At 37.4% G+C, this 288,358-nt stretch overlaps 1 protein-coding gene and 1 long non-coding RNA gene across 2 annotated transcripts; both read right to left on the bottom strand.

Annotated features, from left to right (window-relative positions):
- Positions 1 to 41,917: 41,917 nt before the first annotated feature.
- LOC110700106 lies at positions 41,918 to 43,168 on the bottom strand. The gene is made up of 2 exons (XR_002507131.1): positions 42,835 to 43,168; positions 41,918 to 42,202 (listed from the first exon to the last, which is right to left on the bottom strand). It is a non-coding gene; the product is annotated as an uncharacterized LOC110700106 (long non-coding RNA).
- A 234,732-nt stretch (positions 43,169 to 277,900) lies between these two features.
- LOC110700873 lies at positions 277,901 to 278,422 on the bottom strand. Its single transcript, XM_021878458.1, has one exon. The coding sequence runs from the start codon at positions 278,420 to 278,422 to the stop codon at positions 277,901 to 277,903; it is 522 nt and encodes a 173-aa protein (XP_021734150.1).
- Positions 278,423 to 288,358: the final 9,936 nt, after the last annotated feature.

Raw genomic sequence — 288,358 nt, 5'->3', positions numbered from 1 at the left:
CAGAGATGGCGGTTCCAAAGAAGCTTAGTGATTATTCACAACCAAAGCTTTCAGATTTTCAACATCTCGCTCCTACTCCGGCTCTTGATGGGGTTCAATTCGAAATTAAACCTCAATTTATAACGATGATAGAGAGGAAGCAATTCAGTGGATCCAAGGGTGAAGACCAAAATCTTCACATTGCCGACTATTGTCAATATTGTAACACCATCAGGCAAGCCGGGGTCACTCAAGACAAAATCAGGGAGATTCTTTTTTCCTTTTCTTTAACTGGAAAAGCTACATTGTTGTTTAATGGCTTAAATAGAATTGCACTTGGTATAACTGACTGGGAAACTCTGGTTTTGAATTTTTATAACAAGTATTATCTTGCAGAGAGAGCAGTCGTACTACGGAGTGCGATTCAGAACTTTGCCCAAGAAGCCGATGAATCTTTATATGAGGCTTGGGAGAGGTTCAAGGACCTACAAAGAGAATGCCCCCACCATAATTTATCACAATGGAAGTTAATCCAAGCCTTTTATAATGGCATTGGAAATTCTTCTAGAATAATTTTAGATTCTGCTGCTAGTGAGAGATTTATGAATCTTAATGTTGATGATGCAGGTCAGGTTATTGAAAATATGGCGATACATAATTCCCAATATGGGAATCCTAGAGGATTTTCTAATAAGGGGAAACATAGTGTTGACTCTGTATCCTTTTTTCAAGCTTAGCTGACCTCTATCTGCCAAAAATTAGATAATTTGAGCACTGCTAATGTAGCTAATGTTTCTGCGATTCATAATAATTCTAATGAGGCTTTCTGTGAAAATTGTGGTATTTTAGGTCATTGGGAACAAGATTGCAGGAGTTTCGTGGAGCAAGTTAATGCCTTTCAAGCTTATAGGCAGAATAACCCATACTCCAACACCTACAATCCTGAGTATCGGAATCATCCGTACCTTTCCTACCAGAGTACTAATGTTCAAAATCCACCACCACAAGAACCACAAGCATCACAGCAACAGCAGCAGAAATATTACCATCCCAATGCTAGCCAGACTAACCAACCACAACAAACCTCCCCATCTTCCAACCCTTCTCTGGTGGAAATTAGAGCAATGTTGGTTAATATGAAAAAGCACATGGAGAGTAAAGATGCGACAATTGATTAAATTCTAGCACATAATAAAATTGTAGATAATCAAATTGCGCAACTTTCCGCTACTCTACAAGCCCGCCAACAGAGAGCTCTGCCAGCACAGCCGACCAGGCCTACAGATCAAGCATATGAAATTACTCTAAGGAGTGGTTCAAACTATGAGGGGCCCTCTATGCCCAAAGTTGATGAACCTGATTTATTAAATAATGCTAATCTTAATTCCGTTAAACCAAACAATGTAGTTAATAGCCCTGTAGGGCTAAAGGATAGTATTAACATATCTAATTCAACATCGCAGGGTATGACTCCAGAGAAGGTGGCTACTCCAGATAAGAGCAGTAATGCTCCAAAGCCAATTATCAAACTTCCATTCCCCAATCGTCATTTGAGGACAAACTTGGATAAGCAGTTTGGTAAGTTCTTGGAGATGGTGAAAGATTTGAAGGTAACAGTTCCCTTCACTGAATTAATCACACAAATTCCTTCGTATGCAAAATTTATGAAAGAAATATTGACAAGGAAAAGGTCTATTAGTGAGGTAGAGACAGTAGCTTTCACTGTAGAGTACAGTGCCGTACTTCAAAATAAGTCTTCACCTAAATTAAAAGATCTGGGTAGTTTTTCGATCCCTTGTCATATAGGAAATCTAATGATTGATAATGCATTATGTGATTTGGGTGCTAGCGTTAATGTCATGCCATTATCCGTGTGTTCCAAGTTGAATATGGGTAAATTAAAAGCTACCAATATAACTCTACAAATGGCCGATCGTTCTTTCAAATACCCCTTAGGTGTTTTAGAGGATGTCCCCGTTAGAGTAGGTAAATTTTATATACCTGTTGATTTTGTTGTTCTTGATATGGCTGAGGATGTGCAAACCCCAATTATTTTGGTAGACCATTCCTTAACACTGCAGGAGCAATCATAGATGTGAGAAGTGGTAAGTTAACTCTATCAGTAGGGGATGATAAAGTTATTTTTAATCTTTATAATATCCCTAAAAGCTCCATGACTGAGGAGAAATGTTTTAGTGTTAATGTGGTTGAAAATTATTCTAACAAGCCCCTAGCTCTTGTAAAAGATCCCTTGGAGGCAGTATCTTGTGTTGCATCCTTTTCAGATGAGATAGACAGATGGCAGAAGGAAGTTGATGCAATAGAAAGAGCACTCTACAATGTTGGCCTTGGTTTTGAGGACGAAAAGGTGGAATCAATCAAGCAAGTTGTGCAATTTGAGCCTACGGTAAGTGTTCCGCCAGATCGAGTTGCAAGTGTTGAATGCAATGACAATTTGAAGCAACCCTCGATCAAAGAAGGATCTTTGGTGCGTAGCATTGAAGAACCCCTTACACATGTCAAGGAGGATCCACCAAACAAGGTGTATTGGCTTCCCACAGGGCATGACAGGAAGCCGCGTCGCAGCCTAAACACCGCTAAACCGGGTGAGAAACCGCCCGATCAAGCGTTAGGCCAAGGTCCTAGTTTTTGTACTTGGTAAGAAGGTCATGCGGGACCTAGATAAACCAGCGCTTTGCAGGAGGCAACCCGTATTTCTTACTTTCTAGACTAATATTTTCATTTTATTTTTATTTTTACTTTTCCTTAGAGAGGTGAGGAGAGTGAATTTTACCTTTTATGAGTGTTTTGTACAGGTTTTAGATCACAAAGTACGGAGGTTTCAAGAGAAAAAGGGCAAAGAAAGAGAAGTTTCGGACTTGGGTACGGGCCCGATCAGGCTAGGTTCACCCGATCGGGCGCGCGCCTTAGCTTCAAATTCGAGCTTAATTTCGCCCGATCGGGCGCGCAAGTCAGTGAAGAAATCAAGGGAAATTTCGCCCGATCAGGCAAAGCCACCCGATCGGCCGGAATTTTGGAGAAATCGAGTGCCACAAAAAGAAATGTCGGGCGAAGCTCGCCCGATCGGGCGAGCAAAGGGCGATTCCCAAGTTTGCGTTCGCGCCCGATCGGGCGCGCGATTTACAAATTCCCCTGAACTACTTTCGCCCGACCGGGCGCGCCTATTTCTATCCGAGGTTTTAAACCCCCTTCTCCCTTTCTCTTTTCTTTTTCTTCCTTACTTCTTCTTTGTCCTTCACACTTTGTCTCTCTAAAACCTCCATTTTCAAACCTTCAACCACAACTTCAATCCAAGATCTCCTCAAATTCACCCATCAAAATCTCAAATTTCTTACATATTCTTAATCCTCACAACTTCCTCTACATTTTCCACCTATTTTCTCCCACTTTCTCTCATACTTCCTTCAAACCCTTAGAGAGAGAAAGCTCCAAATACCCAATTTTCCACATACAATGGCTTCCAAGCGTTCAAGGACACAAAGGGGTGAAAGTTCGAGGGCACCACAACCAACGGTCAACCCGGACCTTCAAATACCGGGATGGGAGGAGGTTGTCATCACCTCGGAGGAGCAACGGGCTAGGATGTTAAACCTCATTGATCGACAGGTAATCTCTACACGTTTTATTCATCATCCCACACTAGCTAGATTAGGTTTAGATAAATATGTGGAAAAATTGTTCAAAGGTATAGGCATGAGTGGTTTCTTTCAAATGTGCCATGATACGTATGATTATTTAACATTAGAATTTATTTCAAGTTTTAATGTTATTAAAATGAATGAATTAATCACTCATGTACAATTCCGACTATTAAACAACGATGTGAGACTAACTCTTAAAGAATTTGGAAAGTTGTTTGATTTAAAATCAGATAAACCAATTGGACCTTCTTAAGACCACACTGCCATGGTCTACAAGAGGCTAAATGGGGAGGATTTGGTTAACCTCCAGCATGCCAAAGGGACGTGGATTCAACATCCCGTCCCAAAATTTTGGCAAAGATTTGCCGGCCTCACTATTTTTGGGAGGCATGAACCGGCAAATGTGAGGAGAGATGAATTGGAACTTTTGGCATCCTATGTAATTCCCAACGCTGAAAAATTGAATATACTCCATAGGATAGCCAATCCCTTCCAAAGGGCAGCCAATGCGGCCGAAGCTAGTAGGTCTAGGGCATCTATTTACTTTGGGGGGTTAGTGACCCACATTGCCAAAAAACACCTAGGATGGAACCCGGATGGGCATAGGAAAGTTGTAGGATCAAACCTCATGGACCTAGCCTATTTAGGGAGTCTAAACTGGGTGCAACCCGTGGGGGGTGACACTTGGTGGATAGTCCACCGACAATCGGGTAGGAGGGACCAAGCCTTCACCTTACCCAACCCCGCCTTGACCAAATTTGAGAAGGGGAAGCCTTCTTATACTTTTGAGATTAACGGTCAAGGTGAGGTTCAACCACCTCACCCTTCACCACAACCACACCAATCTCCCCTAGACCACTCCCCCCATCACCATTCACCACACTACACACCACCTCCACCCTTCACTTATGGTGCACCCACTTCTTCGGTCGACTATAATGTTGACCCCAATGCCCTTTATGACTTTTCGGCTTTTAGAGGACAATTAGACTGTATCGAGATGGGGCAAGGGAGAGTTGAGGGTATGATGCAAAACCTAGATTCTAGGTTAAGCACCTTGGATGGGCGGGTAGGACACATAGAGAGGAACCTCGGGAGGGGTCTATACCCCATGTACGATGATTATGCACGTCGAGGGGCTATTCCCCCCGAGGCATTAGTTCCCGATTGGTTCCAATACCCCCAAGGAGGGTATTCTCACCCCGATGCATTTGGTACTTATGTGGACTACTCTTCAGTCCATGGATATGGGGGTAACGCTCCTTTTGGGGGTATGGGGGGGGGAATGTGAACCCTAAGTACTTTGCAGGTGATTCGGGTTATGGTGGTGCTGGACCGAGCCAGGGTGGTGCCGGCTCGAGCTATGGAGGAGGTTATGAGAGGATGGATGACGATGAGGAGTAGCTTCTCCTAGCTACCCTCCCAAGTCAATGAGGGCATTGCTTGATTTGGCTTGGGGGGAGATTTCTTGTATATATGGTAAATTTCTTTCTCTTTTCTCTATTTATTGCTTTCCTAGTGTAGATTTTATTGCTTTCCTTTATGAGAAAAATACAAAAAAAATTGAAAAATAAAAAAAATCCAAAAATACGTTCCAATGAATTGTAAATCATGCTTCCCTGTGCCCCTTACTTGAGAAAATTTGTTTTGATTCTTGGTTATTGATAATGAGCATTGTGGATTTGTTGGTCATGATTTGAAGTTTAATTGTTTGGATTCCTAAACATGCGTCAATTTTGCCAACTATTTGTGAATATAGTGCTTGACTAGTTGATTTGGTTAGGAATGTGTGATAGTTCCATAGTTCCTGGTATGTCAGTGAATTTGAGTATTGGTTTGCAAATATGAGTATTGTTTCATGACTTATTATTATGCACATGAGGAGGACAAAGGCGTTCATTCTTTTAGGTAGCCTTCAGAGTATTTAGGTACATTTGTTCCTTTCTTGTTACCCATGTTGTTGCTTGTGCCCTTCTATTGTTTATTTAGCCACATTACAAGCCTATATGAGCCCCATTGGTTACTAGTCGCAAGCTTGGCTTGGGGGAGCTATTAGTTGGTGAGGTGAGGGAGTTGTGGTGTGCACATTATTTGCACAATGTGGGAATAAAAGAAGAGTGATTGTTCTTTGATTTTTGATTGGAAAATATTGATATATTGTGTTACAAAGTTGAAATTTCCAATATGAGTTAAAAAGAAAAAAAAAAGAGAAAAAGGAAAAAAATTTAATGTTCAAATGTTCTATTTGAAGGTTGTTCAAGAAAGAAAAAAAAAGAAAAAAAATTCAAGTTTGAAAAGAAAAAGAAAAAAAAAAGAGAATGAGTTCAAAGTTTGTATTTCACTCAAGTTCTACATTATCATGTTTTTATGAGTGAATTTTGTAAGTAATGGGTTTGTTTATGTTGATTGGAGTTGTATTTTGTGGTTCTTGTTGGAGATAATTATGTTGTTGGAGATGTATGATCATCATTTATTTTTGATCATGGGTTTGTTAGGATTTGGCTCCCTTAATGCATAGCTTTTCTCTCACATACTCCCAAATTTATCCTACCCTTTACCCTAGCCTTACATTACAAGCTTTAAAGACCTTCCGACCTTGTGCATAGAGTTGTGTAAATGTGAAAGTGTTGTTTATCAATGTAAGTTATGATTTGACATATTTCGATTTGACTAGTAGGTTGAGCGTTCAATGTTTTAAACACACGAGAGTGTGAGACAAGTGGGCATTGTTCACAAGTAAAGGGGCTGGTTGGAGAGCGATCGAGTACATCTTTTACTCGCCACATAAATGAGAGTTGAGTGTGTGAGCACTAGTCTTGAATTCTATATGCTCTTGTGGTTTGCTCTATTTGACAATTGTTGGGGAGGAAGGGTGATTGGATGAATAAGAATGATTGATGTTGAAGCATGTTCATTAGATTTTCCTTGAATCGTTTGTGCTTGATTTGATTATTGGGGTGAGGCATGTTTTATATGTTCATTGATGAGCTCTTTGCTTAGGGACAAGTAAAGGTTTGGCTTGGGGGAGTTTAATATGTCCATTTTATATAGTAATTTACCCCCGTCCCTTGGTCATAATTAGTAGTGTTTTTGGCTCTTTCGAGCCAATTTTATTGCTAATTAGTGTTTTCTAGTGTTTTCATAGTCTTTGTTGAGTTTTGTAGGGAATTGCAATTTTGGAGCATTTTCTCGGGTTTTTCATGGAGCGACTACGGGAATTAGAAGAGCACGACCATCTTTGAAGCCCAAGGCCGGTTAGAGTCATCTAGCCGGTGATTAAGGGCTCGATAATCGAGATACCGAGGTATTTGGACCGAGTATTCAAGACCCGAAGAGGAAATCCGGATTGGGCCGAGGAATCAAGCCCAATCGAAGTCCAAGCCACGAAGAGAAGCAAGGGCCCGATCGGGCAAGCTAGCACGATCAGGCGCGGCATGCATTTGGTGCTGGTGCGTGGCCTAAGGCGCGCCCGATCATGCGAGCATCTAGCTCGATCGGGCGTCGCTGCTGATAAGAGGCGCAAGGAAAACGGCGCGTCCGAACTCTAGCCCGATCGGGCGCGTGTTTTTCTCAGACCTGATTAGATTAGTTTTAATTTTTGTTTTGAGGAATGTTTAAGTACGAATTATGTACGTAATTTTGTGAGGACCTTCTTTTTTAGATTTTCTCTCTCTACTTAGGATATTTCTCTCTCTTAAATTCTCTCTCAACTCTTGTTCTTAATTACTTCCATTAATTCAGATTTCCTTTGGTAACAATTTCTTCTCTTTTAATTTCAGCTATTTCATTTACTTCTTTGATTATGTTTTATTTTATTTATTTGATTATGATTATGTATGAGTAGTTTCATTCTAGGGTTTATGGGGATCCATAATTAATATGAAGGGATAAATTGTTATTATTGATTATTGGTATTGCATGATAATTTCTTATTGAATTGTTTTAATTCTTTGCAATTAGATTATGAATCGAGCAGATGTAATTTGATTGTGAATGTTTAGAAATATTGAATTGATGAATCGAGCAGATGTTAATTTAATATTAAAGGCTATTTTTAATAGGAACTTAGATCTAGTAAATTGTGAGAGCCTGTTAAATCTATGTTGATTAATAAATTGCGAGAGCCTGTTAATCATGTTATTTGTACAATGTTAATTATTAATTATTATGTTTTATCCCGGAATATTAATTATTGGTGAACCTGTGACCCTAGGCTTCCTTATTATTGTTTCTTTTCTCCCTAAACTTATTCTTCGTAGTATAGAATTTATTCCCAAAAATATTGGTTACTTAGATAATTTAGATTATAATAATTAATTAGGAGTAAAAAGACTTGTTTCCCTGTGGAGTTCGACCCTACTTCCCTATTTACTTTAGTTAGAGGACTTAGGTATTTACTTTTGATTAGAGGATACGACTTTACCCTGTCAACCCCAAGCTTATTCAAAGTTATAATCACAAGAATATATACAAAAAGCGTAAATGATTCTCCCCCAAGCTTAAATGAAGCATTGTCCTCAATGCTTAGAAGGAGAAAAGAATACATCAAAATGTTTTTGAAATTTTCACTTTTTTAATTTTTTTGGTTATTTTTTTGTTTTATTTTTATTTGTAAAGCCATGCCTTTTTTCTAAATTCGGACTTCTTTTTTTATATATATTGCACTTATTTGTCCATGCCTCTTTTAATGTAGGATGGCTTTTACTCGTACTCATTTTCCATTATTCACAAAGAAAACATAATCACAAGCTTGCATCAATGGAACCACATATCCCAACTATATCACCACAAACTCCTTTAAGAATGATCAATTGCTTCACAAAAACAAGAAAAGAAAGAAAATGAAACAAAAGGCCAAAGATCTAAAGATGTGGCTTGCAAAGAAGGAAATAGGCTCAAATGGTTGCAAGAAGGCAAATGTAAACCTAAAAATAAATATTAAACAAACTCTCCGAAAAATGAAAAATACCACCCCAAATAAGGTGCCTTTGTCCTCCCTAGATAGCTTGGTCTCGGGTTTAAGAATCATAAATCAAGATTTATAGATTAGGTTTGCAATAGTCAAGGATCCATGCCGCTCATACAAAATAGGTTGAAGGCTTAAAAAACGATGAACCTCACATGGATGTAGCAAAAACTCACTAGAGTTGTCAAATCGACTATAGGGAGCAACTACCAACATGCCACAAACAAGTAGAATCTGGCTTCATGATCCACCTAGTTCAAACCAACTACCCTAGCATACACCTATCCTAGAGTCAACCAAGCATAGTCTCAAACCATGCATACCTTTAATACCTAGGAAGAAATTCATGCAAAAGACAAAGTCTAATGTACAAAGTCCAATTCATAAGGAAAACAAAAATGGGTGAAAAACAAGCCTCAAAAGCATACCACAAACCAAAACAAGAACAAAGGAAAAATAAAAGAAAAGAAAAATAAAAAGAAAAGAAAAGAAAAGGAAAGCCATAGACAAAGGAAGAATAGGAAAAATGGAGAAAGGAACTAGAAAGCGAGTTAAGCACATATATCCCAATCGACATACAAGTGATCGAATGACAACATCGTCAACGATCCCAAACACGTTACATGTTAACAAGCAATCATCCTTGAACCGTTCAACTTCCCCTAAACTAAACCTAATCTATGCATCCAAAGAAAATAAAGAGAAAAATTAGAAAGGTCTCACCGGGCTATCCATGCTTAGCATAATAAACAAAGGTGAAAGAAAGAACCACCATCGTTGCGCTCCAAAATCGTAAGCATCATCAAAAAGCCGTGTGAGAACAAGAAAAGTAAAAGAAGCTATAAACAAAGAAAAAGGTTAGTAACTTCAAAACAAAAGAAAAAGATACTAAAAAGTAAAACTAAACTAAGCTAACAAAAACATTAAACAATTGAGCAAAATTAGGCTAACAAAAACCAAAACGGAAAGTAAAGAAAAACTAAGTAAACAACTAAACAACTAACTAACTAAAAGGTAATAAACTACAAGATTTGGATTCAAAGGGATTTGGACTCAAGGGATTTGGATATAAGGGAGCAAGAAACAATCAACATCATCACAAGGAAATCATCACAACAACAATGGCAAAACAAACTCATGGGACTAGCAACAAGAAACAACAAGACTAGAGACCAAGATAAGGAAACCATCATGCAAGAGGCAAATAAAATTCAAGGTAAGCAACAAAAACAAATATTGGCAACCGAGATACAAAGAAGTTCCCCCCAAGCTAAACATGAATACATCTCAACATCCCAACAATACAAATCAAGTACATAAACATAAGGGATGGAGGTAAGAGGTACAAAAGAGAGGGAACTAAGACTCGTCATTACCACCACCACTTGGCCCGACCTCATTAGAATCATTGTTGCCCATGTAGTCATCGAAGGTTGGGGGTGAGTAAGGAGCCCAACCTCCGGTAAAATCCTCGGGCCAACCATAATGCCCCTTGAAATTATATTGTTGCCAAGGGGCAAGAGGTGTGAATTGCTCGGGCTTGGTGAGCTCAAATGGATGGTTAGGGTGCACATAGGGGTAATTAGGGTCACCCCTATAGTCACACCCTCCGGGAGCTCGGTAATCACTCGTCCGGGTAAGAACGGGGCTCGGTACTGGGCTCTAAAGGCCCTTGCCAATAAGGATTCCCATGCAAAGGTATAGGACCTTGCTGGGGCGGAAAGTAAGGATAGTTAACCGGGGGAGTGATGCTCCCTCGGTTAACCTCCGCATCATAAAGTTGTTGTTGTTGAATGAACATACCTTGTTGCATTTCGGAAATACCTCGCATATGGGAGTAGAAGGCCTCAAAATCTTGGTCATACATGCCCTCCAAGTGGATTTGTAACCCACTCATCTGGTTACTAAGGGCCTCCAAGTCGGAGCTAGCAAATTGAGGTTGTTGCGATTGCCCTTGATGTTGTTGTTGTTGTTGAGGTTGTTGTTGTTGTTGTTGTTGTTGATGTTGTTGTTGTTCCTCAACTTCTTCTTCTTCTTCTTCTTCTTCTTCTTCTTCTTCTTCTTCTTCTTCTTCTTCTTCTTCTTCCTCATCGGAATCAAAGAATGGGCGGTGGAAGCTCTTGGGGACATGCCACACATTAGGGGTGTCCGTCCGGTGGAGAGATGTCAAAGATAGGTTGGGAAGGTAGCACCAATGCTTGTTATCCCGAAGCCACTCATAATTCCCCTCCTCGTAAAGTTTGGAGATGAATTGAATTTGCCCCAATTGTTTCATATCAAGGTACACGGAGTCGGCATCTCCAACCGGCTTACAATATGGCAAATGATGATCAAGGTGGAGGTTGGTCAAGAGCCTAGTGACCATTCCCCCACAAGGAATCTCCTCGGTGTCCCGGTCTTGCAAGGCTACACAATAGGTGGCAAAAATGTACCCCAAGTTCAACCGGCCACGATATTCTCCTCTAGGGGCCAACCAAAGAATTTTGACTCCAATTTGCTCATTTTGCCCAACTCTTTCTTGGGGAAAATCGAATACCCCAAAAGACGGTGAACAACCCGAAGACAAGGTTGGTAGACATTGCTAATCTTGGCCCGCTTGGTGATAAACTCACCACCTCCGGAGATATCGTCCCACCAAGAATCCTGATCATATTCCTCAAAAATATAAGGCTCTAGATCCAAGATGTCACCATCAGGATCAAAATCTAGAGCGGCATTGAATTGCTCTAAGGAGAGGTCAAAGAAGTTGTTGAAAATTTGGAATTGAACCCTATATTGACCCTCTACGGGAACTATCTCAACCGAAGCAAAGAATTTGAGAGTGGACTCAACATAGGTGCGGTAGCTACGGGAGATGAATGTGCCCATTCGTAGGTTGATCAACAACTCCCTTACATCCTCATCAATCCCCAATGCGGACATGTTAGATTGAAAGTAGTGTCTTGTGGGTTTGAGGGAGCGGTTTTCTTTTAGTTTATGGTACAGGTTCTTGTGTTTTTTATCGTTGAATTTTCTTTGGGTGGTGGAGTAGGGTTACGTGTTTGGGAGGAGGATGTGCATGGGGTAGGTTCATCAGTGGAGGAGTTTGTTTTGAGTTTCTTAACAAGGTTTTTGAGGACTCTCAACATGATAAATTTCAAGTGCAAGGATCACAAAAAAACCAATCACAAAATTCCCACAACAATCCGCAAAATCTCCAACCAAGAACTTCAATATCCACAAATCACAATTCTAATCCAAATTACCAAACAACACCAGACAACCAACAATTTCTTCCCACACAATCAGCAATCACAAGAAGAACCACCAATTCAAATTCCAAAATTCTCAACAAAATTGCTCACAAATGCTACAAAATCAACAAACAACACAATGTGAGGTAAAATCAAACAACAAACAACTCAAATAATCAACAAAAAACCAATATCAATCATCAAAATCATCAAAGTTGGTACTACCACTATTCATGCTCATGAACAAATCAAAACTTGCAAATATATGACATAATTGAGCAATTAAAAGCTAGAGAAGATGATTATACCATATATGAAGCAAGATTGAACCACTTTTAACCACCAATTTCCACCAAATAGAAAAACCCCAAATTATACCCAAGTGTGGATGAGAGAGATTGGAGGTTTAATTTCATGAAATTAGTATGAATTTGATGATTTGGATGAAAATGTAGAAGGTTTTAGTGAATTTGGAGTGAAAATTTGAGTGATTTGAGTTGAAACTTTGATGAGTTGTTGAAGGTAGTGGTGCGGTTTTGAGGGTTTGAGGATGATGGGGGTCGAAACTATGAAGGAGAAATAAGGGGAAATGAAAAAAGAAAGGAAGGAAGGAAGATAAATGAGAGGCTCGGGCTGATGCGCGGCCGCACCAAGTGCGTGCGCGCCCGCACCTGAGCCCAGCCTAGCTCTCTCTTCTTCTTTTTTAGGTTTTTGGTGCGTTCATTTGGTGGGTTCACTAATATTGATGATGATAAACACCAACATAGGCAGTAACAAAATCCCGTTTTAGTGAGTTTAAAACCAGAATTTCATGAACCCACCATAAGAACCCACCAAATGCAAACTTCCTTCAACTTTAAAGCACAAAATCCCTAACTTACCTCACCAAGATTCTTACCCTTTTACCTCAAATTTTGATAAAATCGAGTATAGTCACATCAAAAACCGCAATACACCTTCTCATTCTTCATTCTCACTTAATGAAATCCAATCCCAAAAATGCAACTTACAAATCCAATCAAGTAGAAAAGTGAAAGAAAAGAAAATAAAAGAAGGTAAAATAAGAGAAATTCAAAAATAAAAAAAAAAAGTTAGAAATCCCCGGGTTGCCTCCCGGGAAGCGCTTGCTTATTCTTTTTCAACTTCTTCAAGGTAGCGGAAAGAGCAACTTCTTTTTCAACTTCTAGCAACCTCTTGTTTTTGCTTGATGAAACTTCCTTCAAAGACTTTTCAATTGCAAATTTTTCTTTCCGTAACTTTTCTCTCTCTCTCTCTTCTTCTTAGAATCACGAGATTTTTTCTTTGGCTTGTTGCTTATTGTAGATGATTCCTTACCATCTATACTCATGGGAACATCCTCTCCATTTTGAGGATAGAGCTCAAACCAATGAGGGATTTCAACTTCCTCCTCGTCCGTTAGCTTGGGAATCATCATTTTCTCTTCACTAAGCTTCTTGCCATCAAAACTTGAAAGAACATCATCACAATTCTCAAGAACATCGTTAGTTGAAGAATTAATCATGCACACATTATCAATAGAGCGAGGGGAATTAGCATACATAATTCCTTGCATAAGAGACAAAGACTCATGCATTGATTTCAACTCAAAGCTTTCCTATTTCTTACCAATTCTCAAGGTAATACGGCCTCCTTTCACATCTATTAAAGCTCCCGAAGTGGCTAAGAAAGGTCTTCCTAAAATGATAGGGATATGGTCATCTTCTGCAATCTCAAGCACAATAAAATCAACGGGAATAGTGAACCCTCCTATCTTAAGAGGAACATCCTCAACTCTCCCCTTTGGAATCATAATAGTCCGATAGGCCAATTAAAGGGTTATGTTAGATAGGAGTAGCTCACCTAGCTTGAGTTTCTTGAAAATGGAATAAGGAATGACGCTCACACTAGCTCCAAGATCATAAAAAGCATTATTAAACATTTTCCTTTTGATCTCACATGGAATAGAGAAGTTTCCCGGATCCTCCATTTTCTTGGGCAACTCATTATGAATGAAAGCACTACAACAACTCCCAACTTCAATTGAATCAACTTCATTGCACATTCTCTTCCCACTCAAAATCTCCTTAAGGAACTTAGAGTACCTAGGCATTTGGGTAATTGCATCGGTGAAAGGGATAGAAAGGTGAACTTCCTTGAGCATAGCAATAAACTTTCCAAATTGCTCATCAATTTTGTGAATCAAGAATTTTTGTGGGTTGGAAGGTCGGGTCTCCGCACTTCCTCACGCTCTTTCTCACTACTCCTTTTTTTCTCTTGCACCTCCTCATAACTCACACTCTTAGACTCAACCTTCTCAACTTCCACTCTTGGGTCACTCCTCTCCTCATCCTCCTCAATGGACCTAGAAGCTCCCTCATTAAGAACTCTCCCACTCTTAGTGGTGATTGAACAAACAGGTTTCTTAGGTTCCACTCCTTGAGAAGGCAAAGAGGATGGACTAGCACAATCCTTTAGAGTGTTGGCTAGTTGGGTTATTTGTGTCTCAAGCATTTTATTATGAGTCATCATCTATTAAATTTCTTGTCACTCACCACCATATATGTGTTGATGATCTTGGTTTGGTTATCAATCATTTCTTCCAAATTTGTCTTAAATGATGATGGTTGGGAATAAGAATTTTCACCATTTCCTTGAGGCTTTGGAGCAAAACCAGGTGGGGGTCCCCTTTGGTTGTTAATTTGAAAACTTCCCCGATTTTGGTTGTTGTTCCAATTGCCACGACCTTGATTATTGCCACCGTTATGGTAATGATTATCAAAGCCTTGAGATTGGCTTTGGTTACCATACCCATGGCTCGGGTTTTGATTAATATAGCCTTGGTTGTTATAGTTACCTCAAAAACCTTGGTTTCCTTGGTTCCTATAGCCTCCATTGTTGTAGTTATCGAAACCACCTTGGGGGTGAGAATTCCTATTACTAAAAATTTTAGGTCCATCAAATCTTTGACCACCATTGACATTAGACACAAAGTTCACATGTTCACATTCGTTAATTTCAACATCACCACATCCAACAAACAAAAGTTTGAGAACACATGGAAGAATCATGATCATAAGATCCACAAGAATCACAAAATAGACAACCACTTGGTATGTTATTGGAAGTAGAAGGAGAAGAGTTAGAAAATGTACCTCTCCCTTTAGATTGGGAGGGAAGACTCAATGAATTCGTAGAAACACTCTCAAGCTTTGCTTTGATCAACGTCACTTCCTTCCCTAGATTTGAAATTTGGGAAGACAAGTTGTTAATCGCCTTGAGATAATCCACCGAATAAACCGTCGAGCCACTCTTGCTCGTAGACTCCCTCTCTCCTTCTTTCCAATCTCTATAGTATCTCACCACATCCTCAATTATGTCAACTACCTCTTCTTCCGTCCTATTCATTATAGGACCTCCGGCTCCTCCATCTAGGCATGATTTTCCTTGAGCACTCAAGCCTCCATAAAAAATTTGTATCACTTGATAGGTAGGAATTCCATGATGTGGACACTCTCTTTGGTACTCCTTGTACCTCTCCCATGCTTCATAGAGATTCTCATTAGGCCTTTGTTTGAATCCTTGGATCAAAGCTCTAGCCTCCGCCGTCTTATTTTGTGGGTAAAAGCGAGACAAGAAAGCTTTGGTGACTTCATCCCATGTCCTAAGGGAATTTGGCTTAACCTCCTTATCTAACCACTCTAAGGCACAACCAATAAGAGAAAAGGGAAACAACTTTAGCCGAATAAACTCTTGAGAAATGTTGTTCACCTTGATAGTATTACAATACTTCTCAAATTCTTTAGGTGATTCAACGGGCTCTCACTCTTGGCTCCACTAAATTGCCTCCTTTCTATCAAAGTAATCATGGCCGGTCTAATTTCAAAATTTTCGCCGGTGTTGTAGGTGGAGCAATGCCACTCTCAAACCTATAAGCACCGGGAATTCCCAACTCCTTCAAAGCTACTCTTGGATTCTCTCCCACGGCTTGCTCTTCTTCTTCCACAAATTCTCCTTCACTTGAGGAACTTAAGCTCAAATACCGGTTGGCTACCCTTCTTCGTGAAAGAGTTCTTTCAATTTCCGGATCCAAAGGAACTAAGGTCCTAACACGAGTTCTATTATGCATGCAAAAGCTCAAAAGAATTTTTTAGTAACACGGCTACAAGTGTAGCCTAAAAGAAAGAAGAAAAATCTTTTTGTATTTTTGAATAAGATGGAATAGACTCAACAACAATACAAAATCACAACGCCATTCCCCGGCAACGGCGCCATTTTGACGCGGGTTGAAGCTAGGTCGTTGAAGCTAACCCCTACCCAAAGCCAAACAAAATTTGTAAACACTCAACACTCCCCTAAACAAGTATAATGGTAAGTTGAGGGTCGAACCCAAAGGAATGGTGGGCGATTATCTATTGTCTATGGTCAAGCTATTCCGAAATGTAATGATTGGGTGTGAATGTTATGCTAGGACAAAGACGAATAATAAACGAGAAGAAATCAAATGTAATAAACACTAGGGCTAGGATCCACATGTAATCATAACGGATTCAACTAATTGGGAGGTCAAATTGACTAAGTCAAGCTATGTGAGGGAAAATCAATCATGCAACCAAAAGAGCATATCAAGCTATTCTCCTAGATGTATAACTAGTGTCAACTACGATAAACTCTAGCTAGGAAACATCACAAGACACCTCAATCGTGTAAATACAAGACACAAATCAATGGTCCGTATCAATGTGAACTTACAATGAAATCTAATGCAACAATCAAAGTTAGCTACACTTTAATTAATCACACACATGCACATGATCATCAACCAATTTAATCACATAGTCAACTCCATCAATTTTTCCCAATTAGCTTTAACCCATTACTCATACATGCTTCACCATTACTCTAGAAAGCTATCTACTCACTATCCATTGAAATCAAAATCAAAGCAACACTAAACAACAAATTCATCATGATCAAATCAAACAAGCTAAAATCAAACATAAATTAATCAATCTTCAATCAAACTTGAACATTCAACAAACAATTGAAATCAAACTAAAGATCAAACTAAAGATTGAATTAAAGAAAAGGAAATCTTACAATCTTGATATAATTAAAGAAAGCTTCAATCATCAACAATCCACCATGAATTTCTCTCACTAAAACCTAGAGTTTCTCTCTCTAAAAATCTCTCTAATTTTGATCAAAAACTAATTCTAATTCTGTTCTAATTCTTTCACCTCCTAAAATAGAAGGAAAAACTATATATAGGAAAGATACAAAAGAAGAGTTAGTTAGATCGTCCCAAAAGAAACCCAAGAAGGCGCGGTCACATCAGAGGAGAGGCGCGGCCGCGGGAAAAAGGGTACGGAACAGGGGCCCTGCCAGGCAAGCCCGCACCCGCACTTGGCGCGCCCGCGACACCAGGTGCGCGCCCACACCAGCCTCGTGCGCGCCCTCACCTGGCAGCAGGGGAGCCCCCCCTGTTCTTCGTCCAAGCTCATCCTCGTGGGCTCGTCTTTATGATGATGATGAACACCAAGGAAGGCAGTCTTGAAAAGGCCATTTTGGTGGGTTGATGGCAAAGATGACGCCCCCACCGCATACGTGCACCGATCTCTTGACTTGCTCTTTGCGTTCCTTCACACTTGAAGCTCCGAAAGGCGAACATGAGGCATCCAAATTGATGAGAGGAAGGCTCGCGAATCCTTGGAGACACGATCATATCCTAAAAAAACAAAAACAAACAAATAAAAGGGAAAAAGAACAAATAAACAAAGAAATGCACAAAACAAGGAAACTAACTATGGAAAGCACAAACTAACAAAATAAAGAACAAAACTAAGGAAAAACTAAGGAAAAGGGCTATAAAGAAGCATGAAAATCATCCTAAAAGAGGCCAAATGAGTGCCATAAATGACACTCATCAAATTCCCCTAAGCTAAACTTTTGCTCGTCCTCGAGCAAAACAAAGCAAGAAAGAATAAGGATGAAAGACTTATTCAAAAAGAAAACGAAAGACTCAAGATAAGAATATACACTAAGACTCACTGTCGTAGGAATCACGGTTGTTTTTAGCTAAAACAAGCCATTTTAAACCCCTAGATCGCCCTAGAGGACGAGTAATGCTCTCGTAAGGGTATCCTAAGAGTTTACCCATAACACTCCCCCAACATCCAAGAGTCAAATCATAAAAAGAAAAGAAAAATGGAAAACAAAACCTTTGCGAAATGGACTTACAAAGAGACTACAATGCAAATGAATGAAAATCTTTCTCAAGTAGTCAAGGTATGCACGTTCCAAGATATCAAGGTTGATTGAAACATAAGGTATGCTAAGCATAGGAACTCGACATCACAATCCACGTTCATCCCAATCGATCTTACCACGTTCTCCCCACTAGTCTCAAATCTCACCTTAGCGAGCATCCCAATGATTCCTCGAAGGAATCGAAAAAAGAGATTTATTTAGGCTACTCGACAATCTTGACTATGCATCCCCTTTCCTTAGGCAATGACCCATGATTCCCTCCCCCGAATAGTGACTCAACTTCTAGGCCAAAAGGGCTTTCCCAAAGGTTGTAACGTAAGGCATAAAGGGTGAAGGTAGGCTAAAATTTAAAATTTGGCGGTTTTCCTAAATAGTGAAGCAAAAGGGTGATCAATCCTCAACATCACGATCAAGAAATCACCAAACAAAAATGACAACACCCCTGATATGTCCATTTTATATAGTAATTTACCACCGTCCCTTGGTCATAATTAGTAGTGTTTTTGGCTCTTTCGAGCCACTTTTATTGCTAATTGGTGTTTTCTAGTGTTTTCGTAGTCTTTGTTGAGTGTTGTAGGGTATTGCACCTTTGGAGCATTTTCTCGTGTTTTTCATGGAGCGACTATGGGAATTAGAAGAGCACGACCATCTTTGAAGCCCAAGGCCGGTTAGAGTCATCGAGCCGGTGATTAAGGGCTTGGTAATTGAGATACCGAGGTATTTGGACCGAGTGTTTAAGACCCGAAGAGGAAATCCGGATTGGGACGAAGAATCAAGCCCAATCGAAGTCCAAGCCTCGAAGAGAAGCAAGGGCCCGATCGGGCAAGCTAGCACGATCGGGCGCGGCATGCATTTGGTGCTGGTGCGTGGCCTAAGGCGCGCCTGATCGTGCGAGCATCTAGCTCGATCGGGCGTCGCTGCTGAGAAGAGGCGCAAAGAAAAAGGCGCGCCCGATCGGGTGGCCTCTAGCCCGATCGGGCGCGTGTTTTTCTCAGACCTGATTAGATTAGTTTTAATTTTTGTTTTGAGGAATGTTTAAGTACGAATTATGTACGTAATTTTTCGAGGACCTTCTTTTTATATTTTCTCTCTCTACTTAGGATATTTCTCTCACTTAAATTCTTTCTCAACTCTTGTTCTTAATCACTTCCATTAATTCAGATTTCCTTTGGTAACAATTTCTTCTCTTTTAATTTCAGCTATTTCATTTACTTCTTTGATTATGTTTTGTTTTATTTATTTGATTAGTTTAGTTATGATTATGTCTGAGTAGTTTCATTCTAGGGTTTACGGGGATCCATAATTAATATGAAGGGATAAATTGTTATTATTGATTATTGGTATTGCATGATTATTTCTTATTGAATTGTTTTAATTCTTTGCAATTAGATTATGAATCGAGCAGATGTAATTTGATTGTGAATGTTTAGAAATATTGAATTGATGAATCGAGCAGATGTTAATTTAATATTAAAGTTTATTTTTAATAGGAACTTAGATATAGTAAATTGCGAGAGCCTGTTAGATCTATGTTGATTAATAAATTGTGAGAGCCTTTTAATCATGTTATTTGTGCAATGTTAATTATTAATTATTATGTTTTATTCCGGAATATTAATTATTGGTGAACCTGTAACCCTAGGCTTCCTTATTATTGTTTCTTTTCTCCCTAAACTTATTCTTCGTAGTATAGAATTTATTCCCAAAAATATTGGTTACTTAGATAATTTAGATTATAATAATTAATTAGGAGTAAAAAGACTTGTTTCCCTGTGGAGTTCGACCCTACTTCCCTATCTACTTTAGTTAGAGGACTTAGGTATTTTTGTTAGATCGTCCCAAAAGAAACCTCGGAAGGCGCGGTCGCATCAGCGGAGAGGCGCGGCCGCGGGAAAAAGGGTACGGAACAGGGGCCCTGCCAGGCGCGCCCGCACCCGCATTAGGCGCGCCCGCGACACCAGGTGCGCGCCCGTACCACCCTCGTGCGCGCCCGCGCCTGGAAGCAGGGGAGCCCCCCCTCTTCTTTGTCCAAGCTTATCCTCGTGGGCTTGTCTTTATGATGATGATGAACACCAAGGAAGACAGTCTTGAAAAGGCCATTTTGGTGGGTTCATGGCAAAGATAACGCCCCCACCGCATACGTGCACCGATCTCTTGACTTGCTCTTTGCGTTCCTTCACACTTAAAGCTCCGAAAGGCGAACATGAGGCATCCAAATTTATGAGAGGAAGGCTCGGGAATCCTTGGAGACACGATCATAACCTAAACAAAAACAAACAAATAAAATGGAAAAATAACAAATAAACAAAGAAATGCACAAAACAAGGAAATTAACTATGGAAAGCACAAACTAACGAAATAAAGAACAAAACTAAGGAAAAACTAAGGAAAAGGGCTATAAAGAAGCATGAAAATCATCCTAAAAGAGGCCAAATGAGTGCCATAAATGACACTCATCAAATTCCCCTAAGCTAAACTTTTGCTCGTCCTCGAGCAAAACAAAGCAAGAAAGAATAAGGATGAATGACTTATTCAAAAAGAAAAAGAAAGACTCAAGATGAGAATATACACTAAGACTCACTGTCGTAGGAATCACGGTTGTTTTTAGCTAAAACAAGCCATTTTAAACCCCTAGATTGCCCTAGAGGACGAGTAATGCTCTCGTAAGGGTATCCTAAGAGTTTACCCATAACTCTCCCCCAACATCCAAGAGTCAAATCATAAAAAGAAAAGAAAAATGGAAAACAAAACCTTTGCGAAATGGACTTACAAAGAGACTACAATGCAAATGAATGAAAATCTTTCTCAAGTAGTCAAGGTATGCACGTTCCAAGATATCCAAGGTTGATTGAAACATAAGGTATGCTAAGCATAGGAACTAGACATCACAATCCACGTTCATCCTAATCGATCTTACCACGTTCTCCTCACTAGTCTCAAATCTACCCTAAGCGAGCATCCCAATGATTCCTCGAAAGAATCGGAAAAAGAGATTTATTTAGGCTACTCGACAATCTTGACTATGCATCCCCTTTCCTTAGGCAATGACCCATGATTCCCTCCCCCGAATAGTGACTCAACTTTTAGGCCGAAAGGGCTTTCCCAAAGGTTGTAACGTAAGGCATAAAAGGTGAAGGTAGGCTAAAATTTAAAATTTGGCGGTTTTCCTAAATAGTGAAGCAAAAGGGTGATCAATCCTCAACATCACGATCAAGAAATCACCAAACAAAAATGACAACACCCCTGATATAGCCATTTTATATAGTAATTTACCCCCGTCCCTTGGTCATAATTAGTAGTGTTTTGGCTCTTTCGAGCCACTTTTATTGCTAATTGGTGTTTTCTAGTGTTTTCGTAGTCTTTGTTGAGTTTTGTAGGGTATTGCACCTTTGGAGCATTTTCTCGTGTTTTTCATGGAGCGACTATGGGAATTAGAAGAGCACGACCATCTTTGAAGCCTAAGGCCGGTTAGAGTCATCGAGCCGGTGATTAAGGGCTTGGTAATTGAGATACCGAGGTATTTGGACCGAGTATTCAAGACCCGAAGAGGAAATCCGGATTGGGCCGAAGAATCAAGCCCAATCGAAGTCCAAGCCTCGAAGAGAAGCAAGGGCCCGATCGGGCAAGCTAGCACGATCGGGCGCGGCATGCATTTGGTGCTGGTGCGTGGCCTAAGGCGCGCCCGATCGTGCGAGCATCTAGCTCGATCGGGCGTCGCTGCTGAGAAGAGGCGCAAGGAAAAAGGTGCGCCCGATCGGGTGGCCTCTAGCCCGATCGGGCGCGTGTTTTTCTTAGACCTGATTAGATTAGTTTTAATTTTTGTTTTGAGGAATGTTTAAGTACGAATTATGTACGTAATTTTTCGAGGACCTTCTTTTTTAGATTTTCTCTCTCTACTTAGGATATTTCTCTCTCTTAAATTCTTTCTCAACTCTTGTTCTTAATCACTTCCATTAATTCAGATTTCCTTTGGTAACAATTTCTTCTCTTTTAATTTCAGCTATTTCATTTACTTCTTTGATTATGTTTTGTTTTATTTATTTGATTAGTTTAGTTATGATTATGTCTGAGTAGTTTCATTCTAGGGTTTACGGGGATCCATAATTAATATGAAGGGATAAATTGTTATTATTGATTATTGGTATTGCATGATTATTTCTTATTGAATTGTTTTAATTCTTTGCAATTAGATTATGAATCGAGCAGATGTAATTTGATTGTGAATGTTTAGCAATATTGAATTGATGAATCGAGCTGATGTTAATTTAATATTAAAGGCTATTTTTAATAGGAACTTAGATCTAGTAAATTGCGAGAGCCTGTTAGATCTATATTGATTAATAAATTGTGAGAGCCTTTTAATCATGTTATTTGTGCAATGTTAATTATTAATTATTATGTTTTATCCCGAAATATTAATTATTGGTGAACCTGTGACCCTAGGCTTCCTTATTATTGTTTCTTTTCTCCCTAAACTTATTCTTCGTAGTATAGAATTTATTCCCAAAAATATTGGTTACTTAGATAATTTAGATTATAATAATTAATTAAGAGTAAAAAGACTTGTTTCCCTGTGGAGTTCGACCCTACTTCCCTATCTACTTTAGTTAGAGGACTTAGGTATTTAGTTAGATCGTCCCAAAAGAAACCCCGGAAGGCGCGGTCGCATCAGCGAAGAGGCGCGGCCGCGGGAAAAAGGGTACGGAACAGGGGCCCTGCCAGGCGCGCCCGCACCCGCACTAGGCGTGCCCGCGACACCAGGTGCGCGCCCGCACCACCCTCGTGCGCGCCCGAGCCTGGAAGCAGGGGAGCCCCCCCTCTTCTTCGTCCAAGCTTATCCTCGTGGTCTTGTCTTTATGATGATGATGAACACCAAGGAAGACAGTCTTGAAAAGGCCATTTTGGTGGGTTCATGGCAAAGATGACGCCCCCACCGCATACGTGCACCGATCTCTTGACTTGCTCTTTGCGTTCCTTCACACTTAAAGCTCCGAAAGGCGAACATGAGGCATCCAAATTGATGATAGGAAGGCTCGGGAATCCTTGGAGACACGATCATAAACTAAAAAAAAACAAAAACAAACAAATAAAAGGGAAAAATAACAGATAAACAAAGAAATGCACAAAACAAGGAAACTAACTATGGAAAGCACAAACTAACGAAATAAAGAACAAAACTAAGGAAAAACTAAGGAAAAGGGCTATAAAGAAGCATGAAAATCATCCTAAAAGAGGCCAAATGAGTGTCATAAATGACACTCATCACTAAGCTAAACATGAATACATATCAACATCCCATCAATACAAAGCAAATAACACATAAAATAAGGGATGGAGGATAAATGCACAAAGTAGGGGAACTAACTACCACTTGGCCCGGCATTATCATTGCCATCCCCATCATAGGAGAACCCGGATGGGGGATCATAAGGATCCTATCCCCCGGTGTAACCGGGTGGCCAACCATAGTGCCCCTTGAAGTTTTCTTGTTGTAAAGGGGCAAGGGGAGAATATTGCTTGGGCAAGGCGAGCGGTAGCGGATGATCGGGGTTGACATAGGGGTAGTTAAGATCACCCCTATAATCGCTCCCACCGGGAACACGGTAATCGTGGTTACTGAGCGTATCGGGGAATGAGTGAGTCTCAGTGTTGGACCCTGGAGGTCCTTGCTAATAAGGATACCCACTTGATGGAATAGGACCAAGTTGGGGTGGAAAGTAAGGATAGTTAACCATGGGGGAGACTTCCCCATGGTTAACACTAGCATTATATAATTGTTGTTGTTGGAGAAACATACCTTGTTGTATCTCCGAAATGCCTCTCATTTGATTATACATTGCCACAAAATCTTGATCATACATGCCTTCCAAATTAATTTGCATCCCCTTCATTTGCTTACGAAGGGCATCCATATTGGGGTTAGCAAATTTGTATTCTTATTGTTCTTGATGTTGTTGTTGTTGGCGTTGACGATGTTGTTGTTGTTATTGTTGTTGTTGTTGTCGCGGTTGTTGTTGTTAATGTGGATGTTGTTGTTAATGCAGTTGTTGTTGATTTTCATGAATTTTCCGCTCTTCATTCAAAACATCCTCCATGTCTTCATCGTCCCCGGGTATGCAGTTATTAGAGGGCATAAACCAAACATTTGGGGCTACCCGGTGAATAGAGGTAAGAGAGGGGTTCGGAAGATAACACCAATGAGGGCCCCTACGAAGCCAATCGAACACCTTATCATTATCATTACGAGCCAAGAATTGCACTTGCTTTAGTTGATCGGTGTCGAGATATAGGGTGTCAAGATCCCCCACTGGCATGCAATAAAGAAGATACCTCTCATACCCATGCTTTGTAGCTAACCTTGTGACCATACTACCACAAGGTATATCACCCGACCGGTTGCCCCTCATGTCCATACAACTTCTCAAAAATATCAGCCCCAAGTTTAACCGACCTTGATACTCTTCCCTAGTTGCTATCCAAAAAGCCCGGAACTCCGGGAATGACATCTTTCCCAAGTCTTGCTTAGGGAACACCGAGTACCCCAATAGTGTATTACCTGAGATTTTAAAAATTAATTTATTATACTCTAATTTTATATTATTAGCTTAATTGATTTTTAATCACTATTTATTCAATATGAATGTTTTAGTCTTAAATTTTATTATAAGATTAGATCATTTCGGAAGCTAATTTTACAAAGGAAAGTTATTTATCTTTAAATACATTTAGGGTCAAGTAATATTTTTCTTTTGTTGTTTAGTGATTTTTCATTAAAGTCTGTATTTTTACCCGAATTTGTAAAATAACCAAAATACCCTTATTCATAAAAAGGACAAACACTACCTCTTATTTCTTATCCTCTTCACGGTTAAGAAATGGGGATTGAAAGCCATTTGCTTTTCTTTCATTTGTTCAATTCATTAACCATAAGAAACAAAACCCACCTCTTCCATTTATAAATTCTGCTTCATGGCTAAGTATTGAAAGCTGAATCAGTTTAGCTTGATTCTTTTACTTATTGCTTAAATTTACATGCTCAAACAAACTAAAAGTTGATTCATGAAACTTAGCCTAACCATGAGCTTATCCCTTTCTAACAAATAGACAAATTACTCTTCTTTGTTATTCTTCATGGTTAAGAAATTCATGTTACAAAGTTTAATTTTGTTCCTTTATAATTGGTTCCTCAATACCCATGCTCATCACTTTAGCAAGTTTCATTATATATATATCATACATATATCCTTCCTTTTTTTTCAAGTTCTTGCAATAAGTTATACTCCGTAACCTCCAACCGCCCAAAGCCACCCACCTATTTCCACCATTTTGGGTGCTACGTGCACTATTCTTGCCAAGACTAAGATTGGTTTCATGAAACCAATAAGCTCTTAAACCTTATATATATCCAAAGTTAGTGGCACTTGTTTATGATATTTTGTATAAAGATTTGATTATATAACTTTCTTAATAATGATTGTGTTGTATTGGTTTTATAAAAGCAAGAATCTTGTGGCAAATAGTCACGTAATTTCTATTATGTTTGGTTGTTTTACTCATTTTTAATTAATACTTGTTTCATGTCCACTTTTGCTATCAACATATAGAAGTTGCTTTTCTTTTTATATATGTAAAAAGAACTAGTGATAATACTTGTTTTTATTTATATTGAAGTAGCATACTTATTTTCCTTTTACCAAAAGCTACCAAAAGCTACGTAATACATATTTCTAGAAATAATTTTGGCAATTTCATGCTATATAATATATAAAATTTCAATATTTTCTACAATTATGAATATTAGTAGTATTTATTTTCAAAGTAGTGCTTATTTTACTCTAAATGATGTAATACTTGTTTTGTTCTCTAAAAAAATAAGTTTATACTTTATTTTTTCAAAAGTTTTGAATTAAGAAGTTATTAATGAGTATTTATTATTTTTGGGTATGATCGAATAAATCATGACGATGAGGAATTAATGACGAAGGTTTAGAGCTTGGATGATGATTATTGGAGAACAAGCTTAGTGAGATAATTAAGGATGATCGAATGAGGTAACCATTATGTCTAGCAACTGTGCTCACTCCCGTATATGTACCTATTATGTTTAGCTACTGTGTTTAGACCTGTATGTGACAATTATGTCTAGTTATTATGAGTGCATGTGTGTAACTTTAATGGCCTGTTATTTATCACATGTATGCATGTATGATATGTTTGACATGTTATGATTTAAAAAATGGTATGTGCAAATGACATGACATGATATTTTATATCCTTGTATGTATTTTTAATGACTTGCGATATGATAAACATGTTTATTGATGTATTTCAGCCTTATTACTTATATGAATGATTTTATATATACAATGTTCTATTGATTTGTAGATCTCTCGAAAGTATGTTAATAATCTACGTATAACTTATTAAAAGATACATAACTTAACAAATGAAAGTGAAAGACCTAGTCCGTCTAGCAGTATATGTTATGCTTCGGTCATGCAATGCATGTACCCATGGGGCACCATCCCAACTATGTCGAGCACCTGCTCTATGTTATGGGCACCGGCCCATCGCGGAAGACGTTCCAACATGTCATACTGTCCAGCGACTAGCATGTCCACCAAAAAGATTACAAATTCCTGAATTTTATTAAAGGACTTATGAGTACTCACAAGGATACTTTATTGATGAGTTTTACGATATACTGATATGTACGATAGTTCATAAAGATATCTTAACATCATACAAGGTGATAAGAATGCTATGGAAGTTTTGGTTTGAAATCCTCACCTTGCTTCCTCTCTTTCTCAACACTCTTCTCATTAGAACTCTTACTCACCTTGCTAGACTCATCACTCTTCTTTTTCTCTTAAACTTCCTCCTTGCTCACACTCCGTGACACATTATTCTCTTTTTCCTCACATGAATCACCCATCCTCTCATCTTCCTCACTCTCCCTAGAAACTCTCTCTTCAAACACTTTCCCACTCCTTGTGGTGATTGAATACACGAGTTTCTTAGGTTCAACTCCTTGTGAGGGTAAAGAAGGGCTAGCATTCACACTCTCTTTCAAGGTGTTAGCCAATTGAGCAATTTGTGTTTCAAGCATATTATTGTGTGTCATCAACTCATTAAACTTCTTATCACTCACCGACATTTAAGTGTTTAAAATTTAGGTTTGGTTGTCAATGATCTCTTCCAAGGTAGTCTTGGAATTTGAAGGTTGAGCAAGAAATTCTCACCATTTCTTTGGGTCTTTGGAGAAAATCCGGGTGGGGGTCCCCTTTGGTTTTTATTTTGAAAATTCCCCCGATTTTAATTGTTCCAGTTACCCCGGTTTTGGTATTGGCCTTGATTTTGATTATTATAACTTTGAATGATTGTTATAATTACCTCAGAAATTTAGGTTTCCTTGGTTCCTATAACCACCATTGTTATAATTGGCAAAATTCCCTTATTGGTGAGCATTCCTATTCCCAAAATGCCTTGGACCATCAAACCTTGGTCCATTGTTGTTGTTGGAAACAAAGTTCACTTGCTCACAATCATTGTTCTCACCTTCATCACAACTCTCAAATGCACGTGGACAACTAGAAGAATCATGGTCATAAGACCCACAAACATCACAAAACACACATCCACTTGGTATATTATTTGAAGTTGAAAGAGAAGTAGAGTTAGAAGATGTACCTCTCTCCTTATTGTGGGAGGGAAGAATAGGTGGTTGTGAAGAATAAATTTCAAGCTTTGCTTTTATTGAAATCATTTCCTTTCCCAAATTTAAGATTTGTGAGGACAAGTTATTGATGGCATTGAGATGGTCGAGACCGTTGAACCACTCTTGCTCGTCGACTCTTTCTTACCTTCTTGCCAATCCATATGGTATCTCACCACATCCTCAATTAGATCCACAACTTCTTCCTCAATTTTATTCATGATAGGGCCTCCGACAGCGACATCCAAACAAGATTTTCCTTGAGGACTCAATCCTCCATAAAAGATTTGAATGATTTGGTAGGTTGTAATCCCATGATGAGGACATTCTCTTTGGTACTCCTTGTACCTTTCCCACACCTCATAAAGATTCTCGCTCGACTTTTGCTTGAAACTTTGAATGAGGGCTCTCGCCTTGGCCGTCTTCTTTTGGGGATAGAAACGAGATAGGAATTCCTTTATAAATTTATCCCAAGTTCTCAAAAAATTAGGCTTCACCTCCTTGTCCAACCATTCTAAAGCACGCTCGATAAGGGAGAAGGGGAAAATCTTTAGGCGGATGAATTCTTGAGAAACCCCGTTCACCTTAATTGTATTGCAATATTTCTCGAATTCCTTAAGGTGGTTGAGAGGGCTCTCGTGCTTTGCACCACTATATTGTCTCCTCTCAATAAAGTGGCCTTATCTCAAAATCATTTGTTGGTGTCGTTGGTGGAGCTATCCCACATTCAAATCTATAAGTTCCGGGAGTTCCCAACTCCTTCAATGCTACTCTTGGATTAGCTCCCATGCTTCCTCGATCCTCTTCTTCTCTTTCTTGATGAATTTTCTCTCTTGGAGAGCTTAGACTTAAAGAACAATTAGCAACCCTTATCCTTGTTATGGTCCTCTCAATTTCTAGATCAAATGACACTAGAGTTCGTTCTCTTACCCTACGCATACAAAGACTAAAAGCAAATATCAATAGCACGGCTACAAATGTAGCCTAAAAGGAAGAGAAATATTTTTGTATATTTTTTTCAAATATAAGGAATAGACTCAAACAACAATAGCAATCACCATTCCTTCCCTGGCAACGACGCCATTTTTTACGCTGGGTGAACCTAGATTATTGGGGTCTAGATTTCCCGACCAAAACAATATTTATAAAGCTAAACCAACCCGAGGTATAGGGTAAGTCTAGGTCGAATACCAAGGGAAGGAGGGAGTGCTAAGGTCGATGCTAAGCTAATCCAAAGACTAGGGAGTAGGTTGGTTACACTAATGGAAATCAAATCAATTAAGCAAAATCAAATAGAATTCAATATCAAACATTAGGGAACTTAGGATCCACATGCATTGCTAACAATATTGCTAATTCGGGAGGCTTCAATTAACAAAGCGGTGCAAGGGAAATAGAACAAGCAATCATAGTCACTCAATAGGCTATTTCCTAGGGTCAAGCTAGATTTCTCTACAAATGACTCCAATAGGATAATCACAAATCGAGTCCAAACGATAATAATAGCACTCAAATCAATTCTTTGTATCATTGAAGGCTATTATGCAATCTAGCATGATCCTAATGGTTAGCTACTCCTTTTGAAACCAAGCACATGCACAAGTTTCATTAAATAATTTACACTAGGTGAAAAAAATAAAATTGGCACTGCCCTAAGGCCAACGATTTTTAAAAATCGGTGGGGAAAATATGGATAAAAATAGGCGGGATTTTTAGGGGTGGTTTTTGCCACCAGTTCAATTAAGAAAATATCAGAGTAAATTTTGATTTCAATCAAGTTCGGGCAAACCGCATAAGAGTTTGATCGAAATGCAAAAAAAATGTTAAAAGAGTAAGAAACTTTGGAGGTTTTGTTATTCGAAGAGGAGTGGTCGAACACATCCATGGTTCGACCGAACCAACCCCGTAGTTCGGTCGAACCAACCATCGGTTCGATCGAACCATTTCACGAGACTCGCACATGATGTTTAATAAAATCAAACGGTTGATATTGAAGGTCGAAGCAAGGATAGCTGATGATGACGGTTGATGAACGGTGGTGATGGTGTGATGCAGTGGTGATGGAGTTCAGAGGAGCCATAAAATCGAGGAGAAGAAGAAAGCTTAGGGGGTCTGATTGTTTTTGGGGGGGATTCGTTTTTGGTTTTAATTTTCCTTTTTCTTTTATTTTTATTTCTTTTTTTTTTTACTTTCTTTTTCTTATTTCTTTATTTTATTTTATTTTCTCTTTTTATTTCTTTATTTTTCTATTTCTCTTTTATTTTATTACCTTAGTATAAATACCCAATTTTGGGGTAATTAGAGGGGGAGGAGAAACAATTACCAACTATTCTACTCTCTAATTAGTTTTTAGGAGATCTTTTCTCTCTAGGTTTAGGTTAGGATTAGAGTAGTTTAGAGCGAGAAAGTGAGGGTTTCACCATTTTTGAGCTTGGATATTGAAGAAGAAGATTGATCATCTTGTTTGTAGATTTTCACATTCAATCAATGAGAATCTCTAACTCTCTATCCTCTATTTTATTTGCTTTCTTTGGATTATTATTTTAGTAGTTGGTATTGCTTGTTAATCATGTTTATTCTTGATTATTTGTTAATTAATCTTGTTATTAGCATGATTAGTGAGTAATTCCCCCATTAAGGGGATGGTTGTGGTGTAATTTGACCTTGAGCATGTTCTAGGGTTTAGAATTGATTTATTTTTGATAGAAGTCTTTATTTGCCTGATATTCTTTAATATTCTTGCAAGTGCACATTGTTGGTTGATTAAAGGTGAATCTTTGCTAATAAGGAACAGAAGTTGAATTAGTTAAGGTTCATTATTATATATTGTTATTTAATAGTACCTCCTAGTATATAGTTCTAATGTGGAAGCATAGAGGCTATGTTAGGAGAAGCCAATTGACTTCGGAAGGCGGCTAGATTGGATCTTTTACTTCGATATTCGAGCATGTTTAGTTCATAATTAATTCAATTTCTATGCCTTTGTTTATGTTCAAGTGAATGCTATACCTAAACCATTTCCCTTAATGTTTTATTTCTTGTTTTAGCATCTTTAGACTTTAGTTTATTTACCTTCTATTCTGGACTAGCTTAGTTGGTGATAGCATTTGGTAGTGTTTACTCGTTCCCTGTGGTTCGACCCCTATGCTTGCCTTATACTCGTATTAGGTTTGTTTAGGTTATATAAATTGTATTTGATTTAGGGATAGACAATTGACGATGCATTTATTCCCTTGTCATATTGGCGCCGTTTTCGGGGAGCGACTTCCATTACCGTTGTGTTATCTTATTGAGACTAGTCCACTGTATATATTTTTCTTTTGATTTGTTTTTGTTCTATTTGTTTTGTTTTTGTTGTTGAAAAATGGCACGTTTTTCTTTTCCTCAATATGATGATGAGTCTTTTTATGTCTACTTCCATAAACTTGTAGGGTTTTTGAACTATAATGATTATAATCCTTGTGAAGCTTGTGAGATTTGTTATTATGGCATGAATGAACAAACGAGATATGAAGTTGAAAGTAGGTTTAATGGCGAATTTCAAGCATTATCGGTTCATAGTGCTTGGAGCTTTTTTGTATGGTTTGCTAAGGATGTACGCAATAGGGCATGTAATGTTGCTAATTTTTATTCTCAATGTGATAATAGTTTTATTAGTGGCATGCATCCCCATGATTTGTCGTGTGATCCTATTTGTGAACCTAGTACAAGTGATTTCAACTCTTTATCTCCTATTGTTGATGATGAATCTCATTTGCTTGATTATTCCCCCTCTCCCCAATATGATGATGCTCATGTTTATAATGTGAATGATCCTCCCTTCTCATCTTCTTGTTCTTACATGGCTTCAAATGATTTCCCTTATGCTTCTAATGAGTCCTTTTATGAGGGTAATTCTATGAAAAATTTGAAGGAAGAGAAGATAATGAAGATAATGGAGATGATGGAGAAGTATAACGAGATGAGGGAAGTTGAGAATAGGGAGACGGAAGCTAGAATGAAGATGCTTGAGAGCCAAATTCTCCAACTAGCCAACTCTCAAGAAAATGCCCTTCCTTCTTCTTCTCTTCCCAATATGAGTGAGGATCCCATTAGAGAGCACTCGAGTGATGGTGAAGGAGTTGAGAATGAAGAGAGTGTTGATTTTAAAAATCCTAATCCTCCTTCCCATCTTGATGAGTCTCAAGTGTATGTTTATGAACCTTCAATCTATGAGTATATAGACTCTTTTGAGGTAATGTCCCACATATTTTTCGAGAGTCATATGAGGGCTTATAGATTATTGGATGATTTCATCGAGAACGCTTCTTGGGACTTAGATGAGTTTGAGATGAATCTACCTCCATTCATGCACGTTTTTGGGACTTAGGTTTTGAGATAGTTGAAGGAAAGGTTGTCTATTGTGGTGAAAAGGAGGATAAGGTTGATTCCCTTGGAGTTTTTGAGCTTGAGGGAGGTGTAGGTCATGAGTTCCCTTCATTTGAGGATTCTATGATTGATTTTCATGCCCTCATTGGCGATGTGAGACCTTATGGTGAGGGAGTAGCTACCCCTTTTCCCGTTTCTCATACCCCTTTTTCTCTAAGGTTCGACCACATCCTTCCTTACCCTATTTCTCTCCCAACCTATCTCAAAGAGCCTATTGGGGAGCCGCCCTCTATGGATGATTTTCATGTCCCTCATTCCATCGTTGTTGAGGATAAGAGGAATTTTGTCAACCAAAAATTTTGTGATGAGGATTTTCCTTTTTCCTTTTCTTTCCATTCTTCTACTTCTTATTTTCTTGAGTTTCCTTTCGATCCTTTTTCTTCTTTCTTTTGGCATCTCCCTCTTCACTTGCGTGCAATGATTTTGTTGCACGTTCTTATTCCGTCATTTGCCTATTTACATCCCCATGAAATGTGTAGTAGTGCATTTGACAAGATCTTGCGTGCGTTGAATTATTATTTCCTAGAGCGGTCTCACTTGGACGTTAAACAAGCCTTTGCGGGAAGTAACCCGTGTTTTATTGCTTTCATTTTCCATTTTTTTTAGATCAGATTTTCTCTCATGGACGTGTTTGTGTTCCTTTCTAGGTACATAACTTGATATAATCTTGGGCATTGGTGATGATCAAGATTCAAGGAAATGTGCCTCAACTTACCCATGTGGAGTTCAAGCCTTATTTGTAGAGATTGTGGATCCTAAAAGGTTATTTTGAATTTTTGTGTGATTTTGCATTTTCCCCACATCTGGTAATATCCTTCTTTTCCATCTATCTTACTCATTGTGACCTGAAGATCATGTGTTGGTAATGTTGGATTAATTTCTCCTTGTTTTCCCCTCTTTGGTTTCATTGTTCATGATTTAAAAGCTTGGTCTCATTCAAGCTTGGGGGAGGGTATTCTATCATGTTTGGTGGGATGTTGATTCATATATGCCATGCACTTGAGTATATGCATTTTGACAAGGGAATAAACGAGTCGTCAATTCTCTATCCCTAGATCAAATACAATTTATACAACCTAAACAAACCTAATACGAGTATAAGGCAAGCATAGGGGTCGAACCACATAGAACGGGTAAACACCACCAAATGTTATCGACAATTAAGCTAGTTCGGAATAAGAGATAAATAAACTAAAGTCTAAAGATGCTAAAACTAGAAATAAAACATTAAGGGAAATGGTTTAGGTATAGCATTCACTTGAACATAAACAAAGGCATAGAAATTGAATTAATTATGAACTAAACATGCTCAAATATCGAAGTAAAGGATCTAATCTAGCTTCCTTCCGGGGTCAATTGGCTTCTCCTAACATAGCCTCTATGTTTCCACATTAGAACCATATACTAGGAGGTACTATCAAATAACAATTGATAGTAATGAACCTTAACTAAGTCAACTTTCGTTCCTTGTTAGCAAAGATTCACCTTTAATCAACCAACAATGTGCACTTGCAAGAAGATTAAAGAATATCAAGCATATAAAGACTTTAATCGCAAATAAATTAATTCTAAAACCTAGAACATGCTCAAGATCCAACTACACCACAACCATCCCCTTAATGGGGAAATTACTCACTAATCATGCTAATAACAAGATTAATTAACAAACAATCAAGAATAAACATGATTAACAAGCAATACCAACAACTAAAATAATAATCAAAATAAAACAAATAAAAATAGAGGAGAGAGAGTTAGAGATTCTCGTTGATTGAATGTGAAAATCTACAAGCAAGATGATCAATCTTCCTCTTCAATATCCAAGCTCAACAATGGTGAAACTCTTACTTTCTCTCTCTAAACTACTCTAATCCTAACCTAAACCTAGAGAGAGAAGCTCTCCTAAAACTAATTAGAGAATAGAATAGATGGTAATTGTTTTTCTTCTCCTATTCTAATTATCCCAAAAATGGGTATTGATACTAAGCTAAGAATACTAAGTAAATAAAAGAAAAGAAAATAAATTAAAAAGGAAAAATAAAATAAGAAAACTAATTATAAAAATAAAAGAAAGAAATAAGAAAAGGGAAAAGAAAAGAAAGAAATATAAAATAAAAGAAAGAGAAAATAAAACCAAAAACTAATTCCCCAAAAACATCAGATTCGTTCAAGTTTTCTTCTTCGAGGTTGGCTGCTCAAAAATGGGGGAATGATCCCATGCTTTGCATCTCACCAAATCAAACTAACAATCGTCATCATCAAATCACCACCGCTCATCATCATTGAAAATCGGCATCAAGCAAACACCACCATTCGATCTTCATTAAAACCCCGTGCGATGCTCGTGAAATGGTTGGATCAAACCTCGGGTAGGTTCGACTGAACCAACCGGGAACCATGGGTATGTTCGACCACAAATATTCAATTTAGACAACTTCAAAAGTTTCTGACTGTTTTGGCACTTCGACCGAACTCCTATGCGGTTTGCCCGAACCCAATTAATTTGCGATTGCTCTGATTTTTGTCGTTGCTTATGCGAATTGGTGGTTTCATGACTGATTGTTGCAGGTGGTCGGTGGTGCAGGGGTTGTTTTGTGGGTTACGATTAATTGCGAGTTAGGTGGATGAAATGGAGTGGCTGCGGTGGTCGGAGTCGTGGTTTGGTGGCTGTGACTGTTGGTGATTGAGAATGGTGGTGCGGAGGGGATTGTGATTGATTGTTGCGGTGGTCGTTGGTGGTCAGGTGCGTGGATTGGGTGCGTGAGGGAGCAGCGGTGTAGCTGGGTTGTTGTTGCGGCTGTTGTGGTTTATTGTGGTGGAGATGGAGCAGGGGAATAAGTTGCGGATTGTTTGGTGGTGTTGGTTGATGCATGAGTGAAGGAAGGTGCGGTTGTGGTGGATGTTGAGGCTGGTTTGGTTGGTGGCAGCAGGGGAGTTGGTGGCTGGTGAGTGGTGTTTTCGGGGGCTAATGGGTTGGTGTGAAATGGTGGTGGCACTGTGGTGATTTTGGTGGGTGATGGTGGTGGTGGTTGTAGCGCGCGTTAGTGTTTCGTGTTGGCTGGAGTTTGACTTTTGACATGAATTCGGAAACCAAACTTGACTTAAAACCCGAACACCTACACACAAAACCGAGGAAAGGGATTGGGACAAAGAATAAAATAAAATAAATAAAATAGAAAATAAAAGAAATAACACTAAACTAATAAAAATTAAATATAACTATACAAGTAAATAAAATCAAATAAATATAAAACTAATAAACACTATGAAAGTAACAAAGAAAAGGAACGAAATAAAATAAATTGAAAGAAAATAAAATACGAAATAAACTAGAAACCAATTAAATAAAGAAATTAAATTAAAACATACTAAAACTAAGAAATAAACTAGAAACTTTATTAAAGAAAACAAGAGAATAAAAGGGAAAATAAACACGAAAATAACTCTAAAACTACTCCCTAAGAGTGACATAAATGTCACTCATCAAATTCCCCCAAGCTAAACCTTTTCTCGTCCTCGAGCAAAGCTAAGGCAAAAGAGAATAAGATGGATTTATTGAAAACAAAAGAAACAAAATAGAAACAAAGAGAAAGAATGTACACTAACTCACTTCCGTAGGAATCACGGATGCATTTAGCGTATGCATCAAGCCCTTTAAACCCCCATGTCGCCAAAGAGGACGAGTAAGCTCTCGTGAGGGTTTCCTAAGAGGTTTAACCCACAACTCTTGGCAACACATAACATTCAAGGCAAAGGTGAAATCAAGAAAACTCGAGTTTTGACATTTCAAATCAAACACAAACAACGGGCTAAGTGCACAAGAATACAATCCTTTCTAGACATTAAAGGTAGCCAAGCAAAAGAATAGCTAAGGTTGGTACACACATAAAGCATGCAAAGGGTAAAGAACCTAGAGGGACTTACACTCCTCCTTATCTCCAACCTAACTTCCGCGTCCTCACTAGTTTTGCATCCACTTTTAAGGTGATATCTCGAGATTCCTCGAAGGAACCGGAAGAAATAATCAATGAAAAACATTTAGGCTACCCGACATCTTGGCATTGATAGCTCGCTCAATAGGCTTGGCTTGATTACCCTCCACCGGTAGTAACTAAACCTCACTAAGGTCAACAGGTCTTAAAAGGGTTGAAACGTTTAGGCTAGGGTAAAGTGCGTGGAAATAAATTTGGAAATTGGTGGTAAACTTAGAAGTGAAGCAAGGTTGATCATTCCACAATTCAAACTCAATAAACTACCAACTTTCAAATCAAAAATTCTAGAAACTCCTCCCCCAAGCTTATTCTTTTTCAACCAAACAACAAATATGTTTGTATTTTCTCAATTTTTTTTTCTCTTTTCTTTTTATTCTTTGCTCTCGCCTCTTTTAACTTTGAGCTGCTTTTTCTTTCATTTCCTTTATTTTCTTCTCATTTGCTCAAACCATTCAACATAACAAAGATAATCACAAGTACCAAAATTTGAGTTTTTCACTTCTTTTTCATTCCTTTTCTCACTTTCATTAACCAAAAATACAAATCAAGTCCCAAGAATACTTCACAAAAACTAATAAAGGTGAAAATAAAGCAAAGGTCCATTGATTTGTAATGTGGTTATGCCGAAGAAGGGAAAATGGCTGAAATTGGGTTACTAAATGAGCAAATGCAAAAGAAAAATAAAAGAATAGAAAATAATAAAACAAAACAAAAATCCTAATTGCCTTCGTCTTCCCCTAGGTTGGTTCGGTCACGATCTCGGGTAGAATCAAGCCATATTCTCGATATGAGCTAGCAATGCCAAGGATCCAAACGCCACACATGCAAGAAATGTAGAAGGCTAGAATAACATAGATACATCCTCACAAGAATGACGGTAGTGGAGTAGCAAAAATCACCTTTAAAGTTTCAACTAGCTAGAGAGCGACAACCATCTTACCACAAACCAAGTGAGCTAAGGTCTCATAGCCCTTAAGTTCTACTATCTTGGCAATGTTATATGTGTGAACCAACCTCGGCATTCAAGTGCATGAAAACCTCTAACAAATAGAAAAGAGGGTATTCTAGGTGCTAAAGCCCAATTATGTCCAAGTTTAAAACAAAATATTTTGAAACTTTGCCTTGAATGCCATGGAAAGACACTATACACACAAATATACACAAAAAAAAAAAACAATACTCATGAATGCATATACAATTGTGCAAGATGAAAGCATGAACAATCAAAGCTACAAATACCAAAAATCAACTCAATAAGGCGCTCATGGCCATCCAAACATAGAAAACCAATCTCAATAATAGACTTTGGCAAGTATGAGAGAAATAAATCAAGCAATCATGAGACTATGGATTAAGAAACCACCAAGAGATATAGATAACCCCCCAAGCTAGCGAATAGCTACTCCCCCAAGCTAGAATGGAGCATTGTCCTCAATGCTCAAAATAAAGGCACAAAGGGTGGGAGGGAGGGGAAGAAAGAAAACACATTCACACAACAATTCATAATTCATTCAATCCACATGCATATGAGAAAGCAAATTTAAGATGAGGGAAGAAGGAAAGAGTAAACCAAATGTGAGGTGGGTGTTGAAACCCTCAATTGAGCACATTGTCCACATTTTCATCTAATTCCTCGTCTTTGTTGCTTTCTAAATGCAAGCAATCATTGGTGTGCTTCTTCTCAAGGATCTCAATCCAAAATCCTTGCACATGAGTATATGCATCAAGTACCTATACACATAGATAAGAGAGTAAACAAAAATGAGAAACACAAAAGAAAGAAAAAGAAAGCAATCAAACACGATTACTTCCCGAGAAAGGCTTGCTTAACGCCCAAGCATGACCAATCTAGTAAATAACCCGACAAAGAACGCAAAAGCTTGTCATATGCACCGGCAAACATATCAAGAAATAGAGCATATGCGATGCTCATATGACAAACAAACATAAAGTACAAGGAGACTTTATGCTTGAGAGAAGGGAGAAAAGAAAAAGTAAAAGAATCAAAAGAAAAATCAAGAAAATAAGAAGAAAAAGTAGAAGAATAAAAAGAAAAATATGGAGGCAAACTCTCCACACAAAAATCGTTTTGGTTGGCATTATAACTCTTTTCCTCATCAACAACGAAAGAGTTGGGGGCTTCGGAAGCATGGATAGGAAGAGGATCCCTAAGAGGTTCTTTGAGAAAAGAAGGGAGGAACATAGGATAGTAGGAGATATGGTTAAACCTTTGGGAGAAAGGTGTATGAGAAAGGGAAAAAGGGGTAGCTAATCCCTCATCACAAGATCTCACATCACTAATGAGGGAATGAAAATCAATCATGGAATCCTCAAATGAAGAACCCTCACGTTTTACATCGCCCTAAAGCTCAAAAACTCCAAATGATTCAACCTCAACCTCCTCTTCACAACCTTGAACAACATCTCCCTTAAATTTCTCAAGGCCTACCATCTCAAAATCAAGAGTGAATGGGGGAAAATTTCTCTCAAACTCATCTCTTTCTAATGAAGCCTTATCAATGAACTCACTCATAAGGTTATGGGCTACCGTTTGAAACTCAAGAAATATTTGGGCCATAATCTCAAATGAGTCCAAATCATAATGGATAGACGAGTCAAAAGCTTGCTCATTGGAATCATCTAGGGGACTATGGGGCACACCTTTAGAATTCATGAAAAAATCGGATGCAATATGAGAAAGAACATGCACTTCATCATCATTAGAATGTACCTCATTACATTGAGCTATAGAGGGAGGGGAGTTGAAATCATGCATTACATGGTCACTACGGGGAGCATCAAGAACATCATGGGAATTCATATTAGACAAATCATGACAATTAGCATCAACATTTAAAGCATGAGAATCCCGAACATAAGTCTCATGATTGGCACTCTCCCAATCATAATTATCCCTAGCTAACCATGAATAGAAATCCCAAGCTTCATCCGAAGACATATCTTGAAATCTACCATTTAACATATTGTTAACTACTCCTCTAAAATGCTCATTTAATCCCAAATTGACGATTTCACAATAATCACCCTTGGTTAAACATTTAACACCATCTAGGAAATCCTCAAGTCTATTGAAATACACCCAAAACGGTTCATTATCAAATTGAGGAATAGAAATATAAGCCAATTTTTTCAAATAAAGAAACACAAATAAAAAACAACAAATAGAATGAAAATTATAAAACAATGGACTAGTCTCAATAAGATAACATAATGGTAATGGAAGTCGTTCCCCGTCAACGGCGCCAATCTGTCAAGGGAATAAACGCGTCGTCAATTTTCTATCCCTTGATCAAATACAATTTATACAAACTAAACAAACCTAATACGAGTATAAGGCAAGCATAGGGGTCGAACCACAGAGAACGGATAAACACCACCAAATGTTATCGACAATGAAGCTAGTCCGCAATAAGAGATAAATAAACTAAAGTCTAAAGATGCTAAAACAAAAAATAAAACATTAAGGGAAATGGTTTAGGTATAGCATTCACTTGAACATAAACAAAGGCATAGAAATTGAATTAATTATGAACTAAACATGCTCGAATATCGAAGTAAAGGATCCAATCTAGCCGCCTTCCGGGGTCAATTGGCTTCTCCTAACATAGCCTCTATGTTTCCACATTAGAACCATATAATGGGAGGTATTATTAAATAACAATCGATAGTAATAACCTTAACTAAGTCAACTTCCGTTCCTTGTTAGCAAAGATTCACCTTTAATCAACCAACAATGTGCACTTGCAAGAAGATTAAAGAATATCAAGCATATAAAGACTTTAATCACAAATAAATTAATTCTAAAACCTAGAACATGCTCAAGATCCAACTACACCACAACCATCCCCTTAATGAGGAAATTACTCACTAATCATGCTAATAACAAGGTTAATTAACAAACAATCAAGAATAAACATGATTAACAAGCAATACCAACAACTAAAATAATAATCAAAATAAAGCAAATAAAAATAGAGGAGAGAGAGTTAGAGATTCTCATTGATTGAATGTGAAAATCTACAAGCAAGATGATCAATCTTCCTCTTCAATATCCAAGCTCAACAATGGTGAAACCCTTACTTTCTCTCTCTAAACTACTCTAATCTTAACCTAAACCTAGAGAGAGAAGCTCTCCTAAAACTAATTAGAGAATAGAATAGATGGTAATTGTTTTTCTTCTCCTATTCTAATTACCCCAAAAATGGGTATTTATACTAAGCTAAGAATACTAAGTAAATAAAAGAAAATAAAATAAATTAAAAAGGAAAAATAAAATAAGAAAACTAATTATAAAAATAAAAGAAAGAAATAAGAAAAGGGAAAAGAAAAGAAAGAAATATAAAATAAAAGAAAGAGAAAATAAAGCCAAAATTAATTCCCCAAAAATATCAGATTCTTTCAAGTTTCTTCTTCGAGGTTGGCTGCTCAAAAATGGGGGAATGATCCCATGCTTTGCATCTCACCAAATCAAACTAACAACCGTCATCATCAAATCACCACCGCTCATCATCATTGAAAATCGGCATCAAGCAAACACCACCGTTCGATCTTCATTAAAATCCCGTGCGATGCTCGTGAAATGGTTCGATCAAACCTCGGGTAGGTTCGACCAAACTACGGGTTGGTTCGGTCGAACCATGGTTATGTTCGACCACACCTATTCAATTTAGAAAACTTCAAAAGTTTCTGACTGTTTTGGCACTTCGACCGAACTCCTATGCGGTTTGCCTGAACCCGATTAATTTGCGATTGCTCTGATTTTTGCCGTTGCTTATGCGAATTGGTGGTTTCATGACTGATTGTTGCAGGTGGACGATGGTGCAGGGGTTGTTTTTGTGGGTTGCGATTAATTGCGAGTTGGGTGGCTGAAATGGAGTGGCTACGGTGGTCGGAGTCGTGGTTTGGTGGTTGTGACTGTTGGTGATTGAGAATGGTGGTGCGGAGGGGATTGTGATTGATTGTTGCGGTGGTCGTTAGTGGTGAGGTGCGTGGATTGGGTGCGTGAGGGAGCAGCGGTGTTGCTGGGTTGTTGTTGCGGCTGTTGTGGTTGATTGTGGTGGAGATGGAGAAGGGGAATTGGTTGCGGATTGTTTGGTGGTGTTGGTTGATGCGTGAGTGAAGCAAGGTGCAGTTGTGGTGGCTGTTGAGGCTGGTTTGGTTGGTGGCAGCAGGGGATTTGGTGGCTGGTGAGTGGTGTTTTCGGGGGCTAATGGGTTGGTGTGAAATGGTGGTGGCACTGTGGTGATTTGGTGGTTGATGGTGGTGGTGGTTGCAGCTCGCGTTGGTGTTTCGTTGTGGCTGGAGTTTGACTTCACTACTACAAAATTGGCCAAAGAGACCCGTTCAAATAAGCCAAAGAGACTGCCTTAGAGGTGGTCTCTAGATCACCGGTCTCTTTGGCTAAGAGACTGCTTCATTGTAGGCGGTCTTAATTTTTATAAAAATTGAAACCTGTCATCTAAGATAGGCGGTCTCTTTGGGTAATTATAGATAAAATAAATTAGAAGCAAAAAAGACCCGTATTGTCAGATAAGCAGTCTTTTTTTTTTTAATTTATAAAGACCTGTTATATTACATAGGTGGTCTCTTGAAACATTTTTTTTAATAAAAGAAAACATTTATTCATATCTAACGTATGTGATGTTGTACATGTATAAACATTAAGATACCATAATATGTACAAAATTCATATAAAAATATCCACACTAATACTTAATTCTGTACAAATACGAAAAAAAAGTAAAGAAAAAAAATTTATTTCAATTCATTACATAATTTGAATCTTGATATACAGAGATCTCAATTTCTATATCATTAAATCCCACCATTTTCGGACTTTGTGGAGAAACCCAGAAGCTATAGACCTCTAAAATTGCAAACGATTGCTTGAACTTGTCAAATCCGGGTAAATAAAGTATCATCCAATCAACTCGTCGAATCTGGGTAGAGTATTCAAAAACAAAATAAAAATAAAAATTAGGAGTCATATGATAAGCATCAAAATTCATTTACAAGAATAATTAAAGTAATAATTGACACAAACAACGAACAGATCTAAAAAAAACTGAATCGGAACATACATAAAAATATAAATTTTAAAAAAAAAGAGATAACAACAATTGTAAATGAGTATAAGATTCAAGTGAAACTCTGAACATTAAAACAAAATACTCATCATCAAACATTTAAAAAAAAGAAGCATTATAATATAAAAGATCTAAAATTTCATGACACAAAACGTTTCTTTATTATTAGAATGGTTAACTGGGTAAATTCATCATTCAAGTACCATAGATCTTGAGATATAATAAACATACAAGAATTAGCTCAAAAACTCAAAGATCTAACACAAAAAATGTAGATAACAGCCTCTGATCCCCCTAAAAAAAATCCCAAATTCAGGAATTTCAAAATCAAATTAAAAACCCTAAAAATAAATATACCCTGAAAAAATCACATTACCCCTACTGATTATGCCGAAAAATAAAACGAAAAAAGGGGTAAAACTTGTAGATCTAACCCAAATAAACTTATACTTTGTAGATAATACGAAATTGAAGGGAAAAAACACCTATTTTTGCGCCACATCTAAAAAATAATTAAATTGAAAAAGTAGGAAAACTTCTCATTGATCTAGCGTTTGAGAAATCAAAGAGCTTAATTTCCATAATTTTGTTCTCTTTCTTTTGCCATTCCTCTTTCCTTTTCTTTGTTTATGGTTGCTTGATTTGAATCGTTGCTATTTGGCTTGAAGGAAATGGTTAGGGTTTGAAGGAGGAGACCGAAAGAGAGAAGGGAAATGAGCAGGGGTATGTGAGTAGCCGGGTAAGAGTCAAGAGGAGAGAGAAGTTAAAAAGAGAGTGGTGTACGTGGAAGCGTGAAAACAATAGACCTGTCTTTAATGTTAACCAGTCTCTCTATCAAAAACAGGAGACCGGTTATCTCTATAGGCAGTCTCTGATTTATTTTTAAAAATTATTTTTTAAAAAAAAAAAACGCAAGAGACCCGTTTTTTTAAATAACAGATCTCTCGAATAGTTTTACCCCTCCAACAAATGAAGTTAGAGACCTGTTATTAATAATAAACGGTCTCTTGCACCAAAGAGAACGCTTATATAGATAACAGGTCTTTTATATTGGGTCTCTTTGGCCAATTTTGTAGTAGTGCTTTTGACATGAATTCGGAAACCAAACTCACTTGACTTAAAACCCGAACACCTACACACAAAACCGAGGAAAGGGATTGGGACAAAGAATAAAATAAAATAAATAAAATAGAAAATAAAAGAAATAACTCTAAACTAATAAAAATTAAATAAAACTATACAAGTAAATAAAATCAAATAAATAACAAAATAAATATGAAACTAATAAACACTATGAAAGTAACAAAGAAAAGGAACGAAATAAAATACATCGAAAGCAAATAAAATACGAAAATAAACTAGAAACCAATTAAATAAAGAAATTAAATTAAAACATACTAAAACTAAGAAATAAACTAGAAACTTTATTAAAAAGAAAACAAGAGAATAAAAGGGAAAATAAACACGAAAATAATTCTAAAACTACTCCCTAAGAGTGACATAAATGTCACTCATCACATTGCCATGTTTTCATGCTTTTGAAAAATCCAAAAAGATTTTTGTTTTAATCAAGGCAATTGGTGTTGTGTCTTTGTTTTAACTTGGATTGGACATTATATCTTGTGGATTTGTTTACTCTTGAATGCATTTCTTCCTAAGTGGTTAATGTGTGCATGATTTGAAAGTGTCATTGGTTGACTCTAGTATATTACATGCTAAGGTAGTCGGGTTAAGAACTTTTAGGAACCCATGAAGCCCTAGTTCACGGGTATGTGGTAAGATGGCGTTGCTCTCTATAGCAGATATGACACCCTTGGTTGGTATTTGACTAGTTATAATCCCTTGCGAGGTAACATTGTTCTAGCCTTCATCATTTTGTTGTGTGGCACATTTGAATCCTTAACTATGCATGTCTTGATCCTTGTTTTGACTTATAGCTCCCAAGATCGTGACCGAAGCACTCTAGGGGAGGAAAAGGGCACCCCTTTCTCATTTTTCTTTATCTTCTTTTTGTTTTGTTACAAATTTGATTTTCTATTTTGCATCCACCTGCTTGCTAACCAATTTGAGCCTTATGTTTCCTGCTCTTGTTTAAACCGCGTTACAAACCTAATGGCCTATGTTTACCAACCTTTTAGTTAGTGAGTCATTGGCATGTGAGGTTTGAGTTTTGAGAATATTGATCATAAACAAGAAGCACTTTAAGATTTGGTTAGAGTTGAGTTTCAAAAGAAAGATGCAATTCAAGAAAATCAAATGATGTTGCAAGAAAAAGCCGTCCATAGTTAAAAAGGCAAGGACAACGAATAAAATCTCTAAAAAAAAGGAAAAAAAAATTGGAAAAGAAAAAAAAATAATAAAAATATTTTTGATGGTTTCGTTTTCTTCCTTAGTTTAAGCATTGGGGACAATGCTTTGTTCAAGCTTGGGGGGATCGTTCCTTCATTTTGTATATATTGTGCGTTGGTGTTGAATAAGCTTGAGGGAGTGGAATTATTGGTATTTTTGTTTGATATTTAGTGACTTCTTGAGTTTTTTTTGAGTGTCGGCCACACTTTTTACTTCACTTAGGAAATATCACCAAATTTCAAATTTTTACCCCGCCTTAACCCTTGGTCTTACATTACTATCAATAAAAATACCCTTAGACTCTAGTGGGTTAGGTCAAAAGAACGGTGGAGGGAGATAGACTTCAAACCTATGGAAAGAGTATGCATAGTTAAGACGTCGGGATTATTTTCTCAAAGTTTTTCATTTCTTTATCTTTTTCTGGTTGCTTCGTGGAATCTTGAGAAGCTAGCTTAAGGATTGATTTGAAGCTAGTGGAGAGAACGTGGCCCGATTGGTTTTGGGGCTAGGGTGGATTGAGTCATAAGTAGTTCTCTATGCTTAGCATGTGTTATGTTTCAATCAACCATCGACATCTTGGAACGTGCATACATTTATCCATTTAGAAAGGTTTGCATTCATTAATACTTGTCCCTATCTTTTGTCCATACATGAGCTTTGTGTTTGTTTTCTCTTTTCATGTTTCTTCTCTTTTTCCATTTGTTGCCTTGCCTTGGTTTTTGTCGAGAGTTATGGGTTAAACCTCTTAGGAAACCCTCACGAGAGCTTACTCGTCCTCTTTGGCGACATGGGAGTTTAAAGGGCTTGATGCATACGCTAAATGCATCCGTGATTCCTACGGCAATGAGTTAGTGTACATTCTTTCTCTTTGTTTCTATTTTGTTTCTTTTGCTTTCAATAATCCCATCTTGTTCTCTTTTGCCTTAGCTTTGCTCGAGGACGAGCAAAGGTTTAGCTTGGGGGAATTTGATGAATGACATTTATATCACTCTTAGGAAGTATTTTTAGAGTCATTTTAGTGTTAATTTCCCCTTATTTTCCCTTTTATTCTCTTGTTTTCCTTTTAATAAAGTTTCCAGTTTATTTCTTAGTTTTAGTATGTTTTAATTTAATTTCTATATTTAATTAGTTTCTAGTTTATTTTCATATTTTATTTGCTTTCGATTTATTTTATTTCGTTCCTTTTCTTTGTTACTTTCATAGTTTTTATTAGTTTTAAGTTTATTTTGTTATTTATTTGATTTTATTTACTTGTATAGTTTTATTTAATTTTTATTAGTTTAGTGTTATTTCTTTTATTTTCTATTTTATTTATTTTATTTTATTCTTTGTCCCAATTCTATTCTCGGTTTTGTGTGTAGGTGTTCGGGTTTCATGTCAAGTGAGTTCGGAGCTCGGGGACTTGTTCAAGTGTGCATTACTTTGATAGCTGCTGCCTCCGTCCACCGCTTTCAGCCACCCAAAACAGCAGCCCCTGCACCACCGTCCACTAAAACTCACTCAACCAACCAAATACCAGCTCACAACTCCACCACACCAATGTTTCCCCTCCTCCCTCACTCAACCAACAAACCACCAGTTCACCACTCCAGCTCCCACGCAACTGTTGCCACCACAACCCAATCAACTCCACCACATAGCAGTCCACCAAAACCGGAGCAGCACCGTGCAACCCAATTACCAACCACCCGCATCTTCGCGCAACCACCAGCCCTTTACCCACAATCAACCACTAAACTCCAGCCACAACAAAACACCAACACGAGCTGCAACCACCACAACCTCCGCATCTACCAACCATCACAAACCACCTGCAACAACAACAGAAACAAACACAACAACACCAGCACCTCAATTCCACTCCCACGCAACCAGCAACCCGCAACATCCCTCACACCAACCATCCCGCAACAGCAAAACCAAAGCAGCCCGCATCTCCAATTCTCCAACCACCACCAATCTTCACACCTACTGCAATTCGGCCCCTCAATTAAGCAAATATCAGAGTAAATTTTGATTTCAATCAAGTTCGGGCAAACCGCATAGGAGTTCGATCGAAATGCAAAAAAATGTCAAAAGAGTCAGAAACTTTGGAGGTTTTGTTATTCGAAGAGGAGTGGTCGAACACACCCATGGTTCGACCAAACCAACCCCGTAATTCGGTCGAACCAACCATCGGTTCGATCGAACCATTTCACAAGAATCGCACATGATGTTTAATAAAATCGAACGGTTGATATTGAAGGCCGAAGCAAGGATAGCCGATGATGATGGTTGATGAACGGTGGTGATGTGTGATGCGGTGGTGATGGAGTTCAGAGGAGCCATAAAATCGAGGAGAAGAAGAAAGCTTAGGGGGTCTGATTGTTTTGGGGGGGGGGGGGATTTGTTTTTGGTTTTAATTTTCCTTTTTCTTTTATTTTTATTTCATTTTTTTACTTTCCTTTTATTATTTCTTTCTTTTATTTTATTTTCTCTTTTTATTTCTTTATTTTTCTATTTCTCTTTTATTTTATTAGCTTAGTATAAATACCCTATTTTGGGGTAATTAGAGGGGGAGGAGAAACAATTACCAACTATTCTACTCTCTAATTAGTTTTTAGGAGAGCTTCTCTCTCTAGGTTTAGGTTAGGATTAGAGTAGTTTAGAGAGAGAAAGTGAGGGTTTCACCATTGTTGAGCTTGGATATTGAAGAAGAAGATTGATCATCTTGTTTGTAGATTTTCACATTTAATCAATGAGAATCTCTAACTCTCTCTCCTCTATTTTTTTTGCTTTCTTTTGATTATTATTTTAGTTGTTGGTATTGCTTGTTAATCATGTTTATTTTTGATTATTTGTTAATTAATCTTGTTATTAGCATGATTAGTGAGTAATTCCCCCATTAAGGGGATGGTTGGGGTGTAATTTGACCTTGAGCATGTTCTAGGGTTTAGAATTGATTTATTTTTGATAGAAGTCTTTATTTGCCTGATATTCTTTAATATTCTTGCAAGTGCACATTGTTGGTTGATTAAAGGTGAATATTTGCTAACAAGGAACAAAAGTTGAATTAGTTAAGGTTCATTATTATATATTGTTATTTAATAGTACCTCCTAGTATATAGTTCTAATGTGGAAGCATAGAGGCTATGTTAGGAGAAGCCAATTGACTTCGGAAGGCGGCTAGATTGGATCTTTTACTTCGATATTCGAGCATGTTTAGTTCATAATTAATTCAATTTCTATGCCTTTGTTTATGTTCAAGTGAATGCTATACCTAAACCATTTCCCTTAATGTTTTATTTCTTGTTTTAGCATCTTTAGACTTTAGTTTATTTACCTTCTATTCTGGACTAGCTTAGTTGTTGATAGCATTTGGTAGTGGTTACTTGTTCCCTGTGGTTCGACCACTATGCTTGCCTTATACTCGTATTAGGTTTGTTTAGGTTGTATAAATTGTATTTGATCTAGGGATAAACAATTGACGACGCGTTTATTCCCTTGTCAAATAACTAGCTTAATTACTGACTCTTTACTTCTCTCTGTTTACTGACTGTGGTTCTCAAGGTGAATGTGAATTGCCATGGCTGTTGTCGAAAAGTGAAGAAAGTTCTGAAAAAGATTGAAGGTTTACACTGCCCCATCTTTTATTTTCTTCACTTACTGTTTTACTATCATTTACATACTTCACCTTGATTTTCTGTTGGGACAAAATGCATATAGTATAACTGATTTTTTCTGTGAGATTAATACCTTTGTCTGAGCATCGACACTTCGGCAATGCTATGAATTTCAGTACTCTAAATTAGTGAATATACCTAAATTGTTAAACCCACTAGAAGTCCTTTCAACATATTAGCTAAGACTTAATTCCCAAAATGATTTTTTAGGTTAGATAATATGAATCAGTACGTGAAAAAGGAAACAAGAAAAGTAAAGAGAAAGGTTGAAAAAAATAAACAATAAAAAGTGAGAAAGTGAAAGTGGAAGGAAACAAGAAAGAAAAGGAATAAGAAGCTCTACAATGCCTAATGCTTGTAACAATAAATACGTAGTATTTTTGAAATTTTTATTTACAAAATTATCTGTGATTCTCGTGTAGAAACTTTTTGCATGTGTGCTTTCTGAGTACAATAATTTGCAGTAGGTTTTCTATTTTAATTATTTGGCTATTGGTGCTTGTAAAAAGTTAGATAGGTAGTACTATTAACATGTCTTTAAGTTCAAAATCAGGGGTTTATGCGACAGCAAACACAGATGCAGAACAACAGAGAGATGTAGTTATAGGGATTGCTGACTATAGACATCTAAAATGTCTCCCCAAAATCAAATCCGATGATGAACAACCTTTCATCGCCATTATTGGTCGGGTTCAGTATTTAATCCTGAGAGTGCTTAAAAAATCGTATTTAATTAAATTCAATTTTTAAACAGTCCATGGATCAGTATTGATGTTTAGTCAAAGCATAGTTCTTTTTTAATTTAAGCCTAAACCTTTTTATTTTATTATATTGGCCCAAACATTTTTATTTATTTTATTATTTTATTTTATTTATTCTTATTTAGCCCAATTAATAATAATAAATCAGAAATGGCCCGAAATTATCAATCGGCACTTAAAATTGCTGAACAAAATTAGGGTTAAAAATGAATATAGACGGAAAAACGAACTAAAGGCTCCCGCGTCATGACAATTGTCCACCATGTCATGGGAATTTGCCCCGTCTGACGGTGGGATTCCCCGTGACACGGTGCCCCTGCTGTGACACGGTGCCCTTGCTGTGACACGGGGCAATTCCGTGTCCTTTCCGTGTAAACCCTTCACGCGTTTTATTCCCTGTACCCTAAATATTTCCCGCGTCACACAGCTGTCCACTGTGTCACGGGAACTTGTCCCGTCTGACGGTGCCAGGAACTGTGTTACGGTGCCCTCTGCCGTGTCGCGGTGCAATTTTTTAGGGTTTTTATATTTTTAGGGTTTCGTATGTTCCCTCAGCACATTTTTTCTATAAATACCCCCTCATTTATGATGTACGAGGTATCAATTAATTCTCTATTTTTCTCTCCTCTTAGCTCTAGCTTAAACAGTAGCCTACCCTTCTTCTTTCAAAATTCCCTCTTCAAGCACTCCAAGGAGTCCATACTTTACTCGTGGTTCTGTCCTTAAGCCAAGGCGTGAAAGGTAGAAATGTTTGAGGGTTTGGCAACAAATCAATTCTATTTAATTAAATTTAATTATCGTTTTATTTTTATTATTTCATTGAAGTTACTAACTCGTTTATTATTTTATAGTTGTAAGCAAACAAAATCAAAGTAAGAATTATGTTCCTTTTATTTCTATTATTTTTCTAACGATTTTTGTATTGTTGGATTTATTGTTAAATTGCTTACAATATTAATGCTTATTTTATTGATCATTATATTGCATATTTATAGGGAATATATAATTGAAAATCACGCCTAATAAGATAATTTGGACAACTAGTTTAGTTTCCTTTTTAATCTTGTTATTTAATTCAAGTGATCATAAATATTTTAGAATTATGTGTTGCATTAATATTTAAGCAATTTAGCCTAATAATAGTTTGGAGCAAATTGAATATTTTGTTTGTATGCCTTTGAGATCGCAAGAATCACTTTTCATTATAAGAATCGAGTAGAGGTCAATACGGGCAAATGTGACTCCATGACTCATTTCGTACCATCATCCCCGATCCTCCTTTCGTGGTTCCGAACCATATGGAGTTAGTAATCTCATGGATTATGAATAGGGTGTAACCTTCATGGGTCAATTGTTGTTGCCTATCGTTGTCCCTTTATCGTGGTTGCCTTTTATGATCCGCGAACGGTTTACAAGTTCCTTAAAAACTTGTTGGCGGCTCCCTACTTTCCTTGTCCCTAATCGTATACATCAATTCCCACTTCTCATGAGTACCAAGCATATTCACACATGCTTTAACGTAGGCGCACATCGAATGACGCCTACAATTTGGCGACTCCACTGGGGAGGATTCTTGGTTATTTATCGATTTGAGTGATCGGTATTTAATTAAGATGAGTGGATGAGACTTGAAAGATTCTTGAAAAATATTCCTGTGATTAATTTGGCATTTTTGCATAAGCATAGATGTTTTAACGTTTGGTGGCTTGTTTTCTCTTCTCACAGTCAACTTCCTTCGATTTTTCTGAAAAAACGTGTGTGTTCTACATACGTCTTAGCCCCGGGGGATTTAAGCTCTATCAACCCAAAAATGCTCATGGCAATAAGGGTTCATCCAAGTTATTAAATCCACCCAAACCATGGAGTCGAGTTCGATTTCCTCACGAACTCGCGAAGCCGCCTGTTGGCATAAACCCTCAAGGGAGGTTGCCTTGCTAACGCGTCCAAACTCTTAACCGTGGTACCCTTTTTGTCACCCAAAGCTTGACCAATAGTTGAACATAGATCTTAACCTTAGGTTGCGAACTCTTTTTACATCGTGACTAAATGCTATATGGTTTATTTGGTGCTAACCCTCATGTGTTTGCTCTTTTTGTTTAACCCATGACCGAGGGTTTTTATTTCCACATAGTAATTAGTACGGGCTAAAAATTGATTAAAATTTGGAAATTACGCAAATTTAGGCCTGGAATTGCGCACCGTGTCACGGAAGGTTTGCCGCGCCACGGTGTGCAATGTCGTGACACGGTGCTTTGCCCCGTCTAAGGGTCAGCTGTACCGTGTCACGACAGTCAGCATCGTGACACAGTGCCCAGGAGGTTTGTCCAGTAAGCTTTTTTTTTGGTCTTTGTGCATGCTTATGTGGTTCGTATGTCTGGTTTGGTGTCCTGTCTAGGTGTACGGTCATAACACGTGTCCATAACCTTCACTTAATCACTCACATGTCGTGTTCACACACTTTTCCGTTAGTCGTGCACCATTTCATGACCGTACTTTAGGGTAATCTTGTGTCGTCTTTTTTGTGTCGTTTTTTTTTCGGAGTAAGTCGGATGGTATCCTCCCATATACTTTGTTTTTTTAAAAAAAATTTCAATAAAACATTTTTTTTATTTCTTTTCCGGATGGGTTAAGGCCAAGTTTGGTCATTAAAGGTGTGTTTGTTTCGGTGTCATAGCATTTGGTCAAGAAGCAGGGGTAGATTGTTACAGTTTGAGTCAATACCTCAACAACCTCTTATACCAAAGAGGTGTACAAGGAAACCACCACAATCATCTCCACAAGATCCATCTCCAGTCTACTTTCAACCAATGGCTACTAAGGAAGATATCGAGAACATCAACAAGACAATTGAGATGTTGTCTAACATGATGCAAACACTCACCACTAGAGTCAACACGGTAGAGCAAGACAATCAAAACAATGTCACTGCCTCTGCAATGGACAAGATCAAGGAACAAATGAGTAAGATTTCTGAAGAATTCACTTATGTGGAGCAACCTGTCACCTCTTCGTCCATAAGGGACAAACTTTCTGAGAAGTTTTCTACTGCTGACATTCCCAAGTACAAGCCTACTGATAATCCGCTTTTCCACTTGAAGGCCTTTTCTATGACCATGGCTCTTAAGGGATTAGATGTGACACTCTTCCCTACTGTGTTCCTTCTTTCCTTGGAGCATGCATGTTAACAGTGGTTCCACTATTTGGAATCCAAACATGTTACGACTTGGGAGGACGTTACTGAAAGCTTTATGAATCGTTACATTTGTAACATCCAAGCCAAGACTTCTAAACGTGAACTCTCCATTCTCAAATAGAAGGAGAATGAAGGCTTCACTACTTACCTAAGCAGATGGAGAGAAACAGCTGCGCCCTTGGTGGATCCTCCCAAGGAGAAAGAGATGGTTCGCCTGTTTATTGCAAATTTGACTCATAAGTACAATCAACACATGAAGTTTCTTCCTTTGAGTACCTTCGAAGCTGTGTACGATATTGGAATCAATATCGAAGATGAAGTAATGAAAACTGCTAGTAGTAACAATAATACCAACAACACTTGGAAAAACAAGATGAAAGACACTCCTTCTTCTTCTTCTTCCAAGCCCAATAATGCTACCAACAATGTCAATATCAATGATGTGCTGGCTATTAATGCTCCTCCTCAAAGATTCCAAAGGCAAAGGAGGGTTTACACGTCTTTGGGAATGACTTATGATGCTGCTTTTGATCGCTTGCATAGTCAAGGACTGATTATGCCCACTGGACCTTTTCCAGAACCTCAACCAGAGAACAGAACTGCTAGCTATGACCCCAATTCTCATTTCAAGTTTCATCAAGGAAAGGGTCATACTACTGAGAAGTATTGGAGGTTGAAGGATGCGATCCAAGACCTGATTGATGCTAATCAACTTCCTGTCCCTCCAGGGGGCAAGAAGCCTAATATTCAAACATGTCCTCTTTCTGATGCTTTTGCTATCATGGGAGATGAAGTCTCCTTTGATCCGTCAATACTCATTCAACCTATGAATGAACCTCTGCCGGAAGTTGTATTTGTCCCAAACTATGAAGAAGTAAATGGAATTTGGGATAGTGATGATGAAGACGTCTATCTCAAAGATATATCCTGTTAGTCTCTTGGCACAATTCAAGATGTTTAGGGAGACCTTAAGGTCAAGGTTCTCACCAGAAGTGGACGGTTGCAACAGCCTAGTCCACCTCCACCTCCACCGCAATTGCAACCAGTAGTTGATCCCATCGACCATGTGAACAACGATGTGGTCAAACAATTACAAAAGATCAAGGTGGAAATGAATATATGGAAGCTTTTGGCCACCTCTCACGAGCATTGAAAGGCTGTGATGAATGCTCTGGTAAAAATAGGAGTTAATGATGATATGACTCCTCAAGGACTAGTCAACTTTCTCACTATTGAATTGCCAAGTACTAGCAATCTGATTTCCTTCTTTGACAAGGATTTGCCCCTGGAAGGGGATCAACATAACAAGGCCTTACACCTCACTGTGGTGTGTAGGCAGATGAATATTCCTATGAGCCTGGTTGATAATGGCTCTGCAATCAATGTATGTCCACTCCACACTGCAAAGAAGTTGGGCATAAAAAATGAAGAATTGACTCCCTTTACTTAAGGGATTTGTGCTTACCATAATACTCGCCGTCAAGCTGTGGGTACTATCATGCTAAACATAACTACTGGAGCCATTGAACATCGCACCAAGTTTCAGGTGGTGGACATTAAGGCTTCTTTCAATCTACTGTTAGGTCGTCCTTGGCTTCGTGAGCTAAAGGCGATCCAATCGTCGTTGCACCAAAAAGTGAAAACCATAGTTGGAGGGGTTCCAATAACCATTGATGCTTCCCCCATGCGCATTCAAGTTATTGATACTCCCATCGTCCATGTAGAACATGACGAAGAAGATGAAGATCTCTGGGGTTTTCACTGCATGATGTTCTCATGATCGAAGAAGAGGAGAAGTGTCATCTCGACTTTGATCCTTATTCAAATACCAATGTTAACGCCATTATGAAGAAGCAAGGGCATTTCCCTGGAATGACCCTCAGACTCAAAAAGAAAATGGCTGAACTTTGGGGCCATCCTGGTGCACTTAAGAAGGATACCTTTGGCTTGGGATTCAAGCCAACAAAGGAAGATGTGAAACAGGCTCTCTTGAAAATGAAGGCTCACAATAATGCTCGAATCATGAAGACGAAAAAATGGCCATGGACCCATATCTATTCACTCTCAATGGCAAGTATATCAAAGAAGGGGAAAACTTCCCATGCTATGAATCCCTAAGCCTTTCGTCCACGATAGGAAACGTGAGCCAGGGTTCAAGATATTCCTTGATTGTGACTTCGTTGATGAAGGCGATGAACTCTTCACAACTGAGAAATCGGCTAGTCCAAACTCTGATGATATGAACATTAATCTTCTTTTTGGACTAGAAAAGAATGAACCTTAGCCTGTCCACAATGATGATTCCGAGCTCATTCAAGCTGTTATATCAGGCAAGGCTTTTAACCCCTCCGAGTTAATGGTCAAGGCTGATAATGTTTCAAAGGGATGGCGCAAGACGGTGAAGATCACTACGCTAAGTGGAGAGAAGTTGGAAGTAACCGCTGGCGAAGGTCCTATGTTTGATGAATCTGAGTCGTGTAGGTCTGAGTCCGAGTCTGAGTCTAAGTCTGTAGACGAGTCTTTAGAATCTGAGGCCGACCCTCTTTCTACTATAGAGTCTAATGTTGAGTCTATTGTTGAGTCTCCTCTTTCTATCCCAAATAATTCAGGCGAGGTCACAGCTGACCTTGCCCTCCTTGATGTAATGGCCAATGAATTCAATGAATTGAGTACCTTTACTTACGATGCGTGTCATTCCCCTAACCCTGATCAATATTGCTTTGCTAATGATAAAAATGACAAATAAATAATAAAAGCAATGGAAGAACACGAAAATAAAACAACAATCATTGAAGATACCGAAACAGTTTATATTTCCAATGATACGACTATCAAAGAAGTAAAAATTGGATTAACACTAAGTCAAGACGAACGCAAAGAGCTAATTAACTTGCTTAGTGAATTTTTTGATGTATTTTCTTGGTCATACCAAGATATGCCAGGAATTGACAGGGATATAGCTCAACATGCAATACCTCTCATTCCAGGTATGAAGCCTGTCAAACAAAAGTTGCGCCGTATGAAACCAGATGTGACTCTCAAAATCAAGGAAGAAATCAGAAAGCAGTTGGCTACAGGTTTCATTAAAGTATCCAAGTATCCAGAATGGATAGCAAATGTGGTCTAATTCCGAAGAAGAATGGAAGGGTTAAAATGTGTATTGATTACAGGGACCTCAATAAGGCAAGCCCAAAAGATGAGTTCCCTCTATCTCACATTGACATTCTGGTCGATAACACAGCAAACCATGCACTCCTATCATTCATGGACGGCTACGTCAGATATAATGGAGTATTAATGGCCGAGGAAGACATGGAGAAAACCACATTCATCACACAATGGGGTACATATTGCTATACGGTAATGCCATCCGGGTTGAAAAACGCGGGTGCCACCTACCAAAGTGTAGCCACAACATTGTTACATGATATGATGCACAAAGAGCTGGAAGTCTATGTTGATAATATGATCGTCAAGTCAAAAGATTGCTGATATGTTCATTTTATATAGTATTTTACCCTCGTCCCTTGGTCATAATTAGTAGTGTTTTTGGCTCTTTAGAGCCACTTTTATTACTAATTGGTGTTTTCTAGTGTTTTCGTAGATTTGGTTGACTTTTGTAGGGATTTGCACTTTTGGAGCATTTTCCCGAGATATTATGGAGCAACTACGAGCATTGAAGAAGCACGACCATTAGCTATAGCCCAGGGCCGGTTAGAGCCATCGAACCGATGATTAAGGGCTCGGTATATGTGATACCGGGACATTTGGACCGAGTATTCAAGACCCGAAGAGGAAATCCAATTGGCTCGAAGAGTTGGAGCCCAATAGAAGTCCGAAGAGTGGCCCAAGAGTGCCGCCCGGCTAAAGGAGCTACCACCAGAAGGCGCGCCCGGCCGGGCGGGGAAAGTAAAGTCGGTGCCTGAACTTGCGCCCGGCCGGGCGCGAGAATCTTAATTACCTGATGAGAAAAAGGCGTGCCCGATCGAGCGCGTGTTATTATCAAGAGTCGATTAGCGTCGTTTAAGTTTGTTTTAGTTTAGGATTCTTGCTTAATATAAATACTTTTTCGTTAAGCGAGTTTAGTAACTTCTTTTACTTTTCTTAATTCTTCTCTTAGATTTTCTCTCTCTACTTAGCTTTTAGATTAGTTTCTCTCTCTCATATACTTTGTTCTTAACTCTACTCTTAATTCCAGATTACTTTGGTAACAATTTCTTTTACTTTAATCTCAGTTATTTATTTTAATTCTTTCATCATGTCTTATTTTATTTATTTTATTAGTTTAGATTTAATTATGTGTGAGTAGTTTTATTTCTAGGGTTTATGGGGATCCATAAATAATATGAACGGGTAATTTATTGTTGTTAATTATCAATGCTAGATTAATTTCCTATTGATTGATTTAAGGCTCTGTGACTAGATTAGGCCTGGTCTTTTATGCATGAGTTTGCAACATTGATTCGAGATTCGAGATATGAGAATTGATGTTTAGGTCTAGTTTCAATAGGCAGGTTAATTTATAAATGGTTAAGTCGAGATTCGTGAGATGAGATTTAATACCGGTAGATTAATTATGTGATTGTAATACGTAGCGAAAGATCTTTATGATCTGATTAATTTATGCATTGATGATTGATTATTGTGTTTCACCCTGGAATGTTATTTATTGGTGAACCTATGCCCTAGGCATTTATTCATTGTTTTCTCTTTACTCTTAATCTCCGTAGTTTAGTTTTATATCCATATTATTAAATTGTTACTTTATAATTTAGATTGCTTTAATTAATTAGGAATAAAAAGACTTGTTTTCCTGTGGATTCGACCCTACTTCCCTATCTGCATTAGTTAGAGGATTTAGGAATTAGTTTTGATTAGGTGATACGACTTTAGCCTGTCAAATATTGGCGTCGTTGCCGGGGAAACGGTTTTATTTTTATTTTTGATTATTTTTGTAGTATAGGTTATTTCTTTTTGTCTCCGAGAACGTTAGTTCTTTGAGGCAAGTCTCATATTTGCTTTTAGTTCTTTGTTTATGCCCAGGTTTTCCAGATCAGGTTACATCCCATTCGATCCTGAGATCGATCGATCTTTCCATAGATAGAAGAATTTTCACAAGCAAATTCTAGCGGGTTCTTGTGATAATAATAATCACCGAGATCCTCCAACTGATTCTAGCGATTTAGAGGTATCTTTAGATCCAGAATCAGAGATGACGGCTCCAAAGAAGCTTAGTGATTATTCACAACCAAAGCTTACAGATTTTCCACACCTTACTCCCACTCCAGCTCTTGATGGGGTACAATTTAAGATTAAACCACAATTTGTAACGATGATAGAAAGGAAGCAATTTAGTGGAGTTAAGGGTGAAAACCCAAATCTTCATATTGCAGACTACTGTTAGTACTGTAATACCATCAGGCAAGCTGGGGTCACACAAGACCAAATTAGGGAGATTCTCTTTCCTTTTTCTTTAACTGGAAAAGCCAAATTATGGTTTAATGGTTTAAATAGAACTACACTTGGTATAACTGACTGGAAAACTCTTGTTTTGAATTTTTATAACAAATATTATCCTGCAGAGAGAAGAACTGTACTATGGAGTGCAATTCAAAACTTTGCCCAAGAAGCCGATGAAACTTTATATGAGGCTTGGGAGAGGTTCAAGGACGTACAAAGAGAATGCCCCCACCATAATCTAGCACAATGGCAGTTGATCCAATCCTTTTACAATGGGATTGGAAATTCATCTAGAATAATATTGGATTCTGCAGCTAGTGGGAGGTTTATGAACCTTAATGTTGATGATGCAGGTCAAATCATCGAAGATATGGCGATACATAATTTCCAATATGGGAATCCTAGAGGCTTTGCTAACAAAGGGAAGCATAGTGTTGACTCTGTATCCTTTTTTCAAGCTCAATTAACCTCTATCTGCCAGAAATTAGATAATCTTAGTACTGCAAATGTAGCTAATGTTTCTACAATTAATAATAATGTAAATGAAGCTTTCTGTGAAAATTGTGGAATTTTAGGTCTTTGGGAGCAAGATTGCAGGAGTTCCGTGGAGCAAGTCAATGCCTTTCAAGCTTATAGGAAGAATAACCCATACTCCAACACCTACAATATTGGGTACCGGAATCATCCGTACCTTTCCTACTGAAGCACCAATGTTCAAAATCCACCATCTCCACAAGAATCACAAGTGCCACAACAACAATAGCAGAAATATTACCACCCCAATGCTGGCCAAAAGAACCACTCTTCCGACCCTGCTTTGGTAGAAATTAGAGCGATGCTGGATAATATGCAGAAGCACATGGAGAGTAGAGATGCCCAAATTGATTCGATCCTAGCACATAATAAAATTGTAGATAACCAAATTGCGTAAATTTCTGCTACTCTGCAAGCCCGTCAATAGGGAGCCTTGCCAGCGCAGCCGACCAGGCCTATGGATCAAGCCTATGCAATTACTCTAAGGAGTGGTTCAAACTATGAAGGGCCCCCTATGCCCAAAGATAATGAACCTGTTTTAATAAATAATGCTAATCTTGATTCCGTTAAACCTAACAATGTAGCTAATAGCCCTGAAAGGCTAAATAGTAGTACTAATAATATATCTGATTTTACATTGCAGAGTACGACTTCAGGGAAGGTGGAAACTCCAGATAAGAGCAATAATTCTCCAAAACCAGTTATCAAACTTCCATTCCCCAATCGTCACCTGAAAACAAATTTGGATAAGTAGTTTGGTAAGTTTCTGGAGATGGTAAAAGATTCGCAGGTAATAGTTCCCTTCCCTGAATTAATTACACAAATTCCTGCATATGCAAAATTTATGAAGGAAATATTGACAAGAAAAAGGTCTATTAGTGAGGTAGAGACATTAGCTTTCACTGTAGAGTGTAGTGCCGTACTTCAAAATAAATATCCACCTAAACTAAAAGATCCGGGTAGTTTTTCTATCCCTTGTCATATTGGCAATCTAATGATTGATAATGCATTGTGTGATTTGGGCGCAAGCGTTAGTGTTATGCCATTATTTGTGTGTTCCAAGCTAAATATGGGTAAATTAAAAGCTACTAATATTACTCTACAAATGGACGGCCGTTCTTTTAAATACCCCTTAGGTGTTTTAGAGGATGTTCCTGTTAGAGTAGGTAAATTTTATATACCTGTTGATTTTGTTGTTCTTGATATGGCTGAGGATATGCAAACCCCAATTATTTTGGGTAGACCATTCCTTAACACTGCAGGAGCACTTATAGATGTGAGATGTGGCAAATTGACACTATCAGTAGGGGACGATAAAATTATTTTTAATCTTAATAATACCCCTAAAAGCCCCATGACAGAGGAGAAGTGCTTTAGTGTTGATGTGGTTCAAAATTGTTCTAACAAGCCCCAAGCTCTTGTAAAAGATCCCTTGGAGGCGGTATCTTGTGTTACGTCTTTTATAGATGAAATAGACAAATGGCAGAAGGAAGTTGATGCAATAGAAAGAGCCCTCTACACTGTCGGTCTTGGCTTCGAAGATGAGAAGGTGGAATTAAACAAGCAAGCTATGGTAATTGAGCCTACAATAAGTGTTCCGCCAGATCGAGTTGCAAGTGCTAAATGTAGTGACAATTTGAAGCAACCATCGATCGAAGAGGGATCTCTAGTGCGTAGCATTGAAGAGCCCCCAGTCCAGGTCAAGGATGATCCACCAGATAAGGTGAATTGGCATCCCACAGGGTATGTCAGGAAGCCGCGTCGTAACTTAAATATTGCTCGACCGGGTGAGAAATCGCCCGATCAAGGGTTAGGCCAAGGGTCCTAGTTCTTGCACTTGGTAAGAAGGTCGTGCAGGACATAGATAAACCAGTGCTTTGCGGGAGGCAACCCGTATTTTAATGCTTTTTAGAATAATTTTTCTTTCTTTTTCTTATGAGAGGAGATATGAAGGAATTTAATGAGTTTTATGAGTTTTTGTACAGGTTTGAAGAAAAGAGTTAGCCAAAAATAGAAGAAAAGAAGAAAACAAAAAAATCGTCCAATTAGCCTCGGGCCCGATCGGGCAAAGCTCGCCCGACCGGGCGCGAGAGCAAGGGTTGAAAAAGTTTAATTTTCGCTCAACCGGGCGCGAAATTTGACGTTTACGGATATTTTAGATCGCCCGACCAGGCGCGAGAATTGGAAAATTTTCGGGCAAGAGATTGCCTGATCAGGCAAAGCTCGCCCGCCCGGGCACGAGAGCAATGCGGAATAAAATCTTAGACCGCCTGACCGGGCGACATACCACCCGGTCGGGCGCGAGACATCATCTGCTCTTCTTCTTCTTTTTCGTTCTTTCTTTCTTCATTTCTTCCTTTCTACTCCATACTTTCTCTCACTAAAACTCAATTTTTCTCTACCTTATCTCAAAGTTTTCTTCTCCATCTCTTACCCAAATCCAATAATTTTTACATATTCTTAATCCTCTTTTTATCCTCTACAATCCTACATAAAAATCTTCAAGTTCCACTCAAATAATTTTTATACCCATTCTAAGAAATGGCGGCAAAGAGGGGAAGCTTAAGCCAACATACGACCCGGCGTTGCAACTATCGCATTGGGCGACGATCAAGATAGCAACCCCAGAACAGAAGGAAAAGCTTGAGCAGCTATACGGGCGAGAGGTAATTCCTTCACGATGGTTACACCGCCCTACTCTAGAAGCATTGGGGTCATATGACTATGTTAGGAGATTTTTGAATGATATTGGTATGAGAAAATTTGTTGATATGCATTATGCCATTTATCATGAATTAACATGTGAATTTCTTTCTTCTTTACATGTTCATTTCCAAAAAACTAGGCCAAAATTGATATTTAGGTTAAATAATAGGAATATTACTTTAACTTTTGTTGATTTTTGTAAATTATTTGATTTGGAACCTGATTTGCCTCACCAATGGCATGCTGAATATAAAATGGATGATATTTATACTACTTTGACTGGTTTGCCGGTACCTAACGCCCAACATGCTAGTGCTAAACCAATCCATCACCCCGTTCCCAAATTATGGCAAAGATTTGCGGGTGTTAGCTTTTTAGGTAGGAACGAGCCCCATAACTGTCAGATCAATGAACGTGCTGTTATTGGCCATTATGTATACGGGTTCGAGAAGCTTAAAATAGCTAGGTATATCATCCATCACTTAGCTAGGCATGCCACAGCTAGTAACGCCGCTAGTACCCCCATCCGTCTAGGTGGCCTTATCACTAGGATAGCTATTAAGAAGGCTGGTTTTGTAGAGACTAGACCCCACAAGATGACTAACTGTGTACCGGATACCTACACGACCACTAGGTACCTAGAGGAGTTGGGTTGGGTACGATCAGATGGTGAGAAGACCCCCCACTGGTGTATTAGGACTGGGATCAAGCAGCCATTGCCTATCTTTTCCTTACCTAGTCCTGACTTGACCGCCTTACCCCCTAGGCAAGCGTCCTACACGTACGACCTTTAGTTTACCATGCTAGGGGGAAAGCACCACCAGTACCACCACCAGTACCACCACCAGTTCCACTACCTCGCATTTCTCACTCTGTCCCCCATGTCGACTCTGACCCAGTTTGGGACCTTCAGAGTATAGGTCAGGCTTTAGGCCGTATTGAGCATTCCCACACTGACCTTAGGAGGATGGTAGGCTCCATCGACCATAGATTAGGGTACCTTGAGAGGAACCAGGGTAGAGCTCTTTACCTATGTATGATGATTATGCTTGTCGGGGCAACATTCTCGACGACGCCATTTACCCTGACTGGTTTCAACCTCCACCCCAGGGATACGATAGGGACCCCAATGCCCATGGTATTTATATTGACTATTCTGCCTTCTATGGGTACGACCAGGACAGGGACCGGCGAGGGGGAGTTTCCATGCTGATTATTTTGGTGGTAGCTCTTCAGGTGTAGGTGGCAGCAGAGATGAGGATGGTGAGGACTAGCTATGCTGGGCTAGTTCCCGAGCCAATGAGGACATTGTCTAATTCTGGCCTGGGGGAGATTTTGGATTTGGTATCTTTCTTTTTCTCTTTTCTTTTGTTTTTGGTGTGTTTTCTTAGTTTAGATTTACTGCTTTCTAGGTTAGTTTTATTGCTTTCTTATATATGAAAAAATACAAAAAAAATTAAAAAATAAAAAATCCAAAAATACGTTCCAATGAATTGTAAATCATGCTTCCCTGTGCCCCATACTTGGAAAATATTGTTTTGGTTCTTGATATATGATGATAAGCATTGTGGATTGGTTGATCATGATTTGAAGTTTGATTGCTTAGATGTCCTAACATGCGTCAATTTGGTCCAACCATTTGTGAATATAGTGCTTGACTAGTTGATTTGGTTAGGAATGTGTGATGGTTCCTGGTATGTCAATGAATTTGAGTATTGATTTGCAATTATAAGTAATGTTTATATAACTCATTATTATGCACATTGTGGAGGACGAAGTCATTTGTTCTTTTAAGTGGCTTTCAAATGATTTAGATACATTTGTTCCCTTCTTGCTACCCATATTGTTGCCTTGACTTTTTTGTTGTTTATTAGCCACATTACAAGCCTATTTTGCCCCATTGGTTACTAGTCTCAAGCTTGGCTTGGGGGAGCTATTAGTGAGTGAGGTGAGGGAGTTTGTAGTGTGCTCATTATTTGCACAATTTGGGTGGGTTTTGAGAAGTTATTTTGTTCTTGATCATGTTTATTTTTGATGAGTTTGAAAGTTATATTTTCTTGAAAAAAATAAAGTATGATGTTATGAAAAAAAAGTGAGACGTTCAAAGAAAAAAAAAGGGCGAAAAGTAAAATAAGTGAACTTCAAGAGAAAGTAAAAAATTGTTCAATGTTCAAATGTTCTAGTTGGAGGTTAATCAAAGGAAAGAAAAAATTGAGCTTCAATAAAAAAAATTCAAGTTTGGAAAATAAAGTTTGTTTATTCACTCCAGTTCTTCATTATTATATCTTATGAGTGAAATTTGTAAGTGTTGGGATTGTTGTTTATGATTAGAGTATATTTGGTGGATTTTTGTTAGAGTTGGTTATGTAGGAGATGTTGATCATTATTTATTTTGATCATGGGTTTTACTAGGATTTGCTCCCTTAAGCATAGCTTTTCTCTCACTTGTCCCCAAATGATTCCTACCCTTTACCCTAGCCTTACATTACAAGCTTTAAAGACCTTCCGACCTTTGTGCATAGAGTTGTATGAATGTGAAAGTAGTTATTTATCAATGCAAAGAATGATTTGTCATATTTTGAGTCGACTAGTAGGTTGAGCGTACTTCTTTTTATACACACGAGAGTGTGAGTTGGGAGGGCATTGTTCACATAAAGGGGTTGGTTGGAGAGCGATCAAGTACATCTTTTACTCGCCACATAAATGAGAGTTGAGTGTGTGAGCACTAGTCTTGAATTCTATATGCTCTTGTGGTTTGCTCTATTTGCCAATTGTTGGGGAGGAAGGGTAATTTGACGGATTTGATTGGTTTACTTTGAAGCATGTTTATTAGATTTACCTTGAATTGTTTATGCTTGATTTTTACTTTTTGGGGTGAAGCATATTTATTTATTCATTGATGAGATCTTTGCTTAGGGACAAGCAAAGGTTTGGCTTGGGGAAGTTTGATATGTTCATTTTATATAGTATTTTACCCCCGTCTCTTGGTCATAATTAGTAGTGTTTTTGGATCTTTAGAGCCACTTTTATTACTAATTAGTGTTTTCTAGTGTTTTCGTAGATTTGGTTGACTTTTGTAGGGATTTGCACTTTTGGAGCATTTTCCCGAGATATTATGGAGCAACTACGAGCATTGGAGAAGCACGACCAGTTTCTATAGCCCAGGGCCGGTTAAAGCCATTGAACCGGTGATTAAGGGCTAGGTATATGTGATACCAGGTCATTTGGACAGAGTATTCAAGGCCCGAAGAGGAAATCCAGATTGGCCCGAAGAATTGGAGCCCAATAGAAGTCCGAAGAGTGGCTCAAGAATGCCGCCCGGCCAAAGGAGCTACCGCCCGATGGCGCGCCCGGCCGGGCGTGGAAAGTAAAGTCGGTGCCCGAACTCGCGCCCCGCCGGGCGCGAGAATCTTAATTACCTGATGAGAAAAAGGCGTGCCCGATCGGGCGCATGTTATTATTAGGAGTCGATTAGCGTCGTTTAAGTTTGTTTTAGTTTAGGATTCTTGCTTAATATAAATACTTTTCCGTTAAGCGAGTTTAGTATCTTCTTTTACTTTTATTAATTCTTCTCTTAGATTTTCTCCCTCTACTTAGCTTTTAGATTAGTTTCTCTCTCTCATATACTTTGTTCTTAACTCTACTCTTAATTCCAGATTACTTTAGTAACGAATTCTTTTACTTTAATCTCTGTTATTTATTTTAATTCTTTCATCATGTCTTATTTTATTGCTTTGATTAGTTTAGATTTAATTATGTGTGAGTAGTTTTATTTCTAGGGTTTATGGGGATCCATAAATAATATGAACGGGTAATTTATTGTTGTTAATTATCAATGCTAGATTAATTTCTTATTGATTGATTTAATGCTCTGTGACTAGATTAGGCCTGGTATTTTATGCATGAGTTTGACAACATTGATTCGATATTCGAGAGATGAAAATTGATGTTTAGGTCTAGTTTCAATAGGCAGGTTAATTTATAAATGGTTAAGTCGAGATTCGAGAGATGAGATTTAATACCGGTAGATTAATTATGTGATTGTAATACGTAGCGAAAGCCCTTTATGATCTGATTAATTTATAACTTGATGATTGATTATTATGTTTCGCCCTGGAATGTTATTTATTGGTGAACCTATTCCCTAGGCATTTATTCATTGTTTTCTCTTTACTCTTAATCTCCGTAGTTTAGTTTTATATCCATATTATCAAATTGTTACTTTATAATTTAGATTGCTTTAACTAATTAGGAATAAAAAGACTTGTTTCCCTGTGGATTCGACCCTACTTCCCTATCTGAATTAGGTAGAGGATTTAGGAATTACTTTTGATTAGGTGATACGACTTTAGCCTGTCAATCGCTCAGGCCACATCATTGCACTTCGCAAGTTCTTTGAAAGACTCCGCAAGTACAACATGAGATTAAATCCAGCAAAGTGTGCATTTGGAGTCACGTCAGGAAAACTACTTGGATATGTGATTAGTTCTCGATGGATTGAAATAGATCCCACAAAAGTCAAAGCGATCATGGCCATGGCACCACCCAAGAATGATAAAGAAATTCGAGGTTTCATTAGAAGGCTGGAATATATAAGTAGGTTCATATCAAAACTCACAGCGATATGGGAACCTATATTCAAGAAGTTTAAGAAAAATGTCCCAATCACATGGGATGATGATTTCCAAAAATCTTTCGACAAAATCAAAGAGTACCTGGCAAACCCACCCGTGCTAGCGCCAGCAATGCCTGACTTTCCTCTTTGACTCTACCTTACGGTCACAAGAGAAATGATAGGGGCAATGCTAGCACAAGAAATCGAAAGCAAGGAGAATGCAAGTTACTATTTGAGCAAGCAGCTTCAAGGATATGAGACACGATACACACCACTTGAAAAGTTTTGTCTCACACTTGTGTGGGCCGCACAGAAATTACGACATTACATGCTCACTCATACAGTGCATATCGAGTCCAAGATGGATCCTCTCAAGTACTTGTTCAAAAAAGCAATACTCAATGGCAGATTATCAAGGTGGATAGTCAACCTTACTCAGTTTGACTTGAAATTTATACCACAAAAAGCCATCAAAGGTTCTGTGGTTTCTGACTTCTTAGCTGATTTTTCGCTACAAGAAGTTGAGAAAGAAGAAGATGAGTACGATTTCCCTGACGAAGATTTATTCATGACCGAAGATGATAGCTGGACGCTCTACTTTGGCGGAGATTCAAGCCAAAAAGGTTGTGGTGTAGAGGTCTTGCTCGTATCACCTAATAAAGAGCATATCCCAATTTCCATGAAGCTCGACTTTGATGTCACCAACAATGCCGCAGAGTACGAGGCATGCATCTTGGGATTAGAAACAGCTGTGGCCTTGGGAATTAAGAAGCTCAGAATCTACGCTGATTCATCACTACTTATTAACCAGATCTCCAAGAGATGGAAAGTGAGAAGTGAAAGTCTAGCTACGTATCAAGCTCATCTGGAAACTCTCACGGAGCAACTAGATGAATTGGAATATACGTACTTGCCTAGAGAAGAAAACCAGTTTGCCGACGCACTGCTAAATTAGCATTAATGGTGCGAATTCCAAAAGACACAATCAGAATGCTATTGACCATAGAAAGAAGATATGAGCCGGCTTATTTCACGCACTTGATGATGAACAAGAAACACAAGAAGAAGATGAAGAACCATGGTACACAAATATCCTTAACTATGTGACAAAGGGAGAATACCCTCCTAATACTGATAAAAGGGCACGCCGTGCTTTGAGACTCCAGGCCTCACAATATGTGCTCATCAGGGGAGAACTCCACAAGAGGACTGCACTAGGGAGAAATCTCTTATGCATAGCCAAGAAAGAAGCACACAAAACTATGGAAAACCTTCATCCCGGCATATGTGGAACGCATATGAATGCTAAGATGTTGGTCCAGAAGATTCAAAGACAACGTTATTATTGGACTACTATGGAGAGATATTGTCACGAATACGTCAAGAAATGTCAAGTCTATGCAAATTTACAGCACGTTCCACCTTCGCTTCTCTACACATATACTTCTTCATGGCCTTTCTCTACTTGGGGTATTAACATCATTGGAAAGATAACGCCACCAAGACAAGGGGGGCATGAATTCATCCTTGTAGCAATCGACTATTTCACCAAATGGGTCAAAGCTGCCTCATATGCTAAGTTAACAGCAAAACATGTAGCTCAATTCATTGAGAAAAATATCATATGCCGCTATGGGGTACCTCATGAGATGATCAGTGATAATGGAACACATTTCCAAGCCGAGTGCGCAGAACTATTACAGTAATATCATATCAAGCATTACAGATCATCACCCTACAGGCCACAAACAAATGGTGCAGTCGAATCGGCCAAGAAAAATGTGAAAACTATCATCGAAAAGATGACGGAAAATTGCAAAGATTGGCCAAGTAAGCTACATTTCGCCCTTTGGGGTTATCAAACCTCTGTTCGTACATCAACGGGGGCTACCCCTTTCTCTTTGGTCTATGGAGTTGAAGCTGTACAACCAATAGAGCTCGAAATCCCTTCTCTTTGAATCGCGTTGGAAAGCCAACTAGATGAAGTCGACTAGATTAGAGCAAGATATGATGAACTAGTCTTACTTGATGAAAAACGCTTGGCAGCTTTGCATCATGTCCAAACCTACCAACAGCGTATGGCACGACATTTCAATAAAAAAAGTCAAGACTAGGAACATCAAGGAAGGTGACTTAGTGCTTAAGGCACTTCGCAAAAATGTGTTGGATCCAAGAGGAAAATTTAGACCAAATTGGTCAAGACCGTACATTGTTAAATCCATTTTGTCTGGCGGAGCGGCATAATTCGTAGACATGGATGGTAACGGTTTCCACAATTTAACCAACTTGGATCAACTCAAGAAATTTTATGCCTAGTTGCATGGGTTCATGACCTAATAGAGCTACGTTTGGCCTGATTCCTTTTCAGGATACGTAGGCAACCCCTCAAGGGGGCCCGCCCACTTTAAAAAATTAAATCCTTCCTCCGTCATACATTGCGCCAGTTCAACACACAAAATAGCGAAATGGAGCTAAAGCGAGAAAAATCATTCATTGCGCCAGTTCAACACCCACCGCGCCACATCAGCTTACACCGTCAAACGGCAGATTCCACTATGCCATGTTGGAATTGCATAAAAAAAAAATTGCCGCACCACGGGGAATTCCACCTTGTCACGGCAGTTTCCACCGTGGCACGGTGGAATTCAAAAAACAAAAATGTGGTGAATTGTTCCGTGGCGAAGACTTTGCGAATTATGTTATTTGTTCGATGTTTGTTATTCTTCCATTGCGTCCGACTTCTTGACTTGGATATAAAAAATAATAATAAAAAATAAGTCATTGTAATTTTTTATTTAAGGCGAAAATAAATCTGCTATTATTATTGAAATAAATGTGACTTCAATTATTGGCATCATACACCTTATTTTAAAAATAAAAATTATAAATCATATGAGCAAAGCAATATTGATATAATCCTTCTTCACTTTAGGAACCTCCTTCTCTTTTTCAACTAGGTCGGCCTTCACCATTAATGTGTCTTTTGTAGCCCGAACCGTCACACCCCTAGTCTAACTTTCACCCCTTTCACCTTTCTTAAAATTCTTCGATTGCTTCTCTCTATAAACCATCTTTTCCTTACCCTTTCCTTTCACATAATTCTTATTTTTAGGCATTATAGGAGTCTTAAACTCAATTCCTTGTGTTCTCGGACCTAGACGATCTTTAGGAGGCGCCTTTTTTACTTCCAAGACGTCCCTTTACATCAAAGTTGCGTGATCCGACTCGATCCCTTCTACTTCTAGGATTCAAGCATGCCATGTATGCACTAGATAAGGGAGGAGAAGCTTGGTTACTTGCAGAAACGGTCCACAAAGGTCTTCCAATCCAATAAGTGTCGTACTAGTGAATGTTACTTTCATGCAACATACTTCACGAGGACTATCGTTATAGTGTGGAGATACTTGTTCAAGTCCATATTGTCGCATCAATCGAGAAGGACAATAAAAATTCATCTTTGAAATACTAGGAACGCGAAAATACGGAATATCATTCGTGCCAACCATCCTAGTAAGCCTCCACCAAGGCACCACCCATCGAATGCAAAATTCTCTCTTTGCAAAGAAATTCTTCCAATCATATGACATGTTCGTAGAGTAATTCTTCTTCTTGCGGACTAGATTGTTGGGACCATATTTTTAAATATCGTCGGGGGCTTCAAAAAGTTCTAAACTCTCCATCAACAAAATCTGCAAAAAAAAAAAAAAAATCAGTCGAAGAATTTTTTTTTTTTTAAAAAATAAAATAAAATAATTTTTTTTTTTTTGCAGAAACCCACCGTGACACGGCAGAATACACCGTGTCACGGCAGACGTTCACCATGACACGGTGCCTGTTTTGTGTCACGGGGGATACTTAGAGAGTGTTTTTACCTGCAACAGTACTAGAGCGCCCTTCCTGACGGCTTTCCGGTCAGCTTTTGCTTCGTTAAGGCCGCGCAAAGTTTCTCCAAGGCACGTAGGCATCAGAGATCTCCCAGATTCAACATGTTCAAGCATAGACGCTAAAAAAGCATGTCCTACCCTACCGTTTGCAAATAAAAGCTTGCTCAACATGCAAAAAATATAAGCCCTACTACGGTATACATGATAAGACTCAGAGGCAGGGTGATTTAAATAAAAATTTGCAAGTTTTTCTAAATCTACCTCATTACCACACACAATTTAATTTAAATCTGGATATGTCATATTCAGATGGTGTTCAAAGTCTTGGTAATAATACTCACGTAGGGTAGGCATGACAATGAGATTTCTGGCAGGAAACCCAAAGATGGCACCGAATTCCTCTGGCAGGGGACATATTTCATCTTAATCAAATTTAAAACAATGTGTTTCTGGACTCCAATAGTCTAAAGCTGCCCTAAGAAAATCATGTTCAATCGCTACATGTCTCAAGGCTAATAAGCCTCTGACATGAAACAATTCCAAATCTCTTTTGTCCGTATTGGTCAAAGAATAAGACCAGTCGCGCAATGTATTATCAAAATTCTTAGACATTATTATTGAAATATGAAATTCTAATTATTTTATGTTTCGTAATTATGCATATCACGAATATACTGGTCCTATTTTATAGCAAAAACGCTTGGAAATACTCAAAATCTATCTTTCTATGCTTGCAAACCACATCGCTGCAGAATACGCGCACCGTGACACGGGAATTTCCACCGAGTCACGGGAATTTATGCCGTGACACGACAGCCTTTGCCGTGACACGGTGTACAGTGCCGTGTCACGGTGCCCACACGTTTTCATTTTTTATTCTTTACCTATTTTTATCCGGATTTTTATTGTTTTGTCTTCACCATTTATCTTTTAATTCTGTTTTTCGAGTGTTTCATTCCTAATAAAATTCTCCATTTATTTTTTTAATTTTTAATTTTATTATTTTTAATCTTTATTATTATTTTATTATTCATTATTACTTTATTTTTTATTTTTTTTTAATATTTCTATTTATCCTTATTATTTATTTAATTTTTTTTAATTTTTTTCCTTTTTCTTTTGGGGAAGTTGTAAAACTTGTCCTATTTCCATGCTTATTTTTATTTTTCCTTTTTATTTTGGAGGAGTTGTAAAACTTGTCCCTTTTTTCTTTTTTATTTCTTTTTTCTTTTGGGGAAGGTCGGTACCCTCCACTTACGTTTTTTTTTTTCGCGTCATTAATAAATACACAATCACACACAATGAGTCTTAAGCACACACTAATACACACTAATAAATGCATAAACTGTGAATAATGTACAAAGTGAATCATGATGCATAAGCAATGTTAAGTGTTATCAACCAAAGTACAAAATAAAGACCCTCAGTCAAAAATCTGTTGAACTAGAAGAGTGAGGATCAGTGTCATGTCCAGCCTGTGAATACGGGAACGATGAACCAAAGAGTCCCGCCATCATCGGGTACAAGGAGTAGTATCCTTACTAGCCCCTGTATCTCCAGTAACATTCAAACTCAAAGCAGGACCCGTCCAATTGGAAAACGGCGTAGACTGACTCGAAGAGGTTGGAAGCATCGGTGGAGGCATCGTCCCAGACACTGGAACTGAAAACAAGCCAAGCATCGGTGGAGGAAGCGCCCCAGACAATGGAACTGAGTATAAACTCTGATCCACTGGAGTAATGACTGGCCTGAACTCAGGCTGTGAAGGATTTAAAGATGAATGTCGCTGCCACTAACCCTAAAAGTCCTGGAATGGCTGGGAAAGTTGAGGCTGCTGCCACTGAGCCTCCTAAAACGGTCGAGAAAGCTGAGGCTCCCGCTGAGACTAAGAATGCCGACGAACCTCAGGAGATCGTCTGCCACGGTTAGGCTCTCCCTTGTCCTAGTCTCTTTGCCTCTAGCGCGAACGTGACCTCCGTCGCTCCTAAAAGACACAAAATCAAAAGATGTCAATGGTGCAAGATAGAAAAAATGGTAAAAATGAAAAAAAAAGTGAACATACCTCAAGAACATTGCCTGAATCGCCCCGACAACTCGCACCACGCCGAAGCTTGATGATGCTGCACTTCAAAGTGTCAACCAGCTTCATGAATCCCATCATCTCCGGGTGAGTAGGCTAAGAACAAGCAAAGAAAAATCAGTAACAAGCGGTATTAAAAAGGATGAATAATGTATCAAAAATCTTACCGACTCAAACACATCAGGCAAAGACTCCTGCGCCTGTCTGAAACCCTACAGCGCGTCTTCAATATGATCCTCATTAATACCGATCGGCCTTAGGTAGCGGACGGATGGAGGCGGGACCTCAATCTTCCCCACACGGCGAACATTTGTCTGAAAATACGATCGAATAATCAGGTTATTTGACGGTTTAAACAGAGACTAGCGACAAAATTCTCAAAAGAAATCATACCTCGGGAAGACAGGGTGGAGGAGCTAAAGAGGGAAGCAAGTCCTGCGAATAATCGCCCTCCATACGCACAAGCTCCTGCCAAGGGAAGTGTAGCGCTCTCCCCTGTTTATCAACTCCCTAAGCAAACGAGAGTCCAACATCGACTCTGGTGGAGGCAAGGGCGCCACAAAGCGATCATCACTGTGCTGACAAACAACACGCTCCCCAAGATACCAAACAATGCGTACAATACCAACAAAAATAGTACGGTACGCCGAAAGCTGCAAGGCCTCGGGAAGATCAGTCATCCCAGCTCAAGGCCGATACTGGATATCAATAACAACCTAAAAATCATAAAAAGTTGCAATGAAATGCCGAAAATAACGTCAAGGTAGAGAAAAACAGGCTACAAAATCAATTCTTACACCAATAGAAGAGGTGCCTCGGCGTAGCAGCCCGCGTAGCGTAGGGACAGACTCCACTCGTGACTCGCCTCAGTCACGCCAACTAGCTCCGACAGGGAAGTCATGGACCGCTCCACGACGCCGTCGAGGGGCTAATCCCGGAAAGTACTCATAGAACCATAACTGCAATGAAAAGTAGCCTCTAAGCACATGAGTCAAACGGATTAAAACAAAACAAGAGTAGGAAAGATCGTCACCTCTACGACTCTCCATAAACCATAGATAGTGACAGGGGCCTGGTCATTCAGCTGCCTACAGCCATAACGTAGCGACAAGAGAAGATCGGCATATCCAAGGCTGGACCAACTAAAGGATCCTATCTCACTGATCCTGACCAAAGAAGGAAGGTAGCAAATGAGCGCATGCGAACTCCTATCAGGAGAAAGAGTTATGGAAATGAGAATCAAAATGAAGATCCACACTCGCTGCTCAGGTGATGTCTCATCCATGTCAAATCCACGGGCCAAAACAGAAGCCAACTCTGATCGCCCGCTTTTAGGACCACCTAGAGGCACCGGCTGAGTCCTGATGTGCTGAATGACCGGACCTAACAAATCTGCTGCCTCGGCCGCCCCCCAAGTAAGGTTAGAAAATAGCCGGACGACCCGATCGGTGAAGCGTAAACCTCTTATCATGCTAAAATCCAGAGGGTTCACTGTCATCTCCCCCCAAGCAAAGTGAAAAGTGTTGGTAGTATCCCAAAATACTACAACAACGCGCGAACAACTGTCGGGCCACAACCTTGGGGGCTGCGAAACCCTACGACCGGCGAATAAAAATCTACTAAACCAGCAGATTCCCACAAGACGTTCGTAACAGGATCCCTCATGATAATCCCATAAAGTCGAGGAACCAAATCTCCAGCTCCGGATTCATGATGGCGAAGTGTGCCATCGACTATGCCGACAAGTGGACGGTGAGAAACGAGGTTCTCACGGCAGAAAACAAACTCATCTGGCGACCACGGAGGTGGAACCCACCTGCCCCTACTCGAAGAAGGGCGAGGCTCGGTCTCTAGGGCATCGTTGTCCAAGCCCTCAAGAACTGTTGGAGTGTCCTCCCGAAAAGCCTGACGCCGGCCACGAGTAGAAAGATCGCGATCCCGTTGTCTAGGCATGCTATTACAAAAATAAAAATCTAAATGCTTAGCATCATTTCCTAAGTTATTTAGCTATTTATTCAAAAGCGGCTTAACAGTTACCTTAAGTGGCATTTTCTATTATTGGAAAATTTTTACCTCAAGGCTAAAAATTAGAAAAATAATGGAATTATTTCTAGTATTTAGTTTCTCCATGACGAACTAATACTATGTTCTCCTAATTGCATGATACTATGTTCTCCATGACAATATAGTACATATACAAAACAAAACATGTTTCAAAATTGCACAAGAACGATAAATTGGCACATCATGGCATATTTTACAAAATCTACAACCAATATATCATCATTTCAAGTGCAAAGGAACAACATGAACAACAAGAACACCATTTTACACAAGTAGTACCAAAAATTGGTGATTTGCCCAATTCTTCACCTAATCATGCAATTTTAGGCTCAAATCGCTCACAAACAAACATACATTCATCTACAAGGTAATTCATGATAAGAATTTAAACAAAAAGGGGTCAAAATAAAAAAAATCCCCAAATTGATCATGAAATTACTTATTTGAAGCAAAATTCAAGTTAAAGACAAGAAACTCACATAGATCCTTGAAGGAATTTGAAAATGAGGAAAAAAGCACAAAATTGGAGCGAATTTGGTGAATAATTGAGTTCCAAAAGCCGAAAAATCGCTGAAATTGTTCAGCACCACGACCGCAACTGCAACCACTGCGGCACGGGTAGCTGACGCCGTGACACGGTGACTGGCGTCCGTGTCACGTTGATTCTAGGAAGGTGGCGGAGCTCCGACATCAGCAGCGGAACCCACTGGAGCGCAGGCAACAGTAGCGGCAACAAATAAAAAAAATAAAAAAAAGGGGGAAGCTGTGCGCGGTCGGAAACCGTTTCACGGTGTGTATCCCTGCTCACCGGTGACGCCGGCCATGGCACGTTGGTCTGTGAAAAAGAAACAAAAAAGGGAAAAGAGAAAGAGTACAGCAGGAGGTTAAGATCTAAAATGGTGAAGAAGGAGTGAGAAAATGGGGAAGAAGCAGCTAGTATTTAAAGGGAAAAATACCTTTAAGCTAGCATTTCCCGTGCCACGAGCCCCGTTACAGATAACGGTTAAATTTCGAAAAATAAAATAAAAAAAAAAGAGGAAAGAAAAGTCTTGCGTCACGGGGATTTCCACTGTTTGACGGGGACTTCCATCGTGTCACAGGATCCTTTACCGTGGCGCGGGGCCCTGTTGCTTGTCCTGCACGCTACTTTAATCTTCTAGCAAAAATTCTGGCATCTTTGACCAAGTTGGAACAATTTTCCGCATTTTTCGGTCAGTTATTTTCCCGCCGGAATAGTGCGGAAAATTTTAATTGGTATTTAAAGGGTACCAAAATTACCAATTTACCCCTAACGAGCATTAGGGTTGTACTTTCGACACTTTAAGCACCTAATATAGTCTGATAGTCGAATTGAAGGTAAATCATCTGCGGCCCACGTTCGGGGATAATCGAACCATCATGCACTTGCAAATTTCAGCGATTATATCAGTTGTCGGTTTTCCTCAGGCATGGAAAAAATTATCGGTGGATTTTTTCTTCAAGTATAGAATACCGCCAAGTCGGTTTTCCTTAGGCATGGAATACATTATCGGTGGATTTTTCTTCAAGTATAGAAAACCGCCAAGTCGGCTTTCCTCAAGCATGGAAAGCGTTATCGATGGATTTTTCTTCATGTATAGAAAACCGCCAAGCTGGCTTTCCTCAAGCATGGAAAGCATTATCGGTGGATTTCTTCAAGCATTGGAAAACACCAAAATCATACGTCGACTTTCCTCAGGCATGGAAAGTAACATCCGGTAGATTTCTTTAGGCTTAGAAAGCTACCAAACTCATCAGTTGAATTTCCTCAAGCATGGAAAGTATTTCAACAAAACGTCATTCGGTGGATTCCTTCAAGCATAGGAAGCTACCAAACTCATTTGTCACCGATACACTAGTGTTAGATAAGCGTTCTATTCCTTTACTCTTTTATCAGTGGAACTAACATTTTATGCAGGTATCAACGTATATAGAATGATTTAGGATCGCAGAACGTCTTAAATCATTCTCTGTCCCTATCGTCTACTTTGACTATCGTTTTCGAAATTGACGTTTCTACAAACTCAGTCAAAATGGGGGCTTCTGTAGACATCTAAAAATGTCTCCCCAAAACCAAACCCGATGATGAACAACCTTTCATCGCCATTATTGGTCGGGTTCATTATTTAATCTTGAGAGTGCTTAAAAAATTGTATTTAATTAAATTCAATTTTTGAATAGTCCATGGATCAGTCTTGATGTTTAGTCAAAGCATAGTTCTTTTTTAATTTCAGCCTAAACCTTTTTATTTTAATATTTTGGCCCAAACCTTTTTATATATTTTATTTGTTTATTTATTTAACCCAATTAATAATAATAAATCAGAAATGGCCCGAAATTATCAATCGGCACTTAAAAATGTTGAACAAAATTAGGGTTAAAAATGAATTTAGACGGAAAAACGGACTAAAGACTCCCGCGTCACGACAATTGTCCACCGTGTCACGGGAATTTGCCCCGTCTGACGGTGGGATTCCCCGTGACACGGGGCAATTCCTCCGTGTCCTTTTCGCGTAAACCCTTCACTCGTTTTATTTCCTCGTACCCTAAATATATTTCCCGCGTCACACAACTGTCCACCGTCTCACGAGAAATTGTCCCGTCTACCGGTGCCAGGCACTGTGTCACAGTGCCCTCTGCCGTGTCGCGGTGCAATTTTTTAGGGTTTTTATCTTTTTAGGGTTCCGTGTGTTCCCTTGGCACATTTTTTCTATAAATACCCCCTCATTTCTGATGTACATGGCATCTATTAATTCTCAAATTTTCTCTCCTCTTAATCTAGCCTAAACACTAGCCTACCCTTCTTCTTTCAAAATTCTCTCTTCAAGCACTCCAAGGAGTCCACAATTTACTTGTGGTTTTGTCCTTAAGCCAAGGCGTGAAAGGTAGAATTGTTTGAGGGTTTGGCCCCAAATCAATTCTGTTTAATTAAATTTAATTATCGTTTTATTTTTATTATTTCATTGAAGTTACTAACTCGTTTATTATTTTATAGTTTCAAGCAAACATAATCAAAGTAACAATTATGTTCCTTTTATTTCTATTATTTTTCTAACGATTTTTATATTGTTGGATTTATTGTTAAATTGCTTCCAATATTAATGCTTATTTTATTGATCACCATATTGCATGTTTAAAGGGAATATGTAATTGAAAATCACGCCTAATAAGATGATTTGGACAACCGGTTTAGGTTCCTTTTTAATCTTGTTATTTAATTCAAGTTATCACAAATATTTTAGAATTATGTGTTGCATTAATATTTAACCAATTTAGCCTAATAATAGTTTGGAGCAAATTGAATATTTTGTTTGTATGCCTTTAAGATTGCAGGAATCACTTTTCAATATAAGAATCGAGTAGAGGCCAATACGGGCGAATGTAACTCCATGACTCACTTCGTACCATCATCCCCGATCCTACTTTCGTGGTTCAAAACCATATGGAGTTAGTAATCTCATGGATTATGAATGGGGTGTAACCTTCACGGGTCAATTGTTGTTGCCTATCGTTGTCCCTTTATCGTGTTTTCCTTTTATGATCCGTGAACGGTTTACAAGTTCCTTAAAAACTTGTTGGCGGCTCCCTACTTTCCTTGTCCCTAATCATATACGTCAATTCCCACTTCCTAAGAGTGCCAATCATATTCACACATGCTTTAACGTAGGCGCACATCGAACGAATCCTAAACTGACCCAAATACATTGATCAAGAAATTGGCTTATATAAGTAGTATGGTTGAAATATTCACCAATTCAACATAATTAGGTAGAGATATGTGTTGATAATTCTTAGGGGATTGATAATATTAGGTTTATTTTGTATGGTTATCAAAATTTCATGATTTATATGGTTAGTGTTGCACAAGTTTCTTGGGTTCTGTTTAGTAACAGTAGAATGTCAGGTTATTGTGAAATTTCTACTTGTTGTTGCTGATCACTGAATCAGGTTATGCTCTACTTGTTTCTTTTATTCAAAATTCTTTTTTACAGTTGTATTAAGTAACTGTATGACTGAAATTTTGGGTGAAGTTGTATTAATGCATTTTATAATTTAAATTCCAAGTGTATCAGTGTACTAATGCATTGTATAAATGAATTGTCAGAATGTGGCCGTTGTTACATGAAGCTGGTTTTGTTTATTTTTGTGCCTTATCATTCTCTATTTTGATACGTTATTGCAAAATTTAGCTACTATAGACACCCATTTGTGTCTCCCCAAAACCAAACCCAGTGATGAATACCTTTCGCGTCGAATCATAATCGAATAAAGTGAAAGTGTGGAAAGTCTAATGTTGTGGTTAGTTTTTATTGAAAACCTTTTCTTTCTGTTTTTGAAAATATTTCTTTTCCTACTCTATTTTATGAAAATATCCAACCCAATTTAGTTTGGTGCATGACATGGGTCCAATAATGGTGTAGTTGGATTGGGCTCGAAAATAGCTTTCTAACGATATATAATAAGCCCAATTCCGATGAATAATGAGAAAGTTATGACCAAATTACTAAACTGGGCCCGGTTTGGTTCTTATATGCGGCCCAATGATCTAGAGGAGGGCCTATTATGAATTATCATTGCTAATGCAATTAGGATTGATTATAGTATTCTATAAACTTCAAGAAGGTTCTTTTGAATCTTAATGGGATTAGGATTGATAATTATGTTTTATGAGTTTTATTTGGAATTAAAGAAGTGTTTTAAATGAAATTATAATTTTACCCTTCGTACGGACTTTTACGACTTGATTTTATCAAAGAGTAGATTCCGCATAGAAAAGCCTTCTGCATCGTCAAACGACAGGTTGTCGCCTGGCGACAGATCCTGTTGTTGGCGACAGAAGCGTGTTGTATTCCTTTTTGAACTCTGATTCGTATTATCAATTCCGGACTATTTTATTATAAATAGTGTCCTTAAAACTCCGCTTTCAATAATAAAAAATAATCAGAATTCTCTAATTCTCTTTTCTCTTTTTCTGAGCTAGAGCTTATTCTCTCTCTCTCTCTCTCTTTCTATCTCTCTCTCTCTCTCTCTATCTCTCTCTCTATCTAGTTTAGCCTTTTACAAACACAATTCCTCATACATTAGCACTAGACACACCTGGCCAAGTTTGATGTTGCCTTCACCCTAGACGTGAAAGGTTTGGTATTTATGAGGGTTTGGTCTCAAATCTCTATTTCAATTATTTAATTTAATTGTTTTGTTAATTATTTTCCTTGAAGTTACTAACGTGTGTATTTTTTTATTAGAAAGAGGTACGAGGCATCCAAGTAAGTGCTTTAATTGTTTAATTGATATTATGACATAGAAATCATGTTAGAATGCTTTTCCTAGTATCAGGTTAGGATGCTTTTCTTAGTATGATGTTAGGGTAATGAATAAGTTTCTTATATCAATTATGATTTCTATGATGCTTCCTATTTCCTTTCCTAATAGCATGTTAGTATCATGTTAGGGTTAAAGCTTTGATTAATATTGTTTAGTGATATGCTAGGGTTTGTTATTAATCTTATTAGTATCATGCCTAGGATCTTGTTATTATTATGATTTAACATGATAATTATTGTTATTATGATTGTAATTATTGTTATCATGATTATTATTAATATTATGACTATTATGATGATCATTATGTTGCTTGATGATTTTTATTGTTATTGCTTTATCACACCTTTTATGCATGTTTAAAGGGAATTTGTACTAGAATCACGCTTAATAAGATAATTAATAATCTTGTTTAGGTTAATATGATTATAATTCAAGTGATCTCCAATAATAGTTTTATTTATGCATTTAATATTCAACCAACATAGATTAAACAGGTTTAGGGTTAACCTATTGATTGTATGTTAGTCAGAAAGCGCACATGAATACGAGAAGAATAAAGTAGAGGCCTATTCTTAGGGCAGGTTCTTTCTATTTTAGATTGGATTTGTACCTTCATCCCCAAACTTCCGTCTTGGTTCCAAACCTATTGAAGTTAACGATCTCCTAGATCGTTAAGAAGTGTAACCTTCATCTTGTGAACAGTTTACAAGTTCCTATAACTTGTTGGCGACTTTTTTGCTCTAGCTTCTTTCCCTTTGGACGCCACCATGCTTAAGTGTATGATAACAGTGGTGTTGGAATACATGGTCCAGGTCAGCACAAGGAAGCAGAGTCAGCAATGCCAGCAGCATCACAATTAGAAGCACAGTCAGCTAGCTCCAGCTCAGCATAAGTTTGTTAGAGTTTGTTAGAGTTTCTGTAACTAACTCTTGTATAAATACAAACATTATGCTGTAATTTCATTATTCATTCAATAATAATAAACTTCTCTTTCTTCTTCTACAAGATTTTTCTCTCTTCTCTCTTCTTACATTTTTTGGAAAATTCTTCCAGAATGAAGTTCAATTGATGAACTTTAACATGGTATCAGAGCAGATTTTAGCTCGATTCTGATCTAATTTCCGCATTTTCTTCAGTTTTCTGAAGCTTAATCGTTCATATTTTGCTGTTTTTCAATTCGATCAAAATTCAACAATGGCACCTCAAAATTCTGCTAATAATTCTGGAAATTCTAATTCCGATCCAAATACAAAGGTTGATTCAACATAGAATCCAAATTATGTATACTTTCTGAGTAATTCTGATCTTGCTACATCAAAATTGGTGAATATAGTATTTGATGGAACAAGCTTCAATGACTGGAAACGTTCCATGACAATTTCATTATCAGCAAGAAACAAATCGTGTTTTGTTGATGGAGGTTTGAATCAACCTTCAAACAATTCACCAAATCTCATAATCTGGAATAGATGTAACAATTTGGTGATTTCCTGGATCTTAAATTCTTTTGAGCCTTCAATTGCTCGAAGTGTTCTTTAATTGAAGACAGCTAGATCAATTTGGCTGGATCTGGAAGAAAGGTTTAGTCAATCTTCTGGACCTCAGTTATTTTCAGTGCAACAACAATTAGCAGACATATCTCAAGGAGAATCTGAAGGTAATTTTATACTCGAATTAAGAAATTATGGGATCAGTTGGATGGATTGGATCCTTTACCTGCCTTTGTTTGTACTGGTTGTAACTGTAATCTAACACAGTAGCTGTTTAAGTCTCAGCAAAGTCAGAGGTTAATTCATTTTTTGATGAAGGTGCATGATAAATTTTCTCATACTAAGAGTACTATTTTGATGATGAATCCTCTACCAACTGTTACTAAGGCATATAGTTTGTTGCTTCAAGAGAAAACTCATATGAATCTGAACAATATCAAGAATCAGCAGAATGTAGAATCTGCAGCATTTTATGCTAAGAAGTTCAATGATACCAGAACTCAATTCAGCAACAACAGAACCTATAATTCTGCTGGAGGTGCAGGACAAATGTTCGAAACTAATTCTGCAGGCTCGAGAACAAGAAATTTTATTTACACCAGAAACAACTTGTACTGTGATCATTGCAAAATGAGAAATCACACAATAGACAAATGTTTCAAGCTTCATGGCTACCCTTCTGATTTCAAAAATAAAGATAAAAAAGTAGCAGCATTAGTTTAGCTGGATGATTCTACTGTATCAGAGTCAGCAGACTTGGTGAATTTTTCAGTTACTCAAGAACAGCACAAGCATATTCTGCATTATCTTGACAAACAACAGACTGCTGAGCAAGGTGAACTCTCTGGAGGTTCAAGTTCCCTTGGCTTAGCAGTGACTTCTCATTTGGCAGGTAATTTCTGTCTTGCTTCTTCTATGCTTCCTACATGGATTCTTGATAGTGAAGCTTCTGATCACATGTGTGTTGATATTTTAATGTTTAAAACATACTCAAAATTACTTGATGAAAGACTTATAACAATACCAGATGGAAAGAAACTGATAGTTGAGCATATAGGAACAATTTTGCTTAAATCAGGCATTACTCTTAATAATGTCCTGCATGTTCCTGGTTTTCAGTTTAACTTGGTGTCAATATCAAAGTTATGCAAAGATATTTCAGGATCAGTATCATTTACTAATGATACATGTTTGCTTCAGGGCCCTTCTTTGATCAGTCCAAAAGTGCTTGGTAAATTGGATAGAGGATTGTACAGTCTTAATGAAGAATGCTTGAGTGCAAATAATGTTGTTGCTCTTGAAAATCACAGTTCAGTAGCTGTTGAAGAAGCCAAATTATGGCACCTTCGTTTAGGACACATGTCGTTTGATAAAATAAAGTCCATTAAGGGCACTGATGTTCATGGTTGTTTAGCTGAAAACTTATGTTAAATTTGTCCTTTGGCTAAACAGTCTGGGTCTTCTTTTCCCAATAGCTCAATAAAGTCTTGTAAACCCTTTGAACTCATTGATATAGATGTGTGGGTTCCATACACCCATGTTACACATACTGGTTGTAATCAGTTTCTTACAATTGTGGATGACTATTCCAGAATGACTTGGGTTCATCTTATGAAAAATAAAAGTGATTTAGTTTCTTTGATGTCTCAGTTTCTTAGTTATGTTCACACTCAATTTTCTTCAAAAGTTTTAGATGTGAGATCAAATAATGCTCCTGACCTTACAGAAGGAAACATGAAACTGCTGTTATCTCAGCATGACATTTTGCAACAAAAATCTTGTATTGATACACCCCAACAAAATGGGGTAGTTGAAAGGAAACACAACCACCTCTTGGAGACTGGTAGAGCTGTATTTTTTCAGTCCAAAGTACCAGCTAGATTTTGGGGAGATTGTATTATGGAAGCAGCTTATATAATTAACAAAATGCCACTCAAATCTGTTGGTTTTGTAACACCTTATGAAAGATTATATGGTTCTGCTCCTGACTTGTCTCATTTGAAGATTTTTGGTTGTCTTTGTTATATTTCAACTTCAAAAACTCACAGAAACAAACTAGACCCTAGAGCAACACCATGTGTGTTTCTAGGATACCCTCCAAACCAAAAGGCTTACAAAGTCCTTAACCTTTCCACAAACAAAATATTAATTTCCAGGGATGTTATTTTCTATGAAAAACATTTTCCTTTTCATTTTTCTCCCACCCCTCACAAAACCTATGCCAACAAATTTTTCTTACCTGTTAACACCCCAATTTCACAACCTCATTCTGATATTCCTGAAATTTTCTCTGATTTCAGTAATAATTCAAACTTTACTCCTATTTCCGTCTCACCTAATCCAGTTCCTCAAATCAATATTTCTTCCCCTATTTTACCTGAACCTTCATATATTACACCTAATTCTGAACCAGTTAAACAATCTTCCAGAATATCTAAACCACCTACTCATTTTTCTGATTATCATTGTTATGCTGTCACTAATTATTGGTGTAACTTGGTCTCTTTTGACTCCCTTCTTGAAAAATAACAGCTATACATATGTGTTCATCAATCTCTTGTTAAACCAACATGCTATAGTGAAGCAGCTCAGAATTCTTCTTGGGTGGATGCTATGGATAAAGAGATTTCTGCTCTTAACAAGAACAATACATGGGACATTGTTATGTTACCCAAGGGAAAGAAAGCCATAGGCTACAAGTGGGTATATAGAATCAAGAAGAATGCTGATGGAAGTATTGAAAGGTACAAGGCTAGACTTGTTGCCATAGGTTTTACTCAAAAATATGGGGTTGATTGTGAAGAAACCTTTTCTCCAGCTGTAAAAATGTCAACTATCAGGTGTTTAATATCCCTTGCTGCTCAGAATGGTTGGAATTTGTTTCAATTAGACATAAATAATGCTTTTCTTCATGGAACTCTTCATGAAGAAGTCTATATGAAGATTCCAGAAGGTGTGTCTGCTCCTGCAGGGCATGTTTGCTGACTTAAGAAGTCATTATATGGCCTAAAACAGGCTTCCAGGCAATGGTTTGCCAGATTGGTTGCAGAATTGAAGTTTCAAGGTTTTAATCAGTAAAAAAATGACTATTCTTTATTTTTGAGAAAAGATGGTGTTGATACCACGTTATTGCAGTTTATGTTGATGATATCATCATTACTGGTTCAAATGATGATCTAATTTCTGATCTGAAAGCTCACTTACATTATACTTTCAGCATAAAGGATTTGGGACAACTGAGTTATTTTCTTGGCATTGAAGTTAGTAAGTGTCAAGATGGCTATGTTCTGTCTCAGAGAAAGTTTAAAAAAGAACTTATGCAAGACTGTGAGTTGGATATTTCAAAGCCTGCTAACACTCCTTTTCCATCTCACATGAACTTATTTTCTGATCAAGGAGCTCTTTATGACAATGCTGCACTCTACAGGTGTTATGTTGGGAAATTAAATTTTCTAACTAACACAAGGCCTGATCTTGCTTTTGTTGTTCAAACTCTAAGCCAGTTCATGCATTCTCTCAGGGTTCCACATGTTGTTGCTCTGCAACACACATTAAGATATGTTGCTTCTACTATTGGTCAGGGAATTCTCCTAAGGGCTACTGATCAGCTTACTCTACAGGCCTTTTGTGACTCTGATTGGGCATCATGTCCTAGTTCAAGGAGATTTGTAACTGGATATGTAATGCTCCTTGGTAAATCTCCCATTTCTTGGAAATCCAAGAAACAAAGCACCACTTCAAAGAGCTCAGCTGAAGCTGAATACAGGGCAATGGCTCATGCTGCAAGTAAAGTTGCCTGGTTTGTTAGGATTCTTGATGAATTGGGTTTAAGTAACTTGAAGCCTGTTAGGCTATTCTGTGACAGTCAATCAGCTATTCATATAGCCAAAAATCCGGTTTTCCATGAGAGAACTAAGCATATTGAAGTGGATTGTCATTTTACAAGGGACAAAGTTCTAGAAGGCTAAATTGAGCTTACTTACATTCCCACTGGTATGTAGCTTGCTGATGTTTTTACCAAGAAACTTTCTCTTTCTGAGCAGGAGGTCTTGCTATCCAAACTTGGCATGGTCAAGTCAGCACTGCCAAGTTTGAGGGGGGGTGTTGGAATACATGGTCCAGGTCAGCACAAGGAAGCAGAGTCAGCAATGCCAGCAGCAGCACAATTAGAAGCACAGTCAGCTAGCTCCAGCTCAGCATAAGTTTGTTAGAGTTTGTTAGAGTTTTTGTAACTAACTCTTGTATAAATACAAACATTATGCTGTAATTTCATTATTCATTCAATAATAATAAACTTCTCTTTCTTCTTCTACAAGCTTTTTCTCTCTTCTCTCTTCTTACATTTTTTGGAAAATTCTTCCAGAATGAAGTTCAATTGATGAACTTCAACAAGTGGGGTTCAAGTTGGGGTAATACTTGAAATATTCCCTACAGCTATAGATGTAATTCTTTATGGTTTAAGATTTTGATGCTTATGAGCTTTTTTTTGCTACTCGTTTTATGTTATTATGGTAACAGTTTTATCAGATTCTTTTTTCTTTTTAATCATGCCTGTAATATTCAATAATTTGCTTTTATTTTTCTAGAGAATATTAACATGCTTGCGGACACAGGGTTTGAGCATTATTGCTGGAGAGATCAAAAGTATTTCTGAGGTTATTTATCTATCTTTATCTATGATGACTTTAGAGTTGTACACTTATACTCTTCATATCTTTTTAAGTCATTGATCTGTGCAATATTAAATTTCAAATGACTATGGTCTGACATTCCTTAGCATACTCAGTGTGTGATGTGAATTTATATGTGTTCCCAGTCTTTAATTTTTTTTGGTTAAATAGGTCAATCAGTCCTTAGTTTAGATTCATTATTCTGATATTTCATTCTCAGCCTGTAAAAAAAAAAAAAAAAATTCCTTCCAAGTGAAATGCTGGCAAGTGTCTGATTGGCCTACTTTGTTGGTAAAATACAATCTGCTTTCGGACTACTTATGTCATGAATGTTCATCTTCTATATCTGAAGCTCTGAACATTCAGAGAGGTTGCTTGACTTGCTTCTTTCTGGGTTCTCACTGTTATTTTTTATTTGAGGACATTTATCGGCCGTACTCTCGTTTTTTCATATCTTTTGATATTGTTGTTTATTACATGACCTTGTAGGAACAACAAGATTGACGAGTAGAAATCTTCTTGAACAATATGGAGCTATTCATTCCTTGTGTACACAGATGACAATAGCTCCGAGTGATACGTATTTGGAATTTGAAAAGGTGAAGCCCTAGATATTAGATTAAAGAGTTTAAGACTAATCCTATGTTCTGCTTGTAAGGACTATATTGGCTAAAAGAAACCTGTATTTGATATTATTCTGTCAGAATTAGACAAACTCTTTCTATTGAATTTCTAGTTGTTTAGACAATAGACAATTTATTAATACTTGTTGTGACGACTACTTTTTTTTAGGAGCTATATATAGAGTAAAAGGGATGAGAGGGAAGAGTCTCTTTCCACGTTCTGAAGTACTCTTTGATTTCTTTTTTGACAAAAGCTTCAGACCTTATACTTGAGCTTAAAATAAGTAGCATCTCATTAAATTGTACTCACATAACTTCAAAATTATAAGATAATTTTATGTCTTTGTAAGTGACTAGATTGCTGCATGTTGCTATCTATGCATCATAGAAATAAAAGTATTTTTAGTGACTGATGTTTGCTTTTTTAGGTGATTAGTTTCTGTCAATTTGGGCATGTGATGGCTATTGAATCTTTATTGCTCATAATATGAAGTGGACATGTAACGTTATGCTTGTGAAAAATTGAGTCTGTATGTCTAGCACTAGATCTACTTGTTCTTTGGGTATCTAAGGATGTGTAGTGGCTGTCCCTTCCAGCCATCCTACTTTTTGCATAAGAAATCATGAAATTTCTTCTGTCTTTCGTTTAACTGTCTATGCATGCATTGTGCATGGATGGAGCTGCTAGTTACTTTCAATATCTAATATCTTTTGAAAGTGCATACTTGTCTTCCTCCCATCTCATGCGTAAATCCTAATGATCTGATGTACAGTTTTCTATAGGTTGATCAGGCCTACATGGTTTTTGAGGACATGAAGAGGAAGATTTGTGAACCTGATGAGTATACGCACACCATCATGGTCAGAATGACTGGTAAGATGAGGAAGCCTGATGAATCCTTAGCAGTATTCCAGGAAATGCTAGGGAAGGGTTTAGCCCCTAATTTAATGGCATATAATACAATGATTGAGGCACTTGTTAAGAATCAAATGGCTGAGAAGACAATTTTTCTCTTCTCAAAGATGATAGAAAGCAATTGTCGCCCCAATGAGTTTACATACAGTAACTTCTGTTTGAACTTATTCTGTATTGTAAATGAAGGAGTTATGTCTTCGATAAGTGCAATTACTAGATATATCAAGGATCACGATTATGGAGATAACTAGTTCATTCTATAGGGTCGTCAATGTTTGGTGCTAGATATGACAATTGATCTTTGGGCTTGCTTAATGGCACAAAGCCTTATAGAATGGATCCTACAAGGTCACACATAAGAGTATTGGGTTAAATAAGTTAGAGGCCCATTATTGGGCCTCATGAGTTCATGACATACCATATTGATAATTGGGCTTGTATAGTTAGAAGAGTCTAATGGGTTTTGGACTTGACATGGTTTTATTTCTAGATATGATTTATAAATATAAACCATGCCTAGGGTTGCATGATACAACAATTGACATACAGTAAATTGTCACACAAGCAACCAAGGTTCCTTAAAACCCTAACTCTCTCTCTCTACTCGGCCCTCTCTCTCTCCTCCCTGTCCGTACGGCCCTCCCCCGTGGGTAGCGCGTGTGTTGGCGCCTGGGTGGTGTTGTGGTGTGTTCGTGGCTCAAATCTCCGTTGAAGGTTGATTGAAGTGTTCAATCATAACTAACTAGCATAAGTTGAGGTTTAATTCGTGCTCGTGGAGTAAGTAGAGGAATCACACGTGGGGTTCTTGTTCTCCTTATTGTTCTTGTTCGATCACTTGTGAAATCACGCTTCAAAGGTATAATTCTTACTTCTTTATGTGTTATGCATGAGATCCTTGGTTTTAGGTGCTTTATGAATATGATTCATATATTTCCGCAATTTAGTACCTATAATCTCCTTTCAGTGGTGTAGACACCCATTTGTGTCTCCCCAAAACCAAACCCGGTGATGAGTGCCTTTCGCGTCGAATCATAATTGAATGAAGTGAAAGTGTGGAAAGTTTAGTGTTGCGGATAGTTTTAATTTCTCTTCTCTTCTCTCTGTTTTTGAAAACTTATTTTAAGAAAACAACCAATCCAGTTTGGTTGGTCCATGATATGGGTCCAATAGTAGTGTAGTTGGATGGGGCTTGACAAGAGCTTTGCAACGATATATTATAAGCCCTATTGCGATGAATATTGAGGAAGTTATGGCCAATTTACTAAACAGGGCCTGGTTTGAGTCTTATATGCGGCCCAATGATCTAGAAGAGGGCCTAATATGGGTTTATCATTCCTAATGCAATTAGGAATGGTTTTAGTCTTCTACATTCTTGTAGAAGGTTCTTTTCATTCCTAATTCAATTAGCAATAATAAATTGACTTTTGTTGACTTTTCAGAGTTTTAATTAAAATCAAAGAGCATTTTTGAGGTACGATTTTATCCTCCTGTACGACAATTTTTATCTGATTTTAAGAAAACGCGTGAATTTCCAGATCAGCGCCAAACGCCAGATGTAGCGCTTGGCGCTAGCATTGGCGCCTGGCGCTAATATTGGCGTCTGGCGCCAATAGCCAGCGTTGGCGCTAATCAGGTTTTATGTGCGCCAGAACTATGTTTTGATATTTTATCTTTTGGTTGATTTTCTCTATAAATAACGTGCTAAAAACTCCGTTTTCATTCACCAATTTTCATTCATCTACAATCTACCAATTTTCTTATTCTCTCTCTCATTTTCTAAACTAGTTTCTCTCAAAAATCAAAATTCCGCATTCATTAGATCTAGATACACCTAGCCATATTCAAAGTTTCCTTCGCCCTAGACGTGAAAGGTTTAAATTCTGAGGATTTGGTCCCAAACTTTTTTTCAATTATTTAATTTAATTGTTTTGTTTATTATTTTCCTTGAAGTTACTAACCCGTGTATTTTGTTATTAGAAAGAGGTACGAGGCATCAAAGTAAGTACTTTAATGGTTTTTATTGATGTTATGATATAGAGTTCATGCTTAGGTTGTTATTATCATATTTCTAGTATCATGTCTAGGGTAAATTTAGTATTAAGTATGATTTCTATGATGCCTTTTATGTTCTTCCTAATATTTATGATTGTTAGTATCATGTTAGGGCTAAAGATTTGATTTTTATTGCTTAGTGACATGCTAGGGTTTGTTATTAATCTTGTTAGTATCATGCCTAGGATCTTGCTACTTTTATTATGTTTTAACATGTTTATTATTATGATAATGATTTTATTATGGTTAATATTATTATTATTATTATTATTATTATTATTATTATTATTATTATTTTATTATGATTATTGTTTATGATTATTTATTACGTTGCTTAATATTATTTATTGTTATTGCTTGATCACGCCTTTTATGCATGTTAAAGGGAATTTGTACTTGTAATCACGCTTAATAAGATAATTAATAATCTTGTTTAGGGTTAATTTGATTATAATTCAAGTGATCGCCAATAATAGATTTATTTGTCCATTAATATTCAACCAACATAGATAAACAGGTTTAGGGTTAATCCTAATGATTGCATGTTAGTTAGAAAGCGCACATGAATACGATCAGAATAAAGTAGAGGCCTATTGCAGGTTCAATCTCTTTTAGGTTGGATTTGTACATTCATGCCCGAACCCTATTTGGTTCAAGACCTTTTGGAGTTGACGATATCTTGGATCGCTAAGGGGTGTAACCTTCACCCTGTGAACGGTTTATAAGTTCCAAAAAAAAAAAACTTGTTGGCGACTCTTTTGCTCTATCTTCTTTCCCTTTGGACGCCACCGTACTTTAGTGTATGATCACAATGGGGTTCAAGCTAGGGGATTAACGCTTGAAATATTCCCTATAGTTTTTGGCGACTCCACTGGGGAGGATTTCTATTTTAATTCCTAAATTCGTTTCGGCAATGATTTAGAATGAGTGGATGAGACTCGAAATGTTTTAAGTATTTCATGTGCGTAATTTTGATTAACATTATTGTCATATGCATAAAAAAGATCTCATTGGAAATACCATCCGGAATGAGTTAAAAAACATAGTATTTTAAACGTAGGAAATTTGAGAAATATCTTTCACAACTAGGACCGAAATAAAATTGCGCAAAACTGGAAAATTTTATCGAGCACAAAAAGCTGCTGAGGCATGTAGGAATTAGCGTCAGCGCTCAGAGCATTGGCGCCAGACATTTAACTGTAGCGCCAGACAAAAGGCTTGTCGCCAAGCGCTACAGCAAAAACCTGACGCCAGTCTCAGTTTGCTAGCGCCAAATTCTTCCAATACCGAGCCAGAAATATGCGTTCTAATTTCGACTAGTTTTTCGCATTGTTTGCTCGATCCTGCTTCCTGATTGTGTTTTTTCTCACTTTTCTGAAACCCATATGTGTTCTACATATGTACATAACCCTCTAGGAGTTCATGCTTCATCTAGCAGATTGAACGCTCTGAGCAACAAAGGGTACATCCGAGAATGTTGAATTCACCAAACCATGGAAGCGAGTGTCCCATTCACTCGCGCCAACCCTTCACGGGTGTCCCATTCACTCGCGCCAACCCTTCACGGTTAGGCTTCCGCGCGGTGCATCCGGACAATTAACCATGGACCCTCTATTGACTAAACCATATCCCGAACTTTAGAGAACTAGAGCCATGGTTAGGTTGCGAACTCATTGCATCATATTGTGCCTACTTGACTAATTGTGCATTATTTGTTGTGCATATATTTTATGTTTCTCTTAACCGTTTGTTTGACTTGTGTTGAGATTAAATAAATTAATGACTTAAAGAACTTTGCCTAATTAATTAATTAATTAATTTGAGTAAACAAAGTCTAATTTTTTAATCAGAATTGACCTAGCACGACTTTAGGCATACCCCTGTTGATTAATAACACCGAAAACAGTCTCGGATTGAAGCTCCAGCATTGGCGCCAATGTCTGGACTGTAGCGCCACTTTGTGCAGTGTAGCGCCTGGCGACAGCTCTGTCGTCTGGCGCTACACTACACAATGTGACGCCAGTCCTGTCGTTTTGCCGACAGTTCGGATTATTGATTGAGTCATCATCGAGTGTCTAATTAATCATTTTACTAATTAATTCAGTTAAATTTCGTTGTCAATAACACCTTGTTATGTCATTAATTGAGTCTAGTCACATAGTCTAGCCACATGGTCATGACACGAGTCTTAACATGTCACCTACACTCACTAGTCCTAGCACACTCTTTGAGTACACATATCACCATGACCATGTTTTAGGTTCATGCATGAGTCGGTTTTTTTCCGTCATTTGAGTTGGGGGTACATTCTATTCCTAATTCTTTATATCCCTCCATCTACATCATTTTTCTTCACATTCTATTCCAAACTTTCTTCACTTCCTCCATCCATTGCATGTTGAATAAAGTTTGAGTCAAATAATTAACAATGAATATCCCCAAATTCCTTTTCCACAGTACTTGGTCGAGGAGAGAAGGGCGATTAATCAAGGACAACCTCTTTATTCAAGTCTCACTTTTTGATAAACCAATTCGTCAAAAGAGGAAGGCCCAAAAGATAATGGCAAGTCAAGAAGAGGTCAATGAACTTAGGAATCAATTGAATGATGTGACTGAGGTGTTAAAGGATTTAAACCTCAAAATTGATGACCTTGTGAAGCAACAACAAATGAACCTCATGCAAGAAAGTTTGAGCAAGCTATCTAGTGACTATAAATTTCAGGGCATTAGTTCACAAGGGGTCTCGCTGGATAAGGAACTTCTTCTGCATAAGTTCAATGCCACTGACATCCCTAAATTCAAGGCGACAGATAACCCTTACTTTCATCTAAGAGCTTTTGAAACTATAATTAGCATTAAGGGTATCGATAAGAAGGTTTTCCCCTCTCTATTCCCACTATCTCTTGAGACCGTTTGCCAACAATGGTTCTTTTCCCTTGACAAAGAAAAAACCTCTTCTTGGGAATCCATAGCAAACGCTTTCATAGATAGATATAAGTGCAACATCCAAGACGAAACAGACCATAGACAACTCGAGGTGTTAAAACAAAAGAAAACAAAGGGTTCACGTCTTTCTTCAATAAATGGAGGGAAACTTCCGCTAATATGGTCAAGGCTCCTACCGAAAAAGAATCTGTGAGGATGTTTATCAAGAATCTTCAAGGGAAGTATTCAAGGCACTTAAAGTACCAACATAATTTAAATACTTTCAAGGCTGTCTTTAATATAGGCATTGACATTGAAGATGACCTTCTGAAATACAATAGTGCAAAAGGAAAGAAGAACGACCACCCTTCTTCTTCCTCTCCCATTAATGAGGTGCATGCCACGAACGCCTCTAAATCACGAATCCAAAGATCAAAAAGAGTGTTCACTCAACTTGGTATGAGCTATGAAAAAGCTTTCGAGAAGCTACACCACAAAGGACTAGTTATGCACATAGGACCCATCAAAGATCCGGTTCCAGAAGCCAGGCCACCCAAGTGGGACCCTAATAAGAACTGCAAATATCACCGAGGAAAGGGTCACGACACTGAGGAGTGTTGGAAACTCAAAGAAGCTATTCAAGATCTGATCGATAACAATGAAACTTCCGAGATTCTAGCCATCGAATATGACCAAGAATCCTTCGATCCATCAATTCTTATCACACCTGTAGGAGAGCCCATGATCGAGACAGCTTATATAACCTCTCTCGATGAAGTGGCCATGATTAGGGAGGATGAAAGTCTTTTCTTAGATTATACCAGGGATGACCCGTCAAGTCTAAAAGAGGATGTTCAAAAACTGCAAGATGTCGTTGCCATGCTCTTGAACGTGGTAGAAGGATTAGCAAATCGGGTAATGGCCATTGAACAAAATTCTCGCCAAGAGTTTAATGAAGAACTCAATGCTCCAAAGCCACGGGCAAAACGGACCATTGAAGAATACACACCAATAAGAATGACTTACAATGAAGCTTTTGACTGTCTTCATGATCAAGGTCATATTCACTCCATTGGTCCCAGTCAAGACCCTCCATCTGAAAAACGTTTTCCCAATTGGGATCCATATTCCTATTGTCGATACCATAGAGGTCGCGGTCACACTACCGAAAAATGTCTCGCCCTCAAAGATCGTGTTCAAGACTTCATTGATTCAAATCTCCTTCATGTTCCTCCGCGCGACAAGAAGGCCAAGATTAGTAACGATAGTAACAGTGGTTGTAAAGGGGAAGAAGAACGACTATCCTTCTTCTTCCGAAAACACCTACTCTAGTAATAGTGTTGGTACTCTCGACCTTAATGAGATCTTAGGATTTAGAAAGCAACAAAAAAGGGATTTTACCCCTATTGGAATTAGCTACGATGATGCTTTTGATCGACTCCATGCCAAGGGAATAATTATTCCTATTGGACCTCTTCAAGATCCCCCACTTGAGAAGAGGTTGCCTAGTTGGAATCCAAATTTGCGCTGCAAGTACCACCAAGGTAGGGTTCATGCTACTGAGAGCTGTTGAAAGCTAAAGGAGGCTATCCAACATTTGATTGATAATAACAAGCTTCCCACACCTCCAGTTAACAAGAAGAGCGAGTGATGATAAAGCAAACAATACAAGACAAGAGGCGAGCTTCAACGACGAGATTTCATGACATCATTTTTTCTTTTTCTTTATTTACCCTTTCCCCAATAAGTCTAGCATAGGCACCTTTCTTTTCCCTTAGATTAATTTTGTAGATTCATTATTTTCCACTTTTTAATAAAATGAGCATTTATTCTCTTACATATGATCATTTCATTACATCGCATTTAAAAAAAAAAATCCATGTCGAACTAAGCACAAGGTATACCAATGATTTGAGGCACCCCTTGTAGCCACATCATATTACCTTTCACCCTTCAATTATACATCCTTTCTTGGTAAACCACTTTGAGCCTCGTCTAACGATAGACCCTTCATTTTTTCAACCCATATCTACCTAACCTTGGGATGGGATGTTGTGTAACTTATGCAATTTCAAAAAGGCTTGAGTGAATTCAAAAAATTAAAATAGAAAAAATAAGCAAAAGAAAAAAATAAATAAAAGTGTACAAAAGGGTAAGTGTTCCAATGTCTTTGATATGAAAATATCTTTGATAAGAACACGTCTCAGATTGTGTCTCTTATCGAGTGCTCGGTACCGTGCCTGAGAAACATGAATGCCAAGTGAGTGATAGACCGCATGATCGGGAAGTCCCACACTTATGAAAATAAGATAAATGCTAAAGCAAAAGAAAGAGATAAAAAAGAGTAGAAACTCAAGTATAAAAATATAAAGATTCAAAAGCGAGGTTGCACACCTTAGGGGCTTATCTAGGGTCTTGAGCCTTTATCCCCTTCTTCTATAAACTTTAGCCTAACCACGTTACAACCTTTAAAAAGACCTTTTTGAGGTATACACACACTTGTGCGAGGTTCGGCTAGAGCTACGTTCGGCCTGATTCCTAACGGATACGTAGGCAACCTCACATCGAGGTGCGGCCGTAATAAAAATGCATTCATATTCACATTCACACACTTACACCATGATCATATCAAGGGATCTCCTATGCTCATCCCTATTCATTTAGAGCTAGACTTGGGGGCTTGATCCCTATATCATTAGCTTACCTAGCCTAAGAGTCACCACAATTTGACTTTTTTTTAATATCTTTCCACACACTTAGCCTTTGCGGCCTAATTTAGTATCACTTTCACACACCGCACAGATACATGACTAAAAATACTTTCGTTAAGGAACCCTTTGTCATGAAATCTTAACTTAACGCTGAAGCTTGTATTGTCATATCCAAATCACTCATCAATCATAATCATCATTGCATCGAAGTATGAAGTGCTTAGCCTCCGCGCCTAAATACTTTCACTATCGAGTCAACTAGTATAGTCTAAGATGTTACAATCCTTGTACTGTCAAAAACAACATTTGACTAAGCTCATTCAACATGCATCTTCAAAAACTTCGCTTCTTTCTTTTTCATGTCTTTCTTTTTCGGGAGAAAGTCGGTACCCTCCACAATCAACCCTATGCACACACGGGACATGAGTCACACGTGTCATTTCACTTCGAGTCGAGTCCACCTCAAGTCAATCACAACAAGTCAAGTTTATGCCTTGAGTCGTGTCAAGTCAATGAGTCAAGCAACGCTAAATCTTAGGTCAACCCTAAGATAATTGAAGAGATTGGCAAAGTTCTACAGTAAAAAATAAATACAGGTGCAGCAGAATAGGGAAGACCCTACTCCAGCGCCAGACGACAACATCTAGCGTATGGAAATAGATTTCAGCGCTTGGCGCTAGATCTCAGCATCTGGCGGCAAAGTCAATTCTTGGCGCCAGAGATATTTCAGCAGCGACAGAGCTTGAAGCCTCTTAGAAGGGTGATTTCGACCTCATACAACAATTTCGAGTTCCTTGGTACGCCAGTTAGCCCCTATAAGCAATTTGACATGATTAAGTAGTCAGTTTGATTACAATCACAATAACTGATCGACCTTATGAAAGATCGTCTCACTTAGCTTAAAGCGCCTAATCACGGAGACATCGACATACCGATTTTAGCGAAATCAAAGTTCAAGCAAGCTTTAGAGATAGGCAAGCGTTGGTCTTCGGAAATTTTTCTTCGGAATATTATCGCAACAAACATTCAATCATCGAAGCTCTTTGCTCCAGAGACGCGTGGGCATATTAATCAAGCTCTTTTGTTCAGAGACGCATGGACATATCATTCGAAGCTCTTTCGTTTAGAGACGCGTGGACATTTCTTTCAAGCTCATTTGTTCAGAGACGCGTGAACATTTCTTTCAAGCTCTTTTGCTCAGAGACGCGTGGGCATCCTATTATCAAGCTCTTTTGTTCAGAGACGCGTGAACATTTCTTTCAAGCTCTTTTTCTCAGAGACGCGTGGGCATCCTAATATCAAGCTCTTTGTTCAGAGACGCGTGGACACATCGTTTAGAAGTTCATATTAAGAAAATAAAGAAGCTCTTTGTTTAGAGGCGCGTGAACATATCCAAGAAAAAAAAAAGAAGCTCTTTGTTCAGAGACGAGTGAACATCAAAACAGCAAGATGGCGTACCCTAGATTGTGGAAAGTTGTCAAACAACAATTGAAGGTGATTTCAAGCGAAGTTGTCTTCGATCATGTTCCCTTAGACGTGGAAGATGGTCATCAAGCGGAAGGGGATTGTTTCAAGTGAAGCAATCTTCGATAGTGTTCCCTTGGACGTGGAATATTATTAAAGCGGGAGAGGATCGTTTCAAGCGAAGCAGTCTTCAATATTGGAAGCAGTTACAAGCGTAGCGGTTTTCAAGAGGGATGACATTCTCTTGGCAGGAGGTCATCAAAACAAGGGTACAACAGCAAATCGGTTACCTTCAGAGACGTGTGCTTGACGATGCAAGATACGCGTTTCTTAACTCTTTTATCTGTTTAACTAATGCTAGTTTGCAGGTATCGGTTGTTGCAAGAGTGATTTAGGATCGCAGAACGTTCAGAATCATTCTCTGCCCCTATCGATACTTTGACTTTTGTTTTCGAAACTTGCGTTTCTCCAAACTTAGTCAAAGTGGGGGCTTCTGTAGACACCCATTTGTGTCTCCCCAAAACCAAACCCGGTGATGAGTGCCTTTCGCGTCGAATCATAATCTAATGAAGTGAAAGTGTGGAAAGTTTAGTGTTGCGGATAGTTTTAATTTCTCTTCTCTTCTCTCTGTTTTTGAAAACATATTTTAAGAAAACAGCCAATCCAGTTTGGTTGGTCCATGATATGGGTCCAATAGTAGTGTAGTTGGATGGGGCTTGACAAGAGCTTTCTAACGATATATTATAAGCCCGATTCCGATGAATATTGAGGAAGTTATGGCCAATTTACTAAATGGGCCCGGTTTGAGCCTTATATGCGGGCCAATGATCTAGAGGAGGGCCTAATTTGGATTTATCATTCCTAATGCAATTAGGAATAGTTTTAGTCTTCTAGATTCTTGTAGAAGGTTCTTTTCATTCATAATTCAATTAGCATTGATATATTGAATTTTGTTGACTTTTCAGAGGTTTAATTAAAATCAAAGAGCATTTTTGAGGAAAAATACGATTTTATCCTCCTGTACGACAATTTTTATCTTATTTTAAGAAAACGCGTGAATTTCCAGATCAGCGCCAAACGCCAGCTATAGCGCCTGGCGCTAATGTTGGCGTCTGGCGCCAATAGCCAGCGTTGGCGCTAATCAGGTTTTATGTGTTCCAGAACTCTGTTTTGATATTTTATCTTTTGGTTGATTTTTTCTATAAATAATGTGCTAAAAACTCCGTTTTCACTCACCAATTTTCATTCATCTACAATCTACCAATTTTCTTATTCTCTCTCTCTTTTTCTAAACTAGCTTCTCTCAAAAATCAAAATTCCGCATTCATTAGATCTAGATACACCTAGCCATATTCAAAGTTTCCTTCGCCCTAGACGTGAAAGGTTTAATTTCTGAGGGTTTGGTCCTAAATCTCTTTTTCAATTATTTAATTTAATTGTTTTGTTTATTATTTTCCTTGAAGTTACTAACACGTGTATTTTGTTATTAGAAAGAGGTACAAAGCATCAAAGTAATACTTTAATGGTTTTTATTGATGTTATGATATAGAGTTCATGCTTAGGTTGTTATTATGATATGCCTAGTAGCATGTCTAGGGTAAATTTAATATTAAGTATGATTTCTATGATGCCTTTTATGTTCTTCCTAATATTTATAATTGTTAGTATCATGTTAGGGCTAAAGATTTGATTTTTATTGCTTAGTGACATGCTAGGATTTATTATTAATCTTGTTAGTATCATGCTTAGGATCTTGCTACTTTTATTATGCTTTAACATGTTTATTATTATGATAATGATTTTATTATGGTTATAATAATTATTATTATTATGATGATTATTGTTTATGATTATTTATTATGTTGCTTAATATTAATTATTGTTATTGCTTGACCACACCTTTTATTCATGTTAAAGGAAATTTGTACTTGTAATCACACTTAATAAGATAATTAATAATCTTGTTTAAGGTTAATTTGATTATAATTCAAGTGATCGCCAATAATAGATTTATTTGTCCATTAATATTCAACCAACATAGATAAACAGGTTTAGGGTTAATCCTAATGATTGCATGTTAGTCAGAAAGCACACATGAATACGATCAGAATAAAGTAGAGGCCTATTATTAGGACAGGTTCAATCTCTTTTAGGTTTGATTTGTACCTTCATCCCCGAACCCTATTTGGTTCAAGACCTTTTGGAGTTGACGATCTCTTGGATCGTTAAGGGGTGTAACCTTAACCCTGTGAACGGTTTACAAGTTCCTAAAAAAAACTTATTGGCGACTCTTTTGCTCTGTCTTCTTTCCCTTTGGACGCCACCGTACTTTAGTGTATGATCACAATGGGTATCAAGCTAGGGGATTAACCCTTGAAATATTCCCTACAAGTGGTATCAGTTAGCCTCTTGCAATTACATATATTGAGTATTATTTCTTTGATAATCCACAATTTTAATTCAATTAGGAGGGAGAATAATTTATTTATGGGTCATTTATTATATTTAATGTGATTTAACAATGTAGAATCATTAAAAGTTGTTTAATTTGCTCCATATTAGCCCTAGTTTGATTCGAAAATTGCCGTAATAAATTCAAAAATTCGACCCCCCACCCTATTTTTATGAAAATTTCAAAATCATAAACCTAATTTATGAAATTTGTGTTTTGGTTTTGATATAATTCGATAGTTATGTGTTTAAAGAATTTAATCTATTTGATTTCATGTTAAATTATGAATTTTTCATGATCAAATTATTTAATTTAAAAGTTAAATTGAATTGGGGATTAAATTCATGAAGAACCCTAATTTTGAAATTGAATATGATTTAATTTTATAATTACAAGGACCCGATTCATTTAATTTTAATAAAAATGTTTTATTTTAAATTAAAAATAAAAAAAATAAGGAAGGTGTTTTATGGTGCGGCAGCCGCGGCTGGGTGGCGCAGCCACGGCACTGGCGGTGGTCCAGGAGGGAGGGTGGGCTGGGCACGGGTCGGACAGGGGCAGCGCAGCAGTGCACCACCTTGTTACGTGTGTTGCTGCTGCTGTCCTTACATCGCTGCAGGGCAGCGTACACCGCAAGGTGTCCGGTCACCGTGGTCGGCTTCGGCTAACCACACCACGGTGGCTGACGCGGTTTTCAAAAAAAAAAAATTATTTTGGATAAAAATCATATTTTCAAAATTAAAAATTTAAAAGATAATTAACAAAGTTAAAATGGTTAATTTTGTTAAGATAGGATAACTATGGAGCAAAATATTCTATTTGGATGATAATTTATTAAATAATGTGATTATCCCATAATTATTTTAGGATATTAATTGATTTAAAATATGTGATTGACAAGTAATTAGGATAGAATTTTCTAAAAGTTAGGATAATTATGGAAAATAGATATCATTTATCTTCCATAATTAAAATAAGATTTGATTCTATCTCATACCTAAATTAAAATATATGATATTTTATAGTTGGTTATGAATAATATATGATATTATCTAATTACAGTAATTAATTAAAATATGAGATATTTAGGAGCCATGTTTCCTTAATTGTGAACATTCGATGTTGTAGTTTAGGAAAACATGATGAGTGATTTATTATATGACATTTTATAATATATGATGTTATTTATTGCTATATAGACTAGTATGGCCCATAGATTCTAAATACGATCTGCGCATCGTTTCGTATTTTTGTAATCTAAATACAGTCTATGTATCGTTACGTATTTTTGTAATTTATTTTATTTTATTTAAGTAGTAGATATAATAGAATAGTATTATAGGTTGCAGTTAATCCAAGAATCCATGGAGTGAAGGCCCAAAGGAGCAAGATGGATGAGATCCATGAAGGTTCAAGTGGGAGCTTTTGCTTTATTAGTTTTCTTAGGATTAAGGGGCCATACTATGTCATGTTTTATTTATGCATTAGTAGATTATGCTTGTTAGATTTTATTTATGTTGTTTAATGATGCGCTAGAGTTCACTAAATAATCACAACATAATAAATCTAGGTCCCGGTAATATTGAGGTTGCATTTCCAATTAAAAACCCGATGAAACCTTCGATATTTATGATAGGTCATGCCTCAGCTGGGTGTCATACTATATCTTAGGGGAGTGGGGGTAAATCAGGTTTTACAATTTTAATTGGTTATACTCAACAAGGTTACCTAAAGAGTTTAGAACCTTGAAGCTAAGAATTAGAAAGAGTTGTAATCAGTAAAGAGTTTACTCACCTTGAAAATGCAATACTTGATGGTAGGGCCTCAGTCCGGTCAATTATTGCACAAATAAAGGATCTTGGAATCATTCTATTCAGTAGGGATCAATTAAAATTGAATGAATGCTTTAAAGTTACCAGTTTTATAATCGCTTATGGTACTTTAACTTTATTAAACATAATTATTGAATTTTCCCTCGTTTGTTTTTGTTTGTAGATGAATAACTTATACGACAACATTGTTTTACCAATGAAACTTAACTTAAGGCTGAATCTCATAAACTTCAGGGAATGGGAAAATGAGTTGAGAAAAGTTCTCACAAGCCATGGGCTTGAATCTCGTTTATATATTCCTGTTGAGAGCGATTATACAGAAAATTATAAAGCTAAAAGGCATGCTGAAATTGTTTCAGATGTAGAGAAAATCAAAAGGCTTATTTTAGAATCTATTCCAATCTGTTGGAAAAGAAGATTCAGGCACTATGATCTAACTAACTTGCATAAATGTCTTCGTGATATCTGTCGAGGTGGCATTGGGGCATTAGGAAGTGGACGCTTCAGAGATCATAATGTAAGAGAAGTCGTTAACTCGATCCCTCAGATTTACTATTCCTGGACTGACAGAATTAGGTATGAGGCTTACAATGTTCATTGTATGATAATGGCTAAGAGACTCATGCCTAGTCAGTCAGTAAGGGCCCATGTCAGGGAATTGATTGAAATGTTCAATCAAATGGAAGTCCTTGGGAAACCGATTGATGATGACTCTGCACATAATATTATCTTGTTCTCACTCCATGATGTTTTTGACATTGTCAAGCTCACTCATAATGATGAGGGTTTGTCGGTGACGTTGATCAACCTTTTTCTTAACCATGCTGAGGAGTTCCTGAAAAGGAGAGGAAGCGAATGCTTCTTTTGCGGTAGTTGGCCATGCCCTACACCAGGGTGTCCCCACTATACACCGGTGAAAACAGAAGGTAAAGAGTTACTTGATGTTTTTATTGTAGAAATTAATCTTACATCATCTTCCACTTGGGTGTTTGATACCGGCTGTGGTGCTCACATCGTTAATAATGTGCAGGGCTTGAAAGAGAGTAAGAAGTTAGCAAAGAGGAAGTAACGCTTCGACTAGGAAATGGAGCAAAAGTTGCTGCACTTGCTATTGGAAATTATCACTTAAGACTTCCCTCTGGACTTATTTTGGTGCTTAATAACTGTTATTATGTACCAACAATTACTAAAAACATTATTTTAGTTCCTGTTTTAGATTCTGAAGGATTTTCATTTGAAATAAGAGACAAATGTTGTTTTATTTCTAAAGAAATTAAAATATGTTATATGCTAACACAAAATTAATTAATGTTTTGTATGTTTTATAAAACTCATGTCTACGTCATTTATCATAAAAAGCAAAGAACGGATGATTCAAACCCAACTTACCTATGGCATTGTAGACTTGGTCACATTAACCAAAAGCGCATCCAGAAATTACATAAGGATGGACTTCTCTCTTCATTTGATTATGAATCATTTGAAAATTGTGAGTCATGCTTGCTTAGGAAAATGACTAAGTCACCCTTCTCGGGTATAGGTGAAAGAGCTAGTGACTTATTAGGACTCATACATACAGATGTGTGTGGACCAATGAGTTTAAAAGAAAGGGGTGGATTTAGTTACTTCATTACTTTTACTGATGATTTAAGTAGATTTGGTTACATTTACTTAATGAAGAACAAATCGGAAGCCTTTGAAAAGTCCAAAGAATTCCATAATGAAGTACAAAATCAACTTGGGAAGACAATTAAAGCATTGCGATCTGATCGTGGTGGTGAATATTTGACCCAAGAATTTGATGAACATCTAATAAACTGTGGAATACTTTCACAGTTAACTCCTCTAGGGACGCCGCAGTTGAATGGTGTTTCAGAATGGAGGAATAGGACCTTACTAGATATGGTTCGGTCATGATGAGCTTTACTAATCTTCACATATCGTTCTGGGGATATGCATTAGAAGCAGCTGCAAGAATACTAAACAGAAGCCCGTCCAAAGCAGTTGAAAAGACTCCATATGAGATATGGAATGGAAGAGCTCCAAAGTTATCTTTTCTCAAGATTTGGGGATGTGAAGCCTATGTAAAACGTTTACAAGGTGATAAACTACACCCTAAATCAGACAAATGTTTCTTTGTGGGTTATCCAAAAGAAACAAAGGGGTATTACTTCTACAATCGCGAAGATAACAAAGTGTTTGTTGCTCGCGATGATGTCTTTCTAGAAAAGGAATTCCTCTCTAGAAAGCCAAGTGGGAGTAAAGTGGTTCTCAAAGAAATTTGAGACGAGCAACAAATGGATGTGGATAACACCACATCAAAGGCAAGGGCGCATGAGTCGATTAATCATGCGTCGGAGCAAGCTAATTCGACTAGCAAGACTCCTATCGTCCCACTTAAATCTAATTCATGCGAAAATCTTCAAGGAGTTGGAGAGAATATTTCTATTGTTGCTCCTACCCCACGTAGGTCTGCCAGAATCAGAAACAAACAGTTTGTTGAGGTTCTGATAACTAAGAATTCTGAAATCTTCTTATTAGAGAATGAGGAACCTACAACCTACAGGAAAGCTTTGGCGAGCCCCAACTCAGATAAATGGCTTGAGGCCATGAAGTCCAAAATGGAATCGATGACTGAAAATGAAGTGTGGACCCTAGTTAACTTGCCTAATGGGGTAAAACCTATTGGTTGTAAATGGGTTTACAAGATTAAAACAGACAAGGATGGAAATGCCTACATCTATAAAGCAAGACTGGTTGCAAAAGGGTACAGACAGATTCATGGTATTGACTATGATGAAACCTTTTCCCCAGTAGCTATGTTTAAGTCCATTCGGATCCTTCTAGCGATTGCTGCATTTTTCGATTACGAAATTTGGCAGATGGATGTCAAAACTGCCTTCTTGAATGGGTTCTTGACGGAGGAAGTGTATAAGATACAACCTTAGGGTTTGAAGATCCAGAAAATCCTAGAAAGGTATGCAAACTTCAGAATTCCATTTATGGATTGAAGCAAGCATCCAAGAGTTGAAATCTTCGCTTTGATAAAGCAATCAAACAGTTTGATTTTGTCAAAAGTGAAGAGGAACCTTGTGTATACAAGAAGTCTAGTGGGAGAAGCATTGTTTTCTTAGTCTTGTATGTAGATGACATACTACTCATGGGGAATGACATACCAATGCTTGAGTCAATCAAGGAATAGTTGAAGAGTTGTTTTTCCATGAAGGACTAAGGTGCGGCTGAATACATATTAGCGATCAAGATCCATCGAGACAGATCTCAAAGGATGATTGGATTAAGTCAAGAGACATATATTGATAAGGTTCTTGATAGGTATTCCATGAAAGACTCTAAAAGAGGATTTTTTCCCCATGTCTCATGGCATTACGCTAAGTAAATCTCAATGCCCTAGCACGCCAAAAGAGATGAGACGTATTGTTGATAAACCTTATGCTTCGCCAATAAGGTCAATCATGTATTCCATGATATGTACAAGGCCAGATGTTGCATATGCTCTGAGTATGTGTAGCAGGTTTCAGGAAAATCCAGGAGAAGCACACTGGACAGCTGCCAAGAATAACCTTAAGTACTTGAGAAGGACTAAAGGAATGTTTCTAGTATATGGTGGCGAAGATGAGTTGGTTGTCAAAGGTTATACAGATGCGAGTTTCCAAACAGATAGAGATGATTTCAGATCACAATCTGGATACATTTTCTGTCTAAATGGAGGAGCAGTGAGCTGGAAGAGTTCGAAGCAAAGCACTGTTGCAGACTCTACAACAGAATCAGAGTATTTAGCTCCTGTTGAAGCAGCTAAGGAAGCAGTTTGGATTAAGAAGTTCCTAACTAAGCTGGATGACATACCAAGTGCTCAAAAGGAAATCGAGTTGTATTGTGATAATAATGGCACCATTGCTCAATCAAAGGAGCCTAGGTCACACTTCAAATCCAAACATGTAGAGAGGAAATATCACCTCATTCGAGAGATCGTTGACAGAGGAGATGTCAAGATGTGCAAAATTCATACGGATGGGAATATTGCTGATCCACTTACTAAACCCCTTCCACTTTCAAAGCATGAGAAACATGCTAATGAATCTGGATTGAAGCAAATGATGTAATTAGAAGTTGTATTTGTTTTTGGAGAAAAATAAGTTACATATGTAATACATTTATTTGCAGAATTACGTTTAATTAGAAATTTTATTATTTCTCTTATTTAATTATGGTTTTCGATATTAAATAAAATGTCCAAAAACATTATGGATTGATGGGCTCATCAGGTTGATGACCTAGTGAATGAAACCCCACAAGTGAACAAAATCCATATATATTATTTGAGTTTCTAGTTCAGAATTATTAAACTGGACATAAATAATTTCTTAAATTGGACTAGCATGTAAGATTGATTGGATAGTGCAGTTTCATGGGATATAGGAGCATAGTGATGATGCTCGGTCAATCACATGGATATGCATGAATGATGCATGATCGAACTATAGACCTACTTTGAAGTTCAAGTATAGAACTTTGGATATATTAGTGGATTCCTTTAACAAGAGTGGAACACTGATTCCATTCAATAATTGATTTAACTGTGGTACACTCAAACGTCCAGCCGTAACTGGGGATTATAAAGGGTGTTTCCCAGTTGCTTCATGAGTTGAGTGGAAGCTTTAATGGCCAAAAGATTGGATTGAGTCTACCTATTTAATTAGGAATATCTCTTGGCCCCTTGAAGAGGGAGAATTCAGAAAATGCATGGCCGTGCTCAAATGCATTACATAATAATCATTTGTTATGTGAATCTAACTTAGTATTTCAAGAAAAGATTTTTAGACTAATATGATCATGACATGAGATGAAATCATATGATCAAATTGACACATATTGACTTAAGGAATTTGAATATTGCGTACTTGTCTCAGACAAGTGGGAGATCGAAGGAATTATGTCTTCAATAAGTACAATTACTAGATATATCAAGGATCACACATAAGAGTATTGGGTTAAACAAGTTAGAGGCTCATTATTGGGCCTCATGAGTTCATGACATACCATAGTGATAATTGGGCTTAGATAGTTAGAAGATTCTAATGGGTTTTGGACTTGACATGGTTTTATTTCTAAATATGATATATAAATATAAACCATGCCTAGGGTTGCATGATACAACAATTTACATACAGTAAATTGTCACACAAGCAACCAAGGTTCCCAAAAACCCTAACTCTCTCTCTCTCCTCCCTGTCCGTACGACCTCCCCCGCGGGTGGCGCGTGTGGTGGCGCATTGATCGAGGGTAAAAGTAGGAAATTAATCATTTATAATACCTAAACTTACACTAAACTAGTTAGTGGCAAGTAAAGGGTCGAACCACGAAGTTTAACTGTTTCAATTTATGCAAATTAGACTAGTAGGAAAGGTTGTGAGATAGAGAGAGATTAAACCAAACACTACTACGAGCAAATAACTAAAACTAGGGAAAGTGGAATCCAATTACATCAATGCATTAAACAACATCATACAATTTGATTAAAATGACCTCGATTAGGAACATCAACACATTTAACTCACTCTCGCACAATTAAGCATGTTAATTATCCTACTAAACTAATTCACATTCGTGCAACTAACCTAGCAAAGGTATGGAAGAATTTAGGGCTCTCAACACACTCACTCTCGCACAATTGATTGAAAGCACAATTAAGAGCATAGAATCGATTAGCTAGAAGATTCTAATCCATAAAAGCATCATCCATACACAATAATCAATAAATAATTTCATACTAATCACAATCAATAATTCAATTCATTAATATAACATTCATCCAATTCCCTACAATAAGACCTAAGCTAACATAATGAAGATAGACATGGAAAACAAGGTAAAATAAGAATAAAAACAAGATCAAACAAACAAACTAATTAATCTACTCAAATCAAAAAACAAAAAGCAAAAACTAAGAATTAAGCAAAGTAATAAAGATGAGAGAAAGCAAGAAAATGCTCATCGAATAGATGAGAAGAAGTTCCACAAAGTTGCTTCTTCAACCTCTCAAAAACTCCATGGAAATTCAAGCTTTCTCCCTCTAAAACTACTCCTAAACTAGAAAGAGAAAATCCTAATCTAACCCTAAGAGAGAGAAAATAAAAGAGGCTAAACTACTCTTATCTAAGGTAAAAAATAAAATGTCAAGAGTTAAGAGAGAATAACCCCAAAAGGGGTATTTATATTACAAGAATTAAAATAAAATAAAAGAAATTAAAAAGAAATAAAACTAATTAAAATAACTAAAATAACAAAACTAAAAAAAAAAAAAAAAAAGGAAAAGAAAATTAAAATCCCCAATTCCCCTAAACCCCGAACCATCAGACGCCCTCTCCTTCCCTTTCGATCTTAGCTGCTCTCATTTTATCATCAACCATCATCCAAACAACCATCATCACCGTTCATCAACATGATCATCATCTAGCATCACCAAATTCTCGGCCTTTAGATTAATTGAAGGAATCGTGGTCGTTCAATTTCATTAATTCCGTACAGCATCACGTGGAAGATCGGAGAGGCCGCGCATACCCTTAGGAGCGCACGCTGATTGCTTCTGCCTCGAATTTGTGAAATTGAACGAAATGGAGCGGCCGCTACAGTTGAGTGAGTGCCCGCTCTTAAGGGTCTCAAAATTGAGGATGAATTGGAGCTTGCGGCTGGGTTACGCTGCGGTTGGTGGTAATTGTGGTCAGGTGGCTGCTGTTGGGTGGAGGAGATGGTTCCAGTCGTGGGTCGAATTGATGGGGGGTGTGTTAGTGAATGTGGTTTGCGTGAGGTTGGAGTGCAGGGGCAGCGTCGCTATTGTAATTGGGATTGTTGCTGGCGGTTTTTGCGGCTGTGGAGGCTGAGATTGGTGGTGGTTGTGGGGTTGCGTGAGGTGGATGAAATGGGTGACCTGATGGTGTGTGTTTTTTGCTGTTGCTGTTGGTGTTATGAAAAGCAGGGGAGCAGAGGAGTGTGAGGTGGTTTGCGTGAGTAGGGGAAGTGATGTGAAGAGGGTGTAGTGTAGGTTTAGGTGATGGTTGAGTGAAGGTTAAGAGGGCAGCAACTTAGGGGCAGCAGCTTATTTGTGCAAGGAGTTTGATGTGCTTGTTATTGAATCCGACCAAACACCAAAGCGCAAAACTTGACTTTAAATTGTAACACGTGCCTTAACTCGGACAATCACCTACACAAACTACAAAACACGATGGAGAATTAGAAGATAAAATAAAATAAAATAAAATAAAATAAAACAAACTAGAAACTAAAAGAAAATAAATAAAATGAGAGAAGAGGGAAATTATCAACTAAAATTACAAAAATAAACTAAAAACTAATAAAAATGCAAAATTACTCAAAATAGAGAACGAATAAAGAAAATAAGAAAATAAGCAAAATAAAGTATAAAACTGGGGAAAATATTAGAAACTAAACCGGAAAATAAGCATAAAAATACCCTAAAAGTGACATAAAAGTCACTTATCAAAATCCCCCAAGCTAAACTTTTGCTCGTCCTCGAGCAAATTAACTCGAAACATAAGATAAGGAGAATGATTTATTCAAGCAAATCTTAGAAACTAAAGGATACAAGATTGTACACTAACTCACTTTCGTAGGAATCACGATCAATTTTATCTACTAAAGACAAGCCCTTTAAATCCCTAGATCGCCCTAGAGGACAAGTGTGCTCTCGTGAGGGTTTCCTAAGAGTTTAACCCACAACTCTAGAACAAAACCAAGGTAAGGAAATAAATAGAAAAGAAAAAGAAACATAAAAAGAGAAAGAAAACACAAATTCATGTTTGGACAAGAGATAGGAGCAAGCACCAATGAATGCAAACCTTTCTAAATAGACAAATGTATGCACATTCCAAGATGTCAATGGTTGATTGAAACATAACATATGCTAAGCATAGACAACTAATAAGGACTCAATCCACCCTAGCCCCAACTAATTGGGCCGCGTTCTCTCCACTAGATTCAAATCAACCCTTAAGCTAACTTCTCATGATTCCTCGAAGGAACCGGAAAAAGATAAAGAAATGAAATTCTTTGAGATGGTAATCCCGACATCTCAACTATGCACACTCTCTCCATAGGTTTGAATTCTATATCCCTTCACTGTTCTTTGACCTAACCCCATTAAAGTCTAAGGGTCTTTTATTGGTTGTAACGTAAGGCTAGGGGTCAAGGCAGGGTAAAAATTTGAAAATTTTGATGATATTTCCTAAGTGAAGCAAAAGAGGGGCCCTCTCTCAAAAACAAACTTCGGAAGTCACAAAACCTCAAAGAAAAATACTAATAATGCCATCTCCCCCAAGCTTACTCAACACCAACACACAATATATACAAAAAATGAAGGAACGCTCCCCCCCCCAAGCTTGAATGATGCATTGTCCCTAATGCTTAAACACGGGAAGAAAAATGAAACCAACTAAAATATTTTTGTTTGTTTTTTTTTTTAAATTTTTTTTTCATAAACTCTTATTTGGTGTCCTTTCCTTTTTTAACTATGGACGACATTTTCTTGAAACTTCAATTTATTTTCTTGAATTGCATCTTTCTTCTTAAACTTTTTTTTTTTTTTTTGCATATTCATTTCAAGCTCAACTTTCAATACCGTACTTAAACCAATTCTCAAAATATTTTTTACATATTCAACACTCTCAAAACTCAAACCTCACATGCCAATGCTTCACTAACTAATAGGGTTGGTAAACATAGGCCATTAGGTTTGTAATGCGGTTTAAACAAGAGCGGGAAACATTAGGCTCAAATTGGTTAGCAAGTAGGTTAATGCAAAATAGAAAATGTAACAAAACAAAAGGAAGATAAAGAAAAATGAGAAAATGTGCCCTTTTCCTCCCCTAGAGTGGCTCGGTCACGATTTTGGGAGCTAGAGGTCAAAACAAGGATTAAGACATGCATAGTCAAGGATCCTAAAATGCCGCTCAACAAGGTGATGAAGGCTAGAACAAATGAAGCTCACAAGGGATTATAACCAAACAAATACCAACTAAGGGTTTCAAATCCAATATAGTGAGCAACTCTATCTTACCACATTCCCGTGAACTAAGGCTTCATGGACCCCTAAAAGTTCTTAACCCGACTACCTTAGCATATAGTATCCTAGAGTCAACCAATGACACTCTCAAACCGTTCACACATTTACCACTTAGGAAGAAAAACATTCAAGAATACAAGTTCCAAAATAGAATGTCCAAAATAAGAACAAACAAAACACATTTTGCCAAAATTACCTTGAAAGTAAACAAAAATCTTTTTTGACTTTTCAGAATATAAGAAAAGGCATGGAATTGCAAATACTCAAGTGCATGGCATATATGAACCAACATTCTACCCAAGCATGATAGAAAACCCTCCCCCAAAGCTTGAATGCGAAAATATACTCAAACATAAACCAAATAATCCATGGGAGGGGAAAAGAAAGAAATCAATCCAACAAACCAACACATGTCCAACAAGTCACCAACCATTAGAGAAAGAGCTAGGAAAGGTATTACCGGATATAGGTGGGTGTAAATACCCGCAAATGACCCAACTTAACCTTCGAAAGTCAATTTCCTCTTGAATTGAATCTTGGTTTCCATGTGCTAGCAAAAATAGGCGTCAAACTTCCTTGTTTCTTGATCCAAACCAATGCATAAGTGTATATCAAGTCATGTACCTAGCAAAAGGCACACAAGCATTTCCATGAGAGAATATCTAATCTAAAAAGAAAAGAAAATGAAAGCAATAAAAACCTCGGGTTAATTCCCGAGAAAGGCTTGTTTAACATCCAAGCGAGACCGCTTTAGTAAATAATATTGCAACGAACGCAAGAGCTTATCAAATGTGCTACTACACATTTCATAGGATGACAAGTAGGCAACTGAAGGAAAGAGGACGTGGAACTAGATTATTGCACGTAATTGAGGAGGAAGATGCTAAAAGAAAGAAGAAAAATCAAAAGAAAAATCAAAAGAAAAATCAAGAAAATAAGAAGAGAAAGAAGAAGAAAAATAAGGTAAACTCTCCTCAAAATATTTTTGGGTGGCACAATCACCTATTTCCTCAATAATGGGAGGATGAGAAGGTAGAATCTCATCAAAGAAGAGAGGGTCCTCAATAGGCTCTTTGACAAAATAAGGGAGGAACATGGGATAGTAGGAGATGTGGTCAAATTTCCTTGAGAAAGGGACATGAGGTAGGGGAGGAGAAACAAGGGTCTTACAAAGCCCCACATCACCAACGAGGGCATGGAAATCAATCATAGAATCCTTAAAAGAACACTCATGACTCAAATCTCCCTCAAACAAAAACTTTTCAATAGAAATAACCTCATCCTCCTCTCTATCACAACGATGAACAACAAATCCCTCAAGATCCTCAAAGCCTAGAGTCTCTAAACCATGCATGAAAAGATAAAGGTTTATCTCAAACTCATCCCTTTCCCATGAAGCATTGCCAATGAACTCTCTCAAAAGGCTATAATGTTTTGTTACACCTTCAATGAACATACTAGCCATAACCTCAAATGAGTCCAAAGACTCATGGATAGAATGGTCACAAACATGCAAGGTAGACTCATCAAGATGAGGAAGGGGGTTGGAATCCTCAAAATCGACATTTTCTTCATTCACAACTCTTCCACCATCACTCAAGGGACTCTCAATCTCCCTTGATTGCTCAAACTCACCATCATCATCCTCATGAACTCCCTCATTTAAACATGAAGATGGCTCACTCACATCCTCTCCAAGGGAAGCTCTCAAAGGGGGTGAATTAGGGGAAGGATGACATTCAAGCTCAAATGGAGAATGAAAAGGATCAAAATCCTCAAAAATGCTCTCATCACAAGAAAATCTCCCCTCAACTTCACACCCTTGGCCCACATCATCCTCAAAAACACTCTCACACTCCAAGTGAGGTGCCTCACGTCCATCTAAATCAATCATAGCACTCATCACTTGGGCAAGCCTCACTTCTCTTAATTTTTGTTCCTCTTGAAGCTCTTAGAGTTGTTGGGTGAGATATTGCATTTGAGAGAGAATTTGGGCATCAATGTTATCGGGTTGAGGTTCATGATCAAAATCAAATTGCATATCATCAAAATTAGCACAAACCTCATCACAATGAGCATAAGAGGGAAAGGGTTCAACTTACGTATTTGGATCATCACAAGGCACATTAGAAATATCAAGAGAATTCATGCAAAAATAAAAAGAATCTTGACATTGAGAATCAAAACAAGAAACATGACATTCTCTATCATAAGAATCTCTAGCACACCAAATGAAGAAATTCCAAGCATCATGCATAGACAAATGACAAAATCTTCCATTATTCATGTCCTCAACCATTTCCCTAGTATACTCATTCATGCCCCAATAAGCTATACCAGAAGCATCACTAAGAGAACACCCATGGTAACTAAGGAAACCATCTAGTCTTTAAAAGTAACCATAGAAGGGTTCACAATCAAATTGAGGAAAAGATAAGCATGCCATTTTTATTTAAAGAACAAAGAAAAGCAAACAAAAATCAAATAATATACAATAACCTAGCTAATCTAATCAACACAAACTAATGAACGCCTTAGTCCCCGGCAACGGCGCCAAAATTTGATCGAGGGTAAAAGTAAGTCGTTGGTCTACTAACCCTAACCAAATTAATCATTTATAATACCTAAACTTACACTAAACTAGTTAGTGGCAAGTAAAGGGTCGAGCCATGAAGACTAACTTTTTCAATTTATGCAAATTAGACTAGTAGGAAAGGTTGTGAGATAGAGAGAGATTAAACCAAAAACTACTAAGAGAAAATAACTAAAACTAGGGAAAGTGGAATCTAATTACATCAATGCATTAAACAACATCATGCAATTAGATGAAAATGACCTCGATTAGGAACATCAACACATTTATCTCACTCTCGCACAATTAAGCATGTTAATTATCCTACTAAACTAATTCACTCTCGTGCAACTAGCCTAGCAAAGGTATGGAAGAATTTAGGGCTCTCAACCAACTCACTCTCGCACAAGTGATTGAAAACACAATTAAGAGCATAGAATCGATTAGCTAGAAAGATTCTAATCCATAAAAGCATCATCTATAAACAATAATCAAGAAACAATTTCATACTAATCACAATCAATCATTCAATTGATTAATATAACCTTCATCCAATTCCCTAGAACAAGACCTAAGCTAACATAATGAAGATACACATGGAAAACAAGGTAAAATGAGAATAAAACAAGATCAAACAAACAAACTAATTAATCTACTCAAATCAACAAACAAAAAGCAAAAACTAAGAATTAAGCAAAGTAATAAAGACGAGAGAAAGATAGAAAATGCTCATTGAATAGATGAGAAGAAGTTCCACAAAGTTGCTTCTTTAACCTCTCAAAAACTCCATGGAAATCCAAGCTTTCTCTCTCTAAAAATACTCCTAAACTAGAGAGAGAAAATCCTAATCTAACCCTAAGAGAGAGTAAATAAAAGAGGCTAAACTACTCTAATTTAAGGTAAAAAATAAAATGTAAAGAGTTAAGAAAGAATAACCCCAAAAGGGGTATTTATATTACAAGGCTTAAAAAAAATAAAAGAAATTAAAAAGAAATAAAACTAATTAAAATAACTAAAATAACAAAACTAAAAAAATAAAAAGGAAAAGAAAAAAAAAAATCCCCAATTCCCCCAAACCCCGAACCATCAGACCCCCCTTCCTTCCCTTTCGATCTTGGCTGCTCTAATTTTATCATCAACCATCATCCAAACAACCATCATCACCGTTCATCAACATTATCATCATCTAGCATCACCAAATTCTCGGCCTTTCGATTAATTGAAAGAATCGTGGCCGTTCAATTTCATTAATTCCGTACAGCATCACGTGGAAGATCGGAGCGGCCGCGCGTACCCTTAGGAGCGCACGCTCATTGCTTCTGCCTCGAATTGGTGAAATTGAACGAGATGGAGCGGCCGCTTCAGTTGAGTGAGTGCCCGCACTTAAGGGTCTCGAAATTGAGGATGAATTGGAGCTTGCGGTTGGTGGTAATTATGGTCAGGTGGCTGCTGTTGGGTGGAGGAGATGGTTGCAGTCATGGGTCGAATTGATGGGGGGTGCGTTAGTGAATGTGGTTTGCGTGAGGTTGGAGTGCAGGGGCAGCGTTGCTACTGTAATTAAGATTGTTGCTGGCGGTTTTGGCGGTTGTGGAGGCTGAGATTGGTGGTGGTTGCTGGGTTGCGTGAGGTGGATGAAATGGGTGAGCTGATGGTGTGTGTTTGTTGCTGTTGCTGTTGCTGTTGGTGTTGTCGAAAGCAGGGGAGCAGGGGAGTGTGAGGTGGTTTGCGTGAGCAGGGGAAGTGATGTTAAGAGGGTGTGGTGTAGGTTTAGGTGATGGTGGAGTGAAGGTTAAGAGGGCAGCAACTTAAGGGCAGCAGCTTATTTGCGCAAGGAGTTTGATGTGCTAGTTATTGAATCCGACTAAACACTAAAGCTCAGAACTTGACTTTAAATTGTAACACGTGCCTTAACTCGGACAATCACCTACATAAACAACGAAACACGAGGGAAAATCGGATGATAAAATAAAATAAAATAAACTAGAAACTAAAAGAAAATAAAAGAAAAAAAATAAAAAGTGAGAAGAGGGAAATTATTAACTAAAACTACAAAAATAAACTAAAACTACAAAAATAAACTAAAACTAATAAAAATGCAAAAATACTCAAAATAGAGAACGAATAAGGAAAATAAGAAAATAAGCGAAATAAAGTGTAAAACTAGGGAAAATATTAGAAACTAAATCTGAAAATAAGCATAAAAATACCCTAAAAGTGACATAAAAGTCACTTATCACGCGTGGGTGGTGTTGTGGTGTGTTCGTGGCTCAAATCTCCGTTGAAGGTTGATTGAAGTGTTCAGTCATAATTAACTAGCATTAGTGGAGGTTTAATCCGTGCTCGTGGACTAAGTAGAGGAATCACACGTGGGATTCGTGTTCTCCTTATTGTTCTTGTTTGATCACTTCTGGAATCACGCTTCAACGGTATAATTCTTACTTCTTTATGTGTTATGCATGAGATACTTGGTTTAGGTGCTTTATGAATATGATTCATATATTTCCGCAATTTATTACCTATAATCTCCTTCAGTAAAAGCCTATGTTAGCCTATAAAACGTATGTATGAACCTTGATAGGTGAACATTTGTTTTTACTTTTGAGTAATCTTGGTTTGATTTTTTAATTTTCAGGTACTTGAAGTATTTGACAAAGAAATACTTTAAGAAGCACAATATTAGGGATTGGCTTTGTGTCATTGCTTCTAACAAGGACCGTAATGTGTACGAGTTGAGGTACTTCAATATTGCTGAGAACGAGGCTGAAGAAGAAGATTAGATTTAGAGGATCATCATTTAACTCTTATACTAGTATTAAACTTGTTTTTATAATTGTTACAATTGAGATTTCCTTTAGTGGTTCTTTTAATATTAGTTATTAGTTGATTGTATATTAATTGTATACTATATTTGTATAAAATATAAATATCTCTCATTAATAGATAAAATAGTGTGCAAAGCAATCCAGCTTTTACTGTTTTTTTTTTAATTAGATCACACACTATTTGTAACGGACAGATTTTAGGCCCGTTAATAATAAGTAGGTATTCGTAACGGGCAAAACATGTTCTGTTACAAATAAAGCGGTTATTCGTAACGGGCATTTGGGTGCCCGTTACAAATTACCCCGTTAATTGTAACAGACATTTGGTGCCCGTTACAAATAACCCCGTTATTCGTAACGACACTTGTTTGCCCGTTACAAATAACTACTTATTTGTAACAGGCAAGTGCCCGTTACAAACAACTATTGCTATCCGTAACGGCCGCATATGTAACGGTTGTTGCCCGTTACGGATGGGCTATTTTTGCCCATTACGGATAAGCTTTTTTCCACTAGTGTACGTTCACGTACTTAACAGTTATTGGATATGTAGAAGCATGCTAGGCTTTGATTCATTAATTCCAAGTAGTATCATGATAGGTGTGGTTGGAATTGTGGATTGATTTAATATTGGTGATTGAATGGTGAAGTATGAACTATTTGTGGTGATTTGATGATTGGAATTAATTTTGTTGGCATGTTAAATATGAACCACATTTTTATTATTGACATGATTGAGAGCATGTTTAGTTAAACTAAATGTTTAATTTGGTTTGGAATATTGAAAGAGAATTTTATTATGGTTCATATAAATTTTATTGATGCTATGAGAATGAAAAAAGAGTTATTTAAGTGTCTGAGGACACGAGGATTAAATTACTTTTTGGTGCCTAAGTGCACTTAAGGTGTTCCCAACACCGAGGGACAGGATTTGTAGTGCATTATGTGTTTAAGGTGTCTTTGTCACCGAGGCAGATTAAAAAGGGTTCAACATTAAAGATTATGTGGTCACTAATCATTCAAGAGTTAAATTGGTATACTTGGTTGCTTGAATGGTAATGATTATTGTTATTGCTATGGTTAATGAGTCGTCACCAAGTTAAATAATATGTAAATAACGTAAAGTGAAAAAGATTACGCACCAAAACTCTTGGAATGTATATACCTTGAGTATGAACATATGGGGGGAGATATGCGACTTTATATTTAACCATAACTTCTATTGGTAGTACAAGATGCAATATATTTCTTTTTATTTTATGCACATGAATTCAACCACTTATGAGTGATTCTTTTATACTAGCACGGCTAGCTCCCATGTTAGTACCCCTTTATTGGGGTAGGTCAGGGAAATGCAATCGATGCGTAATCTAGCTAAATAAATAATAATTTAGTTTATTGAATATTCATGTTGTACGTTGTATGCTTGTAAACAGGTGCAACAAGGTAAGTTTTGTGATTGATATGATGAAAGCATGTTAGTGTGTTTCATTACGCTTATGTACTTAGCTCTGCTGAGTGTGTATTTGCATGTGTGTTTGGCCTTGTCTTTACCTTGGCTCTACGACGACCCATTTCTAATTGTGAGTAGTGGGGACAAGTAGAGAGAAGCTTTTCAGGCGATGAAAAATATTCATGATGGGCATGAGTGAAGAGCAAATCATGCTTAGTTTTCATAGGAATATGATGTGTTTTATTGCATTATTATTATTTATTTATTGAGCTTGCAAACTAACGCAAAGGTTTTGGTATTTTTCGGTTTTAATAAGGGCCTATAATAATTCAAAGTTGTAGGTTGACTTTGTTTGACTTCATTTGAATTTTGTTTTACTTTACTTTTGTTGGGTTTTGACTTTGAAGTTGACTTGTTTTGAATGGTTTTAAAAATAGTCTTCCGCTATGTGTTTTTGATAATTGCCTTAGCTGTTTTCACGATGGCGGTAATGTCTTAGATTTTCTAATTCTTATTATTAAAAGAGAAAAATAGGTATTTTAAAGGAAATGGATTTCTAGGGTGTTACACATACCCATGTGATTGACCGGGCATCTATATGCCCATAAAGCCCATGAAACCGCGCTATCCAATCAATCTTACATGCTAATACATTTATTGAAATCATTTATGTCCAATTTAATGATTTCGAACTAGAAACTTAAATAGTGTATGAATTTAGTTCACCTATGGGGTTTCATTCACCAAGTCATTAACTTAATGAGCCCATCAAATCATAATTATTTTATTTTATTCAATATCAAAAACCATTATTAAATAAAAGAAATAATAAATTTCTGATTCAACATAAAACTGCAAGTAAATGTATTACATATGTATTAAGTTTTCTCAAACCAACACTAGTAGAAAATATGAAAAAGGCACCCCTAAATTGTCACCGGTTCAAGGCAAACCGGTGGCAAAAAATGCAAAGATTGAAGCTGATTAAACCGGGGTAGACTTATGGCACCGGTTCAATTTAAACCGGTGGAAAAAATGTTTAGGCCACCGGTTTGAACCGGTGCTTTTTCAAAAAACAAAAAAAAAAACCCGCCTTTAATCTATCTCCTTCCCTCTTTCTCTTTCATTTTCCTTCCCCCTCAATTCGACTTCACTGTTGCATTCGCGTGAAACCCTCAGCTATGCATTCTCCCCTTTTCCCCTCAACCACAGCCGCCACCTTCATCGGCCACCAGCATTTCCGGAGGGTCGAAAACCACATCCTTTCTCTTTCTCTCTTGCCCTTCTCTTTCCCCTTTCTTTCTCTTTCAAGTTATGAGGTCCGAAAAACCACAACTGACTCCACCAGTGCGCAACCGCCTCCACCACTCTACCACCGCGCCATTGCACCGCCGCTGCTTCCTCCACCACCGAGGATCGTCCTCAATCTCTCCTCCCCCTTAGCTTCTTCCACCTCCAACTAGTTTAGGGTAAGTTTTAATTTTTTGGTTAAAAATTGAACAATTATTTTGAAATATGTAATTCTATTTTTTTCAATAACATTTTGAACAATTATTGTTAAGTAAATTAAAGTTAAGGCTTGAATATAATTTTACCCTAATTATTCTTAATTTTTGGTTGTTTATTGAGAAATTTTGAATACATTATAGATTAGATATATAGTAACCTTGTTCCTTAGTTGAAGAATTTGTATGTTTAAATGGGTAATTTTAGGTTGATTTAATGAGTAATTTTGAATATAATAGAGATTAGTAAAAATGTGACTTAATTAGTTGAATTTTGGTATGTTTTAATGTGTAATTTTAGGTTGTTTTAATGGGTAATTGTGAATATATTAGAGAATTAGTAACCTTGCTACTAATTAGTTGTGAATAAATTAGAGAATTGTGAATAAATTAGATAATTGTGAATACATTAGAGAATTGTAAATAATTTAGAGAATTGTGATTAAATTAGAGAATTGTGAATAAATTAGAGAAATAGTGATCTTGCCACTTGATTAGTTGTGATAAATTAGAGAATTGTGAATACATTAGAGAATTGTGAATAAATTAGAGAATTAGTGACGTTGCTAATTTTTGTTTTTTTAATAGATTCATATGTGAATTGAAGCACTAGTTTAGCTTGAGGACTACATATTGAGCTCAAGTGGGTAGTTCATAAGTGTACATCCATTGTACTGGCTATATTGGTATGAATCATAAACTTTACTTAGATATATTTCTTTCTATTTATCCATTTAATAAAAGTTTATTCATGATATTGCAACTTGTGGATTGTTTAATTTCAAATAAATACAACAATATATAGAATTGTTGCATCATCATATGCCTAGATACCCGATTGGGACTGTTCTTGAATGTGTACTCTCACTTAGGTGGTGAATGTATGTCTTCTTTTCGATTATAAGGAACATATTGGCTTACCATTTCCTCACTATGTTCTCTGGGTACATATGTGGTTAATTAATTATCTACATCGTTTACTTGGAGAACTAGGAGGAAATGCTGCCGGATTTTCCTTAAAATTGGAAACTTGACATACATTCACTAGTGAGAGTAGACATTAAATGATGGGTTAGGTTGGAGTGATAAGGACCCTTTGGAAACATGCATTTTTTCACTATATGAATGGTATATTCCCGATGTGTACTTGAATTTGATTTACATAAAATATGTAACAATTACACATTATTCATTATATGTTGCTATATATGTTTAGAGATAATTTACTAAATGGAGAAGGATCGTGGTTGGATGTATGGTAGACGCGATACTTTGGAATTTCGGAATGGGGTTCAAGAGTTTTGCGAGAGGGCTTTATCTTATCAACGCAGACTGGGTGACAAAGGCCTTTATTGTCCTTGTGTTGATTGTAATAATGTGAATGTGGTCGATAGTGTTGAAATCATTAGAGATCATGTATTATTATGTCGTGGGTTTAGGCATAAATACCATATGTGGATTTGGTACGCTGAAAGTTGAGAGTACAGTGGGGATCTTGATCGGAATGATGTGTGTGTTAGAAGTAATGAGATTCATGTGGACGAGGAATACAAGAATGAGGAATATATTGTTGATAATGGTGAGGATGAAGCCGATGATGATTAGGCAGATGACGTCGAGGATGAACACGTGGATGAGATGTTACATGGTGTTGAAGATGGCGTGTTTGAGTTATTATCGGAGGCTTCAAACTAACGGTCGTGCTAACACTTTTCAACATTAAGTCGAAGCATGGGTGGACGGACATTAGTTTTACTTCTTTGTTGACCGCATTAAGTGATATGTTGCCTGATGGGAATGAAATTCCTAAGTCTTATTGTTATGCAAAGAAGCTCATGTGTCCCTTTGGTTTGGAGTATAAGAAGATACATGCATGTCCTAATGATTGTATTCTTTATCGAAATGAGTATGAACAATTGAAAGATATCCACGATGCAAGCTGTCGCGCTACAAGCGCATGAGTTGCAATCCTGGTACAGAAGGACCTCCTGCTAAGGTGTTGTGGTATCTTCCAATTATTCCAAGGTTTAAGCGTCTATTCTCAATACCAAAAGACGCTAAAAACTTGAGGTGGCATGCAGAGGGAAGAAAGAAAAACAGAATGATGAAGCATCCAGTTGACTCCCCACAATGGAAGAACATTAATTTGAAGTTTGAGAAATTTGGTGATGAAGTCAGAAATTTAAAGCTTGGGTTGTGCACGGACGGGATGAATCCATTTGGTACTCTTAGTACCCAACACAGCACATGGTTGGTACTTTTAGTGATTTATAATTTGCCTCCTTGGCTGTGCATGAAACGCAAGTATGTAATGCTTTCATTGCTAATAACTGGGCCTAGGCAACCTGGGAACGACATAGATGTTTGCCTTGCGCCGCTTATTGACGACTTGAGAAAGATCTGGGATGAAGGGGTTTCCGTTTTCGATTCTCATCAGAGCGAGATGTTTACATTGTGTGCAGCCCTTATGTGGACCATGAATAACTTTCCTTCATATGGAAAATTGTGTAGGTACAAGGTCAAAGGAAAAAAAAGCATGCCCCATATGTATTGATGACACATCAAGCGTCTACCTTAAGAATTCTCACAATAATGTTTACTTGCAGACTCGAAGGTTCCTTAGGCGTGATCACCCATACCATAGGCAGAAAAAGGCTTTTGATGGGACAGTGGAAGAGGATACTGCGCCTGGACCATTGACTGGTGCTGTGATTTTTGCTCAGGTGAAAGGTATACGAACGATGTTTGGAAAATCAGAAAAAATTATGGTCTCAGCTGCTCTGTTTAAGAAAGAATCAATCTTTTGGAAGCTTCCATACTGGAGAGAACATTACATTAGGCAATATCTTGATGTAATGCATATAGAGAAGAATGTGTGTGATGCTCTATTGGGAACACTTATGAATATCCAAGGCAAAACAAAGGACGGAAAGGGTGCACGGTTAGATTTGCAATAGATGGGGATTCTTCCAGAATTGTGGGCTCAGGAAAAGGTTAGAAAGGGAAAGGTTATAAAGGGAAAGGAACCAAGAAAAGAAGTTGAAAATGTTTCAAAAAAAAAGGGATGGAGAAGAGCAAAGGAAAGGGAAAGAGAAAGGCCACAAATACGTCAAAGAAGAAAGTTGAGGGTAAAGGGAAGGATAAAAAGACTTTTTTTTACCTCCAGCTTGCTATACATTGTCAAGGGTATAGAAACGTATGTTTTGTGCATATGTGTATGGCATTAAGGTTCCATCAGGTTACTCATCTAACATGAAAAGATTTGTAACCTTGATTGGAGAATTGAAGTTGACTAGTGTGAAATCCTATGATTGTCACATTATGATGCAAGTATTCCTACCGATTGCAATCCGTGGTATTCTACCGAAGCACACGAGGGAAGTGATTACAAGCCTTTGTTCATTTTTCAATACAATTTGTAGCAAATTGCTTGATCCTTGTACATTAGATGCTTTGCAAGCAGATGTGGTTGTGACTTTTTGCAAATTTGAGATGTATTTCCCACCCTCATTTTTTGACATAATGGTTCATCTGATTCTTCATTTGGTGCGTGAGATTAAGTTGTGCGGTCTAGAGTTCATGAGGTGGTGCTATCCTTTTGAAAGACACATGGGTACATTGCAAAATAAAGTACGCAACCAGGCTCACCTTGAAGGAAGTATGATGCAAGGGACCGTGGGTGATGAAAAAGGTAACTTTTGGTGGACTACATAGCCCTTGCTCAACCTATTGGTCTTCCTACTTCTCGACATGAAGGGAGACTTGATGGTCATGGCACAATTGGGTCGAAACGAATGTCACTTGACCGAGATCAGTTCTTACAAGCACACCTTTATGTGTTGCACCATGTTTCAGATGTGCACCCATATTTAGACGAGCACATGGCTAGTTTGCATGACGAATTTCCATCGAAAGGTGAAAGGGCACTTATGAAGTTTCATAATAAGAGATTTGTCAATTGGTTTTGTGATCGAGTAATGGGTCGATTGGATGATACTTATTTGACCGATACAATACAATGGCTTACGTATGCTCCTAGGGATGATGTTTGTTCATTTGAGGGATATGACATCAATGGGTACACTTTTTGGATTGAGGGTCGGGATTTGAAATCTTCCTCCACCCAAAACAGTGGTGTAACGCCTGTGGCATCGTCAAGGGAGTTTGCAAGTGCTAAGGATAAATCACCTGTTGATGCAAAGTTGTCTTACTATGGTCGAATTCAAGAAATATGGGAGCTTGATTATTGTAACTTCACGGTTGCTCTTTTCAAGTGTAAGTGGGTTGATAATATCAGCCACATGAATGATATTGCGGAACCATTTATCCTTGCATCTCAAGCTAAGCAAGTGTTCTACGTAACTGACCCAGTTGATTCAAAATGGTCTATTATGCTAGCTGGAAAAAGAAGAATCCTAGGCATAAGAGATGTTGAGGGTGAGGAAGAATATGATGTGTTTGATGATTCTACACCTTTCACTGTTCCTAGACCTAATGTACTAAATGACATAGACGACGAAGCAGGTCATATGCGATCAGACCACAAAGAAGGAATTTCTGATTGAGGTAGTATGATTAAAAGTTAGTAATGGTTTCATTGCAAATATAGTTTAGTTATCATGCATATAGGAGCATAAGTAGGAGAAAATGACATAAATGACATATATGAGCTTGTATTTGACCCAAATCCTTTGTTTTGTATATAAACTAACATGTTTGTAGTTTGAAATTTCCCAAGTGTACTCATTATCATGCATATACAAGGTTATAGGTCCATAAGTAGGTGAAAATGACTTGAATAAGCTTGTACTTAACCCAAGTCCTTTGTTTTATATATAAACTAACATTTAATCATTCTAACAACTCATATTCATTACATTTAACATGTTTGTAGTTTGAAATTGCCTAAAAGTACTCATTATGATGCATATACAAGGTTATAGGACCATAAGTAGGTAAAAATGGCTTAAATGAGCTTCTACTTAACCCAAGTCCTTTGTTTTGTGTATGAACTAACATTTAATCATTCTAACAACTCATATGCATTTATATTTGACTTTTTTTATGTTTGAAATTTCATAAGAGTATTCATTTGCACTAATACTTAACTATACACTAATATTGTTTTATGTTTGTTTTGATAGGTGCTTAAATCTCATGGAGGACGATCATAACCTTGATTGTGTAGAGGACATTAAGGATGATGACTATGATGACGAGTACAATGACGAGGACGAGGATAAGCCTTATGATGTGGACAAGGAGGTTGACATGGGTGAGCTAGAGGATGAGGCTTAATATGAGTTTGAGCGTAGGCTTGAAGAATTTGAAATTTCAGCTGAACGTGCGCCGCCTATTGAAAATACAGCATGTGAGATTGTTTCTGAGAACCCAACTCCTGAAACTCATTGCCAAGGGCAGGATCAAAACAACACAGGTGGTGTAGGGGGGGTAAAGGCACTAGCTCATAGAAAGGGTAGGGGTCCGACGACAAGTTTTAAGAAACTTAACGGTTCCATGGTCTTGGAGTATGACAACAAAGGCCAACCCGGGGGCGAAGGGCGTCAACAATATGCTAATCATGTTGGCATGTGTGCGCGCAAAATCCACATTACACTTGTAATGCGGCAAGTACCTCCGGGTTTGATTCAAACCTTTTGGGATGATACAAGGGTAAGTGTTTTTTGGGCACATTTAGACAATTTAAGAAACCTTCACCTTATGGTTGTTAATAAATAGAAACTAATAATCGGTTTGTATTTGTGCTTGCAGAGGCTATTTTCTATTCCTAATGATGCTGAGAAGAGAAGGGTGTTTGAATCTTTATTAGCGGAAAGATTCAGAGGCTTTAAGACAACCTTGACTAATTAATGGATGGATCTATAAGAAGAAGAAATCAAAGAAGAAGAAAGCTGTCGAGGATGACCTTCTCCCGTGGCAAAAATGGTCGAGCGTGTAAAAACAAGACTGGGAAGATTTTGCTATTCAAAGAAGTCAAAAGAAAGCCATTGTAAGTTTATGTAAATCTAATGTCAATTGAATAATAGCTTCACTCTTTTTGTAGTATTGATACTAACATTTGTTTTTATGTAGGAACTTCGAGCGCAAAATACAAAAAATGCATTGTAGAAGGAGTACACCCATCGTATGGGGGCTAAGACATTTGTTGAAAAAAGACCAGAGTGGATAATAAAGGGTTTATACCCTAAATCGCTTCTATTGCCATCGAAAGAACCCTCTAGTTCCACGGTCACTACTTTGATGAGTCGTGCCGGTGATTTTTTTTGTTCTCTCCATACGTTTGATAAGGAAACCAGAAAATGGGTCATCAAGGGTCCGGAAACAAAAAAAATGGCAGATAAACTTGTAAGTTCCCTATGAACTGTTGAATTTTTAGTCGCTTTTGCATCAAAATCAATATACATACCACTAACTGTATTATTGACATCCTTTTTCCTTTTTCTACAGCTTGAGCACACTCAAGAACTAGTAGAGGGCAAATTGGTCCCAAGTGTGGAGAATGACCCTTTCACCTTGGCTTTGGGAAAGCCATACCATCCCGGACGAGTAGTATGTTCGGGAGGGTTATTGCTAGGATTGCAAAAGGTGATGGGTCCAGAATACACAAAATTGGGTTGATCTCGAGCAAGTGTTAACTCACCGGATGAGTTGGATGCCAAGGTGACATCAATTAAGGAACAAGTACGCAACGAGTTAGTAGGTGAATTCAATGCTTGGGCGAAGCAGATTAACTTACTGAGTTTGCCGTTCCCCGCGACTACGTCGGTCGACTCATGTTCTTACCCACAAGGACAAGGAGAAGGTGATAGACATGAAGGAGATGAGATAAATGGAGAAGACGTGCTACCTAAGGTAGTTTCAATTGGATTAAAAGTTTTAAAATATTGAGTTACGTGAGATCTGAGGTGGCATGATTGATGAACTATTGCAGTTTCTTACTCCTACACATGCGGACTTGAGGGAGCTTGATAATCCAACACCGCATGAATATCCAGATTTACAGGTGATTTGTAACCCTCTATCGTAATGAATTTTGATATATTATCAATGGTGTAGTAAAAGACCTATTTTGATAACTTCATTTTTTACAAGTGTAGGAAGACACCCGGTGTGGACTTCTAGCCCCGGGGCATGCAAATACTGTAGAATTGAATTTCGTAGCGTACGGTAGTGCATAAGGGACGACCGGTGCTACGTCGGGGCCACATCATTACTCGGTTGGGATCGCTTCGGTGGTTGAAGGGTTCGAAGACATCCCACTACCTATACCGATAGAGAAGTTTGAGATAACAAAGGTTTGGCAAGCTGTAGGTAGCTTTGTTAATTGGCCACGTGCGTGGGTGTGGTTGATTAACGAGGTAATTTATTTATTTTCATTTTTTTAGTGTTAAATAACCATTAGGCACTCCTTAACTGCACCTTTGAAAATAAAACCGCCAAAATAGCACAACTCCCCGGCCCCCATCAACGATGCCAAGGCCGCTCCGGCCTCTGCAATCGCTGTCGGGGCAGCTTTGGCCTCGGCAACAGCTGCCTGCCTAGGCTGCAGCATCCCCGGCAGCGGCTGCCTGGGCTGCTGCACCCCAGGCAGCGTCTACCGGGGCTGCTGCAGCCTCGGGGGGGGGGGGGGGGGGCTTTTAGGGAAGGAGCGGCCTCGACGGCGGCTTTCTAGGTTGTTCCGGCTCGGCGGCGGCTCCTACGGCTGTTCCGGCCTCGGTGAAAGCTGCACTTTTTTTTTAAGATTATTTTGATCCATTATTTTTTTTCTTAACTCACTCGATCGTTGAAGTTTCAGATTTCACATGGAAGCCGAACTTCAAAGAGAAGGAGAGTGGAGAAGCCTAAAAGCATTGATCAACCTAACAAGAAGGTGAGTGAACAGCGGTCCAAGAGTCAACAAGCGTTGAAATTGCACTCTTCGAGAGGTTCACCCATGCAACCTATTCCACTTGTTGAAGACATTGTTCTTCAATCGCTCTTTGCTGATTTGACCTTTCTTCACAACCGTGCTTGTCATTTGGTCGATCCCATGGAAGTTGGACTTCCTAAGGCAATGTTCCACTATGATGAGGATGTAGTTGCATGGATTAGCAAAGAAGATGTGAAGGAATTTCTACCTGATGCAAAGCTTAACATTTCCCTCATTCAAACATTCATGAGGTACTTCAATACCCACATAATCTACACTTTTTCTAAGTTATTCAAATTTGTGGTGATTATCCTTCATTTGATTAATTATTCAATGTTCCTGCACGCAGAGCACTACAGGAGCACTTAACTGAAACTAATTCTCCTTGCAATTTTGGGTGGTTATGCCCCGAGCAGCTATCCACTACAAGAATCATAGGCAACCCCCGTGACGTGTTGTATTATGTTGAACAGAGTATCAGGGAATCAGTGCGTGCGGGAGACACGTTCATATCCGCCCCATGTTATCGAGAGTAAGTCTAACCATGTCAAATTCAATCGTTTGGCCTCATTATATGTTGACTCCTAAATATTAATTTTCTAGTCTATTGTGAACTTATGTAGGGAGCATTGGAGCCTTATGGTTATTTGTAATTCCAATAACACAATCTATCACCTTGATTCAGCTCGATCATCGGAGAAGTGGCTCGTAAAGTCTATATTACAGAAGTAAATATATATAGCTACCTAGTGATGAATATCGAAACAACTAATTTATTAGTCAGACGACTAATCAAATTTGAATGTACTTTATTTACTACAGTGTTATGAAGAAGCTACATTGTCGTGCTCCTCAGGGTCCAACATAGAAGTCACCATTGATAATTTACATGATATTGTGATTATCTTAAAAATCTATGTTAGTAAATGATTTCTAATTTCCTTTGCATGTTTCACTGATGTGATTTGTTCATCATACGCTAGTGCGCACAACAAGAAAATGGACTTGATTGTGTTTTGTATGTGATGAAATTCATGCTTGACATAGTGACTCATTGTACGGACAGTAAACAGCTTGATGAGGTAAGTCCTAAAACTTAATGGAATGCTATTTTGATATGATTTCAAGCCTTAGACACATAAATGTAGGTAACATTGACATGTTATGAGAAAGAAATAGTTCATTTGATAAGAAAGGTAGAAAATGGGTTAAATAGAAGTCATATAAGTCATATTTGAGCCATTTTTTATTTATTAAAATGCTCTATTGATGTTATTTCAAGCCCTAGACACCTAATATTACCCAACATTGACTGTTATGAGAAAGAAATAGTTCATTTGATAAGAAAGGTAGAAAATGGGCTAAATAGAAGTAATATAGGCCATATTTGGGCCATTTTTTTTGTTAATATGCTCTGTTGATGTGATTTCTTTCCTTATACATCTAAAACTAGAAAATATTGAATTGTTATAAGAAAAAAAAAGTTCTTTTGATAAGAAATGTAGGAAATGGGCAAAGTAAAGTCATATAGGCCATATTAGGGCCATTTTGAGTAAAATGCGTCTTAAACCTTAATAAAATGTTCTTTTGATTCATTTTTAAGTCTTAGTCACATAAAAATAGGTAACATTGAAATTTAATGAGAAAGAAATAATTCATTTGATAAGAAAGGTAGAAAATGGGCTAAATAGAAGTCATATAGGCCATATTTGGGCCATTTTTTTTTGTTAATATGCTCTTTTGATGTGATGTCTTTCCTTATACACCTAAAACTAGATAATATTGACATGTTATGAGATGAAAATATTTCATTTGATAAGAAATTTAAGAAATGGCCAAAGTAAAGTCATATAGGCCATATTTGGGCCATTTTGTGTAAAATGCGTCTTAAACCCTAACAAAATGCTCTTTTGATTCAATTTTAAGCCTTAGTTACAAGAGGAAAATGTAGGTCGTTATCTACCTCTCCCTATAGCTAAACCTAATTTGTAAACACTCGACCAATCTAATACAAGTATGTGGTAAGTCAAGGGTCAAACCCAAAGGAATGAGTAGGAACTATGCTATAGTCTATTGTCAAGCTAATTCGAAGAATATAAATGGTTGTAGTTGGTAACTTAGATATCAAGAAGATAGACTAATCTAAGAATTCAATCAATATGCTAAACAGTAGGGATATAGGTTCCACATGCAAGCTCATTGATTATGCTAATTGATAGATCACTCAATTGATTAAAACATTACAAGAGACAAACAATAGTTGCAATCAAAGGAATCCAAAGGCTATCTCCTATAAGACAAGCTAGGGTTCACTATGAATGGCTAACAAGGAGAATCACAATCAAATGCAATCAATTAAATAAATTCTCAAATCAAGGGTTCATGTCATTGAAATTTGCAATGCAATCTAGATTAATCATATAGGTTGATCACTCCTAGTCTAATTAATCACATGAACAACTATGTCAACCAATTTAATTGTAACAATTTAATCAATCAATGATCATCAAATAGCAAAATTCATCAATCAAGCATGCTTCCCCTTCTCCCTAGCAACTAATCTACTCATTAACCATGGTGAAATTGAAAGACAAAACCAATTCAATCATAAACATATTCATTTTAAGCTTAATCAAAAGGAAAATCAATCAATTAACAAATTCTCAAACCTAAATCAAAATCCAAATCAAACATTCAAGAATTAAAGGAAATTGCAATAAAAGTAAATTCAAAGGAAATAAATCTCACAAACTTTCATTGATATGAAGAAGGAATCCAAACTTGATTGAAGCAATGTTGTAATACAAATCAAAATCCAAGAATTTCTATATCTACTTTCTCTCTAATTTCTCTATAGTTTCTCAATCTGAAAACTAAGCAAATGAAAGATTATCTAAAAGTTAACCTTCAAAAGGAATTACAAGAGTATTTATAGACAAAGAAGAAAATCTGATCGGTCGCGCCCTCTCAAAGAAAACCCCGCTGGCGCGGAGAAATGGGTACGAAACTCATAACTAACTCCGCGGGAAATCTAGCAACACCAGCGCCTGCGGGTACTGTAGCTCGCGCCCGCGATGAAGACTCATGCACCCGCGGCTAAGGGCGCGACAGATGCCCTGCTCCCAAGTGTAAACAGGGGGTCGCGGTCTCTCTTAAAGAAGCAGTCTCTCTAGAACCTCCGTGCTCGCAGCTAGACCGCGGCCAAGGCGTAGAGAGTTCTTGAAAAAAATCCTCAATTTGTTGCAATTTATTAGTGCCCGCGGCCTTCAAGACCCATGCCCGCGGCATTTGACAAATGTTGTGCGCCCTCTCCATGGAGCTTTTTTCTTCTTTGCTTAGCCCTTTTTGCTATTCTTCATCCCTTTGCAAAGCTAACTCCTTAAGCACCTAAAAAAGTAACCAAAGAGAGAAAATAGAAGAGAAAAAGAGCCATATAAAAGGGAAACACGAAGAAAACCACATACATGAAAGTAAAACACGAAGAAAAAAGAAATAGAGAAACTAAAGAAGAAAAGACCAAAATGATAAAAGAAAACTATGAAAAATAGGGTGAAAACATCCTAAAAGACTACCCTATGAGTGCCATAAATGACAATCATCACTTAAACACATAAAACTAGGTAACCTTGAAATGTTATGAGAAAGAAATAGTTCATTTGATAAGAAAGGTAGAAAATGGGCTGTATAAAAGTCATATAGGCCATATTTGGGCCATTTTTTTTAATATGCTCTTTTGATGTGATTTCTAACCCCATACAGTTAAAACTAGATAATATTGACATGTTATGAGAAAGAAATAATTCATTTGATAAGAAATGTAGAAAATTGGCGAAGAAGAAATCATATAGCCCATTTTTAGGCCATTTTTTTTGTTAATATGCTATTTTGATGTGATTTCTTTCCTTATACACCTAAAACTAGATAATACTGACATTTTATGAAATAAAAAAAGTTCATTTGATAAGTAATGTAGGAAATAGGCAAAGTAAAGTCATATAGGCCATATTTAGGCCATTTAGAGTAAAATGCGTCTTAAACCTTATTAAATGTTCTGTTGGTTCAAATTTAAGGCTTAGACACATAAAACTAGGTAACATCGAAATGTTATGAGAAAGAAATAGTTCATTTGATAAGAAAGGTAGAAAATGGGCTAAATAGAAGTCATATAGGTCATATTTGGGACATTTTTTTGTTAAAATGCTCTTTTGATGTGATTTCTAACCTTATAAACTAAAAACTAGATAATATTGACATGTTATGAGAAAGAAATAGTTCATTTGACAAGAAAGTAGAAAACGGGCTAAATAGAAGTCATATAGGCCATATTCGGGACATTTTTTTTTTGTTAAAATGCTCTTTTAATGTAATTTCTAACCTTATACATTTAAAACTAGATAATATTGACATGTTATGAGAAAGAAGTAGTTCATTTGTAAAGAAATGTAGGAAATGGGCAAAGTAGAAGTCATATAGGCCATATTTGGTCCATTTTGGGTAAAATGCGTCTTAAACCATTATAAAATGTTCTTTTGATTCAATTTTAAGCTTTAGACACATAAAATTGGGTAACATTGATATGTTATGAGAAAGGAATTTTTCATTTGATAAGAAATGTAATAAATGTGCTAAATAGAAGTCATATAGGCCATACTTGGGCTATTTTTTGTTAATATGCTCTTTTGATGTGATTTCTAACCTTATACACTTAATATTGACATGTTATGAGAAAGAAATATTTCATTTGAAAAAAAATGTAGGAAATGGGCAAAGTAGAAGTCATATAAGCCATATTTGGGCCATTTTTGAGTAAAATGTATCTTAAACCTTAATAAAATGTTTTTTCGATTCAATTTAAAGCCTTAGTAACATAAAACTAGGTTACATTGAAATGTTATGAGAAAAAAATAGTTCATTTGATAAGAAAAGTAGGAAATAGGTTAAATTAAAGTCATATAGGCCATATTTTCGCCATTTTGTTTTGTTAATATGCTCTTTTGATGTAATTTTATAACCTTATACACTTAAAACTAGATAATATTGACAAGTTATCAAAAATAAATAGTTCATTTGAAAAGAAATGCCGGAAATTGGCAAAGTAGAAGTCATATAGGCCATTTTTGGGCTATTTTGGGTAAAATGCGTCTTAAACCTTAATAAAATGCCTTTTTGATTAAATTTTAAGCCTTAAACACATAAAAGTAGGTAAAATTGAAATGTTATGAGAAAAAAATAGTTCATTTGATAAGAAAGGTAGAAAATGGGCTAAATAGAAGTCATATAGGCCATATTTGGGCCATTTTTTGTTAATATGCTCTTTTGATGTGATTTCTAACCTTATACACTTAAAACTAGATAATATTGACATGTTATAAGAAAGAAATAGTTCATTTGATCAGAAATGTTGGAAATGGGCAAAGTAGAAGTCATATAGGCCATATTTGGTCCTTTTTCAGTAAAATGTGTCTTAAACCTTAATAAAATGTTCTTTTGATTCAATTTTAAGCTTTAGACACATAAAACTAGGTAACATTGACATGTTATGAGAAAGAAATAGTTCATTTGATAAGAAATGTAAGAAATGGGCTATATAGAAGTCATATAGGCCATATTTGGGACATTTTTTTTAATATGCTCTTTTGATGTGATTTCTAACCTTATGCACTTAATATTGACATGTTATGAGAAAGAAATATTTCATTTGAAAAAATATGTAGGAAATGGGCAAAGTATAAGTCAAAGCTATATTTGGGCCATTTTTGAGTAAAATGCATCTTAAACCTTAATAAAATGTTCTTTTGATTCAATTTTAAGCCTTAGACACATAAAACTAGGTTACCTTGACATGTTATGAGAAAGAAATAGTTCATTTAATAAGAAAAGTAGGAAATAGGCTAAATAGAAGTCATATAGGCCATATTTTCGCCATTTTTTTTTGTTAATATGCTCTTTTGATGTAATTTTATAACCTTATACTCTTAAAACTAGATAATATTGACATGTTATTAGAAAGAAAAAGTTCATTTGAAAAGAATTGTAGGAAATGGGCAAAGTAGAAGTCATATAGGCCATATTTGGGCCATTTTGGGTAAGATGCGACATAAACCTTAATAAAGTGCGTCATTTAGTTTTAGCTTTTTATTTTACTTTATTTGTCTTATCTTATTTTATTTTATTTATCTTATTTTATTTTTATTTTATTTTATTTTATCTTTATTTTATTTTATTTCGTGGTAATACCCTCGTGTTTTTGGTTGTAGGTGTTCCGGGTTTCAAGTTCAAATCGGGTTCAAGGTCCGAGGTCCACCGCCAAAACCACCATAAACCACCACACAAAACCGCATCCACCTACAACCTCCAACATCACCAAACAACACCAACAGCCAACACCTTCAGCCACCTAAACCACCAATCCACACCCAATTCAACCCCGTTACCAGCCCACAAACCGCAACAACAGCAGCCCCTGCTCCACCTCAACTCCAATCCACAACCACGCAAAACCACCAAAATCACCACCAACAGCCTCCAAAACCACTCAATTCTCCCCTGTTCCACCACTTTCACCACACAAAACCGCAACCTCCAACCACCTGCCCTGCTCCCATAAACCGTCACAATCAACCACTTTCAGCCACAACAAAACCAACAACAACAACATCACCACCAATTACCAACCCAGCCGCAACTCATACCATCACCAACCCTCTGCTCCCTCACAACAACCCAACCAACACCACCAAACCGCCAGCAATTACCACCTTTAACCCGCTCCCACAACAACCAATTAAACCACCAACACCACCTATCAGCCCACCACAACCACATCGACACTCCACTCCAACTAAGACCACCGTCAGCCACCTCCAATCAACAACAACCACCTAAATAACCACCAAATTACTTACCTCATAGCCGCGCAACTCATACCATCCCTCCACCGCGGTCGCGCAGCCCTGTCAGAAAACGCACAAAATAGAGTCCAAAATCAGAGTCGAGGCAGAAGCTTTGCGCGACCTGTGCGCGACCTCTGTGCGGGCGCGCAAATGTGGATAAATCACGAGCTTTTCACGTGATTTTTAATGAAAATCGGACGGCTGCGATATGGTGATGCTTGATGATGATTTTCGATGAACGGTGATGATTGTTTGCTGTGATGGTGATGAAATTTCAGAGCAGCCACGAGAAAGGGGGAAAGGGGTAGTCTGATTGTTTCGTGTTTTTGGAGGGGTTTAGTGGGTTTTGGGTTTCTTTTCCCATTTTCATTTTCATTTTCCTTTTATTTTATTTTATTTTTAGTTTTGTTTTTTTTTGGTTTTTAGTTTAGTATTTTAATTGTTTTTAGTTTAGTTTTATTTCTTTTTTAATTTCTTATATATTATTTTAGCTTGTATTATAAATACCCTCTTTGGGTTATTTTAAAAAAAAAGGACTATCAATCAACATTTTATTTTAGATAGATTAGATTAGTTTAGTCTTTATTTTCTCTCTCTCAGGGTTAGGAGTAGTGTAGAGAGAGAAAGCTTGGATTTCCATGGAGTTTTTGAGAGGTTGAAGAAGCAACTTTGTGGAAATTCTTCTCATTTATTCAATGAGCATTTTCTAACTTTCTCTCATCTTTCTTTCTTGCTTAATTCTTAGTTTTTTCTTTTTGTTTATTGATTTGAGTAGATTAATTAGTTTATTTGTTTAATCTTGTTTTTATTGTTATTTTACCTTGTTTTCCATGTCTTTCTTCATTATGTTAGCTTAGATTTTGTTCTAGGGAAATGGATGAAGGTTATGTTAATAAATTGAATGATTAATTGTGATTAATATGGAATTGTTTCTTGATTATTGTGTATGGATGATGCTTTTATGTATTAGAATCTTTCTAGCTAATTGATTCTATGTTCTTAATTGTGCTTTCAATCGATTGTGCGAGAGTGAGTTGGTTGAGAGACCTAATTTCTTCCATACCTTTGCTAGGCTAGTTGCACGAGAGTGAATTAGTTTAGTAAGATAATCAACATGCTTAATTGTGCGAGAGTGAGTTAAATGTAGACCTGCACAAATGGACGGGCCCCCAGTAAAAGCCCTGATCCAGCCCTAAATTAAACAGGGCCGGGCCGGACCAATATATAATATGAGAGGGCTTTCTAAGGGTTATGAAATTATGGGCTTTTAAAGGGTTGGACTTGGTTTTAAAAGGGCTGGAAAAGGGTAGCACTTTGAGGGCTTTTTATCCTCTATTCTAACTCTTTCTCATTCTAATTTTCTGATCCTCTCTCCTAACTCTATTTTTCTAACACTCTGTATTTTATACTCTATGTATCATTTTCTCTTCACTCAAGTATAAACCCTAAAAAAATCCCCAAAATTCTCCCAAATTATAAAACCTAAAACAATCCCAAAATTTTTCCCAAATTAGTAGTCTCTCTCCCCCGTTCTCTTGCTTGCTCTGCTGTGCTTCACTGTAGATCGTCCAATAATTTGGTAAATCCACAAATTTTAGCTTTTTTGTTGAGTGTTTATGGAATGTATAATGGTTCCATCGAATTTGTGATTATCGTCAACGAATATAATGTTAAATTGCAATTTCAAAAGAAAAAAAAATATGAAATTGGGATCTAATCGTGATTGCAGGTGAAGTTTGAAAGCTTTGAGGAATATTAATAAGTTTTCTAAATATCAAGGTTTTTAATTAAAGATTAATATATATTATACATAACTAACAAAATGTCACTTTATTAAAAAAAAAAAAGTAACATAATGTCATAATGATAATGATTAATGAAGACCCTAGTTTGTAATAAATGTAGAATCCATTTCCTATTATACTGGCCCTTTGAAGACCCAATTTAGCTTTGATGACAAAGTTTACATGGATCGGGCTCGGTTGAGTCCACCTAACCCTGGCCCGGACCGGCCCATTTCAGATTAACATTGAACCTAGTCCAGCCCGACCCATATAATTAAGGCCCGATCTAGCCCTGATCCGACCCGTTGAACAGGTCTACTTAAATGTGTTTATTGTTTCTAATCAAGGTCATTTTCATCTAATTGTATGATGTTGTTGAATGTATTGATGTAATTGGATTCCACTTTCCCTAGTTTTAGTTATTTGTTCTTAGTTGTGTTTAGTTGAATCTCTCTTTATCTCACAAGCTTTCTTAGTAGTCTAATTAGCACAAATTGAAACACTTAGTCCTTTTAGGTTCGACCCTTTACTTGCCACTAACTAGTTTAGTGTAAGTTTAGGTATTATAAATTTCTAATTTGGTTAGGGTTAGTAGTCCCAACGACCTATTTTAACCTCGATCACCGGCACAAAGGAGGGACTATGCACTAGCCCGCCAGTAGTAGGAGGCTAGCTAAAGGGTGGAGGAAGGGTGGGTTTTTCTTTTTACATTTAAAGTTATTTAATTTTTAATTAACAATTAATTAAAAAATTTAAACATTAAACTATCAGGTGTGCCCTGTGGCATAATTAACCCTTATGGCTAACGACGTTTATCGTCAATAGTTATTAAGGACATTTAGTGATATTTTTGTGAACCTTAGGGGTGTATGGGGAATTTGAAATGTTTCTTGGGTATATGGTGAATAAGAAAATTACTCATGGGTATACGGCAAAAAACTGGAAATAAAAAAAAGAAAAAAAAACAAAGCCTCCTAAAGTATGAGAAAATACAAGTTGATCTTTATTCTCAACTTAAAATCCTTATCAAAGGAGTACTTTAGACTAAGGATGACAATTCTAAATGGATATTTTCAAAGCCAATCAACCCTATATAAATAAATGGATGAAAATGCGCTTTAAATGAAAGAAGGGCAGGTGACAGATCGGATCGGATTCGGGAGGGTCTCTGTTTCATCAGTTACCCGATCTGTTATATGTTTATCACCCGTATGCATATAATTTTATTTTTCTAAATTTTTTTACCTTATATATTGTACTGTGGATGTATAGTTCTTCCAAAATAATTTCTAAGAATTATTATTTTATTTTATAAATATAAAGCCGCCTAATATAATATGTACTGCATATGTAAGTTGGTTATAGTTTGGAATTGAAACCTAATGGTTTACTATCTAAGTTAAAAAATTGGGTATAAGGTTTTTATTTTTTCATATAAATAATGTATTAGATAGTTAGATTAGGATTATAATTATCACCCTCTAAGCATCCGATCAACCCGTAGATGAGTGATGGATCGGATGCAGGTGATGGGTTTTGTGGGTGATATGTCGATTTGGTTGGGCGGATGGTGGAGGTGGGTAAAGTTTCATCCGAGTTGAATTCTCTCCATTGTCATTCTTACTTTGGACATTGTCTTCATTTTAGAAAGGTTAAAATTGTCTATTGATGTTGGCTGACATGAATATTGCTCTATGTAACCAAGGTCATAAATTACCCACAAACCAACTGCGTCTAAACCAACGTTTGATCAACATTATCAATCCCACAAATAAATAAGCAAAAACATCTACATAGTTCTTCAATTGCAGATGTCCAATTGAGCATTCTAAAGAAAAAATACCATTGAAAGAGATCCTCCATTAAAGCTTCCTCTTCCATATCATTCTTTCCCGATCTCCACCATTTTTAGCACTATCTAAGCTTATTTGTAACTTCATTGGAAGGCATTGTCACCCCAACCCTTTAGGGTTAACCATGCCCTTATTTTCATCCTTTATTCATAGAGTTTTCTTTTTATTTGACGGCATGATAAGTGCATAATTATAGTCGTCTTATTATATTGAGATGTTGTGTATGTTTATTAATATAGACACTAGCAGAAAAAGAGCTATCTGAAACAAATAAAAATGGGTTTTCTGTAACCAACATTGGGCGTTACTACTGTAGGGATTACACATAGTCAAAATAATGAAGGATTTATGTATTCGTCAAGTGCAATTACTAGATATATATAATGGATCAAATTATGGAGATAATTAAGTTTGTTATTTCAGGTTGTCATTGTCTGTTGCTAGAGGTGATCAATGGTCTTTGGGTTAGTCAAATAGTGTAAATCCTAATAGAATGGATCCTATAAGGTCACACAAAAAGGTGTTGGATTGAACAAAAGAAAGAAGCCCATTATTTGGCCTCATGGAGTGGCCAACCATATGGATTTGAAGAGGAAATAGTTTGGACTCTAATTATACATAAGATGTATAAATAGAGGCTTTGCCTAGGGTTTAACACAACACAATTAGATGTCAATTGAAAATAGACTTGCTAGCAACAATACCCTAAAGCCTCGCACACATACTCTCTCCTCATCCCTCACGTTCGCACACGCAGGTGGCGCGTGTGGTGCATGGTGGTGGTCGTGGTGTTTGTGGTCGGTTTTTTCCTCCCTTCTCCGTAGAATGTGGTTTTAAGTGTCGTGCCTAACTACCTAGAAGTAGTGGAGGTTCAATCCTATCCTGTGGACTAAGTAGAGGAGCATCTTCAACCTTTAGCCTAACCACGTTACAACCCTTAAAAAGACCTTTTTGAGGTATACACACACTTGTGCGAGGTTCGGCTAGAGCTACGTTCGGCCTGATTCCTAACGGATACATAGGCAACCTCACATCGAGGTGCGGCCGTAATAAACATGCATTCATATTCACGTTCACATTCACACATCATGATCATATCAAGGGATCCCCTATGCTCATTCCTATTTACTTAGAGCTAGACTTGGGGGCTTGATCCTTATATCATTAGCTTACCCAGCCTTAGAGTCACCATTATTTGACTCTTTTCAATATATTTTCCACACATTTAGCCCTTGCGGCCTAAATTTAGTGTCACTATCAACGGTTGGGGCTCTATTATATCCCTACTTGACAATCAATCACTTGTGGAAATCATGCATCAAAGGTATGTATTATGTGATTCTTTGTGTGTTATGGTTGTATATCCTGTTTAGGTGCGAACGAATATGATTCGTGAAATTCCGCATTATAGTACCTAAAACCTACAGTTAATTCGTAATTAACTAACTAACATTGTTAGTCACAAACGAATACATATTTGTATCGAACATTTCAATTGTCCATTACAAATAGGTAAATAATTATAAGGCACAGTTGATATGTTAGTTACAAATTGGTAACTATTTGTAGCTAACATAACAATCGTTAGTTACAAATACGTACCTATTTGTAATGGACATATAATGTGTGGAAATGTTTTTTCTGGATCAAATATCTTGAAAGCACTCTGTTTCAATGGTAAAAATAAAGGGAAATAAATAAAGAAAATATGATGTATGTAGCTTTTAATTGGGACCTGATGAAGTGTGGTTCTCAGTGAAGAAAATCTCGATTGAGAGTAGCTAAACCCGCCAAAGGAGGAATCATTTTACCGCCCAAGTTTCCCTCCCATTTATTTTTCTCCCCTCTTCTTTTTAATTGGACCTGCTAAGTTGTCAACATTTGATTCATAATGCACAAGATGTCATTGTACACCAAGTGTATATGTATACTTTCCGTCCCTTTTTAGTTTGTAATTATATGCACCAAACAAAATAAATCAATGAGTTGACAGACACTTATCATTACTTTTAAGGAATCTGGGGAGTAAATTGTTGGGGTTTTGTGAGTCCGACTCACCGCGGAAACAAACCCGAAAACAAGACCGCACTGGCAATAAATAAAACCATAAATATAATTAAATTAAACACAAGATTAAGATAAAATGATTACCTTTTGTAGCGTGCTTCGCCCGACCAAATCGGCTCTTACTTGAAAGCTTAGCCCCAAAAACACGAGAGCCTCCGACAGAGATCCACCCGCAAGAACGACTACCGACTTTTAGGTCCGTTGCTTTGAGGTTAGCGAGGCCCGACAAAAACCCGAGTATTATATGAGTTTAAGGGTTTTTGCAAATGCAATGCCCTATTGAACTCCTACTTAAGCAAAGAATTATCAAGCCACGCTTTGGCTATTTATAAGGAAGGATAGCTTGTGAATTCCACTCATCTTTCAATGTGGGACTTTTTCACAAAAAGATCTCACATGGAACGATTGGTGAATTCAACCCTTAGTTAAATAAAACAAGGAACAAGTAACAAGTGTCACATGGTTAGGTGAGGACCACCTTCCCACTTGGTCCCCAAGGCAACTCACATGCATTATGAGCTAACCATGTGTCACCCAACCTTTAATCCCAAGTTGGGTTCGGTTGGGCCACTTTCTTTTGGCCCGTTACCATGACCCATCACCCGGGTCCACGGCCCTTGCCACATGTGCTGCCATCGTGGTGCGCTGCTACGTGACACGTTGCCACTTGGTGACGTGGCTGCCACTAGGTGGCTGTCAACGTGGTGGCTATCACTTGGCGGCTGCCAATATGGCTGCCACGTGCACTGGCACGCGTGTTTCCACATGTTGTTTTGCCATGTGTGCTGTCACGTGGCACGCTCCTATTTGGCAAGCTTTCCTAGCCTTTCGCGTGGCTAGGAATTTACTTGTTACTTGAAGCATTTTCCCGTCTTGCAAAATCCTAAATTTTGGCTTGACATTTGAGATTCTCCGACGCTCGATTTTGACGCTCCAAGCTCAAATTTCCGACGTCTAAATATAAATTACTCAGGTGACTCATTCATTTCTTCCAAATTAATTCGTTGAGTCGGTTCGTTAATTGCTTGGGTGTGACCCGAAGGGTTTAGTCAAGATTAAGCTGTAATATTAGTTATACATTAATATTACTGATTGGAAGCGGCCTCCACCTAGGCATTCCGATCACTAGACCTAACTGAATATATTAGCTTTCTAATAATTCTGAACCCACTATCAGAATAATAGACTTGTTCGAAGGACACCATTCCTTTCAATCTCCCACTTGTACTTCCAAACAAGTGTGCTTTTAGTGTACAACCCTTTTACCATGTCGCTTAATGTTTCTTCATGAACTATAAGGCAAGATTATTTTGTCATCCTTATTACGTCCAGAAGTGCTCAATTCCGAGTCCGACTGTCAATAAACAGATGATTCTAAAATCCATCCGAGCACGGCCATGCGTTTTTACAGTCTCGCTCTACGAGAGGCCTTGTAAACAACAAAGACATCTTCCCTAATTTTAATCGGGGGACATTTCTAGTCTTGTAATGTAGCTTGTCTTACTATGAGGACCTAGCCGCCCGAGTGATGCCGTTATAATCCACTGTTACAGTAGACGTTTAACAATCATCAAAGCGGGATATTAATCAAACAAGAAAGCTCACAATACTCATGGTCAAGGAAAAAGGTTCTGATAGCAATAATGAGAAGTATACTTATGACGATTTTTAATCTCTTAAAGTATTCTCATAGGTCGATCCAGTATGGTTCTAAACCAATACATGTGCAAATGATTCATGACAATCATGTCCTTGTAGAACATGACACGGTGCTATAAATCAAACTACAGACTAATCTCAACTAGTCATTAATCGTCCATCGTTTAAATGACCTCTATTAGGGATAATTTTTTATTATAATACTCAATGTTAACTTAATAGGTGTTTCCTTAACAAGATTGGTCTTGATACCCTATTTTGAATATTCTAAGAATTAAATGGACTCCTTATTTAATTCTAAACTACAATTAAATAGCAAACGGAGTGATAAAATTGCATGAAATTTTAAATTACTCAAAAACCTGAATGGTTCATCTTATGATAAATGGTTTTTCCAAATGTTTTAAGAGTATCACTCTTTATAAAACATCCATAGAAATCACACCAATATCCAATATGCTTGATTTCTTTCATGCCAGTGTGAATGTTGTCGTTCACTTATTGCATAGGTTTAGCTATAACTACTTTGCTAATCTTAGCATCTTCATTACTGATCACTTTCATAATATGATAAAATTTGAGAGTGTCATGGATTATATGTGATTTAGGATTTATTGTCCAAGTGATGGATCCTAATCATTTTCATGATTGAGACCTTCAACTTGACAACCTACAATCATTAATGTTCAGCAACAAACTTTCCATAGAACATCTTCTTCATTATCGCCATTAAGACAACAATATTCTCAACATATATTTTAGTAGACTTCCTGATGATACTTTGCTTGGGTTTCACTCCAAACGGATCACAATGATTTGGGATACCCTAATCACTTGTGGTCATGGAACGTTTCCTTAAATTCCTGCACATTACACATGGATGCACGTCCATGTTACCATTCTCAAGCCACGACTTATTGTTAGCTCGTCCTTATAAACGGCTTCCTTGTTAACGATCTAATCCTTGTTGAGGTTTGTGCTTGCAAAATCAATTCTCAAATTGTATTTGTTTCCATTAGTCAAGAACTCATCCTGTTACTTATCCAAGTACTTTGGATGTTCTTGGCCACAATCTAATAATCTATTACATAGATTCAGGTTGATTGGTAATATAGACATACTTCACATGCTCTAAGCAAGTAAGTCATGCGACGATTCCATATCACAGCGTACATGATGGATTAAATTGCAGAGTAATTCTCAATTTTATTCCATCCATGTGACATTTTATCTCATTTAGTTTTACTGAGTCTTGCTAAACTGTCTGCTGTGTGATATGGTTGAAAGTCTCTATTAGAGTCTTTCATGTTTGACTTAATATTTAGTCTAGCTTATACTTAGTTCAAACATTTACTTAGTTTTAAACATACGGATCGAAAGTCTTTCAAAGTCCTTCATTTCATGTTTAACACAGTAAAATCCTTTACACGTTCAAACATTTTATTAAGTCTATACAATAGATCTTAATACTAATATGTACTAAGTATCGTCTTTTACTTGGTCCATTGTCGAAAATACTTTCAAATCTAAGCATTTAGCATTTGATAGTTATTTCACAATAGAGTTCATAAACTTTTCATTGGACCTTTATATAATTTTCTTTTGCTCCCACTAAACTTCTTATTCATAAGAATTTCTATGTTTCTTCATAAGTCAATACTTTTATTAACTTCATGAGAAAACATGTTCCAATTCCTATATGCAATGCTATCATTAATCCCATGATGGATTCCTTGAGCTTGATTTTAAATCTAGAATTCATTTAGATTTTCAAAACCCTTAGACTATTTTCATAGTCACTTCCAAAATCCTATTTTTTAAGGCGGTTTTGGTATCTATTTTGCAATATTTCATATGAGCAATTTTGCTAAAACAATCAAGAAAAGACTTTAGCATTCCGATTGGTGAATAGGTTTTGTTAAAATCAACTCCGTGAATTTAATTGTATCCATTTCAACAATCTAGCTATGTATGCATATACATTTTTACATTTGTAAGTTTTCTCCTTGAAAACTTATTTGCAATCGATGGGTCTTTCACCCTTTATGCAAATTAATCAAGTTTCAAACATGATTTTCAAACATGGAATCTATCTTGGATTTTTATGGCCTCTAACCATTATTCGGAATTTGGATTTGTCGTTGCTGACGAGGGGTGGAACTAGGTCGTTGAAACTAATCCTCCTCGTTCAAACTAAATTTATAAACACTTAGCAAAGTATATACTAGTATAGAGGCAAGTCAAGGATCGAACCCAAAGGAACGGTAATGTTCAAGCGCTCTCAATTATGCGCCTAAGCTAGGTCGAAGTCTAAGGATTAAAGGTAAACACTAACCAACTAACTAAAATAAGTACAAAACAAATAAAACACTAGGAACGAGGATCAACAAGTAATCATAACAATTGTAGCAACTCGGGAGCAATGTGTAAATCAATGGTTGCGAAGACTAATGGCAATCTCAATCAAAAGTGTCAACAAGCTATCTCCTAGAGGTCAAACTACCGCCAACTACGAGAGACTCTAACTAGGAGCATCAATAATCACGTTCAATCGACAATTTCAATTCCTAAATCAATGGTCCGTATCATTAGAAACTACAGTGCAATCTAGCATAATTCTCAAGGCCTAATCGAATTACACACATGCAAACTTCCATTAATCAGTTTAATCTCAAAAATTAATCAACACAATCCCCAAATCAAGCACAATCAATCAATCATACAAGTTTCACCCTATCCCTAGCCAAGCAACTACTCTAACATCATCATCTAATCAACTAACATCTAAAGAAATCAAGAATCAACAAAATATGGAGAACAATTACACTAACCAATAATCAAACATCAAAGTCAAATCAAATAAACTTGAATATTAAACAAAGCAATAAAATGAGATAGAGTTAAGAATGCTCATTGATAATAGAGAAGATCTCTAACACAATTGTCACCATTGAATTTTCAATCTCTCAATCACCATTGAAATTCCTCACTTTCTTTCTCTAAAATCTACTCCTAAACTAACCCTAAACAAGAGAGAGAAGCTCTCAACTAAGCTAAAAATATGATGAAAAATATAAATGAATCTTATTCTGAATTTTCCCAAAAATCGGGTTTTCAAAGGTATTTATAGAGGCGCGAAAACAAAAACCGAGCAAACAAATACCCAGGAAGGCGGCCCGCGCTGAAGGGGAGGCGCGCCCGTGGTGTAGGGGTGGCGCGCCCGCGCATGCTTGTGGTGCGGTCACGCCCGTGCCTTGCATGCCCGCGCATCTCTGGGTTTCATCGATCTTCTCGCGGCTTCGTGCGTTCGCTAAGGTCTTCGAATGAATGCACAATCATGATGATGATGAATACTAAGTGAGGCAATCCCAAAAGCACATGATTGTGGGTTCAACACCCCATATTCATGAGAGCACGGCTTGAGAGCGCAAGAGCAAGAACTTGGAGAATCCACTTCCTTGCATCTTAATCTTTCTAGTTGCCATGAGCTTGCTCCAAAAGCTTCCTCCACCTTAGTAAATCACCAATATCAAGACCCGAACCTTGTATAATACCTACAACCACGAAAATAGAGAAAATAAAGGAGAAAAGACTAGAAAAACCATAGAAATGCACAAAAGCTACAAAATAATAGAGGAAAGGTAAAACTATGACCAAAAGCATAAAACAAAGCATTTATTGAGCATGAAAGCCATGAAAAGAAGGTGAAAACAACCTAAATGCTCATCAAATGGGTTCCATTTATGACACCCATCAAATACCCCAAAGCTTACCTTTTTCTCGTCCTCGAGCAAAACAAAACCAAGGGAGAAATGATGAGCTTATCCAAGCAAACAAAAAAAAGAGAAGAGACAAGAATATACACTAACTCACTTTCGTAGGAATCACGGTCAATTTTAGCAACCAAAGACAAGCCATTTAAACCCCTAGATCTCCCTAGAGGACGAGTGATGCTCTCGTAAAGGTTTCCTAAGAGATTAACCTATAACTCTCGTAATAATACAAACAAGGCAAAGCATGAAGCAGAAACCAGAATACAAGAAATGCAAACAAATGTTCATGAAAGGAATTTTCCAAATGTACAAGCATAAATGAATGTAAATATTTCTAAATAAGTAAGGGAGTGCACATTCTAAGTTATCTAAGGTTGATTGAAACATAAATATGATAAGCATAGGAACTAGAGAAACGCAATCCACTTTCATCCCAAACGGTCTTACCGCGTTCCCCCTACTAGTCTCATATCTTCCCCTAGTGAGCATCTCAAAATTTCGACGAAGGAACCGGAAAAAAAAACTTTTAGGCTACTCGACGTCTTGAAAATGCGTCCCATTTCCTTTGGCTTTTACTCATAATGCCCTCCCCCGATATATGAGTCAACCTCTAGGTCGAAAGGTCTTTCCCATTGGTTGTAAAGTAAGGGAAGAAAGGGGTGAGGGTAGGTTTAAAATTTTAAAATTTGGTGGTATTCCTAATTAGTGAAGCAAAGGGTGATAAATCCTCAACACCATAATCAAGATGCCACCAAACAAAAACAAACACACACCCCCAAGCTTATTCAAAGCTATATCCACAGTCATATATACAAAAAGCGTAAATGCTTCTCCCCCAAGTTTAAAGGAAGTATTGTCCTCAATGCTTAAAAAGGGGAAAGAATCACATCAAAATATTTTTGATTTTTCTTATTTTCATTTGTTTTTTTTTTTCATTTCTTTCAAAGCAATTGTCCATGCCTCTTTAACTTTGGATGGCTTTTTCCATCATTCATTTACCATTATTCACACAAATATCACAACATAAACTTGCTTTCAAGAGAACCAAATATCCAAACTCCACCACAAACTCCAACAATAATGATCAATTGCTTCACCAAAACCATGAACGGAAATGAAAATGAAACAAAAGGCTCAAGATCTAAGGATGTGGCTTGAAAAGAAAAGAAAATGCTCAAATGGTTATTAAGAAGGCAAATGTAAACCCAATGAACTAAAACGAAAGAAAATTAACCTAGAAAAGAAAAATTATCACCCCGAAAAGATGCCTTTGTCCTCCCTAGATGGTTCGGTCTCGAGTTTGAGAATTATGAGTTAAGATTTCTAGATTAGGTCTGCAATAGTAAAGGATCCATGCCGCTCATGCAAATATATGTTGAAGGCTTGAAAAATAATGAACCTCACATGGATGTAGCAAAAACTCACTATTGGTGTCAATTCGACTATCGGAAGCAACTACGAACATGCCACAAACGAGTAGAATCCGGTTTCTTGGTCCCACTAGTTCTAACCAACTACCTTAGCATGCTTTATCCTAAAATCAACCAAACATACTCTCAAACCGTGCACACCGTTACAATTTAAGAAGAAAAGCATTCAAATATACAAGTCCAAAAGTATTATGTCCAAAGCAAGAACAAAACAAAGATACATTGTAAATTTTCCTTGATAGAAACAAAAATCTTTTTGGAGTTTTTTAAAATATGAGAACATGGAAAAGCATATACAAAGGTGCATATCATATGTGAATCAACATCCCATCAAACATGATAGAATACCCTCACCCAAGCTTGAATGAGACAATACACTCAAACAGAAATCATAGAAACCATGGGAGGGGAGAACAAGGAGAGCAATCCAACAAACCAACATACGTCCAACAAGTCATCATCCACTTGAGAAAGACCAAGGAAGGATATTACCAGATATTAGGTGGGTGTAAATACCCACAAATGACACAATTTAACATTTCAAAGCTAATTTCCTTAAGAATTAAACCTTGCCTTTCATATGCGAGCAAAAATAGGAGTCAAACTTCCTTGACTTTTGATCCAAACCGAAGCACCAAAGTATATCAAGTCATGTACCTAGAAAAAGGCACACAAACATTTCCATGAGAGAAAATCTATTCTAAAAAGAAAGAAAATGAAAGCAATAAAACACGGGTTACTCCCCGAGAAAGGCTTGCTTAAGGTCCAAGCTTGACCTCTCTAGTAAAATAATAATTCAATGCACGCAAGAGCTTGTCGAATGCACTACTACACATTTCATATGAAAGCATGACAAAAATAAGGCATGCAAAAAGCTTAGTGCACACCTATGAGGTTGAGAAGAGGAATGCCAAGAAGAAGAAGGAGAGAAGGGAAAAACAAGAATATAAGAAAAAGGAAGAGAAATAAAAGAAAAAGAAGAAGGCATACTCTTCTCAACAAAATATTTTTGGTTGGAAATCCCACCATTGTCCCCAAAAGTCATCAAAGTATGCACTTGGGGGCTAAAGGTTCTTCAAGAGGAGGGGATATGAGAAAAGAAGGTAATGACATGGGATAGGAGGGAACAAGATCAAGCTTTCTTGAAAATGAGGTTTAAGGTGAAGAAATGGGAATTGGTTGCTCACTTACACCACTATCCATTGTAAAACAAGCTCTCTCATCCAATGAAATCACATCCAAAGGGCTCTCCTCCAACTCGTCATTATTGAAATTTAGCTCATTCTCAATCACATCCTCCTCATAAAATTCACACCCTAAATGAGCTCTTAAAAGCTTTAAATCATAATTAAGGTTCAAAAGAAGCTCATCAAAGGGTTGAGGGTCAAACTTGGGAGGTAGCTCAAGAATAACACGAGAAGTACAATCTCCCTCTAAAAAGGCCTCACCATTCTCAATGATTGAAATTATAGAAGAGAAGGGATCATCAAAGGTGAAAGAGGAAGGTAATGGTTTAAGATTTGAGATAGGAGTTGGAGACTCAACCTCACCAAGCAATTCACTCTCATCTTCATAATCATCAAAAGTAAGCTTTACCTCCTCAACCTTATCATATGGAACCTCTTCTTCATCAAAATCATCTAAGCTCAATGCCTCACCCTCAAGCAACCATGGTCATCATTCAAAGGAGATGGGGTGGAAGAAGATTGGTTTTAAAAATTAAAGAATAGAGGAATGAAATTGAATCAAGGGAGGTGGGTGGGGAAATTGACTTATCAATTGGTTTTCCAACACTAAAACCTCTTGGTCCTCATCATCCTCAAACATCCAATCTCCCATGGAAACTATTTCATCCTTATCATCCTCACTCTCTTTCCTCACAACTTCTCCACACTTCAAAAATTGCAATGTCCCATCCTCCTTAACTTGAATTAACGTTTCCTCGAAATTAAGAGAAGCCAACATTTTTAGTTTCTCTTCAACTCTATCTAAAGGTTCAATGGAACGAAATTCAAATTTGGAAGGAGGTTCAAAGTGCAAACTCTATTTTGGAACATCCATCTCCACACCCTTTTCCTCTCTCATAGGCTCTCTAACATCCTCCTCGCACACCTTAGAGCTCTCAAAACAATCATCATCATCATCCATATCTACCAAAGTGGTAGAAACTTCATTTACACTCATCATCAATGAAAATTGATTCTCCATCTCCTCATCCTTTCTAAGAACACCCACATTACTCTCTTCTAACATTTTCACCAATTCCATTTAGTTTCTCATAATCTTCGAAAGTCTCATCTCAATTGGTTCCAAATTAGAATTTATCTCTAATTCTCTCAATGAACCACGAATTTGATTATGAGGAGACTCAAAGCTAGACCCTTAAGATTGGAAAGATGAAGAGCATTGAGGAGTATCATGGGAGAATGTATTAAGTGCAAGCATGCAAGGATCAACATTAGAGATATGAGTGGCATCATCAAAATGGGGAATGGGGGCACAAGAAGGCATGCAAGATTAACTATTCATGGAACATGGAACATAACAATCATCAATAAAAGCCTTTGAATAACCATGACCATGTTCATAACTATCTATAGCAAACCATACATAAAAGTCCCAAGTATCATCGATTGACAATGCCCAAAATCTACCATTAAACATGCTTTCAACAATGTCTCTAGTTTGCTTAGTCAAATTTTGATAACAAATCTCACAAGCCTCCAAAAGATCATAACCATGGTAACAAATGAAGTTCTCTAGTCTATTAAAATATACCCAAAATGGCTCATTCTCAAATTGAGGAAACGAGATATTTCTCATTTTTAAACTAAACAAACAAAGATCAAATGAAAGAAAAGTTTATCCAAAGACCTAGACTCAAGCAATAAAAAACAATCAAACATAGACATCGTTCCCCGGCAACGACGCCATTTTTTATCTAGGGCGGAACTAGGTTGTTGAAACTAATCCTCCTTCGGTCAAACTAAATTTATAAACACTTAACCTATATACTATTATAGAGGCAAGTCAAGGATGAAACCCAAAAGAACGGTAATGTTCAAGCGCTCTCAATTATGCACCTAAGCTAGGTCAAAGTCTTAGGATTAAAGGTAAACACTAACCAACTAACAAACCAAAGAACTAAAAAAATAAAACACTACGAACGGTGATCAATAAGTAATCATAACAATTGTAGCAACTCGGGAACAATGTACAAATCAACGGTTGCGAAGACTAATGGCAAGCTTAATTAAAAGAGTCAACAAGCTATCTCCTAGAGGTCAAACTAGAGCCAACCACGAGAGACTCTAACTAGGAGCATCACTAATCAAGTTTAATCGACAATTGCAATTATTAAATCAATGGTCTGTATCATTAGAAACTACAATGCAATCTAACATAATTCTCAAGGCCTAATCGAATTACACACATGCAAACTTCCATTAATCACTTTAATCTCAACAATTAGTCAACACAATCCCCAAATTAAACACTATCAATCAATCATACAAGTTTCACCCTATCCCTAGCCAAACAACTACTCTAACAACATCATCTAATCAGTAAACAACTAAAGAAATCAAGAATTAACAAAATATGGAGAACAATTACACTAATCAACAATCAAACATCAAAATCAAATCAAACAAACTTGAATATTAAACAAAGCAATAAAATGAGATAGAGTTAAGAATTCTCATTGATAATAGAGAAGATCTCCAACACAATTGTCACCATTGAATCTTCAATCTCTCAATCACCATTGAAATTCCTCACTTTCTCTCTCTAAAATCTACTCCTAAAATAACCTTAAAACTAGAGAGAGAAGCTCTCAACTAAGTTAAAAATATGATCAAAAATCTAAATAAAAGTTATTCTAAACTTGCCCTTATAACCGGGTTTTCAAAGGTATTTATAGAGGCGCGAAAACAAAAACTGAGCAAACAAATACCAAGGAAGGCGCGCCCGGACTGCAGGGGTGGCGCGTCCGCGACAAGAGGTGGCGCACCCGCGCATGCTGTTGGCGTGCCCGCGCATGTGCCTTGCGCGCCCGCACATCTTTGGGTTTCATCGATCTTTTCGTGGCTTTGTGCGTTTGCTAAGTTCTTCGAATGAACGCACAATCATGATGATGATGTACACTAAGTGAGGCAGTCCCAAAAGCACATGATTGTGGGTTCAACACACCATATTCATGAGAGCACGACTTGAGAGCGCAAGAGCTAGAACTTGGAGAATCCACTTCCTTGCATCTTGAGCTTTCCAATTTCTATGAGCTTGCTCCAAAAGCTTCCTCCACCTTAGTTAATCACCAATATCAAGACTCGAACCTCGTACAATATCTACAACCACAAAAATAGAGCAAATAAAGGTGAAAAGACTAGAAAAACCATAGAAATGCACAAAAGCTACTAAATAAGAGAGGAAAGGTAAGACTAAGGTGTAGATCCCTCTCTTATGCTGGGAAAGCTCAGCTTGTCAATTCTGTCTTGCTCTCTTTACACATCTATTGGGCTACTGCTTTTGTAATTCCCAAAACTGCTTTGGATGGAGTTGCTGCTATCTACAGGAATTATCTTTGGGATGGAAAACCTGTTTATTCCAGAGCTCCTCCCATTGCTTGGGATATTTTTTGTAGAAGCAAGAAGCAAGGGGGGTTAGGCATTCATGATTGTCATGCTTGGAATGTTGCTGCTATTGGAAAGAATATCTGGAATATTGCTCATAAACAGGACAGTCTCTAGCTTAGATGAGTTAATGGGCTTTATTTGAGGGGCAAAACTTGGAAGAGATTCAAGTGCCCTCAGAATGCAAGCTGGAATTGGAAGCAAGTTTGGAAAATTAAGGATATTATGAAGTATGGGTATTGTGGTGATAGATGGATGGCTGATGCAAAAGGATATTCTATTGCTAGTGGCTATAACTGGTTGAAGCTTGAATATGCAGATGTGGATTGGAGTGGTTTGGTCTAGAATAGGTTGAATATTCCCAGACATCGTTTTATTTGCTAGATGATTATGGGGAAGAGAATTAGAGTAAGATCTCACCTTGTTAAAATTGGGGTAATCTCTGATGATAAGTGTCCTTTTTGTGATAATAGTGTCGAAATTGTTGAGCATATGTTTTTTAGCTGTCAATATACTAGGAAGTGCTGCATTGAGCTTCAGTCAAGAATTGGACGAAATGTTAACTTTTCTTCCTTGGAAGATTGTAATTAGAAGTTGCTGGAAATCAAGGGCAGGTTTCAAAGACAAGTGTTTCAGAGTTGCTATGCAATGCTTCTGTATTGTATTTGGTGTCAAAGAAACAAGGCAGTTTGAGATAAGAGCATAAGAAACCTGTGAAGCTGATTTAGAACTTATGCAGAGATATCTATCATAAAATTACACATGTGATGCCTGCTAAAACTAGTAGAAAGAAAGTTGAGTGGTTCAATGCTTTGCATTGGTTGTAGTTTAGTGTTATTTTTGTTTTGCTGGGTGTAAGGGGTGTGGGTGTTTCTGTTTCCTTGTGTTTTATTGGCCTTTAGGTTTGTACTGTTGTTTTTTGTGTTGAGCTCTTAATATAATTTTTTTACATTTTTTTAAAAAAAAGGTAAGACTAAGACCAAAACCATAAAAGTAAGCATTTATTAAGCATGAAAGCCATGAAAAGAAGGTGAACAGCCTAAATTCTCATTAAATGGGTGCCATTTATTACACCCATTAGTATCTACCTTACAAGGCATTATTTCTTTACTATTGAATAGTAAATAGTATGCTTGTAAGTCTTAGGTTTATTTCTAACTTTATAGGATTCAACCCAAGTCTTTGGTGAATTCTATACCTATACATGGTTATTGCATCAAACACTGAGTTTCAAGGCGCTTCCAAAGCCCTTTGATTTTCTTGATCTTACTCCAACTTTTCAAAAGTTTTGTGAGAGATGAATTCTCTTTTAAGGCACTTGTAAAGTCCTTTTGAGTATTCTTGATCAAGTACTCTCATGAATCCTTTTTAAGGTCTTCTGAGATTCTTAGTTGTAGTTTGTTGCTAAGCTCGATTGTCATCGAGTTCATTTTCTTCTCACTTGTCGTTTTGGAAATGTGTTAATTTCTAGAAAGACACCACTTAGAGCAACATTAACTATGTTCTCAATTAGGTTGTGGAGGTAATGCCCGTGATCTCACTTGAATGCTTACAAAGAGACATGTATATTGTCTTTGGGTAAAATTTTGTTGTAAAACAAATAGTTAGCTCCCACTTGAGCTATCTTAGCCTTTAATGAGCCATTAAGCTTCCACTCAACCACCTAGCTCTTGCTAAGCCGGTGAGCTCCCACTAAGTCACTTCGCTCCCACTGAGCCAGTGAACTCCCACTGTGGCTAAGAGTTTTAGACATATACTTGAAAAGAGATTTAGAAGGTGATTCTATCCATAACTGAATATGGCGTCCTTTCTTAGCTTTGACATTTTGTTTAGTGTAACATTAGTCCTTCGGCAAATCTTAAGAACTTTATAAGAAGGGATGTGATCCATCATTGTTCGAGTCATTTTAAATGGCATCGAGGTCTCTGTGAAGACACACTATGTTCTTCGTGGAGTTATTTATGAAAATTTCAATTTCATAACTTTATGATGGTTACGCTTGGCTGAAGCAAATATCCATCGATCTAATCTAGACGTTTTGACATCTTTCCAAGTCAGTTCTGTACTTCACTGAACTCTTGAACTATTCAAGGTCAAGTTTGTTCACATTTTATGAATATAGTCATATTCTTTCAAATTCTTTGTGAAACGTTGAAGTAAATGAATCCTCGCTCTTTAGCTTTCGGAGTGAATTGTCTATACCAAGAACAATAGCTCTTTACTTTTTCGGTTTCAACAAGTAAGTCTTGCTTGTCTTAAAACGATTCCAAATCGATCAACTATCGAGAGCCTATCTAATAGAGTCTTGAGTACTTTCTTGTCGATGTGACATTGCTAAAGATTTTCGGAAAGCAAATCATGCCCATGAATTTGAGCTTTTGTCAGTTTATCATGTTAAGATAATGTTTGTTTATAATCAAGCATTCTTGACTCATGGTTTTGACAACCATGCCATTCTAAAAATTTGCAACTATTGCTCATTGCTTTGAATGTGAGTCTTTTCCGTGTGTAAATGGATTAATTGCTGATTATGTAATACAATAACCATTTATTTGTTCCAGCCTTAGCTTAAAGGTCTTTAAACAAATCATATGACCTTACAACTGATGTTGCACCACTTGCTTCATTCTAAGCTTGTAAGTCGATAACTTAGCTTATCTTTAATAGTTTAAGGTCACTTTCAAAGTGAAACACTCAAGCAGTATCCGATACTTTGTGAAGATAATGAGTTGCTAAGTTAACTCAATAACATGAATTCTTTAGTAAAATGAAATCTCATTCCTTTTCTTTGTTCCTCGTTTCCTATATTTCTTATCATACTTTATCTCATAATCTTTAAGAACCATTTCTTTAAGAGTCTTTGACTTTTATACTTTGTTAGGCATAATTAAGCATCTAATGTGCCATAAAACAAAGTTCCATCTTTTCCTTTAATTCACGCTCGAATTACTACATCAATGAGTCCTACTCATCTATGTATTAAGCAAAAAGATATGTTGGTTGTCAATATTGACAATTTCAGTTTGCAACTCAATACTTCATGTTTCATCAAAACTACCTAGTATCTTGAATACATGATTTCCAACCATCCTTTAAATTCATTTATGAGAATTGTATTTCAGAAATGCTTTACATTTCTTTGAGAACCATTCTCAAAGATTTCCTTTACCAATCATGGAAACAATATAGTTTTATTTGGAGTTCTACAAATATAAGTGCAAAGGATAACCATTTATCAAGTAAAAACATAATAAGTTTGAAAATGAAAAGGTATTCATGCAAATTTTTCAATCATATTAAACGTCTTATCCACCTATTAAATTTGTCCCCATTTGGCGAGAATAAGTCGATTATAAGATCCAAGGAAACAAAGAGTGGCTAAGCATGCTTTGGCTTGTCTTAGCACTCAATCTCCCAAGGTAAGCAACAATTTGCTAATGGCTCTAAGCCACTCTTGGTTGAATAAATCGTCGCATCTAATGTTCTCTCAACAATTTATCCACTTTGCCACGACATGTTAGGACTCCATCACTTATATCGTTGAGTACAACCAAAACCAACTTGCATACCCTGTACGCCTTATGAGTATAGGGAGTGGTAGTGATGCCTCGCTTTGGCATAGCCCATCACTTCTCTCAATAGGCTGATAAGTGTTGTTTCGGAATGACAATTTTACTCAATATTTAGGGACCTAGGGTTTCTATGTTGGTTGATTTAAGTGAACTTAATTAATCATCACAACATTCGAAATCCTAAACATGCGTCTAACATATAATTCATATATAAATAATCATGAATTTGTAAAGAATAAGCATTTTGATGCATATTGGCAACTAGCATCACCCCTTCAATTCTTCAAGTCTTCAAAAGGTCTTCTTTTGCAACTTCATGGCTTTGTCTTCCAAGAACCTCCATCTTCAAGACTTGACCATAATTATGCAATACTAGTATCTACGATTAGGACTAATCTAAATATTAAGGTACAAAAATACTTAACGGTAAGCAAACCGTATTTAGATTTACAAAAATACATCACGAATCGCAGTCCATATTTTCTATCCTAATCGGGTCCCACTAGTTGCCATTTTTATAAAACTTGTGAGACAATATACATTCCATTCATCCTTTCACTATTTGTGAATGACCTATGCATATTACAAAAATAAACAGGTAACAATGCATAAACACGCGATAATTAGTAACTAATCTAGGTGGTTAATCCAATTAACACGCCTAATTAAAACTAGTCAAAGTTGTTTTAATCTATTATGTAAATAAGAGCAATTAATATTTGAAGCTCCCACTAAATTCCGCATCCATCTTAATTAATCAAATTAATTAAGCCGGTAAACCCCAATCATTTGCCAAAATAAAATTTGCAAATGCCGCTCTTGAAAAACCGAGGCCTAGCCTCCAAAATTTATTAAAATAATTAAAAATAAATTAGATTAATAAAATAATTAAAACGGAAAACTAAGAAAAAACAAAGCCAACCGTACTCAAGTGGTTCACGCACTACATACGTGCCATATGTAAGTCAAGTCAAGTTAGAAATCATACTATTCATAACTGGACATGCGCTGCCACGCGTGCTGCCACATGGCATTTTTGCCATGTGTGCTGCCACGTGGCACACTCCTATTTGGCTCACTTTCCTAGCCTTTGCGTGGCTAAGATTTTACTTGTTACTTGAAGCATTTTCCCGTCTTGCCAAATCCTAAATTTTGGCTCGATATTTGGGATTCTCCGACGCTTGGTTTCGACGCTCCAAGCTCGAATTTCCAACGTCTAAATATAAATTACTCGGGCGACTCATTAATTTCTTCCAAATTAATTCGTCGAGTCAGTTCTTTAATTGCTTGGGTGTGACTCGAAGGGTTCAGTAAAGATTAAGCTGTAATATTCTTTGACATTAATATTACTGATCGAAAGCGGCCTCCAACTAGGCATTCCGATCACTTGACCTTACTGAATATATTAGGTTTCAAATAATTCTGAACCCACTATCAGAATAATACACTTGTTCGAAGGACACCATTCCTTTCATAAATTACAAGTTGTTACTTAATCACTACAAGAAAATAACATTTTCGTAGCGATTATTTTAACCTTTAGTATCGATTGTAATTGCAACAAAAAGCTTTCCCAACGAACGGTCATTCGATACAATATCCCCCATTGCATTAGCCTTTAGTAGAGTTTTTCAATATCGCTGTGGTTAGCCTCAATAATCGATACAAAAAACTACATCCAATCGTGGTGATTATTGTAGAGATTACAATCGCGATAAATTTTAATTCATTTTCTTCAAAAAAACAAAACATGCGTATAATCTTTACAAGATATGAGCATGAAACCTCAAACTCTTATATTAAATGTTTCACCAATAAGCTATGACATATTTTATGTATTCTTTGTCAAACAATATTTATATATCTAGTGTTGAAAAGGCTTTTCGTATCGATTTTTAGGATTTAGTGGCGATTGTAAATGATACAATTTCTCAAAATTATATAAATGTGTAAAAATAGTGTGGATATGTAATATTATGTTTTCCATATCGATTTTATATGGGAAAACCATGGCGATTGTAAAATGATACGACTTCCTTAATTATTACACAAACATACTTTCATATTGTAACTAATGTACAATCGCTACGAAATAATCGCTACGAAAAGACATTTTTCTTGTAGTGAATTTGCATTTGTTTTTGTTTATCAAGGTGATGAATATGTATATATAATAACCATATCCATTTTTTTGCTGTGATAAACTTGTATTACCTTGATAATGGCCTCTAGATCTCTTTTTTCAATCTAGTTTTCGTTCAACCTCATAATACATCTCCGCTTGCTCTCTATTAAAGATTTTTTCTACTCAATTTTAATTAAGTCAATTAAATTGTCTAAAACTATATATCAAGTCAACGTCTAACACCTAAAAAAGAGGAAGTATTAGAAACCACGAAAGTAGTTTTTTCCCCAAAAAAAGTGTAACTTAAAAAAAACGGTTGCATTTATAAAAAGCCATAAATAAAATAATAAAGTCTAAACAAAATTTATACGAAGTAATATTTTATTTGATTTGAACTTGATTTTCCTGTTGCAATATAAAAAAATTTATAATTTGCAAAATCATATAACTAATATATAATCCTAAACTTTTTGTCAGGCCACAAGATAGCGCGACACTTGAAGTTTTAACTTTACGCCAAGTGTCGTGCCACGTAGGCAACAACTATGTCATGTAGGATAAAATGATGGATAGCCTTAGATAGAATTTATAAGATAAAAAAATTTAGTTTAGTGTTTTGTTTTCAATATAATCTGGATAGATTTGAAGGATAAAATTTTGGATTACAGTTTTATTTTAGATAAAATTCTAATATTTCTTATGTATAAATGAAATTATTTTAATAAATATCTTAAAAAATTCAATAACTTTATTTCCAGGATGTCACGCACGAGTGTATGACGAATAAGCATTAATGTGACACATACAGTGTTAAATCAACGAAATTTATTATTAACCAAAATAAAATAAAAATAAGAAAAAGATAGGTTACCAAACTAAAGATGACTAATATATTGGCACTATGGTGTAGGATGTTGGAATGCTTAACTATGAGAGATTTGGGGAAAATAAATAAGTTTCATGCAAATAGGGTTTATAATTTAAATGTTGGTTTTTTTTTTTTTTCGAAAGCTAGGTTTGTTTAATTTGTGAGTTGGGGGAAGCTACATAAGTTGCAATAATGGTACTAATAATTACTGTTACAGGTGTGAATCCAAGGGTTCTGCTAGTACGAGCTAGGTCTCGTTGATTGCCTGCGCAAGGTAACACATGTAAACTGCCCTCGGGGGTGGCTCGAGGAACCCCCCCTCCGATGCTTAAGTTAGAATGTGTTTAGAGAGAGAAAGTGTTCTTAGAAAGATAGAGAGAGTGTAATAACTTATCTGTCTAACGTCTTTTCTGTTGTACTTAATCCCTTATTTATAGGTGTACGATCTCCTCTGTCGAGAGTCTTACTTGATCAGCCTTCGGGCTAACTCTATCGGGCCGGTAAGCGTTTCTAATTATTCTTCCAGCGATGAGTGCGCACCCCGTGAGCCAGTTAAGGAGTCCGTTGATAGCTAAGAGTGAGCTATCTTGTACAACTAGCACCCTAAAGATGCGGTATGAGGTCACTTATGTCGGCTCTTGTTTGCGCTGTGTAACCTTTCTCAATGAGTTTAGTTAGGAGAAATAACTCAGCAGGAGCTATCCCCTACAACTATCCCCTCGAGAGGTGGTATGAGGTCACTCATGCCAGCTGTTCTGAGCGTGTAGCCTTATCGGTGTTTGCTTAGCGAGTCGTTTGGCTAAATTACCTCGTACACCTCTAGCCCCTCAAGTCTTTGGATTGACTACGCAATTCTGAGAATTGGGAGGTCATGCTATAAGTTGGTGGAGACGCGGTTGTGCTATTCCTTGTTTATATTGGCTTTCTTCAGCCTGTAACGTGCATGTCTTCCATGTATCAGGGGACATTTAATTTATTCCTTCTAATGCTAGAGGGATGTTAGACTTTCTAGAAGGAGCTTGAATAATTCCTTCTGGGGTCTGAGACAAGACGAGTTAGCAAGGGGTGGAATAAGGTCGTTGAAACTAATCCTCCCTCGGTCAAACTAAATTTATAAACACTTAACCAACCTAAATACTAGTATAGATTCAAGTAAAGGGTCGAACCCAAAGGAACGGTAATGTTCAAGCGCTCTCAATTATGTGCCTAAGCTAGGTCAAAGGAAAAGATAAAGAGAGAACACTAATAAACTAACAAAACAAAGAAACAAACAAATAAAACACTAGAAACGGGAATCAACAAGTAATCATGACAATTGTAGCAACTAGGGAACAATATGCAAATCAATGGTCGCGAAGACTAATGTTAAGAGCAATAAAAAGAGATCGACAAGCTATCTCCTAGAGGTCTAACTGGCGCCAACTATGAGAGACACTAACTAGGAACGTCACAAATCAAACTCAATCGACAATTGCAATTCCTAAATCAATATTAGCAATTACAATGCAATCTAACATAATTCTAAAGGCCTATCGAATTACTCACATGGACAATTTCCATTAATCACTTTAATCTCAACAATTAATCAACACAATCCCCAAATTAAGCACAATCAATCAGTCATACAAGTTTCACCCAATCCATAGCCAAACAACTTCTCTAACATCATCATCTAATCAACAAACAACTAAAGAAATCAAGTATCAACAGTATATGAAGAACAACTACACTAATCAAGCACCAAACATCAAAATCAATCCAAACAAACAATAATATTAAACAACTTAATAAAATGAAATAGAGTGAGAATTGGTCATTGACAATAGAGAATATCTTCAACACAATTATCACCATTGAATCTTCAATCTCCCAATCACCATTGAAATTGCCCACTTTCTCTCTCTAAAATCTACTCCTAGACTAATCTTAAAGCTAGAGAGAGAAGCTCTCAACTAAGCTAAAATTATGATCTAATTTCAATCTAAATCTCCTTATAAAATTGCCCCAAAAATCGGGTTACAATAGTATTTAAAGAAAGAGCGAAACGAAACCGAGCAATGCGAATACCTAGGGAGGCGCACCAACGTAGGGTGGCTATGACATTTCCAACGGAGTGGAAACATTTCCAAGAAGAATGAAATGCCTCAAAAACCCATACTTGAACTTGAGATCTTTGATGTGTGGGGCATTGACTTCATGGGACCCTTCCCTTCCTCCCGTGGGAACCAATACATACTTGTGGCTGTGGATTACGTGTCTAAGTGGGTGGAAGCAATTGCCTCCCCTACAAATTATCACAAGGTGGTGGTGAAACTCTTCAAGATGATTATATTTCCAAGGTTCGGGGTTCCTAGGGCGGTTATAAGTGACAACGGGTCACACTTTGTGCATGGGGCCTTTCAAAGGATGCTTCGAAAGAATGGAGTACATCAAAGGTTCAGGACAACCTATCACCCTCAATCTAGTGGGCAAGCGGAAGTCTCCAATCGACAGATAAAGTCCATCCTTGAGAAGATAGTAGCGAAGAATAGGAAAGATTGGTCCGATAAGCTTGATGATGCACTTTGGGCATACCGGACTGCTTTCAAGACCCCGATAGGCACCACCCCATACCGCTTGGTCTACGGGAAAGCATGTCACCTCCCGGTCGAACTAGAGCACTGCGCTCAATGGGCTATCAAGAACATAAATTTTGATCTAGCAAGCGCGGGAGAGCAACGGATGTTGGACCTTCATGAATTGGAGGAGCTTCGGATGGACGCATATGACAGTGCAAACCTATACAAGTCCCGATCTAAGGTGTTCCATGACCGGAAGATAGAGCGGAAGGTGTTCAATGTTGGTGACAAAGTCCTCTTATATAACTCTAGGATGAAGCTCTTCCCCGGTAAGTTGATGTCAAGATGGAGGGGTCCATTCACTGTCAAAGATGTTTTCCCTTCCGGTGCGGTTAAGCTTTATGATTCTAGTGGGTTGCAATCCTTCGTGGTTAATGGGCAAAGGTTGAAGACATACTATGAGGGAGCCCATGTCGGTGTGATAGATGTTTTCAAATGCGGTCACAAGAGTTGAATGTGACCACGTCAAGCTATCGACGTTAAACTTAGCGCTTCCGGGAGGCAACCCGATTTTTCTTGCTTTTACTAGAGTAGTTTCTTTTGTTTTGTTTTGTAGTTGGTTTAGCTCCTAATTTGTGTGAGTTTTGTGTGCTCTTGTGTGTTTTTGTGCAGGTAGAAGATTGGTTAGAAGTCGGAATGAAGAGAGTGATGCGTGCCTTGAAGGAAAAGAACACCTGCAGACTGCAGCAGACAGCACGGCCGTGCCAGAATCAAGCACGGCCGTGCCAAAATCTGCACGGTCGTGCCAAACCTCAAAACCATCCAAAAGCCCACTGACATTCTAGCACGGCCGTGCCATTTTCAGCACGGCCGTGTCAAGTAATAGCACGCCCGTGCTAATTCTAGCACGGCCGTGCCATTTGAAATTCAATTTCGCAAAAAGCCTGCCAAGCCAACACGGCCGTGCCAAACCTCAGCACGACCGTGCCAGTTTTAGCACGGCCGTGCAGCACGGGTTTCGGATAGTTTTTCGTGTTTTTAAACACAATTTCACTCAAACTCTCTCATTATTCCCCAACTCTCTAGCACTCTTTCCTACCCTTTTTCTCTCTAAACTAACCCAAACCCCCAACCTCCTCCCCCAATTCCTCATATCCAACCCTAATTCCCCATATTCTTCTTTCAAGATCTCGGCACCCTCCTTGCATTGGAGCATTTTTCAAGTGATTGGACGCAAAATTCGGCCCTCTTTGAGCTCGCCACAACTCCACTTAGTGGAGTCCTCGGTGAATTCGTTCTTAAACACATCGATTTTCGCAATTTCTGTCCAATTTCATTAGTTTTATTGAATATTTGTTGTTGAATTGTGCTTTATTGTTGCAAGTTTGGGTGAACTAGTAGTGTTAGGGTAGTACATTGCATGCTAGGATAGTTTCTTGCTTGTTAATTGGTATATTGTGCTTAATTTCTTGAATCAAACATGCCTAGAACAAAGACATCGACTAGGAGGCCGGGTCGGGACGATGCATCCTCATCCATGGTTCCACCCACGGTGGACACCATGGGTATTGTTTTTAATAACCCGTCCTTTTTGGACAAATTTGTAGGATTATCCCACCGACCGATCCGGCCTACCAAGTTCTACGACCCTTTAGCCGCTAGGGCTCTAGGGATCGAAAGCGACATGGTTCAACTATTTTCATTTACCAACTTTGATTCTTTCCGTACCATGCATGCTCTCACTTACAAGAGGCTTACCCTCGAATTTTTGTCTTCTTTGTACGTGCATCGGGATGAGAATAACTCACCCCGGTACTTGTCCTTTCAACTAATGAACTCGGGCACCATTCAAATGTCGGTGGCCCAAGTTAATGCCGCGTTTCGGTGGACATCCAACCTGAAATATGGTCCTAAGGATGACCACTCAAAGCACTACAACTCCGGGTTGTTTTGGCGGAAAATCACGGGGAAGATGGATAGAGATCCCCGTAGGGATAAGGCGACTTCCATCGTAAATCCCGCCTTTCGGTTGTCCCACAGGACCTTCTCCTCTACTATCTTTGGTAGAGGAGATAGTTCAGGTGTAGTCTCTATTAGGGAGTTACAGTTTATTTGGCACCTCACGCGTGGGGACGGGCGTCTAGACATGGGAGCGTGGTTACTAGACCACCTCGACGGTGTAGCCCGGGGTAGGGGTGATATTACTATCGGTGGCATGATCACCATTCTTGCGCAATATAATGGGATTGATTTTTCTGACTTGCAGGCTATCCCAGGCACTACGAGGCTTGATATGCGCACCTTGAGAGCCATGCAGTGGCTGGAAGGGACATCCCAGCCGGATTGCTATTTGTGGCTCGTAGCAGGCAAGCCATACGCCTACTTGCCCGATCCGGAGAGGACGGTGGTTTACAACAAGGACAACTGGATCTTCGACCTCGACTTCGCCTGGAACGAGGACGGAGGCACGGAGTATGTAGACCTCAGTCCCCAGCCTCACCAGGGGGATGAGAAGGCCCACGGGGGCCAAGGAGGTGATGATGCTGATGATGATGATGATGACGAGGAGGGTGGCCCGGATGCGGCCCAGCAGATCCCGGCGCAAGACTTCTCTTGGCTCCGCCAAGGAATGGAAGATTTGAGGCTCGAGGTAGCGGATTTGCGCCGGTCGAACGAGGATATGACCTTTTCCTTCAGAGACCTGAAGAGGAGTGTTGATGATATGGCCTCCCGTTTCCCTTATGGCCCGGGCGGGCCTAGCTCGTGATCCTTTTCCCTTTCCCTTTAGTTACCTCCCTCTCCTTACTATTGTAAGTCCTTGACGTATAAATATTGAGGACAATGTTTGATTCTAGCTTGGGGGGGTCTTACTCCAACAACTTTTTCAAAAAAAAAAAAAAAAAAAAGATTTATCGCTTTCCTAGACTAACCTTAACTTGTTTGCTAGTATGTCTTTCCTTTTTGCAGATTGGGAACATTCCAGACGCGGCATGAGTTTGAAGAACGATGCTATGGCCGTTAATTGGAGCTCCCGGGAAGCAAATTTGGTGAGATCTTTTTTTTTTTTGTGCTTAGGATAGTTTAGTTTAGGAAGAAGTTGAATGGTTCGAGGATGTTTGATCGGTTCTAAGGAACCTGGGATCGTTGATGTTGATATCATTCGATCACTTGTTTGTCGATTGGGATTTTATGTGATTTTTATGCCTCGTTATGTGCCTTTCAACTTTTTTAGTTAGCTTAGTTGTACATATGTTTGTGTTAGATAGGAAAATCTTCTGTTATGAGGATGTGTGGTTTAGCTTATATGATATGCCTCGTAGTCTTTTCCTATGTTTTTTGGATCATAATAAACTTGTCTAATTGCAAAATTTTGGAATATTGTTCATGTTGGATTCGAAATGTGAATGAATGTGTATGGAATGTCTATTTCCACTTAAGCCAGTGATGAATACACAGTTCGAGCCTATTGTTGATCAATGTAGACGAGTCTAGGCGAAGGGTAGAAATAGAACACTTTTGTCATGTGAAACTCTATGCCTTTGGGCTGTGGTAAGATGGAGTCGCTTCCCGGTTGTGGATTTGACCCCCTTGATTGGTAGTTGATTTATTTGTTAGATCCCGTGAGGTTTATTTGTTCTAGCCTTCATCATTCTTGTTGAGTGGCATATTTGGATCCTTGATTACGCATTTTTCGATCTTTGTGTTGACTAGTAGCTCCCGAGACCGACTTGACACTTTTAAGGGAGGAAGAGGGCACCTTTTTCATTTTTCTTATTTTGTTCCTTTTGTTTTTTTACAAATTGATTTTCTTTTTACATCATCTTACTTGCTAACCATGTTGAGCTTTCATTCCATTCTTGGTTAACCGTGTTACAAACCCGATGGCCAATGTTTTACCAACCCTTAGTTGTGAAGCGTTTACCTAGATAGGTTTGTTGAGCTTATTGTTTACTAATCAAGAAATAAGTTTGATAGTTGGTTTGAGAAGGTGTGAAAGTGAGCCTAATTGTAAATATGTAATGTGAAAGTCATTTTGCCATCAATAAAAAAAGAAAAAAAAGAGAAAAAAAGAATTTAAAAGGAAAAAATAAAGAAGAAGAGAAAAGCCGTCCGAATTGTGAAAAAGGCAAGGACACATAAATAAAGTTTTGAAGTTTGAAAGAGGTCATTTGAGTGTGTATTATATGGATAATTTGGGACGTGTAAGAATGTGAATCAATGAGATTGTGGAAAGTGAATTACATCTTTTGAACTATTGTTTTTGAGAATTGTGATTCTTGCGCTTCATTTAGGAATTAACCCCACTTTTTAAATTGTTTTCACCTACCTTACCCATTGCCAATAGATTACAACCCTTTAAGACCCTTAGACTTTAGAGGTGTTCGGTTCTCAAACGGTGGAGGGAGATACCTTTCAACCCTATGAAAAGATTATGCGTAATCGAGATGTCGGGATACCTTTGTTATTTCCTCAAAACATCACTTTTTCCGGTTCCTTCGAGGAATCACGAGGGCCCAATTAGGGTGGTGATTTGAAGCAAAAGGGGAGGACGTGGCCGGTTTGGTTGGGTTTAGAGGGAAGCATGATTTCTTTGTTCTCTATGCTTGGTTTAGGTCTTGTTCGCATTTGATCAACGATATCTTGGATTGTGTGTCTCGTTGCTTGTTTGAGTGAGTTTTCATTCCGTGCATGGTTGTTCTAAGTAGGATCCATTGATTTCATTCCGTGCTTAATTTGATTTGTTCGCAATGGCATAGTTTATTTGATCTTGTGTGTGTTTCCCTTGGTTTTTGCTCGAGGACTAGCAAAAGTATATCTTGGGGGGTTTTGACAAGCGCACTTTAGGGCGCGCTTTAGAGCATATTTTAGGATGATTTTGGATGTATTTGGGGCCGTTTTGGCCGATTATTACCTTGTTATGCTTACGTTCCCTATATTACGTGCTTCACGGGTTTTCGGTTTGTTTTTGATGTGTTTTCAGGTAATATCAACCGAGTTTAATCGGATCCCGAGCCCTTGATGCGTAACCGAGCTAGCCTTGACCGAAGTCCGAGGAGTTAAGGAAGTTCAAGTGCCGTGCATTGATTACATAGCACAGGCAGCACGGCCGTGTTACCATAGGCACACCCGTGATGTCCTATAAGCAAGCAACCCCAGGCAAGGCAGCACGGTCGTGCAAGCCGATAGCACGGCCGTGTCAGTATCCACGCACCAGCACGGCCGTGCAGGCCATTAGCACGGCCGTGCCAGATGTTGTCCGTTCCCGTGTCAGCTTCAGTATGAGCCCCGTGCTAGAGCATATTCAGCACGGCCGTGTCATTTTTAGCACGGCCGTGCCAGGAAGCTGCACGGCCGTGCCATATATAGCACGGCCGTGCCAAATTGAAGAAGTAATCCGGTTTACTTACTGACAAGCTAGCACGGCCGTGCCAAATACAGCACGGCCGTGCTGATCCAGGGTTAACTGCGCGCTTGACTTCTCAGAATTAGAAGACGTATATAAGGCCCGACTTTAAGAGGATTTGACAGACATAGTTTTACAGATAGTTTTTGAGAGCCTTTGTAGAGAGTTATTGGGGAACGTTCTTAGTATTAGAGATTCATTAGTTTTCTAGAGATATTTCTAGCGATTTTAGTTTTCTTGGATTGATTTGAAGCAAGATTTGTGAAGAATCTTTGTGTTATTCATTGACGACGGATATCAAAGTTCTGAACTTTTCCATTGATTCGCATCAATACAATTGGTATCATTCGTTCTTGTTTATTAATCAAGCTTTATTATTCCTTAATCAGAATTCATGTTTATATCTATTATGCTTTTGGAATTCATTATTGCTTTGATTATGAATATGTGTGAGTAGTCTCCTAGCTAGGGTTTCGGGATGAAACCTGACCTAGGTAATCTATGTAATTGAGGATTGATTTTGATAAATGGATTGTGATTAAATTGATTATATGCGATTGCATGTTAATTCATTATAATAGGAGTAGCTAACCTAGAATCTTTAATTTGATTGCATGATATCCTTGATTTGAACAAGAGATTGTGAATTGAGTATTTCATTATTGAATGTGGTTTGATTATGTATCGAGTAATGTTAAGTGCATGAGAAATCCAAGCTTAGTATTGCCCGTTGTCTTCCTATCACATGATATTGATCAGACATATAGTCTTTGCATATCTCGTTTGTCTCTGTGATTCCTTGTTGCGTAGTTACCGATGGTTTGGTGAATTCCCGTTCTCCCTAGTGTCTTAGTTTATTGATTTATTCCATCTTATTAGTAGTATTTTAGAACACCATTTTCCATTGATTTCGAACTAGCTTAGGTTTAAGATTGATTTGCAATTACTCTCGTTCCTCGTGGACCGAACCTTTATTTGCCATTGTACTTGGTTGTAGGGTGTTCGTATAAGTATTGTTTGATTGAAAGTTAGATTGTAGCGACCGATTTAACCCTTCGTCTGCTTGCTCCAAAAGCATCTTCCACCTTAGTAATCCATCCATATCAAGACCCGAACCTCATACAATACCTACAACCATGAAAAGAGAGCAAATAAAGGAGAAAAGACTAGAAAAACCATCAAAATGCACAATACCACAAAATAAGAGAGGAAAAGGTAAAACAAATAGAAAAAGCATAAAAGTCCAGGCCCGTCGCTGACCCAGGGTGGCAGGGGCACCCACCCTGGGCCCACGGATAGAAATGGCCTCATTTCCAGCTTTAAGTTTAAGAGTACAGTTATATTTAGTTTAGAGATGCTTTTGTCAACATCAATATCTTTGTAGCTTGGTGGTAAGGAATGGTTTGTGATTACTTGTTGTACTCCTAAGTTAGAAGTTTGAATACTCTTAGAGCTCCAATTCTCTCTTTTTTTCCTTTTTGTTTTTTAAATAAATTCACTATATGTGTACTATAGTCTAAATTCTTGTTATTAATCTTATTTTGATAAAAATATGTGTTGTTATATATGTTTCTATAAAAAAATTTTATATATAAAGAAAGATTAATTATTTTTCTTCAAAAATTTATAGAATGATTGAACAAGCAATGAGTGAGATAACATGCTATACAGAGTAGTTTTCTTGGTTAAGCTTTTTTTTACAGTTTCCATCTTGTCCTACATCCTATTTCTTTTGTTAGTGAAGAATGATAAATTTTATTCGAAAATAGAGAATCAATCGTAATGTTTCATATTTTATTACAAATCATAAAGTACATATATAGAAAAAAAAAATACCTCTTCTATATTAACCAAATTTTTTTAAAATATTGTGCATGGACCCCCAAAATCTCAGAAACGACCCTTCATAAAAATAAGCATTTATTAAGGAGGAAAGCTATGAAAAGAAGGTAAAAACAACCTAAATACTCATCAAATGGGTGCCATTTATGACACCCATCAAATACACTTAGCTTACCTTTTGTTCGTCCTCGAGCAAAATAAAAGCCAAGGGAGAAATGATGAGCTTATTCAAACAAACAAAAAGAAGAGATGAGATAAAAATATACACTAACTCACTTTTGTAGGAAGCACTGTCAACTTTAGCAACTAAAGACAAGCCTTTAAACCCCTAGATCTCTCTAGAGGACGAGTGATGCTCTTATAAAGGTTTCCTAAGTGATTATCCTATAATTCTCGTAATAATACAAACAAGGCAAAGCATGAAAAAGAAACTAAAATACAAGAAAAGAAAACAAATGTTCATGAAAGGACTTTTTGCAAATGTACAAGCATAAATGAATGCAAATCTTTCTAAACAAGTAAGGGAGGGCACGTTCTAAGATATCTAAGGTTGATTGAAACATAAATATGATAAGCATAGGAACTAGAGAAACGCAATCCACTTTCATCTCAAAACATTTTAGCACGTTCTCCCAATTAGCTTCAAATCTACATTTAGTGGGCGTCTCTATAGTTCCTTGAAGGAACCGGAAAAACAAATGGATTTGAGGTTTCTCGACATCTTGCCTTTGCATTCCCTTTCCTTAGGCTTTAACTGATAATGCCCTCCCTCGATATGTTACTCAACCTCTAGGTCAAAAGGGCTTTCCCAAAGGTTTTAACGTAAAGGCAGAAAGGGTGAGGGTAGGCTTAAAATTTAGAATTTGGTGGTACACGTAAGTTGTGAAAAAAAGATTGGCCGAATCTCAACACCAAAATCAAGTAGTCACCGAACGAAAACAAACTAACACCCCCAAGCTTATTCAAAGCTATAACCACAATCATATATACAAAATGCGTAAGACGCTTCCCCCCCAATCTTGAACAAAGAATTGGCCTCAATGCTTAAAATATGGAGAAACATTTACATCAAAATGTTTTTGAATTTTTTCATTTTTCACTTTTTTCAATTTTTGCAAAAGCTTTTGAATTAGCTTTTCTTTTTCTCATTTTTTCAATTTTGAGAAAATTTTCACTTTATTCATTGTCCTCGCCACTTTTAACTATGGACGGCTTTTTCAATTTTGCATTTGAATGTCCTTGCCTTTTTTGACTTTGGACGACTTCTTCTTTTATTCACGTGCCATTATTCACAACATATACAAAACACAAGTTTGCTTACAAACAAGAACCAATATCCAAACTCATATACAACAATCTCCAAAAACATGATCATTTGCTTCACAAAAACCAAAAATGGAACAAATAGAAACAAAAGGCTCAAAGTTCTAAAGATGTGGCTTGAAAAGAAGGGAAAAGGCTCAAATTGTTAGGAAGAAGGAAAATGTAAACCTAACAACTAAAAATAAAGAAGAATATCATAGAAAAGAAAAATACCACCCCAAAAAGATGCCTTTGTCCTCCCTAGATGGTTCGGTCTCGTGTTCGAGAATTATGAGTCAAGATTCAAGATTAGGTTTGCAATAGTCAAGGATCTAGACTGCTCATGCAAGATATGTAGAAGGTTTGAAACTATGAAACTTCACATGGTTGTAGCAAAAACTCACTATTAGCTTCAAATTCACCAAAAGGGAGCAATTGCAAATTTTCAAAAACAAAAGGTTTTAAGGTCCCTAAAGTTCTAAACGACTACCTTAGCATATTCTATCCTAAAGTAAACCAAACATACTCTCAAACCCTGCACACCGTTACCATTTAAGAAGACAAGCATTCAACTATACAAGTCTAAAAGTATAATGTCCAAAGCAAGTACAAAACAAAACACATTGCAAATTTGACTTGATAGAAACAAAAATCTTTTTGGAGTTTTTCTTTTTCTTTTTTTTTTTGAAAAAGTTGTTGGAGTTTTTCAAATATAAGAACATGAATAGAAAAGCATATACAAAGGTTCATATCATATATGAATCAACATCCCATCAAACATGATAGAATACCCTCCCCCAAGCTTGAATGAGACAATACACTTAAACATAAATCATAGAAACCATGGAAGAAGAAAAACAAGGAGATCAATCCAATAAACCAACATATATCCAACAAGTCATCATCCACTAGAGAAAGAGCAAGGAAGGATATTATCGGAAATTAGGTGGGTGTAAATACTCGCAAATGACTCAATTAAACCTTCCAAAGATAATTTCCTCAAGAATTGAACCTTGCCTTCCATATGCTAGCAAAAATAGGAGTCAAAATTCCTTGATTTTTGATCCAAATCAAAGCACCAAAGTATATCAAGTCATGTACCTTGCAAAAGGCACACAACCATTCCATGAGAGAAAATCTATTCTAAAAAGAAAAGAAAGTGAAAGCAATAAAACACGGGTTACTTCCCGAGAAAGGCTTGCATAAGGTCCAAGCTTTACCGAGCTAGTAAAATAGTATTGCAACGAACGCAAGAGCTTGTCAAATGCACTGCTAGTCATTTCATAAGATAAACGGTAGACAAATGACGGGATAAGAACGGGCAACAAGATTGTTGCACACAAGTGAGAAGGGAGATGCCAAAAGAAAGAAGAAGAGGGATCAAAAGGAAATACAAGAAAATAATATGAAGAAAAAGAGGGGAAATAATAAGGGAAAGAAAAGGAAAAAGACAAATTCTCCTCACAAAATTTTTAGTTGGCATATTTCCTCTTTTCCTCAACAATGATGAAATGAGGGACATGAAAATCTTCCATAGAAAAGGGCTACCCGATAGGCTCTTTGAGAAAGGAAGGGAGAAGAATACGGCAAGAAGGGATGTGGTCAAACCTTTGAGAAAAAGGGGTATGAGAATAGGAAAAGAGGTAGCTACTCCCTCAATATAAGGTCTCACATCACCAATGAGGGCATGAAAATCAATCATAGAGTCCTCAAATGAAAAACTAAAACAATCTACACCTCCCTTAAGCTGAAAAACTCCAAGGGAATCAACCTCAAGCTCCTTTCCACCACAATAAACAACCTTTCCTTTAACTATCTCAAAACAAAAGGCCTCAAAACTGTGCTTGAATGGAGGTATATTCATCTCAAACTCATCTCAGTCCCAAGAAGCGTTCTTGATAAAATCATCAAAAAATTTATAAGTCCTCATATGAATCTCAAAAAACAAATTGGATGTTTCCTCAAAAGAGTTTATATACTCATTGATTGAAGGGTCACAAACATACACTTGAGACTCATCAACATGGGAAGTGGAGGATTGGGGTTTTTGAAATCAACATTATCTTCACTCTCAACACCTTCACCATCACTAAAATGCTCACCAATAGGATCCTCACCCTCTCTTGGTTGTTAAAAATCATCATTATCATCCTCAACATACACATTGGATAGGGATTTTTCACAAACAAGCATCAAGGATGGCAACTGGCTTTCTAACCCATCTCTTCTTCTCTTTTCCTCCTCAATGCGCTCCTCATTCTTTTCATTATCTCTAATTGAATTCTCATAGATTTATGAATCGACTCCTTACTAGGTTCAAGATCATTACTAAGCTCAGTATGCCTAATTTTAGTTCAAAAATAGCAACAAGAGATTCAAAAGGTGTAGAAGATTGAGGTTCAAGAAAAGAAGAAGATGTACAACCAAGATTGGAAGAATCAACATGAAAATTATGAGCATATACATCACATTAGGGAGTGGGGGCACAATCAAGCCTATGAGATTCATTATTAAGGGAACAATACACATCACTAGAAGGCATGGTAAATAATGAAGAATATTGAAACACACCAATAGCATCAACTTGAGTATGTACCTCATCATCATGAGAAAAGAGGGAATAGAGTTGAAATCATTTGTTCTAGGTTCACTAATGGGATCATGTGACAATGCATGGGAAATCATGCTAACATTAGAAGAATCAACACATTGTACATCAATATTAGAAACATAATTACCCCTATTATAGACATCCCTAGCAAACCAAGCATAGTATTACCAAGCATCATCAGTTGAAAATGTTCTAAATTCGCCATTATGCATGAAATCAAATACATTCCTAGTTTGCTCATTCAAACCAAAATAACTAATCTCACAAGCCTCCCAAAGACTACAATTATTGTAGTTCAAAAACCTTATAAGTGTATGGAAATAGCCATGAAAAGACTCACCATCATATTGAGGAAAATAAAAACGTGCCATTGTTTTACAAAGCAAACAAAAATCAAATAAAAGAAAAGTATAAACAAAGACCAAGATCACACAATCAAACACACTCAATCATAGACACCGTTCCCTGGCAACGGCGCCATTTTGGCAAGGGGTGGAACTAGGTCGTTGAAACTATTCCTCCCTCGGTCAAACTAAATTTAAAAACACTTAACCAACCTAAATAATAGTATAGAGGCAAGTCTAGGGCCGAACCCAAAGGAACGGTAATGTTCAAGCGCTCTCAATTATGCGCCTAAGGTAGGTCGAAGACAAAGATAAAAAGAGAACACTAACCAACTAACAAAATGAAGAATCAACCAAATAAACCACTAGGAACGGGAATCAACAAGTAATCATGACAATTGTAGCAACTAGGGAATAATATGCAAATTAATGGTCGTAAAGGTTAATGGTAAGAGCAATCAAAAGAGCTCGACAAGGTATCTCCTAGAGGTCTAACTGGCGCCAACTACGACAGACACTAACTAGGAACGTCACAAATCAAACTCAATCGACAATTGCAATTCCTAAATAAATGGTCTGTATCATTAGCAATTACAATGCAATCTAGCATAATTCTCAAGGCCTATCGAATAACACACATGCATAATTTCCATTAATCACTTTAATCTCAACAACACTATCCCCAAATTAAGCACAATAAATCAATCATACAAGTTTCACCAAATCCCTATCCAAACAATTTCTCTAACATCATCATCTAATCATAAAACAACTAAAGAAATCAAGAATCAACAATATATGAAGAACAACTACACTAATCAAGCATCAAACATCAAAACAATTTAAACAAACAAGAATATTAAACAAAGCATTAAAATGAGATAGAGTGAGAATTGCTCATTGACATTAGAGAAGATCTTCAACACAATTGTCACCATTGAATCTTTTATCTCCCAATCACCATTGAAATTGCTCATTTTTCTCTCTAAAATCTACTCCTAAACTAACCCTAAAACTAGAGAGAGAAGCTCCCAACTAAGCTAAAATTATGATCTAATTTCAATCTAAATCTCCTTCTAAACTTGTCCCAAAAATCAGGTTACAATGGTATATATAGAAGGCGCAAAACAAAACCGAGCAAGGCGAATACCCCCGGAAGCGCGCCCGCGCTAGGTGGCTGCGCACCCGCGTTCTCCTGGTTTCTTCGATTCTTCTCGCGGCTTCATGCGTTCGCTAAGCCTTTCAAAGGGCTCACCAAATGATGATGATGGACACTAAGAGTGGCAGTCCAAAAAAGCACTTAATAGTGGGTTCAACACCCCATCTTCATGAGAGCATGGCTTGAGAGAGTAAGAGCTAGAACTTAGAAAACCTACTTCCTTGCATCTTGAGCTTTTCTATTGCCATGAGCTTGCTCCAAAAGCATCTTCCACCTTTGAAATCCATCCATATCAATACCCGAACCTCATACAATACCTACAACCACGAAAAGAGAGAAAATAAAGGACAAAAGACTAGAAAACCCATCAAAATGAACAAAACCACAAAATATGAGAGGAAAAGGTAAAACAAAGAGCAAAAGCATAAAACTAAGAATTTATTAAGAAGGAAAGCTATGAAAAGAAGGTAAAAACAACCTAAATTTTGATCAAATGGGTGCCATTTATGACACCCATCACTAGTCTGTGAGGGAGGAATTTCGATTACTCCCGTTGAAATATGAGAAATGACAAGCTTGCAGGGAGAAATTTAGATTACTCCCGTTGAAGTCTGAGAAATGATGAACTTAAAGGGAGGAATTTCGATTACTCCCCCATAAAGTATAAGAAATGACAAGCTTACAGGGAGAAATTTTGATAAATCCTGCTGAAGTTTTTTTTTTTTTTTTGTTGGGCGGTAATAGTGTTTTGCACGAGTGGGAAGCATGTCAGCCATCTGAGGGTCAGATTATTTTTTACTAAGGTGACATGGGGGTTTGGCTTTATTTCCTATCCAACCGCCCATATACTTCCATTTAATTCACTTTCCCCTCTTTTTTTTTAACCTTCTTCATTTCCATCTTCCCCTTTCACTTTTCAATATTTCTCGCCTTTCACTTCCTCCTAGACGTGCATCGCTCCTCCATTATTGTTGTAAGTGTTCGTCTTCCACATTGTTTTTTTGTTTTTTATTTTAATTTTCTATTTTGTTTGCTTATTTTCTCCCATTCTTGGTTCTGCATTGAGATTCTTTTCTTTTTGAATTGTAGATTGAAACCCTGTTCTTTGTTTGACTTCTTGGTGTCGCCATTGTTAATGTAGTTCATTGCTTCCGCAACTTTTGTCGTAAAGGTACTTTCTTTGTGCCTTTTCTTGTATGTATGTGCCCAATTTTATTTCTTTTTGTGCTTTTTCTTCGCAAAATTGCGTCTTTTTGATCAATTTTTATTATCACTTTCCAATTCTTCCCCTTCTATTGTTGTACTTGTACTCGCAATTCTTTTCTCCCACTTCTTGTGTTGCTTTTCTTTGTGCTTGTTCTTTTGGTATTTTACTGATCCTCTTTTTTTTGGCACCCCATTTTCTTCATCTTCTTTGGGGGGCCTTTTTGTCTTTGTAGATTTTAGAATGTCTGACGCTACTGAAAGTCAAAATGTGAGTGACCCTTCTATGGCCACTGAGTTAGGTTCTCTTTTTAAGTCATCTGACTCCGGTGAGCGCTCTATGGGCACTTCCTTTACTTCGCTTGCTTCTTCCCCCCTTCCTTTGCAAATGGTTTTGCCTTTCGACTGCGCTCCTATTGAGAGAAGGGTGAGTACTGCTGCGACTCCTCTGGTTACACCTGGATTGGTTAGTAGTCGTCCTGATAATGGCAGTGCTTTTCATACACTTCGATCAAAGCCTCGTCCCGATTTCTTTGACCCTTATAGTGAACGGGTGCTTATGTGTGATGGGGTTCCTTTATCCCATCTTACCTGCTTGAGGATGCGCGAGATGTTTCTCTTGTTAGCCCCATTCCCCATGTTCAACCTTTAAACAATTATGCTTGGCTTGATGACATGGCTGATGTGAATCGATTTGATCATTATGTAGTACGGGGTTTGAGCGTAGCAACTTCTTCACCTTCATCTTCTCTAGCTGCAAATTTGAGCGGGACGGCTGAGCCTCTCAGTGAACATGCTTTTCACGACTGTCAGCTAGCGCACTTATGCGGTGGAGTCTGTGGAAGAGGGAAAATCTGACTTCTCTTTGGATGAAAGGTGTCATGGTCCTATGAATTGCGTGCTGGAATCCAACTAGTGTAAGGATTCCAGGAATTTTGATCTCGCTATTGTGAGGCAGAAATTCTGTAGGTTTGGTCGGGCTACAAGCTAGTTTTGCCAACTTAGGGCTCCAAGCAGTCTACTCCTCTTGTTGGTCATACCGCTGTCTTTGCTTCTCAGCTAGACTTTGGTTTGTGATTTTCCCTTGACCCTACTATGGATAAGGTATTTCACACCTTTATCCTTTGTATTGCCTTGCTACACCTTGCCTCTCTACATACTTTTATATGCTTACTGTGGTTTCTGCGATTTTCGGCGGTATCGCTCCACCTATTCAAGTCCTTGATGAGCCTAAAGAGGTCATCTTTTCGGTCTAAGTATGGCTGGTACTATGTGGCTCCCAAAGAGGGTAGGGTTTTGTTTTATAGAGAGCTTGGTTGCTTCAACGATTGGACTGGTAAATTCCTCTTTTGCTGTGCCATGTAATTTTTGAGAGATTCGTACTAATATGGCTGGAGTTACCGTTTCTCTTTTTAAATCTACCCACAAGATGGATGCTTTTGATGCATTTCAGGGAGCAGGCATAGGCGATGCGTAGTTTCCCAAGTTTTGGCTGCCCAACTCCCTGTACATTGTAAGCAATGCGTAACTTTTTACTATGCGCTTGTGTTCTACCCATGAGCCTGGTAAATCTTATCTTCATTTTATTTTTTTTTCTTACGTGTTTTCCTCCCTTTCTTTTTGTCTGTGCTGCACTCTTATATTTTTTGCTTCTTTTTAATCTTTTTTTTTTTTTCTTTTTTTTTTGCTGCCTGATTTTTAGGTTACGCCAAGCTAGATCGGTGCATTCTTGGGCTACAGAATAACTAATGGATCTCCTTACTGCCACTCTTGACAACCCTCTAGAACTTTTTGAGACTTTGGAGGTCTATGCTGGCTTTTTGAAGGGTGAGGTCCGCTTGGCTCCAACTGAAATGAGAGTTTATTTTTGCACTGCGACCGCTGTTGATCATACAAGATCTAGTCGTGATGAGGTTGTGTTTTTATCTTTTACTGTTGGGGATCGACGGGAAACTCACCCTTCACCCAAGGACGGGAAACTCATGAGAAGCGTCTTGCTGCGGCTTTCAACTAGGTGGCACCTCAGACCACTGTGGAAAACGAACAACTGAATCAAGCTTTTGATGAATCCAAGAATGATAATGGTGATACCTTTGCTAACAACGTATTTAAGTTGCCCATTAAGGAGGCTGAGGTTAATGATGCGGTGGGTGAGAAACCCACAACTTCTGCTCAGCATGTTCTGCTCTATTCTCCCAGCATTGGTACTACCATTGCTGCTAAGGACATTGCTGGTCCTTCTACTGAGGCTCTTGCTTTCCAATTACCTGATGAGGCTATTATGAAGCTTCCCGATATTCCACCTTGCCCCTCTAGGTTGCGAGGGTGTTTGCAAAATACTAGTAGGGGAGGGCATTTTCAACCTGGGAGTTCGCACAAACAAGTCCATACTGTTATTAACTTGGAGGATAATCCTGTGGTCTCTCCATTAGATGACGCCGATCAGCCCGCTGCTAAAAAGGCCCGTACTTCTTTTAATTTGACCCTTTTGCTTGCCAACACTAGACTTCTTGCTGAGAATGCTGCTAAGGAGACTACCACTCAAAACTCTAGTGAACTTAGTCGCTATGTTCACAAGTTCTTGGGTAATACGTTTGAGAATCCTCTCTCTATGACCTCAATTTCCGCTAGAGGCACTTTCCGTCCTACTAGACCTATAGAGTTTGGGGAGGTTCCCATTAACCTTTCCCTTCTCCCTTTACTGTGCCCTTTTGGGGTTGAGAACGCTCCATTTTTCCCATTGATGGATTTTCGGGCTGACGAGTCCCTGTTTGTGGATAACCCACAGAATGGTTGCACCTTGGGTTATCGCCTTACTCAAGGGATTCGACTTCATGCTGACTCTATTGGCAGCTCAGTTAGTCTCCCTACTGCCAATGCGTGTTATGATTTGCAGAAGGTTAGCTTTTATATTTCTAGCTTTGTCCTTAGCCTGTTTTTATTGCTTTACTACTCTGTCACAGCTTGCTTGCCCTGCTTTTCTCATTTGACTTAGCTTATTTTCGTCATTTTATTTATCTGCAGCTTACCAAGTGTAGACACCCAAATGTGTCCGCCTAAAACTGAACTCAATGATGAATACCTTTCACGTCGCTTGATTATTGAGCAAAGTGAAAGTGTGAAAAGTCTAGTGATGAGGATGTTTTTATTAAAATATCTCTTCTTTCTATTTTTGAAAATATATCTTTTCTTACTCCTTTTTATGAAAAATAGCTAGTCCAATTTAGTTTGGTCCATAATAAGGGTCCAATAATAGTGTAGTTGGATTGGGCTTGAAAATAGCTTTCCAATGATATATTATAAGCCCAATTTCGATGAATTATGAGGAAGTTACGGTTTAATTAGATTAGGCCCAATGATTTTAAATGTTGCCCAATGATCTAGAGGAGGGCCTATTAATTATATTTTAAAGATGTTTTATTTAGAATAAAATATATTAAATCTGATTTCGAATACTGCTTAGACGTATAATTACGTGCAACCGGTGTTAAAGGTAATTACACATGGAAAAGCGCGTTGACTTTTGGCCTAGCGCGAGACGACAGAGTCGTCGCCAGGCGCTGATCTTCGTCGCTTGGCGTTGGCCTTTGTTACCTGGCGTCGAGCTTGTCATCTGACGCTGGTTCCTGTCTTTTGCGACATGAGGTATTTTATTCCGAATATGATTTTCGTCGACCTCGTGTTATTTTTTCTATAAATAGGGGTCGTATCTCCCTGTTTTCAAATCATCTACATTTACAATCATCTCTCTCTTTCTCTCTCTAAAAGCTAGAAGCTTTACTTCTCTCTCTCTCTTCTTTTTCTAAACCTTCCCTCTTTTAAAATTCCTCATTCTTTAGCTCTAGAAACACCTAGCCAAGTTCGAAGTTGCCTTTGCCATAGACGTGAAAGGTTTGATATTTCTAAGGGTTTGGTCTCAAATCTCTATTTCAATTATTTGATTTAATTGTTTTGTTTATTATTTTCCTTGAAGTTACCAACGTGTTTATTTTGTTATTAAAAAGAGGTACGAGGCATCTAAGTAAGTAATTTAATTGCTTTATTGATATTTTGATATAGAAATCATGCCTAGATTGTTCATTTGATTCCTAGTATCATGTTAGGATGTTTTATTGCTTGCTAGTATCATGTTTAGGGTTAATTAATATTTCTAATATCATGTATGTTTTTTATGATGCTTCATATTTCTTTCCTAATATTAGTTAGTATCATGTAAGGGTTAAAGCTTTGATTTTTGATATTCGGTGACATGCTAGGGTTTGCTAATTATCTTGTTAATGTCATGCCTAGGATCTTGCTATTAATGTTATGCTTTAATATGATTATTATGTTGCTTGATATATATTTATTGTTATTGATTGATCACGCCTTTTATGCATGTTTAAAGGGAATTTGTACTTGTAATCACGCTTAATAAGATAATTAGTAATCTTGTTTAGGGTTAATATGATTATAATTCAAGTGATCGCCAATAATAGTTTTATTTGTGCATTAATATTCAACCAACATAGATAAACAGGTTTAGGGTTAATCTATTGATTGCATGTTAGTTAGAAAGCGCACACGAATACGAGAAGAATAAAGTAGAGGCCTATTTTTAGGGCAGGTTTAATCTCTTTTAGGTTGGATTTATACCTTCATCCCTGAACTTTCAGTCATGGTTCCAGATCTATTGGAATTAAAGATCTTCTAGATCATTAAGGGGTGTAACCTTCACCCTGTGTACGGTTTATAAGTTCCTAAAACTTGTTGGCGACTCTTTTACTCTAGCTTCCTTTCCTTTGGACGCCACCATGCTTAAGTGTATGATCCTAGTGGGGCTCAAGTGTGGGATGACTTGAAATATTCCCTATAATTTTTTGGCGACTCCACTGGGGAGGATTTCTATTTTAATTCCTAAAATTTATTTTGGCAATGATTTAGAATGAGTGGATGAGACTCGAAAAGTTCAAAGTATTTCATCTGCGTAATTTTGATTGACATTATTGGAATAAGCATAAAAAGGTTCTCATTGAAATGACCATCCATAATGAGTAAAAAATATAGGATTTTTCTACGTAGGAATCTAGGGAAATATCTTTCACAACTAAAATCGAAATAATGCTACGAAAAAAGTGAAAAATTAAAGAGTAGAAAGTTGCCGAGGCATGTAGGAATTAGGGCTGAGAAAACAGCGTCGGCGCCTAACGATGGTGCTGTCGCCAGGCGACAAGCTTGTCGTCTAGCGACGGTGCCAGCGTCTGGCGACGACACTATTTTCTCGCGCCAAATTCTTTCACTACCGATCCAGAAATCTACCTCCTTGTTTCGACTAGTTTTCTAGTACTGTTTGCTCAGTTTTTTTAAAACCCATATGTGTTCTACATATGGACATAACCCTGTGGGAATTCATGCTCCATCTACCAAATCGAACGCTCGCTCCTTGCAATGAAGGGTACATCCGAGATTGTTGAATTCACCAGACCATGGAAGTGAGTTCATCTCGCGGGGTACCATCCACCCGCGCCAACCCTTCCAAAGGTAAGGCTTCCGCGCAGTGCATCCGGACTCATAACCATGGACCCTCTTTGACTAAACCATATCCTAAACTTTAGAGAACTAGAGCCATGGTTAGGTTGCAAACTCATTGCATCATATCGTGACTATATGACTACTTGTGCATCATTATTAGTGCATACTCTATGTGTTTTTTCCTAATTGTTTGTTTGACTTGTGTATGAGTTAAATAAATAAAAATAATGTGTTATTAGTGCATACTCTATGCGCCTTTCCGTCTTTTTTTAGGAGGGCAAGTCGGATATTAATCCTCCAATAAAACCATATTTGTTTAAACCATTACTTGGTCTCCAAAAATATGCCCCATTTTTGCTTTTTTGTTTTTAAAATCAATAAAATCAAAAGTCAAATTCGAGTCAATTAATTAAAATAAATAAATGGTTAAATTTACAACGCTTGGTAAAGAAAGGAAGGGCGGCTAATCAAAGACAACACTTTCATTCAGATACTTCTTTTTTACAAACTCATTACTTGGAAAAGGAAAGCTAAGAAGATCACGGCCACTTAAGAAGAAGTTAATAAACTCAAGAAGGATGTAGCCAACCTAACTAACTTGATGAAGAACATAGCACTTCAAGTTAATGATCCTGTAAGACAACAACAAATGGAGCTCATGCAAGAAAGTTTGAGCAAGATATCCAATGATTACAGGTTCCAAAGCATTAGCTCACAAAGGGTCTTGGTGGACAAGGAACTTCTTCCGCAAAAGTTCAGTGCCACCGACATTCCTAAGTTCAAGGCAACAGACAATCCCTACTTCCACTTAAGAGCATTTGAAACAATAATGAATATTAAAGGGATAGATAAGAAAATATTCCATACATTGTTTTCTTTATCAGTAGAAACTGTCTGTCAACAATGGTTCTTTTCCCTTAAAAAAGAGAAAACCTCTACTTGAGATGCCATTGTGAATGCTTTTGTTGATAGGTACAAATGCAACATTCTAGTTGAAACTGATCATACGGAACTTGAGATACTCAAACAAAAAGATAATGAAGGGTTCACTTCTTTCTTTAATAAGTGGAGGGAAACCTCTGCTAAGATGATTGAGGTACCTAATGAAAAAGAGTCTGTGAGATTATTCATAAAGAATCTCCAGGAAAAATACTTTAAGAATCTCAAATATCAAAGCAACTTGAACACTTTTAAGGTCGTCTATGACATTGGAATAAATATTGAAGACGACCTTGCAAAACAAAAAGATGCTAACACTAACTCCAATAGTGGCTAGAAAGGAAAGAAGAACGACAATCTTTCTTCTTCCAAAACTACCCACTCAAATAATGTTAGCACATTTAATTTAAATGAAGTCCTTGCTATGAACAATCAAGGACAAAAGAAACCATTTAGGAGGAAATTTTCTCCTATTGGTATGAGTTATGAAACCGCATTTGACCGTCTTAATGCAAAAGGTCTTATAACTCCCATTGGACCATTTGGGGACCCCCCTGTCGAAAAAGGTCGGCTAATTAGAACCCCAATGCACACTGGAAATACCATCAAGGCATGGGCCATCTTACTGAGAATTGCTGGAAGCTAAAGGAAGCTATCTAGGACTTAATAGACAACAATAAACTCCCAGTGCCTCCTGCAAGTAAGAAGCCAAGTATCAACAGTGCACCCCTTTCTGATTCCTTGGCCATCTCTGATGAAGAATACTCGGTTGATCCTTCATCCTTAATTAAACTTATTAAAGAAACTCATGCCCTTGAAGAAGAAGAAGAAGAAGAAGAAGTATTCTACGACGCCATGAGTGAACCATCCCCAATGCAACAACCGCCTACAACGGAAGATATATTGCTCCTTGTATATTCAGTAGAAAAATTCGTAGGCATGTGTAGAAAGATTCTTGAACGCACTAAACAAGAACAAAATAAACATGTCAATAAAGAGGTAGCACTAACTACGAGGAAACTATTCTCTCTTTAAGTACTTGAAACACCTAAAAGGAGCCATAGGCCCTACACTCTAATCGGGACCACCTACGCAAACATGTTCAAAATGCTCTCCGAGGGTGGCAAGATTAAAACTCTCTAACTGAGACCATTTGAATCACTGAAGAGGACAGATAGATTATACTGTCCATATCACTAATCAGGGGGACATACAATATAACACTACTTTAAATTTAAAGATTTAATTCAGAAACTGATTGATGATAAAAAAGATAGTCCAAATTCTACAAGAAAAAGATGCTACCATTAATGGAGTTTGGGACAGTGACGACGAGGATGTCTACCTTAAAGATTTGGAAGAGACCCCACTCTCCACATTATATCCAGTAGATGGCATTTAGGATGAAGAAGATTCACCCATAGATGTCCTCACAAGGTCCGGGAGGATGCAACCTCCCATTACTGTGCAACAACCTATCCCTACTACTCAGCAAGTTCCCATACCTATCATAGAAGACAACGATGTTGCTAAGCAATTGAAGAAGACCAAAGTTGATATGAATGTATGGAAACTCTTGGCTACATACCATCAACATAGGTTAGTAGTTATGAATGCTTTGGACAAGATAGGAATAAATTTTGAAACCAAACCTGAAGGGGTTGGCTAACTTTCTCACGAGTTATCTTCCTAGTCCGATAAATTTAATCACCTATTATGACAAGGATTTACCTGCTAAGGGTGATAAGTATAATAAAGCATTAAATCTCACGGTAATTTGCAAGAGAATGAATGTCCCAATGACTAATGTAAATAATGGATCAACAATTAATGTCTGTCCACTCTGAACTGCGAGAATGTTATGGATAAAAGATGAAGACTTGTCCCCGTCTACACAGGGAATAAGAGCCTATGACAACACTCGCCACCAAGCTCTTGGGACTTTCACTATGAATGTAACGAGCATGAGTCATAGAACATGCCACTACTTTTCAAGTGGTAGACATTAAAGCCTCTTTCAACCTATTGTTGGGACGCCCTTGGCTTCACGACCTAAAGGTCGTCCCTTCATCCTTTTATCAGCAAGTGAAGACTATATTTGGAGGAATCCCTAACACAATTGATGCTTCACCAATGAAAATCAAAGCTATTGAAAATGCCATCATAAACGTGGAGCAAGATGAAAATGAAGAGGACTTGTGGGGCTTTAACGAAGAGGTCTTCTTGATCGAGGAGGATGAAAAGACCCCTCTTCACTACGACCTCCACTCTTACATGACAGTAAACGATATCCTTAAGAAACAAGGATATTTTTCGGGAATGACCCTCAGAAAGAAGAAAGGAATAGCAGAACAAAAGGAACAACCTGGCCTCCCTAAATTGGACACTTTTGGACTTGGTTTCGAACCGACTCCAGAAGATCTTAAGCGATCCTGGTAAAAGACAAACGCACGTAGGAACGCTCGTACCTAAAAGATATCAATCCCAATGGATCGTTACCCTCTTACTCTAAATGGAAAATTCATAAAAGAGGGTGAAAATTATCCATGCTATGAATTCCCTGAACCCTTTTTCAAAAATGGGATAAGACAACTTGTGTTCGAGATATTCTTGGATTGCAACTTTATAGACAATGTCCTAACTCCCATTCATAAGGAAAAATCACCCCCATGCTTTGACTTTAATGTCATGGGACTCTTCTTTGGGTATGAGAAGAATGAGCCAGCACGTATTGAAGATAATTCCTTGCTCATTCAAACAGTACTAAAAAGTGATAACTTTGATCCCTCCAAACTTATCACTCAAGCAGAGAGTCAAGTTCATGGATGGCGAAAGACCGTGAAAGTGAGTACTCCAAGCGGAAGAAAGATTTTGATAACCACCGGACAAGGACCAATGTTCGATGAATCGTCTGAGTCTGAGTCTGAGTTAGAGTTTTCCCCTATCGAGTCTTCTAAGTCCTTAGTCGTAGCACCCTCTTCTTGCTCTTCTTCTTTAGTGTATTCCTCTAGGATAGTCAATAATCAAGTCCCAACGAACGTCTCTTTATTCGATATAATGATTTTGGAATTCAATAAATGTCTTCTTCTGCTTACTCCTCGTGCCATTCTTTAACTCAAGATGATGCGTTGCTTAACTAACAATGAAAGTGACAAAGAAATAGTTAAAGCAATGGAAACACTTGAAAATAAAACACTAAAAATTGAGGATACCGAAACGGTTAACATATCAAAAGATCCAATCATTAAAAGAGAAGTTAAAATCGGACTAACACTTAATAAAGATGAAAGAACCGATTTTATTAATCTATGAAAAGGATTCATTGATGTATTCGCTTGGACATATGAAGATGTGCTAGACATTAATAAAGAAATAGCTCAATACACAATTCCACTAATTCCGGGAATGAAACCTGTAAAACAAAAGTTTAGTCGAATGAAACCCGACGTAGCTCATAAAATAAAAGAAGAAGTAAAACTAAATAACAGCAGGTTTTATCAGGGTATCCAAATACCCTGAATGGGTTGCAAACGTAGTCCAAGTTCTTAACAAAGATGGAATGTGTGTCGACAATCGAGATCTAAATAAGGCAAGTCCAAAGGACGACTTCCCTTTACCACACATCGATATTTTAGTAGATAATATAGTGAATCACGTACTTCTCTCATTTATGGATGGATACGCAGGGTACAATCAGATCCTCATGGCAGAAGAAGACATGGAGAAAAAAACTTTTATAACACCTTGGGGTACTTATTGCTAGACAGTGATGCCATTTGGGTTGAAAAATGCGGATGCCACTTACCAACGAGCATCAACTGCTTTACTCCATGACATGATGCACAAAGAAGTAGAAGTCTATTTAGATGACATGATTGTAAAATCAAAGGATCGACCAGGGCATTTGGTATCCCTAAGAAAATTCTTTGAAAGATTAAAAAAAATATAACATGAGGTTGAACCCATCCAAGTGTTTTTTTGGGGTCACCTCAGGAAAACTCTTGGGATTTGTCATTAGCTCTAGAGGAATAGCGATAAACCCAACCAAGATCAAAGCAATCATGTTAATTCCACTACCCAAAACTGAAAAGCAAATTTGGGGATTTATTAGCCAGTTGCAATATATAAGTAGGTTGATATCTAAACTGACAACCATATGTAAACTAATATTCAAGAAGCTTAAAAAGAATGTGCCGCTAATATGGGAAGATGAGTGTCAAAAAGCCTTTGAGAAGATCAAAGCCTATCTTGCTAACCCACCTGTATTAGCATCATCACTCCTAGGAATCTCTCTTAGGTTGTACATAACAGTCACCAACGAGACAATGGGTGTTATGCTCGTATAAGAAGTAAAAAGAAAGGAAAATGCCATCTACTACCTAAGCAAAAAGATGCTCGAGTATGAAATATGCTATACACCACTTCAGAAATTGTGCCTCGCATTGGTGTGGGCCACAACTAAGTTAAGACATTACATGCTCGTTCATACGGTCTTTGTAGTATCTCGAATGGATCCACTCAAGTATCTTTTTGAGAAGTCTACACTAAATGAGAAAATATCATGACGGATAGTTAACTTAGCCCAATTCGATGTAAGGTTCATGCCTTAAAAGGCTATTGAGGGATCCGTGGTTTTGATTTCTTAGCAGATTTTCCAATAGAAGATTCCACGCCTATACAAGAGATTGATTTTTCAAACGGAACATATTCCAATATTGGTATCACCTAAAGAGGAACATATTCCAATATCCATAAAGCTAGATTTCAACGTTACCAACAACGCTGCATAATACGAAGCGTGCGTGGTAGGCCTCGAAACTGCATTAGCATTGGGAGTAAAGAAACTTTGAATTTTCGAAGATTCTTCATTGATTATCAAGCAAATCTCCAAGAGATGGAAAGTAAGGACTGAAAGCTTGGCCCCTTACCAAACCTACTTGGAAACTCTCACAAACCAACTGGAAAAGGTAGAATACACGTATCTACCTAGAGTGGAAAATCAATTTGCTGATGCCTTGGCAAGATTAGCATCAATGGTTAGGATTCCTACACAAATGTGCAAATGCCCTTAACAATATATAAGAGACACAAACTAGCTAATATCCAAGCAATAGAAGATGATGAAGTATCCCAAGATGAAGAAGAAGAAGAGGAAGAACCTTGGTATATGGACATCATCAAATATATCACAAAGGGAGAATATCCACCCCATGCTGACAAAAGGGCAAGACGATCAAGCCTTAAGACTTTTGGCTTCACAATATGTGCTCATTAACAATAAGTTACACAAAAGGGTACCAAAAGGTAGAGCTCTTTTATATGTAGGCAAAAAGAAAGCCCAAAGGGCTATGAGAATAGTCCACGAAGGGGTATGTGGAACACACGTAAATGGCAAAATGCTAGTCCAAAAGATAATGCGCGAAGGATATTATTGGACTACCATGAATAGGGATTGTCATCAATATGTCAAAAGATGCCCTAAATGCCAAATATATGTTAACTTGTAACATCTTCCTCCATCTCTCCTCTATACCTACACATCACCATGGCCATTCTCAACATGGAGAATAGACATCATTGGAAGAATTACTCCTCCAAGAACAGGAGGCCATGAACATATATTAGTTGCAATTGATTATTTCACTAAATGGGTTGAAGCAAAATCATATGCTAAACTTACTGCAAAACATGTAGCACTCATTATCGAAAGAAACATCATTTGTCGATATGGAGACCCACATGAAATGATAAGTGACAATGGAACTCACTTTCAAGCAGAATGTGAAGAATTGTTACAAAAGTATGGCATTAAACACCATCATTCTTCTCCCTATAGACCTCAGGCAAATGGTGCCATTGAGGTAGCTAAATTTTTTTTAAAGATAATCATCGAGAAGATGACAGAAAGTTATAAAGATTGGCCTAACAAACTCCACTTTGCCCTATGAGGTTGTTGCACGTCAATTCGGTCATCAACAGGGAATACGTCATTTTCCTTAGTCTATGGAATGGATTCCGTACAACCTTTAGAGCTATAAATATCTTCTCTATGAATCGCGTTAGAAAGTAAACTTGATGAAGTAGAATGGACTAGAGCGAGATATGAAGAGCTAATTCTACTGGATGAAAAGCAACTAAAGGCTCTACATCATACCCAATGTTATCTAACCCGTATGGCTAAGTACTTCAACAAGAAAGTCAAGACAAGGAATATCAAAGTAGGAGACTTGGTCCTAAAAGCATTAAGGAAAAATGTTTTAGAACCAAGAGGCAAGTTTAGACTAAATTGGTCTGGGCCATATATTGTCAAAACTATCCTATAAGGAGGAGCTACAAAACTAACTGATATGGACGGCAATGAGTTCTCGAACATGAAAAATATTGACCAACTTAAAAAGTACTACCCATAATTACTTGAGTAGGACACTCAAGAGAGCTACGTTTAGCCTAATTCCTTAGGAAAGGATACGTAGGCAACCCTTATAGGGTGTGGACACTTTAATTTTTATAAACCTCGCGTTCCAGCAAATCAACTCGGAGAAATTAGCGTGAAAATTTGCAAGCGCACCAAGAAAAGTTGTCGTTCGGAGAAAAAGCCAGCGCCGGGCGACGAGCAGCAGTGCTAGGCAATGAACACCAACGTCTGGCGACAGAAATCAATTTCAACGCCAATTTTTTCGCATTAAATTGGGCAAAATTCGGTGTACTTTGGAAATATCTGACTTTTGTACTCGAATATTTTTAGAAAAAATAATTACGTGTTTTCATTGCTTTATTAATGAGCATAATGTAAATGTTGATTTATTTTAATAAGCTGAAAATTGCATTAATAAAATAAAGTGAAATTACATTATTGATGTTATTTAAATAAAAGCATAATAAAATATTGACTTATAAATAGTAAAATTGTCTAATAAATTGAAAGTTAAGTAATGTTTCAAGTTTTCTTCTCTTTCTTTGCTCTCTTTCAATTCTTGTCCGCCTCTTCTTCATCGTTTATTACTTTTTCTAGTAGGCATCCTTTAGAGGATCTACACTCAATTTTTGATTAAATAGTTTCTCCTTTAGCTAGTACACCATGTTTCTTCTCTACCCAACTTTTCTTTTATGTAGAGTCAGCTTTCCTTTTGTTTTTGCCTTTAGTAGTGTCTTTCTTCTTAGGCATCATAGGTGTTTTGAACTCAACTATTTCACCTAAGCGTTCCTTAACAGGAGCTATCTTGTCACCAAGACGATTCTTCACATTAGTTCTACTTTGATCTTTAATATTTTCCTTTTTAGACTTATTAAGAAGCCAATGCTTCACATCCTTAGACAAAGAAGGAGGCACCTTATGGGTAACCACTTCCCATAAAGGTTTAGCACTCCAATAAGTATAAAACCTCTTTACTTCATGTGAAATAGTGAATTCATAAGGACGACGAAGATCTCCGGAAGGAATTGTTTGAGGACGTACTCTTTTTTTACCCAACAGGGGTAATAAAAAGTCATCTTGGTTAGGCTTGGAAGACGGCAGAAGGGTTGCTTGTCGAAATCAACAATCTTCTCAATTTTCCACCATGAGATGATCTATTTGATAGCGAAATCACATAAGACGAATATTTTACTCCACTCCCGGCGACCCATCTTTATGGAGACGTGTTTCTTTCGCCTCACAAAGCAGTTTGGAGTGTATTTGTCAATGTTTTCAGAAGGACTAATTAATTCTAGTCTCTCCATTAGCCACATCTGCAAAAATTCAATGCAAATAATTAGTATTACTACAAAAAAAAATATGTTTTTGATTTCTGTAATTAAAAATATTATTTTTCTTCCAATAATAAAATTTGAGAGCCTCGAAAAGGTGCTTTTGGATTTTTCTGTAATTCATACAAACTGAGCATTGTTTCTCCAACAATTAATGGAATTGGATTCCTCCCTTAATTAATTTGTTCCATCACAGACACTAAAATTGCTTGACCCTCACGATTATTACCACTAGTGAGGAGATATTGACTAAGCATGCAAAAGAAAAAAGCTCTTCTTCTATAGACATGAAAAGACTCGAAATATGATCTATTAACGTAATGGCGTGGAAATTCTTTCAAAGCTATAACTAATATTTTAATATGTTCGAAATATACAAAATTCAGCAAATTTGGGGGCTATTTAATGACAAAACTGGTGTAGTTTGTTTTCCAAAAGGATTCGAAGAAAAAGACTCTGTCGCCAGACGACAGAAACAACGCCTGGCGACGAAACCAGCGTCTGACGACAGACGAACGCTTGGCGACAGATAGTCGGTTCGACGACAACATATTTTCGCTATGCAAACCATATGATTTTTTTCGATTACGACTCGGTTTTTATGCATTGACTTTATGTTTTTAACTTCATTCAAACACTTTTTTCGATTAATTTAAGCTTCATTAATTTTAGGCTTATGTTAGTCAAAATTTAAATTTTTTTTTATTTTTGGGAGAGAAAGTCGGATACCCTCCATTAATAATAAAAAATGACGGAATTTTTTTTTTTTTTTTTTGCGCAAAAATTAGTCACAATTTTTTGCACACACTCACACTCACATAAAATAAAAAAATAAAATGCAAAGATAAAATAAACATAATAAAGTTGTATATACAATGTGCCTAATATAAAAGTCATATAATACAAACTAGCAAAGTTCTATAAGTCAAATAAAATAAGCACAAGTAAAGCTATGGTGCCGGAGGACGGTAATGAGGAGGCACTCCCAAGGTATCAAAGAACAAGGTATATCGTGGAATATGCCCCTCACTTGCCCTAGGATCGCCAACAGTCGGGATCTATAGAGTAGGGCCCGCCCATCTAGGCTCACTATGAAGCTCAATATCCAACGGTTGAGGTTGGGGCGACTTCTGCGACGACGACCCATCCTCGTACGTCCCACTACCCCCTAAAGGAGTCGATGGCATACCTTCTTAGCTTGCAGGCCTAGCCTGTGCACCCTCAGAAGAAGAGCCTGAACCATCCGGTCTCTTAGGTGGAGCCATCTCCAATCGGCCACCCTTACCATTGGAAGAGGTCCGAAACCGCCTCGAGCCAGGCTTCTCCCTCCTAGCCTCAGGTCTAAGCCGGGTATGAGGAGGAATAGGTTGTCTCTACAAAAGTAAGTCATGTCAGATGGCAAATGAGTAAATCAAATCATAAGATGAAATAAGGATAAGAGAGATACCTCTGCAGTGTCGTCACGAAGATAAGAAGCTCGATCCCTCGCTCCATTTCACCAAATGGTAACAAAAGGCGTCCAAGCCACTCGCCATCATCGTCACCACTTCCCAAAAAAGGCAAGTTAGTAGCGATAAAAAATATACGTGTAAGTAAAAGGAAAATAAATGACTCACCCAAGTCTAACGATGCGGTATCGACTGCTCAATAAAGCGATGATCCGGAGGAGCTAGAGAATCATCTCATCAACAGGGCTATACACCCCCCTGATAGGTGATGGACGTAGGTGGAGCGACAAACTCCACGTGCGCATCCTATAAGATACACCGGGTAGTTAGTATCTACTTGCGGGCTACACAATAGATGAAAGCGCAAGAATTAAGAATACCTCCTCTCCTCCCTCTAGAAAAACCGGTGGTTGAGCCAAAAGCGGCAGCAAGGCCTCCGTATAGAACAACTCCGGATGAGCGTGCGTTCGCCAAGGCATTCCCTCTAGCGCCCTACTCGCCAAAGTTCTCAACCTCGCCTTATAGAATCTATGCTGAGGTGGGCGAGCCGGAACAACGAAGGCCTCTACGGAGTGCTGAATGGCCAGTCTCTCGCCAAGATACACCGCAACATCATACCTCCCCTAGAAATAGCGACGCTGAGCGGTGTATTGCGCAGCAAGTGAAGGAACGTCAAAATCGGCCCACGACCGAAACTCTACGGCTGACTCCTACAAAATGCATTCTCATAAGACAAAATCCTACTAATGGGAATAAAAAAAACATACCGAGAGGATCAACTCTCGAATGCGCCTACAAGTGACATCCGCACTGTGATGACCTCTCCAACTAGCAACAACAGGGAGCTTGCAAGGTGAAGGTCTCGCTAGTGCAAGAAGTGGAAAGTACTCGTGAAACCAGATCTATGAAAACAAAGATGTGTCAACAGATGCTAAAACAGCCCTAGAGCTTACTTTAGAAGGAATAAAGTGTACCTCTACGACTCTCCAAAAGCTGGAAAGTGCGACATCTCCCTCGAAGGAGCTATGACGACTAGAAAGTCGTTGTCCAACTAAGAATTCCGCATAGGCCAAGCTGGCCAATCTTACGACCTGACTAAAGCAAGGTCGCGAACAACAGGTACGTAGTAGAGCAGCAATCAACTACCTCTGTTAGGGGAAAAGGTCCCTGACAACATGATAAGAGCAAAAATGCACACCCGGTGCTCCAGGGTGGTCGCAGGATCCTGAAATGCTGCAGCAAGCGTACTCCGGCGAATGCATCTAGTGCTAAGCTGTATCGGGTCAGCCTTAGCACGAGCCCGAATAGTAATGGGACCCAACATCTCCAGTACCTTTGGAAAAAGACTGTGATGTCGCTATCAAAAGGGAGAGGGACCGAAGTGAACTCTAATCCTGTAAAGAGACTGAAGTCAGTGGGGGTAACAGTCAACTCACCCCAAGGAAGGTGAAAAGTGTTGGTAGTGTCCCAAAAGAACTCCACCAAAGCTCGGACTACGTGATGGATTTGTCCGAAAGAATACATAGCTAGAAAGGCTCGAAGAAAAGGAGTCAACCCACACGACTCCCACAGAAGGCGCAGACCGATGTGGTCGCAAAAGTAGGTGTCGTACAAAGAGCCGATTGTCGTGTTGCCTGAATCATGGCTAAAGACCCTCTCGCTGAGAACCCCTCGACAAACGCGCTCTGAAATGTGGAACTCTGGCGCGAAGTACAAAGTGTGCACATCCCACTCTGGAAATCTCCCTACAGAAGAGGAGGTGCCTACAGGGTCGTCCTCTCGACTAGTCTCCCTAGAACGAGAATGAGAACCCGAGCCTTGTTGTCTAGCCATGCTATACTATTAAAAATGTTAGAAAATTAAGGTTCTATAGTATCCAAGATTCGCCTGGCGGCATGATACTATGTTCGAAAAACAGAGTACGTAGTACTAAAACAGAGCACAATTTTAATCCAAGCATAAATAGAAAATTTCAGTAATCAAACAATTTCTTGTAATTTTATGATATATATTGGAACAAATTTTGACAAAAATGGCTAGCAAAACTGATCGAGGGTTTACCCTAACCAGATTAGAAATTTATAATACCTAAACTTACACTAAACTAGTTAGTGGCAAGTAAAGGGTCGAACCCATAAGGACTAAGTGTATCAATTTGTGGTAATTAGACTACTAGGAAAGCTTGTGAGATAGAGAGAGGTTCAACTAAACACAACTAAGAACAAATAACTAAAACTAGGGAAATTGGAATCTAATCACATCAATACCTTCAATAACATCATACAATTAGATGAAAATGACCTTGATTAGGAATAATCAACACATTTAACTCACTCTCGCACAATTAATCATGTTAATTATCCTACTAAACTAATTCACTCTCGTGCAACTAGCCTAGCAAGGTATGGAAGAATTTAGGGCTCTCAACCAACTCACTCTCGCATAATTGATTGAAAGCACAATTAAGAGCATAGAATCGATTAGCTAGAAAGATTCTAATCCATAAAAGCATCACCCATACACAATAATCAAGAAACAATTTCATACTAATCACAATCAATCATTCAATTCATTAATATAACCTTCATCCAATTCCCTAGAACAAGACCTAAGCTAAAATAATGAAGAAAGACATAGAAAACAAGGTAAAATAAGAATTAAAACAAGATTAAATAAACAAACTAATTAATCTACTCTTATCAACAAACAAAAAGCAAAAAAACTAAGAATTAAGTAAAGAAATAAAGATGAGAGAAAGTTAGAAAATGCTCATTGAATAGATGACAAGAAGTTCCACAAAGTTGCTTCTTCAACCTCTCAAAAGCTCCATGGAAATCCAAGCTTTCTCTCTCTACACCACTCCTAAACTAACCCTAAGAGAGAGAAAATAAAGGCTAAACTAATCTAAACTATCTAAAATAAAATGTTGATTGAAAGTTTAGTGAGAAAATAACCCCAAAGGGGTATTTATAATACAAGTTAAATAAAAAAAATAAAAGAAATAAACTAAAAAGAAATAAAACTAAATAAAAAAAAACTAAACTAAAAAACCAATAAAAACAAAACTTACAATAAAATAAAATAAAAGAAAATGAAAAGGAAAAAAGAAATCCCAAAACCCTACTAAAATTCCCACCCAAACCACGAAACATCAGACTACCAATTTCCCCCCTTCACTTTCGAATTTGGCTGCTTCCATTCACCATATCAACAGCAAACAATCATCCTCACCGTTCATGAACACTATCATCATCTAGCATCAAATCGTGGCCGTCCGATTTTCATTAAAATCACGTGAAAAGCTCGTGATTGACCCACAATTGCGCGCCCGCACAGAAATCGCACAGCAAATCGCGCAAAGCTACTGTATCATTCTGTTTTGGACTCTAATTGTGTGCGCCTTCTAACAGGGTTGTGCGCCCGCGTTTAAGGCTTGAGATGGTTGGTGAAACAGGGGGAAATTGGTAGTGATTGCTGGCGGATTGGTGGTGTTGGTTGCGGTTTATGGGTTTTGGTGGACAGTGGTTTGGGTGCGCTTTGTTGAGTGAAGTTGCGGGGTGTTGGTGTGAGAAGGAGGAGCAGGGGCTGCTGGTGCAAATTGGTGAAGGGGCATTGGTTGGTGTTGATGGCAAAATGGAAGGTGTGGCTAGGTTGAGTTGCGGCTGGCAGCAGGGGAGTGGTTGCGATTTTGGTGGTGGTTTGGTGAATTGAGGTTGGTGGTTGATTTTAGTGGCGAAATAGGAGGTGAGGCTGGGTGGTTGTGAGGGAGCAGAGGGTTGGTTGTTGCGACATTGGTGGGTGATGGTGGTGGTGATTGCTGGCGGTTTTGCGTGGCTGTGGAGGCTGTAGGTGTTGTTTGGTGATGTTGGTGGTGTTGGTTTGGTTGTGGCTGAAGGTGGTGGTGTGCAGTCTATGGGAGTAGGGGTTGCTGGGTGTTGGTGTATTGGACGTGAGGTGCTGGTGGTTGTAGTTGTGGTGGCTGTTGATGGTGAGTGTGAATTAGAGTCGAATTGAGGTGTGGGATTGCGTGGCTATTAGGTGAGTAATTTGGTGGTGATTTGGGTGGTTGTTGTTGATTGGAGGTGGCTGACGGTGGTCTTAGTTGGTTGTTGTGGGAGCGGGTTGCGTTTGATGTTTGGCTTGAATTCGATACTCCATTTATGACTCAAAACTTGAGACACGTATATTGAACCTCGAACCTTGGACCTCCGAGCACAATCCTTCACAAACCAAGAAAACCGAGAGAAAAAGGGACAAAAACTAAAATAAAATAAAATAAAATAAATCAAGATAAATAAAGTAAAATAAAATGCTAAAACTAAAGAAATAATAAAATAAAATGAAATATAATAAAACAAACTAAAAACTAAAAGAAAATAAATAAAATGAGAGAAGCGGGAAATTATTAACTAAAACTACAAAGATAAACTAAAAACTAATAAAAACTACTAAAATACTAAAAATAAAGATAAAAGACGAGAATAAGCAAATAAAAGAAATAAAGAACAAAATGGGATAAATTATTGTAAAATAAGCCGAAAAGCGACTCAATAAACACCCTAAAAGTGACATAAAAGTCACTTATCAAAAATATAAAGAACGTGCCACATTGTTCTCACGAACTCAAGAGAGTCAACAATGGAAACTTGCTCATTTCTCCACCAAAGTGAGTAAAACAAATCTCAAAATGCTCTAAACATGATATATAAACATAATACAGCAATTTCAAGGCATGAAACTCGATAAACAAAGAGAATTAAGCTTAAATGGGTTTGATTTTTTCAAATACCCGCGCAAGAAAATCTCCGAATTCAGCAAACATTGAGTTATGTTTGAGAAAAACTTACATGGATCCGGAAAATAAATGAGATAAGCTTTGATTTGCAACAAATTTGAGCGAATTTTGTGGACAAACGAGCAAGAACAACCAAATTGAAGTCTCGAGCGAATGCGGATAGCAGCAACAACAGCCACGGCAAATGTGGAAGAAAGGGGTTTTATTTCAAAAACCCGACTCCGACGCCATGCGACAAAGAAAAAATGTGGTGTCAATGCCGTCCAGCGCGCGCTGGTATGGCGACAGAACACGTGGCCCTCATAAATGATTATGTGGACCTTATGCAGCAATTTTGGGTTCCTTGGTGTGCCAGTTAGCCCCTATAAGCAACTTGACATTATTAAGTAATCGGCTCGTTTACAATCATAATAGGTGATCGACCTGATAAAAGAGCGGCTCACTTAGCATAAAACGCCTAAACATTGGCTCATCGCAAAGGAATCGACGTAATGGTTCATAAATAGAAAAGGCACCGACATAATGGTTCACAAGCAGCAAATGCACCAACGTACTGGCACCGCGGAAATTTCAGCAAATATCACAGTAGCAAAGTTTAAGCGAGCTTTAAGGATTGACAAGCGTTGGTCTTCGGTATTTTCTTCAGAATATTATCGCAAAACTGACGATGACTTCAAGAATAGTTATCCTCGACGACATTCCCTAGGATATTGAAGGTTTTCAGAGCAACCGAGGATGACTTCAAGCGGAGTTATCTTCGACGACATTCCCTAGGATGTGGAAAGTTGTCAATAGCAGAAGATGACTTCAGGAGAAGTGATCTTCGACAACGTTCCCTAGGATATGGAAGGTTGTCAAAAGCAGAAGGTGATTTCAAGAGATGTTATCTTCGATTGTATTCCGTAGCTTGCGCAAGATGGTCATAAGGCAATAGCAGGTCGTTTCAAGCGAAGCAATCTTCGATATTGTCCCCTAGCTTGCGGAAGATTATCACAACGGAAATTGGAGGCAGTTACAAGCGTAGCAGACTTCAGGCGGAATCCCCTAGCTTGAAGAAGATCGTCACAAAATTGGTTACTACAGAGACGTGTGCTCGACGGTGCAAGATATGCGTTTCTTTAACTCTTTAATCTGTTTTAACTAACGCTAGTTTGCAGGTATTGACGGTACAAGAATTATTTAGGATCGCGGAATGTTCAGAATCATTCCCTATCCCTATCGCTACTTTTACTTTTGTTTTCAAAACATAAGTTTCTCCAAACTCAGTCAAAGTTGGTGCTTCTATAGACACCCAAATGTGTTTCCCTAAAACCTAACCCAGTGATGAATACCTTTCACGGCGCTTGATTATCGAACAAAGTGAAAGTGTGAAAAGTCTAGTGATGAGGATGTTTTTATTTAAATATCTCTTCTTTCTATTTTTGAAAATATTTCTTTTCTTACTCCTTTTTATGAAAATTAGCCAGTATAATTTAGTTAGGTCCATAATAAGGGTCCAATAATAGTGTAGTTGGATTGGGCTCGAAAAGAGCTTTCCGATGATATATTTTAAGCCCAATTCCGATGAATTATGAGAAAGTTATGGATTAAATTAGATTAGGCCCAATGATTTTAAATGTGTCCCAATGATTTAGAGGAGGGCCTATTAATTATATTTTAAAGATGTTTTATTAAGAATAAAATATATTAAATCTGATTTCGAAAACTTCTTGGACGCATAATTACCTGCAATCGGTGTTAGAGGTAATTACATGTGGAAAAGCGCGTTGACTTTTGAACCAGCGCAGGACGATAGAGTCGTCGCCAAGCACTGATCTTCGTCGCTTGCCACTGGCCTTCGTCGCCTGCGACGAGCTTGTCGTCCGACACTGGCTTCTGTCATTTGCGACAGGAGGTATTTTATTCCGAATATGATTTTCGTCGATCCTGTGCTATGTTTCCTATAAATAGGGGTCGTATCTCCCTGTTTTCAAATCATCTACATTCACAATCATCTCTTTCTAAAAGCTAGAAGATTTCCATCTTTCTCTCTTCTTTTCCTAAACCTCCCCTTTAATAAAATTCCTCACTTATTAGCTCTAAAAACACCTAGCCAAGTTCGAAGTTGACTTCGCCCTAGACCTGAAAGGTTTGATATGTCTGAGGGTTTGTTCCCAAATCTCTATTTTAATTATTTGATTTAATTGTTTTGTTTATTCTTTTCTTTGAAGTTACTAACGTGTGTATTTTGTTATTAGAAAGAGGTACGAGGCATCTAAGTAAGTAATTTAATTGCGTTATTGATCTTTTGATATAGAATGCTTAGATTGTTAATTTGATTCCTAGTATCATGTTTAGCGTTAATTAATGTTTCTAATATCTTGTTTGTTTTTTATGATGCTTCATATTTCTTTCCTAATATCATTTTTAATATCATGTTAGGGTTAAAGCTTTCATTTTTGATGTTTAGTGACATGTTAGGGTTTGTTATTAATCTTGTTAGTATCATGCCTAGGATCTTGCTATTAATGTTATGCTTTAACATGATTATTTTTATTATGATTGTTATCAAGATAATTATGATAATTATTATGTTGCTTGATATATATTTATTATTATTGCTTGATCACGCCTTTTATCCATGTTAAAGGGAATTTGTACTTTTAATCACGCTTAATTTGATAATTAATAATCTTATTTAGGGTTAATATGATTATAATTCAAGTGATAGCCAATATTAGTTTTATTTATGCATTAATATTCATCCAACATAGATAAAAAGGTTTAGGTTTAATCTATTGATTGCATGTTAGTTAAAAAGCGCACATGCATACGAGAAGAATATAGTAGAGGCCTTTTAAGGGCAGGTTTAATCTCTTTTAGATTGGATTTGTACCTTCATCCCAGAACTTCCAGTCATGGTTCCAGACCTATTAGAGTTAATGTTCTCCTAGATCTTTAAGGGGTGTAACCTTCACCTTATGAACGGTTTACAAGTTCCTAGAACTTGTTGGCGACTTTTTTACTCCAGCTTCCTTCCCTTCGGATGCCACCATGCTTAAGTGTATAATAACAGTGGGGCTCGAGTATGGGATTGCTTGAAATACATCCTACACCAAGTTTGTTGGTTACTTGGCTAATGCTTTGGTTACATCGGAGAAGGAGTATCAAAATCAGAGCGCATCCCTTGTTTAGAAGAATAAGGAAGTTCAATTGGCTCGCTCTGAGAGGGATGCAATGGCTAGTGAGGTGGTTCCTATGAGGGAGAGAGCGGATGCCCTACAACTTTAGCTGGGAGAAGCTCATCATGACCAGGCCGGTAGACTGCGAAGGACAATTATGAGCTTCTCAAACCAGAGTTTAAGCGTTTTAAGCTAAGATGGCCGATTTGCGAGCTGGGAGGGATAGTGAGTTGGGAGATGCCAGGAAAGAGGTCCTTAGGTCTATTGTGCTTTCCCTAACTGTTGCTAAGTTGCTCACTAACCGTCATGATGAGGACAGGGAGGCCGCAGCTCGCTGCGTGAGCGGTCTTTATGGTGAGGGTGAGGAGTAGAAAACTTGTTTCAATGCCTTTGAGGCTAGGGTAGACGCTGCTGGAGAAGTTGGGCTTTATGACCTGCCTGCTGACCACCCTCGAGTTACTAATTGCAAATTTCCTAATCATGCTGTGCTAAACTTTAAGGTGCCTCTATGTGTTAACATTGTTGCTGCCATTAGAGTGAAGACTCTGGCTGACAAGCAATAGAGGTTTTGCGGCTGTCTCTCCCCACCTCCAGCGGTTCGTCAGAGTTTCCTTCACCTAGGTATGTAATTACTAGGTAGCCTTGTTATTGTTTTTGGGGTGTATAGTTTCCAAAGATTGTATTTTCTGTATGCTTTCTCTTAACACTTTATTTTCTGTCTGCTAGGTTTGCCCAACTTAACTTGAATCCTTTGTTTTTGAGACTACTTTGATTAATGTTTCCTTATCCTGGTGGATGAGGGTTCAGCTTTTTGGATGTTGTAATTTTGTGCTGAATGTTTACTCTGTCTTGGTGGGCAGACGTTCAGCTTGTTAGTATATGCATTTGATAACTCCTTTGTTATTTCGCTTATTGCTTAGCTTGGTGCTAGTATTCTTGTTTTTACTGTTCCCTAACTTTTCTCCCTGACTTGGTTGTATATATGTATAGACACCCAAATGTTTATCCCCAAAAAGCAAACCTAGTGATGAATACTTTTCACGTCATTGATTATCGAACGAAGTGAAAGTGTGAAAAGTCTTGTGATGCTATTGTTTTTTCTTAAAATATCCTTTTTTATGTGTTTGAAAATCTACTCTATTTATGAAAATATCCAGTATAATTTAGTTTTGTCCATGACAAGGGTTCATTAATTGTGTAGTTGGATTGGGCTCAAAAAGAGCTTTCCGATGATATATTATAAGCCCAATTCCGATGAATAATAAATAAGTTATGGCCAAAATACTAAGTTGGGCTCGAAATGAATTTGATATGCGGTCTAATGATCTATGGAGGGCCTATTAATTATTATTCCTGAAGTTATTAGGATTTAATTTAATCTTCTAGAATAATCTAGAAGGTTCTTTTAAATTCTAAAGAAATTAGGATTAATTATTATCTTTTATGAAAATAAAGAATTTGATTTGGAATAAATAAATGTTTTAATATGATAAATCTGATTTTAAAACTGATAAATGCGAGGTCTTATTACTTAATTGTATTAGGAAAAGGATTCCGTACAAAAGCTCGTTTTATCTTTTCAACCAGCACCAAACGACAGTTTTGTCGCATTGCTTATCTGTACGACGTTAATCCTGTCATTTTGCGTTGGGCCCTGTCGTTCGCGATAGGAGTTGTTTTATTCCGAGTCGAATACGATCTCTTTTACATCCTTTCCGGACTATTTTCTCTATAAATAAAGTCGTATTTCTCTGTTTTTATTCATCAACAATCATTCACAATCATCCCAATTCTCTCTCTTAATTAGTAACTTTTCTTTCTTCCGCTTGCTTTCTGAACTAGCTTTTTAAAATCACCATACCGCATTTCTAAGTTCTAGACAAATCTACCCAAGCTTGAAGATGTCTTCGCCCTAGACGTGAAAGGTTGATAATTTCTGAGGATTTGGTCCCAAATCCTTATTTTTATTATTTAAATTAATTGTTTGATTAATATTTCCTTAAAGTTACTAAAGTATGTATTTTGTTATTAGAAAGAGATACGAGGCAACAAAGTAGGCTTTTTTAATTGCTTTATATCTTTCGAAAGCATGTTTATATTATTCTAATTCCTAATATCTTGTTAGGATATTATTTATAAGTTTCTAGTATCATGTTTAGGTTGCTTTTTATCTTCTTCTATAATGTTAGTATTATGTTAGGGATAAAGCTTTAATCTTTATGTTTAATAACATGCTAGGATTTGTTATTAATCTTGTTAGTATCATGCCTAGGATCTTGCTAATAATATTATTATGCTTTGATGAGAATTTTAAGATGATGATGATTTGTTGTTATATATTATGTTGCTTAATATTTATTATTGTTATTGCTTGATCACGCCCTTTCTTCTAGGATTAAAGAGAATTAGTACTTGTAATCACGCTTAATATCATAATTATATAGGCTAATATGATTTTAATTCAAGTGATATTGATTAAACATGTTTAGGATTAATATATTGATTGTATGTTACTCAGAAAGTGTACATGCCTATTTTTAGGGCAAGTTCAATCTCTTTTAGGTTGGATTTTTACCTTCATCCTCGAATATCAAGTCATGATTCCAAACCACTATGGAGTTAGCGATCTCATGGATTGTGAAGGGGTTTAACCTGCATCCTGTGAACGGTTTACAAGTTCCTAAAACTTGTTGGCTACTCTTTTGCTCTAAATTTCCTTCCCTTTGGACGCCACCATACTAAGTGTATGATCAGAGTGGGGTTGAAGTTTGGGATGCTTGAAATATTCTCTACAGTTTTTGGCGACTCCGCTGGGGAGGATTTCTATTTTAATTCCTAAACTTTATTTTGGCAATAATTTAGAATGAGTGGATGAGACTTGAAAAGTTCTAAGTACTCATGTGCGTAGTTTTAATTGACATTATTGGCATATGCATAAAAAAGGTCTGCATTGGATAGACCATCCGTAATGCGTCGAAAACATACGATTTTTACATGTAGGAAATTTGGGAAATATCTTTCACAACTCGGACCAAAATAACGCTGCAAAAAACTAGAAAATTCTAATAACATAAAGCTGCTGAGGCCTGTAGGAACCGTTGCCGAGAAAACAGTGTCAACGTAATGCGATGGCTCTATCGCCATGTGACAACAATGTCGTTTTGCGACAGGGTCATCGTCTGGCGACAGGCCCTGTTGTCTCGTGCTATATTCTTCCAATACCAAACTAGAAATCTACCTTTTTGTTTCGCCCAATTCTAGTACTGTTTGTTCGATTCTACTTCCTGTTTGAGTTTTTCTCACTTTTTAGAACCCATATGTGTTTTACAGCTGGCCATAACCCTCTAGAAATTTACGCTTCATCCACCCAATCGAACGCTCATGGCAACAGCGGGTACATCCGAGTTTGTGAATTCACTAAACCGTGGAAGCAATTTTAACTTTTGAAGTCCCATCCATACGCGTCAACCCTTCCAAAGGTAAGTGTTACGTGCAATGCATTCAGACTCATAACCATTGAACCTCTTTGATTAACCCTTATCCTTGAACTGTAGGGAACTTTAGCCATGGTTAGGTTGCAAACTCATTGCATCATATTGTCCTTACTTATCTACTAGTACATTCTTTGCTTGCGCATAACTTATGTGTGTTTACACTAACCATTTGTTTGACTTGTGAATAAGTCTAAATAAACTAATTAATGGCTAAAGGACTTTGCTTAATTAATTAATAAATCAATATTAGTAATTAAATTCTAAATAAATTGATCAAACTTGACTTAGTACGACTATAAGCTTATCCTTTGAGAGTAAAACACTAGAAATAGACCCAGACTAATATTTCAGCAATGACGCAAAAGTTCGGCATTTTCCGCAACACGCTATTATTCGCCGTTATGCGGCACCATTGTCGCATCGCGTTGGTCTTGGCGTTTTGCGACAGTTCTGTTGCTAAAGCGATTGTCCAGTTTTCTGCTCGAGTCCTCAAGTCAAGTCTAATTAATCAGTTTATTAACGGCATAAGCTATATTTAGCTCTTAATTGAGTCTAAGAACATAGTCCTATGGTCTTGCACAAGTGTCAACGCATGTCACTTACACTCATTAGTCTTAGCACACACTTTGTATATGTCACCATGACCATGTCTTAGGTTCATGAATGAGTCGTTCTTCCGTCATTTGAATTGGGGGTCTACTTTATTCCTAAATTCTTACATATCTATCTATCTACATTATCTTTCCACTCTCCACATGCTTGCTCCATACATATCATTCACCTCATTATTCCATACTCTTTCCCATTTATGCATATTGAATAAAGTTTAAATCAAATAATTAATAATAAACATCCATGACTTCCATTTACACAACACTTGGTAAAGAAGAGAAGGACGGCTACTCAAGAACAACACTTTTGTTTAAGTCTTACTTTTTTATAAACCGATTTGTCAAAAGAGAAAAGCTAAGAAGATAATGGAGATTTAAGAAGAAGTCAATGAGTTTAGGCAAAACTTGGCCAATTCAATTGAAATGATGAAGACTATGGCTCTTCAAATCAATGACCCTATGAAACAACAAAGAATGGAGTGAATGGAGAAAATCTTGAGCAAGCTCTTCAATGACTATAAGTTTTATGGCATTAGCTCACAAGGGGTCTCAGTAGACAAGGAGCTTCTTCTGAAGAAGTTCAATGCCAATGACATCCCTAAGTTCAAACCAAGTGATAATCCTTATTTCCACATAAGGGATTTTGAAACTGTAATGAACATAAAGGTGATTGATAGGAAAGTTTTTCACTCTTTGTTCTCACTATCTCTTAAAATCGTTTGTTAACAAAGGTTCTTTTCTCTTGATAAGGAAAAGATCTTTGTGAGATGGATTAGAGTAGGGAATATTTCAAGCATTACCCTAAACTTGAACCCCACTGTGATCATACACTAAAGTACGGTGGCGTCCAAAGGGAAAGAAGATAGAGCAAAAGAGGTGCAACAAGTTTTAGGAACTTTTAAACCGTTAACAGGGTGAAGGTTACACCACTTAACAATCCAGGAGATCGTTAAATCCAATAGGTCTGGAACCATGACTGAATGTTCGGGGATGAAGATACAAATCCTACCCAAAAGAGATTGAACCTGCCCTACTAATAGGCCTCTACTTTATTCTAATCTTATTCATGTGCGCTTTCTGACTAACATGCAATCAATAAGTTTACCGTAAACCTGTTTATCTATGGGTTGAATATTAATGCAAAAACAAATATATTATTGGCGATCACTTGAATTATAATCAAATTAACCATAAACAAGATTATTCATAATCTTATTAAGCGTGATTACAAGTACAAATTCCCTTTAAACATGCATAAAAGGCGTGATCAAGCAATATCTATAAATATATATCAGCAACATGATATTAACAAATTATATATAAGTTATCCGTCAATTAACAAATAACATGAAATAATTCGTAAATTAACAAATAATGTAAAACAATTTGTAAATTAACAAATTACATGAAACAATTCGCTAATTAACAAGTTACGTGAAACAATTCGCTAATTAACAAATTACTTTAAATTATATAATTCGACACAAAAATAATCATAATCATAATCATAATTATAATAATCATATTACAACATAATATTAATAGCAAGATCCTAGGCATGATACTAACAAGATTAATAACAAACCCTATCATGTCACTAAACAATAAAGATCAAATATATAGCCCTAACATGATACTAACATAAATATTAAGAAAGACAATAGGAAGCATAATAGAAATTATAATTTATTTAAGAAACTTATTCTTTACGCTAAACATCATGCTAAGAAAAGCATAATAACATGATACTAGGAATCAAAATAACAATCTAGACATGATTTCTATATCATAATATCAATAAAGCAATTAAAGTACTTACTTGATGCCTCGTACCACTTTCTAATAACAAAATAGACGCATTAATAACTTCAAAGAAAATATTAAAAAAAAGAATTAAATTAAATAATTGAAAAGATTACAGAAAATTTACACTAGATTTGAGACCAAACCCTCAGACATATCAAACCTTTCACGTTTGGGGCGAATGCAACTTCGAATTTTGCTAGGTGTGTCTAGTGCTAATGTGTGAGGAATTGTGTTTGTAAAAGGCTAGTTTAGAAAAGAGAGAGAGTGTGTGTAATCAAGAATTCCTTGATGAGAATAGGTGAGAAAAATTAATCATAATTGATGATTCAAAGCAGAGGTTTTAGGAAGCTTTTTATAGAGAAAATAAGCCGGATATGATAAAAAATGAATCAGAGTTTCAAAAGAAATAAAACATGACCGCAGCGCCAAACATGCGCCTGTCGCCAGACGCAATGTCTGTCGCCAGACGCTAGGCCTGGCGTCCGGCGCTACAAGACAGTTTTTGTGGATTTTGTTTTTATCATATCTTTTGATACAAAAGTCCAAATAAGTCATATAATATGTTGTTGGAAAGCTCTTGAAATCTACTTTCAAACCCTATTAAAAAGATTAAAATACTTTGTATATAAAAAAAATATTACCGAATTAGTGGAAGGGTGTTAGTTTTGGATAGAGTTTCATATCTCATTCATATCTTTTTTGTTCAAGCTCGGATTTTGTATTATAATATATCATTGGAAACATAATTTCAAGATCTATCCTACCATATAAAATTTGGATAAATATTATGAGGCACGAAAATAAAATCTGAATATATTCCACTTTGTACAAAACAAGGATTCTAAAAAGGAGTAGTTTTATTCAATTTCAAACTCTTTGAAACATAATTATCAATCCTAACTCCATTAGGATTTAAGAGAACCTTCTAGAATATTCTAGAAGACTATAATCAATCCTAATAGCTTTAGGAATGATAATTAATAATAGGCCCTCCTCTAGATCATTGGTATGTATGTAAGAACCAAACCGGGCCCAGTTTAGTATTTTGGCAATAACTTCCTCATTATTCATTGGAATTGGGCTTATAATATATCGTTGGAAAGGTCTTGTCAAACCCTATCCAACTACACTTTTATTGGACCCTTATCATGGACAAAACTAAACTAGAATGCACATTATTCATAAATAAGGTAAGAAAAGAAATATTTTCAAAAACAGAAAGAAGAGATGTTTTAATAAAAACATCCTCATTACTAGACTATTCACACTTTCTCTTTATTCGATAATCAAATGACGTGAAAGGTATTCATCACTGGGTTTGGTTTTGGGGAGACATTTGGGTGTCTACAGAAGCCCCCACTTTGACTGAGTTTGGGGAAACGCTAGTTTCGAAAACAAAAGTCAAAGTATCGATGGAGACGGAGAATGATTCAGAACGTTATGCGATCCTAAATCAGTCTTGTAACGCCAATACCTGCAAACTAGCGTTAGTTAAACAAATAAGAGAGTTAAGAAGCGCGTATTTTTTACCGTTGAGCACACGACTCTGAATGTAACCGATTTGTTGCTTTGTTGTTGTGACAACCTTCCACAAGCTAGGGAACACCATCGAAGATAAATTCTCTTGAAATTACCTCCAGTTGTTTGTGACAACCCTCCACAAGCTAGGGAATGCCGTCGATCAATGCTGCTACATCTCGAGCCTTTTCTTTTGAATTATAATGACAACCTTCCCAATCATAGCAAAAGTCGTTGAAGACCGCCTCATCACGAACAACTCTTCTCAAATTTCAGTGACAACCTCCACAATCTTAGCGAATGCCATAGAAGACCTCCCATCTTGTGTTATCTTCTCAAATCTTGGTGACAACCCCCACAATCTTAGCGAACACTGTCAAAGACCGCCCATCTCGTGCTAACTTCTCAAATCTTGGTGACAACCTCCACAATCTTAGTGAATGCTGTCGAAGACCGTCCATCTCGTGTTATCTTCTCAAATCTTGGTGACAACCTCCACAATATTTATGAATGCCGTCGAAGATTACCTCTCTTGACGTCATTCTCAGTTGTTCCGATAATATTCTGAAGAAAACTACCGAAGACCAACGCATGTCGATCCTTATTGCTGCTTGAATTTTGCTTTAGCCAGTGCATCGGTGCTTCTGCTATTTGTGAACAAATATGTCGGTGCTTTGCGGTTTATGAACCATTGTGTTGGTGCCTTTGCGATGAGCCAATGTTTAGGCGCTCTTAAGCTAAGTGAGACGATCTGTTATCAGGTCGATCACTTATTGCAATGAAGCCGACTTTTTAATCATGTCAAATTGCTTATAAGGGCTAATTAGGGTAACAAGGAACCCAAAATTGTTGTATGAGGTCCGCAAAATCTAATATGGGGGCCACACATTGTGTCGTTGCATCAGCGCCTGCTGAAAGACTCTGGTGCTGCACTTTGTTTCTGTCGCAAGGCGACACCAGACGCCAGCCTTGTCATCTGGCGCTGGAATCGGGTCTTCCTTATTTTGCCCTTGCCGCTGCTGTTCGTTGCTCGGTTTCGCTTCGAACTTTGAACTTGGTCGTCTCCTTTCAACCAAATCTGGTCAAATCTTATTTGTAAATTAAAGCTCTTCAACTTCAATTTACTAATCCATGTAATTTTGCTCAAACTCCTTTCATCCTGGAAGAGTCTCATGCGGCATATTTGCGGTTTTTTGAAAAAATCCGGGAATGTTCTTGCCTGCTGGGATGCACCTGCATTTATATCTTTGACTATAGGACTTTGCTAATCTTTCTTTTGAGTTGACTTAAGACTTAGTGTTGCTTGACTCATTGACTTGTCATTACTGAAGGTAAGACGAATCACCTCATGTGACTCGTGTGTGCATAGTGTTGACTCAATGTGATAACACGACATGACTCAATGTGTACATGACTCGTGTGTACATTTTAATGTGATCGTGCGACTCAAAAATGCAAAAAAGCAAAAATTTTCCGTGCAAAAATTTTCCGTCATTTTCGTGTAGGGTACCGACTTTCTCCTGAAAAAGAAAAACGTAAAAAAGAATCAAAGTTTTTGAGGATGCAGGTTGAATGAGCTTATTCAAATGTTGTTTAATACTATCTCTCAAGGTGCAAGGATTGTAACATCTTAGACTATCCTAGTTGACTTGATAATGAAAGTATTTAGGTAACTTAGGCGTGGAGGCTAAGTACTTCATACTTTGTGATGCAATGATGATTGATGTTGATATGACAAGGCATGCTTCAGCGTTGTGTTAAGATTTCATGACAAAGGGTTCTTAAGGGATGTTTATTTGGTCATGTATCTGTGATGTGTGTGAAAGTGATTCTAAAGTTAGGCTGCAAGATCTAAGTGTGTGGAAAGATATTATTTTTAGAAGAGTCAAATGATGGTGACTCTTAGGCTAGGTAAACTAATGATTTTGGGATCAAGCCCCCAAGTTTAGCTCTAAGTATATAGGGATGAGCATAGGAGATCCCTTGATATGACCATGATGTGTGAATGTGAATGCATTTTTATTACGATCGCACCCCTTTATGAGGTTGCCTACGTATCCGTTAGGAATCAGGTCGAGCGTAGCTCTAGTCGAACCTCGCACAAGTGTGTGTATACCTCAGAAGGGTCTTTTTAAGGGTTGTAATGTGGTTAGGCTAAAGGTTTGAAGAAGAAGGGGATAAAAGCTCAAGACCCTAGATAAGCCCCCAAGGTGTGCAACTTTGCATTTGAATATTTGTATTTTCATGCTTGAGGTTTCTCACTCTTTTTTAGCTCTTTTTTTTTGCTTTATTTATTTTATTTTTATAAGTGTGGACAATCCCGATCATGCGGTCTATTACTCACTTGGAATTCATTTTTCTCAGGCACGGTACCAATCACTCCATAAGAAACGCAATCCGAGACGTGTTCTTATTGAAGATATTTTCATATCAAAGACATTGGAACACTTGCCCTTTTGAACACTTTTATTATTATTATTATTATTATTATTATTATTATTATTATTGTTATTGTTATTATTATTATTATTATTATTATTATTATTATTATTATTATTATTATTATTATTATTATTATTATTATTATTTATATTTTTCTATATTAATCTTTTGAAGTCACTCAAGCTATTTATGAAATTGAAAATTGCATAAAATGCACACAATCCCATCCCAAAGCAAATTTAGATGAGGCTCAAAGTGGTTTATCAAGAAAAGATTGCATATTTGAAGGGTGAAAGGTGATATGATGTGGCTATAAGGGGTGCCTCAAATCATTGGTATACCTTGTGCTTAGTTCGACAACGATTTTTTTTTTAATTTTTTTTTGCAATGTAATGAAATGATCATATGCAAGAAAATAAATGCTCATTTTATTAATGGAAAAGAAATACTATTCCTACAAAATAAATCTAAAAAAAAAGGTGCCTATGCTAGACTTAATGGGGAAAAGGGATAAATAAAAGAAAAAGAAAAAAGGTGGTCACGAAATCTTGTCGTTGAAGCTCGCCTCTTGTCTTGTGACGTTTGCTTTATCATCACTCGCTCTTCTTGTTAGCTGGAGGCATGGGAAGCTTGTTATTATCGATCAAATGTTGGATAGCTTCCTTTAGCATCCAACAGTTCTCAGTAGTATGACCCCTACCTTGATGATATTTGCAATGTGCATCTGGATTCCAACTAGGTAATCTCTTTTCGGGTGCGGGATCTTGAATAGGTCCAATGGGAGGAATGAGTCCCTTAGCATGGAGTCGATCGAAGGCAATATCGTAGCTCATCCCAATGGGGGTGAAGTCTTTCCTTAGTCGCTTCTTGGATCCTTGGTTATCCATGGCTAAAACTTCACTGAGATCAACGGTACTAACATTGTTACTAGAGTGGGCATTTTTGGAGGAAGAAGGATTGTCATTCTTCTTTCCTTTCCAGCCACTGTGGTTGCTATTGTTAGTAGCTTTTTGCTTCGCGAGGTCATCTTCGATCTCGATACCTATGTCATAGACGGCTTTGAAAGTATTCAAATTGTGTTGATATTTTAAGTGCTTTGAATATTTTTCTTGTAAATTCTTGATGAACATCCTCACAGATTCTTTTTCGGAGGGCACCTTAATCATTTTAGAGGAATTTTCCCTCCACTTATTGAAGAAAGAGGTAAAGCCTTCATTCTCTTTTTGTCTTAGCATCTCATATTGTCTATAATCAGTTTCGACTTGAATATTGCATTTATACCTATCAATGAAAGCGTTTACAACAGCATCCCAAGTAGAAGTTTTCTCTTTATCAAGAGAAAAGAACCATTGTTGACAAACGGTTTCAAGAAATAAGGAAAACAAGGAATGAAAGACTTTCTTATCAATCCGCTTAATGTTAATTATAGTTTCAAAGGCTTTTAAGTGAAGAGAAGGATTATCTGTTGCCTTGAATTTAAGGATGTCAATGGCATTGAACTTCTGCGGAATAAGCTCCTTGTCCACCGAGACCCCTTGTGAACTAATGCCCTGGAATTTATAGTCATTGGATATCTTGCTCAAGCTCTCTTGCATGAGCTCCATTTTTTGTTGCTTCACAGGGTCATTGATTTTGAGGGCTAAAGCCTTCAATGTCTCAGTCATGTCAGCCAATTGCTTCTTGAGTTCATTGATTTCTTCTTGACTTGCCATTATCTTCTTAGCTTTTCTTTTCCGACTTATTGGTTTATCAAAAAGTTAACTTGAATGAAGATGTTGTCCTTGATTAATCGCCCTTCTCTCCTTGACCAAGTACTGTGGAAAGGGAAATTAAGGATATTCTTTGTTAACTATTTAACTAAAACTCTATTCAACATGCAATAGATGGAAGGAGGTTGGAAGAATGAATATTGTGATATGAAGGAATCATGTTGTAGACACCCAAATATGTCTCCTCAAAACCAAAACCAGTGATGAGTACCTTTCATGTCATTTGATTATTGAATAAATCGAAAGTGTGAAAAGACTAGTGATGAGGAGTTTTTATTAAAATAACTCTTCTTTCTGTTTTAAAAATAATTTCTTTTCTTTCCTTATTTTTTAAAAACGTGCATTCCATTTTAGTTTGGTCCATGATAAGGGTCCAATAATGGTGTAGTTGGATAAGGGATTAAATGACCTTTCCAACGATGTATTATAAGCCCAATTCCGATGAATAATGAGGAAGTTATGGCCAAAATACTAAACCGGGCCCGGTTTGGTTTTTATATGCGGCCCAATGATCTATAGGAGGGCCTATTATTAATTATCATTCCTAAAGATATTAGGATTGATTATAGTCTTCTAGAATACTCTAGAAGGTTCATTTAAATCCTAATGGAGTTAGGATTGATAATTATGTTTTAAAGAGTTTTAAATTGAATAAAACTACTCCTTTTTAGAATCCTTGTTTTTGTACAAAGTGGAATATATTCTGATTTTATTTTCGTGCCTCATAATATTTATCCAAATCTTATATGGTTTGATATATCTTGAAATTATCTTTCCAATGATATATTATAATATTAATTCCGAGCTATAACGAAAAAGATATGAATGAGATATGAAACTCTATCCAAAACTGACACCCTTCCACTATTTACGGCATATCTTTTTATCTACATAAGATTTTAATCTGATTATAAATGGATGGAAAGTAGACTTCAAGATATTTCCAAAGAATTATTACATGCCTTATTGGAATTTCGGATCAAAAGATATATTAAAATCAAAAAATGCGTGAAACTGATTATTAGCGCCTGCCGACAAGCATTAGCGCCTAACGCTAACCTTCAGCGCTTGGCACTAATGTCCAGCGTCTGATGCTAATCGTGTTTTATTCTCGTTGAAACTCTAATTCGTTTTTTTTATCCATTCGATTGATTTTCTTTATAAATAGCCTCATAAAATTTTGTTTTCAATCATCAACTCTCATCAAGAATATCTTGATTCTCTCTCTCTTTCTAAACCAATCCTTTTACAAAAAAAATTCCTCATACATTAGTACTAGACACACCTAGACAAGTTAAAAGTTGCTTTCGCCCTAGACGTGATAGGTTTTAATTTCTGAGGGTTTGGTCCCAAAACTCTATTTCAATTATTTAATTTAATTGTTTGATTTTATTATTTTCCTTGAGGTTACACTAACTCTAAAATATAAATGTAGGTACACTAAGTCCAAAGCTAAGCGAGCAGAAAAGCCTCTGACTTGGTTTCAAGCGCATTGCAAGATAAACAACGCAACACGATGCACCCAACATAGCACAATGCACCTTGTCGCAGCGCGATATACCCTGACGCAATGCGACAGACCTGTCGTTGCACGATAGCATTTCCGTTGCGCGATGGCTCTGATTCGCCCACGTCAGCCTTCGATGGTCTCACAACTTTGATTGGTTGGTCCGCAACTAACCTATTTGAGCTTCCTGATGAGAATTTGATTCTTATTTTGATTGGTAATCTATTCAATTACAACTTCATTGAAGATCGGCCTGATGATGATCATATAAAATGAACAGCTTTTAAATTACACCTTTTATTACTAGTCAGCCTGATTACAACTTGATTGATAATCGGCTAGATGACGATCGAATGAAGCAGATATGAAAATTGATAAAGAGCATTTAAGTAGTGATTGACGATAGTCACAAAAGGATTTCTGGGATGGAAGATTTCTACAAATTAATTTGAAGACTTGTTTAAACGTGTTTATTTACCAAGTTATGCTTTAGCATTGTACACTAACATGCCTATGTTCTAGATAATAATATTATTATGCTTTGGCGAGATTTTTATGATGATGATGATTTGTTGTTATTATGTTGCTTGATATTTGTTATTGTTATTGCTTGTTCACGCCTTTTCTTGTAGGATTAAAGGTAATATGTCGCTTAATCAGATAATTAATAATTTTATTTAGGCCAATATGATATTAATTCAAGTGATCGCCAATAATAGATTTGTTTGTGCATTAATATTCAACCAACATAGATTAACCAGGTTTAGGATTAACATATTAACTGTATGTTAGTTAGAAAGCGTACATGAATATCAGAAGAATAAAGTAGAGGCCTATTTGTAGGGCAATTTCAATCTCTTTTAGGTTCAATTTATACCTCCATCCCAGAATATCCAGTCATGGTTCTAGACCACTATGGAGTAAGCAATCTCATGGATCGTGAAGGGGTTTAACCTTCACCTTGTGAACGGTTTACAAGTTCCTAAAACTTGTTGGCGACTCTTTTCTTCTAGCTTCCTTCCATTTGGATGCCACCATACTTAAGTGTATGATCACAGTGGGGGTCAAGTGTGGGATGCTTAAAATATTCCATACAATAGGGATTCATTATTTCTTTGCCCTTTATTACACTTGGTGGAAACTTGTCAAATTTTATGCCATTCATCTTTTTATGATGAAAGCTTGTGCATTATGTTGTCTACTTAGCTTTTGTAGAGACTTATTTGCATGTCATTCGGATTATTTGGAAGTACTTATTCGTGTGTCATTACTCTTGTTTGGTTGTGACTTATATGTACGTCATTCATCTTGTTTGGTTGTCACTTATCTTTATGTTATTCAACTTGTTTGGTTGTGACTTATCTATATGTCATTCGGCTTGTTTGGCTGTGACTTGTCATTTTATGCTCCTTACTTATCTTTTGTAAGGGCTCATTGTTGATCTATCTCATCTCTCCCTTACAAAAGAGGTGAGACAGGTATGACCAAGAGAACCTTGGTGATGCTCGCTCAGCCTACTCCTTTGTATGTCGTTCACTTTTCCCTGCTCAATTTGAATGTGTTAGGCCTCCTCCTCAGGCGTCCTTGAGGTGGCGCCTTGTTTTACTTTGAGCAGGTATGTTAAACTTAGGGGAGTGCAATCTCCACTTCCTTAACAGTGTCTTGCAGCACCTTATTTTAATGTTTTCTGCTTTGACTTTTACGCTTGTTTGGTATTTTTTTGCATGTTAGTGTACAATGCTAAAGAATAACTTGGTAAATAAACACGTTTAAACAAGCTCATATGGTATACTCCTCACGTAGAGGCTTGTATTTCATTAAATTCAAATGGCTTAAATTGCCTTGATTAACATAGCTTAATCATAAACAATGTTCTTGCGTAATTTAAACAAAGTTTTTTTCAATTTCTACTTAGCCATATGCCTTTTAAACAAAATATTATTTCAACACATCCACGTTGAAACTATTCCTTAAGACCCGACCTTCTTGATCTGCGAAGAGGAAGGCGCATGGCCCTACTTGCTCACGGATGATGAATGGGCCTTCCCAGTTGGCTCACAGCTTTCTATGTTGATTTCCCCTTCCTACTGTTGCAGTCCTTCTAAGAACCAAGTCTTTAGGCAATATTTCCTAGTGCTTGACTCTTTTGTTGAAGGCTTTTGAGATTCTGCTCTTTTGGGCTGCCAGCTTGAGGGCTTCTTTTAGCCGCATCTCTAGAAGGAAATTTAAGTCTTACAGTAGACGCTTCTCATTTCCTTGCTGCTTATAGTGTTAGATTCTCAGACTGGGGATTTAAACCACCACTGGAACTACTGCATCTGCCCATAAGCCATGGTGAATGGACTCTTCCTAATAGATTCCTTATCTGTTATCATGTTGGCCCATAATACCTTTAGGATTAGGTCAGCCCACATGCCTTTCTAGTCTTCCAATTTCCTTTATAAGGTTGTTAGGATTAGCTGATTTGTTGCCTCTGCTTTGCCGTTTCTCTACGGGTGGCAAATTGAGGCGCTTGCATACTTGGTTCCCATTTCTTCCAAGTAATCCTTGATGGTACGTGTCACAATCAAACTGGCACCGACTGTCAAAGACTATGCAATGTGGAACCCCGAATCTTATTATGATATATGAATGTTCTTACTTGGGCATCTTTTATGTACTTGGTGGGTTCAGCTTTAATCCACTTGGAAAAATAGTCCACTGCCACTATGAGATACTTCCTGCCTGTTGACCTAGTAGTGAAAGGTCCTAATATGTCCATTCCCCACTAAGCAAACAGATCGGGCTGAGAAGTGGGGTCAGATCGTTTGCTGGTTGATTTATAACTGGAGCATACTTTTGGCACTTTTCATATTTTTTGACATATGCTATAGCATCCTACATCAGGGTTGGCCAATATGCTCCTCTTCTAAGCACTGTAACTCTCAGGGCTTTTCCGCCAATGTGGTTGGCACAAATTCCTGAGTGTGCTTCTTCCATAATTTTTTCCTGCTCCCACTCTGGAATACACCTTAACAGGGCTTGGAGAAGCCTTTTTTGTTGAGCTCCCCATTCATCACAACGTACCAATTGCCATTCTTTTTTACTTTTTGTAGCTTGTACCTCGTCATTAGGAAACGAGCCATGTACCTTATTGTAGACATCTACTTTTGGCCTCCTGTCTCGACAGGAAGTGCAATGACGATAAATAAAACCATCTTCGTGTTGGATTGAAGTAAAGAATACTAATGAAAGACTAGTTAAGCCACAAAACACAAAAGACTAGCCCAAATTAAAGATAAAATCCAAAACAAAGGTCCAATTTCCTAAATCCAATCATAATTAGGCTTAAGCTCGTGCTTAAAACCTAATAATGACGGATTTAGGAGCACCTAGGTTAAATCTTAGTGTTGCCGCAGATTAAACCGCGCGCATCTCAAACAGTCACGCTGGGCTGCCGCGTGCAGCTAATTTAGTTGCGTGCGACACCCAGTGCAACCTCCAAAGTTGCGTTGCGGAAGATTCAAAATTATACGGAACATATAAAATCGAATCTTACCATAAAGCCGTGGGCAAGACAATTAGTTGCGCTGCCCATAGCAGCGCAACCTAATCACTTGCGCTGGGATGCCGCGCGCGACAACAACTTCGGCAGAATGCTCAAAACCCTAAAACTAATCATTCCATATAAATAAGAGCTTAAACCGAGGCTTAAACACACAGAAAATAACCTAAAACTCAGGCGAAACACTTGTGAACTTGTGCAACCTAGCCCCTGTTGTCCTTAACACTCACTCTTTTGATATTTTGTTACTACGGTGGAGGTTCCCCAACAAGAAAGAGTCCATAAGTGTTCTAAACGGAGATCTAGCAAAGAGAAGTGGTAAATTCCCGAGCACTTAGTTAAATCACATTTATTTTCTTGTTTAAAAGAACCTTAATTAATTAATTAGTGTTGTTTGATCACCTTAAAAATAATTAATTAATCAATTCTACATAGTATCTTGCGTTAAATAAAGATTAGAATTGAATTAAATAATTGTTGGTTGATCACTTAATCCAAGGCGAATATTGTTTATTTTCTTGTCCTTTTCATGAATTTAATTAAATAAGAATAACAACATTACGATGTAATTCCTACGTGAATTAATGTTTGTAAATAAAATTAACTAACATAGTTTTAGGTATCGCGTTGCATATATTGTTTGGTGATGAAATTGTAAAAAGGAAGAGCTAGTAGAGGCCGCACTAGGGTTAGGATAACGATTCCTCTCTAAAAGGAACGTTATTTTAGTACCCTAGCTCTCGAACTCATTATTGGTTTATAGACCAATTTGGGCATGGGTAAACTTATGATTCGCGCTAATTATTTCATGAACTCCACATGGAAGAAAGGCATGAACGAGGTTTATGAGTTTTTCCTAAAACTCATTGGCGACTCCCTACTTGTTTCATACAAAAAGCGTAATGATAGAATCAATTCTAATTCAAGGTCCCCCAAACAGTCAGGAGTTCAAATCCTAATACACCCTAACAAGTGTAAAGTCCTAGGCTTTTAAGTGGTCATTCGGCATTTAAGGAGAGTACCCCTTATGATGGGATCACCCTCCTTACAGTGGCGACTACACTGGGTACTTAGAGGTTACATGATTAATTCGAAGTTATGGTCCAAGGTTTCCTACACTAGGTTGCCTATGGGTTGTAACGAGAATTAACTTGGATAATCTCTAGTTAGAGAGCGAGACTTGAACGCATAATATCTGCCTTTTACACGAGAGTAAAAACCAAACAAGCAACAATGCATCATGCATAAGCATAGCACACTTAAACCATTGGGGATTGGCTCATTGACTACGGGTCGCCAACACTAGGCTTCTATCCCGAAATCAATAACAATCATTCCACCCATATCGCCAACAAAATGTTGGGAGGGAGATGCCAAGAGTCAACACGTTGAGTGATTGATTTGTGTGTCGTTTCTTAAGATATGGTACCTTTGGACACCCAAGCCATTTTTTACCCTAGAAGGGCATTGCGTGAATCTTGACTTATAGCATGCTTATGTGATTATGTGACTATATGCAACATGTTAGGATACTCTTCTTTTTTTTTTTTCTCTTTTTAGTGTGGTCTAGGTTCCCAATTATGAAGTTGACTCTTCGTGATTTAGTTTCATATTCAAATGATAGCATTAAAAAAAATTAAAAGAAAATCGAATAAAAATACGACGATAAAAAACAAACCCTCGAATTAAAAAAAAAATTCTACGAGCAGGTGGCGCGTGCAACTCAATGAGTTGCACGACCCCTCCCAGCGCAAGTGATTTCGTTGCGTGCGACAGCCGCGCGCAACTGAGTCACTTGCGCGCGCCCAAAGGACGAGTCAATTTTAATTTCTCAAAAAACAAATTGACTTGTCCGAACAATATCTTCATTGAAGAATTGTTAAGGGTGATGTTATATGTTTGAATATATTTTTCGTCTTTTTCTTTTTTTTCCTTTTTAAACAAGCGTATCGATTTACTTATCCTTTCGTACTAATTTAGGGCCGGTTTTGATGCTTGGGAAAGAGGACCCCCGGGCACTCGCATTCTACGTTTACGACCAAAAGATCAACCCCTTTCAAACCACTTTTCTTTGAAAACTAATTCTAGTCCAACAACAATGCCAACTATCGAAGAACTTCAATAAGAGATTCTTCGTTTAAGAGAGGAAAAGGCTCAAGAGACCGAGGAGAGAATAATTAAGAAAATAGAATAGGTTGAAAAGAAAAATGTTGAAACCTTAGCCTTGCAAGAAAAGATGGAACAATTATCCATCAAATAAAAGTCGTTGGAGAAGCTAGTTCTTCGTTCTACAATGGTGAACAAGTACTTTGATGCAGAAAAGTTTGCTCCTCCCCCATGACTTGCTTTACCGGAAAAGTTCGTAGCTATGGACTTGCCAATATTTAAGGTGACCAATAATCCACAAAATCATTTAATTTGTTTTACTGGCACTATGGCACTAAAAGGAGTTGATCTTAAGCTTTATGCTTTGACTTTCCCTTTATCCCTAGATCCCACCACGAGAGAGTGTTATTATGGGCTAGATCCAAAATTCAAAGCAACATGGGAAGATGTAGTTTCGGCTTTCGTTACCCAATATGAGAGTAACGTAGAGTTTAAGTCAACTTTACGTGAACTCGAGATGCTCAAGCAAGGCGAAGATGAAGGTTTCCTTGCTTTCTACAGTAGATGGCGAGAAAAGGCGGCCCACCTTGCCCAAAGGCCTCCTGAACTCGAGTTAGTACAACAAACATCTACGTTACCTTGGTTTATACACTTTTTAAAAGGTCTATTCTGTGGCTACTAGGATTGAAGATGATCTTGCTAAAGAAAAAGCAAACAAACCTCATCATCATCATCAACCTAAGATTAACAACAAGAAGGGGGATGATAACGCATCATCCTTTATTGATGTATTTACGACTTCCACGCAATATAATAACACAAATCGATATGATGATCCTAGAAAAAGATGAACAAAAGAAAGAAAATTCACTCCATTATTCGAGCAGTTTTTTCGTTTTGTATTTTTAACTCATTTTTTCTTCGATTTTTTTTATGTTAGCCTTCGAATATGACTCAAAATTACGAAGAGTCGGCTTTGTAATTGGGAACCTAAACCAAACTTAAAAGAATAAAGCTATCCTAACACGTCACACATAGTCATGTAATTATATAAGCATACAATAAGCCATGGTTCACACAATGCCATCTAAGGTCATAAGTTTAGGTGTTCAAAGGTACCATATCTTAAGGAATGATGAACAAATCAGTCACTCAACGTGTTGACTCATTACGTAGCCCTCCCAATATTTTGTTGGAGATATAGGTGGGATGACAGTTATTGATTTCGGGATAGAAGCCTAGTGTTGGCAACCCCTAGTCAATGAGCCAATCCCTAGTCAATGAGCCAATCCCTAAAGGTTAAAGTGTGTTACGATTATGCATGAGGCAATGTTGCTTGTTTGATTTTTACTTTTGTGAAAAAGGAAGATATTATGCGTTCGAGTCTCGCTCTCTAACTAGAGATTATCCAAGTTAATTCTCGTTACAATCCATAGGCAACCTAGTGTTGGAAACCTTTAACCATAACTACGAACTAATCTTGTAACCTCTAAGTCCCCGGTGGAGTCGCCACTGTAAGGAGGGTGTTCCCATCATTGGGGATCTTTCTCCCATGATGCCCATGGCCCTTTAAAAGCCTAGGACTTTACACTTGTTACGGTGTATTAGGATTTGAATTCCTGAATGTTGGGGAGACATTGAATTTACTAGGAGAAAAAACGCTATTAGTAACTAAAAACAAAGGGCATTTTGTAACCAACATTAGCCGTTACAAGTAATGGGGTTACAAATAATCCTGTTAGTTGTAACGAACATTGTATGTTATAAATGGGTACCTATTCGTAACTAACAATTCAATTGTTAGTTACAAAAAGTTATGTATTTGTAACGGACATTTAATATGTTCGTTACTAAACAGGTAAATATTTGTAACCCACAATTGATTGGTCAGTTACAAATAGGTACCTAGTTGTAACGGACATGTCAATTGTTGGTTATAAATGCTCATTTTCGATATTAAAAAAAAAAAACCTAGCAAATGCTAGGTCGATGCAACTTTCATCATCATCATCATAATAATAATAATAATAATAATAATAATAATAATAATAATAATAATAATAATAATAATAGTAATAATAATAATAATAGTAATAATAATAATAATAATAATAATAATAATAATTATTATTATTATTATTATTATTATTATTATTATTATTATTACTATTACTATTACTATTACTATTATTTTTGTTGTTGTTGTTGTTGTTATTGTTGTTGTTGTTATTATTATTATTATTATCATTATTATTATTATTTATATTGTTATTAATATTATTATTATTATTATTATTATTATTATTATTATTATTAATCCATAATTAAGGGCACCAATTCAACAAAAAAATGATTAAAATAAATAGGTGAACCCCACCCCACTTCTGCTACAACACACTGACGAATCCACCGCCCTAAACCGTACCCCTTCTTCCCCACCCACGAGGCTACGACCACCATAAATAACACCAACAGTCTAACACACACCAATAGCCGCCACCAAACACAAAAAAAAAGAACATATCTGTCACACAAATAAAAAATTAAACACACATATTACGAAATCAAAATACAGTTATAAAAAAAATTTAAGCATAAATAATTGAAAATTAATAGAAATTAAATACAAAAAAATTTCCAGAAATTCAAAATGAATATATAGTTATACAATTATCTAGAAAATATAAATTAAAATTGAAATTACATCAAAAAATTAATTACAATTAGAAATTCAAAACAAACAAACGTAGATCTAATGTCTAATCTAAATTAAAATAAGATCCAAAATTCAAAAATCTTGTTGACAATGGAGGCTTGCTTTGACAGCGGATGCTCGATTGTTAACTAGTGTGTGCATGGTTGACAATGATGGTGAAGCTCGATTGTTGACGGCTCGTGGGTGGCGGTGTGTGCTCGTAGAGGACATAATAGCAAAGATATTAAGGGAAACCGAAAAAAAACTTCTTGGAGGCCGGTGAAAAGACACTGACGGAGGATATGAAATAACACTTGCCTTTGCTCCTTGATTAACTGAAAAAGATGTTCGACTCAGGCATAGGAGTGGGAGAGAGAGGAAAGAAAGAAAGAAGGGAGAAGGACATAGAGATTTGAGAGGAGAAAAGAATGAAGGAAAAGGAGATCAGGAGGATAGAGAGAAAAGAGATGAGAGAAAAAGGTAAGAGGGGAGGAGGAGAGAGAATAGAGATGAGAAAGAAACAAAGGGGGTGGCGGCTATATGGTATTTAGGGTTTGGGGAGTTATGGGCTCTAGGTGTTTAAACTTCCTATTTGTAACCAATATTTTGTTGTCTGTTACAACTAAGATGTATTTGTAACAAACATTCGGTTGTCTGTTACAACTAAGATGTATATGTAACCAACATTCTGTTTTCCGTTGCAAGTAAGATGTATTTGTAACTAACATTATGTTGTCCGTTACAAATACTATTCTATTTGTAACATACATAGCTAATGTTAGTTACAAATATAGTATTTGAAACTAATAAAAATTAGTTGGTTACAAGTAAGGCGTTACAAATAACATTTATTCTACTAGTGATTAGAAATGATACTCTTATCACGCTTTTTTGTAAGAAACAAGTAGGAGTCACCAATGAGTTTCAGGAAGAATCATAAACCTCGTTCATGTCTCTCTCCCAAGGAGAGTTCAAGGGATAATTAGCACAAATCGTAAGTTTACTGACGAGGGGTGGTACTAGGTCGTTAAAACTAACCTCCCTTGGTCAAACTAAATTTATAAACACTTAACAAACTTATATACTAGTATAGAGGCAAGTCAAGGATCGAACCCAAAGGGACGGTAATGTTAAAGCACTCTCAATTATGTGCCTAAGTTAGGTCGAAGGGAAAGATAAGGAGAGAACACTAACAACTAACTAACAAAGAAACCAAACAAATAAAGCATTAGGAACGGGGATCAACAAGAAATCATGACAATTGTACCAACTCGAGAAACATATGCAAATCAATGGTTGTGAAGACTAATAACAAGCTCAATCGAAAGAGTCAACAAGCTATCTCCTAGAGGTCAAACTAGCGCCAACTACGAGAGACTCTAACTAGGAGCATCACTAATCAAGCTCAATCGACAATTGCAATTCCTAAATCAATGGCCCGTATCATTAGAAACTACAATGCAATCTAGCATAATTCTCAATGCCTAATCGAATTACACACATGCAAACTTCCATTAATCACTTTAATCTCAACAATTAATCAACACAATCCCCAAACTAAGCACAATCAATCAATCATACAAGTTTCACCTTATTCCTAGAAAACAACTACTCAAACATCATCATCTAATCAACTAACAACTAAAGAAATCAAGAATCAACAATATACGAAGAACAACTACACTAATAAACAATCAAATATCAAAATCAAACCAACAAATATGAAATCAAACAAAGCAATAAAATGAGATAGAGTTAAGAATGCTCATTGATAATAGAGAAGATCTTAAAAACAATTGTCACCATAGAATCTTAAATCACTCAATCACCATTAAAATTCCTCACTTTCTCTCTTTAAAATCTACTCCTAAACTAACCCTAAAACTAGAGAGAGAAGCTCTCAACTAAGCTATGAAAAAATGATCAAAAATGTGAAATGAAGCTTATTCTAAACTTGGCCTAAAAATCGGGTTTACATAGGTATTTGTAGAGGCGCAAAAAAAAAACCGAGCAAACAAATATCCAGGAAGGCGTGCCCGCGCTGCAGGGGTGGTGCGCCTGTGCTAGCAAGTGGTGCGCCCACGCCAGTGCTTTGCGCGCCCGCGTCTTTCTGGGTTTCTTCGATCTTTACGCGGCTTCGTGCGTTCGCTAAGGTCGCTATTATGATGTGATGAACACTATGAGAAGCAGTCCTAAAAGCACTTGATTGTGTGTTCAACACCCCATCTTCATGAGAGCACAGCTTGAGAGCGCAAGAGCTAGAACTTGGAGATTCCACTTCCTTGCATCTTGAGCTTTCCAATTGCCATGAATTTGATCCAAAAGCATCTCCCACCTTTGTGATTCACCAATATCATGACCCGAACCTCGTACAATACCTACAACCACGAAAATAGAGCAAATAAAGGAGAAAAGAGTAGAAAAACAAACAAAATGCATAAAAGCTACAAAATAAGAGAGGAAAGGTAAACCTAGTAACAAATGCATAAAACTAGGCATTTATTGAGCATGAAAACTTAGAAAAGAGGAAGAAAACAACCTAAATGCTCATCAAATGGATTCCATTTATGACACCTATCAAATACCCCAAGCTTACCTTTTGCTCGTCCTCGAGCAAAACAAAACCAAGGGAGAAAATGAGCTGATTCAAACAAACAAAAAGAAGAGAAGAGACAGGAATATACACTAACTCACTTTCGTAGGAATCACGGTCAATTTTAGCAACTAAAGACAAGCCATTTAAACACCTAGATCGCCCTAGAGGACAAGTGATGCTCTCTTAAAGGTTTCCTAAGAGATTAACCTATAACTCTTGTAATAATCTAAACAAGGCAAATCATGAAGAAGAAACCAAAATACAAGAAAAGCAAACAAATGTTCATGAAAGGACTTTTCCAAATATACAATCATAAATGAAAGCAAATCATTCTAAACTAGTAAGAAAATGCAAATCATTCTCCCACAAGCTTAAAGGAAGCTGTGTCCTCAATGCTTGAAAACGGAAAAAGAATCACATCAAAATATTTTTGTTTTTTTTCTTATTTTCACCTTTTTTTTTATTCTTTCAAAGAAAATGTCCATTCCTCTTTAACTTAGGACGACTTTTACAATTTTGCATTTATTAAGTCCTTGCCTTTTTTACACTTAGGACGGCTTTTTCCATCAATCATTTGGCATTATTCACGAAATATTCACAAAACACAAGCTTTCTTACAAAAGGAACCAATATGCATATTATATACCACAAACTCCAAAAACATGGCAATTTGCTTCACAAAAATAAAAAATGGAATAAAAAGAAACAAAAGGCTCAAAGTTCTAAACATGTGGCTTGAAAAGAAGGGAAAAGGCTCAAATGGTTATCAAGAAGGCAAATGTAAACCCAATGAACTAAAAGAAGAAAATTAACCTTGAAAAGAAAAATTACCACCCCGAAAAGATGCCTTTGTCCTCCCTAGATGGCCAGGTCTCGAGTTTGAGAATTATGAGTCAAGATTCTAGATTAGGTCCGCAATAGTCAAGGATCCATGCCACTTATGAAAATATATGTGGAAGGCTATAATGAACCTCACATGGATGTAGCAAAAACTCACTATTGGTGTCAATTCGACTATAGGAAGTAACTACCAACATGCCAAAAACGAGTAGAATCCGGTTTCATGGTCCCACCAGTTCTAACAAACTACCTTAGCATGTTTTATCCTAAAATCAACCAAACATACTCTCAAACCGTGCACACCGTTACCATTTAATAAGAAAAGCATTAAACTATACAAGTCAAAAAATATTATATCCAAAGCAAGAACAAAACAAAGATACATTGCAAATTTGCCTTGATAGAAACAAAAATCTTTTTGGAGTTTTTAAAAAATATTAAAACATGGAAAAGCATATAAAAAGGTACATAGCTTATGTGAATCAACATCCCATCAAGCATGATAGAATACCCTCCCTAAGCTTGAATGAGACAATACACTCAAACATAAATCATAGAAACCATGGGATGGGAAAACAAGGAGATCAATCCAACAAACCAACATATATCCAACAAGTCATCATCAACTTGAGAAAGTGCAAGGAAAGATATTACCGGATATTAGGTGGGTGTAAATACACGCAAATGACCCAATTAAACCTTTCAAAGCTAATTTCCTCAATAATTGAACCTTGCGTTCCATATGTTAGCAAAAATAGGAGTCAAACTTCCTTGATTCTTGATCCTAATCGAATCACCAAAGTATATCAAGTCATGTACATAGAAAAAGGCACACAAACATTTCCATGAGAGAAAATCTATTCTGAAAAGAAAAGAAAATGAAAGCAATAAAACACGGGTTACTTCTCGAGAAAGGCTTGCTTAAGTTCCAAGCTTAACCGCTCTAGTAAAATAATAATTCAACGCACGCAAGAGCTTGTCAAATGCACTACTACACATTTCGTAAGAGAGAAGGTAGGCAAATGACTGGATAAAAACGTGCAACAAGATTGTTGCACGCATGTGAGGAGGGAGGTGCCAAAAGAAAGAAATAGTGTGATCAAAAGGAAAAACAAGAAAATAAGAAGAAGAAGAAGAAGAAGGAGAAGAAGAAGGAGAAGAAGAAGAAGAAGAAGAAGAAGAAGAAGAAGAAGAAGAAGAAGAAGAAGAAGAAGAAGAAGAAGAAGAAGAAGAAGAAGAAGAAAAGAAGAAGAAGAAGAAGAAGAAGAAGAAGAAGAAAAAAAAAAAAAAAAAAAAAAAAGAAGAAGAAGAAGAAGAAGAAGAAGAAGAAGAAGAAGAAGAAGAAGAAGAAGAAGAAGAAGAAGAAGAAGAAGAAGAAGAAGAAGAAGAAAGAAGAAGAAGAAGAAGAAGAAGAAGAAGAAGAAGAAGAAGAAGAAGAAGAAGAAGAAGAAGAAGAAGAAGAAGAAGAAGAAGAAGAAGAAAGAAGAAGAAGAAGAAGAAGAAGAAGAAGAAGAAGAAGAAGAAGAAGAAGAAGAAGAAAGAAGAAGAAGAAGAAGAAGAAGAAGAAGAAGGAGAAGAAGGGGGAATAAATGAATCGAAAGAAATTGAAAAAGGCAAATCCTCCTCAATAAAATATTTTTGGGTGGAAACATCAACCTTTTCCTCAACAATAGACAAATGAGGGACTTTAAGATCATCATTGACAAGGGGGTCCCCAATAGGCTCATTGAGATAGGAAGGGAGAAAAATAGGGCAACAGGGGATGTGGTCAAACCTTTGAGAAAAAGGGGTATGAGAAATAGGCCAAGGGGTAGCTACTCCCTCAACACAAGGTCTCACATCGCCAATGAGGGCAAAAAAATCAATCATAGAGTCCTCAAATGAAGATCTCTAATAATCTAAGCCTCCCTCAAGCTAAAAAACTCCAAAGGAATCAACCTCATCCTCCTTTGCACTACAATAAACAACCTATCCTTCAACCAACCCAAAACCTAAATCCTTAAAACCGTGCATGAATGGATCCAAATTAATCTCAAAATCATCTTTCTCCCATGAAGCATCCTCAGTGAACTTACATAAAAGGCTATGGCTATTCCTTTTAAACTCAATAAACACATTATACATAACCTTAAAGAAGTTCAAATACTCATGGATAGAAGAGTCACATTCATACACTTGAGACTCATCACAATCAACAAAAGAAGAGATGTCTAGATTCAAAATATCATCAAAATCATCATTACTCTCGACTCCCTTTCCTTCACTCCTATGCTCAACAATAGAATTCTCACACACTCATGCTTGCTCTAAATTATCAACATCACCATCAATACACACTTTGGATAAGGATTTTTAACGAACAAGCATCAAGGATTACAATTGGCTTTCCAACTCTCCTCTTCTTTTCGATATTTCATTCATCATACCCTCATTCTCTTTAATCAACTCCATTCAGCTCCTTGAAATATCCAACATTTGTTTCTCAAAAGGGCTTAGGTTGGGATTCATCTCCAACTCCCTCAAAGGTACATCAATTTGGTTAAAAGTGAATAAAGGCTCATCATAAGAATTTGGAGAATGAAAAGATGAAGAGGTTTGAGGATTAAGAGTAGATGAAGAGCCACAACCAAAGGTAGAATCATCATCATTACAAACATGAGCAATTTCATTATATCGGGGATTGAGAGCATTTACAAATATATGAGATTTGTTAGCTTGAGCATGCACCTCATTATCATGAACGAAAGAGGAAACAGAATTGGAAACATGTGTTCTAGGTTCACCCACGGGATCATGTGACATATCATGGGAAAGCATGCTAGCATTAGAAGAATTAACACATTGCACATCAAAAATTGAAGCACGATTACCCCTATTATAGACTTCCCAAGCAAACCAAACATAAAAATCCCAAGCATCTTCGATAGAAAATGCTCTAAATCTACCATTATGCATTCCTTCAACTATATTCCTAGTTTGTTCATTCAAACAAAAATATCAAATCTCACAAGCCTCCCAAAGACTACAACTATTGTAGTAAAGAAATATCTTAAGTCTATTGAAATATTCACAAAAAGGCTCATCATCATATTGAGGAAATGAGAGACATGCCATTTTTTTTCAAAGCAAACAAAAATCAAATAACAGAAAAGTATATACAAAGACCTAGACTCAAGAAATAAAAATCACTCAAACATAGACAGCGTTCGCCGGCAACGGCGCCATTTTGACGAGGGGTGGAACTAGGTCGTTGAAACTAATCCTCCCTCGGTCAAACTAAATTTATAAACACTTAACAAACCTATATAATAGTATAGAGGAAAGCCAAGGATAAAAATAAAAGGAACGGTAATGTTCAGGCGCTCTTAATTATGTGCCTAATCTAGGTCAAAGACAAAGACAAGGAGAGAACACTAACAACTAACAAACAAAGAAACCAAACAAATAAAGCACTAGGAACAGGGATCAACAAGCAATCATGATAATTGTAGCAACTCGAGAACAATATGCAAATCAATGGTAGTGAACACTAATGGCAAGTTCAATAAAAAGAGTCAACAAGCTATCTCCTAGAAGTCAAACTAGAGCCAACTTCGAGAGACTCTAACTAGGAGCATCACTAATCAACCTCAATCGACAATTGCAATTCCTAAATCAATGGCCTGTATCATTAGAAACTACAATGCAATCTAGCATAATTCTCAATGCTTCATTGAATTACACACATGCAAACTTCCATTAATCACTTTAATCTCAACAATTAATCAACACAATCCCCAAATTAAGCACAATCAATCAATCATACAAGTTTCACCCAATTCCTAGCAAACAACTACTCAAACATCATCATCTAATCAACTAACAACTAAAGAAATCAAGAATCAACATGTATGAAGAACAACTACACTTATCAACAATCAAACATCAAAATTAAACCAACAAATATGAAATCAAACAAAGCAATAAAATGAGATAGATTTAAGAACGCACATTGATAGTAGAGAAGATATTTAACACAATTGTCACCATTGAATCTTCAACCACTCCATCACCATTGAAATTCTTACTTTCTCTGTTTAAAATATACTCCTAAACTATTCTTAAAACTAGAGAGAGAATCTCTCAAGTAAGCTAAGAAAAAATGATAAAAAAAAATTGAAATGAAGCTTATTCTAAACTTGCCCCAAAAATCGGGTTAACAAAGGTATTTATAAAGACGCAAAAACAAAAACCGAGCAAACAAATACAGGATGGCGCACCGCGCTGCATGGGTGGCGCGCCCGCGTCTTGCTGGATCTCTTCGGTATTTTTTCCCGGCTTTGTGCGTTCGCTAAGGTCGCACGATTATGATGATGATGAACACTAAGAGAGGCAGTCCCAAAAGAACTTGATTGTGGGTTCAACACCCTATCTTCATGAGAGCACGGCTTGAGAGCGCAATAGCTAGAACTTGGAGAATCCACTTCCTTGCATCTTGAGCTTTTCAATTCCCATAAGCTTGCCCCAAAAGCATCTCCCACCTTAGTGATTAACCAATATCAAGACCCGAACCTCGTACAATACGTAGAACCACGAAAATAGAGTAAATAAAGGATAAAAGAGTAGAAAAACCAAAAAAATGCATAAAAGCCACAAAATAAGAGAGGAATGGTAACACCAATACCAAATGCATAAAACTAGGCATTTATTGAGCATGAAAGCTAAGAAAAGAGGAAGAAAACAACCTAAATGCTCATTAAATGGGTGCCATTTATGACACCCATCATTTACCCCTGCCCAAATTTGTCTACATGTACCTGAAATGATTTTGGGAGCGAGGGTACTAAAATAACTTTCCTTTTAGGGAGGAATCTCTATTCTAGACCTAGTTATGGCCTCTACTAGCACTTCATTTTCCACAATTTTGTTATCAAACAATATATGCAACGTGATACCTAAAACTAAGTTAGTTGGTTTTATTTGCACGCATTGATCATGTAGGAATTTCATTGCAAAGTCGTTATTCTTTATCTTATTCAAATTCGTGAGAAGAACAAAATAAACAAAATTCGCCTTGGCTGAAGTGATCACTCAACAATTAATTATTCAATTCTATACTTATTTAACGCCAGATACTATGTGGAATTGATTAATTAGAAATTCGTTTAATGTGATCAAATAACACAAATGAATTAATTAAAGTTATTTTAAAAAATAAAAATAAAGGTGATTGATCTTAGTGCTCGGGAATTTACCACTTTTCTTTGCTAGATCTTTGTTTAGAACACTTATGGACTCCTTCTTGTTCGGGAACCTCCACCGTAATAATAAATATTTAAGGGGGTTAGTGTTTAAGATATGAGGGTTTGGTTGCACACAAGTTTAAAAGATTTCTGCCAGCGTTTTAGGTTAATTTATTTCTGTTTCAGACTCGTATTAAACCCCTATCTATAGGGAATGGGTACAATTAGGGTTTTGAAAATTTTTCCGCAGCAGGTGTCGCGCGCATCTGAATGGATTGCGTTTAACTAGATTAGTTGCGTTGCTAGAGGCAGCGCAACTGATTATCTTGCGTGCGGTATTATGGTAAGATTCGATTTCATATTTTCATTAAATTATGAATCTTCCGCAAGCTAATCACTAGAAGTTGCACTGGATGACGCGCACAACCTTTTTAGTTGCGCGCGCCAGACCAGCGAGTGTCATAGAGATACGCACTATCTGCGACAGCAATAATAATTTTAACCTAGTTAGGCGCCTCTAAATTCGTCATTTTTAGGGTTTATGCTCGGGCTTAAGCCTAATTATGATTGTGCTTAGTTGATTGAACCTTAATGCTTTTGTCTTTGGGTTATGCTAGCTTATTTTTATGTTTTTGCAACTCAATCAATTATCCATAAGTGTTATTCACGTCAATCCAACACGAAGATGGTTTTATTTATCGTCATTGCACTTCCTGCTGGGACAAGAGGCCAAAAGTAGATGTCTACAGCTTGTATGGGGACATGCTAGTGTCCTAGCATTTGGCCACAGTCCCGTTGCTTAAGCGACAGCCCAATTTTTTGCTTGAGTCCACAGGTTAAGTCTAATTCATTAGTTTATTCATGTCGGAAGCTATATTTAGTCCTTAATTGAGTCTAAGAACATAGCCCCATGGTCTTACACAAATGAAAGAGCATGTCACTTTCACTCACTTTAACGCACACAATTAATATATATATTTTTTACCTTGAACATGTCTAGAGAGTCTTGTGTGCGCGTGTTTTCCAATCATCTTTTTAGGGGGTAAGTCGGATATTAATCCTCCAATTAAATCATACTTGTTTGAACCTTATACTTGATTCCAAAAAATATACACTCTATTATTGCTTTTTTTGCTTTATTTAAAAAAAAAAACCAATAAAGACAAAGTAAATTGAGTCAAGTCATTAAAATAAATGGTTTAATTTACAGTACTTGGTCAAGAAGAGAAGGGCAGCTAATTAAGGACAACGTTTTTGTTCAAGTCTTACTTTTTCATAAACCGATTCGTCAAAAGAGAAGCTAAGAAGATAATGGCAGCTCAAGAAGAAGTCAATGAATTTAGGAAAAACTTGGCCAGTGCAACTGAAATGATGAAGGCTATGGCTCTTCAAGCCAACGACCCTGCGAAATAGCAACAGATGTAGCGAATGGAGGAATGCTTGAACAAGCTCTCCAATGACTACAAGTTCCAGGGCATTAGCTCAGATGGGGTCTCAGTGGACAATGAGCTTCTTTCGCAGAAGTTCAATGCCAATGACATCCCTAGGTTCAAGCCAACTAACAATCCTTATTTCCACTCAAGGTATTTTGACACCATAATGAACGTTAAGGGAATTGATAGGAAAGTCTTTCACTCATTGTTCTCTCTATCTCTTGAAACTTTTTGCCAACAATGGTTCTTTTCCCTTGACAAAGAAAAGATATCAACTTGGTATGGAATAGTAAACGCTTTCATTGATAGGTACAAATGTAACATTCAAGTTGAAATTGACTATAGAGAACTTAAGATGTTAAAACAAAAAGAGAATAAAGGCTTTACTGCCATCTTTAATAAGTGGTGGGAAACTGCATTTAAAATGTTCGAGGTGCCTAGTGAGAAGGAATCTATATGGATGTTCACTAAGAACCTCCAAAAAAAATATTCTAAGCTATCTCAAATATCAATGTAATTTGAACACTTTCATGGTCGTCTACGATATAGGAATCAACGTTGAGGACGACCTTGTGAAACAAAAGGTTGCTAACAAATCCAACAGTGGCTGGAAAGGAAAGAAGAATGACAATCCTTCTTCTTCCAAAACCACCCACTCAAATGACGTTAACACCTTTAATCTAAATAAAGTCTTTTCTATGAATAATCAAGGACAAAAGAAGCGATTTAGGAAGAACTTTACTCCTACTGGCATGAGTTATGACACTGCATTTGATCGCCTTCATGCAAAAGGTCTTATAACTCCCATTGAACCATTTGGAGATCCACCAGTCGAAAGGAGGACGACTAGTTGGAACCCCAATGAACATTGTAAATACCATCAAGACAGGGGCCATCTTACAAAAAATTGCAAGAAGCTAAATGAAGCTATTCAAGATCTGATTGATAGGAACAAACTTCCATTGCCTCTTGCAAGCCAGAAGCCAAGCATCAATAGCGCCCCACTTTCAGTTTCTTTGGCTATTTTTGATGACGAAAGTAATATTGACCCATCATCCCTTATTAAACTAGCCAAAGAAGCCCATGCTATCGAAGAAGAGGAGGAAACCTTTTTGATGCCATGAGTGATTTTCCTACAGGTTAACAACCTGCCTAAAAGAAGAATTTTGGGTCCTCATACAAACAATGAGGGAAGCAATAGACATATGTCGCGGGGCACTTGATCACCCAAAGATGGTTCAAAATAAGCATGCAAAGATGGTTGAAAATAAGCATGACATTAAAGAGGCGACACCTTCAGAGAATACTAAGAGAAAGCCATTTTCTCTCCATGTAGTCGAAGCACCCAAAAGAAGCGACAAGCCTTACACCCCAATTGGGACCTCTTACGCAAACATGTTCAACATGGTCTTTAAGAGTGGGAAGATAAAACCTCTCGAGCTAAGACCATTTGAATCATTGAAAAGGACGGATAGGTTCTATTTTCCATACCATCAAGTAGGAGGATATACCATAAAACACAGTTTCAAACTCAAAGAGCTAATCTAGGGATTGATTCACAATAAAATGTTGGTCTAAATTCCACCAGAAAAGGATGTTTGCATTAACGGAGTCTGAGAAAGTGATGATGAGGATGTTTACCTCAAAGATGTGGAAGAAACCCCACATTCTATAATATACCTAGTAGATGACACTTGGGATCAAGAAGACTCACTTATATATGTTCTCAAAAGATCAGGAAGAGTGCAACCTCCCTTCACTACACAGCTTATTCCAACTACTCAACAAGTTCCCATAACAATCATAGAAGACAACGATGTTGTCCAACAACTTAAAAATACTAAGGTCGAAATGAACGTATGGAAACTAATAGCCACATCCCATGAACATAGAAATGCAGTAATGGATGATTTAGCTAAAGTAGGGATAGATTACGAAACCACTCTTGAGGGATTAGCTAATTTTCTCATGAGTGATCTTCCGAGTCCCATTAATATAATCACCCTTTCTGACAAGGACCTACCATCGAAGGGTGACAAACACAATAAGGCCTTAAACCTCATGGTAATTTGCAAGAGAATGAATGTCTCAATGACTCTTGTAGACAATGGGTCATCAATTAATGTTTGCCTCCTGCGAACTGCGAGGATGCTGGGATTAAGAGATGAAGACTTATCTCAATCCACACATGGAATAAGAGCTTATGACAACACTCGTTGCCAAGCTCTTGAAACTATTACTATGAATGTCACTACAGGAGTTATAGAGCATGCTACTACTTTACAAGTAGTAGATATTAAAACTTCTTTCAACTTATTGTTAATACACCCTTGGCTTCATGACCTTAAGGACGCCCCTTCATCCCTTCATCAACAGGTGAAGCCCATAGTTGGAGGCATTCCTGTTACAATCATTGCTTCCCCAATGAGGATCAATGCAATCGATAAGCCTATCATAAATGTGGAGCATGATGACAACGATGAAGATCTATAGGGATTTAACGCATAAGAGGTCTCCTTAATTGAGGAAGATGAAAGGACCCTACTTTACTATGACCTCCATTCAAATATGATAATAAATAGTATACTTCGAAAACAAGGAACTTTCTTGGAAATACCCTGGGAAAGAAGAAAGAAGTAGCAATGTAAACGAGAACGCCCGACTTTCCTAAATTAGATACCTATCAATGGACTTAGTTTTGGACTTTCCTCGAAGAATTTTCTTAAGGCTATTAGATGTCCTGGATGATCTTTTGATTTTACAATCATATCGTCTACGTAGACATCAACTTCATCATGCATATAGTAATAAGGCAGTCGCTGCTCTTTGGTAAGTTGCACCCACGTTTTTCAACCTGAATGGCATTACCGTGTAATAATAAGTTCCCCATGGCGTTATGAATGTAGTCTTTTTTATATCTTCCTTGGCCATTAGAATTTTGTTGTATCCCGCGTATCTATCCATAAATGAGAGAAGAGCATGAATTGCTATATTATCTACCAAGATGTCGATGTGTGATAAAAGGAAGTCGTCCTTTGGACTTGCCTTTTTTAGATCTTTGTAGTCGACACACATTCGTACCCTTCCATCATACTTTGGAACTGGCACCACATTTGTAACCCATTCTGGATATTTAGATACCTTGATAAAACCTGCAATAATTTGTTTTTGAACTTCTTTTATTCTCAGAGCTACGTCGGGTTTCATTCAACGTAACTTTTGTTTTACAGGTTTCAGTCCTGGAATTAGTGGTATTGTTTGTTGAGATATTTCTCTATTTATTCCTGCTTATCTTCATATAACCAAGCAAAAACATAGATAAATTATTTTAGTAGATTAATTAAAACGGTTATTTCTTCGTTAGTTAGAGTTAGTCCGATCATAACCTCACTTTTAACGTTTAAATCTTTGGAAATATCCACTTTTTCAGTGTCTTCTATTATTGGTGTTTTGTTCTCAAGAGTTCCCACTGCTTTAATTATATCTTTGTCATTTTCATTGTTAGTTAAGCAATGCTCATCATCATGAGTTAAGGAATGACACGAGGAGTAAGCAAAAGAAGACATATTATTGAATTCGGAAATCATTACATCTAATAAACAAAGGTCCGTTGGGACTTGACTACTAACTATCCTAGGAGTAGACGCTAAAGTAGAAGATCTAGGGAGAGGTACTATAACTAAAGGTTTTGAAGAATCGATAGGCGATAACTCAAATTTAGACTCTGCCTTAGACGACTCTTGGAACATAGGCCCTTGTCTTGTCGTTATAAAGATCTTCCTTCCAATTGGTTTTCTTACCTTCACAGTCTTCCGCCATCCCTGGACTAGTCCTTCTACTGGGGTGATAAGCTTTGAGGGGTCTAAGCTCTCACTTTGTAGTGCTGTCTGAATGAGCGCAGAGCTGTCCTCAATATATTTTGTCTTATTTTTCTCGTGCCCAAAAAGAAGTCTCATGACATTAAAGTTAATGCATTGAGGTGCTTTTTCCTTATAGATAGGAGTTGAGATGTCATCTAAGAAGTGACAATCTAGGATGATCTCGAAGCCAGGTTGACTTATTCCATCTTTGATAAAGGGCTAAGGAAATTCATAGCATGGATAATCTTCACCCTCTCTTATGAATTGTCCATTTAGGATGAGGGGATACTGATCCATTGGAATTGCTTTCTTGTGAGTACGAGAATTTCTCCGCGCATTAGCCTTTTCTCGGGCTCGCATATAGTCTTTTGGAGTCAGTTCAAAACTAAGTCAAAAAGAATATGAGTAGGAAAAAGTGCCGAAAAAAAAATGAGATCTCCTCGGATTTTGAGATCAGGTGTTTTCTTTTATGAGAGAATGTAGGGTAGATGTAATAAATGATTTAATGTGTCCCAAAATTTGGGGAATATCTCCCTATTTATAGGGTCGTGCCCAATCTCGATCATTTGACCTGGATTTGGTGGGCTACGCCGTTTTGCAGTGTTGTTAGAAATTAGGCCTTGAAGGCCGCAATTTCTGGAAAACATCTGAGGCTACACGTGTCAGCTAGCAAATTGCCCAAATGGACGTGTCAAGGCTTGACACGTGGCCCTCTCTGATTAGTCCACTTGGACATGGTAATTTTACCCAAAACATTTGGCCCTCACAAGTGGCACGTGGCTGGCCATGTGGCGCATGTGACACGCGGCATTCAGTAAACAATTATTAGTAAAACAATTCACTTCCTAGGGTATTACAAGGATGCCCCTTAATTTACCCTTATATAAATAGAAGGTTTTACCCCTTCTTTCTCCTCAATTTGACACTTGAGTTTTTGACTTTTTAGAGTGAAAAATAGAGATCTTTTAGAGAGAGAAACTCTGCATCCGTCTGCTTGGGATTTTGCATTATTTTCGACTGCATTTCATGGAGCACATTCGGTCACCGCGTGTAGCAGCGTTCAGATTTCTAGAGCTAAGTTAAAGGCAACCGCCCATACTCCTTTCAAGCTTTTTATACTTTTCCGCTTGTGTAGTTAGGCTTCAAAAATAAAATGGACTCTCTATCGACCCACTCGGCACCGCCTAGGTCATTCATCCAGTCTCCTAGTATGGCTGAATCTATAAGTGGGGGTTCCTTTTCGGGAAATTCGGATCTGCTTTGCTCATCCCCGAACACCTCCGTATCTGTGTCTATGCAGGACAACATGGCCAGAGTTAAACAAACGGATGTCAAGCAGAGCAAGAGGCGCGCTAGAAGTGTGCCGCTGATGAAGTTATTCAGGATGAGGAATATGAGGAGGAACATGAAAATTCGGAGGAAGAGAAAGAGCAGGCGGGTTCTTCTTCGGTTGGCACTCCTTCAACCCCAGCGACACAATATTTGAAGGGGCAGACAGTAAGGACGATGCCTCTTCCTTAAGGTCTGATGAAGAGGGGACAGGCAGCGAGGAAGCTACCGAGAGATCCGGCTCAGAGGCGTTTGTCTCTAACCTAGAAGATATTGCGGCTGAGTATCCAAAGCCGGCTAAAGGGTCGAATTAGCCAAATCCCTTAACAACTAAAATGCACCCGGTAGGAGAGGGATGGAGAATAGAGGTTCCCCCACCTGAGGCAATGATTTCCTAAGAGGACGACTTAGAGAACTCCGATAACTGTTTCGGCTGTTATGAGGTCGTGATTAAAGCCGGCCTCCGCTTCCCCCTTCACAACGGGATTAAAAGAATTTTGAAGAGGTATGACTTGGGTGTATAACAGCATACCCCAAACTCGTGTATTAACATTCTAGACTACATTGCTGCTTGCGAGTACTAAAATATAGAGTCTAGTTTTGCTGCGTTTGCTCATATGCATTATATGAGCCGGGCCCCATGCGGGTATGGTGCGTGGTACACTCTAACCACACACCCGCAATACTTAATGACCTTGGAAGAGCCGTCCAAATGGTCCGACTGGAAGGATAGGTTTTATTTGATATGTTCTCCAACTTTGGGGCACAACTGGTTCCTTCACCAGTACAATCAGGAATCGGAGCTGCTCGAAAAAAAAGTGCGCCATGCCCCAGATGTCTTCTAGGGCTTATGAGCAGATCATGGAGCCGGGCTTTTTTAAGATAACAACTATGCCCTTAGAGGATGGAACTAAGATAATTGTTCCTGGGAACTAGATACCTCATCGGAATTTCTTTAAGAATGAGTCCTTCCTTTCCGCCTGTGGGCGTAGCCCAATGTTCAAGTAGGGTGGACTTATAACACACCCGGCAATTTGCCGTTTGTATTAATGCCTTATTTGTTTTTTGTTCATCTTTTGACCAACTTTTTCCTTTGCTTTTGCAGAAGAAGGGAAGAACATGGTGCCTCCAGAAATGACGTCTGCTAAGTCGGCCGCTGAAAAGAGGAAGAAGCAGGTTCTGGAAAGGAAGGCGGCCTTTGATGCCAAGGAAGCCATGATGGGAGAGGTAAGCCACCTGCTAAACTCAAACTTCTTGATGTATCCCTTTCATTCAACTTATTAATTTCCGTTTTTAGTTCCATTTTTTGTTATTTGCAGGGCGGAAGTAAGTCAATCCCCTACTCCATGACCAAATTTTTCAAGCGGCCGGGAGAAGAGCTTGCCAATACTTAGTCTAAAACAGGAAGAAAGAACCCATCTACCTCCTCTTCAGCCAATCTTGATCGTCCTACAACCGGGGGCAAAGGCCCGGCTATAATGAAAGCTTTGAGCGAAAGCTCAGAACGATCTACTGCGTAAAAGTCGGATGTCTCAACGGCATTGAAGGGTTGTGAGCCTATCAATGCTACAGCCGACATTGTAGTGGCTGAAGGGGAGTCTCCTCTACCCCGCATCCAAGGTAAGACATGAGTCGAACTCCCTTGGCCGGTTGAATATATGCGAGTGTCAACACTCGGGCCAATCCGCCTGATGGTTCTATGAATGCCGGCATGAGTCGGGTGCCGCCTATGCTGTTTTCACACCAAGTACTTCTTATGGTGCAGATACTTCCTCAGCTCTGCATGACATGCAGGTGTTTGCTAAGAGGATGGTGAGGACTCTCACCCGAATAGAGAACACACTCTGTGCCAGATATGCAGGCCGTGGACTTTGACAGAATCCAGGGCCTCCTGGCTAAGGTAATTTCTTACTTAGAAACTCGTCTTTTTAAAGTTTGTAACTCTCCTTATTAACCGGCTGACCCCAACTTTATCAGGGGGAGATATATGAAACTGTGGACACAAAAAAGCGTCACTATCTTTAAGATTCTAGACACAAAAAAGCGTCGTTAAACCTTAGAAAGTGCGCCAACTACTGACATTTCGACGCATTGAATAAATATTTAGACATAGTATAGTGTCGAGATTCACGACGCTTTTTGATGACGACTAATATTCTCGACTCACATTTTCTCGACGCTTTTTTGAAGCGTCAAAAAATAAATTTTCGACGCTTTTTAGTGTCGAGAAAAGGCTTTAAAAGCGTCTAAAAAGGACGGATTTTCTAGTAGTGATTTCCCTCGTAATTTCGGTGAGAAAATAACTTTCCAAAAGCTGCGGTAAATCGTTTAAACTTAGTTCAAGATGCCCAGAATATTCGCCAGGAATTTTTAGGAACGTGCAAGACACGCGGTTGTGCACCGCGTCACATGGAATTATGCTGCGACACGGTGTCAAACCCCGTCAGGCAGTAAAGAATACCATGACGCAAGATTCGTTCTTTACTAAACTAGTCAAAGCGCCTCAATATAAACGTCGCGAGAAGTCAGTTACGTGGTAACAGCCATCGTGGCGCGGAAAATGGAGCCGTGTCACGGGCTTCTTTTTGCTTTAAATTCGAGCGTTGTCATGCCTGATTTTCATTTCATTTTGCTGCTTTTTGCCATTTTTGCCTTCACATTTATTCTTCTCTATCTTTTTTTTTCACAGAATACTGCGTCACGGCGATTAAGCACCGGTACACGAAGATCTTCACCGTGTCGCGGCGTCTGTAATCGTGTCACGGCGTATTTGCTTCGCCGTTTTTGTTTCGATTTTTCCGCTGCTGCTATTCGAGTGCTCGCCGCTACTGTCGTTGCTGTCTGTGTTGCGTGGAGGTTCACCATGACACAGCCTTAGGTACCGTGTCACGGCGTATTGTGTCATGCCGCAATGTTAGTGCTGCTGCGTTCGGCCTCGATATTGCGGTTTTTCGAGATTTTCACGCTCAATTCTTCACCAAATTCACCCAAATTTCTTGCTATCTTCCTCATTTTCAAATTCGTACAAGGATCCATGTAAATTTCCTTTTCTCATGTCTTGAATCATATTGTAAATGCCATATTTGCTTGAAACCCTACAAAAATCAAATTTGGGGTTTTTTATTTTGGGATTCTATGCCGAAATTCTTGCCATGAATTAGCTTGTATATGGATGTATGTTTGTTTATAAGCAATTTACGTCCAAGTTTGTGTGATTGGTAAAGAAACGAGTAAATCACAATTTTTTGGTATTACTTGTGTGAAATGGTGTAAAATATGCCATGATGTGTCGATCTATTGTTTTTGTGCAATTTCAAAACATGCATTGTTATTTGTATATACTATATTGTCATGGAGAACATAATATCATGCAATTAGGAGAACTGTAGTATTAGTTCCTCATGGAGAAACTAATAAAAGGAATGGTGTTCTTAGAACAAGTGTATTATTCTGATAGTGGGTTTCAGAATTTTTAGAAAGCTAATTTATTCAGCAAGGTCAAGAGATCGAAATGCCTAGGTGGAGTCCGCTTTTAATCAGTAATATTAATGTATAGTTAATATTACAGCTTAATCTTAACTGAACCCTTCGTGTCACACCAAGCAATTAACAAACCAACTCGACGAATTAATACGGAAGAAATTAAAGAGTCGCCCGAGTGTTAAATATTTAGACATCGGAAATTAAAGCTTAGAGCGTCGAAACCGAGCGTCGGAAGTCGAGTCAAAAATAGAAAATGGCGAGACGCGCAAATAATAATAAATCGACAATATTTCCCAAAATACCCCTAGCATCGGAATGCCCCGAGCATCGAGTGCTAGGGGCGTAACGCGTGGCATGGTGGCTAGCATGCGCACCTAGCCGATCCTAGGTTGGCTGGTGCATGCTAGTGCACCAATGCTAGCACCCAAGGGTAGCCACGGCCGCAAGCAGCAGCAGCAACCCGGACAAGGTGTGCATGGCTTGCTGGCTGCAAGTAGCAGCAGCCCGCACAAGCGTGCGAGGCTTGCTGGCTGCGAGCAGCAGCAACCCGCATCACCTTGGTGCGAGTGGCTGGGCCGTAGGCTAAGGGGAAGCATGTGATGGGAGGGTTTAAATGTGAGGGACATGTGGCACAAGGAGAGTATGGAGTGGGGAGCAAGTATGGTCCCCTAGTCTCCAAGTGGTCCTCACTTCCCTTTACATGTATTAGTGACACTTGTAGATTTATTATTAGTTTGCTTATTTATTTTATTTGAGCTTTAAAATAAATTGTGAAATTTTGTGCTCCCACATTGATGGGAGAGAAATTCCTACTCTCCCTCTTCCCTATAAATACCCATCTTAGGTTTTTGGGAAGAGTGCTTGAGTAGGAGTTCAATAGAGCATTGCATTAGCAAAAACACTTAAACTCACATAATACTCGGGTGTTGGTCGGACGTCGCTAACCTCGAGGTAACGGACCTAAAAGTTGGTAGTTGTTTTTGTGGGTGGATCTCCGTCGAAGGCTCTCGTATTTTCGGGACTAAGCTTCTCAAGTGAGAGCCCAATTTGTGGGGCGAAGCACGCGACAAAGTTAAATTTCCTATTTTCCCTTTTGTGTTTATTTATGCATTAGTGATATTATTTATTGCGAGCGTGATCCTTGGCTCAGGTTTTTTCCACGGTGAGTGGGACTCACCAAACCCCAATAGCGCTATCGGAGCCCCGCTCGTTTATTTTTAATTATCATACTTTTTCAAGGTATTTTTATGGGTTAATTTTTCAGGTTTCAAAATTGCTAATTAGATTAGTAGCTCGTATTATTCTTTTTAACCTCGTATTAGAGCTGACTTCAGCTCCCGAACCCAGATTTCGACCAAAAAATAGTGAATTTTTGGTGGAAAAAGGTGTTCTTAGAATGGTTTTACCATTTTAGGGCTCGGTTTTTAGCTAAAAAACGACCAGAAATGCATTTTTTGAGGGGTTTTTTGTTTTTACGAAAAATTTTAAGTCTTGCTAACCTTGAAAATTAATTGCATATTCATGGTGGGTATGTAATTGGTTCAATACAGATTTTATATGCAATCTTAAACCTCTTTAGGCCTGATTACTTGATTGTAATTTGTGTTTGAAAGCTTGGTTTTATTTTTCACATAATTGCAAATTAATTACATATTAGTTGTTTTTTTTTTCATTTGAACATTAAAGTTTATATTTTTTTTCCAACTCCCTCTTAGTTTGTCAAAATCTCAATATTAATTTAATTTTATTAAATTAATAATGAGAAATTGCATTATTCATTTTTATTGCACACAGTTAAACCAATTTAATTAAAGAATGGTTGTTGGGAATTATTTTGGTTGAATGCACCTTGATAAATTTTATTTAAGTTATACTTGTTTAAATTTTCAATTTTTTCTAATTGAATTAGTTCTAAAATCAATTTACAATTAATGATATGTCACGCAAAATTGGGATAAAATCCGAGGCTATGGCATGCAAAACGAGGCAAACCCCCCCCCCCCCCCATGGCTAGCCAGGCTGCATAGCAGCCCGCATGTGGCTGCCAAGAGGCGTGCATCCATGGGCGTGGCTAGTGCATCCAACAGCAGCAACACATGGTTGTGTGCGTGTGTACGTACACATTAGAAGAACATGGTTGTGTGCGTGTGTGCGTGCACAGCAGTAGCACATACCTGTGTGTGTGCGTGCGTGTGTGTGCGTAGCGCAACACATAGCTGCTGTGGTGTGGCTATGGTGCGGCTATGGTGCAGCAGTGGTGTACGAGCATTTGGTTCATGGTTTGGTGCTTGGTGCGATGAGGCAAGCAGCCTTAGTGCGTGTGCCTCGCACCAGGCAACCCGTAGCAACACTACTAGGTGTAAGCCTACCTAGTACTACGGAGGGTGGTCGAGGCACATGCACCAAGCCGCATTGTCTGAGTTACTACATGACTTTGGTTTTCATATGGCATGCGCCAATTGAGTGCGGTTTGCTTTGTGCTTGCTTGTTTGCCGTTTTATTTATTTTAATTAATCTTGTTTATTTTAATTAAAAGTTTTTTTGAGGCCAGGCCTCGGTTTTGAGCGGCATTGGCAAAATTTATTTTGACAAATTTTGGGTTCTACCAGCTTAATTAATTGGATTAATTAAGATGGATGCGCAATTTAGTGGGAGCTTCAATTGATAATTATGTCAATCACATAATCGGTTAAACAACTTTCACTAGTTTTTATTAGGCATGTTAATCGGATTAACCACCTAGATTAGTTACTAGTGCGCGCGCGTGTTTGATGCATTATTACTTGTTTATTATTGTAAAATGCATGGTCCATTCACATAAAGTGAATGGATGAATGGAATGAATATTCTCTCACAAGTATATATATAAAAATGGCAACTAGTGGGACCCGATTAGGATAGAAAATACAGACTTTGTCGTGATGTAGTTTTGTAAATCTAAATACGGTCTGCGTACCGTTGAGTATTTTTGTACCTTAATATTTAGATTAGTCCTAATCGTAGTTACTATTATTGCGTAATTATAATAAAGTCTTGAAGATGGAGGTTCTTGGAAGACAAAACCATGAAATTACAAAAGAAGACCTTTTGAAGACTTGAAGAATTCAAGGGGTCATGCTAGTTGCGAATATGCCTCAAAATGCTTTTTTCTTTACATATTCGTCATTATTTATGTATGAATTATATGTTAGATGCATGTTTAAGGATTTCAAATGTTGTGATGATTAATTAAGTTCACTTAAATCAACCAACATAGAAACCCTTGGTCCCTAAATATTGAGTAAAATTGTCATTCCAAAACAACACTTATTGACCTATTGAGAGTAGTGATGGGCTACGCCAAAGCGAGGCATCACTACCACTCCCTAGACTTATTAGGCATACCACGACATGTTGTACTCAAAGGATATGAGTGATGGAGTCCTAACATGTCGTGGGAAAGTGAATAAATTGTTGAGAGAGCATTAGATGCGACGATTTATTCAACCAAGAGTGGCTTAGAGCCATTAGCAAAGCGTTGCTTACCTTGGGAGATTGAGTGCTAAGACAAGCCAAAGATTGCTTAGCAACTCATTGTTTCCTTGGATCTTGGAATCGGCTTATTTTCACAAAATGGGGACAATTTTATGTGTAAATAGGACATTAAATAAGTATTGAAATATGCATGAATTAAATTCAATCTTATTTAAAGTATTATAATTGGTTTTTCATTTTCAAATTCTTTCAATTGTAGAATCATGTCTTCAAACAACCAATTTTCAATACTCTCAATTCTCGATAATGAGAAGTAGAGTGGGACCAATTACATTGATTGGAAAAGGAATTTGCGCATCGTTCTTATGAAAGAACAAAAATAGTATGTCCTTGATGAGGAAATGCCCGAGGCTCCCAATGAGGAGGTGACTCAGGCTGCCCTTAACCGATGGCAAGTGGCTGATCGGGATGTTAAATGCGTTATGCTAGCCACTATGTCTCCTGAACTTCAGAAAACCTTCTTTGAGAAGGAATCGGCCTATGAGATCATTTCTGAATTACGGAATCTATTTCAAGAACGGGCTCAAACTGCGAGGTTTGAAACCCACAGGCAGATTCTTGAGACTAAGCTCAAAAATATCAACAATAGCCTTTATATGTCCCATTCTATATTTTAGAGGGATCAATCTCAATATCGCGTGTGCTCACTACGTATTCGAGTAAATTGCTAGAATTTACTCTGAAGGCGCATTTTTGTGGATTCAATCACATTTTATATTCTTTTATGCGAGTGAAGAATTTGCGTAAAGGTTTTATATGTCCCATTCTATATTTGGACTTTACAATTATATCATCTACATACACTTCTATTTCTTTATGCGTCATATCATGCAAGAGAGTCTTAGCCGTTATTTGGTACGTAGCTTCTGCATTTTTTAGACCAAATGTCATGACTGTATAGCAATATGTACCCTAAGGGGTGATAAAGCATGTCTTTTCTTTGTCTTCTTTTTACATTAGAATTTTGTTGTAACCTGCGTATCCATCCAGAAAGGATAACATTGCATGTTCAGCCATGTTATCTACCAATATGTCAATATGAGGTAGAGAAAAATCGTCTTTAGGGCTAGCCTTGTTAAGGTCCCTAAAGCCGACATACATGCAAACTCGTCCATCCTTTTTAGGGACTGGGACAATGTTCACTACCCAATCTGGGAAATTACATACGCAAAAGAAACCTACGTCTAATTACTTTTGTACTTCTTCTTTTATTTTCAAAGCGACATCAAGTTTCATACGTCGAAGTTTTTGTTTTACTGGTTTAGAAGTAGGGTTCAAGGGATTGGTATGTTCCGCAATTTCCGTATCTATTACAAGCATGTTCTTGTATGACCAAGCAAACATGTCTTTGAATTCTTTGAGTGTCGATATGAGGATCGATCGCTCTTATGCATTTAAAGTTAAGCAAATTTCTACTTCCCTTTTGTTCTCATTAGTTCCTATATTAATTGTTTCTGTTTCTTCAATTATAGGGTTCTTTTGTTCTCGTTCATTCATTAATTCAACAAATTTTTTAATATTATCATCTTCATTAGATTGATTGTGATAGCATTAAAAAGATTAAAGAGAAGGCATATGTAAGGAGGGTATTCCCATCGTAGGGGATTTTTTTCCTTAGATTCCCATGGCCCTTAAAAAGCCTAGGACTTTACACTTGTTAGGGTATATTAGGATTTGAATTCCAGACTATTTAGGGGACCTTGAATTAGAATTGATCTTGTTATCACACTTTTTTTATAAGAAACAAGTAGGGAGTCGCCAATGAGTTTTAGGAAAACTCATAAACCTCGGTCATGCCTTTATCCCATGTGGAGTTCATGGGATAATTAGCACGAATTGTAAGTTTACCCATGCCCAAATTGGTCTACATAAACCAAAAATGAGTTCGGGAGCGAGGGTACTAAAATTACATTCCTTTTAGAGGGGACACTAGGTGAAATAACGTGATTGGCACCGGTTCAAACCCTCTCAATGCCACCGGTTTGAACCGGTGCCAATGTGGGGGGTGCCAAATACTTGGGTGAAAAGCCACCAGTTCAATCCAGAATTTTTTTTAATTACTTTTGGCACCGGTTAACCGGTGCCAAAAACCCCCAAAATATTTTTATTTATTTATTTAATTTTTTTTTATATTATTGATATTTTGTTACACATAAAATTATTTGGGTATTTGGTATTAAAGTATATGAATCTAGTAATTTTATTGTAGAGATTAATATACATAGAACACAAAATGTAAATCGAATATTAATCAATTACAACATATAAATTTTAAAAAAAAATTACAGTATAAATCCAAAAAAAATTACAGCATAAATCAAAAAACAATTACAGTATAAATCAAAAAAAAAAAATTACAACATCACAATAAAACTTGCATCTTGATTCTTGCATCAATATACTTGCACCAATTACAACAAAAAAAAACGATTAAAATAATTACTCGAAACACCCAGATTCCCTCAAAAAACAAAAATCGCAACACAGAGAAAAAAAACATCAAACACCCAGGAAATAAAAATAAAAATCTATTAAAAAAAATAAAAAAGAAGAACAAGAACAAAAACAAATAAAATAAAGAAATCGTGTAAAATAAAGAAAAAAACCCAGAAAATAAAAAACAATAGTCGATTAAAATAAAACAAAACCCAGAATATATAAAAAAAACGAATTAAAATCACTTAAAAAAAATAACCGATTAAAATTAAAAAAACCCAGAAAATATAAAAAATAACGAATTTAAATCATTTTAAAAAAAAACGATTAAAAAATCGATTAAGACAAAAACCAAGAAAATAAAAAACAAAAACGAAATAAAATCGATTAACACAAAAAAAAATCGATTAAACTAAAAAAAACCAAAAAATTTAAAAACAAACGAATTAGTATGTATTAACGTAAAAAAAATCGATTTAAAAAACCGATTAAAACAAAAACCCAGAAAAAATAAAAAAGAAAACGGAATAAAATCGAATAAACCTCGAATTGGTGGTGGTCTTCGATTTAAATGGTGTTGCATGTGGTGGTCTTCGATTAAAATGAACTTTGTGGTGGTGAAAGTTTTGGTCTTCGAATCAAAGAAAGAAGGAGGACTTCGTGGTGGTGAAAGTGATGTTCTTAGCTTCGTGGTGGAGAAGGAGGTGAGGTTGAAGGAGATTGAGAAAGAGAAAGATAGAGAAAGAGAAGAAGGATTTAGGGGAGCAGGAGAAAGAAGGAGGAGGAGAGGAGAGAGAAACGGCGAGAGAAAGAGGAGGAGAGGAGAGAGAAAGAGGGGAATGAAGAATTAGGGTTGTGGGAATGAGGAGAGCCGCGTTTTTTTTTTTTTAATAAATATAAGGCCGGTTCACAAGGGCACCGGTTCAAACCGGAAGCCTTTATGTTTTTGCCACCGGTTTGATTTGAACCGGTGCCTTTACTCTGTTTCAGCTTCCCTCCAATTTTGTAGCCCATTTTTGCCACCGGTTTGGACTGAACCGGTGGCAATTAGGGGGTGCCTTTTTGATATTTTCTACTAGTGGGAATCGCTATTCTAGCCCTAGTGCAGCCTCTACTAGCTCTTCCTTTTTCACAATTTCATCACCAAATAATATATGCAACGCAATATCTAAATACTAAGTTATTTGAATTTATTTACATGCATCAATCGCGTAGGAATTACATCGCAAAGTCGTTGTTCTTTATTATTTCAAATTCTTGAAAGGAACAAAATTAAACAAAATTTGCCTTAGCTTAAGTGATCAATCAATCAATTAATTATTCAACTCTAATCTTATTTAACACAAGATACTATGTGGAATTGGTTAATTAAAAAACCTTTTAATGTGATCAAACAACACTAATTAATTGATTAAAGGTCATTTAAACAAGAAAATAAATATGATTTATCTAAGTGCTTGGGATTTTACCACTTCTCTTTACTAGTTCTCCGTTTAGAACACTTATAAACTCCTTCTTGTTTGGGGACCTCCACCATAGTAACAAGTATAAAAGGGGGTGAGTGTTTAGGACAAGAGGGTTTTGTAGCACACAAGTTCACAAAGTTTCTGCCAGAGTTTTAAGTTGTTTTCTCCCTGTTTAAACCTTGTATTAAGCCTCTATTTATAGGGAATGGGTGATATTAGGGTTTTAAGCATTCTACCGCAGCAGGTGTCGCACATATCAGGATGAGTTGCGCGTGGCATCCTAGCACAAATGATTTAGTTGCACTGCTATGGGCAGCGCTACTGAATGTCGTGCACTAAACTGGACAAGCTGTAGTATTTTAGTCATAATTGTTTATCTGTGACTCATAATTGGACAAAAGCCACGCCGAATGAAAGATAAAAATCAAGGCTACAGATCCAAAGGTTCTACAGCTCGTAATTCTTTCTCCGAATATGACCAAAACAAGTTGATGTTTGTGCAATATAAGGGAATAAAAATCCGGGTTGACTCAAAAAGATTATGACTCAGTTTTAGACATATTTATTAGCTTAAATTAATTAAGAAAAGTCTTTTAGTCATTGGTTATTTTATTTAAGCATATTTATGATCACAATTCAAACCAAACGGTTAGTTTAATAAGTATGCACAAGCAAATAATGCACAAGTAGTCACAAATATGATGCAATGAGTTTGCAACCTAACCATGGCTCTATTTCTCTAAAGTTAAAGGATAAGGGTTAGTAAAAAAGGGTCCATGGTTATGAGTCCAGATGTAACGCGCGGAAGCCTTACCATTTGAAGGATTGGCGCGTGTAGATGGGACCCCGTGAGTAGAACTCGCTTCCACGGTTTGGTGAATTCAACAAACTCGGATGTACCATTCATTTCCATGAGTGTTTGATTAGGTAGATGGAGCGTAAATTCTCAAAGGGTTATAGCCATATGTGTTGGGATTTGGTGAGTCCGACTCACCGCGGATACAAACCCAAAAACAAGACCGCACTCGCAATAAATACAACCATAAACATAATGAACTTAATGACAAGATTAAGATAATAATCTTATCTTTGAAGCATGCTTCTCCCGACTACTAGGGCTCTTACTTGAAAGCTAGCCTCAAAAATACAAAGGTCTCCAACTATGATCCACCCACAACTCGAACAACGACTAGGTCCGATGCCTTGGAGTTAGCAAGGCCCAACCGAAACCCGAGTAATTTAGTTCAAAGGTTTTCATTACTAGTGATACCTTTTCTAACTCTTACTCAAGCAAGTAATCCCAAGCCATGCCTTGGCTATTTATAAGGAAAGCTTCATTGTGAATTCCACTCATTTTTAAAAATTGATGAATTTAACCCTTAGTTAAATAAACCAAGGAACAAGTAATAAGTGTCACATGGTTAGGCGAGGACCACTTTCTCACTTGGTCCCCAAAGCAAGTCACGTGCATTATGAGCTAACCTAGTGTCACCCAACCTTGTGCCCTAAGTTGGGTTCGGTTGGGCCACTTTCTTTTGGCCCGTGTCCATGACACGTTATCCAGGTCCACGGCCCGCTTGCCACATGTGCTGCCACCATGGCGCGCTGCCAATGTGGCACGCTGCCACTTGGTAGCTGCCAACGTGGCTGCCACATACGCTGCCAACGTGGCTTCCACATGCGCTGCCACATGGCGTGCTGCCATGTGTGCTGCCACATGGCACGATCCTATTTGGCGTGCTTCCCTTGTTTTAGCGTGGCTAGGGTTTTTGCTTGTTACTTAAAGAATTTTCTCGTCTCGCCAATTCCTGAATTTTGGCTCGACATTTGAGATTCTTCGATGCTCGGTTTCGATGCTCGAAGCTCGAATTTCTAACATCTAAATATATATTACTCGGTTGACTCATTAATCCCTTCCGAGTTAATTTGTCGCTTCGGCTCATTTGTTGCTTGGGTGTGACCCGAAGGGTTTAGTTAAGATTAAGTTGTAATATTAATTATGCATTAATATTATTGATCGGAAGCGGCCTCCACCCAGGCATTCCGATCACTCGAACAAACTGAATATATTAGCTTTCTAATAATTCTTAACCCACTATCGGAATAATATACTTGTTCGAAGGACACTATTACTTTCATCTCCCACTTGTCTTCCGAACAAGTGTGCTTTTAGTGTATAGCCATTTTCCTATGTCGCTTAATGCCTCTTCATGAACTATAAGGTTCCGAACAAGTGTTCTTTTACTGTATAAGATTCATTTGTCATCCTTATTACGTCTAGAAGTGTTTCTCGATTCCGAGCCCGACTGTCAATAAACAGATGATTTTTAAAATCCATCCGACCACGGCCATGCAATTTACAGTCTCGCTCTACGAGAGGCCATATAAACAACAAAGACATCTTCCCTATTTTTAGTAGGGGGACGTTTCCAGTCTTGTAATGTAGCTTCTCTTACTGAGAGGACCTAGCTGCCTGGGTGATGTTGTTATCCCTTATTACGACACACATTTGACAATCATCAAAGCGGACTAGTACTAAAACAAGAAAGCTCACAATAATCATGGTCAAGGAAGAAGGTTCTGATAGCAATAATGAGAAGTATACTTATGACGATTTTTAATCTCTTAAAGTATTCTCACAGTTCGATCTAGTATGGTTCTAAACTAATAAATGTGCAAATGATTCATGACAATCATGTCCCTGTAGTACAAGAAACGGTGCTATAAATAAAACTACACTGATCTCAAATGGTCATTAATCGTCCATCGTTTAAATGACCTCGATTAGGGATAATATTCGATTTTATAATAATTAATGTTCACTTAATAAGTGTTTCGTTACCAAGACTAGTCTTGGTACCCTATTTTAAATATTCCAAGAATCCAATGGACTCATTATTTAATTCTAAACAATAATTAAATAGAAAACGGAGTGAAAAAAATTGCATGAAATTTTAAAGTACTTCAAAACCTGAATGGATCATCTTATAAAAAATTGTTTTTCTGAATGTTTTAAGAGTAACACTCCTTATAAAACATATTTATAGAAATCACACCCATATCTAATATTGCTTGATTTTTTTCATGCAATTCAGAATGTTGTCGTTCTCTTATTGCATAGGTTTAGTTATAATTACTTTGCTAATCTTAGCATCTTCATTACTGATCACTTTCATAATAAGATGATAAAATTTGAGAGTGCCATGGATTATATGTGATTTAGGGTTTATTGTCCATGTGATGGATCCCACTCATTTTCATGATTAGCGTTTCGATTAGTGAATAGGTTTCTATTAAAATCAACTCCGTGAATTTAATTGTATCCTTTTCAATCAATCTAGCTATGTATGCATATCATTTCCACATTTGTTAGTTTTCACCTTGAAAACTTATTTGCAATCGATGGGTCTTTCACCCTTCATGCAAATTAATCAAGTTTTAAAACATGATTTTCTTATATGGAGTCTATTTTAGATTTTGTATGGCCTCTAACCATTATTTGGAATTTTGAATTTGTCATAGCTATTTTACAAGACATTATTCCCTTACTATCTAATAGTAAATAGTATTCTTGTAAATCATAGGTTTATATCTAACTTAATAGAAAATTTGTAGGATGAAATCCAAGACTTTGGTGAATTCAATACCTACACGAGGTTATTGCATCAAACACTGAGCTTCAAGGTGCTTCCAAAGCCCTATGATTTTCTTAATCTTACTGCAACTTTTCAAAAGTTTTGTGAGAAATGAATTCTCTTTTAAGGCACTTGTAAAGTCCTTTTGAGTATTCTTGATCATGTATTCTCACGTACCCTTTTAAGGTCTTCCGAGATTCTCAATTCTAGTTTCTTGCTAAGCTTGATTGTCAACGAGTTCATTTTCCTCCCAATTGTAATTTTGGAAATATGTTACTTTCCAGAAAGACACCACTTAGAGTAACAAACAATATGTTCTCAATCATGTTGTGGAGGTAATGCCCGTGGTCTCACTTGAATGCTTACAAAGAGACATGTATATTGTCTTTGGATAAAAGTTTGTTGTTAAACATCGCTCGATCTAATCTAGACGTTTTGATATCTTGCCAAGTCGATTCTGTACTTCACTGAACTCTTGAACTATTCAAGGTCAAGTATGTTCACATTTGATGAATATAGCCATATTCTTTCAAATTCTTTGTGAAACGTTGAAGTAAATGAATCCTCTTTAGCTTTCGGAGTCAATTGTCTACACCAACAACAATAGCTCTTTACTTTGTCGGTTTCAACAAGTAAGACTTGCTTGTCTTAGAACGATTCCGAATCAATCAACTATCAAGAGCCTATCTAATAGAGCCTTGAGTACGTTCTTGTCAATGTGACATTACTAAAGATGTTCGGAACGCAAATCATGCCCATGACTTTAAGCTTTCGCCAGTTTATCATGTTAAGAAAATGTTTGTTTATAATCAAGCATTCTTGACTCATGGTTTAGACAACCATGCCATCCAAATAAATTTACAACTATTGCTCATTTCTTTGAATGTGAGTCTTTTCGTGTGTAAAAGGATCAATCGCTGATTATGGAACACAATAACCATTTATTTGTTCTAGCCTTAGCTTAAAGGTCTTTAAACAAAGCATACGACCTTACAACAAATGTAGCACAACTTGCTTCATTCTAAGCTTGTAAGCCGATAACTTAACTTATCTTCAATAGTTTGAGGTCACATTCAAAGGAAAACACTCAAGCAGTATCCGATACTTTGTTAAGATAATTAGTTGCTAAGTTAACTTCAATAACATGAATTCTTTAGTAGAATGGAATCTCATTCCTTTTCTTTGTTCCTCGTTTCCTATATTTCTTATCATAATTTATCTCATAATCTTTAAGAACTATTTCTTTAATAGTCTTCGACTTTTATACTTTGTTAGGCATAATTAAGCTGCTAATGCGCCGTAAAACAAAGTTCCATCTTTTCCTTTAATTCACGCTTGAATTACTACATCAATGAGTTCCATTCATCTAGGTATTAAGTGAAAAGATATGTTGGTTGTTAACATTGACAATTTGAGTTTGCAACTCAATACTTCATGATTTCTAACCTAATATTTTGAATACATGATGTCCAACCGTCCTTTTGGACTTTGTTATAAAAGTCATTTATGAGAATTGTATTTTAGAAATGCTTTACTTTTCTATGAGAACCATTCTCAAAATATTTCCTTTACCAATCATGGAAAACAATGCAGTTTGATTTGGAATTCTACAAATATAAGTGCAAAGTATAACCCTATATCACGTAAATAATATAATAAGTTTGAAAATTAAAAGGTATTCATGAAAAATTTCAATCATATTAAACATCTTATCCACGCATTAAATTTGTCTCCATTTGGCGAGAATAAGTCGATTCCAAGATCCAAAGAAACAAGGAGTAGTTAAGCATGCTTTCGCTTTTCTTAACACTCGATCTCTTAAGGTAAGCAATGCTTTGCTAATGGCTCCAAGCCACTCTTGGTTGAATAAATTGTCGCATCTAATGCTCTCTCAAAAATTTATTCACTTTGCCATGACATGTTAAGACTCCTTCACTCATATCGTTGAGTACAACCAAAACCAACTTGTATGTGATGTCTTGATTTGGCAAACCCATCCACATACCTTGCGTATCCTAGGGAATAATAGTGATGCCTCGCTTTGGCGTAGGCCATCACTACTCTCAATAGGTCGATAAGTGTTGTTTTGGAATGGCAATTTTACTTAATATTTAGGGACCTAGGGTTTCTATGTTGGTTGATTTAAGTGAACTTAATTAATCATCACAAAATTTGAAATCCTAAACATGCATCCAACATATAATTCATATACCACCTCTGTTTCATAAAATCTGCAACAATTTCCTAAAACAGAAACTACACATTATGTGCAACAAACTAAAAATTTCCTCTTTTAGTAAATTTTTTTGTGTAAAACTACCGCCATACCCTTACTAAATTTTACTTAACTGCAATAAATAACCTATTAACTCTTTAACCCAAATTAATTTATCCCTAACTAAAATCCTAACCCACATTCTCTCTCCTCCCTCACAACCGTATCCACCACCAATTTTCTCTCTCCTCCCTCTCAATCACAACCAGCACTAGAACTACCCTATCTTCTCTCACTACCCACCACCACTCAGATCCACCGCACCTCCACCACTAAGAAGATCCCCCGCGCCATCTCTTCTCTCTTATCTCTTCTCTCTTCAATCGTGGTTGGGGCTCATTTCAGAGTTGGTGTACTGGTGTACGAGGTTGCGTATTTCAGATTGTGGTGGCGATGTAGGGTTTTGGTTCTTGATGGTTGTGAGGTCGGGTTTCAATTTGATGGTGGTGGTGAGGTAGGTCGGGTTTCAATTGAAAGGAATGGTGTCCTTCGAACAAGTGTACTATTCCGTTAGTGGGTTCAAAATTATTAGAAAGATAATATATTTAGTAAGGTCAAGTGATCAAAATGCCTAGGTGCAGGCCGCTTCCAATCAGTAATATTAATGCATAATTAATATTACAACTTAATCTTGACTAAACCCTTAGGGTCACACCCTTAGTAGTAAACGAACCGACTCGACGAATTAATTCGTCGCCCGAGTATTAATTATTTAGACGTTGGAAATTCGAGCCTAGAGTGTCGAAACTGAGGGTCAGGAGTCGAGTCAAAAATTGTAAATGACGAGACGCGTAAATAATAATAAATCGATAATATTTCCCAATATACCCCTAGCATCGGGATGCCCCGAGCATCCGAGTGTTAGAGGCATAATGTGCTAAGCATTGGTGGCTAGCAGGTGCACCAAGCCAAGCCTAGGCTGGCTGGGGCATTCTAGCGCACCAACGCTAGCAGCCAAAGGCATCCATGGCCGCAAGCAACAACAACAGCCCGCACAAGGTGTGCATGGCTTGCTGGCCGCAGGCAGCAGCAGCCCGCACAAGCGTGCGTGGCTTGCTAGCTGCGAGCAACAACAGCCCGCATCACCTAGGAGTGGGTGGGCCGTGAGCAAAAAGGGGAAGCAAGTAAAGGGAGGGTTTAAATGTCAGGGACATGTGTCACAAGGAGAGTATGGTGTGGGGAGCAAGTATGGCCCCCTACTCTCCAAGTGGTCCTCACTTCCCTTTACATATAATAGTGACACTTGTAGATTTATTATTAGTTTGCTTATTTATTTTAATTTAGCTTTAAAATAAATTGTGGAATTTCATGCTCCCACATTGATGGGATAGAAATTCCCACTCTCCCTCTTGCCTATAAATACCCATCTTGGATTTTTGGGAAGAGTGCTTGAGTAGGAGTTCAATAGAGCATTGCATTAGCAAAAACTCTTAAACTCATATAATACTTAGGCTTTGGTCGGACCTCGCTAACCTCGAGGCAATGGACCTAAAATTCGCTAGTAGTTTTTGTAGGTGGATTTCCGTAGGAGGCTCGCGTATTTTCGGAGCTTAAAGCTTTCAAGTAAGAGCCCGACTTTGAGGGCGAAGCACGCTTCAATGGTGAATTTCGATTTTATCCTTTTTATGTTTATTTGTTATGCTTTATGGTTTTATTAATTGCGAGTGGTTCTTTGGGTCGGGGTTGTATCCGCGGTGAGTCGGACTCACCAAACCCCAACTGCGGTATCGGAGCCTCGCTCGTTTATTTTTTAAATCATAATATTTTTGAAGGTGTTTTTATGGCTTAATTTTTCTTGTTTAAGTTGCTAATTAGATTAGTAGCTCATATAATCTATTCTAACCTCGTATTAGATCTGACTTCAGCTCCCGAACCTAGATTTTGACCCAAAAATAGTGAATTTTGGGTGGAAAAGGCGTTCTGATTTTAACCTTTTAGGACTTGGTTTTTAGCCAAAAAATGACTAGAAATGCACTTTTCGAGGGATTTTTCATTTTTACGAAAAATTTTAAGTCTTTCTAACCTTGAAAATTAATTGCATATTTATGGTTGTTATGTAATTGGTTCAATACATATTTTATATGCAATTTTAAACCTCTTTAGGCATGATTACTTGGTGGTAATTTGTGCTTGAAAGCTTGGTTTTATTTTTCACATAATTGCAAACTAATTGCATTCAGTGTGAAATTGTTTTTCTTTGAGGCTCCAAGTACTAAAGATTCAATCTTTAATTATGTTACGTGATTGAAACTTTAAGTTACTAAATTCCATGAATTTTTGTTAAACTTTGTTGCTTTAATCATTTTTAGTTGGTTGAAATCATAAAGTTTGAAACTTTGTGATAGAAAATTGTTTATCTTCACATTGGAAGATATAATTTTATCAAGTATTCACAAGTATTAAAGTTGGAATCTTTATTGAACTTATGTTCATTTTTCCAACTCCCTCTGATTTTGTCAAAAACTCAAGATTAATTTAAATTAATTAAATTAATAGTGAATAATTGCCCTCTTATTTTTGTTGCACCAAGTTAAACCAATTTAATTAAAGAATGGTTCTTGGGAATCATTTTGGTTACATTCACTTTAAAATTTTTATTTTAAGTTAGACTTGTTTAAATTTTTCATTTTGCTCAATAAATTAGTTCTAAAATTAATTTAGAATTAATTAAAATGTCATGAAAATTTTTGGGATCAAAGTCCCGTGGCTATGGCACGCAAATCAAGGCATAAGCACCTTTGGCTAGCCAAGGGGCTGCCTTGAGGATGCGTGCAGCCAAGCCGTGGCTAGGTGCGCACGGTCTCATAGCAGCAACAACACGTTGCCTTGATGGTGCGCGCGTGCGTGCTGTGGTGCGTGGTGAATGAGGCTGCTATGGTGTGTGGTGTTTGGTGCACGAGCATGGTGTGCTTGGGCTTTGTGCATAAGTCGTGTAAAAGGGAATATGCGTAGACGTTGCATGCGAAGCAATATAATGCACTGAGTTCGTACAATATGGCCTTCAAGGGCCACGTTATTGATGTGTGAAAGTTCACTGATGTAGGCGGTGTAACGCTTAGCGACATCAGGCCCACTCCCACGTTCATTGAGCATCAAAAGGTTGTGCGGAATGTGAGCACTCCATGTCTTAGTGCTATGCACTTAGATAGTTTGGACTACGTACATTTTTTTTTGCTTAAATTGTCGTTTTAATTATTCTATCTAATTTGGTTTTAACTATTTTAATAAATTTTGGAGGCTAGGCCTCGGGTTTTGAGCGGCATTGGCAAAATTTATTTTGACAAATTTTGGGATTTACCGGCTTCATTAATTAGATTAATTGAGTTGGATGCATAATTTAGTGGGAGCTTCAAATATTAATTGCGCTTATTTACAAAACCGGTTAAAACAACTTTGACTAGTGTTAATTAGGAGTGTTAATTGGATTAACCACCTAGATTAGTTACTAGTTCACGCGTGTTTATGCATTGTTACTTGTTTATTGTTGTAAAATGCATGGGCCATTCACAGATAGTGAATGGATGAATGGAATGTATATTCTCTCACAGGTTTTATGAAATGACAACTAGTGGGGCCTGATTAGGATAGAAAATACGGACTGCGATCCGTGATGTAATTTTATAAATCTAAATACGGTATGCGAATCGTTGAGTATATTAGTACCTTAATATTTATATTAGTCCTAATCGTCGTATTTGCATTTAATTATGGTCAAGTCTTGAAGATGGAGGTTCTTCGAAGACGAAGCCATGAAGTTGAAAATGAAGACCTTTTGAAGATTCAAGATCTCAAGGGGTCATACTAGTTGCCAAATGCATCTCTATTTATGTTTTTTGATATATATATATATGTGTTTAAGTATATGAATTATATGTTAGATGCATGTTTAGGATTTAGAATGTTGTGATGATTAATTAAGTTCACTTAAATCAACAACATAGAAACCCTAGCTAGGTCCCTAAATATTGAGTAAAACTTGCCATTCCAAAACAACACTTACCAACCGAACGAGGGTAGTGGTGGGCTATGCCAAAGTGAGGCATCACTACTTCTCCAGGGAACGTAAGGCATACCGGGTATGCAAGTTGGTTTTGGTTGTACTTAATGATATGAGTGATGGAGTCCTAACATGTCGTGGCAAAGTGAATAAATTGTTGAGAGAGCATTAGATGCGACGATTTATTCAACCAAGAGTGGCTTGGAGCCATTAGCAAAGCGTTGCTTACCTTAGGAGATTGAGTGGTAAGACAAGCCAAAGCATGTTTAACCACTCTTTGTTTCTTTGGATCTTGGAATCGACTTATTCTCGCCAAATAGGGCCAATTTTAATGCGTGTATAAGACGTTTAATAAGATTGAAGATTTGCATGAATACCTTTTAATTTTCAAACTAATTATGTTATCTACTTGATAAATGGTTATACTTTGCACTAATATTTGTAGAATTCCAAATAAAACTGTATTGCTTTCCATGATTAGTAAAGGAAATCTTTGAGAATGATTCTCAAAGAAAAGTAAAGCATTTCTAAAATACAATTCTCATAAATGACTTTTATAACAAAGTCCGAAAAGACGGTTGGACATCATGTATTCAAAATACTAGGTAGTTTTAATAAAACATGAAGTATTGAGTTGCAAACTCAAATTGTCAATATTGACAACCAACATATCTTTTCGCTTAATACATAGATGAGTAGGACTCATTGATGTAGTAATTCAAGCGTGAATTAAAGGAAAAGATGGAAATTTGTTTTACGGTGCATTATATGCTTAATTATGCCTAACAAAGTATAAAAGTCAAAGACTCTTAAAGAAATTGTTCTTAAAACATTATGAGATAAAGTATGATAAAAAAATATAGGAAACAAGGAACGAAGAAAAGGAATAAGATTTTATTTCAACCCATGAGTTCATGTTATTGTAGTTAACTTAGCAATTCGTTATCTTCACAAGTATCGGTGAGTGTTCCACTTTGAAAGTGACCTCAAACTATTGAAGATAAGCTAAGTTATTGACTTACAAGCTAAGAATGAAGCAAGTGGTGCTACATTAGTTGTAAGGACGTATGCTTTATTTAAAGACCTTTAAGCTAAGTCTGGAACACAAAAATGGCTATTGTGTTCCATAATCAGCAATTGATCCGTTTACACACGGAAAGACTCACATTCAAAGAAATGAGCAATAGTTGGAAATTTATTTGAATGGCATGGTTGTCTAAACCATGAGTCAAGAATGCTTGATTATAAACAAACATTATCTTAACATGATAAACTAGCAAAAGCTCAAATTCATGGTCATGATTTGCGTTCTAAACATCTTTAGCAATGTCACATAGACGAGAACGTACTCAACGCTCTATTAAATAGGCTCTTGATAGTTGATCGATTCGGAATCGTTCTAAGACAAACAAGTCTTACTTGTTGAATCGACAAAGTAAAAAGCTATTGTTCTTGGTATAGACAATTGACTCCAAAAGCTAAAGAGGATTCATTAACTTCAACGTCTAACAAAGAATTTGAAAGAATATGGCTATATTCATCAAATGTGAACAAGCTAACCTTGAATAGTTCAAGAGTTCAGTGAAGTACATAATCGACTTGGTAAGATATCAAAACGTCTAGATTAGATTGAGCGATGTTTGCTTAAGCCAAGCCTAACCATCACAAAGTTATGAAATTGAAATTTTCATAAATAACTCCACAAAGAACATAGTGTGTCTTCACGGAGACCTCGATGCCATTTAAAAATGACTCGTACAATGATGGATCACATCCCTTCCTGTAAAGTTCTTAATATTTTCACGAAGGACTAATGTTAGACTAAACAAAATATCAAAGCTAAGAAAGAACGCCATATTCAGTTATAGATAGAATTATCTTCTAAATGTCTTTTCAAGAATTTATCTAAAACTCTTAGCCATAGTGGGAGTTAATTGGCTCAGTGGGAGCTAAGTGACTTAGTGGGAGCTCACCAGCTTAGCAAGAGCTAGGTGGTTGAGTGGAAGCTTAATGGCTCATTAAAGGCTAAGATAGCTCAAGTGGGAGCTAACTGTTTGTTTCACAACGAACTTTTACCCAAAGACAATATACATGTCTCTTTGTAAGCATTCAACTGAGACCATGGGCATTACCTCCATAATCTAATTGAGAACATAGTGTTTGTTGCTCTAAGTGGTGTCTTTCTGGAAAGTAACACGTTTCCAAAACGACAAGTGGGAGGAAAATGAAGTCGATGACCATCAAGCTTAGCAACAAACTAGACCTAAGAATCTCGGATGACCTTAAAAGGGCTTCGTGAGAATACTTGATCAAGAATACTCAAATGGACTTTACAATTGCCTTAAAAGAGAATTCATTTCTCACAAAACTTTTGAAAAGTTGGAGTAAGATGAAGAATATTAAAGGGCTTTGGAAGAGCTTTGAAACTTAGTGTTTGATGTAATAACCCTGTATAGGTATAGAATTCACCAAAGGCTTGGGTTGAATCCTATAAATTTTCTATTAAGTTAGAAATAAACCTAAGACTTACAAGCACTATTTACTATTAAATAGTTAAGGAATAATGTCTTGTAAGATAGCTACGACAAATCCAAAATTCCGAATAATGGTTAGAGGCCTTTGGTGTACTGGTGTACGAGGTTAGAGCGTCGAAACCGAGCGTCGGGAGTCGAGTCAAAAATAGTAAATGACGTGAAGCGCAAATAATAATAAATCGACAATATTTCCCAAAATACCCCTAGCATCGGAATGCCCCGAGCATCCGAGTGCTAGGGGCATAATGTGCTAAGCATTGGTGGCTAGCATGCGCACCAAGCCAAGCCTAGGCTGGCTGGGGCATGCCAGCGCACCAACGCTAGCAGCCAAAGGCATCCACGGTCGCAAGCAACAGCCCGCACAAGGTGTGCGTGGCTTGCTGGTCGCAAGCAGCAGCAGCCCGCATAAGCGTGCGTGGCTTGCTAACTGCGAGAAGCAGCAGCCCGCATCACCTAGGTGCGGGTGGGCCGTGAGCAAAAAGGGGAAGCAAGTAAAGGGAAGGTTAAAATGTGAGGGATATGTGTCACAAGTAGAGTACGGAGTGGGGAGCAAGTATGGTCCCCTACTCTCCAAGTGGTCCTCACTTCCCTTTACATATAATAGTGACACTTATAGATTTATTATTAGTTTGCTTATTTATTTTAATTTAGCTTTAAAATAAATTGTGGAATTTCATGCTCCCACATTGATGGGATAGAAATTACCACTCTCCCTCTTGCCTATGAATACCCATCTTGTGTTTTTGGAAAGGGTGCTTGAGTAGGAGATCAATCGAGCATTTCATTAGCAAAATCTCTTAAACTCATATAATACTTGGGTTTTGGTCGGACATCGCTAACCTCGAGGTAACGCACCTAAGCGTCACTAGTAGTATTTGTGGGTGGATATCCGTAGGTGTAGGGAATATTTCAAGCATTACCCCTAGCTTGAACCCCACTTTGATCATACACTAAAGTACGATGGCGTCCAAAGGGAAGGAAAATAGAGCAAAAGAGTCGCTAACAAGTTTTAGGAACTTGTAAACCGTTCACGAGGTGAAGTTTACACTCCTTAACGATCAATGAGATCGACAACTCCAATAGGTCTGGAATGAGTTCGGGGATGAAAGTATAAATCCAACCTAAAAGAGATTGAACCAGCCCTAATAATAGGCCTCTACTTTATTCTAATCGTATTCATGTGCGCTTTCTGACTAACATGCAATCAATAGGATTAACCCTAAACCTGTTTATCTATGTTGGTTGAATATTAATGCACAAATAAAACTATTATTGGCGATCACTTGAATTATAATCAAATTAACCCTAAACAAGATTATTAATTATATTATTAAGCGTGATTACAAGTACCAATTCCCTTTGAACATGCATAAAAGGTGTGATCAAGCAATATATATATATATATATATATATATATATATATATATATATATATATATATATATATCAAGCAACATAATCATAATAAATTAATAATCATAATTATCATAGTCATGTTAAAGCATAATAATAGCAAGATCCTAGCATGATACTAACAAGATTAATAACAAACCCTAGCATGTCACTAAACAATAAAAATAAAATATTTAGCCCTAACATGATATTAGCATGCTGTTAGGAAAGAAAATAGGAAGCATCATAACAATCATACTTGATTTAAGGAACTTATTCTTTACCCTAAACATCATACTAAGAAGATCAAAACGCCCTAACATGACGCTAGGAATCATAATAACAACTTAAACATGATTTATATATCATAATATCAATAAATAAATTAAAGTACTTACTTGGATGCCTCGTATCTCTTTCTAATAACAAAATACACACGTTAGTAATTCAAGAATGATATAAAATAAAAAAAAAATAAATTAAAAATTGAAATAAGGAATTTAAAGAAAGTTTAGACTAGATTTGGGACCAAACCCTCAGAATTCAAACCTTTCTCGTCTAGGGCAAAGGCAACTTCGAATTATGCTAGGTGTGTCTAGTGCTAATGTATGAGGAATTGTGTTTGCAAAAGAGTTGGTTTAGAATGAGAGAAAGAATCAAGAATTTCTTGATGAGAGTTGGTGAAAGAGAGAATTAGAGAATTAATGATATTTGATGATTGAAAACAGAATTTTTAGAGGCTATTTATAGAGAAAATCAGTCGGATGGATAAAAAAACGAATCAGAGTTTCAACGAGAATAAAACACGATTGGCGCTAGACGCTGGTCATTAGCGTCAGGCGCTGAAAGTTAGCACCAGGCGCTAATGCTTGTCGTCATGCGCTAATAATCAGTTTCACGCGTTTTTTTTATCATATATTTTGATCCAAAAGTCCAAATAAGTCATATAATATGTCGCTGGAAAGCTCTTAAAGTCTACTTTCCAACCCAAGTATAATAAAATGAAAGTCTTTTGTAGATAATAAGATATGTTTGAAATAGTAGAAGGGTGTAGTTTTAAATAGAGTTTCATATTCCATTCAAATCTTTTTCGTTATAACTCGGATTTAATATTATAATGTATCATTGGAAAGATAATTTCAAGTTATATCCAACCATATAAAATTTGGATAAAGATTATGAGGCACGAAAATAATATCTGACTATCTTTGAACAACTTTAAATTCGAATAGAATTAGGATTTAAGAAAAAGGAAAGTTTTAAAAAAGGAATGTTTTTATTTCATTCAAATTCTTTAATCTTATCTTTTCAAAAAGGATAATTAAGATCATTTAAAAAATTATGGAAGGTTATAATTAATCCTAATTATTTTAGGAATAGGATTAAACCTTTGGACCCTCCACGTGATCATTGAGCCGTAGGTAAAACCCGGTTTGGACCCAGTTTAGTATTTTGGCCATATCATCCTAACTATTCATCGGAATTGGGCATATAATATATCGTTGGAAAGGTCTTTTCAAACCCCATCCAACTACAGCATTATTAAGCCCATATCATGGACCATACTAAAATGGAATGCACGTTTTTCAAAAATAGAGTAAGAAAAGAAATATTTTCAAAAACAGAAAGAAGAGATATTTTAATAAAAACATCCTCATCACTAGACTTTTCACACTTTCTCTTTGTTCGATAATTAAATGACATGAAAGGTATTCATCACTGGGTTTGGTTTTGGGGAGACACATTTGGGTGTGTATAGAAGCCCCCACTTTGACTGAGTATTGAGAAACTCGAGTTTTGAAAACAAAAGTCAAAGTATCGATAGGGACGGATAATGATTCAGAACATTCTGCGATCCTAAATAATTCTTGTAACGCCGATACCTGTAAAAATAACATTAGTTAAAACAAATAAAAGAGTTAAGAAACGCGTATCTTGCACCGTCGAGCACACGTCTCTAAAGGTAACCGATTTGTTGCTGTTGTTGTGACAACCTTCCGCAAGCTAGGAAATGCCATCTTGTTGTTTTGACGATCTTCCGCAAGCTAGAGTATACCGCCTGAATAATGCTACACTTGTAACTGCCTCCAATTTCCACTGCGATAGTCTTCGAAAAGATCACTGCTTGTTGATCCTTAATGCTGCTATGCCAGTACGTCGGCGCTTTGCTGCTTATGAACCAGTATGTCGGTACTATTGCTGTGATGACAATCCTCTTTTCTTTGGGAATAGTTGCCAACACAACTCTTGTATGATGTATGACAATCCGATTTAGGGAAAGTTGTCAATCCCTCGTAACAATCCATCCTTGGAAATGTTGCCACGTTGAAGCGAAAATTCGTATCTTGGAAAGTTTCCCAAAATCCATTTTTGGGAAAAGTTGCCCATTCTTAGTAACAATCTGTCCTAAGAATTTTTCTACGATCAACAATCCACATCTTGGAATATAACTCTTGAAAGCAATCCACCTTGGAAATTTGCCAACGCTATGTGACAATCCTTTTAGGAAAATATTGCAACAATTGACAATCCGCGTCTTGGAACATTTGCAAAAAAGAGTCGACCGACAATCCACTTCGGTAAAATTTGCCACTTACTGAAATGAATGACAATCCACGTTGAGGTACCTTTGCCGAAATTAATGATGAATAGAGTCCTACAACAATCCTTTGGGTAAAGTTGCCGTAGGGAACTGGGTTTATGACAATCCAATCTCGGAAAACTTGCCAGCGATGACAATCCAAACTTGGATTAAATTGCCAAACAGAGAAGGAGCACGACAATCCACGCTTGGAAACTTTGCCAGAGATGACAATCCAATCTTGGAAAAAATTGTCGTTGAAGAAGATGCACGACAATCCATTTTTGGAAATATTGTCAGGTGGGGATGACAGTCCAATTTTTGGAAAAATTGTTGTTTAAGAAGAATGCGCGACAATCCATATTTGGAAATATTTTCGTTTAAGTGCTTTCTTTTAAACTGATACGTTGGTGCTTGTAATGAGCCAATGTTTTAGGCGCTTAAGCTAAGTGAGACAATTTTTTGTCAGGTCAATCACTTACTACGATTGTAATCGAGCCGACTACTAATCATGTCAATTTTCTTATAGGGGTTACTGGCGTACCAAGGAACCCAAAATTGTTATATGAGGTCTAAATAACCATTCTGAGAGGTTTCGAGCTCTGTCGCTGCTGAAATATCGCTGGCGCCAAGAATTGGCTCTGTCGCCAGACGCTGGCTTCTAGCGCCAAGCGCTGAAAACTGTTGCCAGACGCCAGATGTTGTTTCCAGACGACAGCCTTGTTGCCAGGTGACAGCCTTGTCATCTGGCGCTGAAGTCGGGTCTTCCCTATTCTGTTCTTGCTGCCGTTGTTTCCTGGTTTTGCTCTGAACTTTGAGCTTAGTCATTTCCTTTCAACTAAATCCGCTCAAATCTTTTTTAAATTAAAGCTCTTCATCTCTAATTTACTGATCCATGTAAATCCTCTTATCTTGGAGGAATCTCCTGTATCATATTCGCGGTTTTTTTGATAAAATCCGGGAATGTCCTCGCTTGCTGGCATGCACCTGAATTTACATCTTTAACCATTGGACTATGCTTATCTTTCTTTAGGTTGACCTAAGACTTAGTGTTGCTTGACTCATTGACTTGACATGACTCAAGGTATAAACTTGACTCACTATGATTGACTGACTCAAGGTGAATTGACACGTGTGACTCATGACCCGTGTGTGCATTGTATTGTGATCGTGCGACTTAAAAATGCAAAAAAGCAAAAAAATTCCGTCATTTTGGTGGAGGGTACCGACTTTCTCCCGAAAAAGAAAGACACAAAAAAGAATCGAAGTTTTTAAAGGTGCATGTTGAATGAGCTTAATCCATTAACGTTGTGTCTCACAGTACAAGGATTGTAACATCTTAAACTATCCTAGTTGACTCGATAATGAAAGTATTTAGGTAACTTAGGCACGGAGGCTAAGCACTTCATATTATGATTGATGAGTGATTTTGTTATGACGAAGTATGCTTCAATGTTGTGTTAAGATTTCATGACAAAAGGTTCCTAAGGGAAGGACTATTTGGTCATGTATGTGTGATGTGTGTGATAGTGATTCTAAATTAAGGCCGAAAAGGCTAAGTGTGTGGAAAGATATTATTTTCTAAAAGAGTCAAATGGTGGTGACTTTTAGGCTAGGTAAGCTAATGATGTAAGGATCAAGCCCCCAAGTCTAGCTCTAAGTGAATAGGGATGAGCATTGAAGATCCCTTTATATGATCATGATGTGAGTGTGTGAATGCGAATATGAATGCATGTTTATTACGGCCGCACCTCGATGTGAGGTTGCCTACGTATCTGTTAGGAATCAGGCCAAACGTAGCTCTAGCCGAACCTCGCAGAAGTGTGTGTATACCTCAAAGAGGTCTTTTTAAGGGTTGTAAAGTGGTTATGATAAAGGCTGAAGAAGAAGGGGGTAAAAGGCTTAAGACCCTAGATAAGCCCCCAAGATGTGCAACCTTGCTTTTGAAACTTTATAGTTTTATGCTTGAGGCTTTCTACTCTTTTTTAGCTCTCTTTTTTGCTTTAGCATTTATTTTATTTTTATAAGTGTGGGAAATCCGGATCATGCGGTCTATCAGTCACTTGGCATTCATGTTTCTCAGGCACGGTACCGAGCACTCGATAAGAGACGCAATCCGAAATGTGTTCTTATCAAAGACATGTCCATGTCAAAGACATTGGAACACTTGCCCTTTTGTACACTTTTATTTATTTTTATTATTTTTTACTTTTTGCTATTTTAATCTTTTGAAGTAACTCAGGCTTTTTATGATATTCAAAACTACATAAGTTGCACACAATCCCATCCCAAGGTTAGGTAGATATAGGTTGAAAATGACAGGTCTATCGTTAGACGAGGCTCAAAGTGGTTTATCAAAAAGGATAGTATATTTGAATGGTGAAAGGAGATATGATGTGGCTACAAGGGGTGCCTCAAAATGAACATATGAAATGATCATATGCAAGGAAACAAATACTCATTTTATTAAAAGGGAAAAAGAAAGATTCTACAATATTAATCTAAGGGAAAATAAAGGTGCTTATGCTAGACTTATTGGGGGAGGGAAAAAATGAAAAAGAAAAGGAAAAAGAGGTCATGAAATCTTTTCGTTGAAGCTCGCCTCTTGTCTTGTGTTGTTTGCTTCATCATTACCCAGTCTTCTTGCTAGCTAGAGGCAATGAGATCTTGTTTGCTTCTATGAGATCTTGAATGAGATTTTGAAACCTGAAGCATTCACCAGTGGTATGACCGTTTCGTCGATGGTACATGCAATATGAGTTGAGATTCCATCTCGAAGATCGATTTTCTGGCATTGGATCCTCGGTAGGGCCAATAGGTTTGATTAATCCTCGATCGTAGAGACGGTCGAAAGTGGCATCGTAGGTCATTCTAATGGGTGTGAGTTCTCTCCTGGGTTTGTTTTTATATCCTTGATTGTCCATGGCTAAGACACCGTAATGGTCAAAGGTACTAACATTATTTCTAGAGTGGGCATTTTCGGAAGAAGAAGGATTGTCGTTCTTCTTTCCTTTCTAGCCACCGTGGTTACTATTGTTAGTAGCTTTTTGTTTTGTGAGGTCGTCTTCAATTTCAATTCCAATGTCATAAACGGCCTTGAATGTATTCAAATTATGTTGATATTTTAAATGCTTCGAATACTTTTCTTGGAGATTCTTGATAAACATCCTCACAAATTCTTTTTCGGAGGGCACCTCAATCATCTTAGCGGAAGTTTCCCTCCACTTATTGAAGAAAGAAGTAAATCCTTCATTCTCTTTTTGTCTTAGCATTTCAAGTTGTCTATAATCGGTTTCGACTTGAATGTTACACTTGTATCTATCAATGAAAGTGTTTACTATCGATTCCCAGTTAGAGGTTTTCTCTTTGTCAAGAGAAAAGAACCATTATTAACAAACAGTTTCAAGTGATAAAGAAAACAAGGAATTAAAGACTTTCTTATCAATCCCCTTAATGTTAATTATAGTTTCAAAGGCTCTTAAGTGAAGATAAGGATTATCTGTTGCCTTGAATTTAGGGATGTCAGTGGTATTGAACTTATGCGGAAGAAGTTCCTTGTCCAGCGAGACCCCTTGTGAACTAATGTCTTGGAATTTGTAATCACTAGATAACTTGTTCAAGATCTCTTGCATGAGCTTCATTTGTTGTTGCTTCATAGCCTCATTGATTTTGAGGGTTAAAGCCTTCAACGCCTCAGTCACATCAGTCAATTGGTTCCTGAGTTCATTGACTTCTTCTTGAGTTGCCATTATCTTCTTAGCTTTCCTCTTTTTACGAATCGGTTTATCAAAAAGTAAGACTTGAACAAAGGTGTTGTCCTTGATTAATCGCCCTTCTCTCCTTGACCAAGTACTGTAGAAAGGGAAATTAGGGATATCGATTGTTAATTATTTGAGTCAAACTCTATTCAACATGCAATGGATAGAAGAAGGTAGAAAAATTAGGGTGGTAATATGGAGAAAGCATGTAGATGGAGAGATATGGAAAATTAGGAATAAAATGTACCCCCAACTCAAATGACGGAAAAAACCGACTCATGCATGAACCTAAGACATGGTCATGGTGATATATACTCAAAGTGTGTGATAAAACTAGTGAGTTTAGGTTACATGTTAAAACTTGTGTCATGACCATGTGACTAGACTCAAGCAAAGACTGAGTTAAGACCTCACGTATATGCATTAAACTGGACAGGATGTGGTATTTTAGTTATACCTTTTGATCTGTGACTCTGATTGGGATGAAAACAACGCCAAATTAAAGTTAAAACTCGGGGCTGTAGATCCATAGGTTTTTCAAGTCGTAACTCTTCCTAGAACTCCGGCTATGACCAAAACAAGTTTACGTTTGTGCAATATACGGTAAAAAAAATCCAGGTTGACTCAAAGGAACTATGACTCGATTTTAGGTATATTTATTAGCACAAATTAATTAATTAATTGATTAAGAAAAGTCCTTTAGTCAATAATTAGTTTATTAAGACTTATTTACAAACACAAGTTAAACCAAAGGGTTAGTTTAGTCACATAATAAGTATGCACAAGTAAGAGATGCACAAGTATTCAAGTAGTCACAACATGATGCAATGAGTTTGCAACCTAACCATGGCTCTAGTAATCTAAAGTTCGGGATATGGGTTAGTCAAAGAGGGTCCATGGTCAATTGTCCAGATGCACCGTGAAGGGTTGGCGCGAGTGGATGGGACACCGTCAGTTAAGAAAAACTCACTTCCATGGTTTGGTGAATTCAACATTCTCGGATGTACCCTTTGTTGCACAAAGCGTTCAATAAGATAGATGGAGCATTGATGGGTGTCATAAATGGCACCCATTTGATGAGTATTTAGGTTATTTTCACCCTCTTTTCATAGCTTTCTTGCTTAATAAATGCTTAGTTTCATGCTTTGTTGCTTAGTTTTACCTTTCCTCTCTTATTTTGTAGCTTTTGTGTATTTCTTTGGTTTTCTAGCCTTTTCTCCTTTATTTTCTCTATTTCTGTTGTTGTAGGTATTGTACGAGGTTTGGGTCTTGATATTGATGATCCACTAAGGTAGAGGAAGCTTTTGGAAAAAGCTCATGGCATTTGAAAAGCTCAAGATGCAAGGAAGTGGAAATTCCAAGTCTTGGCTCTTGCGCTCGCATGCCATTCTACCATTAAGAAGTGGTGTACCCACCAATCAATAGCATTAGCTACTGCCACTACAAGTGTTCATCACCATCATAAGTCATGCGACCTTAGCGAACGCACGAAGCCGCGAGAATCTCGAAGGAACCCAGCTAGGCGCGGGCACACCTAGGGGTGGCACGGGCGCACCCCTTGCATGCACGGGCGCACCTCCCCTACTGCCCGGGCGCGCCTTCGTGGGTATTTTATGCTCGGTTTTTGGTGATTTCGCGCCTTTATTCATATCTTTTTAAACCCGATTTTTGTAGCAAGTTTTAGAAGAAGATTTTTATCATATTCTTAGCTTAGTTGAGAGCTTATCTCTCTAGTTTTAGGGTTATTTTAGGAGTAGATTTTAGAGAGAGAAAGTGAGGAATTTCAATGGTGATTGAGAGATTGAAGATTCAATGGTGACAATTGTATTGGAGATCTTCTATATTATCAATGAGCATTTCTAAACTCTATCTTATTTATTGTTTTGTTTAATATTCATGTTTGTTTGATTTGTTTTGACTGGATTTTGATCTTTGAACTTTGATTAGAGTAATTTTTCTTCTTTAAGTGTTCATTCTTGTTTTCTATAGTTATTTGTTGATTTGATGATGTTGCTAGAGTAGTTTTCTTGCTAGGGTGATGGTGAAGCTTATATGATGTGATGGATTGATGTAAATTTGGGGATAATTGATGGAGTTGATGATTTGATTAAATTGGTTGATTGATTATGTGCATGTGTGTGTTTGATTAGGCTTGATCACCCTAGTTATTCATACTAGATTGCATTGTAGGTTCACATTAATACCGACCATTGATTTGTTGCTTGCATTTAACGATTGAGGTGTCTTGTGACGTTCCTAGCTAGAGTTTATCGTAGTTGACGCTAGTTAGACCTCTAGGAAAATAGCTTGATATGCTCTTTTGGTTGTATGATTGGTTTTCCCTTGCATCACTCGACTTAGTCAACTTCCTATCCTAATTTGCTATGTTCATTGCTATTATATGTGAATCCTAATCCCTAGAACTTTATTTGTCCGGTTTCTTCGTTTAAGTAGATGTTAGTGTCACCTTTTATCCTTAGACTTCGACCTAGCTTAGGCACCCAAATTGAAAGCACTTAGAAATTACCGTTCCTTTGGGTTCGACCCTTGACTTACCTCTATACATGTATTTGGGATGGTTAAGTGTTTATAAAATTTTTTTGGCTTAGGGAGGATTAGTCTAACGACCTAGTTCACCCCTTGTCAAGCATGAATTCGCAGAGGGTTATGTCCGTATGTAGAACACATATGGGTTTTAAAAGTGAGAAAAACTCAATCAGGAAGTAGGATCGAGCAAACAATGCTAAAAACTGGTCGAAATTAGAACTCATATTTCTGGCTCGGTACAGGAAGAACTTGGCGCCAGCAAACAAAGGTCGGCGCCATGCTTTAGCTTTAGCGCCTGGAGACAGAAGCTGTCGCCTAGCGCCAGAGACAAAGTATTGGCGCTAGACTCTGTTTTCTGACGCTAGTTCCTACATGCCTCAGTAGATTTCTGCGCTCGATAAAATTTTCCAGTTCGCAGCATTATTTCGATCCTAGTTGTGAAAGATATTCCTCAAATTTCCTACGTGTAAAAATCCTATGTTTTTAACTCATTACGGATGGTCTTTCAATGAGATCTTTTATATGCATATGACAATAATGTTAATCAAAATTACGCACATGAAATACTTAGAACTTTTTGAGTCTCATCCACTCATTCTAAATCATTGTCGAAATAAATTTCAGGAATTAAAATAGAAATCCTCCCTAGTGGAGTCGCCAAAAACTGTAGAGAATATTTCAAACATTACCCCTAGCTTTAACCCCACTGTGATCATACACTAAAGTACGGTGGCGTCCAAAGGGAAGGAAGATAGAGCAAAAGAGTCTCCAACAAGTTTTAGGAAATTGTAAACCGTTCACGAGGTGAAGGTTACACCCCTTAACGATCCATGAGATCCTCAACTCCAATAGGTCTGGAACCATGACTGGTAGTTCGGGGATGAAGGTACAAATCCAACCTAAAAGAGATTGAACCTGCTCTAATAATAGGCCTCTACTTTATTCTAATCGTATTCATATGCGCTTTCTGACTAACATGCAATCAATAGGATTAACCCTAAACCTGTTTATCTATGTTGGTTGAATATTAATGCACGAATAAAACTATTATTGGCAATCACTTGAATTATAATCAAATTAACCCTAAACAAGATTATTAATTATCTTTTTAAGCGTGATTACAAGTACCAATTCCCTTTGAACATGCATATATATATATATATTATATATATATATATATATATTATATATATATATATATATATATCAAGAAACATAATTATAATAAATTAATAATCATAATTATCATACTCATGTTAAAGCATAATAATAGCAAGATCCTAGGCATGATACTAACAAGATTATTAACAAACCCTAGGAAGTCACTAAACAATAAAAATCCAATATTTAGCCCTAACATGATACTAGCATGCTGTTAGGAAAGAAAATAGAAAGCATCATGACAATCATACTTTATTTAAGGAACTTATTCTTTACCCTAAACATCATACTAAGAAGATCAAAACGCCCTAACATTATGCTAGGAATCATAATAACAACCTAAGCATGATTTCTATATCATAATATCAATAAATCAATTAAAGTACTTACCTGGATGCCTCATATCTCTTTCGAACAACAAAATACACACGTTACTAACTTCAAGAAAAATATAAAATCAAAACAATTAAATTAAAAATTGAAATAAGGAATTAAAGAAAGTTTAGACTAGATTTGGGATCAAACACTCAGAAATCAAACCTTTCACGTCTAGGGAAAAGGCAAATTCGAATTATGCTAGGTGTGTCTAGTGCTAATATATGAGGAATTGTGTTTGTAAAAGAGTTGGTTTAGAAAGAGAGAGAGAATCAAGAATTTCTTGATGAGATTTGGTGAAAGAGAGAATTAGAGAATTGATGATATTGGATGAGAATTGATGATTGAAAACAGAATATTAAGAGGCTATTTATAGAGAAAATCAGTCGGATGGATAAAGAAACGAATCAGAGTCTCAAGGAGAATAAAACACAATTAGCGCCAGGCGCTAATGCTTGTCGTCAGGCGCTAATAATCAGTTTAACGCGTTTTTTGTTTTTATCATGTCATTTGATCCGAAAGTCCAAATAAGTCATATAATATGTCGTTGGAAAGCTCTTGAAGTCTACTTTACAACCAATATAGAATCAAATTAAATTATATTGTAGATAATAAGATATGGTCGAAATAGTAGAAGGTGTCAGTTTTGGATAGAGTTTCATATTCCATTCATATCTTTATCGTTATAACTCGGATTTAATAATATAATATATCATTGGAAAGATAATTTACAGATCTATCCAACCATATAAAATTTGGATATATATTATGAGGCACGAAAATAATATCTGACTATCTTTGAACATCTTTAAATTCGAATAGAATTAGGATTTCAGAAAAAGGAAAGTTTTAAAAAAGGAAAGATTTTATTTAATTCAAATTCTTTAATCTTATCTTTTCAAAAAGGATAATTAAGATCTTTTAAAAACTTATGGAAGGTTATAATTAATCCTAATTATTTTAGGAATAGGATTAAACCTTTGGACCCTCCACATGATCATTGGGCCGTAGGTAAAACCCGGTTTGGACCCAGTTTAGTATTTTAGCCATAATTTCCTCACTATTCATCGAGTTTGGGCTTATACTATATGGTTGGAAAGGTATTTTCAAACCTCATCCAACTACACCATTATTAGACCCATGTCATGGACCATACTAAAATGGAATGCACGTTTTTAAAAAATAGAGTAAGAAAAGAAATATTTTCAAAAACAGAAAGAAGAGATATTTTAATAAAAACATCCTCATCACTAGAATTTTCACACCTTTGCTTTGTTCGATAATTAAATGACATGAAAGGTATTCATCACTGTGTTTGATTTTAAGGAGACACATTTGGGTGTCTACAGTAGGAAGCTCGCGTATTTTCGAAGCTTACAGCTTTCAAGTAAGAGCCCGACTTTGAGGGCGAAGCACGTTTCAAAGGTAAATTCCGATTTTATCCTTTTTATTTTTATTTTTTATGCTTTATGGTTTTATTAATTGCGAGTGGTTCTTTGGGTCACGGTTGTTTCCGCGGTGAGTCGGACTCACCAAACCCCAACATTAATTACCCTCAATTCCCGTGCGCCCATCGTAGTCACTGGCGCTTCTTCCCTTTTTTAAGTTGTGAGGCTGGGGTTTTTGGTGGTTAAGCTGCGTGGGGGTTTTGGATCTTGGTTGTGATGATGTGAAGGTCGTTAAACGGTTGGTTTTGGTGGTTGTGAGTTGGGTAGGGTGGGTATTCGGTGGTTAGGGTGCGTGAGGGTTTCGGATTTTGTGGTGGTGAGAGGGTGGGTATGGGTGGTAAAGGTAGTGTTTATGCGGTGGTTGTACGGTTGAATAGTGGAGTATGTGGGTATTTGTGGTGGTAGGGTGGTCACTCTGGTGGTTGGCTTGGTGGGGGCAGAGGTTTTTGATGCGGTGCTTTAATTAAATCATCTCTCTTTTATTTTACCCTTAATAACCAACCCTTACTTTTATTAATCTACATTTGTCAAATTTTGTCTTCAGAATCATGCAACATAGTTTTTTGAAGATTTTATGGAACGGAGGTAGTATAAATGATCATAAATATATAAAGCATAAGCATTTTGATGCCTATTGGCAACTAGCATGACCCCTTGAATTATTCAAGTTTGCAAATGGTCTTCGTTTGCAACTTCATGGCTTTGTCTTCCAAGAACCTCTGTCTTCACGACTTGACCAAAATTACGCTAATACTTGTATCTACGATTAGGACTAATCTAAATATTAAGGTACAAAAATACTCAACGGTACGCAAACCGTATATAGATTTACAAATATACATCGTGGATCGCAGTCTGTATTTTCTATCCTAATCAGGCCCCACTAATTGCCATTTTATAAAACCTGTGAGTGAATATACATTCCATTCATCCATTCACTATTTGTGAATGGCCCATGCATTATACAACAAAAAACAAGTAACAATGCATTAACACGCGATAACAATTAACTAATCTAGGTGCTTAATCTATTTAACACGCCTAATTAAAAATAGTCAAAGTAATTTAACCGATTATGTAAATAAGCGCAATTAGTATTTGAACCTCCCTCTAAATTATGCATCCATCTTAATTAATCCAATTAATTAAGCCGATAAAACCCAATTATTTGCCAAAATAAAATTTTGCAAATGTCGCTCATTAAAACCGAGACCTAACCTCTAAAATTTTAATTCAAATAAATAAAACGGCTAAAATGAAAAATAATAATATTGCCTTTAAACCGTGGTATATGTGTTAATTAAGGGGAGGTGCGCATAGCCGTGACCCATGCTAAGTCTCACACCTATAGCTTAGAATACCGCAGATGCGTCGACTCTTTTACGGGGCGTGCAAGAAAACAAGCCACGAGGCTACACAAGCTTGCTAGCTATGCGCACCATGCCGCAAGCCATGCAGCACAACCCCCACACACCACTACCACATTAAGCCGCACACAAGCAGCAAGCCCGCACCAAGCAGCGAATAGCGCGCACATCTATGCTGCTGCGGCACGCTGCTGCTTTAGCAGTGCTGCTTGCTGCCTTGTACGCACCAGCCACTCACACGCACACGCACCAAGAAGCAGCTAATTGCCTCATATGCACCAGCCACACACGCGAGCCAAGCAGCAGCCCTTGGCGGCCACATGCGGTCTTCATAGCAGCCTGGCTAGCCGAAGGGTGTTGTCCTGGTTTGTTTGCCATACTCTCGGGTTTTTGAACCCGAGTTTTGCGTAACTTAATAATTAATTCTAAATTATTTTTAGAACTAATGTAATGTGCAAAATGAAAATTTAGCAAGTCTAAATCAAATAAAATCCATCCAAGTGCATTCAACCAAAATAATTTCCAAGAACCATTCTTTAACAAAATTGGTTTAACATGGTGCAATAAAATAAGAGGGTAGTTACTCAAATTAATCTTGAGATTTTGACAAACTAAAAGGGAGTTGAAAAAATGAACATATGTTCAATAAAGATTCCAACTTTAATACTTGTGAATCTTTGAAAAATTATATCTTCCAATATGATAATAAACAAATTTCTATCACAAGTTTCAAACTTTATGATTCCAATCAACTAAAAAATGATTAAATCAACAAAGTTCAACAAAAATTAATGGAATTTAGTAACTCAAAGTTTCAATCATTTAACATAATTAAAAATTGAATCTTTAGTACTTAGAAGCCTCAAAGAACAACAATTTCACACATAATGCAATTAATTTGCAATTATGTGAAAAATAAAACCAAGCTTTCAAACACAAATTACCACTAAGTAATCATGCCTAAAGAGGTTTAAAATTTCATATAAAATATGTATTGAACCAATTACATAACCACTATAAATATGCAATTAATTTTTAAGGTTAGAAAGACTTAAAATTTTTCGTAAAAACGAAAAATGCCTCAAAAAGTGCATTTATGGTCGTTTTTTGGGTCAAAATCTGGGTTCGAGAGCTGAAATCAGGTTTAATACGAGGTTAAAATGGATAAAACAAGCTACTAATTCAATTAGCAACTTAAAACCAGAAAAATTAAGCCATAAAAACACCTTGAAAAGTATTATGATTTTAAAAATAAACGAGCAAGGTTCTGATACTATTGTTGGGGTTTGGTGAGTCCGACTCACCGCAGAAACAAACCCGTAAAAAAGACCGCATTTGCAATAAATAAAACCATAAACATAATTAACTTAACGACAAGATTAAGATAAAATGATTACCTTTGGAGTTTGCTTCGCCCAACCGCTTGGGCTCTTACTTGAAAGCTAGATTTGAAATTACGAAGCCTCCAACGATGATCCACCCGCAACAACGATCACTGACAAGGTCCAATGTCTTAGGGTTAGCAAGACCCGACCAATAAACACGAGTAATTGAGTTCAAAGGCTTTCACTAAATGTGATATCTTTTCCAACTCTTGAGTTCAAAGGTTTTCACTTACTAGTGAACCCTTTTCCAACTCTTACTCAAGCATCATTTCCAATGCCCTTACTTGGGTATCTAAAGGAAATGATGAGAGTATGATTGTCTCTCCCATCAATGTGGGATAGAGAGATTTTAACATTTTATTTTAAAAGTAAAATAAAATTATTTAAGCAAGCTAGTAATAAATCAACAAGTGTCAACTATACATGAGAGAGCAAGTGAGGACCACTTGGAGAAGAGGGACCAAACTTGCTCCCACTCTCTCCCACACTTTGCGCCACATGTCCTCTCCCACTTGGGCATCAAGGCTCCCAAGTGGGCTTCCCATTTATTCCTCCCTTGCTCTCGGCCCAGCCACCCGCACCTTGGAGTTGCGGGCTGCTACTGCTCTCGGCCAGCAAGCCTCGCACTCTAAGTGCGGGCTGCTGCTGCTTGCGGCCAGCATGCCGCGCACTCCAAGTGCGAGTTGTTTTAGCTCCTTGCTGTTAAGGCTTGCCTTGGCTGCTAGCATCGGTGCGCTAGCACGCACCAGCCAAGGCTCAGCTTGGTGCGCATGCTAGCCATCATGCTACGCATTGTGCCCCTAGCACTCGGATTGCTCAAGACACTCCGATGCTAGGGGTATTTTGGGAAATATGTTGATTTAATATTTGCACATTTTGTCTTTTATCATTTTTTACTCGACTTCTGAAGCTCGGTTTCGACGCTCTAAGCTCGAATTTCCGGCGTCTAAATAAATATTATTCGGTCGACTCATTAATTCCTTCCGAATTAATTCGTTACTTCGGCTAGTTGGGTACTTGGGTGTGACCCAAAGGGTTCATTCAAGATTAACCTGTAATATTAGTTATGCATTAATATTACTGGTTGGAAGCGGCCTCCACCCAGGCATTCCGTTCACTTGACCTTACTGAATATATTAGCTTTCTAACAATTCTGAACCCACTATCAGAATAATACACTTGTTCGAAAGACACTAATCCTTTCACAAAATTAATATTATATTATATCATAAAAAATACACTTGTTCGAAAGACACTATTCCTTTCACAAAATTAATATTATATTTTATCATAGAAAAAAAAATCAAGATCTATCATAAATCTAAGACTTAGATAAAAACTATGAGGCATGAAAATCATATCTGACTATCTTCGAACGTCTTTCAATTCGAATAGAATTAGGACTTTCAAAAGAGGAGTTTCATTCAATTTCAAACTCTTTAATCTTATCTTTTCAAAACGGATAATAAAGATCTTTTAGAAACTTATAGAAGCTTAAAATTGATCCTAATTGGGTTAGGAATGTTATTAATTATATGGACCCTCCAGATGATCATTGGGTCGTAGGTAAGCTGGCTTAGGTTCAGTTTAGGCACAGTTTAGTATTTTAACCATAACTTATTCGTTATAACTCAAATTTAGGCTTATAATATACAACTATTCAATCATTGGACCCATATTATGGACCAAAATAAACTGGTCTAAACGTTTTTATAAACAGGACAAGAAATTAATGATTTTAAGTGATACAAAATTAATTATTTTGGGTTTAAAGGCACGAAAAGAGGAAAATAAGTTATGGTTTGGGGAAATGGGATAGGAACTGGGTTGGTTTATGAAATGTATTAGGATTGAATATGGATTAAACCACTACAAAAATTAAATACTCAACTTGACCAATAATGGGGGTGAAAGGTTGTTCCTCATCGGGTTTGTTTTTGAGGAGACATTTTTAGGTGTCTACACTCGCTGATTTTAGCGCTCCTCAAAAGAGGTGGCCACTTCAACTACCGAGCATCCACTTCCGCTAGTAGTGGCAGATTTGTTTTGTGTTTATGGTCTCCTTGTTCGTATTATTCAGATTATAGGAGGCTAGAGGGGTTATCAGACTGCCGTCCAAATTCAAGGCAGCATATTGGTCGTGCGTCTGGCTCGTGCGTGCCATGTTTGACTATAAGGACTTAGAAGAGTAACTGGGGTGAGTTGGTATGCCCTATAAATGGACCCACTCCACAAAGACGAGGACTCGTCCCTATCCACTCTAGATTCCTCAGTCCTAGGTGAATATCCTGCCTCATGAGGAAAAACGAACGTGGCACAATATTAAGCCAGTTTTACTTGAAAATTGAACAAGTATAAACGGATGAAATAGGAAAAGGAAAGCAGTTGGTTACATTTGTCCGAGTAGCAAACTTGAAGACTTTGAAGATCTTGGATGAAATTGACCTGAGATCTCAAACCGTTGTGTGGAAACTTCGAGTGCATGGCTAAGCTCTTGAATATGTGAAGGAAGATAACTTTCACTCTTTAGAAGCTCTTTCTATAAAGTTAAAAAAAATAAAAAAATAAAAACCAAATTTATAGGCAAACCAAACTAGAAACTAACTTTCTCTCTTTAGAAGCTCTTTCGAGAAAGTTGAAAAACCAAATTAACAAAATGAAGTCAGACCTTTGCTATTTATAGGAAAAATTTATGAGGGTAGGATGGTAAAATTACCGTTCCCTCCTAAGAATCTCAAACGGTTAAACTTTCAAAAAGTTCAACCTAGAAGTTTAACGGTTAAAAATTGATCTGTCATTAAAAACGGGAATTCGTACGGGTCAGTCCCTTCCCAAAGGCCATTTTGCCTGCATTGTCTGCCTGACTTCCAAACATAGTCCATTAATGAAATTAGGCAAACCAGACAAGGCAGCTAGCCCAAAGAAAAAAAAATTCAGATGGACGGACGATCATGTCTGCCTCCCTATTTAAATTACTAATGCACAAAAGGCCTAAGTACTCGGACGTATCCGGATGAGTAAACGATCAGAGGAGGTGGCCCGTTAAATACGAGTCACCCCCTCTGAGGGGCAAATGTTTAGGGTAAAAATACGCCTAACACGTGGTCCAATCCCATACTGACACATGGCTCAATTAAAGGCAACATGTGTCCCTATAGGAAGCGTGGGAAATACAAAGAACACCTAAATGCGAGAAGGCCTTCATGCATAATGATCATGAGGCCTAATTCCCGAGAAAGCCGCAAAACAGCACCCCACAGTTGACACGTGCCTCCTTCTAATTGCGCCGCCAATTAGAGCACAAAATACTAGGGTATTAACCTTAAAGGGGCACAAGTTCCCACCCCTATAAATATCCTAATCATTTATGATGGGAGGGGTGGATTGTGACATAACATAAGAAAAGAGCATTAATTGCTCCAACTTCACTCTATTTTCTCTCTCTAGTTTTTGTGTTTCCGGTCGCTAACTTGATCATCAGAGGCGAATATTACGGAAAACGGAATATTTGTTGTTTTGTAGGTGTCCAAGCCCATTAGTCTGAGAGCGCGACCAGTATCCTGAGGGAATCACAAAAATCCCCGAAACACGGGTCACATACTAGTTTCACCTAAAACTCCGCGAATAGAAAATTGGAGCAAGTATTTAAAAATGGAGGGAATACATAATAAATGGACAATCTCCATAATGGTATCAAAACACAATTTTATACCAATGGACATTATATACTATCACTACCTTATAAAAATTAGAAGATAACTCTATAGAAATAGTGTGCTACCAACTATACCCTCAAAAATATGTACAAAATTGTGTATGAAAATGTGTATTTACTTTTTTACCCTCATTAATATGTTTACTCACATTAATATATTTAATGGTTTTTTTCATTAAACATATCATCAATTAATTCAAAGTATTTTTTCAACAAATACTAGTAATGCCTTTTTTTTAATAATAAAAAAAAATATAATGTTTTTTCATAAGTTATTATTATTATTTACACAGATAAAACTATTATATGTACGAAGACTTTGTTTATTACCAAGAGACAATTATTTTTACTCCTTCATGGTTGTTATTCTTATTTACAATTCCTTTAATTACAACTATTGTTAAGGTTGATTAGCTTTTGAATTATACATTATTTGATAACACGCGCATAAACAACATTATGAAATTTAAATGACATTCATTTTAAAAGTGATATTTGAGCATATGTTATTAAGAGGTATAAATAGCTTACAAAACCTAAAATCGAGGGAAATCGATGATAGGAAAAAAAATGTTATTAATTATGGAGAGAATTTAAGAAGAAAAATATAATTAAATTGTTATTGCTTTAGTATTAGATATAGATATAGATATTAGATGGCCGTAGAACAATAAACTTATATTATTCAGTTTCTAGCTACAGCGAACATTTCACATATTATTACTCCGTATGACCAAAGCTCACAAAAAATTAGTTTGAAGAAAAATACGTTAAGTATTATTGAATCATGCAAATCAATTATGAGTTCTAAACTAACAATAGTTTAGGATATGAAGGGATGCAAATAAATTAAATATTATTTAATAAAAATTTTGAAATAACATTGTCAAACAGGTTTTAAAAAAAATTTGCCATAAAAGATTTTGCTAGCTTTTTTTTTGGAAAATATGAGAAATTTTATTACCAAAAGGAAAAGTTACAACTTACAAGAGCTAAGTTATAACAAACACCAAACTCCACAAGACCTGAAAAAAAAAAAAAATAGGCCAACCAACCACCAAACAGTTCAGGCTCAATCTCCTACCACCTTCTAGGAAGGGTTCAAGAGAAAGAGTCAAGAACAACCTGAGCTCAAGCTTCCAGCCACCTTCTAGGAAGGGTTCTGGAAACTAAGCCCAGGAACACAAAACAAACACAGAGCAGGACAAACCTGCAAATAAGAAACACCACTCCTGCAAACTGTAAAAAAGAAAACCTCCACCTAGACTCAGCTGCAAAAGCAGCAGGAATAGACAACAGAAGGTAATACACCAGCTTAGAGAAAACAGCCAAGCTAAGCACTAGAACAAAGTGCTGACCAAAAAACCAGCATTAACAGCAAAATAGACCAGCAACTGCATCAGAGATCAGCAGCAGCAGAACAGCAGTAAGCAACATCAACAGAAATCAGCAACATCAATAAATTTCAGCAACAGCAACAGAAAACAGCAACAGATTCAGCAACAGATTCAGATTCAGCTGACTTGCTGACCAGAACAGCAACAGAACAGCAAGAGATCAGCAACAACAGAACAACAGTCAGGAACATCAACAGAATTCAGCAAGAGCAGCAGATTTCAGCAATAGTAGTAGAAAACAGCAACAGCAACAGAAACCAGTAGCAGCACATAATTCAGCAACAACAACAAAAAATAGCAACAACAACAAAAATCAACAACAGCCTTCAGAATTCAAAAATCGGAATTTAGAAATCAGCAACAGAGCAAGCAAAAATCTGAATTCAGCAACAAAAACCAGCAATAGCAGCAGGAAAACAGAACACCAGAAGCAGCTCCCTGATAAACCAACTAAGCAATCAAGTATTTGCTTCCTGCTGGGATTCTACAGGCTGAATGAAAGATAATATCCCTAACTAGGACATCAACAGGCTTGCAACAACCAGTGAACAAAACTACATTCCTCTGTATCCAAATACCATATACTGTTTCAGTGAAGGCAACTTGGATCACTTTGTTTTTCAATCTGGAACTTCTACAGATTTTCTTCAACCATTCAATCTCATCAGTAAACTGCTGAACAGGGATGGAAACATGTAAGATACTCAACACCTTGTTCCAAACCTGTCTAGAGTACTCACAATCAAAGAATAAGTGTTGAACATTTTCATTGCTATTCAAGCATAAGAAACACCTTGGATCATAAGAGATGTGCCATTGTAGCAACCTATCCTTAGTGACAAGCCTATCCCACAAATCTAGCCACAAGATAAATACACTTTTAGGAGTTGCTAAGTTATGACATATGACCCTCTTCCAAGGAACCTTAGGAACTTGAGGCCTAATAGCAGCATAAAGCTTCTTGATTTTCATCTTGTTGCCATGTATGAAACCATCCCATCCCCCTTGATCATTCACAATATCTCTACAACTCAGAATCTTCTTCAAAAACCAAGAGCATTTAGCAGGGGTAGGAGTGGTCCAACCAAATAGCAGCTAGATTTCTTATACTCTACAAAGCCACTATATAGCCACATAAACCAAATAGTAAATATTAAACTATTAGGATTACCACCCAAACCAAAGGTGTAAATACACATCAATAAAACTTTTTTGTAAGAGCTAGCCCCTTCGCGCACGTCGCACTCGTAGGATACCCTAGTTTAAAGGAAAATTTGTAAAATACCACCAACAATTATACTTATTTTTTACAATATCACCAACAATTTTGTTTTTTATTTTTATTTACCACCAACTATTTGTCAAGTCATTATAAGTTAACGCAAACTATTTTTCAAATCGTTATAACTACCACCATGACGTCACTGTGGGCCCCACTAACTACGTTTTTCTTATTTTTCCTCCTTTTCCCTCTCTATTCTCACAATTCTCTCCCATGTCCCCCCCATTGATCTTTAGCTCTCAATTCTGAATTCTCACCCACCCCAATTAAATGTGAAATCATAAATTTATCACTTCTTTTTCTCTCCTTTCTTTCCTTTCTTTCTAAAATTAGGATTTTCGGTACTTTTCTCTGTGAAAAAAAAAAGAGTAGTGGATTGACCAAAAGCGTAGCCAAATCAGCTGCATTGGAGTGGGAGGGATTGCGGCTTAGGTTATGGTGTTGAAATTCATTGAGGAAAATGAAAAACTCAAGGTAAATTTTGTTACTTAATTGATTGTGGCAAACCCTAGATTTTGTACAAAGATCAAATTGCATTCTTAATTACCAACAAATCACTAAATAAGAACCAATTTTGCTACTATATAACCCCATAATCAAAACCCCAAATGTAATTGTAGGGAATATTTCAAGCATTACCCCAAACTTGAGCCCCACTGTGATCATACACTTAATCATAGTGGCGTCCAAAGGGAAAGAAGCTAGAGCAAAAAAGTCGCCAACAAGTTTTAGGAATTTGTAAACCGTTCACGAGGTGAAGGTTACACCCCTTAACGATCAAGGAGATCGTCAACTCCAATAGGTCTGGAACCATGACTTATAGTTCAGGGATGAAGGTACAAATCCAACCTAAAAGAGATTGAACCTGCCCTAAAAATAGGCCTCTACTTTATTCTGATTGTATTCATGTGCGCTTTCTGACTAACATGCAATCAATAGGATTAACCCTAAACCTGTTTATCTATGTTGGTTGAATATTAATGCACACATAAACTATTATTGGCGATCACTTGAATTATAATCAAATTAACCCTAAACAAAATTATTAATTATCTTATTAAGCGTGATTACAAGTACAAATTCCCTTTAAACATGCATAAAAGGCATGATCAAGCAATAACAATAAATATCAAGCAACATAATAAGAATAATAATAATCATAATCATAATTATAATCATTATCATAAAATAATCATGTTAAAGCATAATAATAGCAAGATCCTAGGCATGATACTAACAAGATTAATAACAAACCCTAGCATGTCACTAAGCAATAAAAATCAAAGCTTTAGCCCTAACATGATATTAACATGATAATTTGGAAGAACATAGGAAGCATCGCAGGAATCATAATTGTCATTATATTCTTTACCCTAAACATGATACTAGGAATCAATAAAAACATCCTAACATGATACTAGGAATCAAAATAAAAATCTAAGCATGATTTCTATATCATAACATCAATAAATCAATTAAAGCACTTACTTGGATGCCTCGTATCTCTTTCTAATAACAAAATACACAATTAGTAACTTCAACGAAAATGAAAAATCAAATAATTAAATTAAATAATTAAAAAAGAGAGATTTGGGACCAAACCCTCAGAAATTAAAACCTTTCACGTCTAGGGCGAAGGCAACTTAGAACTTGGCTAGGTGTTTATAGTGCTAATGTATGAGTAATTGTGTTTGTAAAAGGGTTGGTTTAGAAAGAGAGAGAAAGAAAATCAAGAAATTCTTAATGAGAGTTGATGAAAGAGAAAATTAAAGAGAATAAGAATTGATGAGAAATTGATGATTTTTTATGAGAATTGATGATTGAAAACAAAATTTTAAGAGGCTACTTATAGAGAAAATCAGTCGGATGGATAGAAAAACGAATCACAGTTTCGAAAAGAATAAAACACGATCGTAGCGTTGTAGGGAATATTTCAAGCGTTAATCCCCTAGCTTGAACCCCACTATGATCATACACTAAAGTACGATGGCGTCCAAAGGGAAAGAAGATAGAGCAAAAAGAGTCGCCAACAAGTTTTTTTAGGAACTTGTAAACCATTCACGAGGTCAAGGTTACACCCCTTAACGATCCAAGAGATCGTCAACTCCAATAGGTCTTGAACCATGAGTGGTAGTTCGGGGATGAAGGTACAAATCCAACCTAAAAGTGATTGAACCTGCCCTAATAATAGGCCTCTACTTTATTCTGATCGTATTCATGTGCGCTTTCTGACTAACATGCAATCAATAGGTTTACCCTAAACCTGTTTATCTATGTTGGTTAAATATTAATGCACAAATAAAACTATTATTGGCGATCACTTGAATTTTAATCAAATTAACCTTAAACAAGATTATTAATTATCTTATTAAGCGTGATTACAAGTACAAATTCCCTTTAAACATGCATAAAAGGTGTGATCAAGTAATAAAAAATAAATATAATCAAGCAACATAATAATAATCAGAATAACAATAGTAATAGTTATAATCATAATCATGATCATAATAATCACAATCATAATAATAATAATAATCATAAAATTATAATCATAAATCATGTTAAAGCATAATAATAGCAAGATCCTAGGCATGATACTAACAATTAATAACAAACCCTAGCATGTCACTAAGCATTTAAATTCAAAGCTTTAGCCCTAACATGATACTAACAATCATAAATATTAGAAAGAACATAAAAGGAATCATACTTGATATTAAAGTTACCCTAGACATGATACTAGGAACCATAATAACAACCTAAACATGAACTCTATATCATAACATCAATAAAACCATTAAAGCACTTACTTTGATTCCTCGTATCTCTTTCTAATAACAAAATACACGCGTTAGTAACTTCAAGGAAAATAATAAACAAAAATTAAATTAAAATATTGAAAGAGAGATTTGGGACCAAACCCTCAGAAATTAAACCTTTCACGTCTAGGGCGAAGGCAACTTCGAATATGGATAGGTGTATCTAAGTCTTGCGAATGCGGAACTTTGTATATAAGAGAAGGCTAGTTTAGAAGAGAGAGAAAGAGAGAGAGAGAGAGAGAGTAAGTAATTAAGAGAATCTTGATGAGAGTTGGTGAATGAAAACGGAGTTTTTATGACGTTATTTATAAAGAAAATCAGCCAAAGTTCTGGCGCACATAAAAATCGATTAGCGCCAACGCTGGCTATTGGCGCCAGACGCCAACATTAGCGCCAAGCGCCAAGCATAGAGCTAGGCGCTACAGCTGGCGTTTGGCGCTGATCTGAAAATTCACGTGTTTTCTTAAAATCAGATAAAAATTGTCGTACAGGAGGATAAAATCGTATTTCCCTCAAAAATGTTCTTTGATTTTAATTAAAACTCTGAAAAGTCAACAAAAGTCAATTTATCAATGCTAATTGAATTAGGAATGAAAAGAACCTTCTAGAAGAATCTAGAAGACTAAAACCATCCCTAATTGCATTAGGAATGATAAATCTATATTAGGCCCTCCCCAAGATCATTGGGCTGCATATAAGGCTCAAACCAGGCCCAGTTCATTAAATTGGCCATAAATTTCTTAATATTCATTGGAATTGGGCTTATAATATATCGTTGGAAAGCTCTTGTCAAGCCCCATCCAACTACACTACTATTGGACCCATATCATGGACCAACTAAACTGGATTGGCTTTTTTCTTAAAATAAGTTTTCAAAAACAGAGAGAAGAGAAAATAAATTAAAACTATCCGCAACACTAAACTTTCTACACTTTCACTTCATTCGATCATGATTCGACGCGATAGGTACTCATCACTGGGTTTGGTTTTGGGGAGACATATATGGGTGTCTAGAAAATCCCCCACTTTGAATGAGTTTGGAGAAACCCAAGTTTCAAAAACAAAAGTCAAAGTATTGATAGGGACGGAGAATGATTTAGAACGTCCTGCGATCCTAAATCACTCTTGTAACGCCGATACCTGCAAACTACCGTTAGTTAATCAGATAAAAGAGTTAAGAAAAGCGTATCTTGCACCACCGAGCACACGTCTCTGAAGGCAACCGATTTGCTGCCACTTTGCTGTTGTTTTGATGACCTCCTGCCACGAGAATGCCATCCCGCTTGAAAACCGTTACGCTTGTAACTGCTTCCAATATAGAAGACTGATTCGCTTGAAACGATCCTCCTCCGCTTTGATAAAATTCCACGTCCAAGGGAATACTATCGAAGATTGCTTCGCTTGAAACAATCCTCTTCCGTATTGATAATATTCCACGTCCAAGGGAATACTATCGAAGATTGCTTCGCTTGAAACAATCCTCATACGCATTGATAATATTCCACGTCCAAGGGAATACTATCGAAGATTGCTTCGCTTCAAACAATCTTCATCTGCATTGATAATATTCCACGTCCAAGGGAATACTATCGAAGATAATTTTACTTGAAATCACCTTCAGTTGTTTGTGACAACTCTCCACAATCTAGGGAATTTCATCAAAGATATTCTTGCTTGAAGCCATCCTCATTTGTTGCAATAATTTTCCAAAGAAATTACCGAAGATCTCCGCCTGTCAATCTTTAAAAGCTTGCTTGAACTTTGCTTCCGCTATGCCTGTACGTCGGCGCTTCTGCTGATTTTGAACCTGTACGTCGGCGCCTTTTGCGAATGAACCACTATGTCGGTGCCTTTTGCTAATGAGTCAATGCTTAGGCGCTTTAAGCTAAGTGAGACGATCTTTCATCAGGTCAATCACTTTGTGCAATAAAGCCGATTACTAAAAATTAATATTTGTACAAACCCTAGCATGTCACTAAGCATTTAAATTCAAAGCTTTAGCCCTAACATGATACTAACAATCATAAATATTAGAAAGAACATAAAAGGAATCATACTTGATATTAAAGTTACCCTAGACATGATACTAGGAACCATAATAACAACCTAAACATGAACTCTATATCATAACATCAATAAAACCATTAAAGCACTTACTTTGATTCCTCGTATCTCTTTCTAATAACAAAATACACGCGTTAGTAACTTCAAGGAAAATAATAAACAAAAATTAAATTAAAATATTGAAAGAGAGATTTGGGACCAACCCTCAGAAATTAAACCTTTCACGTCTAGGGCGAAGGCAACTTCGAATATGGATAGGTGTATCTAAGTCTTGCGAATGCAGAAGTTTGTTTATAAGAGAAGGCTAGTTTAGAAGAGAGAGAAAGAGAGAGAGAGAGAGAGAGAGAGTAAGTAATCAAGAGAATCTTGATGAGAGTTGGTGAATGAAAACGGAGTTTTTATGACGTTATTTATAAAGAAAATCAGCCAAAGTTCTGGCGCACATAAAAATCGATTAGCGCCAACGCTGGCTATTGGCGCCAGACGCCAACATTAGCGCCAAGCGCCAAGCATAGAGCTAGGCGCTACAGCTGGCGTTTGGCGCTGATCTGAAAATTCACGTGTTTTCTTAAAATCAGATAAAAATTGTCGTACAGGAGGATAAAATCGTATTTCCCTCAAAAATGTTCTTTGATTTTAATTAAAACTCTGAAAAGTCAACAAAAGTCAATTTATCAATGCTAATTGAATTAGGAATGAAAAGAACCTTCTAGAAGAATCTAGAAGACTAAAACCATCCCTAATTGCATTAGGAATGATAAATCTATATTAGGCCCTCCCCAAGATCATTGGGCTGCATATAAGGCTCAAACCAGGTCCAGTTCATTAAATTGGCCATAAATTTCTTAATATTCATTGGAATTGGGCTTATAATATATCGTTGGAAAGCTCTTGTCAAGCCCCATCCAACTACACTACTATTGGACCCATATCATGGACCAACCAAACTGGATTGGCTGTTTTCTTAAAATAAGTTTTCAAAAACGGAGAGAAGAGAAAAGAAATTAAAACTATCCGCAACACTAAACTTTCTACACTTTCACTTCATTCGATCATGATTCGACGCGATAGGTACTCATCACTGGGTTTTGTTTTGGGGAGACATATATGGGTGTCTAGAAAATCCCCCACTTTGACTGAGTTTGGAGAAACCCAAGTTTCAAAAACAAAAGTCAAAGTATTGATAGGGACGGAGAATGATTTAGAACGTTCTGCGATCCTAAATCACTCTTGTAACGCCGATACCTGCAAACTACCGTTAGTTAATCAGATAAAAGAGTTAAGAAAAGCGTATCTTGCACCACCGAGCACACGTCTCTGAAGGCAACCGATTTGCTGCCACTTTGCTGTTGTTTTGATGACCTCCTGCCAAGAGAATGCCATCCCGCTTGAAAACCGCTACGCTTGTAACTGCTTCCAATATAGAAGACGATTCGCTTGAAACGATCCTCCTCCGCTTTGATAAAATTCCACGTCCAAGGGAATACTATCGAAGATTGCTTCGCTTGAAACAATCCTCTTCCGTATTGATAATATTCCACGTCCAAGGGAATACTATCGAAGATTGCTTCGCTTGAAACAATCCTCATACGCATTGATAATATTCCACGTCCAAGGGAATACTATCGAAGATTGCTTCGCTTGAAACAATCTTCATCTGCATTGATAATATTCCACGTCCAAGGGAATACTATCGAAGATAATTTTACTTGAAATCACCTTCAGTTGTTTGTGACAACTCTCCACAATCTAGGGAATTTCATCAAAGATATTCTTGCTTGAAGCCATCCTCATTTGTTGCAATAATTTTCCAAAGAAATTACCGAAGATCTCCGCCTGTCAATCTTTAAAAGCTTGCTTGAACTTTTCTTCCGCTATGCCTGTACGTCGGCGCTTCTGCTGATTTTGAACCTGTACGTCGGCGCATTTTGCGAATGAACCACTATGTCGGTGCCTTTTGCTAATGAGTCAATGCTTAGGCGCTTTAAGCTAAGTGAGACGATCTTTCATCAGGTCAATCACTTTGTGCAATAAAGCCGATTACTAAAAATCATGTCAAATTGCTTAGAGGGGCTAATTGGCGTACCAAGGAACCCAAAATATATTGCAAAAAGGTAGAACAACCTCATTGAGTGGCTGAACATCCTAGCGCCCCTGAAAGAGCATCAGCACCACACAAATGGTCGTAGCGCCAGACGCTGGGATTAGCACCAGGCGCCAAGCCTAATTGTTGACGCCAATGTCTAGCGCTTGGCGCCAGAGCAGGGTTGCTTGTCGGGATTTTGCTAGAAAATCTCCAGAAATTCACTTGCTTCGTTCTTGCTCGTTTCTCAACCAAATTCTCTCAAATTTGTTGGAAATAAAAGCTCTTTTCATCCACTTTCCCGATCTATGTAAGTTTTCTTCGAACTCACACCGGGTTTTTTGAATTTTTCATGTGTTTATTTTCAAATTTCATGAAATTTTGAAACTTAGAATGCTTAATTCTCTTTGTTTGTCAAATTGTATGCCATGAAATTCCTTGATTATGTTTATATATTGCCTTGGGAGTAATTTGAGACTTGTTTGACTCAATTTGGTGAAGAAATGAACAAATTGCCATTGTTGAACCTCTTGAGGTCGAGAATGCAATGTGACTCGTTCTTGATGTTTTTGCTATCAATTCTTGTCCAATTTGTCACAATAATTATTATAGTATTGTAAGAAATTTTTTGATTGCTTGAAAAATGTCGTGATGCTTAATTTTAATTTGTGCTCTGTTTTAGTACTACGTACTCTGTTTTTTTTTTTTTGCGAACATAGTATCATGCGGCTAGGCGAACCTTAGATACTATAGAACCTTAATTTATGATAATTCTGCATAATGTAGCATGGTTAGACAGCGAGGCTCTGGTTCACGGTCCCGAGACACTCAACGGGAGCATCAGCCCGTGGAGGACGACGCCGAGCCGTCCACTTCGCTTGGTTGACTCCCTGAGTGGGACAAGCGGACCTTGATCTTTTCCCCCGTCCACCATATTTCTGAGAGGGTGAGACGGGGTATCATTGTTGGGAGGACACGTTGTCATGGCTCTGGCTATGACGGTTTAGGCGATTTGTACAAGATGTACATCGCCAGGGATGTCAAGACGAGACTCCTATGGGAGTCTTGCGGTCTCCTTGTGTTGTATGAGACCTCCGAGGCGATGGTTGCCTCCAGCGGGGGTCACCTTGTAGTGCGTGCTCTGGTGGAGTTCTTTTAGGACACCACCAAACCTTTCCACTTTCCTTGGGGTGAGATGATGGTCACTCCTACCGACTTCAGTCTCATAACAGGGCTGGAGTTCAGCTCCGTGCCACTGCCGTTCGACAGTGGGATCAACGTCTTTTCCCCTGAGGTCGAGGAGCTGTTGGGGCCGATCACTATTCGGACTCGAGCTGAGGTAGAGTCGTATCGGTTCAGCGCTAGGGGGATTCGCCGCTCGACTCTGGCAGCGGCTTTCGACGATGGTGCGACCACCCGAGAGTAGCAGGTGCACATCTTTGCGTTTATTTTGTTGTCAGGGACGTTCTTCCCTAACAAGGGTAGTAGGGCGCTGCTTTACTACCTTCTTGCCGTCCGCGATCTACAACGGATTGGGACTTATGACTGGGCCAGCTTGGCCTATGCTGACTTCTGTCGAGCGATGAGGGACTCGTGTCAACACCGGTCCTGCGAGACGAATGTTGCTCTGTCCAGCTTTTGGAGGGTCTTAGAGGTAAACATTATTCCCTATAAAGTTTAGCACTACATTTTAGTTAGCACTTGCTGATAATTTTAACTCCTTATGGATTTGGTTCTATGAGTACTTCCCTTCTGCTGCGCTGGCGAGACCGTCGCCGTGCAGGTTTCCAGTTAGTGCTTCCTAGGGCAGCCGCCGTGTGGGGATGTCCACTGCCTATGTCCGAGACTAGATCATCGTGGCATGATTCTTTCTTATTTGCCATTTTGTGATGCTTTAGGTAGATTCTTGCCTGATTGACGTTCTTTGCAGGAGCCTGAGATGCTGTACCGGCCGTGGGTCAGCCTGGCAGTCCCTGGGTTAGCCATGTAGTATTCCGCTGAGCGTCGCTATTTCTTGGGGACTTATGGAGCGACTGCATACCTTGGAGAAAGGGTTGCTAGACAGCATTCCTCCGATACCTTTGTCGTTCCTGCTCCTCCACCACGTCACATGTTTGACGCCGCGAGGTTGTTGAGCATGTTAGAGGGAGCTGGTACCCCTTGGCGATCTTGCACGATCCCTGGGCGATGCTATGTGGAGGAGCTACTGCCGTTGTTAGCTCCAGTTCCTGTACCGGCTGAGGATGTGACGGTACGATTTTTTCAGCTTTTACCTTTCGTTAAGTAGCCCCCAAGTAATGCTTTACGGACTTTGTTTCGCTTTATCAAGATGAGGCTACTGAGTTCGTGCCACCCCGTATGTCTATCCATTACCAGGGGACATATGGGCCGATCGAGGAGATGATTCCTCCGGCTCCTGAGGACGAGCGCTTCGTAGAGCGGTCGATTCCTCGCCACCAGACTCGGGTAAGCTCATTTATTTGCAACTTTTGTCCATATATATTATGCATGTTTACTGACTTATTTCTTAAACAGTTCTCGCGCGATGTGGTTTTGGCGATGGTACGATGTATAGATGCCTTCCGGAGCCAGCTTGTCCGGATGAGGAACGTGGCTACTTGCCGTCGAGACGACGCCGTTCAGGAGGTAGTCTTTATTTC

Source organism: Chenopodium quinoa, unplaced genomic scaffold (genome assembly GCF_001683475.1).
Source record: "Chenopodium quinoa cultivar QQ74 unplaced genomic scaffold, ASM168347v1, whole genome shotgun sequence".
Classification (NCBI taxonomy): domain Eukaryota; kingdom Viridiplantae; phylum Streptophyta; class Magnoliopsida; order Caryophyllales; family Amaranthaceae; genus Chenopodium; species Chenopodium quinoa.
This window is presented reverse-complemented; position numbering and strand designations above follow the sequence as displayed.

What these genes read in the sequence shown, in the direction of transcription:
- LOC110700873 (XM_021878458.1), bottom strand. Translation starts at nt 278,422, where the DNA reads ATGAAAATCAAGAAGCTTTATGCTGCTATTAGGCCTCAAGTTCCTAAG.